The 288,358-nt window shown below is 43.9% G+C and overlaps 5 protein-coding genes and 1 long non-coding RNA gene across 13 annotated transcripts; 4 read left to right on the top strand and 2 right to left on the bottom strand.

Annotated features, from left to right (window-relative positions):
* Positions 1 to 61,083: 61,083 nt before the first annotated feature.
* LOC112267010 (arfaptin-2) lies at positions 61,084 to 77,569 on the top strand. 7 transcript variants are annotated; one of them, XM_024445001.2, is made up of 11 exons: positions 61,084 to 61,128; positions 69,368 to 69,469; positions 69,682 to 69,714; positions 70,333 to 70,441; positions 70,903 to 70,998; positions 72,173 to 72,274; positions 72,800 to 72,915; positions 73,194 to 73,415; positions 73,667 to 73,824; positions 75,828 to 76,002; positions 76,088 to 77,569. In XM_024445001.2, exons 2-11 carry the CDS (start codon positions 69,377 to 69,379, stop codon positions 76,241 to 76,243), a joined length of 1,260 nt encoding a protein of 419 aa, XP_024300769.1. In that variant the 5' UTR covers positions 61,084 to 61,128; positions 69,368 to 69,376; the 3' UTR covers positions 76,244 to 77,569. The 7 variants fall into 7 exon arrangements, with proteins under 7 accessions (XP_024300769.1, XP_042153284.1, XP_024300770.1 ...); XM_024445000.2 differs by lacking the exon at positions 61,084 to 61,128 and adding an exon at positions 68,676 to 68,903; XM_042297350.1 differs by lacking the exon at positions 69,682 to 69,714.
* Positions 77,570 to 81,978: 4,409 nt separating this feature from the next.
* Positions 81,979 to 95,937, top strand: LOC112267009 (inverted formin-2). The gene is made up of 13 exons (XM_024444999.2): positions 81,979 to 82,243; positions 82,551 to 83,100; positions 84,838 to 84,899; positions 88,886 to 88,988; positions 89,257 to 89,342; positions 89,511 to 89,611; positions 89,936 to 90,006; positions 90,156 to 90,263; positions 90,354 to 90,424; positions 90,569 to 90,686; positions 92,670 to 92,834; positions 93,089 to 93,240; positions 93,373 to 95,937. Exons 2-13 carry the CDS (start codon positions 82,729 to 82,731, stop codon positions 94,790 to 94,792), a joined length of 2,829 nt encoding a protein of 942 aa, XP_024300767.2. The 5' UTR covers positions 81,979 to 82,243; positions 82,551 to 82,728; the 3' UTR covers positions 94,793 to 95,937.
* A 4,390-nt stretch (positions 95,938 to 100,327) lies between these two features.
* LOC112267008 (tripartite motif-containing protein 3) lies at positions 100,328 to 144,733 on the top strand. Of its 2 annotated transcripts, none has more exons than XM_042297348.1 (15): positions 100,328 to 100,494; positions 128,126 to 128,303; positions 132,228 to 132,468; positions 132,902 to 133,053; positions 133,821 to 134,001; positions 135,127 to 135,297; positions 136,648 to 136,944; positions 137,141 to 137,405; positions 138,137 to 138,240; positions 139,527 to 139,694; positions 139,899 to 140,067; positions 140,312 to 140,371; positions 140,614 to 140,684; positions 142,143 to 142,283; positions 142,427 to 144,733. In XM_042297348.1, exons 2-15 carry the CDS (start codon positions 128,158 to 128,160, stop codon positions 142,577 to 142,579), a joined length of 2,319 nt encoding a protein of 772 aa, XP_042153282.1. In that variant the 5' UTR covers positions 100,328 to 100,494; positions 128,126 to 128,157; the 3' UTR covers positions 142,580 to 144,733. The 2 variants fall into 2 exon arrangements, with proteins under 2 accessions (XP_042153282.1, XP_042153283.1); XM_042297349.1 differs by lacking the exon at positions 100,328 to 100,494 and adding an exon at positions 116,880 to 117,246.
* LOC121839269 lies at positions 141,374 to 142,136 on the top strand. Its single transcript, XR_006078834.1, has 3 exons — positions 141,374 to 141,688; positions 141,773 to 141,814; positions 141,851 to 142,136. It is a non-coding gene; the product is annotated as an uncharacterized LOC121839269 (long non-coding RNA).
* Positions 144,612 to 165,937, bottom strand: LOC112267007 (complement C4). Its single transcript, XM_024444996.2, has 40 exons — positions 165,718 to 165,937; positions 164,452 to 164,647; positions 164,169 to 164,358; positions 164,026 to 164,096; positions 163,845 to 163,930; positions 163,680 to 163,762; positions 163,521 to 163,608; positions 163,239 to 163,344; positions 162,968 to 163,094; positions 162,651 to 162,766; positions 162,252 to 162,428; positions 161,865 to 162,062; positions 161,425 to 161,619; positions 159,628 to 159,774; positions 157,176 to 157,308; positions 156,948 to 157,019; positions 156,504 to 156,710; positions 155,974 to 156,094; positions 155,648 to 155,718; positions 155,309 to 155,448; positions 154,941 to 155,144; positions 154,419 to 154,470; positions 154,219 to 154,302; positions 153,791 to 153,994; positions 153,459 to 153,691; positions 152,730 to 152,834; positions 152,335 to 152,503; positions 151,743 to 151,957; positions 150,427 to 150,582; positions 150,268 to 150,327; positions 150,065 to 150,158; positions 149,787 to 149,967; positions 149,601 to 149,688; positions 147,414 to 147,488; positions 147,164 to 147,266; positions 146,885 to 146,974; positions 146,704 to 146,796; positions 146,532 to 146,615; positions 146,201 to 146,342; positions 144,612 to 145,125 (listed from the first exon to the last, which is right to left on the bottom strand). The coding sequence occupies exons 1-40, from the start codon at positions 165,777 to 165,779 to the stop codon at positions 144,984 to 144,986; spliced, it is 5,160 nt and encodes a 1,719-aa protein (XP_024300764.1). The 5' UTR covers positions 165,780 to 165,937; the 3' UTR covers positions 144,612 to 144,983.
* A 452-nt stretch (positions 165,938 to 166,389) lies between these two features.
* On the bottom strand, positions 166,390 to 260,288 carry LOC112234722 (FRAS1-related extracellular matrix protein 2-like). The gene is made up of 26 exons (XM_042297347.1): positions 256,017 to 260,288; positions 255,541 to 255,790; positions 254,737 to 255,436; positions 252,879 to 252,968; positions 221,556 to 221,702; positions 216,003 to 216,233; positions 213,216 to 213,341; positions 212,841 to 213,092; positions 199,545 to 199,694; positions 194,267 to 194,476; positions 193,586 to 193,783; positions 193,195 to 193,359; positions 192,744 to 192,926; positions 192,406 to 192,536; positions 191,981 to 192,136; positions 191,456 to 191,659; positions 190,937 to 191,168; positions 190,484 to 190,815; positions 179,702 to 179,894; positions 179,327 to 179,431; positions 178,947 to 179,074; positions 178,506 to 178,640; positions 177,895 to 178,021; positions 171,215 to 171,402; positions 170,887 to 171,033; positions 166,390 to 170,457 (listed from the first exon to the last, which is right to left on the bottom strand). The coding sequence occupies exons 1-26, from the start codon at positions 260,282 to 260,284 to the stop codon at positions 169,816 to 169,818; spliced, it is 9,690 nt and encodes a 3,229-aa protein (XP_042153281.1). The 5' UTR covers positions 260,285 to 260,288; the 3' UTR covers positions 166,390 to 169,815.
* Positions 260,289 to 288,358: the final 28,070 nt, after the last annotated feature.

Below are 288,358 nucleotides of genomic sequence, written 5' to 3'. Positions count from 1 at the left end.
ATGTATGCCAATGTATGTTTCGCCTTCCTCAGCCCTACATTCTTCCTCACACCCAAGTTCCACTTCCTTTGCACATCCGTGCATGCCATTCCTGTTTTGCCTTGCCTGACTGCACTCTCAACCTATATTGAAGAAAATGTTTTTAGTTATTATCTAACCCGGTGTTTCCCATACCTCTCCTGGAATACACGTTGTCCTGCACTTTCATGTCATTTTTGGTTGTTACTTTTACTGACCTTCCACAGGATTGCTGCAGCGTGACTACAAGAACGTCCTGGCCCTGCAATACATTATCAACCCGTTGATGCTAGTACCCACGCCTTGTGATGAGATGTCTCCGCTGTCTGTATGACACCTGTCGTTGACGCTAGTACCCACACCTTGTGATGAGACGTGTCCGCTGTCTGTATGACACCTGTCGTTGAAGCTAGTACCCACGCCTTGTGATGAGATGTGTCCGCTGTCTGTATGACACCTGTCGTTGACGCTAGTACCCACGCCTTGTGATGTGACGTGTCCGCTGTCTGTATGACACCTGTCGTTGACGCTAGTACCCACGCCTTATGATGAGACGTGTCCGCTGTCTGTATGAAACCTGTCGTTGACGCTAGTACCCACGCCTTGTGATGAGATGTGTCCGCTGTCTGTATGAAACCTGTCGTTGACGCTAGTACCCATGCCTTGTGATGAGATGTGTCCGCTGTCTGTATGACACCTATCGTTGATGCTAGTACCCACGCCTTGTGATGAGACGTGTCCGCTGTCTGTATGAAACCTGTCGTTGATGCTAGTACCCACGCCTTGTGATGAGACGTGTCTGCTGTTTGTATGACACCTGTCGTTGACGCTAGTACCCACGCCTTGTGATGAGACGTGTCCGCTGTCTGTATGAAACCTGTCGTTGATGCTAGTACCCACGCCTTGTGATGAGACGTGTCCGCTGTCTGTATGAAACCTGTTGTTGATGCTAGTACCCACGCCTTGTGATGAGATGTGTCCGCTGTCTGTATGACACCTGTCGTTGATGCTAGTACCCACGCCTTGTGATGAGATGTGTCCGCTGTCTGTATGACACCTGTCGTTGACGCTAGTACCACGCCTTGTGATGAGACGTGTCCACTGTCTGTATGAAACCTGTCGTTGATGCTAGTACCCACGCCTTGTGATGAGATGTGTCCGCTGTCTGTATGACACCTGTCGTTGATGCTAGTACCCACGCCTTGTGATGAGATGTGTCCGCTGTCTGTATGACACCTGTCGTTGATGCTAGTACCCACGCCTTGTGATGAGACGTGTCCGCTGTCTGTATGAAACCTGTCGTTGATGCTAGTACCCACGCCTTGTGATGAGATGTGTCCTCTGTCTGTATGACACCTGTCGTTGATGCTAGTACCCACGCCTTGTGATGAGATGTGTCCGCTGTCTGTATGACACCTCTCGTTGATGCTAGTACCCACGCCTTGTGATGAGATGTGTCCGCTGTCTGTATGACACCTGTCGTTGATGCTAGTACCCACGCCTTGTGATGAGATGTGTCCGCTGTCTGTATGACACCTGTCGTTGATGCTAGTACCCACGCCTTGTGATGAGATGTGTCCGCTGTCTGTATGACACCTGTCGTTGATGCTAGTACCCACGCCTTGTGATGAGACGTGTCCACTGTCTGTATGAAACCTGTCGTTGATGCTAGTACCCACGCCTTGTGATGAGATGTGTCCGCTGTCTGTATGACACCTGTCGTTGATGCTAGTACCCACGCCTTGTGATGAGATGTGTCCGCTGTCTGTATGACACCTGTCGTTGATGCTAGTACCCACGCCTTGTGATGAGATGTGTCCGCTGTCTGTATGACACCTGTCGTTGATGCTAGTACCCACGCCTTGTGATGAGACGTGTCCGCTGTCTGTATGAAACCTGTCGTTGATGCTAGTACCCACGCCTTGTGATGAGATGTGTCCTCTGTCTGTATGACACCTGTCGTTGATGCTAGTACCCACGCCTTGTGATGAGATGTGTCCGCTGTCTGTATGACACCTCTCGTTGATGCTAGTACCCACGCCTTGTGATGAGATGTGTCCGCTGTCTGTATGACACCTGTCGTTGATGCTAGTACCCACGCCTTGTGATGAGATGTGTCCGCTGTCTGTATGACACCTGTCGTTGATGCTAGTACCCACGCCTTGTGATGAGATGTGTCCGCTGTCTGTATGACACCTGTCGTTGATGCTAGTACCCACGCCTTGTGATGAGATGTGTCCGCTGTCTGTATGACACCTGTCGTTGATGCTAGTACCCACGCCTTGTGATGAGATGTGTCCGCTGTCTGTATGACACCTGTCGTTGATGCTAGTACCCACGCCTTGTGATGAGATGTGTCCGCTGTCTGTATGACACCTGTCGTTGATGCTAGTACCCACGCCTTGTGATGAGATGTGTCCGCTGTCTGTATGACACCTGTCGTTGATGCTAGTACCCACGCCTTGTGATGAGATGTGTCCACTGTCTGTATGACACCTGTCGTTGATGCTAGTACCCACGCCTTGTGATGAGATGTGTCCGCTGTCTGTATGACACCTGTCGTTGATGCTAGTACCCACGCCTTGTGATGAGATGTGTCCGCTGTCTGTATGACACCTGTCGTTGATGCTAGTACCCACGCCTTGTGATGAGATGTGTCCGCTGTCTGTATGACACCTGTCGTTGATGCTAGTACCCACGCCTTGTGATGAGATGCGTGCAGGCTCTGACTCGGCTCTATGCGTGCTATATCACCCGACCAACTTTGTTACTGTGTAGGTATTGGTACACCTCCAAACTTTTTAAGTTGCTCAAGTTGAGGTTGAATCCGCAAGCTACGGATTCAACAAAGAATGTAAATATGCTACCGTACGTGATACGAGACCACTTCTTCATGTCATCTTCCCAACCATCAATTACGGAGAGTAAAGGCTGGCTAATATTAAAATTTTTGATCTCCGTCAGGTTGTGTTACCACATCATTATTAGTTTGGCAAGCTCTTCATGAATGAATGGATGAAGAAACCGTTTGTTTACTTCGAACCGGAAATAACGCCCATAATTCACGCAAGGCATCATGGGACACGGGAAACTCATGGATATTGTATGTTATTAGATCGCAAGTGTGTCCCAAATGGCACCCTATACACATTGCTGGTCAAAAGTAGTGCACTAAATAGGGAATAGGGTGCCATTTGGGATGTACACATACTTATAGAGATAATGGAAGGTCAGTTGAGGAGAAGGTCTTCATTTTCTATGCCTGGCCTGTCGTGGGTTCACATTGCGTCACTCTGTGAGAAGGCCTGGTGCTGGCTAAAATTCCTCTAGCCAGGCGCTGGATGGCGAACACTTCCCTATTCAGGCTGATAAAACAGGGCTGAAACCAGTCCGGGCCTAGGCTGCTCTCCAGGGCTCTGCTCTGCTACACTCCTGGACATGTACTCCAAACCTTGGCATACAGCACTGTATTACACACATGCATACACATATGAAAGTACGCACATCGTACACACACATACACACACAAACACAGACACACAAGGAACACACACACACAGTTAGACAGGTTCATTTATACTCCTCACAGGGCACTGTCATACAGTGGGGTTATAGAGGGAGGGGTGATGAAACACTGGACAGGAGTGTAACCATCACAGAGCCTAGCACAACCTGCTGTGAGTGTAACATGGACCCACACACACACACACACACACACAGCTGGACTCCCGTCATGATGCTATAGATGAGTCATAAGTCAGGAGTGTAGTCATCACACACCGTTTAAATGAGAGACTCTGGGCAGAACCAAATGAAAAATATCATATTTACTTCAACAGCACAGTCACTAGAGATGGTAGTTCATATTGGCCGCTCTATTCACATGCAATAGTAGCCTATATTTTTCTGACGGACATCTTGACTTGAAAAGAAATATTACTTTCACCCCTGTGTCCTCATTCCTTGACCTGCATCCCAAATGGAACCCTATTCCCTATTAAGTGCACAAAATTTGACTAGGGACCATGGGACCTTATTGTTACTATATTGCGCAATAGACCCTTGTCAAAAGTAGTGCACTAAATATGGAATAGAGTGTCATTTGGGCTGCATCCTAGTTTAGTTCAAATAGACTTCTGTTCTGTTGAACTCAAATCATTGTCTCTTACTTTCTTATTCATTACTTTCAAACATACAGACATTACTCATGTGGTAATTACTCTGATCTTATCGTTCCTCTCCTCCTGAGAGATGGAGCTCTTTAAATATGTTTTATGTCTATAGATTCATTAAGACACCTGTGTTCCCACTGAGCTGTTTGAAGCTGTTAGTTTACAACTGGGTAAAAAGCTGTTGAAATGCTGAAACTCTTGGAATTACTGGAGAACAACATGCCAATATTCCTTTGATCAGCGCCACGTCTTTGATCATAGACGTTAGGTTCAAAGTATTTTTCTTGTTCCTTGAAAGATGTTAACTCACCAATCATGGAATAAAAGGTGCTTAACAAGTTGAACAGTATAGTACCAAACTCCTAGGGTGAGAAATCCTTCCAAATGAACAGTTATATACCCTCCAACAGAGTAACATCTATCCAGCAATGTACTTTTATAACAGGGTTTATGAGGAATTTGTCTGTGAAGATGCTCTTAGATACCCACACATCCATGTAAAACATTTTACTTTAGTAAAACGTTTCTGAACTGTCTGCAAATGACCAAATGCCAGAATAAGGGTCAATTGTACATTATCACACTCTTTTTATCTCCTAAGGGGGACAAGACAAGGAGATCCTCTGTCACCTTTAATTTTCATTTTAAGTGGGAACTGTTAGCCCGAAAATATAAGAAACAATTGGAAAATACAAAGTCTACAGATCAATCGGGAAGATCACAAATTAGCAATGTGCGCAGACAATGTGATTCTCTACCAACATACCTCAATCAGTTCCCACCACTATGGATGAAATTAAGCAATACAGTGCCATATCTAGGTACAGACAAAATACAGGGAAATCAAAAGCAATGACGGTAGGTCAACCAATATCCCAAGAAATCAAAACTAAGTTTAAACTTAAAAGGGATCAAAATAAACTGAAATACTTAGGGATTACTACCCCCAAGATCTGACAAAACTACATCAGTATAACATTTGAACACTGGAAAAACAGCTTAAACAGGCAGGACTTACAATGATGTACATTAGTACCTTTTCCAATAACAGGAAGACTTGAAACTATTAAAATGAATGACAAGATTTATATTCCTGTTCCAAGATCTACTAATAACTATTACTCCAAATACATTTAAACATTGGGACAAACTCCTGACTAAATGTACCTAGGGAGGAAGAATAGCCTGTGTCAAACTTCAATCAAACAATGTAAACAAGCAAGGGGACTAGCACTACCAAACCTAATGAATTATTACACAGCCGCCCAACTAAAATCAATTACTGTATGGATGAACCCGGCATCAACAGCTAAATGGAGACAGATGGAAATCTGACAAATGGAGGAAAAAAGAACCAACTATATTTATGAAGACAATTAATACACCCACTAGGAAGATAGAAAATACCTGTATAAATAGCATCATAAAGGTCAGGACAAAGATCACCAAAACACAATGCATCGAAACAGACCTGACCTACCTGCGAGAAATTGTAATGGACAGCGACTTTAAGCTGAGTATGATTGATGACACATTAAAATAGCTGAAAAAGGACCGACCGGGTATTATCAGATGTTCACAGACAAGGGGTACATTTAAGAAGTACAACCTCCAGAACTCTACATTTTACAGTTACTTACAAGTAAGAAGTTAGCTTACTAAATCAGTGGGACGTAATAAAATGCTTAATGATATACATTCTTTAATTAGATATACAGGTATAGCAAAGACATATAACAAGGTAAATGCCAAGAATGTGCTGGGGCACATATACAGAATTATCGAAAAAGAAACAAAAGATGATAATATTATAGCGGTAACCAATTGGGAAGACGAGCTGCAAACCCAAGAGGACTGGCAGGATATATAGAGAAACACGTCCAAGGCAACGAACTCTCTACTCTGTGGAGAATACTCTTGGAGAATTCAGTCAAGATTTTTCATAACTCCTATGATACAATCAAAGAACAACTGTGACACCACCCCAAGTTACTAGCACAACTGAAGAGAGAGCAGGGATAACCACACCCACATACCACAGGAGGCTCATAATTATGTCCGGAACAGAGCAAATGGAATGGCATCAACCACCTGGAAACCATGTGTTTGATGTATTTGACACCATTCCAACTATTCTGCTCCAGTCATTACCACGAGCCATTCTCCCCAATTAAGGTGCCACCAACCTCCTGTATAACATACTATTTTCCTGCCCAGTCCTCAATCATTTGGCTGAAGTATACAATGTATTGGATGACACATTTGAATGCTCACACTCTCTAAATCCAGAACACATACTTCTGGGGAGAATCCCTCATGCACCCCTCTTCAGAATTCAGAGAATAACAGCACTTAAACAGATTTCTAGAAACTGGTATAAACCTCCGGCACCACAAATAAGAAATTGGAAAGAAACAATCAATGAAATCTATAGCATGGAAATGATAACTCATAGAATAAGAAACCAAATGACTCTATTTGAGATATGATACAATTTTCTTTTTTTACGGACATGATATTATGAAATACTTATAGGCCCTAACAGGAAATAAAATGTACATGTTTTAAAGGAACAGGTGTGGGTTGACATGTGTGTGTGTGTGTGTGTGTGTGTGATGGTGGATGTGTGTGTGCATGTGTGTGTGAATGGGTGCCTGTAATGAGTGTAGAGGTGCAAGTGTGTGTGTACATGAGCGGTGTAGTGTCTGCGTGTGTGTGCATGTGTGTGTGAAAACAACGCAGATAGGGATGCCAGGATGCCAACAACACGCATGAGATATAACTAACAAAAAACAAATACATAAATAAAAATGAAAGCAGTTCAGATACACGTTCACTGCCCAAGCCAATGCCAAACAAAGGGACCTTGCCTTTTGCTGTAGAATTAGTCCACATGACTTTTACCAGAGTACCAATTATATTGTGTTATGAAATGCCTGTTGAGGTTATTTTCTTTTCACACTCACACACACACACACACACACACACACACACACAAACACACACACACACACACACACACACACACACACACACACACACACACACACACACACACACACACACACACACACACACACACACACACACACACACACACACACACTACACACACACACATTACATACACACACACACATACACACACACACATTTCCGGATCCGTTCACATCAACTGGTGCAGTCTGACCTCTGTCTCACAGGCTCTGGTCAGTAGAGTGAGCAGTGTGTATTAGTGCTGGACATTGTAACTTTCCCTGGACACAGTGGTGAGACACTTGAAAACTCTCCTCAGTTTAAGAATTTATTTTCTCTGCTTTCTTTTAAAACTTTTAAATACTTTTCTTGTGTCCTGTCATAATAAAGCTAGCAATTTTTTTTTAACCTTTGATCAGTCGTTCCAAGGAGATTTCAGAGCGAGAGAAGAGGGAGGATAGGGGAGAGGAGGGGAGATGACAGGCTGAGAGGAGAGAGGAAAGAAAAAGAGGAGAGGAGACGACAGGAGGAGAGAGGAGAGGCTCTATACAGCCTTCAAGCCATAATGACTATAAGGACTGTGGAAGGAGGATATAATGGTTTTAACATGTCTGCTGTAGAGCAAGCAGGGCTGCCGTGTGGCATTTTTACTGTCTCCTGTTCAAAGGCAGCTATGTGCATCCCAAATGGCACCCTATTCCCTACATAGTGTATTACTTTTGACGAGGACTCTGGTGAAAAGTAGTGCATTATGTAGGAAATAGGATGGCATTTTGAACGCAGCCCAAGTGTTCTGTAGTGACACGACCACGATGGGAGGGCCTTCTGAGGTAGAGCTAATCCCTAGCAACCAATAGAATCGATAACAATTCTGCTTCTTTTACAATGTAGCCAGTGTTCCCATAGCCATTATGACATATTTCCTTCCAAAGTTTCGTGGCGATTTGAAGGGTCTTAGCTGTAATGAGTGGAGGTGGACTGAAGATCCTGCAGCTAAGGGTTCCTCTACAGTGGTTGTTTGTTGAGGAGCTCTGATGCTGTCTGGGGAAGTGGTGGGGGTCTCTGTGCCGTGCACCTACTGTTTGTTTGTTTGTTTGTTTGTTTGTTTGTTCCGGGACGTGGTCTAGGGCTGCCTCTCAAATGGCAGCATATGTCCTATATAGTGTACTCCTTTTGACAAGATCCCTATTGGCCCAGGTCAAAAGTAGTGCACTACATAGGGAATAGGATGCCGTTTTGGGCCACGTTCTAGGCGTCTAGCTGTCTGCACTGTAGGACCTGTAGAGGACAGCTACTATCCATCTCCAACCAGGCCTGATCTGGAGAATACTCTTTCCACTGCAACCAGGATTACCCATAAGCCCCTTATACCTGCAGCTCGCACGCCAACCCCACCCCCCATGCACCCCTCCCCTTCTCTCCCCTTCTTCCCAACACCCCTCCCTCAGCGTAACGCCCAGCTCCAGGGATGCTCCCGCCTTGTCTCCCACAATCCTCCTCTCCTCCTTCTCTCCATTCCTCCACAGGGACTTTCTCCTTCTCCCTCCTGTCTTTTACGGCCTCTGTTTTTTCCTGCTCTCTAACTCAAGGTCTTGCCAGGCTACTTGCGTGACTGGAGGGAGTGAAAAAAAAAGTTTCACGACCCACTGGCACGCGATCTCCCAAATCTATTTTTGGAGCGTGTTCTTTTCTATTTTTTCTCTCTCTTCGTTTGAAAACCAAAAAAAAGCCACAGGGAGAAAAAGCCAATAGTGGGGTGAAGGCGATCTGTTTCTCATTTGGCCAGGCCCCGCCCTCCCTGCCTCCTGTCCTGCCCTGCCAGCCTTACAACCACAGCACTGTGGAGAGAGTCAGAGGGAGGGAGAGAGAGGGGGAGAAGGGGGTAGGGTGGAGGGAGGAAGGGAGGGAGGATGAGAGAGGGGGAGAAGGGGGGGGAGAGAGACAGGGTGGGTGGGAAAATATATGTGTTTTTCCTGAACATCCATGGGCCAAACTCTGACGCCGCATCTCAGGACTCGTCACTTAGCAACCGGCCCAGCCTGCTCCTGGTTAGCCAGCCAGTTGCTAGTGTTTCAGGGCTCCTCCAGGCTTTGTGTGCATGTGTGTGTGTGTGTGTGTGTGTGTGTGTGTGTGTGTGTGTGTGTGTGTGTGTGTGTGTGTGTGTGTGTGTGTGTGTGTGTGTGTGTGTGTGTGTGTGTGTATATAAGTGAGTTTCAGCCCTCCACGCTCTGCTCTGGTTTTGTTTTCATTGCTCTGTCCCCCTTTAAAAATGTGCCTTAAGTTCACCATGATGGAATTCCAACACTTGTGTTCCGCTTTTCATTGATAATTCATTTCCATCAGGCGATGTTTGGTGGAGGCGGTCGGCACAGAGCTGCCGGGGACCTAACAAAGTCCTAGAACAGTGATTTGTAGCTGTAATTGAACACTGGAAAGACTATCTGCTTACCAAATAAGCAATAAACAAACTATAGAAGGGCCCTTTTCATTATAGTAGGTTGCTTACCAAGTGGCACCCTATTCCAGAGTGCAGTACTTTTGCCATTTGAGATGTATATACTGTATATTTGCATTCAACAAATGATAGAAGCGCCCATTTCATTGTAGTATGTAGTAGCATACTTAGGTAGCCCTTTTTTCCACCTGTCTTTGTGGGAAGTTGACTTTGTTTAGGGCACATTGCCTTTAGCTTCACGATTTGTTTGTAGTGTTTATTGTTTTTGTTGGCGTCATATTAAATAAAGAATATGTACGCTCACCACGCTGCACCTTGGTCCTCCTCCTTCAACAGCCGTGACAAGACCTTCACAAGTCTGGTTCATCCCTGGGAGCAATTTTCAAACACCTGAAGGTACCACGTTCATCTGTACAAACAATAGTACGCAGGTATAAACACCATGGGTTCACGCATCTGTCATACCGCTCAGGAAGGAGACGTGTTCTGTCTCCTAGAGATTAACGTACTTTGGTGCGAAAAGTGCAAATAAATCCCAAAACAACAGCAAAGGACCTTGTGAAGATGCTGGAGGAAACAGGCACAAAAGTATCTGTCACGTTCTGACCTTAGTTCCTTTTTTTATGTCTCTATTTTTGGTTTGGTCAGGGAGTGAGTTGGGGTGGGCATTCTATGTTTTTGTTCTATGTTTTGTATTTCTGTGTTTGGCCTGGTATGGTTCCCAATCAGAGGCAGCTGTCTATCGTTGTCTCTGATTGAGAACCATACTTTGGTAGCCTGTTCCCACCTGTGTTTGTGGGTAGTTGTTTCCTGTTTTGTGTTTTGTCACCTGATAGGACTGTTTCGTTTTTTCGTTGTTTCACTTTTGTTATTTTGTGTTCAGATTAATAAAGTTAACATGGACACGTACCATGCTGCATTTTGGTCCGATCCTTCATATTCCTCATCAGATGTGGACGAGAATCGTTACAGTATCTATATCCCAGTGAAACAAGTCCTTTATCGACATAACCTGAAAGGCCGCTCAGCAAGGAAGAAGCCACTTCTCCAAAACCGCCATAAAAAAGCCAGACTACGGTTTGCAACTGCACATGGGGACAAAGATCGTACTTTTTGGAGAAATTTCCTCTGGTCTGATGAAACAAAAATAGAACTGTTTGGCCATAATGACCATCGTTATGTTTGGAGGAAAAAGGGGGAGGCTTGCAAGTTGAAGAACACCATCCCAACCGTGAAGCACGGGGGGTGGCAGCATCATGTTGTGGGGGTCCTTTGCTGCAGGAGGGACTGGTGCACTTCACAAAATAGATGGCATCATGAGAAAGGAAAATTATGTGGATATATTGAAGCAACATCTCAAGACATCAGTCAGGAAGCTTGGTCGCAAATGGGTCTTCCAAGTGGACAATGGCCCCAAGCAAACTTCCAAAGTTGTGGCAAAATTGCTTAAGGACAAAGTCAAGGTATTGGATTGGCCATGACAAAGCCCTGACCTCAATCCCATAGAAAATCTGTGGGCAGAACTGAAAAAGTGTGTGCGAGCAAGGAGGCCTACAAACCTGACTCAGTTATACCAGCTCTGTCAGGAGGATGGGGCCAACATTCACCCAACTTATTGTGGGAATCTTGTGGAAGGCTACTGGAAGGCTACTTTGACACAAGTTAAACAATTTAAAGGCAATGCTACCAAATGCTAATTGAGTGTATGTACACTTCTGACCCTCTGGGAATGTGATGAAAGAAATAAAACCTGAAATAAATCATTCTCTCCACTATTATTCTGACATTTCACATTCTTAAAATGAAGTGATGATCCTAACTGACCTAAGACAGGGACTTTTTACTAGGATTAAATGTCAGGAATTGTGAATAACTGAGTTTAAATGTATTTGGCAATGGTGTATGTAAACTTCCGATATCAACTGTATGTGTAAAGCCGTTAATATATATTTGTCTAGGCATCCCGAGTGGTGCAGTGGTCTAAGGCTAGAAATTCTTGGTTTGAGTACAGGCTCTTTCGCAGCCGGCCACGACCGGGAAACCCATAGGCCGGCACTCAATTGGTCCAGCGTCGTCCAGGATGGGGGAGGGTTTGGCCAGCAGGGATGTCCTTGTCCCATCGCACAATAGCGATTCCTGTGGCGGGCCGGGCGCAGTGCACGCTGGCACAGTTGCCAGGTGCACAGTGTTTTCTCTGACACATTGGTGCGGCTGGCTTCTGGTTTAAGTGGGCATTGATTCAAGAAGCAGTGCGGCTTGGTTGGGCTGTGTTTCGGGGGAAGCACGGCTCTCAACCTTCGCCACTCCTGAGTCCATACGGGAGTTGCAGCGATGAGACAAGACTGGAACTACCAACTGGAACCAACAAAATTGTGTAGAAAAAAAGGTAAAAAAATATGTCTAATTTGACTGTATTTAACTGTCATCATAATCCAACACAATAATCCTTTCTGACAGATGATGTGAATGTTTCCCTACCTCAGTTCTCAAATATATTATCCCAAGGCGCTTGAAAACACTTATTCAGCAGATTTAAGCAGTGTCTTATATAAATGGCAACCAGTTCCCTACAATACAGTATATAGTGCGTGGGCCCAGGTCAAAAGTAGTGCACTACAGTGCATTCGGAAAGTATTCAGACCCCTTGGACTTTTTCCACATTTTGTTACGTTACAGCCTTATTCTAAAATTTATTAAATTGTTTTTTCCTCCTCATCAATCTACACACAATACCCAATAATGATGAAGCAAAAACAGGTTTTTAGAAATGTTATCACCTTTATAAAAGAAAAACCCGGAAATATCACATTTACAGAAGTATTCAGTACTTTGTTGAAGAACCTTCGGCAGTGATTACAGCCTTGAGTCTTCTTGGGTATGACACTACAAGCACACCTGTATTTGGGGAGTTTCTCCCATTCTTCAGATCCTCTCAAGCTCTGTCAGGATGGATGGGGAGCGTCGCTGCACAGCTGTTTTCACGTCTCTCCAGAGATGTTCGATCAGGTTCAAGTCCGGGCTCTGGCTGGGCCACTCAAAGACATTCAGAGACTTATCCTGCTTTGCCTTAGCTGTGTGCTTAGGGTCGTTGTCCTTTTGGAATGTGAAACTTTGCCCCCGTCTGAGGTCCTGAGCGCTCTGGAGCAGGTTTTCATCAAGGAGCTCTCTGTACCTTGCTCCATTTATCTTTCCCTCGATCCTGACAACTCTTCCAGTTCCTGCTGCTGAAAAACACCCCCACAGCCTGATGCTGCCACCACTATGCTTCACCGTAGGGATGGTGCCAGGTTTCCTTCAGACTTAACGATTGGTATTCAGACCAAAGAGTTCAATCTTGGTTTCATCGGACCAGAGAATCTTGTTTCTCATGGTCTGAGAGTCCTTAGGTGCCTTTTGGCAAACTCCAAGCGGGTGTGCCTTTTACTGAGGAGTGACTTCTGTCTGGCCACTCTACCATAAAGGCCTGATTGGTGGAGTGCTGCAGAGATGGTTGTCCATCTGGAAGGTTCTCCCATCTCCACAGAGGAACTCTGGAGCTCTGTCAGCGTGACCATCGGGTTCTTGGTCACCTTCCTGACCAAGGCCCTTCTCCCCCGATTGCTCAGTTTGGAAGTGCCTAGGTGGTTCCAAACTTCTTCCATTTAAAAATGATGGAAGCCACTGTGTTCTTGGGGACCTTCAATGCTGCAGAAATGTTTTGCTGTGCTTTGGCACAATCCTGTCTCGGAGCGCTACAGACGATTCCTTTGACCTTTGTTTTTGCTCTGACATGCACTGTCAACTGTGGGACCTTATATAGACAGGTGTGTGCCTTTCCAAATCATGTCCAATCAATTGAATTTACCACAGATGAACTCTAATCAAGTTGTGGAAACATCTTAAGGATGATCAATGGAAACAGGATGCGCTTGAGCTCAATTTCGAGTCTCATACCAAAGGGTCTGAATGCTTATGTAAATAAGATATTTCTGTTTGTTATTTTTCTTAAATTTGCAAAAATTTCTAAAATCCTGCTTTTGCTATTGTGGGGTATTGTGTGTCGATTGATGAGGAAAAAATATATATTCAATCCATTTTAGAGTAAAATGTGGAAAAAGTCAAGGGGTCTGAATACTTTCCAAATGCACTGCAATGGATATAGGGAATAGGGTGCCATTTGGGATGCAGGCTAGTCAGTAGAGAAGCTACTGTTGTAGATTACAGTTAATGAAGTAATTATTTATCAAGGATTTTAGAGTGGTTACTATTACTGCTGACTGTTGTATGTTGCTGGTGGATGATGACAGTGTGCATGTGTTTGTGTTTGTGTGTGTGTGTGCTCGTGTGTCCATGTGGGTGCTCTTGCGTGTGTGCGTGTACCAGATCTGCCTGTGTCGTTAGTCAGTCGGAGCTCTGTGGCACGATTGGAAATAAAGATCGTTGTGGTCAGAGAGGATGATTGACAGCACTGAACTGTGTTTGTGCGTGTTTGTGTGTGTTGTGTGTGTGTGTGTGTGTGTGTGTGTGTGTGTGTGTGTGTGTGTGTGTGTGTGTGAATCGCTGCCCTGATGATGTGGTGTTCCCCCGATCAGGGAGACATGCAGATGAGGATGATGAAGATGACGAAGATGATGATACTCTGAAGCTGTTTTTTTTTTTAAACCACCATGTCCTTAACCGGCAGACAGACCAACAAGCCAAAACAAAGGAGGAGTCACTCCTCCTAGCGTTGGAAGTCAATGAGCTGTGTGTTTATACATCCTGGTTTGGTTATCACAGCCTGCTGCCATGCGTACAAATAAGACTGTATTTATTTACCCAAGCCTAATTAACTATCTTAGTTTCCATCAGTGGTGTCACAAGTTCATATACACTCATATACCAGCAAAAAATAAACAAGTACAGTGAGGGAAAAAAGTATTTAGATAGTTTGACGTTTGAGGGTAGGAAAGTCTGACTTCTTCACTGTAATGATATATTATTAACCAACTGTTTTCTGTTGTAGGCCCATTATGTGTCTTCTATAATCAACTGTTTTCTGTTGTAGGCCCATTATGTGTCTTCTATAATCAACTGTTTTCTGTTGTAGGCCCATTATGTGTCTTCTATAATCAACTGTTTTCTGTTGTAGGCCCATTATGTGTCTTCTATAATCAACTGTTTTCTGTTGTAGGCCCATTATGTGTCTTCTATAATCAACTGTTTTCTGTTGTAGGCCCATTATTTTCTATAATCAACTGTCTTCTATAATCAACTGTTTTCTGTTGTAGGCCCATTATGTGTCTTCTATAATCAACTGTTTTCTGTTGTAGGCCCATTATGTGTCTTCTATAATCAACTGTTTTCTGTTGTAGGCCCATTATGTGTCTTCTATAATCAACTGTTTTCTGTTGTAGGCCCATTATGTGTCTTCTATAATCAACTGTTTTCTGTTGTAGGCCCATTATGTGTCTTCTATAATCAACTGTTTTCTGTTGTAGGCCCATTATGTGTCTTCTATAATCAACTGTTTTCTGTTGTAGGCCCATTATGTGTCTTCTATAATCAACTGTTTTCTGTTGTAGGCCCATTATTTGTCTTCTATAATCAACTGTTTTCTGTTGTAGGCCCATTATGTGTCTTCTATAATCAACTGTTTTCTGTTGTAGGCCCATTATTTGTCTTCTATTCAACTGTTTTCTGTTGTTGGCCCATTATGTGTCTTCTATAATCAACTGTTTTCTGTTGTAGGCCCATTATGTGTCTTCTATAATCAACTGTTTTCTGTTGTAGGCCCATTATGTGTCTTCTATAATCAACTGTTTTCTGTTGTTGGCCCATTATGTGTCTTCTATAATCAACTGTTTTCTGTTGTTGGCCCATTATGTGTCTTCTATAATCAACTGTTTTCTGTTGTTGGCCCATTATGTGTCTTCTATAATCAACTGTTTTCTGTTGTAGGCCCATTATTTGTCTTTTATAATCAACTGTTTTCTGTTGTAGTCCTACTATGCTTGACATGCAGCCACATGCAAGTGAGGTGAGATGCTTGACTGCAGTAGTATAGTGTTGTTCTGTAGGGACATTAACTGTTCCTTCCCCTGTACACGTATCAATCATTCTGTACGCCAAAATAAAGCCTAAATAATAGAAGAAATGTCCTGATGTTTTCAGTGTTTTAACCTCTTAGACGACCACTGGGGTTTTGTATATCCCCAAAAATAAATTATTTTATTGTCATATTGTTTTCCTTGAGTAGCTACCATGTTGATGTAACCTTGCTAGTAAGAGCTGGGGTTATTTTCTTTAGTTCGGTATCTCTATGGGACTCTGGCTCTTGTATTGGGCAGGACCCTCAGTCCTCGCAGGGCTACAGTGAGAGCAGGATTGATGGAGTGAACAAGGACGGCTTCCAGCTCCACTCTACGACATGGTGAAACACAGAGAAGGAAAGAAAAAAATGTTGTTTTATTCTCTTTTTTTTGTGTAAATGGGGGTAGCCTAACGCAGGCTGAAAGAATAGAGGATATTAGATACTGAAGTTCCCCCTCCTTTTTTTCTTTCTTTCTGTCTGCCCGTTGGTTGGTCTGTCTGTCGGTTGGTCTGTCCGTTGATGGGTCTGTCTGTCTGTCGGTTGGTCTGTCCGTAGGTTGGTCTGTCTGTCGGTTGGTCTGTCCGTAGGTTGGTCTGTCTGTCGGTTGGTCTGTCGGTTGGTTGGTTGGTCTGTCTGTTGGTCTGTCTGTCGGTTGGTCTGTCTGTCTGTCGGTTGGTCTGTCCGTCGGTTGGTCTGTATGTCGGTTGGTCTGTCCGTTGGTTGGTCTGTCCGTCGGTTGGTCTGTCTGTCGGTTGGTTTGTCCGTCAGTTGGCCTGTCCGTTGGTTGGTCTGTCCGTTGATTGTTCTGTCTGTCCGTGGGTTGGTCTGTCTGTTGATTGGTCTCTCAGTTGGTTGGTCTGTCCCTTGGTCGGACAGTTGGTTAATTGGTCTGTCTGTCTGTCTGTCTGTCGGTTGATCTGTCTGTCGGTCAGTTGGTCTGTCGGTCTTTTGGCCTGTCAGTCTTTTGGTGTGTTGGTCAGGTTGGCAAGCCAGCCAGGAAATTCTAATCCTCCTCCTCCCTGCTGTCTGTCACCAGGTGCTAAAGGAAAAATCTTAGCTACTAGGTCCTCACAGTAGAATAGAACTTTTGTTATTTCCACCAACATCTCTTTTCCAGGTGGGTGTTGTCAGCACAGTCCAGCAGGTGGCTCAGCCAATCACCACTCAACACCTATATCCATATATATCTCATCAACCCTGTCCAACCTAGACTCTATCACTCTGTGCTCTATTACTACTGTACTGTGTCCCTAATGGCACCCTATTGCAATACTTTTGACCAGAGCTGTAAGGGCCCTACTTATGTTATGGAAATTACAAATATGAAAAGCCCAAGGGATGAGAAGTCATGTCCATCCTTCTATCGCTTCAGTAATATCCATTCGTAGTGATCCAGTAAAATATCATAAAACCAAAAACACTTTCCTTACCCCAGGATACTTCAACTGGTGACTACATTACTTACCCCAGAATACATCAACCGGTGACTATGATTCCTTACCTCAGGATACTTCAACTGGTGACTATCATTCCTTACCTCAGGATACATCAACTGGTGACTATCATTCCTTACCTCAGGATACATCAACTGGTGACTATCATTTCTTACCTCAGGATACATCAACTGGTGACTATCATTCCTTACCTCAGGATACATCAACTGGTGACTATCATTCCTTACCCCAGGATACTTCAGCTGGTGACTATCATTCCTTACCCCAGGATACTTCAACTGGTGACTATCATTCCTTACCCCAGGATACTTCAACTGGTGACTATCATTCCTTACCCCAGGATACTTCAACTGGTGACTATCATTCTTTACCCCAGGATACTTCAACTGGTGACTATTATTCCTTACCTCAGGATACATCAACTTGTGACTATCATTCCTTACCTCAGGATACTTCAACTGGTGACTATCATTCCTTACCTCGGGATACTTCAACTGGTGACTATCATTCCTTACCTCAGGATACATCAACTGATGACTCTCCGGGAGAATAAAGGAGAAAGAGCACTCTATTGCTGGGTAAATCTGATAGAGTTATTGATGGGATAAACAAACAATAGACTTACGTTTCGGCATGGCAGTAAAAATACCTCCCGAATTGGCACTAATCTGTTGCTAAAATGCACTCTGCACAGCATCTCAATGTGCATTGTTCGTGGTCACGCCATCTCCACTGACCCACCTCCAGAAGATCAATGTGATGATAATGTTGGTGAAACCCAACCCAGGGTGAGACAAAATAACTGTGTGTGTGCATGGGTGTTTGTGTGTGTGGTGAGTGTGAGTATGTGGTTTTAGGATTGATTAGGCTGCTATTTAGACATTTCTCTTGGCCATCGTGACATTATGAAAACACTGAAACATAACATGTGAGTCTGGAACAATGGTGGAACACAGAGCCGAGCAGCTAGCTGGCTGTTGTTTGTTTGAGAAGCCTGACAGGCATGCCTGAACCCAATGGCTCGCTAGCCTGTCCGGCTTGGCAGGAAGTTATAATCTGGACCCTTTGTGATTCTGTGACTCGCTACATGAGAGAGAGAGAGAGACAGGGAGAGATAGAGGAATACGATCTTATGCCAAAATTCCTAATTAGCTTTCCAAACATCTGCTGATAGTTGCAGTCATCAGGCATCGGCGATGTAGCAGAGAGAAACAGAGAGAAATGAAAGGAAAGAGGAAAAGAATGAAGATTGGTAGTTGACCTGACCTGAGGACTGCTGAGCAGATTTCTAAATGTTAGGTTAACAGAATTTCCTTTTAAGGTTTACATTTTTTGTGCATTTTCTCTGTTGATGGCAGAGAGAGGGACAGAGAGATGAGTGAAGAGAAGCAGGTTCTCTCCTGGTTGCATAGTTTCCCCTGCAGAAGGATGAGAAAAATAGATTTAGCGGATGTAATGGTCAGATGTAGTGCACTATATAGGGAATAGGGTGCCCTTTGAGAAAAAAAGAAAGTATTTAACAATGGTAACCAGAAAGGTACTTATCATGTTGTGATTATCCTTGCTGAAGTGTGTACAATAGACTCACTCATCTCCACTGAGGATATATTATATGATATGCGTTATATTGGGAACATATGGAGGAGCTTAGAAACCATTCATCCTGTGGCACACCATGATAGGATTGGAGGCAGGTGAGAGGAGATGTGGGATGGGCTCCCTGTTACTCTGGATGATTCCCAAATGGCACTATTTTCCTATAGTGCACTACTTTTGACCAGAGTCCTGGTCAAAGGTAGGGAACTATGTAGGGAATAGGGTGCCATTTGGGACACAGAACATTGAGTCAAGATGTTACCATATGGGGAGGTGTATTTGGAAACACACTTAAAATATATGTAATCAGTTAATAACACTTAACATTTATGTAATCAGATGTTAATGCTCACATCCTGTTGAATAGCTTTAGGGATGTTTAAATAAGACTGCAGGTTTTAAACACATTACAGTTCAACCAATTTAACCAACTCGATCCAAAAGAGCTTCATCATAGGGATTTTTCTTCACCCTCTTCTCAACAACTTCTGAAATGTTACAGGCCTAATAGAAATGGTAAAACTCTTATCCTAATGTTACAGGCCTAATAGAAATGGTAAAACTCTTATCCTAATGTTACAGGCCTAATAGAAATGGTAAAACTCTTATCCTAATGTTACAGGCCTAATAGAAATGGTAAAACTCTTATCCTAATGTTACAGGCCTAATAGAAATTGCAAAACTATTATCCTAATGTTACAGGCCTAATAGAAATGGTAAAACTCTTATCCTAATGTTACAGGCCTAATAGAAATGTGTATAATACCAGCAGTACTGTATGCTCGGCTCCATCTTCTCCTATAGTTCTGTGGTTATTCCTCCCGTCTTCTCTTGCGGGGCAGTTCTGTGGTTATTTCTCCCAGCTACAGGAGCTCTTGGCTGGGCTGCTGAGTCCTGGCTGTAGACTGCTCTTCGCTGCCTGGGAAAGAATGTGTATGCGGGTGGGATTGGAGGTGTTAGAAGAAGGCCTGCTCCGGTCTCTGGTCTCTGGTCTGATGGTCCTCTCCTCTCTAGGAGCCTAACAGGCCTATGAATTATAAATCCCTTGCTTGAGTCCCAAATGGCACCCTATTTCCTATAAAGTGCATTACTTTTGACCAGAGCCCTAGGGTGGTGGCTATGCTGTAGTATGCGATTCTTAGGCTACTGTAGGTGGTTGGCATGGTTACTGTAGGAATTGGCTAGGCTACTGTAGCTAGGCATAGTTGGCGTGGTTACAGTAATCTCCAGTGCTGATGCTGTTTGTGAGAACAGTAATTTAGAGATCAGGTCAGATAGAGTGGAGCTGGAGCTAAAGTAGGAGCCGCAGCAAGATGGATGTTCCCTCTAAACAGTGGGGTTTCTGAGAAACTGGCCGGCTTCACATTACATCAGCACCATGGCCAATGTCTGAGTCAGGAGCAGGAAACACCATCTCCATCTCAGTCTGCGTCCCAAATGGCACCATATTCCCTAAAACATTGCACATTTTGACCATAGCACTATGGGCACTAAATAGGGAATAGGGAGCCACTTGGGATGCATCTGTCTGTTGTGGCCCTGCTATCAAAGCCTTCTCACCAGAAACTCACAACGTAGAGAGATTTCATTATTTCAACATTTATTTGCATATTTTGGAATTTCTCTTTGGGAAAGGAAAAAAGGAGCAATGTTTTGCTGAACGGATGGTAAGTCTCCCTGGCAGGCTCTCCGAGGGTGCAGGGCCTCTACCTTTGGGAGAAAAATGCATATAAACATTAATGGTAAATCCATGTGATGTACAAAGAACTGGCTTATACTTGACATGAGTTTCCATGCTAAAGTGAAGAGATAAAGTTAGCAGGATCGCTAGAAATAACATGACATCTTATTCTGCGCTCTCTCACCACTTTAAGCACATAGAACTCTTCAATGATGTACATGTTTCACACAAAATATGCTATAGGTTAACTAGCCCATGAAGAAGACACACTGTTAGTGCATCTCATATGCAAGGTATAATACCAGTTTTTCATGGACCTACCATGGTGTGTACAGTATATACCATGAGATGTCTTCTCATATACGATAAATGTACAAAATCCGTTTTTTTCAGCTGGAGCTGAATGTCTGAAGAACAAGTTTTTCCTATTTTACCATGTACATGTATTGTTCCTATCCTTGCCTTGTGCTGGCTTTTCAAATTCATATGACACATCAGAGTAAAATCTCGAACTTACTATGGATACAGCACAAACCCACGTAAGCTTACTGGACTGACCAAGAAAAGCATTAGTCTGACTGAGACCCTAGTTTTCCCCCACAAACCTTCACTGTGAGGCCGGAGGAATGTCAGTGGTTTCAGGGAAGACAAATTAATACAGAGTCCAGGTGTCAAGAACACAATGGTGGATACAGTAAGAGTTAGCCTGCATCCAAAATGGTACCCTATTCCCTATACAGTGCCCTATAGGTCCTGGTCAAAAGTAGTGCACTATACAGGGGATAGTGTCCCATTTGGGACGCCCCTAAGAGTTGGCCTATGGGCTTCAGAGCCGTTTGAACCAGCCAGACAGGTGATTGATGGAGCCCAGGGCCCATATGGGGTAGGTACACCGAAGTCTCAAATGGAACATTATTTTCTATATAGTGCACTACTTTTGATCACAGTTAACCAGGACCAATAGGGTGCTGGTCAAAAGTAGTGCACTACAGTAAATAGGGAATATGAGGGGCATTTTGGAGGCAGATTAGGTTGCATAGAGCAGCTGGTCCTGCATCAGAAACAGCTTCTGGGACGTAGAGTGTTCTACCTGACAGACTCTTTTAATACTCCACAGTGCATAGTGTTACAGTGCATTCGGAAAGTATTCAGACCCTTTACTCAGTACTTTGTTGAAGCACCTTTGGCAGCAATTACAGCCTTGAGTCTTCTTGGGTATGACGCTACAACTTGGCACACCTGTATTTGAGGAGTTTCTCCGATTCTTCTTTGCAGATCCACTCAAGCTGTCAGGTTGGATCAGGAGCATCGCTGCACAGCTATTTTCATGTCTCTCCAGAGATATTTGATCGGGTTCAAGTCCGGGCTCTGGCTGGGCCACTCAAGCACATTCAGAGACTTGTCCCGAAGCCACTCCTGCGTTGTCTTGGCTGTATGCTTAGTGTCATTGTCTTGTTGGAAGGTGAACATTCTCCCCCAGTCTGAGGTCCTGAACGCTCTGGAGCAGGTTTTCATCAAGGATCTCTCTGTACTTTACTCCATTTAGCTTTCCCTCGATCCTGACAACTCTTCCAGTCCCTGCTGCTGAAAAACATCCCCACAGCATGATATTGCCACCAACATGCTTCACAGTAGGGATGGTGCCAGGTTTCCTCCAGACGTGACGCTTGGCAGTCAGGCCAAAGAGTTCAATCTTGGTTTCATCAGACCAAAGAATCTTGTTTCTCATGGTCTGAGAGTCCTTAGGTGCCTTTTGGCAAACTCCAAGCGGGCTGTCATGTGCCTTTTACTGAGGAGTGGCTTCCGTTTGGCCACTCTACCACAAAGGCCTGATTGGTGGAATGCTGCAGAGATGATTGTCCTTCTGGAAGATTGTCCCATTGCCTCAAGACTGTCCCTCCACAAAGGAACTCTCGAGCTCTATCAGTTATCATCGGGTTCTTTGTCACCTCCCTGACCAAGGCCCTCTCCCCCGATTGCTCAGTTTGGCCAGGCGGCCAGCTCTAGGAAGAGTCTTGGTGGTTCCAAACTTCTTCCACTTGAGAATGATGGAGGCCACTGTGTTCTTGATGACTTTCAATGCTACTGTGGAAGGACCACCACAGGGCAGGCTGGGCTCACGGATAGTAGCCCAACAAGGCATGGGAGACAAGGTAACCAGAGGCAATTAAGCACAGCTGACAGTACTAATGACATACTCTCCTTCCCCTATAAGAGAGAGAATGGAACCAGCAGAGAGGGGAGGGGAAAACTATCTCTGGAAGATGGCCACCGAGAGAGAGGAGCTATCCAGGAAGAACCACTAAGACTGTGACAATCCGTGACTTTTTGTTGTATTTTAAAGATAATCCTATTGTGTTCCTGTTTCATCTGGAGAAGAAGATGTATGTTTTTCCTTGGAAGATTTTCATTGATTATGTTGGAGTGTTTTTGTTGACCAAATGCCCTCAATAGAGAACTGTGTTCAATCAAGAAAACCTACTCCTGACAAGTTTAGTCCACCTTCCCGCTTTAGAGTGACACCCAATTACTTGGTCCGCTCTCACTACAGACAATTCCTTCGATCTCATGACTTGGTTTTTGCTTTGATATGCACTGTCATCTGTGGAACATTATCTAGACAGGTGTGTGCCTTTCCAAATGATTTCCAATCAATTGAATCTACCACAGGTGGACTCCAATCAAGTTGTTGAAACGTCTTAAGGATGACACATTTCGCGTCTCATAGCAAAGGGTCTGAATACTTATGTAAATAAGTCATTTCAGGTTTTTTTAATACATTTGCAAAAATGTCTAAAAACCTATTTTCGCTTTGTCATTATGGGGTATTGTGTGTAGATTTATGAGGAAAACATTTTATTTGATTTTAGAATAAGGCTGTAATGTAACACAATTTGGAAAAAGTCAAAGGCTCTGAATACTTGCACTGTGCTATTTCTCCATCCCAATTGGTACCCTTCAGTATTCCCTATATAGTGTACTATTTTTGGCCAGAGGGCTCTGGTGAAATGTAGTGCACTATATACGGATCAGGGTGCCGTTTGGGACACAGCCCCTGTGTTATGTGTTATATTTAGTCAGCCATAGTGCATAGTGTAATGTGTCATGTGTTATACAGTACATGCCTCGTTCAGCGTTTTGGGCCGATGATGAAGTGAAGACAGCCACTCCATCACACGTGATCCCTGAACATAGTGTACTAGCTACTAGCAGACATACAGACTCGCCATACTGTGGCTGCATCCCAAATGGCACCCTATATTCCTTATATAGTGAACTACTTTTGACCAGAGGTATATGGTAGTGGACATTTGGTTTCACTGTACATTACTCTACATGCTCAGTACAATATGTGCACAGTATTTTACTAGTTGTCTTTGTGACTGTGTTTTCCACTCTCCTCAGCTCTCACACTTTAGGATGTACAGATGTAAGATCTTACTTTGATCACTCTTTTGATGCTGAGAATTTACCTGCACAGCATGAAATGCAAACTTGTAGTGTACTTGAAAAAGGCTTCTGAAGTTTGTAATTTCCACTTTGAAATTTCAGACTTGATTGCCCTGACAAAAAAGCAATCAACCCCTACAAAAATGTCCATCAATTATAATCCACATACTAATTCAAATTTCCTGTTGCTGCAGGATTATTTTCCTGCTGTAGCAAAGTGGCTAAAATTAAGATCTTACATATGTAGGTATCCCAGGATGGGTGTGGTGTACAGCTAATAGAAAACAGGGTGCCATTTGGGATGCGAACAAAGGATGTCGAGAATGTGGGATAAAAGACCATAGAGCAACAGTTGGTATCGTAACTCTGACTTCTCTTTTCCATCCCTGAGAGAGATACCTGTGGGTTGGGGTTGGAAACAGGTCTGGCTTTGTGGTAGATATCGTTTGGACAAGCAGAATTCCTGGACATATTTGAGTCCATTCATGATGTGAGCAGGCCACAGGCAGACGAGAGGGGAAAATAACCGAGAGATTTCAGCTAGAATTGAGACAGACTAGGTGAGACCAGGGTTGTATTGTGAGTCAGACCATACCTAAAAGCGGCGTAGTAGCCGTCGTGCTGCCACAGAACATCGACCATCATTTTCTGTTAATTTAATTATTATATGTGTTGAACTGGCAGCGTCCGTCAGTCCACAGCATTGGAACGGAATAGAAACTTTATAGGAGCAGCGCTGCCTGGTGGTCTAACTGTCATGGTCGTCGGTGGAAGAAGGTGAGGACCAAGGTGCAGGGTGGTATGTGTCCATATCTTTTAATAAAGAACTTGAACACTGAACAAAAACAATAAACCAACAACGGAAAACAGTTCTGGCTGGTGCAGACACACAACAGAAAACAGAAAATAATCACCCACCCAACACAATAGAAAACAGGCTACCTAAATATGGTTCTCAATCAGGGACAACGATTGACAGCTGCCTCTGATTGAGAACCATACCAGGCCAAACACAGAAATAGCAAATAATAGAAAAACTAACATAGACAACCCACCCAACTCACGCCCTGACCATACTAAAACAAAGACATAACAAAAGAATTAAGGTCAGAATGTGACACTATCATTTAAACCACTGCAGGACCTTATGTTCCCAGTCTGATAAAGGAAATAGTATAGTGACTATCATAACAATAGTCCTGTAGTTTCATGACTACTGTATCATAACAATAGTTATGATGTAGTTTCATGATATACAGCATATATATATATATATATATATATATATATATATATATATATATATATATATATATATATATATATATATATATATATACATTTCTATTGGGGAACTCAGTCAGGGTCTCAACTTACTGTTGAGAGTTAGAATATTAGAAATGGAATACACAAGGTGCAATTGTGAAATTTGGTTGTTCATCAGTCATTTGACAGCCACTCAATTAGCCCATGGCGGTAAAAAAGTATTAGATTGGTAAATTTGTCTATCCCGCTATCCAAACTTCTAGTAATCATGGTCTAATTATCGACCAGGTAAGAAGGGCACATGTCCAGGGGCCCTGATCTCCACGGGGCCCCCATCATTCTCACTCAGATTTCATATTACAGTTTTTTCCAACTGCTTATACACTTTTTCAAAACTGTCTACTTTTTTCACATTTCTACACACAATTCCCAAAACTGCACACACAAAATGCAAAATGCCTCACATCTCCTTCAAAATGTAACACTGCATTCAAAATTACATAAACACATGTCAGAATGAAGCATTTGCATCAAATGACAAACACTGCTTTCATAAAAGGACATTTTTGGATATACCATGTAAACACTGTTGTTCTAAATCTAAAGCTCTTTGGTCTTTCATAGGCTTATATCTACATTTCAATACAATGTTCTACAGTGAAAGTAATCTGCTGAGAGGGGTAACAAGTACACTGTAAACACCAATGTAATGTAGAAACAGAAAATATTTATTAGGCCAAACATTACTGTTGTATACAGTAGCATACAACAAAACCATAAACCAACAACAAAACCATATGTAAACCAAAAGTATTTTCTTCAGAATACAGTAAAGAACACAATTGTGTGTGTGGGATCCCGGGAGGCAGTCCAGGAATTGGTAGGGGGGGGGGGGGCAGTCACCAGTGCTAAGCTACGCGTCATCTCTTCGCCGGCCTGGGTCTGGCCACAATACTTTACTTACAGTAAATTGCATCCAGAAAAGTGAGCATATGGCCGGTGTTGTACGGGCCAGTGTGGCATTGTGATGGAGGATGTGCCTCTCTCATGGTCAAACCGTGGTTGATCACATGATCAACAAGTGTTGCCCTAATCTCATCAGAGATGGCTCTCCTTCCTTTTCTTCTTTGTCCTCGTCCTCTTCTTCCTCTTCCTCTCCCTCCTACTCCTCTTGCTCTCTGTCCATTGTTGGCATCCATTGTTTAAAACAGGTAATCTGACCTTTGACCTATTTATAGGCCTATACTACAGTAAATCAGTGATTGATTTGTGATCAGTTAAGCTATTAGTGTTTGCACATGTGAGGAGTGTGTGTGTGTGACCTGGTGAATAAGTGTAGCATTTTGATTGGTTGTGTTTGGAAAAGGAAAGCAAGTCACTTCCTGTTAGATTTTTGTGTTTTAGGTAGAGAATTGTATGTAGTGTTTTGAAAAAAGTGTTTTATGCAATTGACAACTGAGTCAAAGGCTGAGAAATAGCTTATGGTTTTGGATATTTGGTGTGTAGTTTTGCACTTTGAGTGAGAGGTTTCAAAAATCATGTGACATGAAAAGATTTTGTGTGTAAGCAGTTGGAAAAAAACTGTAACATGGCATAAGCCATGGCAAAATGTGTAGAATTGCAGGAAATTAGCTGTAAAACTGCAAATGGTTTCTCTCCACACCATGGCTGTAACATATACGCCGGGAGTCAGGAAACAGGTGCGGAAGGTGATTTTAATAAAGAACAGACGCAAATGAACAAACATGTGGCGTGTACATAACATGAGAGAAAACAATAACACCTAGTGACTGAAGACCACTGAGGGCTAAGTAAAGGGGGAGTAAATCAAGGAGAAAATGATGAGCTGGTGTGCACAATGATGGTTACCAGGTGTGCACAATGTGGGTTGCCAGGATCGGTGGTTGGTAGACCAGCGGCATCGAGCGCCGGAGGGAGTGAAAATGGCAACATTTGTAGAATTGCATGAAATTGGTTATAAAAATGCAGTCTTCTCTCCGTCCCATTACAAAATGTTTAGAATTGCAGAAACTTGCTTTAAAACTGCAACATTTTCTCTGCACCCATTACAAAGTTTGTAGAATTGCAAGAAATTGCAACAAAAAAATGCTTAGGGTCCCCAAAAAGCTTGGGCCGGCCCTTTCAATCATCACAGACAAACACCAGCCTGGAAGCGTTTTGAGGGCTTTTCTGCTTACATCACTATAAGATGTGCTATAAATATTTATTTGTATCATTTTACCCAAGAGAGTGTTGTCTGAATGTCTACTGTCTGTACCTTCCTCCCCCGCTGGCTCCTCTAGTACAGTGGTTGGTTAGGTTCAGACCTGGGTTAAAATGCTAATTGAAATCTTTCAAATACTTTGAGTGTTTGTTTCAGCCTGCCTGGAGTGCCAGATGGGCAGGGTTTGCAATACCGGGACAATTCTATTGATCCATTAAGCCAGGAAAGCTCAATCAAGCACAGGTAAAGTATTCAAAAATATTTTTAAATAGTATTTGAACCCAGGTCTGGTTGGGTTAGAATCAGGAGGAGGAGTATTTGGGATCTTTTTCCACAAGGAGATGTTTACATGTGGCTTTCAGAGCAGAGCGTGACGACTCTTCTCCTGTTTCTTCTCTCTAATCACCTCAGCTTCAGACTCAGCTTCAAACACATTAACTCTGGCTGAGTCACACATGTCACCCATAGTGCTCTGGTCAAAAGTAATGCACTACAGTATATAGGGAATAGGGTGCCGTTTGGGACGCAGACACTGTTTGGTCTGTTTGGTTAATGGCTCTGCAGGTAGACAGTCCCAGCTATAAGCCTGTTGGCTATTTCCATTCGTATCAGGAGAAAAACTTTCCAACAAAACATTAGATGTTGACCACTGAGTGAGAAACATGCCTGCTTGAAAAATGTCCACACAAAGAATGTAGAAATGTCACGAACGCACCATGCACTCTGGTTTTGCACGAGCTTTCTTACTAATGTTTTAAAAGTTTATTCTGAGAGTTTATTTCTAGGCAGAGTTTCTCATGAGTTTTGTTGCGTAGTGTTTTGAGAGTTTTGTAATGTTTTAGTCATCATGTTGGAGTCCCTTGAAGATCGTAAACTAGATGCAGGTGACAGCGGCCCAGTGAACCCTGTAATAGAGTGCACCGTGGATAACCTGAACCCAGAACCACGCCTGGACTATCAGCATCCTCAGTGGGAATGCACTTTGGTGAACTCATTATTTTGGCAAGTGTTGCAAGTGTGATATGAACTGAGCAAGTATAACTTGTGGAATGTGGTTGATAGTAAGGGGCAGAATGTAGTACGGACTGTATTCATTTGCTTTACATTTTTGTACTGTATTTTGTTCTTTCTGTGGACTTGTTTCAATTATGCCTCTTTGGGAGTTATTCATACAACAAGGCAATGACTGTAACTACCACGTTATATTCTGTTAAGGCAATATAACTTAGGAAGTATACTAATGAAACCGCACATCCTGAGGCCGTATTTATTGTTGCTGGGGACTTTAATAAAGGAAATCTGAGGAAAAGGCAACCAAAGTTCTATCAACACATCTCCTGTGCTACTAGCTCATTGAGCATTGCTACGCCCTCTCTCGGGACGACTACAAGGCCATCCCCCAACCTCCCTTTCGGCAAATCTGATCACGCCTCCATTTTGCTCCTCCCCTCCTATAGGCAGAAATGTAAACAGGAAGTACCCATGGTAAGGACTGTTCATCATTGATCTGACCAAATCTCCATTTGCTACTGTTATTTTTCACTGTCTTTTTACTGTTGTTTTAATTTCTTTACTTACCTATTATTCACCTAATACCTTTTTTGCACTATTGGTTAGAGAATGTAAATAAGCATTTCACTGTAAGGTCTACTACACCTGTTGTATTCGGCGCATGTGACAAATAAACTTAGATTTTATTTGAATCTATTCTTCAAGATTGTTTTGATCACGCGGGTTGCCTCTAAGAATAGTATTGATGTATACACCTATACGGTGCCTGAGCTCCTCAGGAAGTGCATAGAGGATGTTGCTCCTAGTGTGATCATTAGAACTTCCATACTAAAAACCGTGGATAGATGTCAGCATTCACGCAAAACTGAAAGCGTGAACCACCGTATTTAACCATGGCAAGATGACTGGGAACTTGGATGTGTACAAACAGACCAGCTATGCCCTCCATGAGGCAATCAAAGAGGCAAAATGACAGTACAAAGTGGAGTTGCAATTCAACGGCTCAGACACAAGACATATGTGGCATGGACTCCAGACAATCACAGATTATAAGGGGGAAGCCAGTCCCATCACGGACACTGACGCCTCACTCCCGGACAAGCTTACCACCTTCTTCGTCCACTTCGAGGAAAACACAGAGCCACCGACGCGGGACCATTCTCCGTGGCCAAGGTGAGTATAATATTTAGGCGAGTTAACCCTCGCAAGGCTGCCGGCCCAAACGGCATCCCAAGCCGCTTCCTCAAAGTATATCACGGCTCAGGAAAAGACCCAGATGCAGACCTTTCGAATAACATACGCTTATTATATAAACAGGGGGCAGGCAAAGGACAGGTCAAGGGCAGACAGGGGTCAGTAATCCAGGGCAGAGTCCGTAAGGTACAGAGCAACAGGCAGGCTCAGGGTCGGGGCCAGGCAGATGTCAGTAATCCAGGGCAGAGTCCGTAAGGTACAGAGCAACAGGCAGGCTCAGGGTCGGAGCCAGGCAGAGGTCAGTAATCCAGGGCAGAGTCCGTAAGGTACAGAGCAACAGGCAGGCTCAGGGTTGGGGCCAGGCAGAGGTCAGTAATCCAGGGCAGTGACAAAAGGTACAGAACGGCAGGCAGGCTCAGGGTCGGGGCCAGGCAGAATGATCAAAACTAGAAAACAGGGGTTCAAGGAAACAGGAGTAAGAAAAACACACTGGTAGGCTTGACAGGACAAGATGAACTGGCAACAGACAAACAGGGAACGCAAGTATAAATTCACAGGGGATAATGGGGAAGATGGGCGACACCTGGAGGGGGGTGGAGACAAGCACAAAGACAGGTGAAACATATCAGGGTGCGACAGAGCATGTGCAGACCAACTGGCTGGAGTGTTTATGGACATATTCAATTTCAATCCCCACCTGCTTCCCCATTGTTCCTGTACCCAAGAAAGTGAAGGTAACTGAACTAAATGACTATAGCCCAGTAGCACTCACTTCTGTCATCATGAAGGGTTTTGAGGGGCTAGTTAAGGATCATATCACCTCCACCTTACCTGACACCCTAGACCCACTACGATTTGCATACCATCCCAACAGATTCACGGATGACACATTCGCCATCACACTGCACACTGCCCTATCCCATCTGAACAAGAGGAATACCTACTGTATGTAAGAAGCTCAGCCTTCAACACCATAGTGCCCTCGAAGCTCATCACTAAGCTCGGGGCCCTGGGTCTTAACCCCACCCTGTGCAACTGGATCCTGGACTTCCTGAATGGCCAACCTCAGGTAGGCAACAACATCTGAACCACGCTGATCCTCAATGTGGGAGCCCCACAAGGTTGAGTGCTCAGCCCCCTCCTTTACTCCCTGTTGACCCACGACTGCGTAGCCACACACATCTCCAACTCAATCATCAAGTTTGCTGACTCAACAGTGGTAGGCCTGGTTACCAACCATGACAAAACAGCCTACATGGAGGAGGTGAGGGCCCTAGTGGAGTGGTGCCAGGAAAATAACTTCTCCCTCAACGTCAACAAAACAAATGAGCTGATCGTGGACTACAGGAGACAGCAGAGAGAACATGCCCCAATCCACATCGATGGGGCCGCAGTGGAGAGGGTGAAAAGCTTCAAGTTCCTTGACGTGCACATCACTGATGACCTGAAGAGGTCCATTTGCACAGACAGTGTGGTGAAGAAGGTACAAAAGCACCTCTTCAACCTCAGGAGGCTGAAGAAATTTGGCTTGGACCCTAAGACCCTCACAAACTTCTACAGATGCACCATTGAAAGGGAAAGGGGATACAGTTGCACAACTGAAATACATTCAACTCAAATGAATATTCCGCATTTAACCCAACCCCTCTGAATCAGAGCATGCTGTCAGGCTGTATCACCGCCTAGTATGGCAATTGCAGAAAGAAAGAGAGGGAGGCCCTAACACCAGCAGTATACTTCAAGTGGAAAATATTCCAGCCTTTTGCTCCATCTGCTTTCACTTTACAGCTTGATTCCCCACCTCAGTAGATACTGTCTAAATATGCGTCCCAAATGGCACCATAATCCCTATTCAGTGCACTGATTTTGAAAAAGGCCCATAAGTCTTTGGTCAAAAGTAGTGCACTTTATAGGGAATAGAGTGGTCATTTGGGACGCATCCCAATACTGTATATAGCACTCAGCTGTAGTGGGCTGTATCTTTTTTCCTTTCCTTATCAACAGTAATTTGACAGGATGAGCCAGCAGACTGCATATAAGGAGGATCCAAGGTCCCTTTCACACTTTTTATATCACACAGGAAATCCTCCAAAAACCTAGTAGCTTCACTACGATTGATGTGAGGGGAGGGCTTCAGTATGCTGCCCTACAGAAGACATCAGTGTCTTTGGGCGGCAGGGTAGCCTAGTGGTTAGAGCGCTGGACTAGTAACCGAAAGGTTGCGAGTTTGAATCCCCGAGCTGACAAGGTACAAATCTGTCGTTCTGCCCCTGAACAGGTAGTTAACCCACTGTTCCTAGGCCGTCATTGAAAATAAGAATTTGTTCTTAACTGACTTGCATAGTAAAATAAAGGTAAAATAAAAATTGTAGCTACCATTGGAAGAATGCATCTAATTTTATGGGTTTGACCCGTGACATATCTTTTTCTACAGAGAGATAATCCCTTACATTTGGCTCTAACCTTCACCAGACTGACCACCTACACTAGGCTGTGTTCAGAACACACACACGAGCACACACACAAACACACGTACACGCATTGGAGATAAAACAAATCACACAAAAAAAATGTGTTATTAGTATTTCAAGGTCACTGTGGGGTGACCTCACCCACATTGGATGTATGTAACAGCCTATATATTACTTAGTTAATGTGACATTTAAAATTTTGACTCGCTCAGCTTTGCAGCTCCACCAACACCCCACTAAATCCTCAGGAAGGTTTCCAGCACTCTGATCCTCAGGTGTGTGTGTGTGTTTGGTTATGTGTGTGTAGGGAAAGAACTCTTGGATGAACCCTTGGAAGGAGCACCTGACTTTACTACCAATTGCATTGAGAATAATAGCTAGAGTACAGGGGAACCCATAAGTATGTAACATAATGGTAACAGAATCTACCATTGTTGTTGGTCTTTCCCACCCAACACCATGTATTACAGAACCTAGTGGGTTTATGCTTTAATTGACCCCCGAGCCAGAAACTGTCACTACGGATTAGAGAGAAACCATTCGACTGCGTCTGTGTCCCAAATGGCACCTTATTCCTTATATAGTGCACTACTTTTCATGGGCTCTTGGTCAAAGGTATTGGCTCTGGTCAAAAGTAGTGCACTACATAGGGAAAAGGATGACATTTGGGATGCAGGCTGCAACTCAATGAAATCACAGCTAACAATGCACACGTTTTATCACCAGTATGTTATTTTACAATACAGTAGCACCAACACTCTACTGTTCCCAGGTGGTCCTTATGAGTTCTGGATGGAGCCTGTTACAGCTACCAGTGTGTCTTTCCTATACTAGAAGGACTGGTTTGACTGGTATGCTGTCCATCTGGCATGGCTATAAGGGAGCCAGAATCTGGTTTGTATTGTTACACCCCAGATCTAGGTTACATCCTAAGTGGCACCTTATTCCCTACATAGTGCACTACTTTTGACCAAAGCTCTATGGACCCTGGTCAAAAGTAGTGCACTACAAAGGGAATAGGGTGCCGTTTGGGATGTAGTTCTGGATACAGAATGTGGTTTGTATTGTTACGCCACAGTCAGACCTGGATACCAGTGGGCCAGCAGCAGAATGGGCAAATCAAAGAGAAGTGTAGAGGAGTGGAGCGGGCCCAACAGTGTGTCACTACTGCATGTAAACCTCCCATACCCTGGACCTGAACAACATTCATCATCGCTGTTTAGAGACAGGTTTCTTCCGGCCTTATCTGGACACACCAATTGCGTCCCAAATGGCACCCATAGGGCTCTGTTCAAATTCAGTGCACTACATAGGGAATAGGGTCATTTGAGACACACACAAGCTGACGTTTACACAACTGCCACTCAGCTTCAAACACCATCCCCATGCTTCCATGATTGGGTTTCGTCCATAAACTACTGGCAGAATATCTCTGTTTTTCCCTCACTTTCTTTCAGGTGAGATAAGTAATATGTTCCTCCTCTCTGTAAAACTGGTGCATAAGCAGCCTATATTCACTGGGTGTATAATTAAGCAATAAGGCACAAGGGTGTATGTATAAGGCAAATATACCACGGCTAAGGGCTGTTTAAGCACGACACAACGCAGAGTGCCTGATACAGCCGTTAGCCATGGTATATTGGCCATATACCACAAACCCCCGAGGTGCCTTACTGCTATTATATACTGGTTAACAACGTAGTAAGAGCGGCCTCCCAGGTGGCGCAGTGGTCTAAGGCACTGCATCGCAGTGCTAGCTGTGCCACCAGAGATTCTGGGTTCGAGCCAGCCGCGACCGGGAGGCCCATGGGGCAGTGCACAATTGGCCCAGTGTCATCCGGGTTAGGGAGGGTTTGGCTGGCAGGGATATCCTTGTCTCATTGTGCACTAGTGCCTCCTGTGGTAGGCTGGGCACAGTGCATGCTGACCAGGTCACCAGGTGTTTCCTCTGACACATTGGTGCTTCTGGGTTGGGGATGTGAATTGTGTCAAGAAGCAGTGTGGCTTGGTTGGCTAATTAAAAAGGTAATTAGAGCAGTAAAAATAAATGTTTTGTCATATCCGTGGTACACGGTCTGATATACTACGTCTGTCAGCCAATCAGCATTCAGGGTTCAAACTACCCAGTTAATGTTAGTTTTATATTCTTTCCAACGTGTTGAGGGTGGTGCACTGTGAAAGATAAGTCTATGGTCGAGAGTTTGGTGCCACACACACACACACACACACACAGCATAGCGGCTCAACAGTGACCGTTTCACCCTCTGATTGGCCAATTGAAAACCCTTCAGACAAACTGACAGAAACAGCTGCAATACAACACTGAGTTACCATGGAAAACCATTTCCATTACTACATGTCATCTTAAAACACAGACAACTGACAAAATACCCAACAGTACTTTACACAGGAAAACAACATTAAAAGGAGAGTGACTGTACATGGATGACCTAGACCCAGTAAAATGTAATGTGGTATGTAACGGTTGGTTGCTCCATCTTTTTCCCTACGACTTGACCATTTACTGACTTTGAACTGCAATTCTAGATCTGCATTAATATACAAAGGCAAAGCAACCAGAAAGACAGTGACTCTGCTGTAAATCACATCTAAACTCCCCAGATCCTAACAGCTGATATAACCTGAAAACACCCTGTAGAACTGTGATGACTTGAACACCTGGACAACACTGTTAGCAATGGTAGCCAGGGTCCTGTATCCCAACTAGATACCCTTTTCCCTATGTCTTTCTAAAACAATAAGAATATCCACAGAGTGATTTTACCATATTTCCCACGTTACATTTTTTGTTTCTTATATTTACGGACAGAGAAGGGTACAATCCAACACTCAATTTACAAACGCAGCATTTGTATTTAGTGATTCCGCCAGATCAGAGGCAGTAGGGATGACAACACATTATATTGATAGGTGTGAATTGGACCATATTGTTGTCCAGCCTGAACATTTGAAATGTACTTTGGGTGCCAGGAAAAATGAAATGGAGTAAAAAATACAGATTTTCTGTAGGAATGTAGCGGAGTAAACGGAAAAGTTGTGAAAAATATAAATAGTAAAGTAAAGTACAGATACCCCCAAAAAACAACTTAAGTAGTACTTCAAAGTATTTTTACTTAAGTACTTTACACCACTGACATTTTCACAAATTGTCAACATATATTTTTCTCACATTCTTGACAAGTAGTTCCTTTGTTCCACCATTTGGCACTGTGCGGTCGCATGGTCATGGCTGTTCATAAATTTATGCACACATTCATATTGATAAATCTCACACTTTGCGTGGAAATGATCCCACGCATCGTTTAAGCACAGATTTGTGGCTATGCATGATTGATAAACGAGGCCTCTGGTCTTTACCCTTTACTTCTGTCTTCATATCTTTACTTCTGTGTTCTTAAACCAAACATAACACATAGGTTATTTATTAATCTCCCTTGTTGAGAGAGAGAGAGAGAGAGCGAGAGAGCGAGAGAGAGAGGGAGAGAGAGAGCGAGAGAGAGCGAGAGAGAGAGAGCGAGAGCGAGAAAGTTCATATTTGAACTCTATATCCAGACCAGACACCTCCATTAAAGTAGGGTGCCAAGTGTGCATGTCTGTTCGGAGGGTGGCATATAAAAGGTTTCCTCCCCCAGAAGTACAGTCAGGTATTCATCACAGATCTAGTAATGAATGCTCAGGGAGAACCAGTGAGATGGTCTTGGAGACAGAGGAGTAAGAGGAGAGAGGGTGTTGGGGTAGAGGGGTTGCATCCCAAGTGGCACCCTATTCCCTACATAGTGCACTACTTTTGACCAGAACCTAATAGACCCTGGTCAAAACTAGTGCATATGGAGAAAAAGGGTGCCATTTTACAGAGATGTAAAAGGAGAAGAAAGGGAGAGAGTTATACTACCTCCCTACGTACGTCTAGAGAGGAGATAGGTGGAGGGAGGGTATATTTAACGATTAGTCTGCAGCACCAAGACCTGTGTTAGACTTGTTAAAATCACGCATGAATAATGGTCCGCGGTCATCTAAATCCGGTGTAGTTTATCATTGAATAAAATGATCAGTTACAGCTGATGCATGGGGTTTCACAGTGTTGGCTTGGTCTAATCTAATGGCTTTACCTGAGGAGTGAGAGGATGACCTGAACATACAGTAGCAGTCAGTAGTAGTAGTAGTAGTATTAGTAACAGTAGTATTAATAGTAGTAGTATTAGTAGTAGAAAAGGAGTAGCAGCAGCAGTAGTAGTAGTATTAATATTAGCAACAGTAGTATTAATAGTAGTAGTAGTAGTAGAAAAATAGTAGCAGTAGTAATAGTAATAGAAGTAGAAATAGAGTAGTAGTAGTAGTAGTAGAAATAGAGTAGCAGTAGTAGTAGCAGTAGGATTAGTAGTAGTAGTAGAAGTAGTCGAACTGTAGTGGTAGTAGTAGTAGTTGTATAAATAGAGTAGCAGTAGTAGTAGTAGTAGGATTAGTAGTAGTAGAAATAGAGAAGCAGTAGTAGTAGTAGCAGTAGAAGTAGTAGTAGTTGTAGAAGTAGTAGTAGTAGTAGTATAAGTAGTAGTAGTAGTAGTAGTAGTAGTAGTAGAAAGAGTAGCAGTAGTAGTAGTAGAAATAGAGTAGCAGTAGTAGTAGTAGTAGGATTAGTAGTAGTAGAAATAGAGAAGCAGTAGTAGTAGTAGAAGTAGTAGTAGTAGTAGAAAGAGTAGCAGTAGGAGTAGCAGTAGTAGTAGTAATAGCAGTAGTAGTAGTAATAGCAGTAGTAGTAGTAGTAGAGTATCAGTAGTAGTAGAAGATTGGTAATATAAGTTGCCTAGTAGAGTAGTAGTAGTTGTAGAACTGTAGTAGTAGTAGTAGTGGTAAAGAAGTAACAATAGCATATACTGCAAAAACATAAGTTGTGTGGGAGTAAGAGTGCATTGGCTGTCTACAAACACTTTTCAGCCCCATTTGCATTTCATTGGCTAGTTGTTTGTTTGTTACTGTATCCCAGCATGTGTTTGATTATACAGATGTGGCGTGAGGAGGAGAGAACTTCAAGACAGAGAGAGGAGTAGAAGAGAAAATGTTTCTATTTTAGGGGTATGTGTGCGTTTGCGCGTGCACATATGTGTGTTTGTGTGTGTGTGTGTAAAGATGATGTATGCTTTTTTGGGCCCTGGACGAACTATAGATCCTTTTCAAACTGATCTACTTTTAGCACTTGTGGCCCTATTCAGCTAAATAATTTGATATAATGATAACTTTGCCGGACTGTTTTAGATGTACTAATGATTATTTCAAAATACCTCCTCTCCTGTCTGTGAGTTCTCTCAATATTCATCTGAGCTCCCAAATATTTTTTCCAGATTCTTTAAACCGCATTAAATAGCCCTGGTGGTTTTAGATCTTTCAGCATTTTGGGGGTGCCAGACAAAGAGTGCATCTCATAAAGTGTGGCAGGAAAGAATGGTCTTGCAAAATGGCTCTTTTACTATCAGGGCAATGCAGAGGGTCTGTACTTCAGGCATTACACATGTCAGTCATATCAGCCACGGCTGTAAATAACTTTGTGGTTAATGCCTGGAGGTGTGACGGGATCTGGCGAGGAGTTGGAGGGCCTGGTGCCGCCAGGGGGAGAGGAGGTCTTGAGGTCTGGACAAGAGGGGGACTAAAGGTGGGATGAGGCTTGAGATGGGGATGGTTCTGGGCCTAGGAGGAGATGTAGGACTGGATGGCCTGGTGCCGTCGAGGGCCTAAGGCTTAGGGGGAGAGGTAGAGGGGGTCTGGGGGTGGGATGAGGGTTGGGATGGGGCTTGGGATGGTTCTGGGGCTGGGAGAAAAGGGGGTCTGATAACTGGATCTTGCTGGGATAGGGCTTGGGATGGGGTTTAGGAGGAGATGACCATGGCCGTAAATCACAGTGTGGTAATGCCTGGACATGTGACAGGATCTACACTCTTAGAAAAATGGGTTCCAAGGCTTTTTTGACATTCCCATAGGAGAACCCTTTTTGGTTCCAGGTAGAACTCTTTTGGGTTCCATGTAGAACCCTCTGGGGAAAGGGTTCTACTTGGAACCAAAAAGGGTTCTCATGTCCACATTCCAGTCCAACCCTTAACCACAACACTAACCCTAAACCTAACCTCAATATTCCATGACTCTAACCCTAACCCTAGCTTCATGTCTATATCCCGGTTCAACCTTAACCCTAGCCTCAAAAGTAGTGGGCTATACAGGGAATATAGGGTGCCGTTTGGGACAAACACAAAGAGGGAGGTATTAATCAGCACATGCTGTGTCTGCTGGCTGTTTAGATGCTTCATTACATCTGGCCTGCTACAGAGGGCCAGATGAGAGGGAGGCAGATCCCTTCTACAGTACAGTCTGCCATGTGTTTCCACGTGATAAGGAAGAGAAAGAGGGAAAGGGAGGTCAGACACAATGCTGGAGTTAACAGGCCCCTCTCCTCCTCTCTTCTCTCATCCCCCTTTCCTGCATGTATATTTCTGTGGGTCTCTAAAGGGAGCAGAGGGAGTCTGAGAGAGAACTGTGTCTGGGGACTGTGTCTGGGGACTGTGTCTGGGGACTGTGTCTGAGGACTGTGTCTGGGGACTGTGTCTGGGAACTGTGTCTGGGGACTGTGTCTGGGGACTGGGGTGCCTGGTCCAGGAGAATGTTATTCTTAACATTATCTCAGGGAACTAGAGAAAGAATGAACAGGATATCACATAGAAACTGTCCCAAATGGCACCCTATTCTTTACATATTACCAGAACTCTATGGGCTCTGGTCAAAAGTAATGCACTATACAGTGAATAGGGTGCCATTTTGGACACAGATTAAGTGTTTCAGTAGCACAGTATAAATTAGCCTGCTGATTGCAATCTACAAGGCAGTATATGTACAGTATATGTTAGAGTAACAGGAATCATAATCTCCCACAGGGTGCTGTAGGGACTAGGGAGTGTGAGTGAGTGATATGATTCCCCGGTAGAGTCAATAGCAGTGATGTAGTATTCAGGATGCTGTTAAGAAGGGCAAAGTCACTGGTTATGAGCCTACCTGATATCATCTCTCTGATATGACAGCTATTTCCTGCTATTCTGTATTAATGCATCCCAAACCGAATTCAACACGGCAATGTAAATGTTAATATAGAGGAGGACCATCCTGTATGATGTGCATAAAAACATGTGCTGTACAAAAGGTTTTATTTGCCTCTGAGAAGAAATAACATGAGAAAACCTACCACTATGGTGTAGTTGTAGCTATAGAGTACTGTGCCTCAAAGTTCTGCACATTCTATAAGAAATCAATGAAAATAGGAGAAACTGATTTGTCCAACATTCCCAGCTTGAATTGTTCCAAGAAGTTTTGTTTCAATTCCATCAAATGAGATTCCAAGGTCTTTAATTTTCTGTTTCCCATTGCCATTCCAAGGCTTCTATGGTTCAATCCACACTACTTTTATTGCATTCCTCGGTCCAAGCAAAACTACTACAGTCATCAGTAGTGAGGTGTGAACACTGCTTCACTTCATTGAGGTCCGTCCGTCAAAATACTTGAATTAACAACTAGGTTTAGTTCTGTATTTGAACTCAGGAGTGGTTTCAGTGGGTTGTTTGTTATCCTCCTGAGGCCAGTAGCAATGCACAGTACATCTGGTTCAATATTACTACTGGTCCAATCCCTCTGACAGCTACTGTCTAGCTGGAAGACTTCTTTTTTTTGTTTTTTTGTTTTGAATTTTACCCCCTTTTTCTCCCCAATTTCATGGTATCCAATTGTTAGTAGCTACTATCTTGTCTCATCGCTACAACTCCCGTACGGGCTCGGGAGAGACGAAGGTTGAAAGTCATGCGTCCTCCGATACACAACCCAACCAAGCCGCACTGCTTCTTAACACAGCGCGCATCCAACCCGGAAGCCAGCCGCACCAATGTGTCGGAGGAAACACCGTGCCCCTGGCAACCTTGGTTAGCGCGCACTGCGCCCGGCCCGCCACAGGAGTCGCTGGTGCGCGATGAGACAAGGACATCCCTAAGCCACCCGAGAGGCTTAGCTGGAAGTCTTCTGACATGTTCTAGATCTCGGTTCCCAAACATGTTATATTGCTCTCCTAAACCACCTTTTGAAACATGTAAGTTATCCGAGGAGCAGAACACCAGACACAGAAGGAACAGAGCATCTTTGTTTGAGACATTTCTATCAAAAGGATTTTGAGGAGTCTATCACCCCAGGTGGGACCTCATAGCTCAGATCTGTCTAAGGGGGGTTCTGTCTAGTTTTCAAGAAATATTCCTCTGACAGTATTTCACAATGACTTTCAATCTTACAGGGAGAAGATTTAAAAAAATACAATAATAGTCAAATTAGTATTTTACCCAAATAGGACAGCATAAAATCTACCGTCCTTATTGGGCTAAATGTATATGATTTACAGGGTGAAAATGAAACATTCATGGTCCTGTAAGACTAAGATTGTAGCTTCCACAGCACTGTGAAATAAAACTATATGGGTGATCAGAGAGGGAAAAAGCATCAGCAATAAACGTAAAGTAAGCAAACACATAAAACAACTAAAAGATCTACCATTGCTGCTGCTGCTGCTACGTGCGTGCAAGACCCCTGTTCACAACCCTCTGTGTGCCAACCACAGGTAGCTAGCTAGAGCTAAAAAAAAAAAACATTAAAAAGGGTTTTAACGCTTCAGTGAAAATGCCAACAGGCCCTTTGTGGGATTTACAACGTCTAAATTGCTCAGTGTGTTTACTGGGAACTGTGTCTGACTAGTCATAGGTCTGATGGTCTGTTGTTGCAGGTGAATTGGTGGGGTGTGGTGTGTGTGTGTGTGTGGGGAGGGGGGGGGTCAACTACTCTCCTCCTGGTTAGTGAATTCACTGGTTGGGTTTTATAGGCATCAGGCTCTCATGGCATCCACAGGGTCAGACTGGCAGACTGACACATCAAGCAGCCTGTGAACCACAGCAACACTCCTGTTAATGAGGAGGAATGGAGAGGAATAAGAAAATCATTTTTGGAGAAGGACCCTTGTGCCAGTTACTCTAGTTAGTACTCTTGAACAGAGCTCTATGTGCCATGGTCAAAACCACGGCACTATTTTTTTGTCCTACAAAGAGGATGGGTTAATAAAGTTTTTTAAAAATTTAAAAAATAGTCTTCATACCCATTCTCTTTGTTCCCACTCTCCAGTTCAGGCCTTCTCTGTGGTCCCTAAGAGGCCTGCAAAAATTCTGAAGGTAAGAAGGAAGGGAAAAAAGAGTGTGAAATGGAGCACTGAGATCCCAATTCTTTGGAGAGTAAGATGTCTGCCTTTCATCCATTTGATCTGTTTTCTGATTTTCTCTCTTGTCAGGGAACTGTTCTAAAAGTGAAAACTCCCACTTCCTCTTGACAGTTTTTTACAGTTCTGAGCCTACACTGAACAAAAAAGAGAGAGAGAGGGGGGGATAAACAGGATAAACACACTAAGTAAGCGGAGGGTCCTCAGAAAAGGAAGGGGAGGACCATCCTCCTCAGTGAAAATCCATACAAAGTATAAAAGACAGGTGTCTTTTATACTGATAACAAGTTCAAACAGGTGCCATTAATACAGGTAGCGAGTGGAGGACAGATGAGCCTCTTAAAGGTCTGTGAGAGCCAGAAATCTTGATTGTTTGTAGGTGACCAAATACTTATTTTCCACCATAATTTGCAAATAAATTCATAAAGAATCCTACAATGTGATTTTCTGGATTTTTCCCCCTCATTTTGTCTGTCATAGTTGAAGTGTACCTCTGATGAAAATTACAGGCCTCTTTCATCTTTTTAAGTGGGAGAACTTGCACAATTGGTGGCTGACTAAATACTATTTTGCCCCACTGTAAATGCCCACATCAGAGTCAAGAGACTGGGAAAAAAACGCATCGATCATGACGAAGGTCTGCGTATTCAAACTGTGCAACACAACGAGAAAGTAAGAAGAAACAGGAATGTTCTCTAGCGGCTTATCAACACCACTGCGTTTTGGGGCCTGAACAAATAGGCTTTTAGAGGACCCAACGAGAGGGAGAGTTCTGCTAACAAGTTCAACTACAAGGATCTTTCATCAGTAATTGCAAGTTACGATGCTTTACTTGCTGAACATACGGAACTTTCTACTGTCTTTTCTGGGATGTCGAAATCAAATCAGAATGATTTGATATCTTCCATCTCATCATTCATTCAAAGTTACATTAATGAGAGAGGTTGACGCTGCCTCAAGTAGGCTTTCCACTTTCCTCTGGTATTTATTTAGAAAAGATGACAACACATAATCACTCCGGACAGACAAGCAAAAACTCATTACATAAATGTTGCAGCAGCCTAGGCGACACCTAAACATTAGAGATCTGACTAATTGGTAACGTTATGTATTTACAGTTAACTTGTGTGTCAGGAGAAAATGTGAATGTGATCAAATTTGGTTAATATTCAAAATTGGGCTGGCTAGACTGCCTATACGCTTTAATCCAAAATTATTAACTGGAATTAATGAATCAACGTAATAGTGATGACAGATGTGAGTAAATGTTTTATAAGGCCTACAGTTGCATAGGTGCATGATGCAAACATGCATAAAGCAAGCTCAGCCATGTGAGTTCAATTGTCTATCAGTTGTTGTCTACGTGTCTGGGTAGAGGAAATGCCCCTCCATTTATAGTCTAAATACAATTCATATGAACAAGTATAAAGTAGCTGCAGTTTGACAGGATTTCATTCCCCCCAGGGCCACAAGTTTTTTTCAGTTTTTTTAAACCATGTGACCTGATTAGGAAAAACTGGTTCCATCATAGCCCTTATAAAACGGATTAAACACTGTCATACCTTATAGGGTCCAGAGTTTTCCTGGTTAGGTTATTAGCAGATAAGGAAAAACTCAAGGCCCCCCGACTCTGGGACCTATGGTGGCACCAGTCTGACTACTCTGGGACCTATGGTGGCACCAGTCTGACTACTCTGGGACCTATGGTGGCACCAGTCTGACTACTCTGGGACCTATGGAGGCACCAGTCTGACTACTTTGGGACCTATGGTGGCACCAGTCTGACTACTCTGGGACCTGGTGGCACCAGTCTGACTACTCTGGGACCTATGGTGGCACCAGTCTGACTACTCTGGGACCTATGGTGGCACCAGTCTGACTACTCTGGGACCTCTGATACTCTGGGACCTATGGCGGCACCAGTCTGACTACTCTGGGACCTATGGTGGCACCAGTCTGACTACCACCTATGGTCACCAGTCTGACTACTCTGGGACCTATGGTGGCACCAGTCTGACTACTCTGGGACCTATGGTGGCACCAGTCTGACTACTCTGGGACCTATGGTGGCACCAGTCTGACTACTCTGGGACCTATGGTGGCACCAGTCTGACTACTCTGGGACCTATGGTGGCACCAGTCTGACTACTCTGGGACCTATGGTGGCACCAGTCTGACTACTCTGGGACCTATGGTGGCACCAGTCTGACTATGGTGGCACCAGTCTGGGACCTATGGTGGCACCAGTCTGACTACTCTGGGAACTATGGTGTTACCAGTCTGACTACTCTGGGACCTATGGTGTTACCAGTCTGACTACTCTGGGACCTATGGTGGCACCAGTCTGACTACTCTGGGACCTATGGTGGCACCAGTCTGACTACTCTGGGACCTATGGTGGCACCAGTCTGACTACTCTGGGACCTATGGTGGCACCAGTCTGACTACTCTGGGAACTATGGTGGCACCAGTCTGACTACTCTGGGACCTATGGTGGCACCAGTCTGACTACTCCTGGGACCTATGGTGGAACCAGTCTGCTTGCAGTTGTCAGTTATCGTCAGGTATGTGGATGATCAGGGTTTTATTCAGGAACGTTTCTTGGGATACTTTGATGTGTCAAGTGGGCGAGATGCGCAGTCTGAGTTTAACTTCATGGAAAAACTTGTTCAAACCTACGATGAAGCAGCTGTAATCAAATCAAATCAAATTTTATTGGTCACATACACATGGTTAGCAGATGTTAATGCGAGTGTAGCGAAATGCTTGTGCTTCTAGTTCTGACAGTGCAATAATATCTAACAAATAATCTACCTTATACACACAAATGTATTGGGATGAATAAGAATATGTAAATATAAATATATGGATGAGTGATGGCCGTGCTGCAAAGGCAAGATGCAATAGATGGTATAGAATCCAGTATATACATCTGAGATGAGTAATGTAGGATATGTAAACATTATTAAAGTGCCGTTATTTAAAGTGACTAGTGATACCTTTATTAAATCCATTTATTCAATTTATTAAAGTGGTCAGAGATTTGAGTCTGTGTGTTGACAGCAGCCACTCTATGTTAGTGATGGATGTTTAACAGTCTGATGGCCTTGAGATAGAAGCTGTTTTTCAGTCTCTCGGTCCCAGCTTTGATGCACCTGTACTGACCTCGCCTTCTGGATGATAGCGGGGTGAACAGGCAATGGCTCAGGTGGTTGTTGTCCTTGATGATGTTTATGGCCTTCCTGTGACATCAAGTGCTGAAGGTGTCCTGGAGGGCAGGTAGTTTGCCCCCAGTGATATGTTGTGCAGACCGCACTGCCCTCTGCAGAGCCTTGCGGTTGTGGGCAGAGCAGTTGCCGTACCAGGCGGTGATACAGCCCGACAGGCTGCTCTCGATTGTTTATCTGTAAAAGTTTGTGAGTGTTTTAGGTGACAAGCCAAATTTCTTCAGCCTCCTGATGTTGAAGAGGCGCTGTTGCGCCTTCTTCACCATGCTGTCTGTGTGGGTGGACCATTTCAGTTTGTCCGTGATATGTACGCAGAGGAACTTAAAACCTTCCACCTTCTCCACTACTGTCCTGTCGATGTGGATGGGGGGATGCTCTCTCTGCTGTTTCCTGAAGTCCACAATCATCTCCTTTGTTTTGTTGATGTTGAATGAAAGGTTATTTTCCTGACACCACACTCTGAGGGCCCTCACCTCCTCCCTGTAGACCGTCTCATTGTTGTTAGTAATCAGGCCTACCACTGTAGTGTCGGATGGAAACTTGATGATTGACTTGGAGGCATGCATGGCCATGCAGTCGTGGGTGAACAGGGAGTACAGGAGAGGGCTGAGAAAGCACCCTTGGGGTCTCCAGTGTTGATGTGGGGCCCCAATGGAATGCATCTGCTATTTGTATTTACAGCTAAGTCCCCTCCTGTTCTCTGATTAAGAGGTGATGACAGCTCCACTCCATTACCATTGTCAACTCTCTCCTGACATGAACTGAAGCCACGGCTCATGTGTTTCCTCTCCAAGCACTGTGAGTACCCCTATCAATTTTCTCTTATTACTGTACGAGTTAATCACATACACAAACATAATCACATTATTATGCATTCCGCGTTTATACCGTGGATCTCCCATCCTCCTCAATTTTTCAAGTCACCAGCCTCCACTGGAGTAAATACTGTTTCATATCTTCTACTCTGCCAAAACATATTTTATTGCAATCTTAAGAAACCAAATCACTAACACCAGATATTCCTTGAGGATGAGGTCTAGATTAATAAGTGCCCCACGTCTATATGTAAAGTAGTAATAAGTTGGGTAAAATATGTTCAAATCTGTTCCCCTATCCAGGTTCTACTGGGGAGGATAAACGATTATGACAGATCAGAAGTATCTCCCTTCTGTTTCTGTCTTTTGTCCATATAGCTAAACTACTACCAATAGATATAGCTGATGTATTTCATACCTAAAAGGAATACTTGAGTAGTGCTGAGTACATCTGCAATCTACAACCAACATTTTACCATCTGTTAACAGCCTATTAATATCTCAACACTTTGGGATAAACATATATATTAAGCTTGATACCTTGCTATATAATCTATATATCAACTCTACTCACTACTACTCAATCTATGCAGTGTGGTCCCATTTCTCCGTTCTCAACCAGGTCAAGCTACAGGACTGTTTCGCTAGCACAGATTGGAATTTGTTCCGGGATTTATCCAATAAAATTGAGGAGTTTACCACATCGGCTTATATAAATAAGTGCATTGACGATGTCATCCCAACAGTGACTGTTCTTACATAACCCAACCAGAAGCCATGGATTACAGGCAACATCCGCTCTGAGATAAAGGCTAGAGCTGCGCCTTCAAGGAGTGGGACACTATTTTGGACACTTATAAGAAATCCTCCTAAGACCTCAGACGAGCCATCAAACAGGCAAAGCATCAATACAGGACAAAGATCAAATCCTACTATGCAGGCTCTGAAGCTGGACGGATGTGTCAGGGCGTGCAAAGTATTACGGATTTCAAAGGGATATCCAGCCACGAGCTGCACAGCAACACGACCCTACCAGACGTGCTAAATGCCTTCTATGCTCGCTTCGAGGCAAACAACACTGAACCAGCAACACGACCCTACCAGACGTGCTAAATGCCTTCTATGCTCGCTTCGAGGCAAGCACCACTGTTCCTGACAACTGTGTGGTCTCACTCTCCGTAGCCAATGTGAGTAATACCTTTAAACATGATAACATTCTCAAGATCGCGGGGACAGATGGGATACCAGGATCCATACTCAGAGCATGTACTGACCAGCTAACAACTGTCTTCATTGACATTTTCATTCTGACCCGGGCTGTATTGCCAATTTTCAATCAAACCACCATAGTCACGTGCCAAAAGACCTGCCTAAATGACTATCGCTCTGTAGCACTCACATCTATAGCCATGAAATGCTTTGAAAAGCTAGTCATTGCCCACATCAACACCATCATCCCAAACACACTGGACCCACTCCAATTTGCATACCACCTCAACAGATCCACAGATGACGCAATCTCTATTACACTCCACACTTCCCTCACCCTCCTGAACAAAATGAATACCTATGTAAGAATGCTGTTCATTGACTACAGCTCAGCATTCAAAGGCATAGTCCCCTTCAAGCTCATCACCAAGCTTGGGACTCTGGGAATAAACACCTCCTTCTGTGACTGGATCTGGGACTTCCTGAAGGGCACCCTATACGGAGGAGGTCAGAGATCTGGCAGTGTGGTGCCAGGACAACAACCTCTCCCTTAACGTCAGCAAGACAAAGGAGCTGATTGTGGACTACAGGAAACGGAGGGGTGAGCACACCCCATCCACATCAATTGGACTGTGGTGGAGCGGGTCGAGAGCTTCAAGTTCTTCAGTGTTCACATCACTAAGGACGTAACATGGTCCACACACACCCACATAGTTGTGAAGAGGGTCCGACAGTGCCTCTTCCCCCTCAGGAGGCTGAAACAAGTTCTACAGCTGCACAATTGAGAGCATACGTCAGCAGAACGCAGACGTCAGCAGAACTTTGTCACTTCCTGTTAAACGTGGAACGAGGGAGAGCTCGGTTTGCTGTATTGGAAAGTTTGTTGTTTTAAAAGACTATTGGAAAGTTTCGTAGTAGCTAGCTAACTTTTTAGTTTGGATCCCGCAACGCAGTTGGCATCAGTTGCTGTGACTGCTACTTTGGTATTTGGTATTTTGTAGTTTATTAGGATCCCCATTAGCTGTTGTATAAGCAGCAGCTACTCTTCCTGGGGTCCACACAAAACATAATAACAATAATCAATAGACAAGAACAGCCCAAGGACAGAACTCCATAAAAACATTTTAAAGGCACACATATCAATGCATACACACAAACTATCTAGGTAAAATAAGGGAGAGGCGTTGTGCTGCGCGGTGTTGCTTTATCTGTTTTTTTAAACCAGGTTTGCTGTTTATTTCAGCAATATGAGATGGAAGGAAGTTCCATGTAATTAGGGCTCTTTATACAGTTGAAGTCGGAAGTTTACATACACTGAGCCAAATACATTTAAACTCCGTTTTTCCCAATTCCTGACATTTAGTCCCTGTCTTAGGTCAGTTAGGATCAACACTTTATTTTAAGAATGTGAAATGTCACATTCTTATAGTAGAGAGAATTATTTATTTCAGGTTTTATTTCAGGTTTTATTTCTTTCATCACATTCCCAGTGGGTCAGAAGTTCACATACACTCAATTAGTATTTGGCAGCATTGCCTTTAAATTGTTTAACTTGGGTCAAAAGTTTCAGGTAGCCTTCCACAAGCTTCCCACAATAAGTTGGGTGAATGTTGGCCCATTCCTCCTGACAGAGCTGGTGTAACTGAGTCAGGTTTGTAGGCCCCCTTGCTCGCACACGCTTTTTCAGTTCTGCCCACAAATTGTCTATAGGATTGAGGTCAGGGCTTTGTGATGGCCACTCCAATACCTTGACTTTGTTGTCCTCAAGCCATTTTGGCACAACTTTGGGAGTATGCTTGGGGTCATTGTCCATTTGGAAGACCCAATTGCAACCAAGCTTTAACTTCCTGACTGATGTCTTGAGATGTTGCTTCAATATATCCACTTAATTTTCCTCCCTCATGTTGCCATCTATTTTGTGAAGTGCACCAGTCCCTGCTGCAGCAAAGCACCCCACAACATGATGCTGCCAACCCCGTGCTTCACGATTGGGATGGTGTTCTTTGGCTTGCAAGTCGCCCCCTTTTTCCTGAAGAACCACTTGCAGTTCTCCAGGGTCAGCTCGATGAGTGCTGTATCTGCATGCCAGCCAGCAGAGGAGCGGACTATAGGCACAGAGGCAGATAGTGTGAGAATAGCAGCAGGCAGCAATATGGACCAAATGAAAGCAGAACTGCCTCACTCCCACGACACCCCTCTTCCTGTGATTGTTGCCATGACTGGAACTTGAGGAATCCTGGGTAATTACCACAGAACGGAATGCTCTGCATCTTGTTACCACGGCAACACTCACATCTTCTGTCCAGGAGCCTGGACCTCACCTCTCACACGATTGGTCCATTAGTTCAACCACTACCATGACCCTGAACCAGGTCAAGAATGGGTTGTGTTGCGGAACATGAGTAGGGCTCCGTTTGGTCTAACAATCAACACATAGTTTTTTTCTCGTGGGAGACCTGGATTCAGGTCCCGCCTGTGACAGTTGTGTCCTCAATGGTGCCCTATTCCCTTTATAGTGCAGTACTATAGGGAATAGGGTGCCATTTAAGATGCACACATTGTCAATGCCACTGTGGGCAATAGGTAACAAAGCATACAGGATCAAAGAAACCAAAATTTACAGACTACAGTAAGGATTTGCAGGCTAAAGTTTAAGCTTTGAAGGAGTGTTATCATTCTGTTCACGTAGCAGGTAGTGGATTCTTGAAAAGCTATGGTATTGATTCTGCATGTCACGACTGCCTTGCTCCATCCTCCAAACTCAAACGAGCCCGTCAGCCTTCAGCAACAATTATGCTGCTATTCTTGTCTTTCCTACATCTGCTGTTTTCAAACCCTTGAGAAGACCACATTCAAGGGAAAGGCTTTGATGGATATAAATGAAAATAAAAGAGAATAAATAATTGTTATCCGTCTGGTCATTCATTCTATTCCTATCGTTGTCTTTTCAGGGGTTTTAAAGCTGGATGTCTACTACAGTCACGCAGAATACAGATCCATAATGATGATGTACTGCTCCCTCCCAGATACACCGCTGGGTGGAAAAACCCTTGACAGCTTGTTTGAAATGGCACATTACAGATACTATAAAAGGATAATCTCCATATGCTACATACTATAAACACTGTGCAGTGTTTGTAATTGTTTTCCAGGCAAATAATGACATAGCAGGCAAGACATCCACAGTGTGGTATATTAACATCTCTCTCGTGCTCTGATTGCTGCAGTAGGAACACAGAGGGCTGTGTCAGGACGGGTCGCCTGCCAACATCTGGAAGCAAGCTTAATGATCATTAAAACAAGATGAACCCTTCACTAAAATGGCAGGCGGTAGGAGGACAGGGAGGGGAGGGTGGTGGTCGAGGAGGTCTCATGCTCCTCTCACACGCATGCAGGCAGCGGCTCCCTCGGCTCCGTGACTTTGGCCCTCGCCAGGGCTCCATATATGAAGTATTTAACTTTAACAAGACCTTGTTCTCTGTTAATGGCTGCCAGTAAACTCACTTTTCTCCTGTGTGTGGCTTTTTGTGTACTGGGTTAGCCTCAGAGCCACAGAGCTTGATAAAGTATTTACAATACAATCATCTAGGGAGAACATTGAGGTGTTCTGATTGTTGACTTTTACATGGAGATTGTGTTCCCACCCTGGCAATATAAGCATTAGATAAATGAAATGAATAAATCATGCTTGACATCATGGGAAAATCAAAAGAAATCAGCCAAGACCTCAGAAAAAAATGGTAGACCTCCACAATTCTGGTTCATACTTGGAAGCAATTTCCAAATACCTGAGGGTACAACGTTTATCTGTTCAAACAATAGTACGCAAGTATAAACACCATGGGAACATGCAGCCGTCGTGCCGCTCAGGAAGGAGACGCGTTCGGTCTCCTAGAGATTAATGAACTTTGGTGCGAAAAGTGCAAATCAATCCCAGAACAGCAGCAAAGGACCTTGTGAAGATGCTGGAGGAAACGGGTACAAAGTATCTATATCCAAAGTAAAATGAGTCCTATATCGACATAACTTGAAAGGCCGCTCAGCAAGGAAAAAGCCACTGCTACAAAACCGCCATAAAAAGCCAGACTACGGTTTGCAACTGCACATGGGGACAAAGATCATACTTTTTGAAGAAATGTCCTCTGGTCTGATGAAACAAAAATAGAACTGTTTGGCCATAATGATCATCATTATGTTTGGAGGAAAAAGGCGGAGGCTTGCAAGCCGAAGAACACCTTCCGAACCGTGAAGCATGAGGGTGGCAGTACCGTGTTGTGGGGGTGCTTTGCTGCACGAGGGACTGGTGCACTTCACAAAATAGATGGCATCATGAGAAAGGAAAATTATGTGGATATATTGAAGCAACATCTCAAGTCATCAGTCAGGAAGTTAAAGCTTGGTCACAAATGGGTCTTCCAAATGGACAATGACCCCAAGCATACTTTCAAAGTTGCTGCAAAATAGTTTAAGGACAACAAAGTCAAGGTATTGGAGTGGTCATCATAAAGTCACGACCTCAATCCTATAGAAAATATGTGGGCAGACCTGAAAAAGCATGTATGAGCAAAGAGGCCTACAAACCTGACTCAGTTACACCAGCTCTATCAGGAGGAATGGGCCAAAATTCACCCAACTTATTGAGGGAAGCTTGTAGAAGGTTACCTGAAACGTTTGACCCAAGTTAAACAATTTAATGGCAGTGAATGTAAACTTCTGACCCACTGGGAATGTGATGAAAGAAATTAATGCTGAATAAATCATTGGCTCTATTATTCTGACATTTCAAATTCTTTAAATAAAGTGGTGATCCTAACTGAAGGGAATTTTTTTACTAGGATTAAATGTCAGAAATTGTGAAAAACTGAGTTTAAATGTATTGGGCTAAGGTGTATGTACACTTCCGACTTCAACTGTATGTAACTTTCAAAGTACAGAAATCTGTCCTGTGTGATGCAAAATGCATCATACTGTCACGGCCATTGAATGAAGAGGACCAAGGTGCAGCGTGGTAAGTGTACATATTATTTTTATTAGGTGATGACGGTGACAAAAACAATAAAAACTACAAAAACAAACCGTGAAGCGTAAGGCTATGTGCCATAAACAATGTCAACTTCCCACAAAGACAGGTGGGAAAAAGGGCTACCTAAGTATGGTTCTCAATCAGAGACAACGATAGACAGCTGTCCCTGATTTGAGAACCCTACCCGGCCAAAACATAGAAATACAAATAATAGAACATAAGAACATAGAATACCCACTCCAAATCACACCATGACCAAACCAAATAGAGACATAAAAAGGATCTCGAAGGTCAGGGAGTGACACATACAGGCCAGATTTCTGTATTTTGAAGGTTACATATCTTGAAAGCTTGATTGCTGACATGCAAAAGCATGGGAGTAAATCAAAAATCGACTAATTCCGAAAGATAGTTTTTTGGTGGAGTTTTCCTTCAACACAGCCATTGAAATATACAGGATTAAATCACTTGTGCTCTGTAGTTCTTGGTTTTAGTTGCATATATGTGAAATAAGTTTAATACGGAAGTAGTTCAATAATAATGATTATTGGCCTGGATACAATACTCTTGATCAAATTTCTCATGCAATGTTAATAAAATAAAATAACATTTTATTGGTCACATACACGTGATTAGCAGTTGTTATTGCAGGTGTAGCGAAATGCTTGTGCTTCTAGCTCAGACAGTGCAGTGATATCTAAATCAAATCAAATTTATTTATATAGCCCATCGTACATCAGCTGATATCTCAAAGTGCTGTACAGAAACCCAGCCTAAAACCCCAAACAGCAAGCAATGCAGGTGTTGAAGCACGTTGGCTAGGAAAAACTCCCTAGAAAGGCCAAAACCTAGGAAGAAACCTAGAGAGGAACCAGGCTATGAGGGGTGGACAGTCCTCTTCTGGCTGTGCCTGGTGGAGATTATGACAGAATATGGCCAAGATGTTCAAATGTTCATAAATGACCAGCATGGTCAAATAATAGGTCTGGGACAGGTGGCACGTCCGGTGAACAGGTCAGGATTCCATAGCCGCAGGCAGAACAGTTGAAACTGGAGCAGCAGCACGGCCAGGTGGACTGGGGACAGCAAGGAGTCATCATGCCAGGTAGTCCTGAGGCATGGTCCTAGGGCTCAGATCCTCTGAGAGAGAGAAAGAAAGAGAGATTTAGAGAGAGCATACTTAAATTCACACAGGACACCGGATAAGACAGGAGAAGTACTCCAGATATAACAAACTGACCCTAGCCCCCCGGCACATAAACTACTGCAGCATAAATACGTAAGAGACAGGAGGGGTCAGGAGACACTGTGGCCCCATCCGATGATACCCCAGGACAGGGCCAAACAGGAAGGATATAACCCCACCCACTTTGCCAAAGCACAGCCCCCACACCACTAGAGGGATATCTTCAACCACCAACTTACCATCCTGAGACAAGGCCAAGTATAGCCCACAAAGATCTCTGCCACGGCACAACCCAAGGGGGGGCGCCAACCCAGACAGGAAGATCACATCAGTGACTCAACCCACTCAAGTGCCGCAACCCTCCTAGGGACGGCATGAAAGAGCACTGGTAAGCCAGTGACTCAGCCCCTGTAATAGGGTTAGAGGCAGAGAATCCCAGTGGAAAGAGGGGAACCGGCCAGGCAGAGACATCAAGGGCGGTTCTTTGCTCCAGAGCCTTTCCGTTCACCTTCACACTCCTGGGCCAGACTACACTCAATCATATGACCCACTGAAGAGATGAGTCTTCAGTAAAGACTTAAAGGTTGAGACCGAGTTTGCGTCTCTCACATGGGTGGGCAGACCATTCCATAAAAATGGAGCTCTATAGGAGAAAGCCCTGCCTCCAGCAGTTTGCTTAGAAATTCTAGGGACAATTAGGAGGCCTGCGTCTTGTGATCGTAGCGTACGTGTAGGTATGTACGGCAGGACCAAATCAGAGAGATAGGTAGGAGCAAGCCCATGTAATGCTTTGTAGGTTAGCAGTAAAACCTTGAAATCAGCCCTTGCCTTGACAGTGTAGAGAGGCTAGCACTGGAGTAATATGATACATTTTTTTGGTTCTAGTCAGGATTCTAGCAGCGGTATTTAGCACTAACTAAAGTTTATTTAGTGCTTTATCCAGGTAGCTGGAAAGTAGAGCATTGCAGTAGTCTAACCTAGAAGTAACAAAAGCATGGATTAATTTTTCTGCATCATTTTTGGACAGAAATTTTCTGATTTTTGCTAAGTTACGTAGATGGAAAAAAGCTGTCCTTGAAACAGTCTTGATATGTTAATCAAAAGAGAGATCAGTGTCCAGAGTAACGCCGAGGTCCTTCACAGTTTTATTTGAGACGACTGTACAACCATTAAGATTAATTGTCAGATTTGACAGAAGATCTCTTTGTTTATTGGGACCTAGACAAACATCTCTGTTTTGAGTTTAAAAGTAGAAAGTTTGCGGCCATCCACTTCCTTATGCCTGAAACACAGGCTTCTAGCGAGGGCAATTTTGGGGATTCACCATGTTTCTTTGAAATGTACAGCTGTGTGTCATCCGAATAGCAGTGAAAGCATTATGTTTTCGTATGACATCCCCAAGAGGTAAAATATATAGTGAAAACAATAGTGGTCCTAAAACGGAACCTTGAGGAACACCGAGATTTACAGTTGATTTTTCAGAGGACAAGCCATTCACAGAGACAAACTGATATCTTTCCGACAGATAAGATCTAAACCAGGCCAGAACTTGTCCGTGTAGACCAATTTTTGGTTTCCAATCTCTCCAAAGGAATGTGGTGATCAATGGTATCAAAAGAAGGAGTAAGGTCTAGGAGCAGGAGGGCAGATGCAGAGCCTCGGTCTGATGCCAATAAAAAGTCATTTACCACCTTCACAAGTGCAGCCTCAGTGCTATGATGGGGTCTAAAACCAGACTGAAGCATTTCGTATACATTGTTTGTCTTCAGGAAGGCAGTGCGCAACAGCCTTTTCTAAATAATTTGAGAGGAATGGAAGATTGGATATAGGGCGATAGTTTTTTATATTTTCTGGGTCAAGGTTTGGCTTTTTCAAGAGAGGCTTTATTACTGCCACTTTTAGTGAGTTTGGTACACATCCGGTGGATAGAGAGCCGTTTATTATGTTCAACATAGGAGGGCCAAGCACAGGAAGCAGCTCTTTCAGTAGTTTAGTTGGAATAGGGTCCAGTATGCAGCTTGAAGGTTTAGAGACCACAATTATTTTCATCATTGTGTCAAGAGATATAGCGCTAAAACACTTGAGTGTCTCTCTTGATCCTAGGTCCTGGCAGAGTTGTGCAGACTCAGGACAACTGAGCTTTGAAGGAATACGCAGATTTAAAGTGGAGTCCGTAATTTGCTTTCTAATAATCATGATCTTTTCCTCAAAGAAGTTCATAAATTTATTACTGCTGAAGTGAAAGCCATCCTCACTTGGGGAATGCTGCCTTTTAGTTAGCTTTGCGACAGTATCAAAAATACATTTTGGATTGTTCTTATTTTCCTCAATTAAGTTGGAAAAATAGGATGATCGAGCAGCAGTAAGGGCTCTTCGATACTGCATGGTACTGTCTTTCCAAGCTAGTCGGAAGACTTCCAAGTTTGGTGTGGCGCCATTTCCGTTCCAATTTTCTGGAAGCTTGCTTCAGAGCTCGGGTATTTTCTGTATACCAGGGAGCTAGTTTCTAATGAGAAATGTTTTTCGTTTTTAGGGGTGGAACTGCATCTAGGGTATTGCGCAAGGTTAGATTGAGTTCCTCAGTTAGGTGGTTAACTGATTTTTGTCCTCTGACGTCCTTGGGTAGGCAGATGGAGTCTGGAAGGGCATCAAGGAATCTTTGTGTTGTCTGTGAATTTATGGCACGACTTTTGATGCTCCTTGGTGGGGGTCTGAGCAGATTATTTGTTGCAATTGCAAACGTAATAAAATGGTGGTCCGATAGTCCAGGATTATGAGGAAAAACATTAAGATTAACATTAACACTTATTCCATCGGACAGAACTATGCCCAGAGTATGACTGTGATAGTAAGTAGGTCCAGAGTCGATGATGGCTCCGAAAGCCTTTTGGAGTGGGTCTGTGGACTTTTCCATGTGAATATTAAAGTCACCAAAAATTTCAATATTATCTGCTATGACTACAAGGTCTGATAGGAATTCAGGGAACTCAATGAGGAACACTGTATATGGCCCAGGAGGCCTGTAAACAGTAGCTATAAAAAGTGATTGAGTAGGCTGCATAGATTTCATGACTAGAAGCTCAAAAGACGAAAACGTCATTTTTTGGGGGGTAAATTTAAATTTGCTTTCGTAAATGTTAGCAACACCTCCTCCTTTGCGGGATGCACGGGGGATAGGGTTACTGGTGTAACCAGGAGGTAGTAATATCTAACAAATTACACAACATATACCCAATACACACAACTCTATTTAGGAACGAATTAAGACATATATATATATATATATATATATATATATATATTATATATATATATATATTTATATATATATATAGATATATATATATGTATGGATGAGCGATGTCAGAGTGGAACGGTCTAAAAACAGTATATACATATGAGATGAGTAATGCAAGATATGTAAGTATTATTAAGTGAATGAGATACTGTAGAATTGTACAGAAAACCATATATACACATGAGATGAGTAATGCCAGATATGTAAACATTATTAAAGTGATTATTAGGTGTTCCATTCCTTAAAGTGGCCAGTGATTCCTAGTCTATGCCTATAGGCATCAGCCTCTAATGTGCTAGTGATGGCTGTTTAACAGTCTGATGGCCTTGAGATAGAAGCTATTTTTCAGTCTCTCGGTCCCAGCTTTGATGCACCTGTACTGACCTCGCCTTCTGGATGATAGCGGGGTGAACAGGCAGAACAGGCAGGCCTTCCTGTGACATCAGGTGCTGTAGGTTTCCTGGGGGGCCGGTAGTTTGCCCCCGGTAATGTGTTGGGCAGACCGCAACACCCTCTGGAGAGCCTTGCATGCGATGCAGTTGCTGTACCAAGCGGTGATGATTTTTGTGGGTAGTTATTTTCTGTTTAGTGTTTGCACCTTACAGGACTGTTTCGGTTACATTTATTCTCTTGTTATTTTGTATTAGTGTTCAGTTCAATAAAAAAACATGAACACTTACCACGCTGCGCTTTGGTCCGACTACTCTTCCTCATCCGACCATGAAAACAGTTATAGCCTTGCCATTGTTAAATGCGGTGGTTCGGGCTTTCAGTTTTGCGCGAATGGTATCATCTATCCATGGTTTCTGGTTAGGGTAGGTTTTAATAGTCACAGTGGGTACTACATCTCCTATACACTTCCTTATAAACTCAGCCACTGTATTAAAATTGTTATAACAAAACACATGATCATAACAGAAAGGTACTGTATTTTGCTCTGAAGTTCTGGGTTTTACAGTGGCATACCAGTACAGCTGAGCATTTCAAGTGTCCTCTGGTCTTGTGCAACTCAAACCAGGCAAGTAGCTCTTGTCCTGATTTCCATCTCTTCCGCTTGGAGAAAGTAAAACAACTGGTATATAAATTCAGAGCAGCAAGTCCATGAGCAGATGACCAGTGAGCCCCGCAAGCGCACTTCTTTGTGGCCCATGAATAATGCTTGAGGTCAAGGGTTACGGGTTAGAGGATGTTGAGTCTGTCACTCATTTCAAACGCTAAGTAAAAACATACTACATACATTTTTCACTGGCTAACATCGGCGGAACTACTGGCTCGCACGCAGCCGGACCCTCCAAACTCTTGCAAACACACAACATGTGAAATGATTTTAACATCCAGGTTCAAAACAGCTTGAGGAATGACATTCTTTCACAGGCCTTTATTTCAGACACTCCCCTTAGTCTCCTGGGTATCTGTTTGCAGTAGCGTTGTATAAACTGTAAAGTGGGTGACAAACATACGGCCCACGGGCCGGATCTGGCCAGCGGGGGTTTGAGTAAAATATATATCGATATATATATACTGAACAAAAATATGAATGAACGCAACATGCAACAATTTAAACAATTTTACTGAGTTACAGTTCATATAACGATATCTGTCAATTGAAATAAATAAATGAGTCCGTAATCTATGGGCAGGGTAGCAACCATGGGTGGGCCTGGGAGAGCATAGACCCACCAACTGGGAAGCCAGGTCAGGCCAATCAGTATTCATACTGCACCACAAAATTGCTTTATTACAGACAGAAATACTCCGCAGTTTCAAATCAAATTTTTCATCAGCTGTCTGGGTGGCTGGTCTCAGACGATCCCGCAGGTGAAGAAGCCAGATGTGGAGGTCCTGGGCTGGCGTGGTTACATGTGGCCCCCATTCTCATCGACAGGGCTGTAGTGGAGCAGGTTGATAGCTTCAAGTTCCTTGGAGCCAACATCACCAACAAACTAACATGGTTCAAGCACACCAAGACAGTCATGACGAGGGCACGACAAAACCTATTCCCCCTCAGGAAACTGAAAAGATTTGGCATGGGTCCTCTGATCCTCAAAATATTTAACAGCTGCACCATCGAGAGCATCCTGACGGGTTGCATCACTGCCTGGTATGGCAACTGCAACTGCTACAGAGGGTAGTGCGTACGGCCCAGTACATCACCAGGGCCAAGCTTCCTGCCATCCAGGATCTCTTTACCAGGCGATGTCAGAGGAAGGCCCTAAAAATGGTAAAAGACTCCAGCCACCCTAATCATAGATTGTTCTCTCTGCTAGCACATGGCAAGCGGTACAGGAGTGTCTAGGTCCAAGAGGCTTCTAAACAGCTTCTACCTCCAAGCCATAAGACTCTGAAACAGCTAATAAAATGGATACCCAGACCATTTGCATTGCCCCCCCCCCGCCTCCCTGCTGCTGCTACCCTCTGTTATCATCTATGCTTAGCCACTTTAATAACTCTACCTACATGCACATTATTATCTCGACACCCCCCGCACATTGACACATTGACACATTGACTCTGTACCGGTACCACCTGTATATAGCCCCACTATTGTTATTTACTGCTGCTCTTTAATTATTTGTTATTCTTATCTCCTACTTTTAGGGATTTTCTTAAAACGGCATTGTTGGTTAATGGCTTGTAAGTAAGTATTTCACTGTAACAACTCTACACCTGTTGTATTCGGCGCATGTGACAAATAAAATTGGATTTGACATGATCAGTTCAATCAAAGCTACGGTACATATAACGTGATTTGATGTAATTTTATCTGTGGCCAATGACCTTGAGCCTTCTTGGATGGGCACTTCTAATGTAAATTTATAGCAGCACTCAAGGAGGCTTGAGCTTTCTAGCGCTCCCTGTAGAATTTGCGATGACGTAGTGTCCCCACGAGTGACAGAACACTGAGCCAATCACGGCACAACTAGAGAAGATTACCAACCCGTACGCTTTGTATTTTCCGCTGGCTGCCCCTCCACCGCAGAAAGCACTGAGCTAGCCTGAAACATCTGCATTTTGGAGCTGCCTTACTCAAGAAAGCAAAAAAGAGACCATGTTTGTATGTGTATTTATTAACTCAATATATATTTTTTTACATTGTTTGCGAGCTGATATGTGACACATATTAATGCTGGTTCCAAGATGGCGTAGCAGTCGGACGTGTGTTTCTCCTCGTACCACGCTCCCTACGGTAAGCACGAGGAGTTGGCTCAGGTCTCCAACCTGACTCAGCCAATCTCCTCGTGTGTCCTGCTCCGCTGTGCCAACTCCTCGTATTGTCGCCGCTCTGCTTTCGCCGCCTCTATCTCCTCCCTTGGACGCCGATACTCTCCAGCCTTTGCCCAGGGTCCCTTGCCTTCCAAGATCTCCTCCCATGTCCATTTCTCCAGAAAACGCTGCTCCTCCCAGCCACACCGCTTTGTCCGTTTGTGGTGGTGAGTAGTTCTGTCAATATCGTCGTCAAGGTGGAAATGATCGGACCAAGGTGCAGCATGGTGAGCGTAGAGAAGAGAATAAAAGCGTCTCTATGGCCAGGGCGTGACACAAAGGCCCTTCTGCTAGCTTGCTAGCCCCGGCTCGCTAGCTGCCTGAAGCCACTCACTGGACTCATATGATCACTTGACTACGCATGCCTCTCCCTAACGTCAATATGCCTTGTCCATTGCTGTTTTGGTTAGTAATTATTGCCTTATTTCACTGTAGAGCCTCTAGCTTCGCTCAATACGCCTTAGTTAACACTTTAGTTCCACCTCCCACACATGCGGTGACATCACCTGGTTTAAATGATATTTCTAGAGACAATATCCCTCTCATCGTCACTCTATGCACAGGTTTACCTCCACTGTATTCACATCCTTCCATACCCTTGTCTGTACATTATGCCTTGAATCTACCGTGCCCAGAAATCTGCTCCTTTTACTCTCTGTTCTGAACGTACTAGACGACCAGTTTTTTTAGCCTTTAGCCTCAGCTCACTGGTCACCATAGCAGCACCCACCCGCAGCATGCGCTCCAGCAGGTGTATTTCATTGGTCACCCCCAAAGTCAATTCCTCCTTCGGCCGCCTTTCCTTCCAGTTCTCTGCTGCCAATGACTGGAACAAACTGCAAAAATAACTAAAGCTGGTGACTCATATCTCCCTCACTAGCTTTAAGCTCCAGCTGTCAGAGCAGCTCACAGATCACTGCACCTGTACATAGCCAATCTGTAAATAGCCCATCCAACTACCTCATCACCATATTGTTATTTATTTAATTTATTTTGTTTCTTTGCACCCCAGTGCCGTTACTTGCACATCTTCTGCACATCTATCAGCTTCTGCACATCTATCACCCCAGTGTTTTATTTGCCATACTGTAATAATTTCGCCACTATGGCCCATTTATTGCCTCACCCCCCTTATCCTACCTCATTTGCACACACTGTATATAGACTTTCTCTATTGTATTATTGACTGTATGTTTGCTTATTCCACGTGTTGTTGTTTGTGTCACACTGCTTTGCTTTATCTTGGCCAGGTCACAGTTGTTCTCAACTAGCCTACCTGGTTAAATAAAAAATGTAAATGCCAAAGTAAACAGATGCCCCATCTTTCCTGAACTCATCCCAAACCATCTCAATTGGGTTGAGGTTGGGTGATTGTGGAGGCCAGGTCATCTGATGCAGCACATCATCACTCTCCTTCATGGTCAAATAGCCCTTACATGCTGACCACACCAATCGCGTTGCATGCAAAATACATGTACACAAACCTGTTATTCAGTCATTCAGTCATGCGCATCAATGAGCGTCTGCATAGCCAGGTGCTAAAACAGAACTTGGTTCTATTTGTGACTCTTGACACGCTGCAAGTCCCACCTCTCCCATCTCCTCATTGGTTTTTAGAAGCTTATATAAATTAACTAAGGTTTACACTCCACTCCAGTTGGTGGTGGTAATGCACCTTAAAGTTGGTTGCCAGGCATATGAAGTCCAAAGAAGAAGAAGCTTGAAGTAGGAGAGATTACTAGAAACAAACTCGGTTTTAATTGTCGGAGTAGAGGACCATGTGCATTTCAGGTAAAATAACAACCCAATGTTTATATCCCAGTACAGATTAGCTAGTAACAGCAAGCTAGCTAGCTAAATTGCCATCAAGGTTTGCTTATCAACCTGTCCCCAATTGAATATAATTGGCTCAGAGTTCGTTGTGATATTTCAAACTGCATGTCCTAATCGTGTCTGGTGTGGGGGGACAAAATCACCATGCATGCGGTGGCGCACGCAGATGCATCAGTGCGTGCGGTCTGGACAGCATACTATTCATCCTGGAGGTGTGATTTGGGTTGAAAAACAAATGATAGTCCCACTAAGGGTGTCTGTAGTGACAACTCTAGCACTGAGATGCAGTGCCTTAGAGATGCTCGGGAGTCTACAGGGCTGTTATTTGAGCTGTTCTTGCCATAATATGGACTTGGTCTTTTACCAAATAGGGCTATCTTCTGTATACCACCCCTACCTTGTCACAACACAACTGATTAGCGCAAACGCATTAAGGAAAGAAATTCCACAAATGAACTTTTAAGAAGGCACACCATGAAGCTGGCTGAGAGAATGAGTGTGAGTGTGCAAAGCTGTCATCAAGGCAAAGGGTGGCTGCTTTGAAGAATCTCAAATGTAAAATATATTTTGATTTGTTTCACACTTTTCTGGTTATTACCTGATTCCATATGTTATTTCATAGTTTTGATGTCTTCCCTATGTCCAAACTTTTGATTGGTACTGTATATTTATTTATATATACTTAAAAATTACTAAAACCAAATCAAAACTGTGTAGAAATTATAATGGACCTACATTCATAGTTTCTTGACTGTCCAGCTCGCTAATTGTTACTAGACAGTCAGAGAGCATTTCCAAAAACGATGGATGGATAGATGACTCTTTTTGCTTATTTTGACGGCATGGAAATATAACACATTTTCAGTGCGGCCCTCCGGACCTCGTTGAAGACCGAATGCAGCCCCTGGGGAAAAATGAGTTTGACACCCTGCTGTAAATGCTCTACATATCTTAACACTTGATTGTTGATGAGTAGTGTATTTATTCAATGTGAAGTCTATGGCGTCTCTAGGTCCTTAGCTTATCTACTTCATGTTTTCTCCAATGATAAACATCCTGGACCTAGTATGTAAAGGTTTGCAATGTCTTTTGATCAGGGTCTCTGCTGGGTGTTTTCCTTGAAAGATGAGCTACACAAAGAGAGAGTATTAACAAAGGAGATATATCACATGAACAAAGGAGACCTATGCATCACAAATGGCACCATATTCCCTTTATGGGATATTCCCCTATGGGCTCTGGTAAAAAGTAGTGCACTATATAGAGCCTTCAACCTCAACTCTGGACCTGGAAGCCAGTTCCACTGCATGTTTTCATTGTTTCCTTTAATCAGGGACGGATTTAGCCCTGGGACAGGTGTGTGCAATTAATTATCAGGTAGAACAGAAAACCAGCAGGCTCTGTACTACGTTGGGTAAGAGATGAGTACCCCTTATATAGGGAATAGGATTCTATTTGGGCCGCATACCAAGCTTCTCTTCTCAATTAATATTAATGCATTTCAGTCCTGTGGCCTGTTGCTTTATGATGTTATAGAGATGATAGGAGGTCATGTTCCGGAGGAGGCAGGCACCAGCCAACTACATTCATGAACAGACTGACTCACAGTGGGAAGCATATATCCCAAATGCCACCCTATTCCCTATGTAGTGCATTTCTTTTGACCAGGGCCCATTGGGCTCTGGTAGTGCACTATGTAGGGAATAGGGTTCCATTTGGGACTGACTCCCTGATAACGCTTACCGACGTAGTAGACCTCTAGACTGGGACTGGGGTTTATTCTAGGGTCGTTGAGGTGCTCTTTCTTTCTACTTTTTTAGAGTCGCTCAGATTTCTCCTCTGATGGATTCGTTCTCACTCATTTGCTTAAACAGAATATTATATATACAGTTGAAGTTGGAAGTTTACATACACCTTAGCCAAGTACATTTAAACTCAGTTTTTCACAATTCCTGACATTTAATCCTCGTAAAAAAAATCCCTGTCTTAGGTCAGTTAGGATCAACACTTTATTTTAAGAATGTGAAATGTCAGAATAATAGTAGAGAACTATTTATTTCAGCTTTTATTTCTTTCATCACATTCCCAGTGGGTCAAAAGTTTACATACACTCAATTAGTATTTGGTAGCATTACCTTTAAATTGTTTAACTTGGGTCAAATGTTTTGGGTAACCTTCCACAAGCTTTCCACAATAAGTTGGGTGAATGTTGGCCCATTCCTCCTGACAGAGCTGGTGTAACAGTCAGGTTGGTAGGCCTCCTTGCTCACACACGTTTTTTCAGTTCTACCCACAAATTGTCTATAGGATTGAGGTCAGGGCTTTGTGATGGCCACTCCAATACCTTGACTTTGTTGTCCTTAATCCATTTTGCCACAACTTTGAAAGTATGCTTGGGGTCATTATCCATTTGGAAGAACCATTTGCGACCAAGCTTTAACATACCTGAGCAGTATGACGGCTGTGTGGTCCCATGGTGTTTATACTTGCGTACTATCTGTACAGATGAACGTGGTACCTTCAGGCGTTTGTAAATTGCTTCCAAGGATGAACCAGACTTGTGGAGGTCTACAATTGTTTTCTGAGTGCTTGGCTGATTTCTTTTGATTTTACCATGATGTCAAGCAAAGTGGCACTGAGTTTATAATCTGTCTGTAAACAATTGTTGGAAAAATGACTTGTGTCATGCACAAAGTAGATGTCCTAACTGACTTTCCAAAACTATATCTTGTTAACAAGACATTTTTGGAGTGGTTGAAACACTTAGGTTGGAGTCATTAAAACGAGTTTATGTAAACTTCCTACTTCAACTGTATTATGTAGACTTCCGACCTCAACTGTATATACATATAAGTTTACATACAGGATGGAGGCAACAAAAATTGTTTTTCAACCACTCCACAAATGTCTTGTTAACAAACTATAGTTTTGGTAAGTCGGTTAGGACATCTACTTTGTGCATGACACAAGTAATTTTTCCAACAATTGTTACAGACAGATTGTTTCACTTATAATTCACTCTATCACAATTATAGTGGGTCAGAAGTTTACATACACTAAGTTGACTGTGCCTCTAAACAGCTTGGAAAATTCCAGAAAATTATGTCATGGCTTTAGAAGCTTCTGATAGGCTAATTGACATCATTTGAGTCAATTGGAGGTGTACCTGTGGATGTATTTCAAGGCCTACCTTCAAACTCAGTGCCTCTTTGGTTGACATCATGGAAGCACTCCCCTATCCACATCGATGGGACAGTAGTGGAGAAGGTGGAAAGTTAAGTTCCTCGGCGTGGTTGGTTCTCAATCAGAGACAACGATTGACAGCTGCCTCTGATTGAGAACCATACCAGGCCAAACACATTGAAAACCAAAATTAGAACAACACATAGAATGCCCACCCCAACTCACGCCCTGACCAACCTAAACAAGAAACATAACAAAGGAACTAAGGTCAGGACGTGACAACTGCCTGTTCACCCCGCTATCATCCAGAAGGCGAGGTCAGTACAGGTGCATCAAAGCTGGGACCGAGAGACTGAAAAACAGCTTCTATCTCAAGGCCATCAGAATGTTAAATAGCCATCACTAACGTTGTGGCTGCTGCCAACATACTGACTCAAATCTCTAGACACTTTTAATAATGCATCACCATTCACTTTAAACAATGCCACTTTATATAATGTTTACATACCCTACATTACTCATCTCATATGTATATACTGTACTCTATACCATCTACTGCATCTTGCCTATGCCGTTCGGCCACCGCTCATCCATATATTTATATGTACATATTCTTATTCATTCCTTTACACTTGTGTGTAAAAGGTAGTTGTTGTGAAATTGTTAGATTACTTGTTAGATATTACTGCATGGTCGGAACTAGAAGCACAAGCATTTCGCTACACTCGCATTAACATCTGCTAACCATGTGTATGTAACCAATAACATTTGATTTGAAGATGCTGAAGGAAACGGGTACAAAAGTATCTATATCTACAGTAAAACGAGTCCTATATCGACATAACCTGAAATGCAGTTCACCAAGGAAGAAACCACTGCTCCAAAACTGCCATAAAAAAGCCAGACATGGGGACAGATCATACTTTTTGGAGAAATGTCCTCTGGTCTGATGAAACAAAAATAAAACTGTTTGGCCATCGTTATGTTTGGAGGAAAAAGGGGGATGCTTGCAAGACGAAGAACACCATCCCAACCGTGAAGCACGGGGGTGGCAGAATCATGTTGTGGGGGTGGCAGCATCATGTTGTGGGGGTGCTTTGCTGCAGGAAGGACTTGTGCACTTCACAAAATTGATGATATCATGAGAAAGGAAAATTATGTGGATATATTGAAGCAACATCTCAAGACATCAGTCAGGAAGTTAAAGCTTGGTTACAAATGGGTCTTCCAAATGGACAATGACACCAAGCATATGTCCAAAGTTGTGCCAAAATTGCTTAAGGACAACAAAGTCAAGGTATTGGAGTGGCCATCACAAAGCCCTGACCTCAATCCTATAGAACATTTGTGGGCATAATTGAGAAGGTGTGTGCAAGCAAGGAGGCCTACAAACCTGACTCCGTTACACCAGCTCTGTCAGGAGGAATTGGTCAAAATTCACCCAACTTATTGTGGGAAGGTTGTGGAAAGCTACCCGACACGTTTGACACGTTAAACAATTTAAAGGAAATGCTACCAAATACTAATTGAGTGTATGTAAACTTCTGACCCACTGAGAATGTGATGAAAGAATTAAAAGCTGAAATATATCATTCTCTGATCTCTATTATTATGACATTTCACATTCTTAAAATAAAGTGCTGATCCTAACTGACCTAAGACAAGGAATTTATACTTGGATTAAATGTCAGGAATTGTTTTTTTATTTTTATGATTTGAATGTATTTGGCTAAGGTGTATGTAAACTTCCGACTTCAACTATATCTGAAATAGATCAGCGTGTTATTCTGTATCCTCAGGCCATCACACTGTTGAGGGGATGTATCAAAGATCTATCAAAGACAAGCAGATCTGTCCCTTGTCAGCAACTAGGCCCTTTCTCTACTATCTTTCTCTGACTACACAGCCAGTTTTTGACTTCCAGCATTAACTTCCTTCTACACTGGTTATGTCCCAAATGGCACCCTGTTCCCTTTTGACAAGAGTGCTATGAGCCCTGGTCAAAATAAGTGCACTATATATGGAAAAGGGTGCCATTTGGGATGCGAACTTGCTCTCTGATGAAGGTACTGTTTCCAGGTTTTGACATGTTTTGAACAGCTTATCTCCTGACTCAAAGGTAGTTTTAGAGACTACTAGACGACAGATTATTCAGTCTTAACACCAGCAGCCATACACCCTTTTCCTGTTAGGGAAAGTTATTGGCTTTCTACTGGACTATCATTAGGTTTGCTAACCCTCAGTCTTGCATGTAGTGTAGGGCCTGCAGTGTTACAAAGCTACTGACCTGTCCAGTGCGACCTAGCTGGTAGAGCATAGTACTTACAGTGCCAATTCCCGGACTGTGAGATCAATTCTAGCTGGGGACATACTTAAGAAAATATATGCTAGTTAAACTGTCATTTGTTTTGCATAAAAAATTATTCAGATTCTTATACAGTTGCAAACTTGGTTATTCATTTTAATTTCACCTCCATGTACCTTTCCAGGTTGAGCTACAAGTAGCCAGAGGCTTCTTCAAACCTTTATGCTTCTTCTGTTCACATCTGTAAACTTCATGACCTAGAACCTCCAACAGTAGGCTATTCCAAAGATGGTTCTGTGGCTATGCTCCAGTCATGTAAACCTCACATCTGTGACTGTATCAGATTTACAAATACACATTTCCACTGTATTCCCCGTGCATACAGTGACACCCTCTGGCAAAGCTTGGTATCACATCACTACATTATTTATTTTTATTTTATTTAACTAGGCATGTCAGTCAAGAACAAATTCTTATTTACAATGACACCTGCCAATTGTGCGCCGCCCTATGGAACTCCCAATCACAGCCTCTAACACTGAGATGCAGTGCCTTAGACCCTGCACCACTATATATATATATCAGAATGAGACATCATTGAGTTCAAGTATTGACAAGAACATAAAAGACTAACAAAACAAACACAGAAACATTAGTTATGACAGCATAAGATAAGGTGACAATGACACTTATTCCAAAAAGTGTTTTTATAATATTGGACTGTAGACAAGCTTGTCTTATTATTTAGTCAGACTCAATGAAAAAAACAGTCTAACGCAGAGGGTTGATTTAAAAAAGTTTGTTTTGTGGATCTAAGATTACCAACCAACCAAAATCATGACATTAGTTATACATTTCAAAGAGTTCAGAGTACTGTCAAAAAGTTTATAACATCATGAATTATCAATAGTGTGACCAGTTTTACTTAGTATGTACTCCTTCATATCGCTCCAAAATCGAATAGTATATAAACAACTGTAAAATAAACGTGTCAGCGTTCCAGGTCCTTCATGGCAGAAGGTACACTTGTAGTCAATGTCTGTAAACCTCGTTGGAGAGGTACATACTTGAAAGAATCTTTAGGTGCACCTCTCAGATCTTATTAGAAATACAACATTTAAAGGGACAAAGCCTTTCACCATTGATAGCTGTGAATTCCAAAATGATTTCCCTCCTTGTGTGATCTTTCCTCTGCTATAAAAAATATGATCTTATGTGTTTATTTGTACATTTGAGACTATTGATATCAATATCATTAATAAACAGACTAGGTTCTATTCTAAGTGTATCTTGAAAACACATATGACAATCGCAGAGTGATATTATTTGTGTGTAACAGGAAAGGCTTTGACTCTTATAAATACCTCATAACTTAACATTTGGCCACCACTATCAAACATGTCCCCTACAGAGATATTTTTCTCTATCGGAAGTTCATTAAAAATAATGTTGTTTTTAATAGTGCTATTACCATTATTCCACAGAATAGCTTTATGAGGCAAAAAGTCATGCACAAAACATAATTTCCTTCCCAATGGCTTGGTGATAACCAAACTGCCACTTAAATGATCAAAATGTTATGTTGTAATTACAAGACAACAAAAATAGTAAACCCCCAATGTTCTTAAAAAAATACAGATCCATAAAGATTATGGAGATTCTATGCATTTTTTCAACCACTTAATCAAAATCAAATAACTAAGTGGAGACTGCTTAAGGCAGGATGGCTCATAATAAAGACTGGACGGCGCAAATGAAATGGCATCAAACACATAGAAACCATGTGTTTGATACCATTCCACTGATTGCGTCCAGCCATTACCACGAGCCCGTCATCCACAATTAAGTTGCCACCGACGTCATGTGCTCAACCTCCTGCCATAGTTGCAGAGACCACTTCCTTTTAAAGTGGTGATGTTTGTTTGGTTTGTGTGGAAAAAACAATCCAAATCACTAAATGGTGGAGGGCTTGATGTCGTCATCTGTTCGACGTGGCGACTTGACGTAACATTACGTGTAGGGCCAGAGGAGGGAGGGATTGGGCTTTAGGGATTTTATCTGCATACTGTGCTCGGTTCTACCCGGGGATGCTAACGGAATCACGACTACAATCATGCGTTCATCAACAGACAAAAAATAAACATTGTAACGGTGTTATTCCGTTTATAATAGTAATATTTTATGAAATACCGTGCAGAATAAGCAGCAACATTTGACATTTTGGGAGACTGGACCTACACAGCAGGTAACGTTAGCTAGCTAGCAGATCACGCTAACTCACTGAGATCATTTTCTGCAGCACCACCAGTTTAGCCAGCTGGCTAGGGCTACTAGGTTGGAGCTAGCTAGCTAGGTGTCGTGTTGCTGGGACTAGCAAAATAACTAGATACAACACGAATAATGATCACGAATAGCTAGCTATTTTGAAATGTGTTGTATTGTGAAATGTGATGGCTTGTTGAGAGAAAGCAGGTTATCGCTGCATTAAGCTCTGTAAACGTTACCGGTGGACACTGCATTTGTACATGTCACAGCTGGCTAGGCATGATATTATACTGAATTAGGCATGTTCTACCCGTATTTACATTGCAAACATTCCTATCATTAATGTGAAAAGCTCAGTGTGTGTGAGATGATCGTGCTCTCTCACCCCCATCTCTCTCTCCATCTCCCATTTCTCTGTCTCTCTCCCAACGCACTCTCCTGCAGACCACCACCATGGCAGACAGTTTTATGGGCAAGGCAGCTACCATGGAGATTCCTATCAACAGCAATGGAGAGACCCTGGCCGAGGATGACAGTTTGGAGCAGGTGGGTCATATGGTTGTCCCAAATAGCACCATATTCTCTATATAGTGCACTACTTTTGACCATGTCCCATTGGGCTATGGGAATAGGGTGCCATTTGGGATGCAGTCACGACGTACAGTATTTATCTGTATACTGTGTGTGGTGACCACTCATTACGTCAACTATTTGTTTGTGTATTTTATTGTACTGTATTATGTTTCACTTCTGTGCAGGCTGCAAAGATTCAGTGGACCTTAGATGAGAAGGTAGGGATATGCAGTAGAAGGGATGAGAGAGAGAGTGTGTCACGTCATTGTAGGAGAACTCTAGATTTAGATGTAGTGTACACGTTAACATAGAAGACTTTCAGACTAACCACAATGAATCTTTATCAACCATTTTCATGTGTGTGAGTGTCTGTGTACAACAAAGATTAGGCCCATATGGAAGGTCTTCGTCAGGTTGACAATAAACTCTACAGGATCATTATGCATTAGTCAGTCCCTTCAGGATTCAGACATTTTTTTGGGGTGCAAAATCATAAATTCCCAACATATTATGCAGGGCTTGCAAATTTGACCAATCACTGCACTATTTCAGCATAAAACAGTAACATCAACACATTCTCGTATAAAGCTGACCCATCATTGCAGTACAAAAAGAGGGCTCGTAATTTCAACCAATCACCGCACATTTACCACATAATATGGTTCAATCAAGCCACGCGTCAACAAACGTTTTCCTTGCCAAGCGCAATTTCGCAAAACAAAATCATTGCACATTGCCACGCAAAATGTCAGAATTGGAATCTCTGCTAAATCAGTGAGGGACTGATTAGAGTTAGTCTATATCTATTCCATTGATGTGTTGTTGCTTCACCTTAGGACTTGCAGCAGGTGATGGTGTCTGGTCCCAACCTGAATGAGACCAGCGTCGTGTCTGGAGGCTACGGAGGACCTGCAGGGGGCATCATACCCACCTCCTCCATCAAAGGTACACACAGCTCTACTGCTCTCACTTGTTCACTAGCTCCATTAAAGGTACAGACAGCTTTCTCTAGCGCTGCCAACTGCTGTCACTGCAGTGGAACGTCCTCTTAATTATTACGGGAACGGCCACTTAATTATGTCCACTTAGTCCTTATTGAATCAATGAATAGCCTAGTCCCTTTAGCAAGGCCTGCTTGATTTGTTAGCATTAAGAATGGTGAAGACTACATCTTCAACTGCCCCAATGGGGTTTGTCCTGGTGGAATTAAAAAAAACATTTTTTAAATCAGGGCCTTGCCAGAAGCATGCTGTTCTGCATCAGTGACTATTTTGACCTAACCTTCTTTCTGTTCTTTCAGGAGTCTATGAGTAGCAAACAGAGGCTCTACTGTATTGGCTATTTTGATTTTGAGATCTACATTCTACTCTAGTTGACTGACTATCTTAACCAACCCTATCCACCAGGCCCTGCTATCCGCTTCAACCCTCAGTATGTGGACAGGAGAAGCCCCCCTGCCCCTAACTGTGCCCCTGTCCCTGGAGCCGAATCTCAGCCCACAGGTGGCTTTGCACCTCTCAGCCACCTTCCACATAACTGTATACTTCCCTCTTTTTAAAGGTAGACTCAGCGAAAATGATGTTGCCACGAGCGACACCACAGATATTGAGATGAGCAAGATGCAAGACTTCGCTCTCACACAGTCATTACTGATCAATTCATTTCTACATTTATAATTAGTAGGTTTTATCTATTTTAACAAACCTTTCTTATTTTTGTTCTTATGTATTGTATATTGTTTTTCATTCAAGCCCGTGGGCTTCCAACCACACCTGCACACAAATTATTTGTTTTATCTGTAATGTTGTCTATCACTTTTTGATTTATTTAAAAAAAATGTTCACAGTGTTTTAACCTGGGCACAAAGAACACCGGCGAAGTTGAGCCTCGAAATTGACCCACTATATTGTTTACTGTCTGCATCTACATCATATTGCTGAGTCTACCTTTAGCAGTTTGTTTGCCCCCCTCTTATTTTCTTCTGTTTACACTCTCAAGGGTGTTTTCATTAGTTACTCTTTCATTCTGTGGGAGAATGAGCCCTGCCTGTAGCCTGGGTTCCTGTTCAACCCCAGACACTGTTGATGTCCCTCTCTTCGACAACGCTGTGTACCTCTACAGATGTCACGGGGAAGAAGGGCATGCTGCTCTACTGTCCAATGCATACTGAATGCATGCCGGTGGATGTTAACAAAAAAGCTAGCTATGTTTACTAACCTGACTGACTTCATTGCAGAGCTGTTTGATTTACTATGTTATGTTTGTGTGAATGTTTCTAATGATGACAACTTAATCCCAAATGGCACCATATTCCCTACATAGTGCACTACTTTTCACCAGAGCCTTATGGCTCCCCCATAGGGAATAGTGTGCCATTTTGGACGTATCCTATGTATGCAAATGTAACATGAAGCGGTTAACTAATGGAAGTTTGCTGTTCATTAACTCACCACATGACATGTGCATCATTTCATACATTACTACTGCTTATGTTGTGAATATTTTCATATTGTTTTCTGTCTGTTTTCATTCTGTTTTTTCAACATGGAAAACCTGCATGACTCACTATCACCATCCTCTCACCCTTTTAACACGTTCACCAACCTTCATCTACTCTCTCCATCTCATATATCACATATCCTCACATGTCCCCATCCTCCCCCATGTCCATTCCAGACCTGCGAATGAAGTCCAGGGGACAGGGTGTAGGTCTGGTCTCCAGCCAGTCAGCAGCCAGAATGATAACCAACCAGAACCAGACCGGCCAGACATTCACAGGTACCACTGGAATAGGGTTGAAAAATTCCAGGTTTCCCAGAGATCCTGGTCAGAAAATTTCCGGAATTGGAAGGTAATTCCAGAATTACTATAAGCAGTAAATCCAGAATTCTGAAACCAGGGATTCTGGGAATCGTGGGCATTTTATCTGGCAATTATACTGGAACTTTGCGGCCCTACACTGGACCCATACAGCACAACTGTCCTTTACCCCACTTCACTCTGTTCACTCATTCATTTCATTCGCTGTCCTCTCAACCGATCACTTTCATACTATTTGCCTCAAAGACCAGGAGGAATATTTCAGGTGTTCGCTTTGAGGAGTAGTGATGAGGAGAGTGCCCAACTAAGCACTGATCAGCCTCTGTGTAATCTGTGTATCAAAGCACTACTGAATGAAGCTGGTTTTGTGACAAGAGTTCATAGTAAATGAGATGGACAGACTTTATCAACTAGGTCTCAGCAACTAACCACTTTAAGGAATCCTCTGAGAGTGAGCAGGTTATTTATTATCCTTTGTGTCAGGATCGGGGATGCACCACAGTAACAGCAACCAGAACATGTCAGTGGAGGAGGCTAACCGTGGTGTGGCTGTGGAGAAACTAGACAGTGTTAAGAAGTGGGGCATCAACACCTACAAGGTACAGAACAGAACCTGTCTCCTGGGGAAAATGTGTTGAAACCATACTTCACTGAATCTTCACTGTGTTCTATGGGTCGATTGCAACTGCACTGGTATGATCATTTGTCTTCATACAAGACTGGGAATAATTTCCTCCTTGGAAAACAAGTAACTATTTGGTTCTATTCTGAACACATTTCTCCATGTCATCTTTATCCCAGTGTGCCAATCATATATTCTCATCTCCTCTTCTGTTATCTCCTTTGTCCTAATCACATCTCTCCCTCTCTAACCAAGTGTACCAAGCAGATGTTCTCTGAGCGGTTCGGCCGTGGTTCTCGGACGGTGGACCTGGAGCTGGAGGCCCAGATAGATGTGCTCAGGGACACCAAGAGGAAGTACGAGTCTGTCCTGAGACTGACCAGCGCCCTGACCAGCCACTTCTACAACATGGTTCAGACCCAGCAGGCCTTGGGGGACACCTTCGCAGACCTCAGCCAGAAATCACCTGAACTTCGGGTAACTTATAACCCCTGAATTTGAACCCTTAACCCGTAGACCCCAGACAGAAATCAGCTACAGGTGGCACACTGTGTGAAATTGGCCCCCAAAAATGTTGCCTGAAAATCCAGGGTGTAATTATTGGTTGGAAACCAAGCCTATCAGTTTCAGTTTGGAATCCAGGCTACCTTACTGAATTGTAATCAATCCATAAATACCTCATGTGGAGAGAAAGTCAGTATATAAAACACAAGTGTTTGTGTCCACAGGATGAGTTTGGCTACAATGCGGAGACCCAGAAGTTGTTGTGTAGGAATGGGGAGGCTCTGCTTGGTGCCATCAACTTCTTTGTGTCCAGCATCAATACACTGGTCAACAAGACCATGGAGGACACACTGATGACCATCAAACTGTACGAGGCTGCAAGGTAATAATAAAGATGGGAGGGTTAGAAAGGGCAGGGCCTGGAGATACTATAGTAGTTACCGTTTTATAACGCAATAGTTTCAAATTATAATGCGGTTTAGAGTCTATATCTATGATTGCCAGAGACATAAAATAGAGTATGTTTGTCTACATGCCATTGTTCTGTGTGTCAGGCTGGAGTTTGTTCCATGCAGACCTGGCAGGGGTGAACCTGTGTTTGAGGGTTCAAGGGTGTTATAAGGGTGTTTTATTGACTTGGGTGGTATACCGGGATATTTGGAAAAAGCCACAGGAGGGTTTTTAAATACTCTCAACTATTTCTTTGAAGTTTTTCAATAGATTTGAATATTTCAAGCTACATTTTAGGTTAATACCTGCAGTCAACTTGTGCAATATGTTAGGAGATGAAGCAGATTGTGTTCTTCATTTTACCTTTCAACTTATTTTACATTACTTATTTTATTATTATATATTTTTCACCTTTATTTTTTACCCCCTTTTTCTCCCCAATTTCGTGGTATCCAATTGTTATTAGCTACTATCTTGACTCGTCTCTCCCGAGCCCGTACGGGAGTTGTAGCGATGAGTTACACAACCCTCCGATACACCACCCAACCAAGCCGCATTGCTTCTTAACACAGCACCATCCAACCCGGAAGCCAGCCGCACCAATGTGTCGGAGGAAACACCGTACACCTGGCAACCTTGGTTAGCGCGCACTGCGCCCGGCCTGCCACAGGAGTCGCTGGTGAGCGATGAGACAAGGATATCCCTACCGGCCTAACCCGGACGATGCTAGGCCAATTGTGCGTCGCCCCACGGACCTCCCGGTTGCGACAGAGCCTGGGCGCGAACCCAGAGTCTCTGATGGCACAGCCCTTAACCACTACGCCACCCGGGAGGCCCTTTTTCACCTTCATTTAACCAGGTAGACCAGTTGAGAACAAGTTCTCATTTACAATTGCGACCTGGCCAAGATAAAGCAAAGCAGTGTGACAAAAACAGCAACAGAGTTACACATGGGTTAAACAAACGTACAGTCAATAATACAATAGATAAGTCTGTATACAGTGTGTGCAGATGTAGTAAGGAGGTAAGGCAATAAATAGGCCATAGTGGCGAAGTAATTACAATTTAGCAATTAACACGAGTGATAGATGTGAGATACTGGCGTGCAAAAGAGCAGAAAAACAAATATGGGGATGAGGTAGGTAGTTGGTTGGATGGGCTATTTACAGATGGGCTGTGTACAGCTGCAGCGATCGGAACTTACATACTTTAGTTCCCCAGAACAGTTAATTCAGTCACGTGTTTGTTTGTAAATAGCACAATGGGAGACAGCGGGGGCTGGGGAGTTCATAGAGTTCTATATCTATCGGGGAGTCTCTGTTGTGCGGTGCACAGGAGGTGATGAAGTTGTATGCAATTCACTACTAAATGTTTGCCATCAGATATCTTATATCGGCTGTCTGCCGTATTTGAGAAGACAACTCATCCAGAGCTCTTTTATCTGTACACCTGTTCCCTGTGCTTCCTACTAGCATTTGTTTTTTTCTCCTCTGTTCTCCACTCTGCTTTGTGTACACTTGCTGCTCTTCCTTGAGTAAAGCATGCATTACTTTGTTTAGTTGCACAATTTCTCTCATTCACTTTTGCTTGTAAATGTCCACACTAACTGAAAATTACATTTGGTATCTACTAGCTATGCTTGTATAACTTTATTAGCTGGATTTGCCTGTCTTTGCAATTGAGTTTGTTTATTCTCACTCGTTAGCATTTAGCTAACAGTGTCTGTGATTGTTATTACGTGTGCTAATTTTGTTAGCATTCTGGTACTAGACCCCCAATTGGCTTTATTTGCGTTTTTTGCGCCGCCTTGTGTGCTATACCGGTAAACCATAAATCCCGGGATAGCAGTGGAACGAACAGTATGACGTATGAAAATCTGGATACCTCCCAAGCCTATTTTTTTGAATGCTGCCTCTCCTCCCCTCTCTCTTCCAGGCTGGAGTTTGATGCGTACAGGGCCGACCTGGAGGAGTTGAGTCTGGGTCCTCGTGATGCTGCCACCATGGTGCGTATAGAGGTGTCCCAGCAGCAGTACCAGGTGCAGAGAGACAAGTATGAACGGCTGCGCTCAGATGTCACCATCAAACTCAAGTTCCTGGAAGAGAACAAGGTGGGTTAGTTAGTTATTTGGAAAGTTGGGTGGTTAGTTAATTTACAATAATGCTACATCTCTCTCTTTCTCCGTGTGTGTGTAGGTGAAGGTGATGCACAAGCAGCTGCTTCTCTTCCATAATGCTATCTCAGCCTACTTCGCTGGGAACCAGCAGCAGTTGGAACAGACACTGAGACAGTTCAATGTCAAGTTAAAGCCCCCAGGGTCAGACAAGCCCTCCTGGCTGGAGGAGAGCTAGAGTGATTAGCTCCCAGTCCTCTGGGCCTGTATCAAGCATCTCCGAGTATGAATACTGATCCAAGAACAGTTTTGCCTTTTTAGATCATAATGATTCAGATTATATGGACAGGCAGGACTTGATCTTAGATCAGCACTCCTACTCTGAGATGCTTGATACGTACGGCCCCAGGTCTCAGTCAGGTCTCTGGTATATATGGGACACACAGATGGAGAGATACACTGGGCTTTCAAGAAACAAGAGGACTGGATAGACGGATGAACAGATATATGAAATCTACACGAACTGTATATAAAAACCAGAGATGGGACAAGTAGAGACTAGTGATGATGATACTAAGGGAAAAAGAACGCTTATCTAGTTTCATTTAGTTTTGACAATTTGTTTGAACGTCTATTTTATGTCAATTTGTTGTGTTATTTATTCACAACAGAGCCTCATGATATTGTTGCTGTGTAGTGTAACTTTTAATTCATCTTACTTTGAGAAATTATTCCAAGCTTATACTTTGCACATAAATGTAATCATTCTTTTCAAACTGTTTTCACTCTTTTTAAAGTGTTATGTAGAAAAGCTTCCAGCGGTCGTCATTTGAAAGGTCAGTAAACTGTTTACATATGTAGAGGATATTAAGAATCTGGACCGGTTACATTGTTTGCACCAGATGAAGATTAGAGTTAGATTTATGAAAGCGAAGGGAGAAACCTACAGTCTGGGATACTATTGATGACAGAAATTATGGGTTAAAGGGGCAATCCTGGATTTGTAAAACAAGCAGTCAAGTATCAATGGCTATATATCATGAATTTAAGTCAAAAAATTGATTTGTACCAATTCCAGATTGCCCCTTTTTCTATCAATGATTTTGAGTACAGGAAGTACGACTTTTTCATTTACAATAGATAATCTCCCTCTGATTAATCCTACAGATAATGTTATTACACGTGTTTATTATGTTATGTCTTTATAACATATAATCAAATAGAGTTAATATATGTTTATAAAAATACCTCTAATTCCATTCAGATGTATATGTTCTTGAGTTTTTCTTCCGTTTTTTTTCTCCCATTTCTACATCAATGTTGTCTCCATTTTAAAACATATGGACCTGGTGTACAGTATATGAAATGATGGTGGTTTATAGTATATGGTTTGATGTTTCCATACAGACTTGATATTTCCCCACAAAAGCTGTACAGTAATAACACGTCCATCTGCTGTCCACTGAGTATATTGTAGTCATTACCTGTATAAGTACTGTACCATATTGTGTTCACACATTTACATGGCAATACAATCCAAAACATGGCTGAAAAATGACTGGTACTTCCATCTGTGATTGTCTTCTTTACTGTTAATCAGGAAACTCCTCTGTGTCCCAAATGGCCCCTTTTTATCTGTTTGAGTTGTGCTCTGTATTGGGAATAGGCCTTTTGTGACTCAACCCTGCTATCAGGGTTAAGTCTAGATTAAGCTGAGTTTTATCTGATTTGTATCTGCTGAAGTCAGTGGTAGCTATCTGGTCTATTAAAAAGCGTGTGAATGTATAGGATGTCTTTCATCGGCCTGTTGACAAACCTATTGTATCTGTTCCACCAGGTAATAGGCAATATTTGAGACAAAAAAAAAAAATACACAATCTGTGTCTGATTGAAACTGACCTTTTTTCTTGAGATAAATCAAGATTCAAAATGTAAATTACTTTTTCATTGCTAGGATCACACCATTCTACAGCTATTAATTAAAAAATGTGTAGTTCGTTCATTATAATCCTGCTCAATGTAAATAGGGCGGCAGGTAGCCTAGTGGTTAGTGTTGGACTAGTAACTGGAAGGTTGCAAGATCGAATCCGCGAGCTGACAAGGTAAAAATCTATTGATCTTCCCATGAACAAGGCAGACCTAAGAACCTACTGTTCTTAGGTCGTCATTGAAAATAGGAATTTGTTCTTCACTGATTAGCCTAGTTAAATAAATGTGATTCAGGAATATTTTCATTAGGGAACAAAAGTTTGGAGTTCAATTCTTTGTCTGCTTGAACCGTGCTGTATCTTATCTCTCTGACCTATCAGTTTGACAGTGGATCGAGGGGTCTCAATGGTTTATTCCAAATGGCGCCATATTCCCTACATAGAGCACTACTTTTGACCAGTAAAAAGTAGTACACTAACAGGGAATAGGGTGCAATTTGGGATGTGCGCCATGTTTAATCACAGGGTATTGCTATTTAATCATGCCATACATGTCAACAACATGATCAGTGATGTGATGAATTCCAGTGTCCTGATGTTCAAATGTTTCATCTAAAAAGTCTAGGGCATCTGAAATGTAATATCCCAAAAGATGGTCAGGCCTTGAACCGCTGAATGTGTTTAGTTGAAGATACAGAAAGTGTCATATAAAACAAAGTAACAAATATATATATATATTTACTCTGCAAAAATGGAAATGAGGTTTTTGTCAGACAACGACGGTATGTTAATGTAGCATAATCGATCGAATATGTTTTTACGGTTCAAAATATTTTTGTTGGAACATTCTGAAAGTTCTGTGGCAGTTGTTCCACCAGTGAAATGAATGAGGACAACAAGGTTTATACAGTAGTTTATGAAATAGCCTTATGAGTGGTAGCAAAAAAACTGTGTTGAAGCAATCTAAATTGAGTCAGACTGCACATGTCAACATTGGTTTGGTGTTTGTAGCATAAACAGTTCAAGAGCAGTGTTGGATCCAACATCGAAGGTTGAATGACTGTATAGGAATTTGTGGTGGTGGTCAGGGGTCTGTTAGCGGGAATACAAAGCTCTGTTAGGGTGTTTGAAGCTTTTGGAGGTAGAAATAAATGATATACTGTGATGCTTAGGTGGATACGGTGAAGACCGGTTCAGCAGCTCAGGTAGATTGTATGGACAAAACCAAAGTTTGTATTTGCATTACCAGTTTCACAGCTCCAGGCAAGAACACACTCTAGCCCAGGTATGGAAATCGCATTAGCCGGGTTCCTCAACTCCACGATGTACAAGTACAATGGAGTTGAGTGGCGATGACAGTGGGAGGACTGAACCTCCAACTGCATCGAGTTGCTGTCAATCGATGCTTGTAAAAATGTCTATTCTTCAATGCCAAGGGAGCCATTATTTGTTAATGGAGAAGGAGCAGCCTGTCATTGCACAGCAGATGTTTTGGTTTTGGCAGGGGACGCATAGTATGACATTTTTTATAAAAAACAATCGATTCCATATCCAACTGACAACTCTATAACAACCAGGACAAGTACAGGTAGACAGTAAGTGTTAAAGAATGGATATTTATTAAAGTATCAAGTGGTCAAGTGGCTGCTTTAAGTCTTACCTCCCACCTGGACAAGAAGGGAAATAACTATCTGAGAATGCTATTCATAGATTACAGCTCAGTGTTCAACACCATAGTCCCCTCCAAGCTCATCACCAAGCTCGGGACCCTGGTACTGAACAACTCCCTCTGCAACTGGATCCTGGACTTCTTAGTGAGCCGGCCCCAGGTGGTGAGAGTAGGCAACAACGCCGCCGCCATGCTGACCCTCAACACATGGGCCCCTCAGGGGTCTGTGCTTAGTGTCCTCCTGTACTCCCTGTTCACCCACGACTATGTGGACACACACGACTCCAACACCATCGCCAAGTTTGCTGACCGACGGCAATGAGACAGCCTACAGGAGGTCAGAGACTTGGCAGTGTGGTGCCAGGACAAAAACCTCTCCCTCAACGTCAGTGAGACCAAGGAGCTGATTGTGGACTATAGGAGACAGAGGGGAGAGCATGCCCCCATCCACATTGACGGGGCTGTAGTGGAGCAGGCCGAGAGCTTTAAGTTTCCTTGGGGTCCACAAGAGTTCCCGACACCATCTCTTCCCCCTCAGGAGGCTGGAAAGATTTGGCATGGGCCCTCAGATACTCAAAATGTTCTACAGCTGCACCATCGAGAGCATCTTGACTGGCTGCATCACCCTCTAAATGGCACACATACACAATGCATACCTCAATTGTCTAAAGTCATAAAAATCCTTCTTTAACCTGTCTCCTCCCCTTCATCTACACTGATAGAAGTGGATTTAACAGGTGGCATCAATAAAGGATCATAGCTTTCACCTGGATTCACCTCGTGAGTTTATGTCATGGAAAGAGCAGGTGTTCCTAATGTTTTGTACACTCAGTGGCTTCATTCTTGTGTATTTTATTCCTCATGTTACTATTTGTATTATATTTTTAACTCTGAATCGTTGGGAAGGGCTTGTAAGCAAGCATTTTAAAGTCTACACCGTTGTATTCGGCGCATGTGACAAATACAAAATTATTTGATTTGAACTTCCTACTCCATCGAAAAATAATGGATTACGAGGCACATTACTAGTTTGACAGACATCGCATAAAATTAGACTTTTATAAAAAAAACTACGGATTTCAGAACCCAAAGAAAAAATGATATTTACACAGGACAAACATAGGTACAAGGAAAGCATTAACAAATTGACCGTTTTATATGTATCAACTGACAATGACTCAATTTAGTCAGTGATGCAGCCCACACTGGTCTTCACTCAACCCCATTATAGCCTTGTTGTACATCGCATATGAACAGTTTCACACTGTTTACATTTTACTGGATTATATCAAGTAAAACTTTGTGATAATTCAGTAGGAACACTAGGCCTACTGTAAACAGACACAGTCCAAATTTTACAGTACTTCTGTCAGAATGGAATATGGCACGGGCAGTTAGGGGGTTAACAGGGCATTGAGCTCAGTCAATCATTTATATATACACTAGATGATTTATAGGGGCACTGTGTTGAAGCCACCGTGCCTCCATCTTGGCACTCCAATATTTTGGAAGGTATAGAAATGCATTTATTAATATCTAAATTTGTTTTTGCCACATGTATTCTATTATAGACACCTTAATGCATACTTTTAAATTATATTATGTGAGCTAAACATAAAACAAATATATATATGCAGTATATACAGTACCAGTCAAAAGTTTGGACACACCTACTAATTCAATGTTTTTTCTTCATTTTTATGAATGCCAAGACCGTGCAAGCTGTCATCAAGGCAAAGAGTGGCTACTTTGAAGAATCTCAAATATAAAATATATTTTGATTTGTTAAACACTTTTTGCATTACTACCTGATTTCTACCACAGGTTCAATGTCTTCACTATTATTCTACAATGTAGAAGATAGTAAAAATAAAGAAAATCCCTTGAATAAACAGGTGTCCAATCCTCTGACTGGTAATGTACATATATATAAAAACATTTTCCATAAAGTAGAATTTTTTGAGATGACTAATGTCACTTTTTCCACTACAACAAAAAAATACTTATATACATGTCATTCTGTCCTTGAAAAATGTAATTGAAGTACTATAAAATTCCAATCATTCCTATGGAGGACTGATCTACCAGGGAGTGCCAATATGGCCGACAGGTGGCTTCAAGCCCTCTCAATCGCCAATACATAATTTGAGTAATCAAGGGTTTATATACATCGTTCGACTCAGTCCGTACGCAGGTAAAGTTGCGACATGCTTTTACTTCTCTGACACTGCGGTCGTCCCTAGTTAGCACAGCCACAAAGTCGTAATTATGGCTAAACCCCGCCCATTTCTACAATTGATCTTCTTAAAATCTGATTTTAAACCTAACCGTAACCTTAACCCTGACCTTAACCACACTGCTAACCTTATGCCTAACCCTAAATTTAAATTAACAACAAAATTATTATTTATTTTTTGGGGCCAATTTTGACTATGTAGCTGTGGCACTTGACTTTGTGTATGTATTATCTAGTGGAAACCTGACAGCGCTGGTAGCTGTCCAGTGGTAGTAGTCAACTCAACTCACACCTCTGATGTTGAAGTTTGAAGAGGAAGACGTCGGACTAACTACTGGATTGAATTGTAGTTTTTGATTTTTCGAAATAGTTTTTACTCTTGGTGGAACGTTGGATATCGAGCAGGTAAGGTCTGATACAGAATCCTCTTCCCTCATTTATCACACACTAGTAGACTAAAGATAAAACCTGATCAAAATAGGTAGCCTACTGTATTCCGTTTTTCTGGTGGATGCTTTTGATTTGTAAATTCATACACGTATTTTATAATTATACTGCTTTCAATGTCTTTTCAATTCAGCATTTGTTGATATGGTGTCTCATTTGTCACGATACTTGTTCTGTGCTGGGCAATACAGTACAGGGACGTAATTTATGCTGCATGCCTAACATTCTGTGTTAAAGATTTACCGGCACCATTGTTTCTTTACAGGGGGTTTCAATCAAGGAAAAGGATTATATCACCGTATTCAATAATTGGTATTCAACACTAATTGAATAACATTTATGTGACAATTTACGTGTACAAAATGGAGGTGATGATGAAGCCATAGTGATGATACCATGATCTGTTCCTGATCCTTGGTCCATCTAATTCCTTTAAACTTAAGATGGAATCAGCAATCGCTCCACCACCTCCTCCTCCTCCTCCTCCTCCACCACCTCCCCTTGCCCCCCCACCACCTCCCCCTGCCCCCTCCCCCAGGCCCCCTCCTCCCCCTGGCATAGGCTTCGGGCCATCCACAGGCCGTCAGCTTAATGTCTCCAAGATGCGTAACTTCAACTGGGATGCGATCCCCAAACACGTGGTGGTGGGCAAACACAACATCTGGACGGAAGAGAAGACCCTGGGAGAGTATGAGCTGGACACTAGGAGGATTGAGGAGCTGTTCAGTCATAGCCAGCAGCAGGGACAGGGACAAAAGGCTCTGAACAGACAGAGTATCAGAGGCAAGCCAACCAACAGCCAGGGCACAGAAGTGGTGAGTTGACCTAACCTTCTGTACCAGGAGTCACTTCTCTAGCTTGATACTGGCAGCTGGAGAGAAGTGTGTGAGTTGTAGCTGAGTACAAGTCAAGAGGTACCACATCAGCTACTTTGCTCCTCGATCAGATACTGTATAAGTCTGTGAGGCGTACATATCCTATCTGGTCCCAGCCAAGGCCTCTCCAATGTCATGCATAATTCTGTCATTCTTCTCTTGCTCATGATTTCTCACCTGAGAGTTTGTATTGAGCATCTATACTTTCTGGGAGTAGACGAGAGACCGAAACAGCATATTGAATATGAATATTTGTTCTGTTTACGACCAAAGATGTTGGATATGTTGACATATGCTCTTTAGACCCTGATTGATTTTCTCAGGAAGTGTGTGTTGTGGAGTTTGTGTGTACATCACAGTATCACAGGGTGATGTGTTGTTTTCCTACAGCCTTTCTGTTGAAACAGGCTCGGTCATGTCGTCATAGTGGCCAGGGTTAGGGTTACGGTTAAGGTGGCTAGGTGGAGGTTGGGAAATACGTCAATTCCATCAGCCCATGGTTCCATGATGGTGCTTTTTTTGGTCTAGGACGGAGCAAAAGTAGTGCACTATAAAGGGAATAGGGTGCCAATTGGGAAGCTACCACTCTCTTAGTGTGGCTTTAGCAAGATTCTTTGTGCACTTCACTTGGATCAAACTCAAGTACATCAGGAAGCAATAATGTATTAGCGAAAGTGTTCCAAACAAGCCAGTCAGCGTGAGCGAAGCTTGGATGCGATTCTACACTGATGTCTTTTTATATGATTCATTAACATGCTGTAACTGGAAGGCTGTCTTACCTTTCTGTCCACACACCTATCAAGCCTTTACCATCATTTGAATGCCAACTGATAGAGTGCTTGATTTGACTAAACTCTCAGAGTATATAGGTTGATTATAAATATTTGCACTCTGCAAGCAGCATGAGTTCATCAGCAGAGGTGATCTAATCTGGTTTAAACGGGTGGGCAGAGTCAATATAGCCTAACTAATCTTCATCAGTTTGCCCAGGGAGAGTAAATGAACCACTAATATGTGCTAATTGTTGCCATACAGTTGATACTTGTATGTATTGTAAACCAGCATTCATTGCTACCTCTATAACAATGAACAGGGCTGTGGGTTCAATTAAGATACAGTACTTCCCTTCCTGTGAGTGATGGTTCTTGATTTTACGGAACTGTTGTGAATCATTGTCCTGGTATACAATGCTATTGTCATATTAACAAACCTATTTTTGATCCTCTACTTTTGTATCTTGTTGTTTGCTAGTGAAACCACCCTGCTGTCACATTTAGGCTACCTTGGCAGTTCAATAAAGGTCAAATGTGGAGCTATTGAAACTGGCCTTTAGTCTCTTACCTGTCCCTGTTTCTAACTCAGTATAGATGAGCATGACGTAGGAATGTCAGTATGTTGACAGCTGTTGCAATAGCTTATCATGGGCTCTCAAAAACAAGTCAATCAAACCAGTAAAATCTTTGCCATCCGTTGTTTGTTTGTGAATGATGATGTATTTGGGATAAAGGAGAAGACTGTTTAAGCTAAATGCTGAGCTCCTGATAGACTCAACGCCTGTTATTGACCTACTGATGTCTTCATGTGTGTGTGTCTGTGTGCGTATGTGTGTTCTGGTATGACAAACATTATTTATTGACTAACTGATGACTTCATGCCTATGTGACCCACCACCCCCAGGTCTCCATTCTGAACTCCAAGAGGAGCATGAATGTTGGGATCTTCCTGAAACAGTTCAAGAGGTATGTCAGAGAGAGGCAAATATAGAATGCATTCCAAATGGCACACTATTCCCTATATAGTGCTTTACTTTTGACCAGAGTCTGATCTAAAGTAGTGCACAATATAGGGAATAGGGTGCCATTTGGGACTCAGACATAAACTGGGAGTGTGCTGAAGGTGTGGAGGGTTTGTCAGATCCACGTGTGTCAAGTTAAAGAAGACACCGTGGTTGCATCTCAAGTATGCAGGTATGCTCAAGTATAAGCAGACATTCCCAGCTCCGTGTGTCTGAGGTACAGCAGCTTGTCCCAACAGGTCGGCTCTACATGATAACACTAATGCAGGAACAGTGCACTCAGGTCATTCCACAAATGAACTATTGAAAAATGGCATTAATGTGTTACTAAACTATTTTCTCTGTAGGCCCACAGTATGACTGTGTTATGTGTTACAATATTACTACATGCCATTGGCTACAGTACCTAATTTTCTGAAGATTGTACTGTTCTCGCAGACAGACAACTCAAAAAGACATAAAAGCCTTATCATCTCAATGTTTTATTATTACATTTATCTGTAATGTCCATTTCTGGATGCAGTTTTCTCTCTTCTGTATTTCTGTGTCAGCGTTTTTATTCTTGTGCTTCTGAGGAAAGAAAACATTGTTCCAGTTCAGCTGTAGGTGTATATGTATAGCAGGTAAGAGCTTGTCTGTGGTTGGTTAAAGTGGAAAAATGCACTAAGAGGGTGTTCAACCCATGGGGAAAGAAGGAGCCTTGCTTACCAGGCTTAATGAAACCTGGCACAGAGGAAATGAGCAACACATTTAGAGACCCAACCCTAGAACATGAGTAATTCAGAAAAAGAATCACTTTGTGTAGTTGGAGATTAATGAATCACAGCACTTCTCCTTGACTAGGCTCCTAGGAGAACCTAGTGGATGAATCAGTCGATGAAGTTTCCAAACCGGTGGCAATTTTAGCATGTAAATCTTGGTGGGGCAAAATATATATATATAAAAATTATGCATGCCAGCAAAGCCACGATACAACACTAAACAATAGATTAATTGCACTATAACGGTGCCCACAAACTGTGGCGGACTGCAATAGCATCGAATAGTCCCCACGATATGAAACTGTTCAGGGGAGTCAGGAACCAATACACGCAGTCAGCCAGGAAAGCAAAGGCTAGCTTTTTCAAGCAGAAATTTGCATCCTGTAGCTCTAACTCCAAAAAGTTTTGGGACACTGTAAAGTCCATGGAGAACAAGAGCACCTCCTTCCAGCTGTCCACTGCACTGAGGCTCGGTAACACGGTCACCACTGATAAATCCATGATAATCGAACATTTCAATAAGCATTTCTCAACGGCTGGTCATGCCTTCCTCCTGGCTACTCCAACCCCGGCCAACGGCTCCGCCCACCCCCCACAGCTACTCGCCCAAGCCTCCCCAGCTTCTCCTTCACCCAAATCCAGACAGCAGATGTTCCGAAAGAGCTGCAAAACCTGGACCCGTACAAATCAGCTGGGCTAGACAATCTGGACCCTCTCTTTCTAAAACTATCCGCCGCCATTGTTGCAACCCCTTGTACCAGCCTGTTCAACCTCTCTTTCGTATCGTCCGAGATCCCTAAAGATTGGAAAGCTGCCGCGGTCATCCCCCTCTTCAAAGGGGGTGACACCCTAGACCCAAACTGTTACAGACCTATATCCATCCTGCCTTGCCTATCTAAAGTCTTTGAAAGCCAAGTTAATAAACAGATCACTGACCATTTCGAATCCCACTGTACCTTCTCCGCTGTGCAATCTGGCTTCCGAGCCGGTCACGGGTGCACCTTAGCCACGCTCAAGGTACTAAACAATATCATAACTGCCATCGATAAAAGACAGTACTGTGCAGCCGTCTTCATCGACCTGGCCAAGGCTTTCGACTCAATCACTGTATTCTTTTGTCAATCACTGTATTCTTATCGGCAGACTCAATAGCCTTGGTTTTTCTAATGACTGCTTTGCCTGGTTCACCAACTACTTTGCAGACAGAGTTCAGTGTGTCAAATCGGAGGGCATGTTGTCCGGACCTCTGGCAGTCTCTATGGGGGTGTCACAGGGTTCAATTCTCGGGCCGACTCTTTTCTCTGTCTTGCTGCGGGCGATTCCCTGATCCACCTCTACGCAGACGAAACCATTCTGTATACTTCTGGCCCTTCCTTGGACACTGTGCTAACTAACCTCCAAACGAGCTTCAATGCCATGCAACACTCCTTCCATGGCCTCCAACTGCTCTTAAATGCTAGTAAAACCAAATGCATGCTCTTCAACTGTTCGCTGCCCGCACCCGCCCGACCGACTAACATTAACATCCTGGACGGTTCCGACCTAGAATATGTGGACAACTATAAATACCTAGGTGTCTGGCTAGACTGTAAACTCTCCTTCCAGACTCGCAGTTTGCAGTTGCAAATGAGAACTTGTTCTCAACTAGCCTACCTGGTTAAATAAAGGTGAAATAATAAATAAAAAGGGCCTACATAAACCTGTCCCAACAGCAGAGTCCCAACAGCAGTCCCAACACTTTACCACTGCTACATCTGGCTATCGCGGAGCCTTGTCTGGCAGCGAAACAGTTAATTCAGCCAATTGACTGCCTTTTTAAAAATCACATCTGATATGGCTGACTTGTTTAAACAAATGTGGTTTCTACTGACACTTGAGATGTACAAACTATGGTATAAGAGAACGACGAGCGGATAAGAGGCAATCCGTACATTTAGATTAAGACATTAATGATCAAGCTAGGACAGACATTATCAATATAGCTATTTGTTCAGCACTTTTTAACTGTACAGCAAACGAATTCAGAACATGGGCCGTTCTTACAGTATTCTACCTGTACCCTAAGTCAGAACCGTAGGATAAATAAAGGGGGCATATAAGAAGACAATGAAAGCTCTTACAATATTCAATGATTGCATTTCTCTAGAACAGGCTATAGGCTACATGTGCACCACGAAGTCAGAACAGTAGGCAAAATTAAGAGGGGAAAAGGGACCAAATTATTAGCATCAGGCACATGGGCTACTAACAGTTTACTACACAACATACACTTAGTAACGTTATCACATTCTTAGCTACAGTATACATATCTCCCTGGCATATTACATAATGTATGCAGCAGCATACAATACATTTTTAGACTCACCTTGTTGTGCTGTGCTCACTTCCTTCCAAACCACTCATTGTTGAATTTGCGATTTACAACTTGTTGTGTAATGTTTATGTCCAATGGCCAAGGAGCACTGATACGTTCTATCTATAATTTCTCTTCATACGACAAGGATTGAAAACGATTTGCCAGTAGATTGTCGACTTCATTCATGATGATGACTGCTAGCTAAGATTTTGAAAGTATGATGTTGACATGATCAGTCCGATCTAAGCTACTGTACATATAACGTGATTTGACATCATATTATCTGTGGCCAATGACCTTGAGCCTTCTTGGATGGGCACTTCTAATGTAACTCTATGTCAGTAGCCAAAGGGCTAGAATTTTCAAGGTCTCCCCTTACACTTCGCGGTGACGTAGTGTCCCCATGAGTGACAGAACACTGAGCCAATCACGGCGTAACTCTCCATATTTTCTGCTGGCTTGCCCCACCACCACAGAAAGCACTGAGCTAGGCTGAAACACCTGCATTTTGGAGCTGCCTTACTCAAGAAAACAAAAAATAGACCATGTTCGTATGCGGCTTTATTAACTCAATTATATATATATTTTTTGTTGTTGTTTGCAAACTGATATGTGACACATATTAATGCCAAAATAACATGCAAAACAGGCAAGCCCCCCTCCCCTCAAATGTGTTTTTCTTTTTTTGCAAAACATGTGGGGCTCAAAAAAGGTAGGTCTCTGCCGCATCTGCCCTGAATGATGGGTCGCCCCTGTTCCAAAGTTATGTTGGTTATAATACAGTAACTGATCAGTGTCTGTGTCTCTCCCCAGGCCAGTAGGGGACATGATCAAGGACATCAGTTCAGGAAACGGATTGAAATTTGGGACAGGTAAACTGAAGGAGCTGTGTAAGCTGCTGCCAGAGAAAGAAGAGGTACAGTACTTCACACAGCCTTTCCCAGTAGACAAGCATAGATCAAGCCGCTGTCTCTTTGGCACTCTTGTCCCACATAGGGCAAGCTCCAGTTCGACCACCATTGTGGGAGCTGAGGTTTTCCGCCAGCTTGCCGCCATTGTTGATGCTAACTACCACAGTGAACTGATCATATTTAGCTTGAGAGACAGTTATAACAGTGTTCTCCCAAGTTACAACCCTTACCATAATTGTCTTACTAAGATGAATACGTGTTGTGTGTGTGCAGGTGAAGCAGCTAGTTGGGTTTAAAGGGGACCAGTCAGCTCTTCCTGAAGCAGACCTGTTTATGATGCTACTTATCAAGGTTCCCAGGTGAGTGAGTGAGTGAGTGAGTGAGTGAGTGAGTGAGTGAGTGAGTGAGTGAGTGTTGAACCGTCTACAAACATCTAATTCACCGTTTTGAACAGTTTTGTGTTTTCTATGTCTTGAATGCCTGTTGTGTTATAGAATATGAATCATTATTCGTACCCTTTCTTTTAGTTATGAGGAGCGCCTCAACAGTTTAGTTCTCAAAGAAGAGTTTTTTCCACTCATGGATGAAATGAAACAATCCATCGCCACCATGATCACAGCTGGAAAAGGTAGAGTTTGCGTCTGCATGTGATCTGGATCTTAATAAGGCCAGTGTGTATCTGTACTAAACTCAACTGTCTCTTCTGTCTCTTCTGTCTCTTCTGTCTCTTCTGTCTCTTCTGTCTCTTCTGTCTGTCTGTCTGTCTGTCTGTCTGTCTGTCTGTCTGTCTGTCTGTCTGTCTGTCTGTCTGTCTGTCTGTCTGTCTGTCTGTCTGTCTGTCTGTCTGTCTGTCTGTCTGTCTGTCTGTCTGTCTGTCTGTCTGTCTGTCTGTCTGTCCGTCCGTCCGTCCGTCCGTCCGTCCGTCCGTCCGTCCGTCCGTCTCTCCCTCCAGAGCTGTTAGAGAGTGACGATCTACACTCTGTGATCCGCCTGGTTCTGAAGACTGGAAACTACATGAACGCTGTGAGTGGAAAACAATGATATCATCGATTATATAATATACTGTATACCTTTATATATGTTATAAACTCATTCTACAAGCTTTGAGTAATCCTCACGTTAATTTGTCAGCCTTACTGACTGTCTCTCACTTGTCCTCTGTGTGTCCATAGGGTGGCTATGCCGGCAGTGCCATTGGCTTCAGGGTGGCATCGCTACTGAAACTAGTGGACACAAGGGCCAACAAACCAGGCATGAACCTCATGCACTATGTAGTCATGGTAAGGAGAACCCTTATTTAAAACTTATCCTTTATCTAGAATATTGTTTGTCTCTGATGCAACAGTTGTTCATGTTTATGTCGATTGTAGCAAGCTCAGAAGGTTGATGTGGCCCTGCTGAAATTCCCGGACAAACTCACACACATCGCTGATGCAGCAAGGTACAGATACAGAGTGTCTTACACGCTTCAACAATATCTTTAATATTGCTGTTTGCCCCACAGTAAGGCATTCTATTGTAATGATTGTGCTTTTCTGTTTGTCTGTATTGAATGATTGATATTTGTGTTCTGCCCCCCCTGTAGGATCCATAAGGAGGACATAGAGAGTGAGTTTCAGAGAGAATTGAAGAAAGTAAAGGAGGCGAAGGAGGAGGCGCAGAAACAGGAGGAGCTACGGGCTCAGATGGAGAACTTTCTCAAGGTGAGGTAGCCTGCCTGTGTATTCTCCATTCCTTTCAGATCTTGTATCGCTACTTTCCCCAATACTGTATACCTATATAATGTTTCCAGGGCCACAAGTTTTACCTGACCACATAACCTGACCAGAAAAAACTCTGGGCCCTTAGCCTTAATAACCTCTGGTGGTAATTCTACAACTCTAGGACCAGTGATGAGGTTATTGATGTTTGTGGTCCCCTGTAGGTTCAAAAATGTACATTGCGACCCTAATGGCACCCTTTTCCCTTTGTATAGTGCACTACTTTTGACCAGGACCCATAGGGGTCTATTCAACACTGCTGCACTACAGTGGGGCAAAAAAAAGTATTTAGTCAGCCAACAATTGTGCAAGTTCTCCCACTTAAAAAGATGAGAGAGGCCTGTAATTTCCATCATAGTTACACTTCAACTATGACAGACAAAATGAGAAAAAAAATCCAGAAAATCACATTGTAGGATTGTTTATGAATTTATTAGCAAATTATGGTGGAAAATAAGTATTTGGTCACCTACAAACAAGCAAGATTTCTGGCTCTCACAGACCTGTAACTTCTTCTTTAAGAGGCTCCTCTGTCCTCCACTCGTTACCTGTATTAATGGCACCTGTTTGAACCTGTTATCAGTATAAAAGACACCTGTCCACAACCTCAAACAGTCACACTCCAAACTCCACTATGGCCAAGCCCAAGGAGCTGTCAAAGGACACCAGAAACAAAATTGTAGACCTGCAACAGGCTGGGAAGACTGAATCTGCAATAGGTAAGCAGCTTGGTTTGAAGAAATCAACTGTGGGAGCAATTATTAGGACATGGAAGACATACAAGACCACTGATAATCTCCCCACTCAAGATCTCACCCCGTGGGGTCAATATGATCACAAGAACGGTGAGCAAAAATCACAGAACCACACGGGGGGACCTAGTGAATGACCTGCAGAGAGCTGGGACCAAAGTAACAAAGCCTACCATCATTAACACACTACGCCGCCAGGGACTCAAATCCTGCAGTGCCAGACGTGTCCCCCTGCTTAAGCCAGTACATGTCCAGGCCCGTCTGAAGTTTGCTAGAGAGCATTTGGATGATCCAGAAGAAGATTGGGAGAATGTCATATGGTCAGATGAAACCAAAATAGAACTTTTTAGTAAAAACTCAACTTGTCATGTTTGGAGGACAAAGAATGCTGAGTTGCATCCAAAGAACACCATACCTACTGTGAAGCATGGGGGTGGAAAAATCATGCTTTTGGGCTGTTTTTCTGCAAAGGGACCAGGACGACTGATCCGTGTAAAGGAAAGAATAAATGGGGCCATGTATCGTGAGATTTTGAGTGAAAACCTCTTTCCATCAGCAAGGGCATTGAAGATGAAACGTGGCTAGGTCTTTCAGCATGACAATGATCCCAAACACACCGCCCGGGCAACGAAGGAGTGGCTTCGTAAGAAGCATTTCAAGGTCCTGGAGTGGCCTAGCCAGTCTCCAGATCTGAACCCCATAGAAAATCTTTGGAGTGAGTTGAAAGTCCGTGTTGCCCAGCAACAGCCCCAAAACATCACTGCTCTAGAGGAGATCTGGAGGAATGGGCCAAAATACCAGCAACAGTGTGTGAAAACCTTGTGAAGACTTACAGAAAACATTTGACCTCTGTCATTGCCAACAAAGGGTATATAACAAAGTATTGAGATAAACTTTTGCTATTGACCAAATACTTATTTTCCAACATAATTTGCAAATAAATTAATTAAAAATCCTACAATGTGATTTTCTGGATTTTTTTTCTCATTTTGTCTGTCATATAGTTGAAGTGTACCTATGATGAAAATTACAGGCCTCTCTCATCTTTTTAAGTGGGAGAACTTGCACAATTGGTGGCTGACTAAATACATTTTTGCCCCCCTGTATATGGGGAACAGGGTGCCATTTGGGACACAACCTTTGTTATTTCTGTTCTGTGTGTGGTCCCTTGTAGGAAGCAGAGTGTCGTCTGGCTGAGACTGAGCTCTCTCTGCAGTCGCTGGGTTCAGTCAGTGACTCAGTGGCTGAGTACTTCTGTGAAGACCCCAGCAAGTTCAGACTGAATGAATGCTGCTCCATCTTCAACTCTTTCTGTGAGAAATTCCTGAAGGCCATCCAGGTAAAAAATAGTGTATATACTCCTTTTGCATACTATTATTTTATGCTCTCTGATTTACTGACTGCCATCTTGGCCTCCTTGAGAACATAGATCTCCATCTCACTCTTTTCTGTGTGAGGACTTTTGGCTGGATTTTGTCTTCAATGACTATCTCTGTAGTTTCTCTTTTCTCTTTAACCTTCCCTGATTGCTTGGTAGATTCCAGTGTTCATTGCCTCTGGCTCCCTAACATGTGTTATTGTATCTGTGTGTAGGAGAACCGTGATCGTGAGGTGGCGGAGGTAAAGAGGAGAACCAGAGACAGACTGCTGAGTGATGCTAATGCTGCTAAACGCCGTTCCACCGCCACCTGCTCCATACGGGACAAGGCCGTGGAGGGTGTGGCCCTGGAGTCCGTACTACGGAAGTTGGTCAAACTTTCTTTTGAAATATAATCTGTTATTTTCTGGTTTTCTTTTTTAAACGTGTTTTTCTTTTTTTCTGTAAAAGTGTGTTGTGACATTCATATGAACTTTGAATAAAGTTTGATTTGATTTAGGGTCCTGACCAGTCGTGTGTCCCAAAGGAGAAAAGGCTCGGGCATGCCCTCCCCCACCATTAGCAGACTGTCAGAGGTTCCCATTCAAGCAAACCTTCCCTCGGCAGAACGGGGAAATCGAGGTTGTGTCAAGGCCACGGAGGTGTGTAAGGAGAATGAGTGGAACTCAGCCAGAGATCTGGCTGGGACCTCTCAGAGTGACCAGAAGGACCAGTCCCACAGCAAAAGGAACCTGAAGGAGAATGTGGTTCCACATCCTGAGGAGACACAGCAGAACCCTAAGAAACCACATGGTTCTACACAGCCAACCAGGAGAACCGGTAGCAGCAGCTCCTCCTCCTGCACCTCCACAGGTAGACCCATCTCAGTGACGATGAAGGACAAGGAGGAAAAGGAGGAGGAGGAGGGAAATGAGGAAGAAGCCCAGAAGTTGCGTGAAGTGTCCAGGAAGGTTCTGAGGTATCAGAGCAGCCGTGGTAGTCTTTCGTCTGAGGAGTACGGCCTGGAGCAGCAGAAGTCTCCTAATGCCACCAATAATACTAACACCTCCACAAGATCACCTAACGCTACGTCCACTAATGCTACATCCTCCACCATCTCCACCATCACCACCACCTCCCCTCACCAGAGGACCTTCCAAGAGGACAGACAGCGGCTGCTGGGAGATGCATGTAGAGGCAGCGAGAGCCTGGCTAGATACCTCCTCAACCCTCACCTCTCCCCCAAGGAAATACTCAACCGCAGACACACCTTCACCCTCACCCCTAAAGCCCCTCCTACTGAGGAAGAGGAAGAGGATGATCTGTTTACTTTTCCTGCTACACCATCTCCTACTCTGGGGGTCACAGGGAGGATGAAGTCAGAAGACACTGATCTGAAGTCCCTGAAACAAAGAGCCTCTGGAGGACCTAACCGTACCAACCTCCCTGGCCACTCTGAGAAGCCTTGTGTCCGAGGCCTGGTGTCAAATAGCTCCATGTCAAAACACATAGACTTGACAACAAGTCTCAACATCCCCAGGGACTCTGAAAACAGAGGCTTGGAGGTAGTCACCATCCCTCACCACTCTGAGACATCTGGTGCCCAGCAGGAGAAGGTGTCCAACAGCTTGTCAGCAGCAGAGAGGCCTACACACATAGAGCTAGGAGAGCTGAACCAAGACAAGAGCTCCTCTATAGTCAAGACAAAACCTCCCTCCTTACACCTAGAACTGAACCAGAACCAGGATGAGGAGATAAAGGAGTTTTCTCCCGCTCCTCTCCATATACTCGTCTCCCAGAAACCCAAACAGGCTGACCCTCCTCAGAGCCCCAAACACAATATGGCTAACCCTTCTAAGAGCCCGAAGCCCAAACTTTCAGAGGGCAACGGATTCATGTCTTTTTTTAAACGCCTGGGAGAGAGGAGCAAGCCAATGTGAGGAATCTGGTGTCCAAGACCTGATGTTCAAGACCTGATGTTCAAGACCTGATGTTCAAGACCTGATGTTCAAGACCTGGTGTTCAAGACCTGGTGTACAAGAGTGTGAGCATAGAGACCTACACACACTTTGTCCAGGACACTTTGTCCAGGACAAAGGAGTCTGTCCTGGACAAGCCCTGAGCCCGAAGCCCAAACCAGACGGCTATGGATTGATGTCCTTCTTTGAACGCCTGGGGAAGAAGAGCAAGCCTTGCTAACAACAAGGATATAGACTCTAGACTTGCTCTAGACTCCTGATTCATCTATTAATTCAGATTCAGACTACTAAGGCAGATGTTTCATTGTTCTATGGACCTGGCCCTATGGACTATTAAATATATGTATATCCATCCAGCCATTAATTTTTATAAAGGTTTAATTCAAACAGATTGTTGAAGTGGATTTGAAGTGGAAAATGTATGATATGTTGGGACTGGGAGAATTTGTCCAAAAGTGCAGTGTGAACTTTATTCCACTAGGTGGCAGAGTGAGATAACAACGCCACATGTAGTGTGCCTGTAGGCCAGTGGTTCGCAACCAGGGGTACTAGGACTCCTAGGGGTACTTGGCCTATCGACAAAGGGTACTTGAGAACACTAATACGACCATAGACCTACTGGTAAAATACACAAGAGGGGGTACTTCAGGGGTACTCCAGGCAGAGTTAAATTCAGTTGGTGGTACAGTAACCAAAAACAGTTGGAAACCACCGCTGTAGGCCACCAACAAATGACTGTTTATTTATTCTACCACCACATATTCCCACAAAGAGGAGCATGACACTTACCCTAATTTGTTACAAATGTCTTTAATAATAGTGATATTCTTACATCAGTATTCTTCTCACTGAATATGCACAGCAAAATAAAACCACTGTTGAGTAGGAGGAGCCAATGTAATCTTTGTCTTGGAAAATACTGGAACTATCTTTGCCATTTACAGTAGTATTGCAATATATTGCCGGAGGATATATTTACAGAGCTGTAGAAATGACATTCAATTAATTTCGAGCGACGAGGGCCTGTAAAGAGAAGTAAACAGTATTAAGATAAAAAAAACATTTCATGGACAGAATGTTAAAGAATAAAAGTGTTTTGTATTACATTTATCACGTAATTTCTTATTTTTATAAAAGTGTTCCTCTTCTCTTGCTGTTTTGAAAAGAACACAACCGTGGTGAATATTTCTCGTCTGCTCTTAGTAGTCTTATACAAACAACAAAACACTATTGCTCTTATTGGGGTCAGTGTTACAAAGACAGCCAGTGTCTTAGCCAGGCACAGCCAGCTGAATGGCAGGCAGCTCCATGGTGGGGAGGACGGCACTAATCCCAAACCAAGTTTTTGAGGTCTCAGTTTTCAGAATTGGAGAGAGCCAGGCCATGGGCCCTTGTCAAAGGTAGTGCACTATATAGGGAATAGGGTGCCATTTGGGATGCAACCCAAGTTACCAGCACCTGGTGGCATAGCACAACGGTGGGAGAGGGACCCAGCAAGTACTCCCCAAACTGCTTCAGTATGTGGCCCCCAGCACCCCAGCCTCCACCTGCCTCCCCAAGGATGTACCCCCCTGTACCCCAGCTAGCCTGCCGCTCTGCCAGGACCAAGGATCCCCTGCCTCTCTTGGCAGCCAGGGCCTCAGCATGAAGCCCCAGAATGTACCCCTTGCATCCTGCTCTGCACCATGTATCCCGCTCTGCCATTCTACCAGGTGTAGGGACACCTAGCTAGGCCAGGCAAGCAGGCCTAACCCCTGCGGGTGGGTGAGGGATTACCTTGTTGTGTTGTCGAGATCTCTGGGAGAGAGGAGTGAATGTGGGTTAAACCTATTGAACTTGAGGGCTCTGCAGGCAACGGACATCAGAGTGTGGCACTGTTTGTGACTTGAGTCGTGATTATAAAAAAAATGTATTGAACATTTTTTTAACTAGGAAAGTCAGTTAAGAACAAATTCTTATTTACAATGACGGCCTACCAAAAGGCAGAAGGCCTCCTGCGGGGACGGGGGCTGGAATTAAAAATAAAAGTAAATTATATAAAAATATAGAACAACACTACATAAAGAGAGACCTAAGAAAACAACATAGCATGGCAGCAACACATGACAACACAGCATGGTAGCAAAACAACATGAAAACAATATGGTAGCAACACAACATGGCCGTAGCACAACATGGTAGCAGCACAAAGCAGAGTGCGAACATTATTGGGCACAGACAACAAAACAAAGGGCAAGAAGGTAAAGACAACAATACATCGTGCAAAGCAGCAACAACTGTCAGTAAGCGTGTCCATGATTGAGTCTTTGAATGAAGAGATTGAGATAAAACTATCCAGTTTTACCTTTCACCTTGTTGCAGCTTGTTTCAGTCGCTAGTTTCAGCGAACTGAAAAGACGAGCGACCCAGGGATGTGTGTGCTTTGGGGACCTTTAACAGAATGTGACTGGCAGAACGGGTGTTGTATGTGGAGGATGAGGGCTGCAGTAGATATCTCATATATGGGGGAGTGAGGCCTAAGAGGGTTTTATAAATAAGCATCAACCAGTGGGTCTTGTGACAGGTATACAGAGATGACCAGTTTACAGAGGAGTATAGAGTGGAGTGATGTTTCCTATAAAGAGCGTTGGTGGCCAATCTGATGGCCGAATGGTAAAGAACATCTAGCCGCTCGAGAGCACCCTTACCTGCTGGTCTATAAATTAGGTCTCCGTAATCTAGCATGGTAGGATGGTGATCTGAATCAGGGTTAGTTTGGCAGCTGGGGTGAAACAGGAGCAATAACGATAGAGGAAACCAATTCTAGATTAACTTTAGCCTGCAGCTTTGATATGTGCTGAGAGAAGGACAGTGTACCATCTAGCCATACTCCCAAGTACTTGAATGAGGTGACTACCTCAAGCTCAAAACCCCCAGAGCTAGTAATCACACCTGTGGGGAGAGGGGCAATCTTCTTACCAAACCACATGACCTTTGTTTTGGAGGTGTTCAGAACAAGGTTAAGGGCAGAGAAAGCTTGTTGGACACAAAGAAAGCTTTGTTGTAGAGCATTTAACACAAAAAACCCGGGGAGGGGCCAGCTGAGTATGAGACTGTATCATCTGCATATAAATGGATGAGAGAGCTTCTTACTACCAGAGCTATGTTGTTGATGTAAGTTGAGAAGAGTGTAGCTGAATTTTGTGGAAATATTAAATGAATGTAGGAGAATATAATCCATTAGATCTGGTAAAAGATAATACAAAGAAAAAGCATGTTTTTTGTACATCTTTGAAATGCAAGAGAAAGGCCGTAATGTATTATGCCAGCCCAGGCGCAATTTAGATTTTGGCCACTAGATGGCAGCAGTGTATGTGCAAAGTGTTCGACTGATCCAGTGAACCATTGCATTTCTGTTCAAAATGTTGTATCAAGACTGCCCAAATATGCCTAATTGGTTTATTAATACATTTTCAAGTTCATAACTGTGCACTCTCCTCAAACAATAGCATGGTATTATTTCACTGTAATAGCTACTGCAAATTGGACAGTGCAGTGAAATTAACAAGAATTTAAGCTTTCTTCCAATATCAGATATGTCTATGTCCTGGGAAATGTTCTTGTTTCTTACAACCTCATGCTAATCACATTAGCCTATGTTAGGTCAACCGTCCCGCAGGGGACCCACCGATCTTGTAGAGGTTATTAACTAGGCAATTCAGTTAAGAATAGATTTGTATTTACAGTGATGGCCTACCCCGCCCAAACCCGGAGGACACTGGGCCAATCATGCGCCGCCCTATGGGACTCCCAATCCAGATGTGATACAGCTTTCAAAACCAGGGACTATAGTGACGCCTCTTGCACCGAGCTGCAGTGCCTTAGACCGCTTCGCCACTAGGGAGCCCAAGTATATATTTTACTACTTTCGACAAGAGGTAGTACACTTATCTACGAAATAGGGTGCCATTTGGGACATGGACGTTAAGTACATGTACGTGTAGAGGAGGAGCAGCTAGTCTGGTTTCTGGTATCTACTGTATAGTCTGGTTTCTGGTATCTACTGTACAGTCTGGTTTCTGGTATCTACTGTATAGTCTGGTTTCTGGTATCTACTGTACAGTCTGGTTTCTGGTATATACTGTATAGTCTGGTTTCTGGTATCTACTGTACAGTCTGGTTTCTGGTATCTACTGTACAGTCTGGTTTCTCTTATCGACTGTACAGTCTGGTTTCTCTTATCTACTGTACTGTCTGGTTTCTGTTATCTACTGTACAGTCTGGTTTCTGTGGCTGCTGCTGAGTCTGCCTGTCTGTCTGGCTGCCATTTGGGCTGGATGCAGTCTCCATAGCAACCCCATCTCTTACAATGCAACCCTGAGACGGCCGTCTATGCCCGCCCCCGCACCTCCTCCACCCCTCCTCCCCCTCTTTACCCCCTCCACACCTGTGTCAGCATAAACACATCACCTCCTATTGCCACCATGTATCGCCCTCCTCTCTCTCTCCTTTGACTCCCTCACTCTTTCTCTCCTCCAACTAGATGCACCAGTTTTCTAAACCCCTTAATGAAGTACTTTGTGGCTCTGGAAGAGAACAAAAGAATCGTGAGGATCAAAAGCCTTTGTTGTTGAAACACCAGAGATGCTCCTGGACTGCGTTCCAAATGGCACTATTTCCCTAAATAGAGCATCACTATATAATGCACTACTTACCCCATGGGCCCTGGTCAGAAGTAGTGTACCATAAAGGGAACAGGGAGCCATTTGGGACGCCTCCTCTGGCCTTATTGGGTGTGGATTGGGGTATTTTTAGACATCTCTTCTGAAAGCATCGCCTTGCATGCTCCACTGCACCCAACATGTACCCCCTATCCATACCCCCCAACCCCGTAGCACCACCCCACCCTCTTGTCTTTCACCCTTCAGGATACAGAAGTCCTAGCTGGTCTGCTCTACTGTTTTCACATCCCTTAATCACATTCCCCCCTCCACTTCTCATCCATAAAGATAAGCCATTTCTACTGTGGGTTTATCCAACCGCTAGATCCATTATTTGGAATCTTGTTTGGAATCCTAGTTCATCCCCACCCCCTCCCTCAGTTGCTCAATGGGTAGGCATCTAAGTGATCTGTATAAAAGTCTAGCTAGACCATTAGGCTATATTTATTAATGGTAAATACAGTCATTAGGGCTTGGCCATTGTCTTCTGTACAGCTTCTCTGTGTGTTCCTTATATCTTAAATAGCAGCCTGATTACGACACCAGAGAAGGGAGTGAAAAGCATCCTTTGTCCTTTTATGGGCAGGGGGTGGGGTTAAAACAAGTTACACCCTATTGCAGCAGACAGTCTTATCCCTCCATCACATTCTGAAGATGCTCCACCTCATTTACATCTCATTTACATGCCGTATATCCCATTGGACAGCCAAACACCTCCCACTGCTCTCTAAGCCAATCAATAACAGTATTTGTACGGATCCGCCCCTCCCTCCCTTCCTTTCTCTTCTCCTTCCCCTCCCAGTCTCTCGCTCCTTTTCTTCCCAAACACAGCAGACACCCTGCCCTTTATTCCTGTCTCACCGTTCTCTCTGTGTATTCTGTTATAACACAGTAGGACTCTGACAATGGACAGCTGTGGACTTGGATGCTGACACTTCTCTCTAAGGCTGCCTGGAAATTCATGTGAGTACAATCCTCCCATTCCGCTTCTCTCTGTCTGTCTCGCTGTTTTCTCGGTGCTTTCTCCCCAAGCCAGCCGTAGTGCAGTGCAGTGCTATGTCCAGGGTTTCTCGCAACATATGGATGCAAAGAAGAGTTTGAATAATTGATTACAGTATCTCGTCTGGTATCTGTGCCTCAGTTCGGTGAATCTCAGAACAGGAACAAGCAGTGATTATTGACCACTTGGCATCTACGGCTCTGAGCTGTTGCTGTAGCTTTTCTATTCATAAGAGGGGAAATGGCATTGTATGTGAGTGGGAAATGGCACATGCACACACACCTCTCCATTTTAGCTCCTGACTGCTTGCTCTGCTCATTAGCAGGTGGGCATCAATGCTGCAGTCTATGGGTAGGGCTCATGGCTGGATGAGGTTACTGTATTTTGGATAATTTATCCTATGTTTATCTATATTTATGTTGTTTCAATGTTATATTCTGAAATTGCTATGTTATGTTTCAATGTTACACTCTTAGAAAAGAAATGTGCTAAAATGCTTCTCCAGCTGTCCCCAAAGTAGAACCCTTTGACTAACCCTTTTTGGTTCCAGGTAGAACCATTATGGTTCCAGGTAGAAGCCATTTGGCTTCCATGAAGAGATTTCTACGTGGAACCCAAAAGGGTCTAAGAAGGGTCCTCCAATGGGGACAGCTGAAAAACACTTTTGGAACCTTTTTTCCCCCTAAGATTGTATGTTAGGACATGATGTTGTGTTTCAGTGTTATGTTAGATAATGATCTTATGTTTCAGTGTTATGTAACGTAATAATATTATATGTTATGTTAGGTAATGATCTTATGTTTCAGTGTTATGTTAGGTAATGGTACAGTAAGCTCATGTGAATCAGCTGATTAGGTCGATGTTCAAGTCATTCTATGGCTCTTCATTTGGCATTGTATTGCCACTGGGTGGGTTGTCTAGCTACCTCCCCTATCCTGCATCAAACATTATAGATGTCCAGGTGTGCTTTAGTCCATTGCAGTGCTGGGTTATGTTGGGTTGTTGCAGTCAGGTCTGATTAATGGTGGGAGCTGACTACAGCTAACAGATGTTCCCAGATCTGTTAGTATATTACATTGTGCACTATTAGGGGAGCTGGCCACAGCCCTGGTCTTGCTCAGAGCAGGCAGCCCTGCATGTGTGAGATCAGACATCAGCAGTGATGACACAGGCCACGGTCTACCAGAGGATGGTCTGAACCTAGGACTGGTCTGAATGGTTACACAATGCTGTCACTATTATTGTCGTGTTATAATGTGTACTAATGCAGTATTGTGCTGTGCTGTATTAATGATGTCATGAAATAAGTCTTTGCTTGTAATTCCATGCTGCTTTAGGGGAGATTAATAGACAATAGTGCATTGTGACTGCTGTGGAGGGGGAGAGAGAGGGAGACCACCTGCAGTTGAGTTCATGAAAGACAGTCAGTGAACATCTATGTGCTTCCTTGGGGTCACCAGCAGCCAGTTGTCATCAGAGATGTATCAGCTGTCACTTATGTAATTTTACCACTACAGGTGGTTGGAACTGGGAAGAATATCATTCTTCACCTTGTCTCCTATCAGTTTTTTAGCCACAAGGACAGCTAGGTTAAGAGACCTATACTTTACCTCTTCACTGAGTGAGTTAGTGTCCTCCAGGAATATGCATAGTCTGTGAAGTAAATTGATTGGTTTAAAATACACTAAAACATTTGATTTGACTTGATGTGATTTGTTGGAACGTTATTAGATAGAGTGATAGTGTTTTAAGCCTCAGGGCAGCCAGCAGGAGATTCATTCTTAACTGTATTTGACCCTTACTGCTATTAGTATCAACTAGAGGTCGACCGATTAATCGGAATGGCCGATTAATTAGGGACGATTTCAAGTTTTAATTTTCAAGTTTCCGATTTTATTTATTTTTTATTTTTATATATATATTTTTTATACCTTTTATTTAACTAGGCAAGTCAGTTAAGAACACATTCTTATTTTCAATGACGGCCTAGGAACGGTGGGTTAACTGCCTTGTTCAGGGGCAGAACGACAGATTTTCACCTTGTCAGCTCAGGGGATCCAAACTTGCAACCGTACAGTTAACTAGTCCAACGCTCCAACTATTGCACTAAATGAGGAGCCTGCCTGTTACGTGAATGCAGTAGATGCCAAGATAAATTGCTAGCTAGCATTAAACTTATCTTATAAAAAACAATCAATCATAGGCAATATTAACCAGGTGAAATTGTGTCATTTCACTTGCGTTCATTGCCCGCAGAGTCAGGGTATATGCAACAGTTTGGGCTGCCTGGCTCATTGTGAACTAATTTGCCAGAACTTTACGTAATTATGACATAACATTGAAGGTTGTGCAATGTAACAAGAATATTTAGACTTAGGGATGCCACCCGTTAGATAAAATACAGAAATTCGAAATCCCAGACCTAGAGCAACAGCATGTATGTTGGAACATTGTTAATGTGGGAGGCAACCCGTATCCCCTATATAGTGCAATACTTTTTACCAGAGCCCTTTGAGCCCTGGTCAATAGTAGTGCACTAGGGAATAGGATGCCATTTGGACACATACGTGGACTTTATTAGCCTTCTGTAATGGTTTTCCTCCTCTTCGTCTGAAGAGGAGAGGCGAGAAGGATCGGAGGACCAATATGCGGCGTGGTAAGTGTCCATGGTTGTTTATTAAAACACAAACTGAACACTCCACACAAAACAATAAACGTAACGTGAATAACCGAAACCAAAAACAGCACCATGTGGTGTAAAACACAGACACGGAAACAATCACCCACAAACAAACAGTGAAAGACAAACAGGCTCTGGCAGCTCCTGGCTGGGGGACGGCGGACTGGCGGGCGGCTCTGGCAGCTCCTGACTGGCGGGCGGCTCTGGCAGCTCCTGACTGGCGGGCGGCTCTGGCAGCTCCTGACTGGCGGGCGGCTCTGGCAGCTCCTGACTGGCGGGCGGCTCTGGCAGCTCCTGACTGGCGGGCGGCTCTGGCAGCTCCTGACTGGCGGGCGGCTCTGGCAGCTCCTGACTGGCGGGCGGCTCTGGCAGCTCTTGACTGGCGGGCGGCTCTGGCAGCTCTTGACTGGCGGGCGGCTCTGGCAGCTCTTGACTGGCGGGCGGCTCTGGCAGCTCTTGACTGGCGGGCGGCTCTGGCAGCTCCTGACTGGCGGGCGGCTCTGGCAGCTCCTGACTGGCGGGCGGCTCTGGCAGCTCCTGACTGGCGGGCGGCTCTGGCAGCTCCTGACTGGCGGGCGGCTCTGGCAGCTCCTGACTGGCGGGCGGCTCTGGCAGCTCCTGACTGGCGGGCGGCTCTGGCAGCTCCTGACTGGCGGGCGGCTCTGGCAGCTCCTGACTGGCGGGCGGCTCTGGCAGCTCTGACTGGCGGGCGGCTCTGGGCAGCTCCTGACTGGGCGGGCGGCTCTGGCAGCTCCTGACTGGCGGGCGGCTCTGGACAGCTCCTGGACTGGCGGGCGGCTCTGGCAGCTCCTGACTGGCTGGGCGGCTCTGGCAGCTCCTGACTGGCGGGCGGCTCTGGCAGCTCCTGACTGGCTGGGCGGCTCTGGCAGCTCCTGGCTGGCGGACGCGGACTGACTGGCAGCTCCTGACTGGCGGGCGGCTCTGGTGCTGGGCAGACTGGCGGGCTGGGCTCTGGCAGCTCCTGAGATGGCGGGCGGCTCAGGCAGCTCCTGACTGGGGGTAGGCGGACTCTGGGGTAGCTCCTGACTGGGGGCGCTCTGGCAGCTCCTGACTGGCGGGCGCTCTGGAGCTCCTGACTGGGGCGGCGGCTCTGGCAGCTCCTGACTGGCGGGCGGCTCTGGCAGCTCCTGGCTGGCGGGCGGCTCTGGCAGCTCCTGACTGGCGGGCGGCTCTGGCAGCTCTTGACTGGCGTGCGGCTCTGGCAGCTCTTGGCTGGCGGGCGGCTCTGGCAGCTCTGGCTGGCTGGCGGCTCTGGCAGCTCCTGGCTGACTGGGCGGCTCAGATGGTGCTGGGCGGCGCTGGGCAGACGGGCGGCAGCTCCTGAGGCGGCGCTGGGCAGATGGGAGGCTCTGGCAGCTCCTGACTGGGGTAGCTCAGGCTCTGGGGCTCCTGAGGACTGGGGGCTCAGGACTCCTGGGGTAGCTCAGGACTGAGGGGTAGCTCAGGCTGGTTGACGGCGGCTCTGGCAGCTCCTGGCTGGCCGGCGGCTCTGGCAGCTCCTGGCTGGCGGGCGGCTCTGGCAGCTCCTGGCTGGCTGGGCGGCTCTGGCAGCTCCTGGCTGGCGGACGGCGGACTGACTCTGGCAGCTCCTGACTGACGGGCGGCTCAGATGGTGCTGGGCAGACGGGCGGCGCTGGGCAGACGGGCGGCTCAGGCGGCGCTGGGCAGATGGGAGGCTCAGGCGGCTCAGGACTAAGGGGTAGCTCAGGACTAAGGGGTAGCTCAGGACTGAGGGGTAGCTCAGGCTGGTTGACGGCTCTGGCAGCTCCTGGCTGGCCGACGGCTCTGGCAGCTCCTGGCTGGCCGACGGCTCTGGCAGCTCCTGGCTGGCCGACGGCTCTGGCAGCTCCTGGCTGGCTGACGGCTCTGGCAGCTCCTGGCTGGCGGACGGCTCTGGCAGCTCCTGGCTGGCTGAGGCTGGCAGCTCCTGGCAGATGGGAGGACTGGCGGGCGGACTCTGGGGTAGCTCCTGACTGGCGGGTGGCTCTGGCAGCTCCTGACTGGCGGCTCAGGACTGAGGGGCAGCTCAGGCTGGTTGACGGCTCTGGCAGCTCTTGGCTGGCGGGCGGCTCTGGCAGCTCTTGGCTGGCGGGCGGCTCTGGCAGCTCTTGACTGGCGGGCGGCTCTGGCAGCTCTTGACTGGCGGGCGGCTCTGGCAGCTCTTGACTGGCTGGGCGGCTCTGGCAGCTCTTGACTGGCGGGCGGCTCTGGCAGCTCCTGACTGACGGGCGGCTCAGATGGTGCTGGGCAGACGGGCGGCGCTGGGCAGACGGGCGGCTCAGGCGGCGCTGGGCAGATGGGAGGCTCAGGCGGCTCAGGACTAAGGGGTAGCTCAGGACTAAGGGGTAGCTCAGGACTAAGGGGTAGCTCAGGACTGAGGGGTAGCTCAGGACTGAGGGGTAGCTCAGGCTGGTTGACGGCTCTGGCAGCTCCTGGCTGGCCGACGGCTCTGGCAGCTCCTGGCTGGCTGACGGCTCTGGCAGCTCCTGGCTGGCGGACGGCGGACTGACGGGCGGCTCTGGCAGCTCCTGACTGACGGGCGGCTCAGATGGTGCTGGGCAGACGGGCGGCTCAGGCGGCGCTGGGCAGATGGGAGGCTCAGGCGGCTCAGGACTAAGGGGTAGCTCAGGACTAAGGGGTAGCTCAGGACTGAGGGGTAGCTCAGGACTGAGGGGTAGCTCAGGACTGAGGGGTAGCTCAGGACTGAGGGGTAGCTCAGGACTGAGGGGCAGCTCAGGCTGGTTGACGGCTCTGGCAGCTCCTGGCTGGCCGACGGCTCTGGCAGCTCCTGGCTGGCCGACGGCTCTGGCAGCTCCTGGCTGGCTGACGGCTCTGGCAGCTCCTGGCTGGCTGACGGCTCTGGCAGCTCCTGGCTGGCTGACGGCTCTGGCAGCTCCTGGCTGGCTGAAGGCTCTGGCAGCTCCAGGCTGGCTGAAGGCTCTGGCAGCTCCTGGCTGGCGGACTGGCGGGCGGCTCTGGCAGCTCCTGACTGGCGGGCGACTCTGGCAGCTCCTGACTGGCGGGCGGCTCTGGCAGCTCCTGACTGGCGGGCGGCTCTGGCAGCTCTTGACTGAGGGCGGCTCTGGCAGCTCCTGACTGACGGGCGGCTCAGATGGCGCTGGGCAGACGGGAGGCTCAGTCCTGACTGACTGGGCGGCTCAGACGGGCGGCACTGGGCGGCTCAGGCGGCTCAGGCGGCGCTGGGCAGACGGGCGGCTCAGGCGGAGCTGGGCAGACGGGTGGCTCAGGCGGCGCTGGGCAGAGGAGCTCTGGCGCCTCTGGACTGAGGGGCTCTGCCGGCTCTGGACAGGCGGGAGACTCCGACAGCGCTGGAGAGGAGGAAGGCTCTGGCAGTGCTGGACTGAGGGGCTCTGGCGCCTCTGGACTGAGGGGCGGAAGCTCTGGCAGCGCTGGACAGTCGGGAGACTCCGGCAGCGCTGGAGAGGAGGAAGGCTCTGGCGCCTCTAGACTGAGGAAGGCTCTGGCGCCTCTAGACTGAGGAAGGCTCTGGCGCCTCTGGACCGAGGAAGGCTCTGGCGCCTCTGGACCGAGGAAGGCTCTGGCGCCTCTGGACTGAGGAAGGCTCTGGCGCCTCTGGACTGAGGAAGGCTCTGGCGCCTCTGGACTGAGGGGCTCTGGCGCCTCTGGACTGAGGGGCGGAAACTCTGGTAGCGCTGGACAGGCGGGAGCACCTGTATTGATGGGACGGAGATACAGCCTGGTGCGGGGTGCCGGCACTGGTGGTACCGGGCTGGGGACACGCACCTCAGGGCGAACGCCTTGCATACTACGCCAAATCAACAGCTCTCTCTCTTCACTCTCCTCCAATTCTATTAACATCTCCTCGAGTGTCTCCTCATCTCCCATCTGTTCACTCTCCTCCAATCTGTCCAATAACTCCTCTACCCACTCAGACTCAGCCCTCAGCTTCGCCGACAGCACTGATTCAATCCATGGCTCCTTACGGTAAACAGGGGGAGTTGGCTCAGGTCTGACTCCTGACTCTGCCACACTCTCCCTGTGCCCCCCCCCCAATAAATTTTTGGGCTGTTCTCTTGGGCTTCCTACCGCGCCGCCATGCTCGTTTCGCCAACGCCAACCTCATTCTCCTGTAGCCCTCCTCACACTGCTTCAGCGAATCCCAGGCGGGCTCCGGCACTCTCCCTGGGTCGACCGCCCACCTGTCTATCTCTTCCCAAGTTGTATAGTCGAGATAATGCTGCCTCTGCTGCTGCTGCTGTTGCCTCTCCTGCTGCTGCCTCTGCTGCTGCTGCTGTTGCTCCTGCTGCTGCTGCTGTCTGTTACCACGCCGCTTGGTCCTTGGTTGGTGGGTGATTCTGTAATGGTTTTCCTCCTCTTCGTCTGAAGAGGAGAGGTGAGAAGGATCGGAGGACCAATATGCGGCGTGGTAAGTGTCCATGGTTGTTTATTTAAACACAAACTGAACACTCCATACAAAACAATAAACGTAACGTGAATAACCGAAACCAGTACCGTGTGGTGTAAAACACAGACACGGAAACAATCACCCACAAACAAACAGTGAAACCCAGGCTACCTAAGTATGATTCTCAATCAGAGACAACTAACGACACCTGCCTCTGATTAAGAACCATACTAGGCCGAACACAGAAAAACAACCTAGACACACAAAACAGAATGCCCACCCAACTCACGTCCTGACCAACTAAAACAAACAATTAACACAATGACTAGGGTCAGAACGTGACACCTTCTGAATTCAGAGACACTGAGCACCAGGTTCACTATCTATCTGTCTATGACTGTGCCTGTGCTTTATACAGTATTGTACACCACTATGTTTCTTTGTGTATGGAGTGGAGAGATGAGCTCATTTCCATTTGAATGTGTTTAGGCTGACTGCATCTATCCTCATTTATCCCACATGAATCAATAAACTCAAGTCAGGACTACAGTATGGGCTATTTCAAATGGCACCCTATTCACTATGTATTGAACTACCTGTGGCCAGAGCTATACAGTATAGTGTATGTGTAGTATAATTTGAGACAAAGTAGGCCTCCTATGGGCCCTGGTCAATAGTGCACTATATAGGGAATAGGGTGCCATTTGGGATGCAGGCAGAGGCTCTGTGAGCGACAGTAGTTAGCAGCAGATTGCAGTCTGGCTTGACAGGAGTCTGGGCAGTGGCCCATGGCTGAGTGTGTGTGTCGACCTTTCTGAGATCTGCAGTGTGTGTGCTGGCGGTAGCCTCTGAAACATGCCGCATACATGGGTGTGTGTATCCTAATGAGCTGCTGTTATGCTGAGGACTGTGTCCAGGTGCTGAGGACCGTGTCCAGGTGCTGAGGACCGTGTCCAGGTGCTGAGGACCGTGTCCAGGTGCTGAGGACCGTGTCCAGGTGCTGAGGACTGTGTCCAGGTGCTGAGGACTGTGTCCAGGTGCTGAGGACTGTGTCCAGGTGCTGAGGACTGTGTCCAGGTGCTGAGGACTGTGTCAGGTGCTGAGGACCGTGTCCAGGTGCTGAGGACCGTGTCCAGGTGCTGAGGACCGTGTCCAGGTGCTGAGGACTGTCCAGGTGCTGAGGACCGTGTCCAGGTGCTGAGGACCGTGTCCAGGTGCTGAGGACCGTGTCCAGGTGCTGGTGCTGAGGACCGTGTCCAGGTGCTGGTGCTGAGGACTGTGACAGAGACCGGCTTCTCCTGATGTGTCCATGTCCTCTGTCTTTCCCTCGGTAACATTAGTCAATCCACAGTCCTGCAGTGATAAGCTCTCTGACCTAAATGGTACCCAGGGCCCTGGCCAAACGTAGTGCACTACATCGGGAATAGGGTGCCATTTGGGGTGCTATCAGTGTATCGTTTCCTGTCCGTGTGCATCTAGAAACCACCTATTGGAATTGTACCCGTCTTGCACAATAGGAAGATCAAACAAGACAGAGCATAATAGAGCTTTAAAAAAGTATCTCTGATCTGTTATTGACTTGTTCTGAAGGGTGTGTGTATTAAAGCCCTTAAAGAGACCATCCAATATCTCTTTCTGATCAAATGATCCTCTTTTATTGTCGTTTCTTAACCAAAGCAACTGGAGAAAGTTGGCTTTTGGAGTTGAGATACACATTTAGTGGAAAACAGATTCACTCCTATTTATCCTTAAAGTATTTCAGTAAAATGCTGTAGTCATACACAAGTGAAAAGTCCCAGATGGTTTTGGTAAAGCTCTTATTCCAGGTCTGTGTCCGTTGCACTTTCAGTAAATGACATGGCAATGAAAGGTGGGATGTCAACCAGCCACGTCTCCTTTCAGTTACATTCCGTCAGGAGGTAAAGGGATGGAGACAGACAGACGTCCTCATGCAGCACCCTGACATGTAAAGACACTGGTATGAGTCCTAAATGGCACCTTATTCCTTATATAGTGCACCACTTTTGACCAGGGCTCTTGGGCTCTCTGGTCAAAGTAGTGCATAATATAGGGAATAGGGTGCCATTGGGGATGCAATGCTGGTGTGCTACAGTATCACTGCTGTATGAATGATGATCGATGGGTAGACCGAGAGCCAAGAAATAAGTTACTCTTGACTATCAGCTGTACCTTCCAATTACTCATTAACAAGGTTTGTTGCTTCTCTGAACATCCATGTACTTTAAACTTGGGGTCAGCTGCATTGACTTTCAGCCTCTCGCTCCCCTTCTAAATAGGACTACAGAACAGTCCTCCAGCTCTGTAAACTAGGGGCGATTTTAAATAATGCAGGGATCCAAATACTCAATTACTGTTCAGCCATGCACGACTCATCTGATGCAGCACTACAGTCTTGCGTATAGTGTGTTCCCAATGTATTTCCTATAGCCTGTATAATACATCAGTGTCTGTCTCCTAATGTGAAATACGACCATATATTGGATATTCTGTATGCTTGATGTGTTCCTTATGCATCCCCATTCCACTACCTTGACCTGGGTCAGGGTATGACCCCAAGGTACTGGTGGGGAGCGGAGAGTCGTTTTGGCTTTATACAGTATACATTATATCCCTTTTCAGGAGATATCGTTTAAAAGATTATGGTTAAGGTGAAATATCCTTGTCTTGACAATTTTATGCATTCTTGTTTGTTTGACAAATGAGTGGGGTGTCCTATTTCTACCACAACTCGTACATTGTTATCTGGAGCCCTACTCTTTAGCAAATGCAGCATACCTACTGTTACTCAAGTCCAGTCTCTCTGCTGTCATGCTTCCCTTGGACACAGACATATACTACCGGTCAAAAAGTTTTAGAACACCTACTCATTCCAGGGTTTTTCTTTATTTGTACTATTTTCTACATTGTAGAATAATAGGGATAGTGAATAATAGTAAACAGTGTTAAACAAATCAAAATAATTTTATATTTGAGATTCTTCAAACTAGCCACCCTTTGCCTTGATGACAGCTTTGCACACTCTTGGCATGCCCAGCCATTCTCTCAACCAGCCTCACCTGGAATGCCTTTCCAACAGTCTTGAAGGAGTTCCCACATATGCTGAGCACTTGTTGGCTGCTTTTCCTTCACTCTGCAGTCCGACCCATCCCAAACCATCTCAATTTGGTTGAGGTCGGGAGATGGTGGGGGCAAGGTCATCTGATGCAGCACTCCATCACTCTCCTTCTTGGTCAAATAGCCCTCCGTATGTGTTATTTCATAGTTTTGATGTCTTCACTATAAAAATAAAGAAAAACCCTTGAATGAGTAGGTGTTCTAAAACTTTTGACCGGTAGTGTATCACTCCCAGTGACAAATAGGAGAAACAGACATCCTTGCTGTCTTTCACAGAGTGCTGTGAAAATTGAATCTGGACTACTTCATTCTAAATGCTATCCAGATGACTACTGTATGATGACATGCCCACAGCAACAGATATAGCTGGAAACATAAGCCAGCGTCTATATTTAGACAGCACTGTAGGCTTACACTTAGACAGCACTGTAGGCCTACAGTACAGCACGGTACATCACCAAGGGCTAACGCATCCCACATTAGGCCACTCTTCTGCTGCCCACCTCCCAGCTGACTGCTCTGCCAGACCTATGATGTACAGACAGTATAGAACTGTATCTTTACTGTATGGCTGTCTATGTTCGAGACACTGGGACCAAGGCTGTGTCTGACAAGACACCCTATTCCCTATGTAGTGCACTGGGGCTCTGGTCAAATGTAGTGCACTAGATAGCGAATGTGGTGTTATTTGAGCCCCACCCCAGGAGTTGTGTATTGTGGTGAGTCATCATCAGAGCCACTCATTGACTCCTATAGAAGCCCTCTTCGCTCTGTGGTGTTTCACTTATGCAACGTTACACTTAGCAGAGAGAGAGTTATTATTCAGGCTCAACTATTTATGTGATTCTAAGTGGAGTCTTCTGCTCTGTGAAAATGTCTGTCTACAACGGATAAAATCAATTGCTATGCATTAGTCATGCAAACAGCAGTAGTCCTATATTCACTTCTTCATCCTGACATACTTACATTAAGAGACTCTCTCTCACACACAGTGGTGAGTCACTCGGATAGGGAGAAAGATGCAACAACAAAAATCGTCTTATCTTATAGTTCATTCACACGCCAAGTCAGTGGTTGGAGTGTCCCCCCTGTGATTGGAAGGTTGGGGGATTCGATCCCCGGGCCAGTTACCAAGGACTCTAAAAATGGGACTCGATGCATCTCTGCTTGACTCTCCGCATTAAGGAGATGGATTGGCGGTAAGGCCCTGCGACAGACTAGCTTCCTGTCCAAGGGGGTGTACTTGTACATCATGCTGCTTCAGAAACAGGAGATTGGCGCATTGGGCAGGAGCCTTTCTGGCTTGGACAGGATGATAAAGCCATTACCAATGCCCATCTCCTGGCCAGTTAGGGTGTGGTTGTGGTGCTCCCATGGTGTGGCTTTAAGATGAGAGTTGACTAGACGTGTTAGTTACAGGAGCGTGTGACTGTGTGTGATGGTGTAATTAGAGGCTGCGATCCAGACAGTGGCCTGAGCCCAGCCCTGCAGGAAGGAGCCCATTAAGCCACTTAGTGCAGAAAGAGAGTGGGTGAGATACCGTACATAGAATGTATGACTGGGTCTCAAAGATGATTTGATGCTCCCCTCCCTCCAAAGCATGACAAGAACCCCTCTCACACAGAAATCTATACTGACATCAGGCTGACATTAAGGGCAGTATGACAGGGTTCTTAGGTGAGAATTACTGTAGACGTGTATCACTCCTCACTGGATTAATCAGATTTAAAAATCAGGTCTGACTGTGGTTATTATCTGATATGGATTTGTGTCCCAAATGGCTGCCTATTCCCTTTATAGTGCAATGCATGACATAGGGAATAGGGCACCATTTGGGAAGGAATCTGAGTCTGTCTCCATTGTGGAACAAAATCACTTTCTGTTGTTTTCCTTTTCTCTCCATGTATAAACTGTCAATCACATGTTGGTATTTTAATACAGTGCCTTGCGAAAGTATTCGGCCCCCTTGAACTTTGCGACCTTTTGCCACATTTCAGGCTTCAAACATAAAGATATAAAACTGTATTTTTTTGAGAAGAATCAACAACAAGTGGGACACAATCATGAAGTGGAACGACATTTATTGGATATTTCAAACCTTTTTAACAAATCAAAAACTGAAAAATTGGGCGTGCAAAATTATTCAGCCCCTTTACTTTCAGTGCAGCAAACTCTCTCCAGAAGTTCAGTGAGGATCTCTGAATGATCCAATGTTGACCTAAATGACTAATGATGATAAATACAATCCACCTGTGTGTAATCAAGTCTCCGTATAAATGCACCTGCACTGTGATAGTCTCAGAGGTCCGTTAAAAGCGCAGAGAGCATCATGAAGAACAAGGAACACACCAGGCAGGTCCGAGATACTGTTGTGAAGAAGTTTAAAGCCGGATTTGGATACAAAAAGATTTCCCAAGCTTTAAACATCCCAAGGAGCACTGTGCAAGCGATAATATTGAAATGGAAGGAGTATCAGACCACTGCAAATCTACCAAGACCTGGCCGTCCCTCTAAACTTTCAGCTCATACAAGGAGAAGACTGATCAGAGATGCAGCCAAGAGGCCCATGATCACTCTGGATGAACTGCAGAGATCTACAGCTGAGGTGGGAGACTCTGTCCATAGGACAACAATCAGTCGTATATTGCACAAATCTGGCCTTTATGGAAGAGTGGCAAGAAGAAAGACCTTTCTTAAAGATATCCATAAAAAGTGTTGTTTAAAGTTTGCCACAAGCCACCTGGGAGACACACCAAACATGTGGAAGAAAGTGCTCTGGTCAGATGAAACCAAAATTGAACTTTTTGGCAACAATGCAAAACGTTATGTTTGGCGTAAAAGCAACACAGCTCATCACCCTGAACACACCATCCCCACTGTCAAACATGGTGGTGGCAGCATCATGGTTTGGGCCTGCTTTTCTTCAGCAGGGACAGGGAAGATGGTTAAAATTGATGGGAAGATGGATGGAGCCAAATACAGGACCATTCTGGAAGAAAACCTGATGGAGTCTGCAAAAGACCTGAGACTGGGACGGAGATTTGTCTTCCAACAAGACAATGATCCAAAACATAAAGCAAAATCTACAATGGAATGGTTCAAAAATAAACATATCCAGGTGTTAGAATGGCCAAGTCAAAGTCCAGACTTGAATCCAATCGAGAATCTGTGGAAAGAACTGAAAACTGCTGTTCACAAATGCTCTCCATCCAACCTCACTGAGCTCGAGCTGTTTTGCAAGGAGGAATGGGAAAAAATTTCAGTCTCTCGATGTGCAAAACTGATAGAGACATACCCCAAGCGACTTACAGCTGTAATCGCAGCAAAAGGTGGCGCTACAAAGTATTAACTTAAGGGGGCTTTTGATTTGTTAAAAAAGTTTGAAATATCCAATAAATGTCGTTCCACTTCATGATTGTGTCCCACTTGTTGTTGATTCTTCACAAAAAAATACAGTTTTATATCTTTATGTTTGAAGCCTGAAATGTGGCTAAAGGTCGCAAAGTTCAAGGGGGCCGAATACTTTCGCAAGGCACTGTATATGATTGAGGGTTACATGCAGTGTTTGAAAAAACCCTTTCAGGCTCTCTGAAACCAATTCACCTTTCTGTGTGAGGTTACAATTCTGTGTAAACCTTGGCTTAAGAATCTCCTTTTCACACTCACTGTTATGTCTGCCATTCAACCCTTCTCCACGGACTTGTCAGAGTGCATTATTGGACAAAGCTGTTGTCTGGTGAACACTGTTTTTAAAGATAGATTTATGTGGCGAAGCAAGTGGGAGGAACTGGGAGGGAGCTGCCTGGGGAAGTGTATGTGAAGGGAGGGCAGGGGAGGGGAGGTAGACTGCCGCAGGCCTAGTGTTGTGACTAGCAAACATACAGAGAGATCGAGGAGGGAAGACTGCTGCAGGCTTAGTGTAGCAACTAGCCAGCACACACACACAGCACAGAGAGAGAGGGGAGGATCCTGAAAGGTTTGGCTTGCACCCCTCTGATGTCACTGTTCAGCTGCTACCATTCAGCCGCTGAGAAGAGAGGTAGAGGGAGGGGGCAACAGAGGGAGAGAGGGAAGGGGCTTTGGCTCGAGAGAAGCAGGGAGAGAGGGGCTGGGGTTTTGGGGGGGGGGAGAGTGAAGGGGATCTGCTGAGATTCTTAGTCACTGGTATTGTAATGGCTGGGCATGAATCTATGGGCCCTATAGCCTAGCATGCTGCTTCTGCTGCTGGCTGAGAACACCTCCAACTGTAAGGCACCCTGTTCCCTATATAGTGCAGTACTTTGCACTACTTTTGTTAAAAGTAGTGCACTATGTATGGAATAGGGTGCCATTTGGGAGGTAAAATAAGAATGTCTAATGCTAGGCTAGTTGCTGAGATCCTACTGCTACTACTTCTGGGGCGGTTTAGAAAAGAGAGGGAGAGAGAGAATGAGAGCGCTGAAAGCAGAAGGAATGTCATTGTTAGAGCTGCTCTCATCAGTAAAGACAGCTGCCTCTGGTTGCTCTGCGTGTTGGACTGAGGGAGGCTATAGCAGGTTAGCTCACCCTACTCTCTCTCTCTCTCTCTGTAGAAGCTATCTCCCTGCAGATTTCTCTCTTTCTGTATACAAGCTAGCTCCCTGCATATTTATCTCTCTCTGTAGAAGCTAGCTCCCTGTGTATTTCTCTCTTTCTCTCTCTCTCTCTCTGTATAGAAGCTAGCTCTCTGTGTATTCCTCTCTCTCTCTGTATAGAAGCTAGCTCCCTGCATATTCCCCTCTCTCTCTCTCTCTCTGTATAGAAGCTAGCTCCCTGTGTATTCCTCTCTCCCTGTATAGAACCTAGCTCCCTGCGTATTCCTCTCTCCCTCTCTCTCTCTCTGAATAGAAGCTAGCTCCCTGCATATTCCTCTCTCTCTCTGTATAGAAGCTAGCTCCCTGTGTATTCCTCTCTCTCCTGTATAGAACCTAGCTCCCTGCATATTCCCCTCTCTCTCTCTGTATAGAAGCTAGCTCCCTGCATATTCCCCTCTCTCTCTCTGTATAGAAGCTAGCTCCCTGTGTATTCCTCTCTCCCTGTATAGAACCTAGCTCTCTGTGTATTCCTCTCTCCCTCTCTCTCTCTATAGAAGCTAGCTCCATGCATATTCCTCTCTCTCTCTATAGAAGCTAGCTCCCTGTGTATTTCTCTCTCTCTGTATAGAACCTAGCTCCCTGCGTATTCCTCTCTCCCTCTCTCTCTCTCTATAGAAGCTAGCTCCCTGCGTATTTCTCTCTCTCTGTATAGAAGCTAGCTCCCTGCGTATTTCTCTCTCCTGCGTATTCCTCTCTCTCTCTCTCTATAGAAGCTAGCTCCCTGCATATAGAAGCTAGCTCCCTGCGTATTCTCTCTCTCTCTCTCTGTATAGAAGAAGCCAGCTCCCTTCCCTCTCTCTCTCTGTATAGAAGCTCTCTCTCTATAGAAGCTAGCTCCCTGCATATTCCTCTCTCTCTCTATAGAACTAGCTCCCTGTGTATTTCTCTAGAAGCTAGCTCCCTGCGTATTCCTCTCTCTCTGTATAGAAGCTAGCTCCCTGCGTATTTCTCTCTCTCTGTATAGAACCTAGCTCCCTGCGTATTCCTCTCTCCTCCCTGCGTATTTCTCTCTCTCTCTTTCTGTAGAAGCTAGCTCCCTCTCTCTCTCTCTCTTTCTGTAGAAGCTAGCTATAGAACCTCCCTGCATATTTCTCTCTGTAGAAGCTAGCTCTTCTCTTCTGTAGAAGCTAGCTCCCTGCGTATTCCTCTCTCCCCTGCGTATTTCTCTCTCTCTGTAGAAGCTAGCTCCCTGCGTATTTCTCTCTCTCTGTAGAAGCTAGCTCCCTGTGTATTTCTCTCTCTCTCTTTCTGTAGAAGCTAGCTCCCTGTGTATTTCTCTGTGTCTAGAAACTAGCTCATTTACTCTGTGTGTATAGAAGCTCCTTACCACTATACTACTGTTACTTACCTACAGACAGACACAGGCAGTCAGGCCTCTCAGAGCTCAGAGTTATTCCGCTCTCCTCTGGGCCAGCTGGGAGTCAGGCAAGAGGCAGTACAGGGGAAGGAACCAGGGAGGAATTTGGGGAGTGCCATTTTAACGTTTCCTATATTTTCTGCTTCCTCTTTCAGCACCAGAACAACACAACAGAGACAGGAGCTAACTGGCTGTAGCTACAGGGAAACAAGCTCTATGCTGTATCTACTGTGTCAAGTGATCAGAGGAGAGAGAAAACGACAGCTAGGAGGGAGGACAGAAAGAGGGGGTAAAGAAGGAGGGAATCCCAGTGTTCATTGTGATCTGTTTGTGAACAGAGCGGTCTGCTGGTGTTCTGCTCCATCATTGGAGAGGAGAGGAGATTGAGTGATCAGTTGAATTGAAGTGTTTCTGAGGAGAGATTACCCACTGAGCCTCAGCTCAGCACTGCACATGAAAGATGAGTCCAGACTGAGGGCAGACAGCCTACAGGCTGTGGTGGTGGTGGTGAAGATGTGAATGGTGAGTGGACGTTTCTCTCTAAGGGAAGACTTGCATTTCCTGCATATGCATTAGCTCAACGGACTGACACATGCTTGTATTCACATAAGAATTCTCACATTCTCATTGTACAGGGCTGTGGTGGTGAAGAAGTGAAGGTTGAAGCATAGCGAATAGAGATCCTATAATTCATTAGAGGGGAAATTGGCTTCCTAGCAACATGACTAAAAATGCAAGTCTATGACATCATCCACTCTAGTGAATTCTAGGATATCTGTGGGTTGATGTTTCTCACATATCAGGGAGTTTTCCCATCTCTGTATTCCATTCTCTGGATTCGTTTTTATCCAAGTAATTCACAGGCATGGCCTGTAACTATGTAGCATGGTATTACCAGCCTGTAACTATGTAGCATGGTATTACCAGCCTGTAACTATGTAGCATGGTATTACCAGCCTGTAACTATGTAGCATGGTATTACCAGCCTGTAACTATGTAGCATGGTATTACCACAAGCTACCATATGTCCTTTTTTAACGCATCATATTTTCTCCAGAATTGGCTGTTTGTGGTTACTTTCTTACATAGAACCATTTTTAAAAATCTAGAACCTAAAAGGGTTATTTGGCTATCCCAATAGGAGAACCCTTAAAATAACACTTTTTCCCCCTAAGAATGTACAAGGTTAAGAGGATAGAGTTGTGATACAGTATTTCCTGCCCTCCGTTAATATGTTATTTTAGACAGTGTGGACATTGTTCTCTTATCAGGCCTGATCCTGATAAATCCCCACAGATTTAAGGCCAGTGTTCTTTTGTTTTGTACTGCTTTCTAGCCATGGGAACAGGCCAAGTTGTATCACACAGTCATGCTGGGTCCCAAATGGCACTCTATGGGGCCAGGTCAGAAGTAGTGCACTGTATATGGATTATGGTGCTATTTGAGATGCAGTTTATGAATACCTGCTATGGGCTCTTTGTGTAGTGTCGTGGAAATTTCCTGTATTTACCAAATCATGAGAGCAAACCACACACAAGTCATCACAAAGTCCATTTTTAATTATATGAGCTCCATCACAACCCTGTGACTCTCAGATCAATTCAGTGTCTATAAATGAATTCTCTGAGAGTCCCTTACACATTACAACTGAGATCCTTTATAGCAAAGACACACATAGCCAGACAGCATTGGCCATAATTTATCATTCAGCTTTGTCTCCTAAAATATGTTCTTTTTTTCTCAAACTCAGAACAAAAAAACAAATCCACATATCAACAGGCATATATCAAATCCACCCCTCCTTGACAAGATCACAGAGACACATTGACTAGCACACAGACATTGTGTAGCCAAGAGATACACGCTTGACCTCTCCCCTCTCTCCGGCCCAAGCAACTTAGTCTTGACAGAGAACAGATACTGCAACCCCGCCACAGTATTATACAAAAATAAACATTCTGATGAGAAGTAACTTACAAACATATGATGAATATAAAACATCTTACCTATGTTACCAACTAATTCTGATTATTCCCCAACATTCCCCTCTCAGGGACATTGTCCCTTCTAAAGAATCAGAATATTAATTACATACTCAATATTGAAAAGGAAATAAAAATTCAAATCCCCTCAATGTCAAATACCTTAGCTTATATGTAAGCTTTCTCCCTTCTGAAACTAAGTTTACAACCTTTATTCTACAAGACAAACTTGCACATGTTTAATAACACAGAATAATCCATTTGAGGAAATTAAAAACATAACCAATATTTAGAAATGCTCCCTAAGTTACATGAGAACCAATATCTAAACACAGGCCTCCTCACAACATATAGGACAGACATCCCTCTAAGTACTCATGCTCAGAAATATACTCAGGAATAGCGAATAGGTCAGGGAAATCATTCATATTCTAAATCATAAGTAACAACCCAACTATTTATCCAACCAATATTTAGAATAGCATTCCTCAGTGATTCAAATTTGTCTTATCACTCAAAGTAAAAACCTCAATTTAACACACAGTAGGCAACACAAATATCAGTGTTGTAACGTCATTTGAAAAGTCGTTTCAACCTGCTTGTTTTAAACAGGATCTATACATAATCTTAGGTGTTACTGACATGTATTTGTTTTCATATTGTGCAGAGCAAACAATCAACACTGCATAACAGGTGATATCATCTAAGAGCCTAGTGAGTCATAAAAGGATTTACTATTTCATGTTACAGTAGAATTTTTTTTTTTTTAATGTTTGGGTGCAAAGCTGTCAGAATAGGGCCTAACCGTGGATGACATAACTTTAACAAATAAGCTACTGCATAAAGCCATATTTATTACCAAACCTAATATAGAAGAATAATAGAACAAACTTAGAAGAATAAGACAAGCTTTTACATATGATGCAAAAATTAAGTGTCAAGTTTAGAAGTCGACCGATTAATCGCAATGGACGATTTAATTAGGGCCGATTTTCCGATTGTTATGAAAACTTATTAAATCGGCCAGTATTTTTGGAAACCGATTTGGCCCCCTAAAAAAATATTTACACCTTTTTATTTAACAAGGCAAATCAGTTAAGAACACATTCTTATTTTCAATGACGACCTGGGAACGGTGGGTTAACTGCCTTGTTCAGGGGCAGAACGACAGATTTTTACCTTGTCAGCTTGGGGATTCAATCTTGCAACCTTACGGTTAACTAGTCCAACGCTCTAACCACCTGCTTTACATTTGCACTCCATGAGGAGCCTGCCTGTTACGCGAATGCAGTAAGAAGCCAAGGTAAGTTGCTAGCTAGCATTAAACTTATCTTATAAAAAACAATCAATCAATCATAATCACTAGTTAACTACACATGGTTGATGATATTACTATTTTATCTAGCGTGTCCTGCATTGCATATAATCGATACGGTGCGCATTCGCGAAAAAGCACTGTCGTTGCTCCAACATGTACCTAACCATAAACATCAATGCCTTTCTTAAAATCAACAAAATCAACATACATAAGTATATATTTTTAAACCTGCATATTTAGTTAAAATTGCCTGCTAACATGAATTTCTTTTAACTAGGGAAATGGTGTCGCTTCTCTTGCAACAGAGTCCGGGTATATGCAGCAATTCGGGCCGCCTGACTCGTTGCGAACTGTGTGAAGACTATTTCTTCCGAACAAAGACAGCCAACGTCGCCAAACGGGGGATGATTTAATAAAAGCGCATTTGCTAAAAAAGCACAATCTTTGCACGACTGTACCTAACCATAAACATCAATGCCTTTCTTAAAATCCATACACAGAAGTATATATTTTTAAACCTGCATATTTAGCTAAAAGAAATCCAGGTTAGCAGGCAATATTAACCAGGTGAAATTGTGTCACTTCTCTTGCATTCATTGCATGCAGAGTCAGGGTATATGCAACAGTTTGGGACACCGGGCTCGTTGTGAACTAATTTGCCAGTATTTTACATAATTATGACATAACATTGAAGGTTCTACAATGTAACAGGAATATTTATTCTTATGGATGCCACCCGTTAGATAAAATAGAGAACGGTTCCGTATTTGACTGAAAGAATAAACGTTTTGTTTTCGAGATGATAGTTTCCGGATTTTACCATATTAATGACCAAAGGCTCGTATTTCTATGTGTTATTATGTTATAATTAAGTCTATGATTTGATAGAGCAGTCTGACTGAGCGGTGGTAGGCACCAGCAGGCTCATAAGCATTCATTAAAACAGCACTTTCATGCGTTTTGCCAGCAGCTCTTCGCAATGCTTCAAGCATTGAGCTGTTTATGACTTCAAGCCTATCAACTCCCGAGATTAGGCTGGTGTAACCGATGTGAAATGGTTAGCTAGTTAGCGGGGTGCTCGCTAATAGCGTTTCAAACGTCACTCGCTCTGAGGAGTAGTTGTTCCCCTCGCTCTGCATGAGTAACGCTGCTTCGAGGGTGGCTGTTGTCGATGTGTTCCTGGTTCGAGCCCAGGTAGGGGCGAGGTGAGGGACAGAAGCTATACTGTTACACTGGCAATACTAAAGTACCTATAAGAACATCCAATAGTCAAAGGTATATGAAATACAAATGGTATAGAGAGAAATAGTCCGATAATAACTACAACCTAAAACTTCTTACCTGGGAATATTGAAGACTCATGTTAAAAGGAACCACCAGCTTTCATATGTTCTCATGTTCTGAGCAAGGAACTTAAACGTAAGCTTTCTTACATGGCACATAGTGCACTTTTACATTCTTCTCCAACACTTTGTTTTTGCATTATTTAAACCAAATTGTTCATGTTTCATTATTTATTTGAGGCTAACTTGATTTTATTCATGTATTATATTACGTTAAAATAAGTGTTCATTCAGTATTGTTGTAATTGTCATTATTACAAATAAATTTAAAAAATATGCTGATTTAATCGGTTATGGCTTTTTTGGTCCCCCAATAATCGGTATCGGCGTTGAAAAATCATAATCGGTCGACCTCTAGTCAAGGTTATGGAAGGTTTTGCAGCTAGTGGGTTGATGTGGGGCTTGGGGTGGGAGTGTGGCTAGTGGGAAACACTGGGCTGTAGCACTGGGCTGATATGTAGTACTGTAGCACTGGGTCTGATGAAGCTGTAGGGCTGTGGGTGGTAGTAGCAGTGTGGTGTAGCACTGGGCTGATATGTGTTACAGTAGTACTGTAGCACTGGGCTGATATGTGTTACTGTAGCACTGGGCTGATATGTGGGCTGATATGTGTTACAGTAGTACTGTAGTACTGTGTGCAGTGTGGTGTAGCACTGGGCTGATATGTGTTACAGTAGCACTGGGTCTGATGAAGCTGGAGGGCTGTGGGTGGTAGTAGCAGTGTCGTGTAGCACTGGGCTGATAGTAGCAAGCCTTCCTCTTTTCTCTCTGCAGCATCTAAAATAAGGCCTGTCTGTATCAGGGCCTCCGGGTGGCACGTGGCTGGTGTCACAATGATCTGCTCCAGGCCATGCTGTGGCTCAGGCACTGCTATGTCCTGCTCCTGAGAATACAGCTTGGCTGCCTGAATACAGACAGGCCTATAGCCTGGCTATAGCCTGGCTCAGTGGCTCTCAGCATTATAATAATAACTCTATGGGCTGGCTCTCAGAAGACAAAGACCATACAAATCAAATCAAATTTATTTATATAGCCCTTCGTACATCAGCTGATATCTCAAAGTGCTGTACAGAAACCCAGCCTAAAACCCCAAACAGCAAGCAATGCAGGTGTAGAAGCACGGTGGCTAGGAAAAACTCCCTAGAAAGGCCAAAACCTAGGAAGAAACCTAGTGAGGAACCAGGCTATGTGGGGTGACCAGTCCTCTTCTGGCTGTGCCGGGTGGAGATTATAACAGAACATGGCCAAGATGTTCAAATGTTCATAAATGACCAGCATGGTCGAATAATAATAAGGCAGAACAGTTGAAACTGGAGCAGCAGCACGGCCAGGTGGACTGGGGACAGCAAGGAGTCATCATGTCAGGTAGTCCTGGGGCATGGTCCTAGGGCTCAGGTCCTCCGAGAGAGAGAAAGAAAGAGAGAAGGAGAGAATTAGAGAACGCACACTTAGATTCACACAGGACACCGAATAGGACAGGAGAAGTACTCCAGATATAACAAACTGACCCTAGCCCCCTGACACATAAACTACTGCAGCATAAATACTGGAGGCTGAGACAGGAGGGGTCAGGAGACATACAGCATCTAACAAGTAGCCAACCAAAAACATGTTATATATAGGCTAATATGGGGTATCTACAGATTGTGAGAAAAATAGCTGCTTGATTAGTGAATGGGCATTGACCATGTTAGAGCAGTATATTGATGTACAAGTCACTAATAGTTACCACTTCATGGCAGTATGTTGGTGATGTCAAATCAAATTGTATTCGTCACATGCGCCGAATACAACAGGTGTAGTAGACCTTACAGGGAAATGCTTACTTACGAACCCCTATCCAACAATGCAGTTTAAAAAAAATATGGATAAGAAATAAAAGTAACAAGTAGTTAAAGAGCAGCAGTAAAATAACCATAGCGAGACTATATACAGGGGGGTACAGAGTCATTGTGCGGGGGCACCGATTAGTTGGGGTAATATGTACATGTAGGTAGAGTTATTAAAGTGACTATGCATAGATGATAACAACAGAGAGTAGCAGCGGTGTAAAGGAGGGGGACAATGCAAATAGTCTGGGTAGCTATTTGATTAGATGTTCAGCAGTCTTATGGCTTGGGGGTAGAAGCTGTTTAGAAGCCTCTTGGACCTAGACTTGGTGCTCCGGTACTGCTTGCCGTGTGGTAGCAGAGAGAACAGTCTATGACTAGGGTGGCTGGAGTCTCTTTTTTTTTTTAGGGCCTTCCTCTGACACCGCCTGGTATAGAGGTCCTGGATGGCAGGAAGCTTGGCCCCAGTGATGTACTGGGCCGTTCGCACTACCCTCTGTAGTGTCTTGCAGTCAGAGGCCTAGCAGTTGCCATACCAGTCAGGATGATCTCGATGGTGCAGCTGTAGAACCTTTTGATGATCTGAGGACCCATGCCAAATCTTTTCAGTTTCCTGAATAGGTTTTGGCATGGCCTCTTCACGACTGTCTTGGTGTGCTTGGACCATTCTAGTTTGTTGGTGATGTAGACACCAAGGAACTTGATGCTCTCAACCTGCTCCATTGTAACCCCGTCAATGAGAATGGGGGCGTGCTCGGTCCTCCTTTTCCTGTAGTCCACAATCATCTCCTTAGTCTTGGTTACGTTGAGGGAATTTTTGTTGTCCTGGCACCACACAGCCAGGTCTTTGACCTCCTCCCTATAGGCCTGATCACTGACAACAACGAGACAGCCTATCACTGTTGTGTCATCGGCAAACTTAATGATGGTGCTGGAGTCGTGCCTGGCCGTGCAGTCATGAGGAAACAGGGAGTACAGGAGTGGATTGAGCACGCACCCCTGAGGGGCCCCTGTGTTGAGGATCAGTGTGGCGTATGTGTTGTTACCTACCCTTATCACCTGTGTGCGGCCCGTCAGGAAATCCAGATGCAGAGGGAGGTGTTTAGTCCCAGGGTCCTTAGCTTATTGATGAGCTTTGAGGGCACTAGGGTGTTGATCGCTGAGCTGTAGTCAATGAATAGCATTCTTACATAGGTGTTCGTTTTGCCTTGGTGGCAAATGGCAGTGTGGAATGCAATAGAGATTGCATCATCTCTGGATCTGTTGGGACGGAATGCAAATTGGAGTGGGTCTAGGGTTTCTGGGAAAATGGTGTTGATGTGAGCCATGACCAGCCTTTCAAAGCACTTCATGGCTACAGACGTGAGTGCTACGGGTCGGTAGTCATTTAGGCAGGTTACCTTAGTGTTCTTGGGCACAGGCACTATGGTGGTCTGCTTAAAACATGTTGGTATTATAGACTCGAACAGGGAGAGGTGGAAAATGTCAGTGAAGACACTTGCCAGTTGGTCAGCGCATGCTCACAGTACACGTCCTGCTAATCCATCTGGGCCCTGCGGCCTTGCGAATGTTGACCTGTTTAAAGGTCTTATTCACATCTTCCGGAACAGCTGGTGCTCTCATGCATGTTTCAGTGTTATTTGCCTCGAAGCGAGCATAGAAGTAGTTTAGCTCGTCTGGTAGGCTCGTGTCACTGGGCAGCTCTCGGCTGTGCTTTCCTTTGTAGTCTGTAATGGTTTGCATGCCCTGACACATCCGAAGAGCGTCAGAGCCGGTGTAGTACGATTCCATCTTAGTCCTGTATTAACGCTTTGCCTGTTTGATGGTTCTTCGGAGGGCATAGCCAGATTTATTATACGCGTCTGGGTTAGTGTCCCGCTCCTTGAAACGGCAGCTCTAGCCTTTAGCTCAGTGCGTATGTTGCCTGTAATCCATGGCTTCTGGTTGGGGTATGTACATACGGTCACTGTGGGAACGACGTCATCAATGCACTTATTGGTGAAGCCAATGACTGATGTGGTGTTCTCCTCAGTGCCATCGGCGGAATCCCGGAACATATTCCAGTCTATGCTAGCAAAACAGTCCTGTAGCTTAGCATCTGCTTCATCTGACAACTTTTTTATTGATCTAGTCACTGGTGCTTCCTGCTTAAATTGTTGCTTGTACGCAGGAATCAGGAGGATAGAATTATGGTCAGATATGCCAAATGGAGGGCGAGATAGAGCTTTGTATGCTTCTCTGTGTGTGGAGTAAAGGTGGTCAAGTTTTTTTCCTGGTGCTAATAGAAATTTGGTAAAATGGATTTCAGTTTCCCTGCATTAAAGTCCCCGGCTACTAGGAGTACCACCTCTGGGTGAGCGTTTCTTGTTTGCTTATGGCGGAATACAGCTCATTCAATGCGATCTTAGTGCCAGCATCAGTCTGTGGTGGTATGTCACTGGGCAGCTACAAAAAATACAGATAAACTCTCTAGGTAGATAGTGTGGTCTACAGCTTATCATGAGATACTCTACCTCAGGCGAGCAAAAGAGACTTCCTTAGATGTCGTGCACCAGCTGCTATTTACAAAAATACATAGTCCGCCACCACTTGTCTTACAAGACGCCGCTGTTGTATCCTGCCGGTACAGAGTATAATCAGCCAGCTGTATGTTGATAGTGTCGTCGTTCAGCCACGACTCCGTGAAGCATACGATATTACAGTTTTGGATGTCCCGTTGGTAGTTTAATTTTCCTCGTAGGTCATCGATTTTATTCTACAAAGATTGCACGTTTGCTAGCAGAATGGAAGGAAGTGGGGCTTTATTCGATCGCCTACGAATTGTTGGAAGAATTCTGGCCCCTTTTTCTCCACCCCCTCTTCATGCAAATCCCGGGGATCTGGGCCTGTTCCCGAGAAAGAAGCATATCTTTCGCACTGGGCTCGTCAAACTCTTTAAAGGAAAAAAAGGTTTCTGTCAGTCCGTGGTGAGTAATAACAGTCCTGATGTCCAGAAATAATTTTTGGTCACAAGAGACTGTAGCGGCAACATTATTTACAAACAAGGCAAATAAACTGGAGGGGAAAAAAACACAATTGGTTGGGGACACCAATTCTCCGGCCCCATTTTACATGATGTAGGGGTTAATCTGTGTTCTATATGACAGATGTACAGCATGTCATCATCATGGCATCTCTACCCTGTTAATCTGTGTTCATATAGACAGTACAGCATGGCATCTCTACACTGTTAATCTGGAGTTGACCCACTGATACAAATCATTGTAATGCCAGCTCTGGCTGGCCTGCCAAAACCACTGATTTGTCATTTTACTGTACCCTAAAAATGTGATATAGAAATAAGAGAAACAAATACAAAACATTAAGTTAATAGGTAGTGTCCGAAATGGCACCATATAAGGGATTAGGGTACCATTTTGGACTCAGACTTGTTCTCTAGTTACCTCTGTGACACACACCTCTGAGTTTCAGTGAAATGGTTCATTTCCTCACACTGGGGGATGAATGTATGACTGCTGCTGGTGGTGTGCATAATTAGATTGTCTTTGAGCTGAGCCCTGTGGCCCTGTGGCCCTGCAGTCGTAATCACATGGATCTAATTGTCTCCCCAGTCATTAAGTCATGAAGCAGTTCAGTAATATTACCTTAGTTATTACCTTAGTCCCCCTGGGGGAGCTGGAGTCTGTTAGTGGAGAGGAAGACAGAGACTGCCTGGAAGAGGGATAACTGGGCCCAAAATGTGTCTTCTCCAGCAGGTGGCATTTTTTCATTTTTCAAGTGAGGAGTGTATAAATGTGTTAACCTTTATGTCACTAGGCAAGTCAGTTAAAAACAAATTCTTATCTGCAATGACGACCTACCGGGGAACAGTGGGTTAACTGCCTTGTTCAGGGGCAGAACGACAGATTTCTTACCTTGCCAGCTTGGGGATTCGATTCAGCAACCCGGTTACTGGTGCAGCGCTCTAACCACTAGGCTACCTGCCGCCCCAAAGAGATGGTGTCAAAAATATTGAATGGCCTATTTGCTACTTGTGGCTTATTTGATCGGATAGAAGTTTCGTAATGATTAGGTTGTTACGAGTGTACGAATATAAGTAGGACGCGTGACATTTTGGCAACCTTGACAAAAAAATATGAGGTGTTATATCGGAATTGAGCCTAGTCATCACTAGTTACCATAGCCACAAAGTCATAAACCCCACCTATTTCTACAATTGATCTTCTTAAAATGGGATTTTAAACCTAACCACACTGCTAACCTTATGTCTAATGCTACCCTTAAATTAAAACCAAAAATAACATTTTTCAGAGACAATTTTGACTTTGTGGCTGTGGTAACTAGTGGAAACCGTTGTGACCATTGTTCACACGCGTACACCCTCTCATTGGCTAGAATAGTCCTACCTGATTTTGCCTCCTCCGTACTTCCTTCCATTTTTAAATTAATTTATTTTCATTGTTAGATAGGCCGCTAGTTTAGCTGGTCCATATAAGGGATCATCTGTGTTTATAGGATAGGGTTGGATCAACTAGGAGAACACCCTTTACTTTGTCTCCTGATGATGATGCCATTGTTTCTGGACATCAAGTCATTCTTCTATACAATGACATGACGCCCTCTTCCTGCTGTGAAGCCATGAACTGGTAGTGATCCTGTTCTCCCTTCCTATGGTCAGGTGGGGCCTCCTCTTTCTCTGTAGTTGTATTCTGATTCTCTATTAATTCACTCTGTCATGGATGTAAGGGGAATTAACTTGTGTAAGAAAAATGGTGTAATGTCCCTCTAGCCAATGCTTTCACCAATCCAATGCCTCGACAATCTTTGAAGAAAATTAAGCAAGGATACACTCCTTGGAAAAGAGTCTGGATTCTTAACGCAGTTTGTGTGTCAGTGTTCTCACCCGCTCATCTCGCTCTCTCTCTCCAGGTGAATAGGTGCTTGTGCTCCTTCTCCTGTGAATGTCTGTCGCCATGGCGAAGCGTGAGACGGGCAGCACCAGCCCAGTGGTCCGGCAGATAGACAAACAGTTCCTGGTCTGCAGCATCTGTCTGGACCACTACCACAACCCTAAAGTCCTGCCCTGCCTACACACCTTCTGTGAGAAGTAAGTCTCTACCATACACCAGGGATCATCCACCAAAATCAGACGCGGGCCGATTTGTTCTTGAGCGGATGGTCAGGGGCCTGGAACATAATTACAAATAACTGCAAATTGACCAGAAGAAGCCCAAAGAGATATAATATTTGACTAAAACATAATCATTTCAAACTGTGCTTACATGTGTATATGATCACATGTATCTCTATTATGTGTGGGAATACTTTGGAACAGATTTCCAAAATTAAAATCACTTGGAGCTCATTTGCTGGTGTTTTTACAGTCTTATGTCTAACAATAAAAAATAAATAATATATATATATATATATATATATATATTTATTTATTTATATTTTATTTATTTATTTATTTATTTATTTATTTATTTATTTATTTATTTATTTATTTATTTATTTATTTATTTATTTATTTATTTATTTATTTATTTATTTATTTATTTATTTATTTATTTATTTATTTATTTATTTTGCTCAGAAAACTTGGGGGACCAAATAAAATCACCGCCATTTGGGAAACCCTGGCCTATACCATAACCCTAAAAAACCTTTGTCGACCATATATAGACACATCCTATATGTTTTAACCAAATTAACTCTATTCACTGAGCTTGTGCTTTAAGCACACAGTTTGATTAAATAATTAAGCCACACAAATGACTAGAGGGAGTCCAACCAGCAGTTGATTTGATTGCGCTGGGCTTGGCTCAGACTGGCTGCGTGCACTGTGTTAAAAAATAGAGACAGTGACTGTGTGACTAGCACCCGTTGTGTCTCTCTCCTCCCTGCTGCAGCGACCACCACAGTGTGTATAGCACTGTCCGTGTTGCTGAAGCTGCAACATAATTACAGCCAATTATAATTGAAAAGTTACGTTACTGAAATCCCGCATTTGTTTAGGAAAAACATCCCCTGTTCCCTCAACCCTCGCTCTCTTTATGTGACACATGTATGCACCCCATGCATGTGACCAATAAGGCCTGACCTATAGCATATCATAATCACATCAATGAATTGGTTATAACAAACTGGGAGCACCGTTACAGCAGAATGGATGCAGAGGACGTGACAAATAAACTCGAAACAGGGTTATGTTTAGGCTACTGGTTGCTCATGAGGTAAAGGGGAAGTCAGATGTGTGGAATACATTTGACTAGTCATTTTTTAAAAATTGAACCTTTATTTAACTAGGCAAGTCCGTTAAAACTACTTCGGGCTTGGTGTCCCGTCCACGGGACGGTTGAGCTAACGTAGGCTAATTCGACTAGCATGAGTTTGTAAGTAATAAGAACATTTCCCACGACATAGACATATCTGATATTGGCAGAAAGCTTAAATTCTTGTTAATCTAACTGCACTGTCCAATTTACAGTAGCTATTACAGTGAACTATATGAACTATATTAAGTCAGGATTCCTATTTGACTCAGCCATGCCTCCTTGCCCATCCAACCTTTCCTCATCTCCCACCCCTTCTAATGCAACTATCCCTGTTGCTTCTCCCCCTTTTCCCCCTGCCACTCTACAAAGTTTCTCCCTGCAGGCAGTAATTGAGTCCGAGGTGCTAAAGGAGCTCCTTAAACTTGACCCTAAAAACCATCTGGGTCAGATGGTTTAGACCATTTCTTCTTTAAGGTTGCTGCCCCTATAATCGCCAAGTCTGTCTCTCCTCTCTGGGGAGGTTCCCATTGCTTGGAAGGCAGCCACGGTTTGTCCTTTATTTAAAGGGAGAGATCAAGCTGATCCTAACTGTTATCGGCCTATTTTGCCCTGTTTATCAAAAGTGTTGATAAAACTTGTCAATAATCAACTGACTGTTTTTCTTGATGACTATAGTATTCTCTCGGGTATGCAATTTGGTTTCCACTCAGGTTATGGATGTGTCACTGCAACCTTAAAGGTCCTCAATGATGTCACCGTTGCCCTTGATTCTAAGCAATATTATCCTATTATTTTTATTGACTTGGCCAAACCTTTTGATACGGTAGACCATTCCATTCTTGTGGGCAGGCTAAGGAGTATTGTTGCCTCTGTGGGGTCTTGGGGCTGGTTTGCTAACTACCTCTCTCAACGAGTGCAGTGTATAAAGTCAGAAAATCTGCTGTCTCAGCCACTGCCTGTCAACAAGGGAGTACCCCAAGGCTTGATCCTAGGCCCCACGCGCTTCTCAATTTACATCAACAACATAGACCAGGCAGTAGGAAGCTCTCTCATCCATTAATAGGCAGATGATACAGTCCTATACTCAGCTGGCCCCTCCCCGGATTTTGTGTTAAATGCTCTACATCAAAGCTTTCTTAGTGTCCAACAAGCTTTCTCTACCCTTAACCTTGTTCTGAACCCCTCCAAAACAAAGGTCATGTGGTCTGGTAAGAAGAATGCCCCTTCTCCCACAGGTGTGATTACTACTTCTGAGGGTTTAGAGCTTGAGGTAGTCACCTCATACAAGTACTTTGGAGTATGGCTAGACAGTGCACTGTCCTTCTCTCAGCACATATCAAAGCTGCAGGCTAAAGTTTTAAATCTAGACTTGTTTTCCTCTATCGTAATCGCTCCTGTTTCACCCCAGCTGCCAAACTAACCCTGATTCAGATGACCATCCTACCCATGCTAGATAACTCAGACATAATTTATAGATCGGCGGCTAAGGGCGCTCTCGAGGGGCTATATGTTCTTTACCATTCGGCCATCAGATTTGCCACCAACGCTCTTTATAGGACACATCACTGCACTCTATACTCATGTGTAAACTGGTCATCTCTGTATACCCGTCGCAAGACCCACTGGTTGATGCTTATTTATAAAACCCTCTTAGGCCTCACTCACCCCTATCTGAGATATTTACTGAAGCCCTCATCCTCCACATACAACACCTGTTCTACCAGTCACATTCTGTTAAAGGTCCCCGAAGCACACACATCCCTGGATCACTCGTTTTTTCAGTTCGCTGCAGCTAACGACTGCAACGAGCTGCAACAAACACTCAAACTGGACAGTTTTATCTCAATCTCTTCATTCAAAGACAATCATGGACACTCTTAATGACAGTTGTGGCTGCTTTGTGTGATGTATTGTTGGGTCTACCTTCTGACCCTTTTTTGCTGTTGTCTGTGCCCAATAATGTTTGTAACATCTTTTGTGCTGCTACCATGCTGTGTTGTCATGTGTTGCTGCCTTGCTATGTTCTTGTCTTAAGTCAAATATGTGTTACGGCATAAAGTCATGAGAGTCAAATATGTGGCATAAAGTCATGAGAGAGTCAAATATATGTTACGGCATAAAGTCATGAGAGAGTCAAATATGTGTTACGGCATAAAGTCATGAGAGGGTCCTGGTACTGTATGCCAGGGATCCCCTAAGCAGCTTGGCTTTCCTGTGACTTAAAGTGACAGGCAGCCTCTCCAGGCCTGGTGGAGGAGGAACAGGGTGCATTCTCCTGAGGGTGCCACAGTACTGCTGTTTCACCCATCTCACCAGCCATTCACAGGGGGAAGATGGAAAGACGTGGAGAGACGGAGAGATGTGGAGGAAGAGAGAAGGGAGAACAGAGGAGGTGGCACAGTCCACAGTGATGTTGCCAGCTAGCAGCTCTTTCCACCCTTGCTACCCTCACTTGACAGGAATGCCCTCATTTGCCTGCGCGAGCTCTGCGCTCTCTGTATTGCCTGATACAGCTCGCTGACGTCTGCACTGTCCTCTGCCCTGTCTGTTCTGTTCACATCATCTTCAGGAAAGGCTACTGGCCTACTGAGCAGACATATTGCATGCACTGCCTGTAGTAGGCTGCACTGTTGTAGATCCTTGACTTGACCCTTTGTTGAAAGGGTTGACATTTGTCTAAATGTAATGAACCATAACCATCAACTTGACATGGTTTATAACAAGCCATCCCTGTTCTCTCCTGTCTTTTCCAGATGCCTACAGAACTACATCCCCCCTCAGTCCCTGACACTATCGTGTCCCGTGTGTCGTCAGACGTCCATCCTGCCAGAGAAGGGCGTGGCCGCGCTGCAGAACAACTTCTTCATAACCAACCTGATGGAGGTGCTGCAGAGGGACCCAGAGTGTTCTCCTCCAGAGGCCTGCAGTGTGCTGGAGTCAGTCAGTGCAGCTGCCGCCTGCCAGCCACTCTCCTGCCCCAACCACGAGGGCAAGGTAGGCTTCTATTACCCTTTACTGCCCCATCTACCCCTCTACTACCCCGCTGCTGCAACTCTCCTGCCCCAACAAAGCAGGAAAGGTAGGCTTCAGTCTGGCATCTAATTGATGATACATTGGTGTCACTGACTGATAGAGTGAACACAACTGATTTTAGATCTGGGACAAGTAAGAGTACTGATCTAGGATCTGTCCATATAATGTAATTCATTATGATCTAAAAGGCTAATCGGATCTTAGATCATCACTCCAACTTTGAGTCGCTTTGTGGATATGTACCATGGACTAGCTAAATCACATTTACAAGCCCCCAAACATTGAGAAAACATGTCCATGTTTGACCTTGTCACTGTATGAACCTGCCTGGTCTATAGTGAGTCATCATGTGTTTTGAGCTGTGCTGTGTGTTGCTCCCCTGTGCCCCCTGTAGGTGATGGAGTTCTACTGCGAGTCGTGTGAGACTGCCATGTGTTTGGAGTGTACTGAGGGAGAGCACAGGGAACATGTGACTGTCCCTCTGAGAGATGTCTTGGAGCAACAGAAAGCAGCCTTGAAGACCCAGCTGGATGCCATACGCAACAGGTACTGGATGGTCTATACTGCTCTGCCCGTAATGAGGGACGGTCTATACTGCTCTGCCTGTAATGAGGGACGGTCTATACTGCTCTGCCTGTAATGAGGGACGGTCTATACTGCTCTGTCTGTAATGAGGGATGGTCTATACTGCTCTGTCTGTAATCTATACTGAATGAGGGACGGTCTATACTGCTCTGTCTGTAATGAGGGACGGTCTATACTGCTCTGTCTGTAATGAGGGTCTACTGGTCTATACTGCTCTGTCTGTAATGAGGGACGGTCTATACTGCTCTGTCTGTAATGAGGGACGGTCTATACTGCTCTGTCTGTAATGAGGGACGGTCTATACTGCTCTGTCTGTAATGAGGGACGGTCTATACTGCTCTGTCTGTAATGAGGGATGGTCTATACTGCTCTGTCTGTAATGAGGTCTACGGTCTGTAATGACTGGCTCTGTCTGTAATGAGGGACGGTCTATACTGCTCTGTCTGTAATGAGGGACGGTCTATACTGCTCTGTCTGTAATGAGGGACGATATTAGGATGGTTAAGCCCTATTCTGAGTACATTGACCGTGTACACACTGGATAAGTCTTGGTAAGTGCAATGATAAATGACCGGAGTGCAGTTTTCCAGTCTCTGGTTTCAGCTTCTCATGAAGATCGATAGAAATTGCACACACATTTAGTCAGTTCCTCTGTTCATGCTCGTTGGTTAGACTTGATTGGACTGTGTGAGGTAGTGACCGTATACTGTTTCCTCTTCCTGTCCCAGGCTGCCCCAGCTGAGGGCTGCTATAGAGCTGGTAGGGGAGATCTCCAAGCAGCTGACTGACAGGAAGAACGAGGCGGTGACAGAGATCAGCAGTACCTTTGAGGAGCTAGAGAGGGCGCTACACCTCAGGAAGACCACCCTCATCACTGACCTGGAGAACATCTGCTGCACCAAGCAGAAGGTATTTGCAACAGGATTAGATCTGCTGTCCCAAATGGCACCCTATATCCTATTCAGTGCACAATTTATGACCAGGGCCCATAAGGTCAAAAGTAGGGCACTATATAGGGAATAGGGGGTCATTTGGGACGCAGTGATGGTCTATGAAGAACTACCTCTCTCTTACTTCTGTGGATGACTATCTCTCTCTCGGTCTTACCTCCTTTTTCTCCCTCTCTTCACACTGTTTCTGACTACCTAACTACCATTCTCTCTCTCCTCTCCTCTCCTCCCTGACTCTTACTATCCCTGTCTCCTCCCTGTCTCTTACTATCCCTGTCTCCTCCCTGTCTCTTACTATCCCTGTCTCCTCCCTGTCTCTTACTATCCCTGTCTCCTCCCTGTCTCTTACTATCACTGTCTCCTCCCTGTCTCTTACTATCCCTGTCTCCTCCCTGACTCCTCTTACTATCCCTCTCTCCTCCCGGTCTCCTCTCCTACCTGTCTCTTACTATCCCTGTCTCCTCCCTGTCTCTTACTATCCCTGTCTCCTACTATCCCTGTCTCTTACAATCCCTGTCTCCTCCCTGTCTCTTACTATACCTGTCTCTTACTATCACTGTCTCTTACTATCACTGTCTCCTCCGTGTCTCTTACTATCCCTTTCTCCTCCGTGTCTCTTACTAACCCTGTTTCTTACTATCCCTGTCTACTCCTTGTCTCTTACTATCCATGTCTCCTCCCTGTCTCTTACTATCCCTGTTTCTTACTATCCCTGTCTCCTCCCTGTCTCTTACTATCCCTGTTTCTTACTATCCCTGTCTCCTCCCTGTCTCTTACTATCCCTGTCTCCTCCGTGTCTCTTACTATCCCTGTCTCCTCCGTGTCTCTTACTATCCCTTTCTCCTCCCTGTCTCTTACTTTCCCTTTCTCCTCCCTGTCTCTTACTTTCCCTTTCTCCTCCCTGTCTCTTACTAACCCTGTCTCTTACTATCCCTGTCTCCTCCCTGTCTCTTACTATCCCTGTCTCCTCCCTGTCTCTTACTATCCCTGTCTCCTCCCTGTCTCTTACTATCCCTGTTTCCTCCCTCCAACTATTTCTCTCTCCTCCCTCTCTTAACATCCCTCCTCTTCTCTCTGTCTGTAGGTGCTCCAGGCCCAGCTCTCTTCTCTCCTGCAGGGTAAGGACAACATCCAGAGCTGCAGTAGTTTTACGGAGCAGGCTCTGAGCCATGGCAGTGCTACAGAGGTTCTGCTGGTCCAGAAACAGATGGGGGAGAGGGTCAGCGCCCTGGCCCGACACACCTACCCAGAACAGGTTGGTGGAGACGTTTGTTTGTTAGTTTCACATATATACGTATACAATGATGATAAAGGCTACGTTCCCAATGGGCCCTGGTCAAAAGTGCACTACAGTATATAGAGAATAGGTTGCCATTCAGGACAAAGCCATAAGGATGCTGATGGGCCCCTTCCAGGTGGTAAGAGTAGGCAACTACATGTCTGCCATGCTGATCCTTAACACTGGGACCCCTCAGGGGTGTGTACTTAGTCCGCTCCTGTATTCCCTGTTCACCCACGACTGCGTGGCCAAACACGACTCCAACACCATCATTAAGTTTGCTGATGACACAACATTGGTAGGCCTTATCACCAACAACCATGAGACGGCCTATAGGGAGGAGATCAGAGACCTGGCAGTGTGGTGCCAGGACAAAAACCCCTCCCTCAATATGAGCAAGACAAAGGAGCTGATCGTGAACTACAGGAAAAGGAGGGCCGGACAGGCCCCCATTAACATCGACGGGGCTGTAGTGGAGCGGGTCGAGAGTTTCAAGTTCCTTGGTGTCCACATCACCAACAAACTATCATGGTCCAAACATACCAAGACAGTCGTGAAGAGGGCACATCAAAACCTTTCCCCCTCAGGAGACTGAAAAGATTTGGCATGGGTCCCCAGATCCTCAAAAGATTCTACAGCTGCACCATCGAGAGCATGCTGACCAGTTGCATCACCTGGTACGGCAACTGCTCAACATCTGACCGTAAGGCGCTACAGAGGGTAGTGCGAATGGCCGAGTACATCACTGGGGCCAAGCTTCCTGACATCCAGGGCCTATAATAGGCAGTGTCAGAGGAAAGCCCATAAAATTGTCAGAGACTACAGTCACCCAAGTTATAGACTGTTTTCTCTGCTACCGCACAGCAAGCGGTACCGGAGCACCAAGTCTAGGACCAAAAGCCTCAACAGCTTTTACCCCCAAGCCATTAGACTGCTGAACAATTCATAAAATCGCCACAGGACAATTTACATTGACCCCCCTCTTTTGTACACTGCTGCTACTCGCAGTTTGTTTGTTATCTATGCATAGTCACTTCGCCTCCACCTACATGTGCAGATTACCTCAACTAGCCTGTACCCCCGCACACTGACTCGGTACCGATGCCCCCTGTAAATAGCCTCATTATTGTTATTATGTTACTTTTTACTATTACTTTTTATTTTAGTCTACTTGATAAATATTATCTTCTTCTTCAACTGCACTGTTGGTTAAGGGCTTTTAAGTAAATCATTTCACGGTAAAGTCTACACTTGTTGTATTCGGCGCATGTGGCAAATAAAGTTTGATTTGATCAACTTAACAAACCTACCCTTTCCCCCTCCCAGCCCCATGAGAATGGCCATCTTGACTGCCAGGTGGAGACAGAGGGTCTTCGTCGTTCTATCCAGAACCTAGGCGTGCTCATCACCACGGGAGCCATTGGCCACACCTCCGTCGCCACGGGAGAGGGACTACGCCACACACTGGTTGGCCAGCACACCACTGTCACAGTGACGACCAAGGACAAGGACAGCGAGCTGGTAAAGACAGGCAACGCGGCGCTGCGGGCTGAGATTATGTCGGTGGACGGGGCGGTAACCACGGAGACGGAGGTGGTGGATAATAAGAATGGGACGTATGAGGTGAGGATAACTGTACTTCGTATATGACATCATAACTTGCAATATATGTGTTGTGTAATCTAATGTATGTAATCTATCCAATGTATGTATTGTCAAGTGTTTAATGTACAGTGTTTATTTTGTATGCAGCTGTACTGTCTAAGACTGTATTCCCCTGGAGGTGCCTGATAAGGTTCTGTTCCATAATATTCTGCAGGTGGGCTATACCATGCGCTCTGAGGGGGAGTTCTCCTTCTCTCTCCTCCTGTACGACCAGCCGGTCCGGGGCAGTCCGTTCCGGCTGCGTGCGGTCAAGCCCTCGGACGTCCTGCAGTCTCCAGACGATGTGAAGAGGAGGGTGAAGAGTCCTAGTGGGACGGGGGGCCACATCAGACAGAAGGCTGTGAGGAGACCCTCCAGTATGTACAGCACCACCAAGAAGAAGGAGAACCCCATCGAGGATGAACTCATCTACAGAGTCGGTAGGTGCAGATCATAGAGACATGTAATACCTATTAATATTAGTTTAACTATGTGGGACAGCTGCTTATTTGAGTCATTTAGGTGATTATCTTATCCTATGACTTTAAAGTGGATTTAACTAAAGTAGCTAAAACAATCACAAGTCATGATTGCAAATTACAGGTAAAAACATTTTCAAAAACAGCTTTCTTTGCTACTGTCTTTGACAATCTGTTTAAAAGCCTGCATGGTACAAAACAGGCCATGGGGAAAAGGGAATACTCACACATTGGTTCAATGCTCCCATAGTTTTATAAAGCAGCGTTACTGATGAAGACATTAACATTTGACTTGTTATTTTACACTCGTATCCAGAGGCAGTGCCTGCAACTGAAGTAGGTACAATAAGACTAAAGTAAGACAACCACATATAGTGATCAAGTTGGATAATAGTTATCTTAGTTTTCTCAGTGCAGGCTGCAGGGTACAGACAATGTTGTGGGAAAAGTAGGAAAATACAATTTGTTTCACTGCTCTCAGCAGTCTTACAGATGAAGATCTTTTGAGGTCTCTCTGTGATAACTTGTGACTCTGCTATTTAGCCCTTGTTTCCATGGACACAGGCTGTGTTCTTACTAGATGTGTGATGGTTTGACTGTGTGTTCTAACTGGATGTGTGATGGTTTGACTCTGTGTTCTAACTGGATGTGTGATGGTTTGACTGTTCTTACTGGATGTGTGTATTTGACAGGAACTAGAGGGAGAGATAAAGCAGAGTTTACAAACCTCCAGGGAATCTCCACCTCCAGCAACGGACGTATCGTAGTGGCTGACAGCAACAACCAGTGTATACAGGTGAGACTACAACCAGTTGAGACTGATGTTTTGAGGGTACTATTTAATGAAGCTGCCAGTTGAGGACTTGCGAGGCGTCCGTTTCTCAAACTAGACACTAATGTACTTGTCCTCTTGCTCAGTTGTGCACCGGGGCCTCCCACTCTTTCTATTCTGGTTAGAGCCAGTTTGCTCTGTTCTGTGAATGTGTAGTACACAGCGTTGTACGAGATCTTCAGTTTCTTGGCAATTTCTCACATGGAATAGCCTTCATTTCTCAGAACAAGAATAGACTGACGAGTTTCAGAAGAAAGTTCTTTGTTTCTGGTCATTTTGAGCCTGTAATCAAACCCACAAATGTTGATGCTCCAGATACTCAACAGGACAGTTTTATTGCTATTGTAAACTTGGATTAGCTAACACAACGTGCCATTGTAACACAGGAGTGATGTTTGCTGATAATGGGCCTCTGTACGCCTATGTAGATATTCCATAAAAAAGAAGCAGTTTCCAGCTACGATAGTCATTTACAACACTAACAATGTCTACACTGTAAAAATGTGCTTTTCTTTCAAAAACAAGAAAATTCTGAAGTGACCCCAAACTTTTGAACGGTAGTGTAAGTATCAAAAGTAAATGTAATTGCTAAAATATACTTAAGTATCAAATGTAAAAGATAAGGGGTAAATAATTTCAAATTCCTTATATTAAGTAAACCAGGGCACAATGTTTTTTTATTTTAATTTACGGATGGCCAGGGGCACACCAACACTCAGACATAATTTACCAATGAAGCATTTGTGTTTTGTGAGTTTGCAAGATCAGAGGCAGTAGGGAAGGCCAGGGATGTTCTCTTGATTATCTTGTGTTAATTGGACCATTTTCCTGTCCTGCCTCAGCATTCAAAATGTAATGAGTACATTTGGGCATCAGGGAAAATGTATGGAGTAAAAAGTACATTATTTTCTTTGGGAATGTAGTAAATGTTGTAAAAAATATAAATAATAAAGTAATGTACAGATTCCCCAAAAAACTACTTGAGTAGTACTTTAAAGTATTTTTACTTAAGTACTTTAGACCACTGCATACAACCTGTGAGAGAAAGGTAACCATGTGTATAGTGACAGCATGGGATGAGTGTACTACATTGCAAAGCAGAAAAGGTATTAGGTTAAGGCTATAGTTTCAATCATAGTATCACAGGTCAAGCAAATATTTCAAGGCACATCTCAAATTTCACCCTATTCCTTATTGTCCCTTAAGAAAAAGGGACAATAAGGGACAATTGTTGTGGTATTATTCTCCAGGTGTTCTCCAACGATGGGGCATTCAAGCTGAGGTTTGGGGTCAGGGGTCGGTCGCCGGGGCAACTGCAGCGCCCCACGGGGGTCACCGTGGATATGAACGGTGACATCATTGTGGCCGACTACGACAACCGCTGGGTCAGCATCTTCTCCTCCGACGGGAAGTTCAAGGTGAGAGGTCATGAGGATACTCTAGGAGACTGGTCTTGAGAAAGACCTCGAGCTGAAACGTCAACGTTAAACAGTCTACTATATGTTCTATACGTACCGGGTGCACTAAGCTTTCCCATAGCTGCCCCTTTTGATTTGCACGTCAGATAAGACTCATCACATCTTTCCTTCTGACCTTCCATTCTCTCTCTATCTCCCTGACAGAGTAAGATCGGGGCGGGTCGTCTGATGGGCCCTAAAGGAGTGGCAGTGGACAGGAACGGACACATCATCACCGTGGATAACAAGGCCTGCTGTGTGTTCATCTTCCAGGCCAATGGGAAGCTGGTCACCAAGTTTGGAGCCAGGGGGACATCAGACAGACAGTTCACAGGTAGGGGAGATACTCCTTGCATGATCTATCTATGGGTTGGCAGTTCTGGGACTTATTCCACTGATTGTCACTATTTTTGGAACAATTCCTGTTCTATTGTATTCTGCTTTTAACTCTTTGGTCAGTGTGATTATCTTCCATTTCTATAACCCTCCAATGATATGGCTTCACTAGCTCCATGGAGAAACCTGTCACTCATTTCAATCTCATCTCTGACAATCTCATTTTATTGTTTCATTTTTAGAAAAAAGTGGTACAAACATTTCACTGGAACCCAAGCTGAGTAAATCTGGCCCTGCGTTCAGTAAGTATTGATGTATGGTATAGCAGTCTCTTCATGATACAACTGCCCATTGCCATGTCTTACATTGTACATTGCTTGGTGTCTCCCTTTGTGGCTAGTGTTTCCACAGTCCTGTTGTGTACAAAGTCCTAAAATAGTCTGGAACTTCCTCTACTGCACTGTTATGTTGATGACTCATCTTCTCTCCGCCTCCTCTCTCCCTCTCTCCCTCCCTTCCTCCCTCCCTCCCTCCCCTTCCCTAGGTCCCCACTTTGTGGCGATCAACAACAAAAATGAGATTGTGGTAACAGACTTCCACAACCATTCAGTGAAGGTACGTCTCACTATTTTCTCTTTCTCTGTGTGTTTGTGTGTGTGTTACTGTAGTCATATCAGGTAGGTTTAAAATGCCTTGACTTCAGGCCTTGAGCGTTCTGTGGTTGCAGCTTTGTGTCACTCCCTCACTGCCATCCTGTAGTTACTGTACGTCACTGTGCCACAGGAAAATGTCCCACTTCCACTGTTGGGTATCTGATGTCAGTTTGAATCATTTCAAATGAACTTTGTTATGTTAACTGTTGGATGTGCGTGGTAGACTACCTCTGAACAGTGTAGGTTATGGTTGTGGTTTAAGGTTGGGCTTGAGGTTAGAGTGAGGGTTGAACCTGGCTATGGACATGAAGCTAGGAATGAGGTTAGAGTTGAACCTGGATGTGGACATGAAGCTAGGGTTGAGGTTAGAGTTGAACCTGGACATGAAGCTAGGGTTGAGGTTAGAGTTGAACCTGGCTGTGGACATGAAGCTAGGGTTGAGGTTAGAGTTGAACTTGGATGTGGACATAAAGCTAGGGTTGAGGTTAGAGTTGAACCTGGATGTGGACATGAAGCTAGGAATGAGGTTAGAGTTGAACCTGGCTGTGGACATAAAGCTAGGGTTGAGGTTAGAGTTGAACCTGGCTGTGGACATGAAGCTAGGGTTGAGGTTAGAGTTGAACCTGGACATGAAGCTAGGGTTGAAGAGTTGAACCTGGCTGTGGACATAAAGCTAGGGTTGAGGTTAGAGTTGAACCTGGATGTGGACATGAAGCTAGGTTTGAGGTTAGAGTTGAACCTGGCTGTGGACATAAAGCTAGGGTTGAGGTTAGAGTTGAACCTGGACATGAAGCTAGGGTTGAGGTTAGAGTTGAACCTGGCTGTGGACATGAAGCTAGGAATGAGGTTAGAGTTGAACCTGGCTGTGGACATAAAGCTAGGGTTGAGGTTAGAGTTGAACCTGGCTGTGGACATGAAGCTAGGGTTGAGGTTAGAGTTGAACCTGGACATGAAGCTAGGGTTGAGGTTAGAGTTGAACCTGGCTGTGGACATGAAGCTAGGGTTGAGGTTCGAGTTGAACCTGGATGTGGACATAAAGCTAGGTTTGAGGTTAGAGTTGAACCTGGCTGTGGACATGAAGCTAGGGTTGAGGTTAGAGTTGAACCTGGACATGAAGCTAGGGTTGAGGTTAGAGTTGAACCTGGCTGTGGACATGAAGCTAGGATTGAGGTTAGAGTTGAACCTGGATGTGGACATGAAGCTAGGAATGAGGTTAGAGTTGAACCTGGCTGTGGACATGAAGCTAGGAATGAGGTTAGAGTTGAACCTGGACATGAAGCTAGGGTTGAGGTTAGAGTTGAACCTGGCTGTGGACATGATGCTAGGGTTGAGGTTAGAGTTGAACCTGGCTGTGGACATGATGCTAGGGTTGAGGTTAGGACACACTACTTCTGAACAGTTTGAATTCCTTCCCTAATAGGTGTACAGTGCAGACGGGGAGTTCCTGTTTAAGTTTGGTTCCCATGGCGAGGGGAACGGACAGTTCAATGCCCCGACAGGCGTTGCCGTGGACGCCAACGGGAACATCATCGTTGCCGACTGGGGGAACAGCAGAATACAGGTCAGTTAATGATGATCTTGATGGCAAGATTAACAAGCAGCATTAGTCATTATATTTGATTTACTCTTTCGAGTTAGATCAAAAATAATGTAACTTATTATGAGTACAGCTGACCCTGACCTTGTTTTTGTATTGTCCTGCAGGTGTTTGATAGTTCCGGGTCGTTCCTGTCCTACATCAACACCACAGCAGACCCTCTCTATGGTCCACAGGGCCTGTCTCTCACCTCTGATGGACACGTGGCTGTGGCTGACTCTGGCAACCACTGCTTCAAGGTTTACCGCTACCTGCAGTAGGTAGAACCATTGCTTTAGGGACGGTCTGTTGCAGGCCTACCACTCCCTTGTGCGTCCCAAATGGCTCCCTATTCCCTTCATAGTGCACTACTTCTTAACAGAAACCCATAGGGCTCTAGTCAAAAGTAGTGCACTATATAAGGAATAGGTTTCCATTTGGGATGTACCCCAGATCTGGGCCGGACAGACAAACCAACCACAGCCCGACCTGGGTCCAAAAATAAGACAAATACTTGAAAGTATTTTAAGTGTTTGGGATGTGCTTGATTTACCTGTTTATTTGAGTTTGCGCTTTTGGGACTGTTCCATTGGTTCAGGCAAACCAAATCAAGTGCAGCACTTGAAGTATTGGAAAGTATTTGATCTAATGTATGTATTTTTGCCCCCAGGTCAGTGCACGTGTTAGCACTGAGCAACGACACAAACCAATGTACTATACATAATATACAGGTGCAATGATCTTTCCCATAGCTGTCCCTTTTGATTTGCACATCTGATCAGATCCACCTCATCCAGTTAGTGTTCTCTGAATCTCCCAACATCATGAAGTAACAATATAACCCCCGTTGACTCCTCCTTGTGCTGTGTTATGGAGTTTACTGAGTCTGAAATGGCACCCTATTCTTTGTGTAGTTCACTACTTTTGACCTGGGCCCATTGGGCTCTGGTCAAAAGTAGTGCACTATGCCATTTGGGATGCAACCTATTTGTGTAGAGTGTATTTACCTCTTTGTTCAGTCATTGATGTGAAACTACGAGGAGGTATGAAGGAGATATGAAGTGTGTGTATATAGTGTAACTGATATTAGGAGACCAGATCAGTGATGGGGTTGAAGTACGTGTATAATAATTGAGCCATGTTGTGAAGGAGCTCGTCCCCAATGCATGAAGTTTTATCTTTACCTTGTTATTAACTCAGACGTGACGACATAAGTGGCGTTTATAAACTGTTTCTTCGCCATGGTCTAAGTGCAACGAACAATGTGCTTACAGTGAAACCAACCAGCGTCGCAAAGCAAAAGCTTCATCATTTCTCTTTCAGTTGTATCTAAGAGCAAACTGACTTAACTTCTAGCCATCTCACATGTAAAAAGTCATCACCATCTGTGCATTGATTTGCTGTATGAACTGTGTATGCATCACTGTGTATGCATCACTGTGTACAATGGATCATTATGCAGCTTTATCTGTGCTTTCATTTTAAAACACATATCTTTTGGTTAATCCGAGAACAGCAGTCTGGCATTCCAGCGTTTCTATGTACGGCAGCTGTCCTAAAGTGTGCTTTTTAAAACAGGAGTTCAGCTGGAGAAGAGATGTGTCATGATTATTGCATATGTGAGCAGCAGAATTATTATAAACTTTGTTATCTGTTCTTTTTAAAAAGGAAAAAAATTCAAACATGGAATTGCTAATTTATTTTATTTTATACATTAGTTCAGCATTTACAAATTATTTTTCTAATTTGATGTGTTTTATTTTTTAGAAATTCACGCCTTTGTCATTTGTCTCCATATATAGTAAAAACCCTTAGCCACTTTGAGGGGATTAGTAGAACAAACAATGAAGATTTAGAATTTGAAAGATTTGATTTGCCAAAAAATGCATAGAAGTGGGTTTTGAATTGTGACAAGTTGGAGTACATATTGAAAACCAATACCAATGATTATATTACTTAGTGTTATTGAACATGCAAAACTACATTATATATTTGACTAACTTCTGGGTTTCAGTCTTAAACACTCAACAGTAGATTTACCATTTATATAGTTTGTTTTCAGAAGCCACAGTGTGAATGTATCAACAGCTTCAGTGTGTGTTGAAGGACTAGAGTTACAATGTTTCATTGCCTGGTTATCACAGTTCATAGCATTTCTTTAATAATACTATTGTCCTGAGGGTTTCATTAGCATTAGATGAGCTATAGTGCTCTCACTCCCCCTGGTGGTCACCACTGTAACAACACAGCACCCTTGGTGCCAAAATAGAGTCCCTATAACCTCTCTGACGTCATGCCAAACTGGCTACACAGTCTATCACAGGTTGTTTTTATTAAGGAGTATTAGACACATCATCTCTTTGTGTTTCAAAAATATGTCACTCAATCTTCTTTGTGAATATGCACTGGTAATAAAAGCACATGGTTTATGGAGATACTGAGTGTGCTTTCTGCTTTCCTCTATTCATACTAAACATATATCCTTCTCTGTATCACAGTCTCTCTCTGTTGTCCAGGACAGTCATCCTGGGTCACGTGATGTTCAGGAGCCACAACTTTCTGGAACGTTTCTGATAGAAATGTGTTGCATAGAACTAACATATTTCCCTATTCTCAATGACAGCCAAACATGTCTGTTCTATATAATATATTTATATCTGGATGTTCACTGAAGGCAACCAAGGGTTATATTGAACACTGGTTGACCTCGTACTGTTTCATGAAGTCCTTGAGCATGTTACAGGCTTTACGGTTCTTAGTAGCTTTACACTTCCTCTCCTCTGGAATCTCCTCCAACCACATCTCATTATCCAGGACATAGACAGGCCTACGGAAGACAGCATTTAGTTATACAAGCCTGGGGTGGACAACATTTAGTAATACAGGCCTAGGGTGGACAACATTTAGTAATACAGACCTACGGAGGACAACATTTAGTTATACAGGCCTGGGGTGGACAACATTTAGTTATACAGACCTACGGAGGACAGCATTTAGTTATACGGGCCTGGGGTGGACAACATTTAGTTATACAGACCTACGGAGGACAGCATTTAGTTATACGGGCCTGGGGTGGACAACATTTAGTTATACGGGCCTGGGGTGGACAACATTTAGTTATACAGGCCTGGGGTGGACAACATTTAGTTATACAGGGCCTGGGGTGGACAACATTTAGTTATACAGGCCTAATTTAGTAATAGGCCTGGGGTGGACAACATTTAGTAATACAGGCCTGGGGTGGACAACATTTAGTAATACAGGACTGGGGTGGACAACATTTAGTAATACAGGCCTGGGGTGGACAACATTTAGTAATACAGGACTAGGGTGGACAACATTTAGTAATACAGGACTGGGGTGGACAGCATTGGAGTCACTCACTCAAACTGCACTGGAATAGTCTCCCATTCTACACTGTACATGTAGTGTACATTTCCCAATGAAGAAATCACAATCTAGGGCCCAAGTAGGGATAAACCTTTACAGTATCTCAATTCAACAATATTGTAATAAATATCCTCTATGCTGTCTTTTTTTACCTGATGATTCCATGTATTATATCAATGTTGTCTTACAATATATTGACACATACTGTATAGTTAATTGAAAAGGAAGACTAATGTCCCAAATGGAACCCTATTCCATACATGGTGCACTACTTTTGACCCTGGCTGTGACCCCACTCTCCAAATGTGTCTCAGGGGGAGTTGAGAGATGCAAAAAATGAATTTCCAATTCACACATTGGTAGAATACACACTTGTACATATAACACCCACCTAATTATTATTATTTTATAACATGTAGCACTACTTTTGACCAGAGCCCTATGAACCCTGGTTAAAAGTAGTGCACTATATAGGGAATAGGGTACCATTTGGGATGCATCCCATCACTTACTTCCCACTGTGGTCAGTGGTGTCAGAGATGGTCCCATCTCTACCCATGATCAGGTAGTTCCTGTCAGTCTTCATGTCAAACTCATCACAGGCTTTACGTTTGATCATGTCTCTCACTGCTCCAGTCTGCATCACGTCTTTACCTGGTATAGCAGAGAACCAGCACAAGAATAATGTCAAGGAAATTATACTTCAAGAGAATGTTCAAGTACCAAATGGCACTCTTTTCCCTATATAGTGCACTACTTTTGATCAGGACCCATCCAAAGTAGTGCATCATAAGAAATAGGCTGCCTTTTGGGATGCAAACTGTAATATTGTAGAACACTCACCTGTCTGTAGGATTTTGGTCAGTGATGTGGTGTAATGTTGAAAGACTCCATCATCGGATGAGTTGACAAACTTGACGACGTACACTGTCAGAAGGACAACATGAAGGGGTGTGAGTACCAACTACAGCACACTAGAAAGAAGAGAGTATTTGGGTTCCAGGTATAAACTCACCATAATTTACAATGGGAGAGAAACAAGCAAAGCTCCTGCGAGTCTCTTTCTCCATGTCTTTACTGTACGTGACTTTCTTCTTTGGGCAGCCACCTGAGACAAAGCAAATAAAAACTAGATACACAATAGTTCAAAATAGTTCTGGCACTATCAAAATACTAGCTGGAAGGAGTGCACATACCCTCTGCACAGGAGCACATATTGTCCTGACAGATCTTGGCGATCATGTTGCTCTTCTGGGGTGAGCTGTAGAACACAGTGCATCTCCTCTCTGTCGGGACATAGTTCAGCATTAGTCACTCAAATGATGGCTGTGTCCCATACGGCATCCTATTCTCTTTATTGTGCACTACATTTGACCAGGGCCTAAAGCCTCACCAGGCTGCACCAGCCCCATGGACCTTCCAGATACATTACAACCATTGTCTTAATATACCCTAAACTAAACATGGTGGTATACCTGGGTTGTAGTAGTCAAAGACCACAGCAGCAGCGGGCTGCACCAGGCCCATGGGACTGATCTGTTTGGCCCGGAACGCTACACACTGTGGTTCCTCTGTGATCTGGAATACATAGTGACAATACAGCCTCCGAGGATAGAGAGGACAGCCTTGGCGGGAACACGAGAACTCTTTTGCGAATCACACTATAGGAGTTGTACAGTAGTCATAGCTGATTGATGTCGTGGCTTTGGATACAAAAGGTCTTACCTCAGCGAAGTAGAGGAACACTTTATTTGGGGCGATGTCATAATGGTCAATGTATTTCTCAGTACCCTTTACATTCTAGAGGAGAGAAATCGAAAAATACATCACTATATAGTTTGACACCATGTCAATGTGAATCGCTAAAATGTGTTTTCTTCCTGGAACTGATTCTGCTGATCTCAGATATTACAAAGGGTTTACGTGTAATAACTGTGATAAGTGGTTGTTTTTCCTACTAAACGTAGGGCTCGATTCAATCTGTGGCGCTGAAGATCCGCACTACAGCTTGAAATTTAAAGGTAATTTTCAATTGAGCCGACATATCAAATCGTATTTGTCACACGCTATGTAAACAACACGTGTAGACTAACAGTGAAATGCTAACCTACCTAACCTCCTTCCCAACAATGTAGATTTTTTGGGGTGAAATAATAGAAAAATAATAACACAAGGAATAAATAAACAATGAGTAATCAGAGAGGACAGTCTATGACACCGGTGGCTGGAGTCTGACAATCTTTAGGGCCTTCCTCTGACACCGCCTGGTATAGAGGTCCTGGATGGCAGGGAGCTCGACCCCAGTGATGTACTGGGCCATACGCACTACCTCTGCCCTATAGGCTGTCTCATCGTCATTGGTGATCAGGCCTACTAAACTTAATGATGGTGTTGGAGTCATACACAGCCAGTCGTGGGTGAACAGGGACTACAGGAGGGGTCTAAGCACATACCCCTGAGGGGCCGCCATGTTGAGGGCCAGTTGGGGGTCGGCCCGTCAGGAAGTCCAGGATCCAGTTGCAGAGGGAGGTGTTCAGTCACAGGGTCCTTAGCTTAGTGATGAGTTTGGAGAGCACTATAGTGTTGAACGCTGAGCTGTAGTCAATGAACAGCATTCTCATGTTCCTTTGTTCAGATGGAAAAGGGCAATGTGGAGTGCAATACAGATTGCGTCATCTGTGGATCTGTTGGGGCGGTATGTGAATTAGAGTGGGTCCAGGGTGTCTGGGATGATGGTGTTGATGTGAGCCATGACCAGCCTTTCAAAGCATTTCATGGCTACAGATGAGTGCTACCTAGTGAGTGCTACAGTGTGATAGTCATTTAGATAGGTTACCTTGGCATTCTTGGGCATATGGTGGTCTACTTGAAACATGTAGGTATTACAGACTGGGTCAGGGAGAGGTTGAACAATTCAGTGAAGACACTTGCGCATGCTCTGGGTAAGCGTCCTGGTAATCCATCTGGCCCTGCGGCCTTTTGAATATTAGCTTGTTTAAAGGTCTTACTCACATCACACTCACAAGAGTGTGATCACCCATGGTGTCAGGAACAGCATGATTCAGTGTTGCTAGCCTCGAAGAGAGCATAGAATGTGTTTAGCTCGCCTGGTAGGCTCGCGTCACTGGACAGCTCACCGCTGTGTTTCCCTTTGTAATCCATGATAGGTTGCAAGCTCTGCCACATCCGACGACCATCAGAGCCGATAAAGTAGGATTTGATCTTGGTCCTGTATTGATGCTTTGCCTGAGGGCGTAACGGTATTTATTATAAGCGTCCGGATTAGTGTCCCGCTCCTTGAAAGTGGCAGCTCTAGCCTTTAGCTCAGTGCAGATGTTGCCTGTAATCCATGGCTTCTGGCTGGGTTATGTACGTACGGTCATTGTCGATGCACTTATTAATGTGATAAACTCCTCAATGACATCGGATGAATCCTGGAAAATATTCCAGTCTGTGCTAGTGAAACAGTCCTGTATAGAAGCAACCGCTTCATTGGAACACTTCCGTATTAAGCACATCACTGTTACTTCCTGTTTGAGTTTTTGCTTGTAAGCAGGAATCAGGAGGATAGAGTTATGGTCAGATTTGCCAAAGGGGGGGCGAGGGAGAGCTTTGTATGCGTCTCTGTGTGTGGAGTAAAGGTGGTCTAGAATTTGTTTGCCTCTAGTTGCAGGTGACATGCTGGTAGAAATGAGGTAAAATGGATTTCAGTTTTCCTGCATATGCAGCATTTACCGTGAATGCAGTCTCTACGAATGCGGAAACATTGCCTTCAAATTTCAATTGTGCTGTATGGTGGAACTTCAGCACTACAGATTGAATCGAGCCCATAGTTGAATGCACTGACTGTGTATAGGAGCGTCTGCTGGATGGCAAAAATGTAAATCAACATTACATGTAGGCCTACTGTACCTCCTCCAGATCCTGCATGTTAGGTTTGAGTCCACTGAGAAGGGAGATGTCCACGATGACCATGCCTGTAGAATTACCACTGGTCAGTCTGTAGGAGAGGAGAGAGAGAACCATATATCCACTCATCCCACCCTATGCATGCATGCATGCATGCAGACAGACAGACAGACAGACACCTGTACTCACCCCACACACACAGTGTAGACTAGGGACTTCTCCCTCTCCTCCTCCTGTGGGGTGTGTCTCTTCCTGCGTGTGCGCAGGTCAAACCATTCCATCCTGCTCATTGGCTCATCACTAGGGTTCCCAACCCCGTCAGACTCATAGTTATAATAGTCGTCTAGCTCAGGACCATCGTCCGCTTTTTCTGTCATTTTACATTTAAAAAAAAAACAATTATGTTTTCAAGCAGCACTCCGGCAAATGTGTTTAGTGTTTATAGATGCATTCTGACTGAAACTTACTTCTGTACTTAACCTCTCCCTCCACTGAGACATTGAGACTGTAGAAACCACAGTACAAGTCCATGCTCTCCAGAGTTCTGTAGGTCTGGACCACCTGATGACATAAAACAAACACTGTGGACACATGCGTTGAGATTCAGACAGTCTTACAATGTTAGAATCACCATCATTTACTTTTAAATCTATTAACTGAATTTACTTACTGATAAGGTCCCATTTCCCTTACCCTCTGTGTTAATAGTGATCTGGCTTCCTTGGTTCACCTGCCAAGACAAACCAGACAACACAGAGATTAGTAGATGTAAAACAGAATTTGAGAAAGTTAAATCAGAGCACTGCTTGAATTCTAAACTCAATCTCACCTGGAAGGCAGATAGGGTCAGGGCATTACGCTTCGTAAGATGAACTCTCTGCTTGCTGCCGTTTTGGTAACACATCTCAACATTAAGGTCCAAGTCCTGAACATCATTGTCCTTGATACTGTACTTAGCTAGAGCCTCAAGAGCTACAACTGTATCCTGTTGGAGGGAGAGAGGGGACGAAGGAGAGAGGGGACAAAGGAGAAGGAGAGAGGGGCAAAGGAGAATGAGGGAGGGACAAAGGAGAATGAGGGGACAAAGAAGGAGGGAGGGGACAAAGGAGAAGGAGAGAGGGGACAAAGGAGAAGGAGAGAGGGGACAAAGGAGAAGGAGAGAGGGGACAAAGGAGAAGGAGAGAGGGGACAAAGGAGAAGGAGAGAGGGGACAAAGGAGAAGGAGAGAGGGGACAAAGGAGAAGGAGAGCGGGGACAAAGGAGAAGGAGAGAGGGGACAAAGGAGAAGGAGAGAGGGGACAAAGGAGAAGGAGAGAGGGGACAAAGGAGAAGGAGAGAGGGGACAAAGGAGAAGGAGAGAGGGGACAAAGGAGAAGGAGAGCGGGGACAAAGGAGAAGGAGAGCGGGGACAAAGGAGAAGGAGAGCGGGGACAAAGGAGAAGGAGAGGGGACAAAGGAGAAGGAGAGAGGGGACAAAGGAACAGGAGGGAGGGGACAAAGGAGAATGAGGGAGGGGCAAAGGAGAATGAGGGAGGGACAAAGAAGGAGGGAGGGACAAAGAAGGAGGGAGGGACAAAGGAGAAGGAGGGAGGGGACAAAGGATAAGGAGAGAGGGGACAAAGGATAAGGAGAGAGGGGACAAAGGATAAGGAGAGAGGGGACAAAGGATAAGGGGAGAGGGAACAAAAGAGAAGGAGAGAGGGGACAATGGAGAAGGAGAGAGGGGACAAAGGAGAAGGAGAGTGGGGACAAAGGAGAAGGAGAGAGGGGACAGAGAAAGAAGAGAAAGACGGGACAGAAAAAGAAAGAAAAGGGATGAGAGAGGGAGAGAAAAGTATATAACTAGGGCCAGGAGTTTCTCGAGGTCAAGTCAAGTGGTCAGTGATAACTCCGAGCTCCCGATCATAATGCTACAGTACCTACCTGTCTGTCTACTGGTGGCTTGACCTATAATACCTACCTGTCTGTCTACTGGTGGCTTGACTTACAGTACCTACCTGTCTGTCTACTGGTGACTTGTCCTACAGTACCTACCTGTCTGTCTACTGGTGGCTTGTCCTACAGTACTTACCTGTCTGTCTACTGGTGGCTTGACCTACAGTACCTACCTGTCTATCTACTGGTGTCTCGACCTCCAGTACCTACCTGTGTAGAGCGGAACCCTCCTCCATACTGTCTCTGTTCAGTGAGCCAGCGGGCGATGCATGTCGCGTACGTCATGTCTCCCTCCGCCACTGTCTGGAGCAGGGCGTAAGCTGTGGTCTCCACGGAGATGGCCTGGGCCTGGGGCACCTGATTGGCCCTCGTCTCCCCGCTCAGCCTCAGAGCATCACTGGCCTCCCAGTGACATGTATCTGCTTCTGCAGGGGAGATATACAGTATGTTTAGCAGCTACAGTAGCCATATAACATTGCAGGGGAGACATAATCAATAATATGGCCCCCTCTGCTGTTTAAATGTTGTCATTGTGTATGTCTACCTTCCCTCAATGATCATACCGACCAGGGAATCAATGTCTATCCAGAAGACCTTATCCTGACTTTTTCTCCAGCCACTACCTGTAATACTTTACAGGCGCTAGTAATCAAAGCAGGTTGAAGTCCAAAGGAATGAGTTAAAACAGTACAAACACACTTTAGATGAATAGAGCCTTCTCTGATATAGACAACTTCTGAAGTAATTAGACAACTAGGCAACCTGTAGCCCTAGATGACTAGTAAAGTAACAAGGTACTGACCATTGTCACTGTGTGCCAAGGCCCTGAGTTTGGTCTGAGCCATGGAGGCACTGTCTCCGCCAGGTGAGGTTAGAGAGAGGGCGTAGGAGGTGATGGCAACAGAGAAGGGCCTCTGAAGGGAGTCCAGCTTCGACTCCAGGTAGGCCTTAGCCTGCTCCATAGCCTGCCTCTAACACAGGAAATGGTGGATAGATTTAGCATTAGAAACAACAAATGCATTAGTTAAACATTATCACAACAGACACAAAAAGGCATGTTGCTTTATTCTGGATCATATTGTTGCAAAACCAACTTGCCCCTTCGGGATAATAATTACACAACTTTTAGTAAGTCAGTGATGATAAGTTAGGTGATGTAAAGGTTATGTCCGTGACTTAGTTGAATCGATGTATTACCATTTCTAAGCCTTTTCCTTCAGGGTACAGTGCCACAGCGTGGTTCATGGCTATCAGAACAAACGCCGTCAGAGACACCTCTCCCTCAAACCCTCCCACTCCACCCTGAGGTGAGGGAATGGAGAGATAGCAGACAGGTAAAGACATCATATTGTATGGTATGGTACCTGCATGGTCCGGACATAAAGAACATTTGGGTCATGCTTTATTATACATTTTTGTTAACCTTTATTTAACTTGGCAACTCAGTTAAGAATACATTCTTATTTACAATGACGGCCTAGCCCGGCCAAACCCTAACCCGGACGACACTGGGCCAATTGTGCGCCACCCTTATGTGTCTCCCAATCACGGCCGGTTGTGATACGGCCTAGAATCTAACCAGGGTCTGTAGTGACGCCTCTAGCACTGAGATACAGTGCCTTAGAACACTGCGCCACTCGGTAGCCCCTACTTAGAGGTTATAGGGGCGCGATTGCTACCCAGCCCGGGCAGAAAGCAATTTGGACGATATTTGAGTCGACTGCTAGATGGTTGACAGAGACACATCCTAGAAAGACAAGATCTCCTGCTGTTGTGCCCTTGAGAAAAGCACTTAACCCCTAAACTGCTCAACTGGCGGCACAGTGTGGCTGCCCCCAGCCTCTCCAACCTAATGTGTATTTCTGAGGGATAGGGTACAGCATAAATCATGTTTCCGTCTTGTATGGATGAATAAAGCATTCTTTCCTGCATGGTGCGGTCATAGAGTGGGTTAGGGTCAGTGAAGCCTCCACTGGACAGCTGTCTAGACACCAGGTAGGAAATAGACTGTTGGATGTAGGAGTCCTCCACTGAAATCACGTCCCTGCACTGGGACAACTCCTTGGCTATAAAGGCTGTCAACCAAACACTGCTTGGAGTTGACAGGAAAGCTCCATAGGATCCATCGGTCTTCTTGAAGGTCAGGATTCTGCCGTATCCTTGGAAAGAGAAAGAATCAATTCATTTCAACCATTTGATTCCCACAAGGGTAGATGTCTCAAAGGGGACTAACTTAAATTCTCCCAGTGTCCCCTCACCAGCCTGTATCATGGCTTGGGCTTCATCTCTGCGTTCAGCCTTTAGGTCGACCCACTGTCCAGTAGCGTCCAGGTATCTCATGGCGTGGATGGCTGGAGACATGGTGACCATGGTCTGCTCCGCACACCCCTTGGGAAGGGAGATGAGCTGGTCCACTCCATCCAGGTTTAGACAGTTCTCCACTGACTCTCCCATCACACCACCTACATGGGGTGTGATGGGAGAGGTTTCCCTGTTATAGCAGTAAACTAGCCCTGGAGATTGGTCTGGAAAAACCGGTCAGGGAAAACACGTAGTCTGAAATAATATCTCATGGACCAAAATGTAAAAAATGTCAATGTAAATACATACAGTACTACAGACCCAACACAGTATATGTTCCACACTAGCAGAAAGTCTGACTACAGTATTTATCAACCCTCCTTTCCTTTGACACTGATGTAGGTGTCAGATTCCAGCCCAGGGACAGCATTAGGAGGAGGTGGAATTTCAAGCTCGATTGACTTGGCAGCTGTGTGACATAGATAAGAAATGGAGAGACTGTTTTAACTCAATGGTCTGATGAGGCTTGTTTGCATAAATGTCACTTTTACTACAGGTTTCACGTGTTTAGAAAGACAACATTACCTTTCCCGTCAATGTTGTATTCTTGTTGTAATGAGACCAGTTCCCCTTCCCCCTGTATAACAGAACAAAATGTGAGCGTTCAGTGTTTATACAGACATATACAGATGCTGGATCTTAATTTGAGCCAGATTGCTACAGCAGGAAGATTATCCTGCAGCAACAGGAAATGTGAATTAATGTGTGAATTATAATTAATGGACATTTTTGTAGGGGTTGCAACTGTTTTTGTAACGGAAAATCAAGTCAGAAATGTCAAAGTGGATAGCCTTTTTAAACCTATAATATACTACCCATTTTAAATGTCCTGCATTGCAGGATAGTAATCGTGCAACAGGGTAATCAAATTAAGATTCTACATCTGTACTGTAACTTTTGTATAATAATGGGAGAAAAACAGTGGTGTTCAGCACAATAAAGAAGTGAGAACCACATTTAGCCTAATGTACACATGTATCATAGAGACATACTGAAGCACTACTGTATATTAGAGGGAGAGAGGTGATACAAGTGTGGTGTTCATACCGTGACTTTGAGGTCCTTCTTGACCTGGTCGCGGGCCGTCTTAGTGTAGGCGTCCACATGGATAGGGATGTTTCCTATGACCAGAGGAACCACGGTGAAGTAGACAGGGACAGCAGAGTTACCTGGTACTGTGACCACCTGCTTGTCCCCTCTGTCTCCCCCTGCACTGCACAGACCCTCCACCCACACCAGCTCCACTGTCACCTTCACAGAGAGAAACGCATATACATGGTAGTAGATGTAAGTATAGTCAAATTGTCTATCAAAGGAATCTGCAAATAAAAATGTCTGCAACTGCAGTTTATTTGTATAAATGGCTGTTGGAGGCATTTTGGACTCAAATATATTGTTTTTACAACACTAGTTACCTCCATACAGTCTGTTCTGTAGTTGAACACCACAGCTTTCATCTGTAGCTGTTCATTTCTCTTCACAGAATAGGGAAGTCTGAGAGATACAAAGAAGTCCTGAAACACCACCAGAGGCTTGGGCTCTGCTATACAAAACCCTGAAGGGAGAATCAACACTAACATTAACCACTTGATGACTGTCCTCTGAAAGTCTGTTTGTGCTATCATGCATTCTTTTTGTCACTCGTTGTCATGGTTGGCTTGACAATGACAGCTAAAATGAGTTTGCAAGAGCACACATATATTTAGGACTAGGCTAGTGTAATGGTCTTAGGTTAGATGGAAGAGGTGACCTGCCTTTTGTTTTAGAGATTCCCACTGCTTGAACCTCCCAGGTAGTGATGGAGTCAGGGACAGCAACACTGTGTCTGAAAATAATAACGTACAACATGATGTCATTCCTAATATACCGTACTTGTTACACTATATTGGTCCCCAAGTTTTACCCAGTAAGTTCACATGGTCAGGGAAAACTCCTGGTCCCAGTCATGACTGTCCTGGTCTATGTCCCAAATGGCACACTATTCCCTATATAGTGCACTACTTTAGACCAGGGCCGGTAGTGCACTATATAGGGAATAGGGTATAATTTGTGATGTAGATGTTGCAGGTTACCATGTTACCTTACGAGACCAGAGGGCCCCACATCAACGATGCCCCACATCCAGGTCTGAGGGAAATAGGAGCGGAGGTGGACAGACACCTCATCTATGGCCTCTTCTTCCTCACCAATATCATCAGACGCTAAATAGGAGGACAGGGAAGAGGACACATTTCAGCTCAATCAATACAAAAAAGTATTGACTAATCTAAGAAGTTCTATATTAGTGGTTAGAAACTGGGTGGTTCGAACCCTGAATGCTGATTGGCTTAAGTCGTGGTATATCAGACCGTATACACTGGGTATGACAAAACATTTATTTATATTGTTCCAATTACATTGGTAACCAGTTTATAATAGCAATAAGGCACTCTGAGGTTTGTTGTATATGGCCAATATACCATGACTAAGGGCTGTATCCGTGTTGCGTCGGGCATATATCACACCCCCTCGTGCCTTAAATGCACCACAAGAATCTTTAGCTTGTGAGATACTTCTGAGATGCTATTGACATTCCAACTACTAATATAATAATATTAAACAATACTGTACTTTTAGCCAGGCTGTGTGTGTTTTTTCTCTTTGTGATGTTTCTCCTCAGCATGGTGGCATCTCTGCAGCACTTGAGGAAGGCAGTGCGACACGGAGCAGACTTGTGGATGGTTTTAGAATGACGACTCTCACAGGACAGACCCAGGCTGTTAAACCTGGCCCCATCGTGACAACACCTCTTCTCCACTGGCTCCTGGTACCTGTTGACTGCAGATAAGAACAATGTGTCTAGCTAATAAATGATGTCTAGCTAATAAATGTAATATGCTAAGGAAGACTTTTTCTGAAACATATCTGAACATTTGTAAATGAAAGGATTATTGAAACTTATCCTATGGAGCACTCTCCATATTCTGTAACTAATAATACCCGATACACCATAAGAGTGAAAGCAGCATGCTCAGAAGATGGAGGGAGAATAGGAGAGGCTACTGCTACACCTACTGATGTCAGAGAAAGCCTGGTGATGGTTCAGGGCTCTCTTCTGTCTTTTACTTTTGTCGTTACAGGAGTAATCTGGTTATCAGAGGACAAAAGAAAAATAATTTTACAATATTGTGTGAAATAAACTCCATCAACGAACACAGTTGCTGTGGTGTGCTTTTACCAATCAGGAACATGTGCTATTCATTCAGTATTATAACGAGTTAAATGTCTAAATGTAAACCGTACCCTTTCTCACGTGACCCTCTGTATCTCCACAGTTGGTTATAAAGGCGAGCCCAGCATCCTGTAACACAGACTGGGAGTTCCTGCCCCCTCCCATAGAACACGCCAGGTCATAGGAGTTCATGTAGGCAAACATCTAAAGAAGAAGATCACTTTATTGGTCCATTTACTGCATGAACAACAGAGATTTGTCTTTTGGATATCCCATTCTCCCTGGTAGACAAATACATACTGTCCTGTACATGCAGTATAATCATATCAATACAGTACATACTGTCCCGTACACACAGTAGATACATATAACAGTACATACTGTCCTGTACATGCAGTAGATACATATTACAGTACATACTGTCCTGTACATGCAGTAGATACATATAACAGTACATACTGTCATGTACATGCAGTAGATACATATAACAGTACATACTGTCATGTACATGCAGTAGATACATATAACAGTACATACTGTCATGTACATACAGTAGAATCATATCAATACAGTACCTACTGTCATGTACATACAGTAGATACATATAAATACAGTACATACTGTCCTGTACATACAGGGGATACATACACTGCCGTTCAAAAGTTTGGGGTCACTTAGAAATGTTTTGTTTTTGAAAGAAAAACACTTTTTTTGTCCATTAAAATAACATCAAATTGATCAGAAATACAGTGTAGACATTGTTAATGTTGTAAATGACTATTGTTGCTGGAAATGGCAGATGTTTTATAGAATATCTACATAGGCGTACAGAGGCCCATTATCAGCAACCATCACTCCTGTGTTCCAATGGCACATTGTCTTAGCTAATCCAAGTTAATCATTTTAAAAGGCTAATTGATCATTAGAAAACCCTTTTGCAATTATGTTAACACAGCTAAAAACTGTTGTTCTGATTAAAGAAGCAATAAAACTGTCCTTCTTTTGACTAGTTGAGTAGCTGGAGCATCAGCATTTGTGGGTTCGATTGCGGACTCAAAATAGCCAGAAAATTTCTTCTGAAACTCATCAGTCTAACTCACAGTCTAACTCATCAAACTCATATAGATTTAAACTCAGTTTTTCACTATTCCTGACATTTAATCCTAGTAAAAATTCCCTGTTTTAGGTCAGTTAGGATCACCACTTTATTTTAAGAATGTGAAATGTCTGAATAATAGTAGAGAGAATGATTTATTTCAGCTTTTATTTCCTTCATCACATTCTCAGTGGGTCATAAGTTTACATACACTCAATTAATATCTCGTAGAATTGACTTTAAATTTTTAACTTGGGTCAAACGTTTCGGGTAGCCTTCCACAAGCTTCCCACAATAAGTTGGGTGAATTTTGGCCCATTCCCCCTGAGAGAGCTGGTGTAACTGAGTCAGGTTTGTAGGGCTCCTTGCTCACACACGCTTTATCAGTTCTGCCCACCAATTTTCTATAGGATTGAGGTCAGGGCTTTGCAATGGCCACTCCAAAACTTTGACTTTGTTGTCCATTTCGCCACAACTTTGGAAGTATGCTTGGGTTCATTGTACATTTGGAAGACCCATTTGCGACCAAGCTTTAATTTCCTGACTGATGTCTTGAGATGTTGCTTCAATATATTCACATAATTTTCCTTCCTCATGAAGCCATCTATTTTGTGAAGTACACCAGACCCTCCTGCAGCAAAGTCCCTCCACAACATGATGCTGCCACCCCCGTGCTAATGATGGTCATTATGTCCAAACAGTTCTATTTTGGTTTCAACAGACCAGAGGACATTTCTCCAAAAAGTACAATCTTTGTCCCCATGTGCAGTTGCAAACCATAGTCTGGCTTTTTTATGGCGGTTTTGGAGCAGTGGCTTCTTCCTTGCTGAGCGGTCTTTCAGGTTATGTTGATATAAGACTCGTTTTACTGTGGATATAGATACTTTTGTACCTGTTTCCTCCAGCATCTTCATAAGGTCCTTTGCTGTTGTTTGGGATTTGATTTGCACTCTTCGCACCAAAGTACTTTCATCTCTAGGAGACAGAACGCGTCTCCTTCCTGAGCGGTATGACGGCCGCGTGGTCCCATGGTGTTTTTACTTGGGTACTATTGTTTGTACAGAGGAACGTGGTACCTTCAGGCGTTTGGAAATTGCTCCTAAGGATGAGCCAGATTTTTTTTCTGAGGTCTTGGCTGATTTCTTTAGATTTTCCCATGATGTCAAGCAAAGAGGCACTGAGTTTGAAGGTATTGTGATACAGTGAATTAATTATAAGTGAAATAATCTGTCTGTAAACAATTGTTGGAAAAATGACTTGTGTCATGCACAAAGTACATGTCCTAAATGACTTGCCAAAATTATAGTTTGTTAACAAGAAATTCGTTAAAAACGGGTTTTAATGACTCCAACTTAAGTGTATGTAAACTTCCGACTTCAACTGTACTGTATCTATTCATGAAAGCTGGTAAGACAGAGGCTCGGTACCTTCTGAGGAGTGAGTTTGTTGTCCTTGTTGAGGATGTAAACAGCTGTATCTACAGCAGCCAGAGCTACCTTGTCTCCCTGGTCTGTACGGACCACCACAGTCACCAAGTCAGCTGGTTTATGCTCTTTAAATGGAAGGATCTCAATCTGAAAACACAACACCAAAGATATCACATTATGCCTCCATGCAAATTTTTACTGAACAAAAATATAATGCAGCGTGTAAAGTGCTGGTCCCATTTTTCATGTCTAAGATCCCAGAAATGTTCCAAATGTACAAAAAGCTTATTTCCTTCATATTTTAAGCACACATTTGTTTACATCCATATTAGTGAGCATTTCTCCTTCAACAAGACAATCTATCCACCTGACAGGTGTGGCATATCAAGAAGCTGATTAAACAGCATCATCATTACACAGGTGCACCTTGTGCTGGGAACAATAAAAGACCACTGTAAAATGTGCAGTTTTGTCACACAACACAATACCACAGATGTCTCAAGTTTTGAGGGAGCGTGCAATTGGGATGCTGGATGCAGGAATGTCCACCAGAGCTTTTGCCAGAGAATTGAATGTTAATTTCTCCAACATAATTTTAGAGAATTTGGCAGTATGTCCAACCGGCCTCACAAATGCAGACCGCTTGCAACCACCCCAGCCCAGGACCTCTACATCTGACTTCTTCACCTGCGGGATCATCTGAGACCAGCCACCCGGACAGCTGATGAAACTGAGGAGTATTATGTCTGTAATAAAGCCCTTTTGTGGAGAAAAAATCCTTCTGGATGGCTGGGCCTGGCTCCCAGACCCACCCACGGCTGCACCCCTACCCAGTCATGTGAAATCCATAGATTAGGGCCTAATGAATTTATTTCAATTGAGTGATTTCCTTATGTGAACTGTAACTCAGTAAAATTGTTTAAATTGTCTAATTGTAGTAAGAGTAGAAGTAGAATGGATGAAGAATTGCAGCATTTAGCTGGAACTAAGCTACAGATAGCAATACTGGGTGATTTGAAAAGTCATAGTCAATCAATCAATAATATAATAATACTTTTAGCACAAATGTTTACCTTTAATTTACAATCTGTAGAAACTTTGAGAATAGAAAGATTCAGTACTTTTGTGAAGCATCACAGCACAGTTGAATAATATATAGCAAATATAAATGTAATATGGATGGTGTTAAGAGATGAATGGAAGGGGTTGAATGGATCTGAAGGGTGGGACTAATAACAACAAAATAACCAATGTAAAATGTACGGGGTCTGTAAAATGTATATAGGTTCAGGGACTTTTGTGAAACGGCACAGTTAAAAATATATGGCAAATATAAATCAAACTGGATGGGAGAGGTTGAGATGGGAAAGGTTGAGGGTAGAGGAAGGCAGGACTAAAAACAAACAAAATATAACTATTGTAAAATAGATTGTGTCCGTAAAATATATATATAGTGTGTATAAGCTGGAAGTAGAAGCCTAAGTGTTCTTGTTCATCATTAGTGAAAAACATTTTTATTTCAATTTGATTTAACCTTTCTTTAACTCGGTAAGTCAGCGGAACATAATAACGGGAAATATATTTTACAAATAAATGTATGTATATATGTATGTATGTGTGTGTATATGTATGTATATTTATATTTCCAAAAAAATATATGGGGGATTGGAAATGATGCAGACAATTACATTGATGGAAACTACAATCTATCTCCAATATTAAAGCTGATCTGCCCCTAAATATGAATAATAATAAAACAAAGAGTAGAAGCAGAGAAACAAGCAGCAACGACAGAACCTGTCCTTTGCAGATATCTTTGGCATCCGCCCATACAGAGTCAGCCACTATGGTAGTCTTCCCTGGTGCCTGTGTGAAGTAGTAGGCCACCAGTCTGAAGGAGGGGACCAGGTCAAGACTGTAGGGCAGACTGAAGGTGGTCAGCTCAGTCCTCTGGACCCTGTTCATCTGGACCACTCTGCCCTTACTCAGGACCTTAAAGAATGGAAACAGAGGAAATAACACATTATTACTCTTAACTACAGATATTGAAATGGTTCATTTCTCAACCCCCAAAGTGCTTATATTCATGTTGGTTACAGACAAACTACAGCTATGACAATCCCAGTCTACTGCAATGTCTGGAAACGTGAAGCTATGCACAGATAAAGTATGTTGCAGAAGTGGTAAATGGTCATTTCCATCTATTATTAGAATGGACTGATACTCCAGTATGTTACCATATAGTAGATGTAGGCTGGTCGTGGGGTGCCTGGAGGGGTGATGTCTCTGAGAGTGACCGTCATGGTTCCTCCAGGCTCCAGGGTGACATGTTCTATCTCTACACTCAGGTATCTGTTCCCCTCAGACTGGACTGCTGACACTGTCATTTTGGCATCACCCACTATTACCTCCTCCTCCGCTCCCTCAGCAAACATCTGGAGAGAGAGGAACAGATCGTCAATATGACATCACATCAAATAGTGACTGTGTCTCAGACGACACTATATTCCCTATTTAGTGCACTACCTTTCTGCTGACCACATAGAGCTTAGAGACATATTATGCTTGTCAAACTACATGGGAAATAGAGTGTTGATTGAAAGTTCTCTGTGTCTGTCCTGTACCTTGATATCCATAGACGTGGCCAGTTTGGGCACTTCGAAGGCGAGAACAGCCTCACCCTTAGAGTTACCGGATCCCTCCATCTTCACAGATTGTGTGCCTTCTACAGAGGTCACTGAAACTGAAGCCCTCATACGGAGGTCAGGGGCTGGGGATCCATCTGGGTGGGTGGTGGTGGCCTGAGAAGGAAACATGCAGCATATGCCCAGTAGACTATGACTGCAGATACAGTCATACTCTAAATGGTAAAGCAAATACAATTGATGACACTGATAACTATTGTACATCTCATTTGGAAAAGGGATTTGCTAATCTCAATATGATGTCCTGAATGAATACAATTATATTTTATTCTGTGGTGTTAATGTTTGTCTTTGAGTGCAGAAACGATCACACTGTACCAGGATAGAGAACTTTCCTCCAGGTGTGAAGTATTCCTTAGTCTTAGACATGTCAATGATGTATGGAGACGTCACTATCTTTACTGAAGTGCTCTCAGCTTCTTCTAGATCTCCACCTGAGAGAGAGAGAGAGAGAGAGAGAGAGAGAGAACGAGAAAGAGAGAGAGAGAACGAGAACGAGAGAGAGAGAGGAGAGAGAATGCAGAGAGAGAGAGGAGAGAGAATGCAGAGAGAGAAGGTCGTTGTTGTATGTCCTAGAGAAAACACCTGGATCTGCTGGCATGGTCATGTTTTATCTGACTTAATGAAGAACTTACTTGCTGTTTCTAAAGCTGTAACAGCTATGTACAGATTGTATCCCTCCATGTGTGGGATACTTTGCTTTCCTGCTTTCCCACGTAGGTCTTCAGTTGGCAGCGTAATGCTGGCGACGCCGTCTTGGATCTACAATATACAAGAAATAAGTTCACAAATGGCTCATCAGAAAAAAATAAAAGTCAATGGAAACAATAACTCTACAATCAGAAACATTGACTTTAATGTTATGTTTTTTTTATGTAAAGCTTTGAGATGATAAAGTAAACTCACAGAAGTCTTGTTTTCTAGGCCAGGTAGATGTGTTCTTTTGCCTTCTTGATTGATTAGTCCAAATCTAACATAAGCTATGCCATTGACACCTTTGCCATAGGTGTACCTGCAATCAACACACATGTATTTGGCACACTATGAAAAAAAGTATGAAAATGTATGCACTCACTACTGTAAGTCGCTCTGGATAAGAGCATCTGCTAAATTACTCAAATGTAAATGTAAAATGTATGATCAATTCACAAAACAGTCCATTAACGCAATCCGCTTCAACAATCTCACCTTGCAGAGACGTTGAATTGAAAGGAATCCTCTGTCAGCAAATAATATGGTTTCAAAGCTGCTATCTTCACCTCAAACATAGGAAGAACTGAAAGAAACAGAGGGGAAAGCTTGTTGGGCCGTATCATACTGTCAGACAACCTACTTTAGATTACTCACCATATTCTTTGACCTCAAACTCCACTGAAGAGTTGGACATGGGATGGTTGGTAAAAGCGGCAACAATCCTCCAATGGCCAGCCCTGAATCATATGGGCAGAGGAGTAGTGGTCAGTGCTACTGATGTCCTGTCTTCCATAGACTGTATGGCAACATCCTACTTACGTCTCAACGTCAGGGATCATTATGTTCCTCTGAAGGAGTTTACTGGAGTGTAGAACCTGGTTGTACACCAGCAGGCCTTTGGAGTTCTGTAGAGAGACAGTGAATGTTAGTTAGAGAACAGAGAGTTAAGATAACACAATAAAACAACTTTCACATGCAGATAGTTGTCTTGCAAACTTACAAATATCTTGACATTGACGCTTTCATCAACAGGCAGCAGATAGTTGTCTAACGTGAAGACCCTGAAATTGACTGGAAAAGGAAAAATTGGGATTAGGCTGAATGTATAACTAAAACCATGTGTAATGTTATTTTACACTTTACCATTCTCTCCTGGATTGTAGATTGGTTTGTCTGTCTGAATGAAGACATAACCCTTTTTTGTTGACAAAAGGATTGTTTTTTTTTTTGGAAGAAAATCATCATTGGTCTCTGTAGCCAGTTGGATAAATGGCACAATTTTCTTTATTTTTCTTATGCTTTTGATTGCCTCTTCGTACAGGCTAGGAATTACCTATAAAACATGAGAATAGAGGCAGAATAATTTAAATGCATGTTCCAGTAGTTCCATAGGGCATGAAAAGAGGTTAGCCTTCTGTATACCTACCCTCATTTTCACAACCGCCTGATAGCCATTGGCTTCATTAAGAGTTACATGCTTTTTTTCAGACAGAACTTTATTATTGGCAGTTTGGTACAGGAAGTACAGAGTGTACTGTGTAGGCTTGATAGCTCCCTGGAGCTGTACTGTCACTGTCTCCTCTACTCCCAGGTGGACTATGTTGGGAGCAGTGATGAGACATCTGCAAACACAAGCACACATGAACACAAACAAACACACGCACACATGAACACAAACAAACACACGCACACATGAACACACACAAACACACACACACATGAACACAAACACACACACGCACACGTGAACACACACAAACAAACACACACATGAACACAAACACACACACGCACACATGAACACAAACAAACACACGCACACATGAACACACACAAACACACGCACACATGAACACACACAAACACACACACACATGAACACACAAACACACACACACACATGAACACAAACAAACACACGCACACATGAACACACACAAACACACACACACGAACACACAAACACACACATGAACACAAACAAACACACGCACACATGAACACACACAAACACACACACACACGAACACACACAAACACACGCACACATGGACACAAACAAACACACGCACACATGAACACACACAAACACACACACACGAACACACACAAACACACACACACACATGAACACAAACAAACACACGCACACATGAACACACACACACACATGAACACAAACAAACACACGCACACATGAACACACACAAACACACACACACATGAACACACACAAACACACACACACACATGAACACAAACAAACACACGCACACATGAACACACACACACACATGAACACACACAAACACACACACACACATGAACACACACAAACACACACGCACACATGAACACACACAAACACACACACACACACGAACACACACAAACACACGCACACATGAACACAAACAAACACACGCACACACGAACACACACAAACACACACGAACACAAACAAACACACGCACACACGAACACAAACAAACACAAGCACACAAACACAAACAAACACTAGCACACATGAACACAAACAAACACACGCACGAACAAGCACGAGCGCTCACACACACACACAAATGGTGGTAATTTTTTAGGACTGCGACATGACATAAAATGAGCATGACCAATGATACAAGTAAAATATACTGTATCTACAAAGAATTAGCATGGACAGAACATAACTCACGTTGGCCTCTGCCCACTAACTGCAGTCAGTGCAGACATGATCAGAAGCAGTGTGTTCCTCATCTTTCTGCTCTACCGTCTGATCTGTATCATGCCACTGGAACAAGAGTCTTCATTAATTGTCTCAACCCCAAACTTGCACAGGAAAATAAAACAAAACACTGTAGAAGTGATCTATCTGTAAATCTATGTTGCTGCAGTCAGAGTGGGAGGTTCTCTCTCTGGGCTCTGCAGCTCCAAGAGAACAGGTTTCCGTATCTCAAATGGCACCCTATTCCTTACATAGTGCACTACTTTTACCAAGGCCTATAGGGAATAGGGTTCCATTTGGGACAAGACCTCAGCATCAACACCCCCTCTAGCCCACCTACCTCTCCTCCCTTCAGCTTCTCTGACTCCAGTCTTGGCATTGGAGGAACATTATGAAATACATCACGTGTTTTCTCAGAAACCAGATTTTGGTTATGTCCCAAATGGATTCCTATTCCCTAAATAGTGCACTACTTTTGATCAGAGCCCTATGGGCCCTGGACTGAAGTAGTGCGATATATAGGGGGCTCTGGTCAAAAGTATCGCACTATGTAGGGAATAAGGTGCCATTTGGGAAGTAGCATTTTCCAAACAGACCAAATACATACACAACATCTGCTTTTCAAACAAGACAGCAGTCTGATTTCCTTGAAAAAACTTTATTTGCAGACCACTTTGTGCTTTAGGTCTATGTAACAAATACTTACAGCACATATGCCTTTAACATTGACAATTCCCAAAACATCCAAACGGTATATTTATTTGCAGTACATATATTACATACATGTGTATACACTCACACAGTCATTAGATGCATTCAACAAAATCCTGAAATCATAAATGGTGGTGTTAATAACATGATATAAGAGCTATTGGCGGTACAGTGACAAAATGTAAAAATCAGCAAAAATAATCATATTCAAAAATAAAGAAATATTGGGATTCTACTTCAGTGGTATGATATTGTAAGTTGCATAGCATTTATGTTTTCAAAAATTAAACAGCAAACAATATAGAAATCAGAAGTTTATAAAGTAGTGGGTATATGAAGTCACTATCTATAGATACAGTATGGAGGTCATTGTATGTTATCTTAGTATTATGACTGGGGCATCTATTGACAAGGTGATGGTCTATACCAGGTCTTATACCTTTTCTTTATGCATCATTACATTGCAAAAGTGGCAACCATGTCTGAAACATATTTTATGTGGTTTGTGACTGATTAGAAAATTATCTCCAGAGGGAAACAAATATTAGATCTTTATTATTGGCAATCCCTATGGATATTTATGTGATCAAATAAATACTTCTATAATGTATAAACATTTAATCTCTCTAACAGCCATGATTTAGATTGTAGTAGATCATAGTTGGTTTCCCCTTCTGGTCGGAGACCCAAATGGCACCCATTTCTCGATATATAAGTAGTGAACTATAAAGGGAATAGGGTGCCATTTGGGATGCAGCCATATTCATGGACCATTATGAATGTTTTTATAGTAAGATACTAAATATAAATGTAAAACCTTTGGAGAACATTTGGTACAGATCAGTCACTTCATAGCCCTGTAGAGAAACAGAGTTAGTCCAGAATGGCACCCTACTCCCTATTTAGGGAATGAGCTACTCACTATATGATGAGTCTGTGCCTAGTGGATCCATCTAGAGCTGCTATAAACTGTACATTGCAGACCAGCTGTCTTTAAAATCAACTCACTAGTTGAGTCAAAGGGGTAAGTCGAGCCACTCTTGTTTCTAGGAAACCATACACAAAATTAATAATTTGACCAAATATTTAGGAAGAGGTCATCATTTCATGGAGTCTGTGAAGGAAGAAACCACTTGGAAAAAGTGGTAAGCAAGTATGTTCCAAAAAACAGATTTTCACCAAGTCAAAGGAATTTATTGTGTTAGAGGTTTCATGATGCTTGTATCTAAATCAAAGTAGGTAGTCGTATCATTGTTCTATACATCAGTTGGGGTCTATAAGCTACAATATGAGGTCCTAAACCTAGCATGAATGTGCATCCTTGTAGCTATGTGGGCTAATATAGTCAAACTGTTTGCCTTGTGGTAAGTTTAGTAAATGTTTTCTTTCCAGGTATAATGAAAGGCTGGGATATGAGGGATTAAAATACACAAAAGTGATTGTGATGAATTGTGTTTGGAAAGTAAAGATAGACATGGTTTTAGAAAGGTACTGGTAATATTTCATTCAGTACAGAAATGTGTAGGGGTAAGTCGTGCCAAGATATCACTTTCTTTGGACAAGCTATGTTTTCAAAACTGTAATGTTTACATGAATTCTGATTATTTTCAGGGATACACAACATCCTGAAATATATGTAGATATCTTTGTTAGAAAGAATACTAGATTTCCATTGATGGAGTGATGCTGAATGTAAAAAATGGCTCAACTTACCCACTCTCCCCTACAGGATATACCTTTTCTCATTAGATTAAATTCAGTACTGTATGTATTCAAATACAGGACCACACTGATATAGGATATGTCCAAAATGGCACCCTATTCCCTATATGGTACCTCTGATCAAAAGTAGTGCACTAAATAGGGAATAGGATGCCATTTGGGACAGAGCTATAGAAACTACAACCATGATTTTGGGACTATCGAGAGAACAATTATCCCCCTCAAAATTGTGATCAACTTGGAACTCTGTTAGGATAGAAAAACATGTAACTGAGTCTGAATTAGCTACAGTAGATTAGACACATTTTCCCCCAAATCTGCATTACGCATTATTATACAAGTTTAAGCAATTATTTTAAAGAAAATACAAAATCAGAAGCAGGCACAAATGATAGATAACCATTAATACAAACAAAAACAAATAGAATAACCATGTAATAGAGAAAATCTAAGTATTCATCCCAAATTACACCCTATTCCCTATATAGTGCACTACCGATAGTGCAAAATAGGGAATAGGGTGCCATTTGGGACACTCACTACAGTATAACATCCAGTGGATTCTTAGGCACCTGTTGAACTTCAACATGAATCAGCCTCCATACTACAGTATAGAGAGCAGACCTGGGTTCAAATACTATTTTAAATCATGTAAAATACTTAAGCTGTGATCAATTGAGCTTGCCTGTTGCAGTGGAACCAATATAAAAAGCAGGCTAAAGCTAATATACTTGAAAGATTTAAAATAATGTTTGAACCCAGGTTTGACAGAGAGCTACAGTAGAACATTACAGTAGTACATATTCCCAGTGTTAGCAGATTATTGACAGTGGCTTGACACGGGAAAACAAACATACACATTAACAACTATGACAGTTCTATGACAACTTTGCAATCATATTGAATACTGAATACCAAGAATACCGGTATTCAACTATGGGCCTGGAAGGCTGAAACACTTACTGGTATTCAACTCTGGGCCTGGAAGGCTGAAACACTTCTGGTTATCATTCTTTCATTCTAACCAGAAACTGATTACATCATAGAACTCTACTGCCAATCAGTGACAATCAATCAATCAACTACCAGGTAGAAAAGACCATCAGCAGTTATTCTGCCCTACAGGCCTGGAGTTGAATAGCCCTGCTACATGTCCTTCTACCAACTCACAGGACCACCATCCATCCTACAGGACAGAGGCATCTGCTGCTTTAGCACCTTTGGACAAATCATAAACATTTTTGGGATCAAGTGTAACATCATAAAACAAAGCAATAATGAACGCTGGCAAGTGCCTTGAACAGAACAGGTTACAGGTACTGCCCTAGATGGGGCAGTCTCCCCATAGAGAGAGATTGTTTAACCTCTATGGTCTCCCCTACAGCAGAGCAGAAGGACTGCAGGATTTCAAGTAGGTTTTTGTACGGAACCAAAGCTCTCATTGCCGACTGTGTTGTTTCAGTTGTCCCCTCCCTCTCTTTATATCCAAATGTAAAAATGATGAGGCACTTGCAAAAAAAACACGCAAAAAAAACAAACATCTGTTAGTGTTTTTTTTTCTGTGGAGAATATCCGTCCATCGGTCTTTCTGTCTCAGTGGTCATGTCGAAGGAAGTCCGTTTGTCTGTCTGTCCGTCAGACTTCTGAGCTGTCCAAGCCACCGCAAGTGAACCCTGATGTCACCATGGGCTCAGTGGAGCTTGACGTTGTTGTGGGAACCTCCATCATCTTCCTCTTCTCCTGTCTGGACCGTACGGTTAGCACTATGACGATGATGATGAGGATGGTGAGGAGGAGGCCCACCAGGATCCCTATGATCAGGACCAGGCTGTCCTCGCTCTCCTCAGGATGGTTCAGCTCCCTGGGCACAACTCCCCGAGTGAGGACCTCCCGGTCGGGGCTGGTGCGGCGCTGGCGGCTGAGGTCCAGGGCGATATGGAGAATGTTGGTGCCTCGGTTGTTGTCCAGGCCGATGTCCTCTGTCAGGTCTGGCACCCTGTTTGCTGACCTCCTGGAGCGAAACCGGGACTGGGATGGTCCTCCTGCAGCCATAGTTTGACGCTGGGTTTCTCTGTCCATGCTGCTGTGTTGGGTCAGGGAGTGGCCTCCTGCAGCCAAACTGCTGTGTTGGGTCAGGGAGTGGCCTCCTGCAGCCAAACTGCTGTGTTGGGTGAGTGTGTGGTACTCCAGACTTCTCTTCCCGATGCCCCTGTTAGCATTCTCTCTGGAGCGGACGGTGTATATGGTGTGGATGAACCACTCTCTCCCTGCTGACACCTGGACACCAGAGGAACATGGTTAGTCATGAGGGCTGGGTAGTTTACCTGATCATGACAGGAACAATCCCTGGTCATTAAAGATAGAGTCATTCATATAAACAATAACAAGTGACACCCCACCTCTGTTTTGGTAAAAAGCTGAGGGATGGGCCTGGAGAAATGTAACCACTCTTAAATTCATTGACAGGGCTGACCATCCAGGGCTGACCATCCATGATATCAAAATGATAGTTTTTACCATGTTTTGAGTTATATTCGTCAAGAATCAATGGGTATATATAATAAATGTATACGTCCAAAACTGGATGTAGCAACTAAGGATTCTAGCTTTAAAGCAGTGAAAGTGAATGTTAGAAATATGAATAAGACCAGGATGTTCCTTCTCCACTATTCTGTGTTATGTAGCATAGGGGTCAGGGAGACGTACCTGGAACAGTGCTGTAGAGTCCATGCTGAAGCCGTCAGATCCAGGCTGTCTGACCAGGGCCAGGGCCTGAGGGTCGTCTACAGCCAGCAGAGCCCTGAACCCCACATTACCAAACAACCTGGCCTGGGTCTCTGGCTGGGCCTTATCCTGGAGGAGGAGAAGGAAACACTAGTAAACACTGTACCAACATTGGTAAAGGTGTTTAGGATATGTATGTGCATTTACCCTGTACTAGATCCTTGTCTACATCCCACATTACACGCTATTCTCCAGATATTGCACTACTTTTGACCAGAGCACGATGGGCCCTGCACAGTACTGTACTTACAATGATTTTGAATCTGTAAAGCAGCGATGGAGCATCAGCCAGACAGCCGTACTCATTGTTGTTGGGGTTGTATTTGGGCACGTATCCATCCGCGCCGGTGCACAGGAACACCTTCTCTATGTTACAGATAAAGGAATCCCCCAGGTTCTGGACAGGGTCCACCATCACTCTGCCATATATCATGTCACCTGGGAGGAGATCAGGTTTGGTTTAATACAGTAATAACTCAATCAATCAATCAGATAGTCAATGGGGCTACCTCCATCCCAAATAGCAACCTATTCCCTATGTAGTGTACTACTTCTGATCAGGACCCATGAAAAGGTGGCGTGTGTGAGAAGTGAGAAGGCTGTGAGAAGCTGGTTGTAAGGCTTCAGTGGAGGCTCCTCAGAGGAGGAAGGGGAGGACCATCTTCTTCAGTGAATTGAATCAAAATAGTGAAACATTAAAAAACTTTATTCTTTCTAGATAAAACTATACTAAATATATTCACATGCCACCAAATGATTGATTAAAACACTGTTTTGCAATGAAGGTCTACAATAGTCTCAAAAGCATCCTCTTGTGTAGTACCATTCTGTAGCCAGGGAACAGCAAGTTTCCATCCTCCTCTGGGTACATTGAATTCAATACAAAACCTCGGAGGCTCACACAGTACACAGTAATTATGACAACTTCCAGAAGATGTCATCCAAACTATGAGAACTATTGTATCATGAACTGACATGTTGTCCACCCAATCAAAGTATCAGATAATTAATCTAAGCAGTCATGATAGCAGTCATGATATGAAGGTTTGGCTTGGAAAGGTTTTTTCACCTGGTCACAGAAAGCTGATATGTTGTGCACTGAAGTCCACAAGCCAAGGAGAAAATGTGAGAGGAGGAGAGCAAGTACAGTGCCTTTGGAAAGTATTCAGACCCCTTGAGTTTTTACACATTTTGTTGGAATACAGCTTTATTCGAAAATGTATTAAATAGTTTGTTTTTTCTCGTCAATCTACACACAATATCCCATAATGAAAAAGCAAAAACAGGATTTTAGAAATGTAAAATATCACATTTACATAAGTATTCAGACCCTTTACTCACTACTTTGTTTGGCAGCGATTTCAGTCTCGAGTCTTCTTGGGTATGACACTACAAACTTGGCACACCTGTATTTGGCGAGTTTCTCCCATTCTTCTTTGCAGATCCTCTCAAGCTCTGTCAGGTTAGATGGGGAGCGTTGCTGCACAGCTATTTTCAGGTCTCTTCAGAGATGTTCGATCGGGTTCAAGTCCAGGCTCTTCCTGGGCCACGCAAGGACATTGAGAGACTTGTCCCAAAGTCACTCCTGTGTTGTCTTGGCTCTGACCTTAGGGTCGTTGTCCTGTTGGAAGGTGAACCTTAGCCCCAGGTCTTGAGTGCTCTGGGGCAGGTTTTTATCAACTTTGCTTCGGTCATCTTTGCCTCGATTCTGACTAGTCTCCCAGTCTCTGCTGCTGAAAACCATCCCCACAGCATGATGCTGCCACCACCATGCCCTCACCGTAGGGATGGTGCCAGCTTTCCCTCTAGAAGTTCATTCATGGTTTCATCAGACCAGAGAATCTTGTTTCTCATGGTCTGAGAGTCTTTAGTTGCCTTTTGGCAAACTCCAAGTGGGCTGTCATGTGCCTTTTACTGAGGAGTGGCTTCCGTCTGGCCACTCTACCATAAAGGCTTGATTGGTGGACTGCTGCAGAGATGGTTGTCCTTCTGGAAGGTTCTACCATTTCCACAGAGGAACTCTTGAGCTCTGTCAGACTGACCATCAGGTTCTTGGTCACCTCCCTGACCAAGGCCCTTCTCCCCCAATTGCTCAGTTTGGCCGGGCGGCCACCTCTAGGAAGAGTATTGGTGGTTCCAAACTTCTTCCATTTAAGAATGATGGAGGCCACTGTGTTCTTGGGGACCATCAATGCTGCAGTTTTTGCTACCCTTCCCCAAATCTGTGCATCAACACAATCCTGTCTTGGAGCTATACGGACAATTGCTTCAACCTCATGGCTTGGTTTTTGCTCTGACATGCACTGTCAACTGTGGGACCTTATATAGACAGGTGTGTGCCTTTCCAAATCATGTCCAATCAATTGAATTTACCACAGGTGGACTCCAATCAAGTTGTAGAAACATCTCAAGGATGATCAATGGAAACAGGATGCACCTGAGCTCAATTTCGAGTCTCATACCAAAGGGTCTGAATACTTATGTAAATAAGGTATTTCTGTTTATAATATATTTGTAAAAAAAATGTGATCAATTTTAGAATAAGGCTGTAACGTAACAAAATGTGGAAACAGTCAAGGGGTCTGAATACCTTCCGAAGGCACTGTAGATCGATGTGAGAAGGAATTATATATACAACGAGCAAAGTGATTATGTTGTTTGTATGTGGGTGCTATGAAAGTGAACTGTGTTTGTGTGTGATCAGGTGTGTATTCATTCGGTAGATTTGGTTGAAAATATTTCTTAAATGGAAGCATACGGAACGAAACGTGGATAAATATATCTGAATTTGTCCAAAAGAAACTCTCGTTTGCAACTGTTGGACTAATGATTACACACTAGATCAGCTAGATGCAGGCAAGAGTCTGCAAGGCGGTATTGAATGTGTCACTGTCTCTCACCTTGTTTACATAAAATGTTATCTTGACCTGTGCACCTACGTTGTAAACTTTATTTCATAGGCTAGGTTGTAGCAACCTCATGATGACCGACCCGCCCTCATCTTAAACAGCACTGACCAATCCTCCCTCATCTTATGAAGATCATCAAAAGTGAGTGATTCATTTAATCTCTATTTCTGCCTTTTGTGACTCCTCTCTTTGGCTGGAAAAATGGCTGTGTTTTTCTGTGACTAGGTGCTGACCTAACATAATCATATGGTGTCCTTTCGCTGTAAGGCCTTTTTGAAATCGGACACTGTGGTGGGATTAACTACAAGTTTATCTTTAAAATTGTGTATAATACCTGTATGTTTGAGGAATTTTAATGATGAGATTTCTGTTGTTTGAATTTGGTGCACTGCACTTTCACTGGCTGTTGTCATATCGATCCCGTTAACAGGATTTCAGCCGTAAGAAGTTTTAAACAGCACTGACCGATCCTTCCTTATCTTAAACAGCACTGACCGATCCTTCCTTATCTTACACAGCACTGACCGATCCTTCCTTATCTTAAACAGCACTGACCGATCCTTCCTTATCTTAAACAGCACTGACCGATCCTTCCTTATCTTAAACAGCACTGACCGATCCTTCCTTATCTTAAACAGCACTGACCGATCCTTCCTTATCTTAAACAGCACTGACCGATCCTTCCTTATCTTAAACAGCACTGACCGCCACAATAAGGTGAGGGATTGATTGATAAATGCCCATGTGAGAGGCTGTGTTTGTTTGTAGCGTTACAGTACCCTGTGAGAGGCTGTGTTTGTTTGTAGCGTTACAGTACCCTGTGAGAAGGCTGTGTTTGCTTGTAGCGTTACAGTACCCTGTGAGAGGCTGTGTTTGTTTGTAGTGTTACAGTACCCTGTGAGAAGGCTGTGTTTGTTTGTAGCGTTACAGTACCCTGTGAGAAGGCTGTGTTTGTTTGTAGCGTTACAGTACCCTGTGAGAGGCTGTGTTTGTTTGTAGCGTTACAGTACCCTGTGAGAGGCTGTGTTTGTTTGTAGCGTTACAGTACCCTGTGAGAAGGTTGTGTTTGTTTGTAGTGTTACAGTACCCTGTGAGAGGCTGTGTTTGTTTGTAGTGTTACAGTACCCTGTGAGAGGCTGTGTTTGTTTGTAGCGTTACAGTACCCTGTGAGAGGCTGTGTTTGTTTGTAGTGTTACAGTACCCTGTGAGAAGGCTGTGTTTGTTTGTAGCGTTACAGTACCCTGTGAGAAGGTTGTGTTTGTTTGTAGCGTTACAGTACCCTGTGAGAAGGCTGTGTTTGTTTGTAGCGTTACAGTACCCTGTGAGAGGCTGTGTTTGTTTGTAGCGTTACAGTACCCTGTGAGAAGGCTGTGTTTGTTTGTAGCGTTACAGTACCCTGTGAGAAGGCTGTGTTTGTTTGTAGCGTTACAGTACCCTGTGAGAGGCTGTGTTTGTTTGTAGCGTTACAGTACCCTGTGAGAAGGCTGTGTTTGTTTGTAGCGTTACAGTACCCTGTGAGAGGCTGTGTTTGTTTGTAGCGTTACAGTACCCTGTGAGAAGGCTGTGTTTGTTTGTAGCGTTACAGTACCCTGTGAGAAGGCTGTGTTTGTTTGTAGCGTTACAGTACCCTGTGAGAGGCTGTGTTTGCTTGTAGCGTTACAGTACCCTGTGAGAGGCTGTGTTTGTTTGTAGTGTTACAGTACCCTGTGAGAAGGCTGTGTTTGTTTGTAGCGTTACAGTACCCTGTGAGAAGGCTGTGTTTGTTTGTAGCGTTACAGTACCCTGTGAGAGGCTGTGTTTGTTTGTAGCGTTACAGTACCCTGTGAGAGGCTGTGTTTGTTTGTAGCGTTACAGTACCCTGTGAGAAGGTTGTGTTTGTTTGTAGTGTTACAGTACCCTGTGAGAGGCTGTGTTTGTTTGTAGTGTTACAGTACCCTGTGAGAGGCTGTGTTTGTTTGTAGCGTTACAGTACCCTGTGAGAGGCTGTGTTTGTTTGTAGCGTTACAGTACCCTGTGAGAGGCTGTGTTTGTTTGTAGTGTTACAGTACCCTGTGAGAGGCTGTGTTTGTTTGTAGTGTTACAGTACCCTGTGAGAAGGCTGTGTTTGTTTGTAGCGTTACAGTACCCTGTGAGAAGGTTGTGTTTGTTTGTAGCGTTACAGTACCCTGTGAGAAGGCTGTGTTTGTTTGTAGCGTTACAGTACCCTGTGAGAAGGTTGTGTTTGTTTGTAGCGTTACAGTACCCTGTGAGAAGGCTGTGTTTGTTTGTAGCGTTACAGTACCCTGTGAGAGGCTGTGTTTGTTTGTAGCGTTACAGTACCCTGTGAGAAGGCTGTGTTTGTTTGTAGCGTTACAGTACCCTGTGAGAAGGCTGTGTTTGTTTGTAGCGTTACAGTACCCTGTGAGAGGCTGTGTTTGTTTGTAGCGTTACAGTACCCTGTGAGAAGGCTGTGTTTGTTTGTAGCGTTACAGTACCCTGTGAGAGGCTGTGTTTGTTTGTAGCGTTACAGTACCCTGTGAGAAGGCTGTGTTTGTTTGTAGCGTTACAGTACCCTGTGAGAAGGCTGTGTTTGTTTGTAGCGTTACAGTACCCTGTGAGAGGCTGTGTTTGTTTGTAGCGTTACAGTACCCTGTGAGAGGCTGTGTTTGTTTGTAGCGTTACAGTACCCTGTGAGGGGCTGTGTTTGTTTGTAGCGTTACAGTACCCTGTGAGAAGGCTGTGTTTGTTTGTAGCGTTACAGTACCCTGTGAGAGGCTGTGTTTGTTTGTAGCGTTACAGTACCCTGTGAGAAGGCTGTGTTTGTTTGTAGCGTTACAGTACCCTGTGAGAAGGCTGTGTTTGTTTGTAGCGTTACAGTACCCTGTGAGAGGCTGTGTTTGTTTGTAGCGTTACAGTACCCTGTGAGAAGGCTGTGTTTGTTTGTAGCGTTACAGTACCCTGTGAGAGGCTGTGTTTGTTTGTAGCGTTACAGTACCCTGTGAGAAGGCTGTGTTTGTTTGTAGCGTTACAGTACCCTGTGAGAAGGCTGTGTTTGTTTGTAGCGTTACAGTACCCTGTGAGAAGGCTGTGTTTGTTTGTAGCGTTACAGTACCCTGTGAGAAGGCTGTGTTTGTTTGTAGCGTTACAGTACCCTGTGAGAAGGCTGTGTTTGTTTGTAGCGTTACAGTACCCTGTGAGAAGGCTGTGTTTGTTTGTAGCGTTACAGTACCCTGTGAGAAGGCTGTGTTTGTTTGTAGCGTTACAGTACCCTGTGAGAAGGCTGTGTTTGTTTGTAGCGTTACAGTACCCTGTGAGAAGGCTGTGTTTGTTTGTAGCGTTACAGTACCCTGTGAGAAGGCTGTGTTTGTTTGTAGCGTTACAGTACCCTGTGAGAAGGCTGTGTTTGTTTGTAGCGTTACAGTACCCTGTGAGAGGCTGTGTTTGTTTGTAGCGTTACAGTACCCTGTGAGAGGCTGTGTTTGTTTGTAGTGTTACAGTACCCTGTGAGAAGGCTGTGTTTGTTTGTAGCGTTACAGTACCCTGTGAGAGGCTGTGTTTGTTTGTAGCGTTACAGTACCCTGTGAGAGGCTGTGTTTGTTTGTAGCGTTACAGTACCCTGTGAGAAGGCTGTGTTTGTTTGTAGCGTTACAGTACCCAGTGAGAAGGCTGTGTTTGTTTGTAGCGTTACAGTACCCTGTGAGAAGGCTGTGTTTGTTTGTAGTGTTACAGTACCCTGTGAGAAGGCTGTGTTTGTTTGTAGCGTTACAGTACCCTGTGAGAGGCTGTGTTTGTTTGTAGCGTTACAGTACCCTGTGAGAGGCTGTGTTTGTTTGTAGCGTTACAGTACCCTGTGAGAAGGCTGTGTTTGTTTGTAGCGTTACAGTACCCTGTGAGAAGGCTGTGTTTGTTTGTAGCGTTACAGTACCCTGTGAGAAGGCTGTGTTTGTTTGTAGCGTTACAGTACCCTGTGAGAAGGCTGTGTTTGTTTGTAGCGTTACAGTACCCTGTGAGAAGGCTGTGTTTGTTTGTAGCGTTACAGTACCCTGTGAGAAGGCTGTGTCGCTCTCCTGTCCGAAGCCCATGGATCCGTCAGACAGCCACAAAGTTCTCTTAGACAGCAGCAACATCTGAGTGTTCAGACTGAACTCAGCCGCAACCGGGTCACTCACCTGGGATAGGACACACACAATACAAGGTTTTACCATCTTAGTATAGGACAACACATACCATTCAGTTACCATCAGAGAACACAGACCAATCACAGTGCTACCATCATACAAACACCCCTCAAGCGGTTTCCCACTAGAGTACATCTCTGTGTGCACTCAAAGATTGTCATCTCACAGACACTTTAATGATATGATATTGTTGCTCACTCTTAGAAAAAGGGTTCCAAAAGGGTACTTTGGCTGTCCTCGTAGGAAAACCCTTTTTGATTCCAGGTGGAAGCCTTTTTGGTTCCAGGTAGAGCCCTTCTGGGTTCCATGTAGAACCCTTTCTACAGAAGGTTCTACATGGAATCCAAAAGGGTTCTACCTGCAAGCAAAAATGGTTATTCAAAGGGTTCTCCTATGGGGACAGCCGAAGGACCCTTTAGGGTACTAAAATAGCACCTTTTTTTCTAAGTGTGTAGTTATCCTAGGGTGATCTGACCTGCTGGAAGCGTATGTCCAGGTCGAAGGTGACAGGTTCTCTGGGGTTACAGACAGGAGGCAGGGAGTACTCCAGACTGGGAGGAGAGGTACAGGGCAGCAGCTTCACTGTGTAGGTACCTGAGTAGTCACGCACCTGGGAGACAGGGAGGAATAAGACACTTATTTACACCAGATACACCAGTGCCGATAACACACTACGACTCAAGAAGGAAATCATGTAAATGGCATAAGGGCTTGTTAGTAAGCATTTCACGGTAAGGTTGTTGTTGTTGTATTCGGCCCAATGTGACAAATAAAAAATTTATTTTATTTGATTTTCGATTTGATACTCCCAAGTCTTTACACTTATGACACAGAGTTAGCAGATAAAGAAATAAAGATGATATGAAATATATTGATAACCCAGTATTAAAGATGGAAGAAAAGATGCTGTCCTCACAGCAAAGTCTGATGTAAAGGTCCACTGCTGCATGGGCTGGTTGTAGGTGGGCTCGCTCCTCACCAGGCTGAGGTTAAAGGTCACCCCAGGGTGGTCCGCACACATCACCATGGATGACAGAGAGGAAGCTGGATACAGACACAGGTAAGGCTAATACAGAACTAAAGAGGAATATGTACAGTATCAAGCGTGTCAGAGTAGAAGTGCTGACTTAGGATCAGTTTTGTCTTTTACCTCAAAATGAATAAGATTGCATGGACGGGGGGACGTGATCCTAGATCAGCACTCATACTCTGAGACACTTGATACATACGGGCCCTGGGCTACTTGTTTAAGACCGTGGATATACTGTATGAAAAGAGTAGATAATGTGAACATACCAGAGTGTGATATGACAAATAGTCCTCTGAATCGAGCCTCTGTTCTGAAGTTGACCACCAGACGACCCTGTTTGTTGATACGCATACTGGTGGGGTACAGGGCTCCTACAGAATATAGCCAGTCAGTCTCCCTGTCACACTGAACTAACACATCCCACTGAGGAAGGTGCGGTGAAGGGCACCTGCAGAATGTAACCCATCGTTCTCACTGTCACACCAAGCTAACACATCCTTATTAATAGCTGTAGAAGCAATAACATAACCATATCATCTGTGGTCAAAGTACACCAGACAGTGTTGTATTTGTTTGTTTTTGCCTCATTCTGTAAATACTGAAATGACTTTTGAATATATTTAATTTGATGTGAGACTTGCCTTGTAGCTCAGCCTCAGGAGGGCTGCCGATGCCGTCCCGCCACAAGATGGCAGTGTCGTATACGAAGGTGAGTCGTAGCTCAGATTGCAGGTCAAAATGCTGCCAGCCCCCTGCCCCAACCGGGGAGTGGAACACATAGGAGACGTGGAGGGGCACCCGGAGGGTCACATAGGACTGGACCAGGTTCAACACCTAGAGAGAGACATACATCAAATCAAGCCATATTTAACATGCATTTTAACATCAATACACTTTACAACAACTGTACAGTAATACAGAATACTAGCAATAGTAGGTTCAACTCCAACAGAGAGACAGGAGAAAGAGGGAGAACTAAAGAGAGAGAAATAGAGAGGGGGGAGAGAGAAAGATAGTGAAATAAAAAGAGAAATAAAGAGAGAGAAATAGAGAGAGGGGGAGAGAGAAAGATAGTGAAATAAAAAGAAACTAAAGAGAGAGAAATAGAGAGAGGGAAGAGAGAAAGATAGTGAAATAAAAAGAGAAATAAAGAGAGAGAAATAGAGAGAGGGGAGAGAGAAAGATAGTGAAATAAAAAGAGAACTAAAGAGAGAGAAATAGAGAGAGGGGAGAGAGAAAGATAGTGAAATAAAAAGAGAAATAAAGAGAGAGAAATAGAGAGAGGGGAGAAGAGAGAAAGATAGTGAAATAAAAGAGAACTAAAGAGAGAGAAATAGAGAGAGGGGAGAGAGAAAGATAGTGAAATAAAAAGAGAAATAAAGAGAGAGAAATAGAGAGAGGGGAGAGAGAAAGATAGTGAAATAAAAAGAGAAATAAAGAGAGAGAAATAGAGAGAGGGGAGAGAGAAAGATAGTGAAATAAAAAGAGAAATAAAGAGAGAGAAATAGAGAGAGGGGTTTAAAGATAGTGAAATAAAAAGAGAAATAAAGAGAGAGAAATAGAGAGAGGGGAGAGAGAAAGATAGTGAAATAAAAAGAGAACTAAAGAGAGAGAAATAGAGAGAGGGAGAGAGAAAGATAGTGAAATAAAAAGAGAAATAAAGAGAGAGAAATAGAGAGAGGGGAGAAGAGAGAAAGATAGTGAAATAAAAAGAGAACTAAAGAGAGAGAAATAGAGAGAGGGGAGAGAGAAAGATAGTGAAATAAAAAGAGAACTAAAGAGAGAGAAATAGAGAGAGGGGGAAGAGAGAAAGATAGTGAAATAAAAAGAGAAATATAGGGAGAGAAATAGAGAGAGGGGAGAAGAGAGAAAGATAGTGAAATAAAAAGAGAACTAAAGAGAGAGAAATAGAGAGAGGGGAGAAGAGAGAAAGATAGTGAAATAAAAAGAGAACTAAAGAGAGAGAAATAGAGAGAGGGGAGAAGAGAGAAAGATAGTGAAATAAAAAGAGAAATATAGAGAGAGAAATAGAGAGAGGGGAGAAGAGAGAAAGATAGTGAAATAAAAAGAGAAATATAGAGAGAGAAATAGAGAGGGGAGAAGAGAGAAAGATAGTGAAATAAAAAGAGAAATATAGAGAGAGAAATAGAGAGAGGGGGAAGAGAGAAAGATAGTGAAATAAAAAGAGAAATATAGAGAGAGAAATAGAGAGAGGGAGAAGAGAGAAAGATAGTGAAATAAAAAGAGAAATAAAGAGAGAGAAATAGAGAGAGGGGGAAGAGAGAAAGATAGTGAAATAAAAAGAGAAATAAAGAGAGAGAAATAGAGAGAGGGGAGAGAAAAGATAGTGAAATAAAAAGAGAAATAAAGAGAGAGAAATAGAGAGAGGGGGGAGAAAGATAGTGAAATAAAAAGAGAAATAAAGAGAGAGAAATAGAGAGAGGGGGAAGAGAGAAAGATAGTGAAATAAAAAGAGAAATAAAGAGAGAGAAATAGAGAGAGGGGGAAGAGAGAAAGATAGTGAAATAAAAAGAGAAATAAAGAGAGAGAAATAGAGAGAGGGGAGAAGAGAGAAAGAGATAGTGAAATAAAAAGAGAAATAAAGAGAGAGAAATAGAGAGAGGGGGAAGAGAGAAAGATAGTGAAATAAAAAGAGAAATATAGGGAGAGAAATAGAGAGAGGGGAGAAGAGAGAAAGATAGTGAAATAAAAAGAGAAATAAAGAGAGAGAAATAGAGAGAGGGAGAAGAGAGAAAGATAGTGAAATAAAAAGAGAAATAAAGAGAGAGAAATAGAGAGAGGGAGAGAGAAAGATAGTGAAATAAAAAGAGAAATAAAGAGAGAGAAATAGAGAGAGGGGGAGAGAGAAAGATAGTGAAATAAAAAGAGAAATATAGGGAGAGAAATAGAGAGAGGGGAGAAGAGAGAAAGATAGTGAAATAAAAAGAGAAATAAAGAGAGAGAAATAGAGAGAGGGGAGAAGAGAGAAAGATAGTGAAATAAAAAGAGAAATATAGGGAGAGAAATAGAGAGAGGGGAGAAGAGAGAAAGATAGTGAAATAAAAAGAGAAATAAAGAGAGAGAAATAGAGAGAGGGGAGAGAGAAAGATAGTGAAATAAAAAGAGAAATAAAGAGAGAGAAATAGAGAGAGGGGGAGAGAGAAAGATAGTGAAATAAAAAGAGAAATAAAGAGAGAGAAATAGAGAGAGGGGGAAGAGAGAAAGATAGTGAAATAAAAAGAGAAATATAGAGAGAGAAATAGAGAGAGGGGAGAAGAGAGAAAGATAGTGAAATAAAAAGAGAAATATAGAGAGAGAAATAGAGAGAGGGGAGAAGAGAGAAAGATAGTGAAATAAAAAGAGAAATATAGAGAGAGAAATAGAGAGAGGGGGAAGAGAGAAAGATAGTGAAATAAAAAGAGAAATATAGAGAGAGAAATAGAGAGAGGGGAGAAGAGAGAAAGATAGTGAAATAAAAAGAGAAATAAAGAGAGAGAAATAGAGAGGGGGAAGAGAGAAAGATAGTGAAATAAAAAGAGAAATAAAGAGAGAGAAAGAGAGAGGGAGAGAGAAAGATAAGATAGTGAAATAAAAAGAGAAATAAAGAGAGAGAAATAGAGAGAGGGGGAGAGAAAGATAGTGAAATAAAAAGAGAAATAAAGAGAGAGAAATAGAGAGAGGGGGAAGAGAGAAAGATAGTGAAATAAAAAGAGAAATAAAGAGAGAGAAATAGAGAGAGGGGGAAGAGAGAAAGATAGTGAAATAAAAAGAGAAATAAAGAGAGAGAAATAGAGAGAGGGGAGAAGAGAGAAAGATAGTGAAATAAAAAGAGAAATAAAGAGAGAGAAATAGAGAGAGGGGGAAGAGAGAAAGATAGTGAAATAAAAAGAGAAATATAGGGAGAGAAATAGAGAGAGGGGAGAAGAGAGAAAGATAGTGAAATAAAAAGAGAAATAAAGAGAGAGAAATAGAGAGAGGGAGAAGAGAGAAAGATAGTGAAATAAAAAGAGAAATAAAGAGAGAGAAATAGAGAGAGGGGAGAGAGAAAGATAGTGAAATAAAAAGAGAAATAAAGAGAGAGAAATAGAGAGAGGGGGAGAGAGAAAGATAGTGAAATAAAAAGAGAAATATAGGGAGAGAAATAGAGAGAGGGGAGAAGAGAGAAAGATAGTGAAATAAAAAGAGAAATAAAGAGAGAGAAATAGAGAGAGGGGAGAAGAGAGAAAGATAGTGAAATAAAAAGAGAAATATAGGGAGAGAAATAGAGAGAGGGGAGAAGAGAGAAAGATAGTGAAATAAAAAGAGAAATAAAGAGAGAGAAATAGAGAGAGGGGAGAGAGAAAGATAGTGAAATAAAAAGAGAAATAAAGAGAGAGAAATAGAGAGAGGGGGAGAGAGAAAGATAGTGAAATAAAAAGAGAAATAAAGAGAGAGAAATAGAGAGAGGGGGAAGAGAGAAAGATAGTGAAATAAAAAGAGAAATAAAGAGAGAGAAATAGAGAGAGGGGAGAGAGAAAGATAGTGAAATAAAAAGAGAAATATAGGGAGAGAAATAGAGAGAGGGGAGAAGAGAGAAAGATAGTGAAATAAAAAGAGAAATATAGGGAGAGAAATAGAGAGAGGGGAGAAGAGAGAAAGATAGTGAAATAAAAAGAGAAATATAGGGAGAGAAATAGAGAGAGGGGAGAAGAGAGAAAGATAGTGAAATAAAAAGAGAAATAAAGAGAGAGAAATAGAGAGAGGGAGAGAGAAAGATAGTGAAATAAAAAGAGAACTAAAGAGAGAGAAATAGAGAGAGGGGGAGAGAGAAAGATAGTGAAATAAAAAGAGAAATAAAGAGAGAGAAATAGAGAGAGGGAGAGAGAAAGATAGTGAAATAAAAAGAGAAATAAAGAGAGAGAAATAGAGAGAGGGGAGAGAGAAAGATAGTGAAATAAAAAGAGAACTAAAGAGAGAGAAATAGAGAGAAGGGGGAGAGAGAAAGATAGTGAAATAAAAAGAGAACTAAAGAGAGAGAAATAGAGAGAGGGGGAGAAAAGATAGTGAAATAAAAAGAGAACTAAAGAGAGAGAAATAGAGAGAGGGGGAGAGAGAAAGATAGTGAAATAAAAAGAGAAATAAAGAGAGAGAAATAGAGAGGGGGGGAGAGAGAAAGATAGTGAAATAAAAAGAGAAATAAAGAGAGAGAAATAGAGAGGGGGAGAGAGAGAAAGATAGTGAAATAAAAAGAGAACTAAAGAGAGAGAAATAGAGAGGGGGGAGAGAGAGAAATAAAGAGAGAGAAATAGAGAGGGGAGAGAGAGAAAGATAGTGAAATAAAAAGAGAAATAAAGAGAGAGAAATAGAGAGGGGGAGAGAGAAAGATAGTGAAATAAAAAGAGAAATAAAGAGAGAGAAATAGAGAGAGGGAGAAGAGAGAAAGATAGTGAAATAAAAAGAGAACTAAAGAGAGAGAAATAGAGAGAGGGGAGAAGAGAGAAAGATAGTGAAATAAAAAGAGAACTAAAGAGAGAGAAAATAGAGAGAGGGGAGAAGAGAGAAAGATAGTGAAATAAAAAGAGAAATATAGAGAGAGAAATAGAGAGAGGGGAGAAGAGAGAAAGATAGTGAAATAAAAAGAGAAATATAGAGAGAGAAATAGAGAGAGGGGGAAGAGAGAAAGATAGTGAAATAAAAAGAGAACTAAAGAGAGAGAAATAGAGAGAGGGGAGAAGAGAGAAAGATAGTGAAATAAAAAGAGAAATAAAGAGAGAGAAATAGAGAGAGGGGGGAAGAGAGAAAGATAGTGAAATAAAAAGAGAAATAAAGAGAGAGAAATAGAGAGAGGGGAGAAGAGAGAAAGATAGTGAAATAAAAAGAGAAATAAAGAGAGAGAAATAGAGAGAGGGAGAGAAAAGATAGTGAAATAAAAAGAGAAATAAAGAGAGAGAAATAGAGAGAGGGAGAGAGAAAGATAGTGAAATAAAAAGAGAACTAAAGAGAGAGAAATAGAGAGAGGGGGAAGAGAGAAAGATAGCAAAATAAAAAGAGAAATAAAGAGAGAGAAATAGAGAGAGGGGAGAGAGAAAGATAGTGAAATAAAAAGAGAAATATAGAGAGAGAAATAGAGAGGGGGAAGAGAGAAAGATAGTGAAATAAAAGAGAACTAAAGAGAGAGAAATAGAGAGAGGGGAGAAGAGAGAAAGATAGCAAAATAAAAAGAGAAATAAAGAGAGAGAAATAGAGAGGGGGAGAGAGAAAGATAGCAAAATAAAAAGAGAACTAAAGAGAGAAAATAGAGAGAGGGGGAGAGAGAAAGATAGTGAAATAAAAAGAGAAATAAAGAGAGAGAAATAGAGAGAGGGGAGAAGAGAGAAAGATAGTGAAATAAAAAGAGAAATAAAGAGAGAGAAATAGAGAGGGGGGAGAGAGAAAGATAGTGAAATAAAAAGAGAAATAAAGAGAGAGAAATAGAGAGAGGGGGGAGAGAGAAAGATAGTGAAATAAAAAGAGAAATAAAGAGAGAGAAATAGAGAGGGGAGAGAGAGAAAGATAGTGAAATAAAAAGAGAACTAAAGAGAGAGAAATTGTCACGCCCTGGCCTTAGTTATCTTTGTTTTCTTTATTATTTTGTTTAGGTCAGGGTGTGACATGGGGGATTTGTGTGTTTTGTCTGGTCTAGAGTTTTTTTGTATGTTTATGGGGGCTGTTTCCTTTCTAGGTAGTTTGTATTTCTATGGTTGCCTAGATTGGTTCTCAATTAGAGGCAGCTGTCTATCGTTGTCTCTGATTGGGAACCATATTTAGGCAGCCATATTCTATGGGTACTTTGTGGGTGGTTGTCATCTGTCTTTGTGTCATTGCACCAGATAGGACTGTTTCGGTTTTCACATTTGTTGTTTTGTATTTTGTAGTGTTCTTGTTTATCGTCTATAGTAAACATGTTGAACACTAACCACGCAGCATTTTGGTCCTCCTCTCCTTCAGCGGAAGAACCATTACAGAACCACCCACCACAACCAAGCAGCGTGGCAACGGGCAGGAGCAGGAAAGGCTGCGATGTCAGGATTTCTGGACATGGGAGCAGAATCTGGACTATACAACTTGGGAAGAGAGACAGGTGGGCGGTCGACCCAGGGAGAGTGCCGGAGCCCGCCTGGGATTCGCTGGAGCAGTGCGAGGAGGGTTACAGGAGAATGGAGTTGGCGAAACGAGCACGGCGGCGCGGTAGGAAGCCCGAGAGGCAGCCACAAAAACTTTTTGGGGAGGGCACACAGGGAGTATGGCAAAGCCAGGTAGGAGACCTGCGCCAACTTCCTGTGCTTACTGGAGAGCGAGAGAGACCAGGCAGGCACCGTGTTATGCTGTGGAGCACATGGTGTCTCCAGTGCGGGTGCATAGCCCGGTGCGGTACATTCCCGCTAGAGTGGGCATCGAGCCCGGTAAGGTTGGGAGGCTCGGTGCTCAAGAGCTCCAGTGCGCCTGCACGGTCCGGTCTATCCAGTGCCACCTACACCCACCAGCCCTCCGGTGGCAGCCCCCCGCACCAGGCTTCCTGTGCGTGTCCAGGGCCCAGTACTCCCTGTTCCTCCTCCCCGCACTCACCCTGAGGTGCGTGTCCTCGGCCCAGTACCACCAGTGCCGGCACCACGCACCAGGCCTACAGTGCGCCTCGCCTGTCCAGAGCTGCTAGAGTCTCCCGCCTGTCCAGAGCTGCTAGAGTCTCCCGCCTGTCCAGAGCTGCTAGAGTCTCCCGCCTGTCCAGAGCTGCTAGAGTCTCCCGCCTGTCCAGAGCTGCTAGAGTCTCCCACTTGTCCAGAGCTGCTAGGGTCTCCCGCCTGTCCAGAGCCGCCAGAGTCTCATGTCTGTCCTGAGCCGCCAGAGCCGCCAGTCTGCAAGGAGCCGCCAGTCAGCCAGGATCCGCCAGAGCCACCAGTCAGCCAGGGCCGCCAGGATCCGCCAGAGCCGCCAGGATCCGCCAGAGCCGCCACTCTAGCCAGGATCCGCCAGTCAGCCAGGATCCGCCAGAGCCGCCAGGATCCGCCAGTCAGCCAGGATTCGCCAGTCAGCCAGGATCCGCCAGAGCTGTCAGTCAGCCAGGATCCGCAAGATCCGCCAGTCAGCCAAGATCCGCCAGAGCCGCCAGGAGCCGCCAGAGCCGTCAGTCAGCCAGGAGCCACCAGAGCCGTCAGTCAGCCAGGAGCTGCCAGAGCCGTCAACCAGCCTGAGCTACCTCTCAGTCCTGGGCTGCCCCCCAGTCCTGGGCTGCCCCTCAGTCCGGCGGAGTTTGTTTAGTGAAGTGGGTCCCTTTAGTAGGGTTGCCAATCCTAGGTCGGCGGCGAGGGTCGCCGTTCCTAGGAAGAGACTAAAGCGGAAAAAGACTATGGTGGAGTGGGGTCCACGTCCCGCGCCAGAGCCGCCACCGTGGACAGATTTAGGTGTGCGGCCGGGAGTCCGCACCTTTGGGGGGGGGTACTGTCACACCCTGGCCTTAAGTTATCTTTGTTTTATTTATTATTTTGGTTAGGTCAGGGTGTGACATGGGGGATTTATGTGTTTTGGCTGTTTTTTGTTGTTGTTTGTATGTTTATGGGGCTGTTTCCTTTCTAGGTAGTTTGTAGGTCTATGGAGAGGAGAAGGAGGAGAAAATAGAGAGAGAGAGCAAGAGAGAGAGAGAGAATAAAGAGGAGAAAAGTGAGAGAGAGAGAGCGAGAGAGAGAGAATGGCAAGGAGAAAAGTGAGAGAGAGAGCGAGAGAGAGAGAGAGCGAGAAAGAAAGAGAATGAAGAGGAGAAAAGTGAGAGAGAGAGAGAGAGAGAGCGAGAGAGAATGAAGAGGAGAAAAGTGAGAGAGCGAGAGAGAGAATGGAGAGGAGAAAAGTGAGAGAGAGAGAGAGAGAGAGAGAGAGGAGAGAGAAGGAAAGGGGAGAGAGAGTTAGAGTTAAGATAACTGGTAGAACCCAGAGAGAGTTAGAGTTAAGAGAACTGGTAGAACCCAGAGAGCTGAGGCAGATGATTTGCTGTATGACCCTGGCACTGTCTGCTGAGACCTAATGGATTCCTGTGGTCTGATAAGCTGGGGACAAAGCCTCTCACCATGACACACAGACACAGAGAGACAGAGTCAGTCCCAGCACGGTGAGAGGCCAGCCTGGGGCCCCAAACTCAGTGTGACTCAGTCTCTCTGTAGCCCGCAACCTCTCTACTCAGCCCCCCCAGCTTCCCAGTCAGTCGGTCGGCCCCTTAAGGGCCAATCATGTCAGAGAGAACACAGGGGCACAAATAATGATCCTCTAGACTAGAGCTGTTGTTGAGTCTTTATGTTTGTTCCGCCTGGCCACACTGATTGAAGCTTACAGTACAACTCACCTGTAACACAGCTCATATGGATGTGACACATTTAGTCGCTGCAGTAGGGGTATAGGGTTTCTGGGTGAATAGAGGCATGTCTATAGTACCTGGCGGGGTCGCATTCTCTTTGTTAGTTATGGATCTTACTTAAAACAACACAGTGATACTTAAAACAGTCTGTTATCACATGGCTGCCAGCGACTAGAAACAGCACATCAAACCTGCAGATAGGAGGGACATTGACAAAGGTAAACCAATGTTGGTAAATGGTACTAAGGCAGACCCTGACATTCAGGATTACTAAGTGGTAATCAACTCCAACCTCTCCCACAAAGCTCTGTCTTCTCCGAATATGAACTTCTTTCAGTTTCAGGGTAAACAAAGGGGCTGACGCTGGATTGGAACCTGCCAGAAGGAAAGTCATAAAGTGTGGAGGAGGTTTACTTTAGAAGAGAATGATGATGACAGCCTCCATAAAATATCATTATCTTATACTTCCTATGTATCATAACTCAGTCACATCTTCTTCCATTTACAGTCTCATTTATCTTGCAAAATGAATTTCACTTTACATAGAATTTAGTGATATTCCATGGAGTTGGTGTCTTTTCAACCAAACATTATGAATAACCTTAAATTGGATAAGCAGTTAGCCTCTCGTAAATTCTACACACACTGTTGATTTACCATGCCCTTTGCTCTCTCTCTCTCTGCAGGCATCTCTCTCTCTCTCTCTGCAGGCATCTCTCTCTCTTTCTCTCTCTCTGCATCTCTCTCTCTCTCTTTCTCTCTGCAGGCATCTCTCTCTCTCTCTCTGCAGGCATCTCTCTCTCTCTCTCTGCAGGCATCTCTCTCTGCAGGCATCTCTCTCTCTCTCTCTGCAGGCATCTCTCTCTGCAGGCATCTCTTCTCTCTCTGCAGGCATCTCTCTCTCTCTCTCTGCAGGCATCTCTCTCTCTCTCTCTGCAGGCATCTCTTCTTTCTGCAGGCATCTCTTCTCTCTGCAGGCATCTCTTTATGACCGCAGCCCACTTAATTAAGTGTTAGTGAACTAATAGACTGACTGGGATTTAACTACACTGAAGTGACTGGAGGTTTCTAAGGGAAATCTACATGACAGGAGCACTGAAGCATGTGACCAGGGTTTAAGATCTCCACTCAGGGAGGGTTAGGGAGGGAGGGAAGTAGGGAGGGAGTTTAAGGGAGAGTTTAAGACCTGTAAGAGCAGTCCCTCCCTCAACGCAGCAGCAGCTGTTTAAAGAGCACAGTACAGAAAAGAGCAGAAGGTTTTAATGCTGTGAATGCTGGAGAAGGCATTTTGACAAGATAAGTAGTAGGCCACATGAGGAGTTGTGGGAATCCATAAAGCACTGTGTTTGGTTAGTTATTAGTGGTGAGGTTAACATGGGGTTTAGAAGAACATTGTCTGAGAGGGGCATCTCAGGAGGTAGCTAACAGATAAGTGGCTGTAAAGGATTGTGTCTGTGAAAAGGAAAATTACAAGAACTGTTATAGGAAAGAACTGGAGGACAAATACTGAGCAAGTATATTTCTCTTCCAAAGAAATCACCATAACATCTCTTCCCAAGAAATCACCATAACATGTCTTCCCAAGAAATCACCATAACATCTCTTCCCAAGAAATCATCATAACATCTCTTCCCAAGAAATCATCATAACATCTCTTCCCAAGAAATCACCATAACACCTCTTCCCAAGAAATCACCATAACACCTCTTCCCAAGAAATCACCATAACACCTCTTCCCAAGAAATCACCATAACATCTCTTCCCAAGAAATCACCATAACATCTCTTCCCAAGAAATCACCATAACATCTCTTCCCAAGAAATCATCATAACATCTCTTCCCAAGAAATCACCATAACACCTCTTCCCAAGAAATCACCATAACATCTCTTCCCAAGAAATCATCATAACATCTCTTCCCAAGAAATCATCATAACATCTCTTCCCAAGAAATCACCATAACACCTCTTCCCAAGAAATCACCATAACACCTCTTCCCAAGAAATCACCATAACACCTCTTCCCAAGAAATCACCATAACACCTCTTCCCACACACTGCTCTCACCTGTCCGTCTGTACCAATGGTCCCTCCACAGTCTGACAGTAGCTCAGACATGTCATAGTAACTAGTGAACTCCCATAGACAGGCCTCTAGGTTGAGATTCTTGTAGAAGCGCAGTACGCTGGATCCCCTCAGGGGGGTGCTGTACTGGTAGGGAGAGGTCTCCCCGATCGCCTCAGGGTTCTTGGTGGCGTTGGTTATGAAGCCGTGGCGGGTCTTGACCTCGGTGTAGTCCAGCAGGTTAGAACAGCGGTGGTTCCCCACACGAGTACCATCAGGACTCAACGTCAGCTCAAAGTTAGACATAGGACGGGTGGAGACCACAGGGAGCATGCCTGGGAGAGGAGAGGAGAGAAGAGAGGGGAGACAAGGGGTTAGGAGAGAGAAAGGCGGGGGTGGGAAAGAGAGAGAGAAATAGAAAGAGAAAGAAGATAGAAGTCTCTCTGTGTTCTTCACCGTCTATGTGTGGCATGGTGACAGTGATCTTGATGAGGTTGGGGTGGTCTGGGTCCTCTGCTCCGGTGTAGCGTAGCTTGGCAGAGAAGGGCTCAGCGCCCACTGTACCCACCACACGAGGCTGGCACATACCATCCTCTATACTGATGGAGACTATGAAGCTGCTGAGTTCCAGGCCCTCATCTCTGTTAGAGTTCACAGCACGAGCTGCACATTGCACCCTAGAGCCAGCCTGGAGGGAGAGACACACATCTCACATCAATACAGTCAACTCAGTCGCATCAATACAGTCAACTCAGTCCCATCAATACAGTCAACTCAGTCGCATCAATACAGTCAACTCAGTCGCATCAATACAGTCAACTCAGTCGCATCAATACAGTCAACTCAGTCGCATCAATACAGTCAACTCAGTCGCATCAATACAGTCAACTCAATCCCATCATGAACTAAATAATTCACTTTAGTTTCAACTCGTTGTCTGAGTCAGTCCAAATTCACTGATAATGTGTTCTCTACCTGGAAATAGACAGAGTCCAAGGTGATGATCTTGGAGGAGGAGAAGAAGGTATCAAAGTCCACCTCTCTCATGGAGCTGGTGACCCCGTCCAGGCTGGTTGGAGCGCTGACCAACCATCGATAGCGTGTCAGCGTGTCATTGATGTGCTCACTGATGCAGATGGAGCCAGTCTTGTCGTAGTCAGGGTACTTAGGGTTACAAGCCTGAGAGAGGGAGGAGAGAGAAGACCGTGTTTGGGAATGAGGAAAAATATACTGTAATGTATAGGGAAAATTTGCATTGTTCATCCTAATTGACATATTCCTAAGCCAAAGAAACGACTTGGTTTTTTATGCAAATTAAGAGCAGACAGTGAATACAATGATGCCCTGGCCTATGTCCTAAATGGCATCATATTCCCTATGTAGTGCACTTCCCTATGGGACTCTGGTCAAAAGTAGGTGCATAAAACAGAGAATAGGGTGCCATTTGGGACGAAACCCTGGACTGGGAGGTTAAAAGCCGTGATAAACCATTCTCCGTACCGTGACACAGACGACGGGATAGCCTGCCACTGGGGGGGTGTGTCTGGCTCTGGAGGTGTCGTCATACTGCAGTAGGGAGAACACCTGGGGGACGGAGGGGAAGGTGACGTCCGCCATGCTGTTGGTCTCTTCTATGTAGATAATGGCCTTATTCATCTGAGGACAGACAGAACATAAACAGATCAAAAAGAAAAGTGTTGTTAAAAGGTAGTGATGTATCAGGGGCGACTAACGCAACAACTAAACTTCTCTCTTGTTCCTGTCCCTCAGCTTTCACGTCGAAGTTAAGTGAAGTGTACCCATGCACATGCGCATATACTCTGCGTGACTGCATCGCGCTTATCTGCGATATTCTCCGTTCATCCTGCTACTTGGGTCAACGTCATATTGCTGAGTCTATGTGATGTTATTGTTCCAGTCCTCACCTGCGTCTCAGCCACCATGTTCTCATCAGGTTTCAGGTGGACCGTGAAGGCTTCTCTCATCTCTCGGACTCCATCAAACAAGATCTCCACCTCGATGTAGTGCTCTGTGTCACCCTCCTTGAACTCAATGTCTGGGGTAAACAACAACAACAACACGGCTCTAGGTTAAACAGGAAACATCTATACACTGCAGATACTGACGGAGTTACCTTAGCAAGTTGATTATTTATATAGTATTAGGGTCAGGATATTTTCCTAATCAGATCACATTATCAGGAAAAACTCATGTCCTTATTGACATGAGAGGTTGATGTGTGAGGTGTTGTAATATTGCTCACCTTCAGACACAGGATGGTAGTCCTCTCCGGAGGTGGCTGATCCGTCCTTGGTGTGGACGCGGACCACAGAGACCTTGGAGGTGTCTCCTAGCCTCAGCACTGGGATCTTCACCATGGACACCTGGCCTGCCCCGCTAGGCTCACTCACGCTGAACTTAGTCTCCCCAAACTTGATGATGGCCTCTGGGGATAACATGGATGAGGGTCACAGAGTCAGACATGGAGCAGTGTGATAGGTGATATGAACTAAACAAGGTGACAGACTAACAGAGTAGAATGAGTTGTGAATGACACACACCAAAACAAGTCAACAGAATGCAGACTAGCAGATCATGAATTTGAGAAAATTTAAAAAAGTAATGTAATAAGTATCTGGGACTATTATAGAGTGTGCAACTTATTTTATTGTCTCCAGATGAAAAGATTCCATCTGTGAGTCAGTCAGTCTTACTGTCTGCGTCGTCCATGATCTTGACCAGAGTCTCGTTCTGTTTCCCGATGGACGCTCCGAACGGAGACTCACTGCGGGGCGACCCCAACAGCAGCCTCAGCTCCTCCTCCTCCTCATGCTCCGTGTCATCAACCAGCGACAGAACACACGGCTTCTCCACCTCCCCTGGAGAGAGAGGGGAGAGATAGAGAGACGGAGATGGGAGGAGAAAGAGGGAGAGAGATTGAGATGCATTACCAAAAAGGGGTAACCAAGTTGTTGAAAAATCTAATATTTTGAAGGGTTCCAAAAGGCACAGAGAAACTAAACCCTTTTGGCCTATGAGGTGTTTCTTGTGTCAGTGTGTTTCCTGGTCTTCTACAGTCTTTTACAGAAGAGATTTCAGTGTTACCTGGTAGGAAGGTGATGATGGAAGCGTCTGTGTTGGGTCGTTCGTTGAAGTCCATCATAACCTGAGCGGTGCCCTGTCTGGTATAACAGCGGACCGTTGACCTGTAACTGATGTCTCCACTACGATACACCATGACTGAGATCTGACCGGAGTTCTCATGCCCCATGTGCATGGCATCACGGAACTGCACCTTGGGCACTGTTAGAGGACAATCACATCAACAAATCATCTACGTTAGATCAAGTGCATAGAGAAACAGTGTTGATCATAACCATGACATAATGCTCATAACTGTCTACAGCTGATCTTACAATGCACTATAAGCCTTTAAAAAGGCTTTATAAATGCTTTGATAAGGACACTTACAGTAACGTGACACCAAAGCTTTAGGTGGCAGCATTGATCAATCACCTTTATTGGTGTTGATGTGTTTCAGAGATGCCCTGTTTTGTCAGAGCAAGGTATGATAGGTTTTCTAAACTCCTGAATAAAATGCCATTGCTCATATGAATCTATATTAGATCTCATTGATAATTAGACACATCCTAACAAATCAGATAGGTTCACTCACAGTCAGAAATGTTGTGACTAGGACTGTGTCCCAAATGGCACCCTATTCCCTACATAGTGCACTAATTTTGGCCAGAGCCTATGGATCCAATATCAGCCCGATTCACTCACGGTCGGAGACGGAGTCGTTGATGAGGATGGTGGCCTTCCCCGGTTCTCCCAGGATGCCGTTCATGGGCATGCGGAGGACCAGCTCGAATGTCTCGGTCCCCTCCAGCACCGGCTGACCCAGGTCATCCAGGATGGTCACCCTGAACGTCTGCTGGCTGACCCCCGGGGCAAAGTCCAGGTTACGACTGATCCCTACGTAGTCCACACCGGCTAGAGGAGCGAGAAAAGAGAGAGGGATGAGAGGATTAAAGTATTTGATGATATTTTAACACCTAGGGCTGTATGTATCAAGTGTCTCAGAGTAGGAGTGCTGATTTCAGATCAGGTCCTCCCTGTCATTAAATAATCGTATTCATTATGATCTAAAAGGCAAAACTGATCCTAGAGCAGCAATCCTACACTGAGACACTTGATTCACAGTAGTATAATCAGTAGCGGTGAATGTAAATATCACAACATGTTTATCAAATGTTGCTTCCTCTCAACAGTACATAGCAGTGAAGGAGCACTAGGAATCTGTGTGAGGATTAAGACTGCAGTAGTGTGAGACATCTGATATCTCCCTAGGCCCCCGGGAGGGTGTAAACATGTTCTTCATCCACTCAGAGATATGAAGAGGCAGGGTGTTGATGGCATGGCCTTTACCTCCATGACGGCTTCCTGTACCGCTGACCTAGGGTGCGTCCCAAATGGCACCCTATTCCCTATATATATACTTTTGGACCCGGATCAAAAGTAGTGACCTATATAGAGAACAGGGTGGCATTCAGGACCAACCCTGCTATGGACATCTGACCCACAGACCCAGCTATGTGTTTCTGAACCAGCGTTGTGTGTACCTCCGCTTGGGACTGTATTATAAAGCTACAGTATGTGTGTCTGCTTGGGACGGCATTACCACTTAATCTCAACAGATTAGATAGGATAGAAACAATATTTTGCTGCGGGCAGGAGAAGAAAGAATTAAGGAGTGAGAGGGAGTAAGAGAGATAGTGGGGAGGGAGGGAGAGAGAAAGGGGGAGGGAGGGAGGAGATAAAAGAGGAGTGAGGGGAAGGAGGAGTGCTCGGGGGCAGGTGATATGAGGAAGGCTGCAGGCAGGGAGAAGGTTTTACTTTCAGGAGCTATATATACAGTATAGTCTCTCTATCCAGACTTAAACACCAGAGTATGAGGGATTCAGCCTACATTTCTCTGTCTTCACTCAATCTAGCTTTATCACCAACATTGTTCCCAACCCTGTCCCTCCCAACCCTGTCCCTCCCAACCCTGTAGGCCTACCCTCCTCTGTACCTTCCAGCCCTGTCCCTCCCAGCCCTGTCCCTCCCAACCCTGTCCCCCTCCCTGTAAGCCCTGTCCCTCCCAACCCTGTCCCTCCCAACCCTGTAGGCCTACCCTCCTCTGTACCTCCAGCCCTGTCCCTCCCAGCCCTGTCCCTCCCAACCCTGTCCCTCCCAACCCTGTAGGCCTACCCTCCTCTGTACCTTCCAACCCTGTAGGCCTACCCTCCTCTGTACCTTCCAACAGCTACCAGACTGGGGTTGCGTACCAAATGGCGCCCTATCCACTATGGGTCCTGGTCAATAGCGGTGCACTACAAAAGGAATAGGGTAACATGTAGGATGCAGCTGGGGCTGAGCAGAGCCCTTCCCCTCTCCACTCATGTTTACATTCAGAGGTCATATAACATCCCAACACATCCAGCCTGTGATGCTCTGGGCGTTCTCTCTACTTCCACAACACCAGAGTGACAGTCAGACAGACTAACCCTGAGGTGGACTCTGGGCGTTCTCTCTACTTCCACAACACCAGAGTGACAGTCAGACAGACTAACCCTGAGGTGGACTCTGGGCGTTCTCTCTACTTCCACAACACCAGAGTGACAGTCAGACAGACTAACCCTGAGGTGGACTCTGGGCGTTCTCTCTACTTCCACAACACCAGAGTGACAGTCAGACAGACTAACCCTGAGGTGGACTCTGGGCGTTCTCTCTACTTCCACAACAACAGAGTGACAGACATACAGACTAACCCTGAGGAGGACTAAAGCATATTGTTCCACCTGGTTAACCTTCCCTCTTTAAACACAGCAGTAAAGCCAGTGTGCTGTAACACAAATACATTGTATTGTAGTACAGTACCCTGTGTGAGAGCAGTGTGTTGTATTGTAGGGACTGGGACTGGAGCACCTACCTTCAGCAGACAGTGTACTGTCATAGACATTCAGTGTGCTGTGTTGTTGCGTTTTTTAAGGGGTGGATCAGCTTTAATATTGCAGAAAGATTGTTGCTTCCATCAATGTAATTGTCTGCATCATTTCCAATACCCCATATATTTTATGGGTAAAAATATATATACATATACAGTTGAAGTCGGAAGTTAACATACACTTAGGTTGGAATCATTAAAACTCGTTTTTCATCCACTCCACAAATTTCTTGTTAACAAACTATAGTTTTGGTAAGTCGGTAAGGGCATCTACTTTGTGCATGACAAGTAATTTTTCCAACAATTGTTTACAGACAGATGATTTCACTTATAATTCACTGTATCACAATTCCAGTGGGTCAGAAGTTTACATACACTAAGTTGACTGTGCCTTTAAACAGCTTGGAAAATTCCAGAAAATTATGTCATGGCTTTAGAAGCTTCTGATAGGCGAATTTACATAATTTGAGTCAATTGTAGGTGTACCTTGGTTGGAGGAGCCCTTGGTTCTCTATGGTGTAGTAGGTCAGGGCGTGACTAGGGGGTAATCTAGTATATTTATTTCTATGTTGGTGTGCTTGGTATGGTTCCCAATTAGAGGCAGCTAGAAATCGTTGCCTCTAATTGGGGATCATATTTAGGTAGCCTTTTTCCCACCTGTGTTTTGTGGGATATTGTTTTGAGTTAGTGCATGTGGCACCACTGATGTCACGGTTCGTTGTTTGTTTCTTTTTGTTCGGAAGTTTCGCGTAAATAAATATGTGGAACTTTAATCACGCTGCGCCTTGGTCCGTCTCTCCACACAACCGTCACAGACTATCCCACCAAACCAGGACCAAGCAGCATGTTCACCAGGTGAAGGCGTTTTGGACATGGGAAGAAATGATGGGGGGATGCGATACCCTTCCTTGGTGGCAGACGGAAGGTAATAATGGAGGACAGCGACGACGCCAGGGTTCGCGGCCACAGAAACCCCAAGGACAACCAAGATTTTTGGGGGGGGACACAAGGGGTGGCCGGTTGAGCCAAGGAGAGTGCCAGAGCCCGAATGGCAAACTCTGGAGGAGTGTGTCGTCAGACCACGGCCACAGAAACCCCAATATTTTTTGGGGGTGGGCGGCACATGGAGCTGGCGGCTGAGCAGAGGGAAGAGCCAGAAACCACCTGAGAGGAGATAGCGAGGTGGTCGGTCGACCCAACGAGAGTACCAGAGCCCACCTGGGATTCGATGGAACAGTGTGAGGAGGGATACCGGAGAATGGAGTTGGCTAGGAGTATGCGGCAACGCAGGCGTTTGGAAGAACGTGTCATCAGTCCGGTGAAACCTGGGCTGGCTCCACGTATCTAGCCTCCAGTGCGCCTCTCCAGTCCGGTACGTCCTGTGTCTCCTCCAGGCACTCACCCTGAAGTGCATGTCCCCAGTCCGGTACGTCCTGTGCTTCCTCCTAGCACTCACCCTGAAGTGCGTGTCACCAGTCTGGTGCAACCTGTGCAGGCCCCACGCATCAGGCCTCCAGTGCGCCTCCCCAGTCCGATATGTCCTCCTCGCACTAGCCCTGAAGAGCATGTCACCAGTCCGGTGCCACCTGTACCGGCTCCACGCACTAGGCCTCCAGTGCGCATTCACAGTCCAGAGCTGCCGGCGACGGTCCACAGTCCGGAACATCCTGCGGCGGTCCACAGTCCGGAACCTCCTGCGGCGGTCCACAGTCCGGAACCTCCTGCGGTGGTCCACAGTCCGGAATCCTCTATGCCGATGCCCAGTCGATACATGGTGTCCAATCTAGCTCCAAGGCCAGAGCCTTCCTCTACGCCGATGCCCAGTCCAGGCACGGTGTCCAGTCCAGCTCCAGGACAGGAGCCTTCCTCTGCGCCGGTGCCCAGTCTAGGCACGGCGGCCAACCCAGCTCCATGGCTGGAGACTTCATCTACACCGGTGCCCAGTCCAGGCACGGCGTCCAACCCAGCTCCATGGCTGGAGTACTCCTTTGCGCCGGTGCCCAATCGAGGCACGGCGTCCAACCAAGCTCCATGGCCGGAGCCCTCCTTTGCGCCAATTCCCAGTCCAGGGACGGCATTCAGCCCGGTGCCATGGCCGGATCTGGGTCCTGGGCGGGGGCTACGACCTGCACCGGAGCCGCCACTAATCACCCCCCCACCCTCCTCATTTTGTTTCAGGTTTTGCGGCCGGAGTCCGCACCTTTGGGGGAGTCCTGTCACGCCCTTTACCAAATACTTATTTTCCACCATAATTTGCAAATAAATTCATTAAAAATCCTACAATGTGATTTTCTGGATTTTTTCTCTCATTTTGTCTGTCATAGTTGAAGTACCTATGATGAAAATTGCAGGCCTCTCATCTTTTTAAGTGGGAGAACTTGCACAATTGGTGGCTGACTAAATATTTTTTTGCCCCACTGTATATACATACTTTTTTGAATATACCTTTATTTTCCCCCGCAAACCCTACCACCCCTCTTCCAATTGGAGTAAACTAATAAACAATAACACTTAGGCTTCTACTTTCAGTTTATAAATATTATACACTTTACAGACAATCTATTTTACAACAGTTATGTGGTTTGTTTTTAGTCCTTCCTCTATTTCTGATATCCATCCAGTTTAATTTCTATTTGTAATGGTGCTCTTTCACAACATTTCTGAACCTATATACATTTTACAGACCCCGTACATTTTACATTGGTTATCTTGTTGTTATTAGTCCCACCCTTCAGATCCATTCAACCCCTTCCATTCATCTCTTAACACCATCCATATTACATTTATATTTGCTATATATTATTCAACTGTGCTGTGATGCTTCACAAAAGTACTGAACCTTTCTATTCTCATAGCTTCTACAGATTGTAAGTTAAAGGTAAACATTTTTGCTAAAATAATTATTATATTATTGATTGATTGACTATGACTTTTCAAATCACCCAGTATTGCTAGGTAAATTAGTTCTAGGTAAATGTTGCAATTCTTCAGCCATTCCTGGACCTGTGACCAAAAACGAGCTACGTATGGACAGTACCAAAATAAATTATCTAATGACTGTATTGTCTCTACCTTCAGCAGAGACAGGGTCTGTTTTCCTGGAGCGTACAGTGACCGTGGCTGTTTTAGAGAGGTCAGTGCCTGTCCTATACACCTTGACCTCCACATAACCATCACTCTCATCCACACGGTAGTCTGTGTCCCCGAAGTAGAATCCTGGAGCTGTGGAGGAGAGGAAACACAGGAAGATGCCGTACATCAGGATCTTGTTTGAGTCAGTTTCACAGCTGGAAACCGTCTGATGTAACTTTTGAGTTGAATTTGTAATAACCTACATTTCAAATACAGTTACTTCTGACGACATAGCTAAATGACTGCACATTGAGCCACTAGCCGGCACTAAACTCAACACTAGTCATTTCCAGCACTTATAGTCCCTGCATTACAGTATGGTACATTTGAGGAGATGTTATTACAGAATATAAATGTAAAGACTAGAAGCCTGAAGGCATCCCTCTATTTCTGTGTCTGGTTGAAAGGAGCCGGTGCAGTGTAGACGACTGTGGTAGAGGAGTGTTTGTGTGTGTGTGTGTGTGTGCGTACGCAGAGGAGTTGGAGGATTCCAGGCCCGCCTGTCTGCAATTAGTACTTTCCTGAGCCCAGATTCCGCTGCAGTCAATCTCCCCCACACTGTTCTGTTCCTCTGACTCTCTCTCACCCTCTTCTTCTCGCTCTCTTTGTTCCTCTTTCCCTCTCTGTACTTTGCGTGCTGTGAACTGGGCTGTCTCCTGGGAAGTTTCTGTCAACTAACATCACAGCTGACTCAAACAACCAGAAACACAGGGAGGGTGTTGATTGAGTGTAACGGCCCTCACAGTAAGAGCGGGACCCTGGGCTCATTTACTGTATGTTCTGGGAAAATAAACAACTTTGAGGTAAAATTGGAGTGGCAGTTGTTGGCTCCGAATTATTTCAATGAGGGCTTTACTCATTTTTTTTGTGTGAAAATGGATCAAACCAACCCTTCTCTCCAGACTACTGAACAGCAGAAGCCTGGTCCATCACAGAGGAACTGGAGTTATACACTACCATTAAAAAGTTTGGGGTCAAAATGTCTTTGTTTTTGAAAGAAAAACATTTTTTTTGTCCATTAAAATAACATCAAATTGCTAAGAAATACAGTGTAGACATTGTTAATGTAAATGACTATTGTAGCTGGAAACGGCAGATAATTAATGGAATATCTACATAGGCCTACAGATGCCCATTATCAGCAACCATCACTCCAGTGTTCCAATGGCACGTTGTGTTAGCTAATCCAAGTTTATTATTTTAAAAGGCTAATTGATCATTCAACCCCTTTTGAAATGAAGCCAGCACATCTGAAAACTGTTGTCTGATTAAAGAAGCAATAAAACTGGCCTTCTTTAGACCAGTAGAGTATCTGGAGCATCAGCATTTGTTGATTACAGGCTCAAAATGGCCAGAAACAAAGAACTTTCTTCTGAAATTCGTCAGTCTATTCTTGTTCTGAGAAATGAAGGCTATTCCATGCGAGAAATTGGCAAGAAACGGAAGATCTGGTACAACGCTGTGTACTACTCCCTTCACAGAACAGCGCAAGCTGGCTCTAACCAAAATAGAAAGATGAGTGGAAGGCCCCGGTGCACAACTGAGCAAGAGGACAAGTACATTAGAGTGTCTAGTTTGAGAAACAGACGCCTCACAAGTACTCAACTGGCAGCTTCATTAAATAGTATCCGCAAAACACCCGTCTCAACTTTAACAGTGAAGAGGTGACTCAGGGATGCTGGCCTTCTAGGCAGAGTTCCTCTGTCCAGTGTCTGTGTTCTTTTGCACATCTTAATATTTTCTTTCTATTGGCCAGTCTGAGATATGGCTTTTTCTTTGCAACTCTGCCTAGAAGGCCAGCATCCCGGAGTTGCCTCTTCACTGTTGACGTTGAGACTGGTGTTTTGCGGGTACTATTTAATGAAGCTGCTAGGTTCTGTCCCAAATGGAACCATATGTCCTATATAGCACACTATTTTTGACCAGAGAGAGGCCAAAGAAGTGCCCTACACAGGACGCCATTTCAGCCACAGTGAATACATGAATGAATTCAATGGTGGTGATATCGCCACAGGCATATACCCTGTTTCCATGACGATGATGATCACACATTTAGGCTGTTAGTTAGCTGTGTTTCTCATCTCAAAGTGACACAGATAAATAGGAAGATAGGAGAGCAGAGAGAGGAGGCTAATACTGGCTGAAAAATAGCTCTGCATAGAACTAATCTGTCCATCTGATAAAACAATACTGTAGCAGTACTGTAATAGTACTGTAGTAACTAAAGCACTCCTTTTATCTGATGCATTGACTTAATATAAATAAACACTGCATGAGGAAATTATACATGAAGAGCTTTTCAAAGCATGTGAAATAATACGGTGTGAAGCAAAATGCCTGATATCTATGTTTATCAGACAGGCTGATATCTATGTTTATCAGACAGGCTGATATCTATGTTTATCAGACAGGCTGATATCTATGTTTATCAGACAGGCTGATATCTATGTTTATCAGACAGGCTGATATCTATGTTTATCAGACAGGCTGATATCTATGTTTATCAGACAGGCTGATTATCTATGTTTATCAGACAGGCTGATATCTATGTTTATCAGACAGGCTGATATCTACGTTTATCAGACAGGCTGATATCTACGTTTATCAGACAGGCTGATATCTACGTTTATCAGACAGGCTGATATCTATCAGACAGGCTGATATCTATGTTTATCAGACAGGCTGATATCTACGTTTATCAGACAGGCTGATATCTATGTTTATCAGACAGGCTGATATCTACGTTTATCAGACAGGCTGATATCTATGTTTATCAGACAGGCTGATATCTACGTTTATCAGACAGGCTGATATCTACGTTTATCAGACAGGCTGATTATCTACGTTTATCAGACAGGCTGATTATCTACGTTTATCAGACAGGCTGATATCTACGTTTATCAGACAGGCTGATTATCTACGTTTATCAGACAGGCTGATATCTACGTTTATCAGACAGGCTGATATCTACGTTTATCAGACAGGCTGATATCTACGTTTATCAGACAGGCTGATTATCTACGTTTATCAGACAGGCTGATTATCTATTTATCAGACAGGCTGATATCTACGTTTATCAGACAGGCTGATATCTACGTTTATCAGACAGGCTGATTATCGTTTATCAGACAGGCTGATATCTACGTTTATCAGACAGGCTGATATCTATTTATCAGACAGGCTGATATATTTATCAGACAGGCTGATATCTACGTTTATCAGACAGGCTGATATCTACGTTTATCAGACAGGCTGATATCTTTATCAGACAGGCTTTATCAGACAGGCTGATATCTACGTTTATCAGACAGGCTGATATCTATTTATCAGACAGGCTGATATCTACGTTTATCAGACAGGCTGATATCTACGTTTATCAGACAGGCTGATATCTACGTTTATCAGACAGGCTGATATCTACGTTTATCAGACAGGCTGATATCTATGTTTATCAGACAGGCTGGCTGATCAGACAGGCTGATATCTACGTTTATCAGACAGGCTGATATCTACGTTTATCAGACAGGCTGATATCTACGTTTATCAGACAGGCTGATATCTACGTTTATCAGACAGGCTGATATCTACGTTTATCAGACAGGCTGATATCCATGTTTATCAGACAGGCTGATATCTATGTTTATCAGACAGGCTGATTATCTATGTTTATCAGACAGGCTGATATCTATGTTTATCAGACAGGCTGATTATCTATGTTTATCAGACAGCCTGATTATCTATGTTTATCAGCAGGCTGATATCTATGTTTATCAGACAGGCTGATATCTATGTTTATCAGACAGGCTGATTATCTATGTTTATCAGACAGGCTGATATCTATGTTTATCAGACAGGCTGATATCTATGTTTATCAGACAGGCTGATATCTATGTTTATCAGACAGGCTGATATCTATGTTTATCAGACAGGCTGATATCTATGTTTATCAGACAGGCTGATATCTATCAGACAGGCTGATATCTATGTTTATCAGACAGGCTGATATCTATGTTTATCAGACAGGCTGATATCTATGTTTATCAGACAGGCTGATATCTATGTTTATCAGACAGGCTGATAGCTATGTTTATCAGACAGGCTGATAGCTATGTTTATCAGACAGGCTGATAGCTATGTTTATCAGACAGGCTGATAGCTTGTTTATCAGACAGGCTGATATCCATGTTTATCAGACAGGCTGATATCTATGTTTATCAGACAGGCTGATATCTATGTTTATCAGACAGGCTGATATCTATGTTTATCAGACAGGCTGATATCTATGTTTATCAGACAGGCTGATTATCTATGTTTATCAGACAGGCTGATTATCTATGTTTATCAGACAGGCTGATATCTATGTTTATCAGACAGGCTGATATCTATGTTTATCAGACAGGCTGATATCTATGTTTATCAGACAGGCTGATATCTATGTTTATCAGACAGGCTGATATCTATGTTTATCAGACAGGCTGATATCTATGTTTATCAGACAGGCTGATATCTATGTTTATCAGACAGGCTGATATCTATGTTTATCAGACAGGCTGATATCTATGTTTATCAGACAGGCTGATATCTATGTTTATCAGACAGGCTGATATCTATGTTTATCAGACAGGCTGATATCTATGTTTATCAGACAGGCTGATATCTATGTTTATCAGACAGGCTGATAGCTATGTTTATCAGACAGGCTGATAGCTATGTTTATCAGACAGGCTGATAGCTATGTTTATCAGACAGGCTGATAGCTATGTTTATCAGACAGGCTGATTATCTATGTTTATCAGACAGGCTGATCATCTATGTTTATCAGACAGGCTGATTATCTATGTTTATCAGACAGGCTGATTATCTATGTTTATCAGACAGGCTGATATCTATGTTTATCAGACAGGCTGATTATCCATGTTTATCAGACAGGCTGATATCCATGTTTATCAGACAGGCTGATATCCATGTTTATCAGACAGGCTGATATCTATGTTTATCAGACAGGCTGATTATCTATGTTTATCAGACAGGCTGATATCTATGTTTATCAGACAGGCTGATATCTATGTTTATCAGACAGGCTGATATCTATGTTTATCAGACAGGCTGATAGCTATGTTTATCAGAAAGGCTGATATCTATGTTTATCAGAAAGGCTGATATCTATGTTTATCAGAAAGGCTGATATCTATGTTTATCAGAAAGGCTGATATCTATGTTTATCAGAAAGGCCGATATCTATGTTTATCAGACATCCTGATATCTATGTTTATCAGACAGGCTGATATGCGTTTGTCCGACAGGCTGATATCTATGTTTATCCGACAGGCTGATAGCTATGTTTATCAGACAAGCTGATAGCTATGTTTATCAGACAGGCTGATATCCGTTTGTCCGACAGGCTGATATCTGTTTATCAGACAGGCTGATATGTGTTTATCAGACAGGTGTAAAGAGATGTAAATGATTTATCTTCTAACACCTTATGTACTTATCTTGGACTCAAAGAATACCATAACACTTTAAGGATTGGATATCATCAACTCATTGTATTAGTCAGTTAGACAAGCAGAAGGAAAACTGTTAATGTAGACAAAGCCTGAAGATTGGTAGTTGAAGGCATTGTTGTCAGGTATGAAAGTGCTTTGAATTGGTAATAGGCTTACAGGGTGCACACACAGGACAAATACACCTGTCCTCCTTTATCTAGGTCGAGAACAAACCTAGACAAAGGATATGTCACAAACGGCACCCTCTCCCTTATATAGTGCACTACTTTTGACGGGCTCTGGTCAGAAGAAGTGCACCATGTAGAGAATAGGGCTCCATTTGGGATGCTACAAAGTGCGTGTGTGAGTCGAGATCAAACCTAGACAAAGAGTGTGCGGTGTCAGGGTTTATGCAGCTGCCAGTGTCTTTCCCAAAAGACAAATCAAACAAGGCAGGCTTTAGACTGTCTCAGCTCATTCTCCACGCTACTGCGGTAATCAGATCTGTGTGTGCGCGAGTGTGTGCGCCGAGTCCCAGACTTGCAGCTGTAGTAATCAGATAAGGTTGGTTTGTACAGCAGACAAACACCATCTCCACAGGGGAAGGGTGTGGTATGGAGCCACCGGGGAGAGGTGTGGTATGGAGCCACCGGGGAGAGGTGTGGTATGGAGCCACCGGGGAGAGGTGTGGTATGGAGCCACCGGGGAGAGGTGTGGTATGGAGCCACCGGGGAGAGGTGTGGTATGGAGCCACCGGGGAGGGTGTGGTATGGAGCCACCGGGGAGGGTGTGGTATGGAGCCACCGGGGAGGGTGTGGTATGGAGCCACCGGGGAGGGGTGTGGTATGGAGCCACCGGGGAGGGGTGTGGTATGGAGCCACCGGGGAGAGGTGTGGTATGGAGCCACCGGGGAGAGGTGTGGTATGGAGCCACCGGGGAGAGGTGTGGTATGGAGCCACCGGGGAGGGTGTGGTATGGAGCCACCGGGGAGAGGTGTGGTATGGAGCCACCGGGGAGAGGTGTGGTATGGAGCCACCGGGGAGGGGTGTGGTATGGAGCCACCGGGGAGGGGTGTGGTATGGAGCCACCGGGGAGGTGGTGTGGTATGGAGCCACTGGGGAGAGGTGTGGTATGGAGCCACTGGGGAGGGATGTGGTATGGAGCCACTGGGGAGGGGTGTGGTATGGAGCCACTGGGGAGAGGTGTGGTATGGAGCCACTGGGGAGGGGTGTGGTATGGCGTGGGACAGTAAAACATGAGAATGCTTGTAGAGCAGAATTACAGTCTTGTATTTATGCAGTGCTGTTACTGGTCTGTAAATCTCCAAAAACACTCTAAGGTCTGTAAGGTATGATTATGGTTCTGGTGAGAGTGGGACGGGTCTGGGTCCTAGACGAGGATGAGAGGAGAAAAGAGTAGTGGGTTGACCCTAAACCCTGTTATTACCTCCCTGGACCCATCTGGACTCACCTGGATTCACCTGGATTCCAGGTCACACTGATAGCAACAGATGTGCTGCAGCATTTTAGGGAGAGGTAGCGTAGTGTTAACTATAGTGTTACAATTACACCTACAGGGCTAGACTGCATGTTCAGCAAGCTCTACAGTAGGTCAGTATCATTTCTTTATTCCAATAAAACCTACCACCCGTCTGTTAAACACATGATCCTAGTAAATAATGATTATAATCAGGCAGGGAAAGGCAGCTCCGGTCCTTGGGGGCCTGAGTGAAATTTAGTTCTGTTCAGCGTTTTAAACCTGGGAAACAAACCAGGTGTGTGTACACCATGAGCGATCATATTCCTGGCAATAAAAAGTGAAAAGCAGCAGACATCAAGTACCTGAGTTGCCCTTTACTGACTGAGATCATATACAGTCTACACACGGTACCGATAATACATTTTTAGTTGGGTTGTATCTCTGGTTGTGTTTGGTTAGAAGAGACACTGACTGCATCTCCTGAATATCCAGCTCTAATGTACATCCTTTTCTCTTTGGAAGTGAAAGGGCTGGGAGTGGAATTCAGGCAGGGGGGGAACAGTTACCTCCTAAGGCCCCTAACTCTTTAATGGGACCGGGTCAGCCCACCCTGGAGAGGCACAGCAGGACAAAGGACCCTCACTGGCAGGGACAGGTGCTACACATGCATGCACGTACCATGCCAAAAGACCGCCACTTCTACAGCACAAAACACAGGGGAGAAAGGCTGATTCCACGCTCTGCCTGTACTGCCTGAGTATCTGTGTCATGTGTGGAGGAAAGGAAGCAGGATTACATGCTTATAATCCCTGGTAATGTATAGTACACTACTTTTGATTAGGCTCCATAGGGAACAGGGTATCATTTGGAATGTACCCAGGGTCTGGGAGAACAACAGTCAGTAATATCAATGATTGATTTATTTCTTAACTCTGATTTGACAGCTATTCTTTTCATTGTGAGTTAACTGTGTATTAATGTTTAGATAGCGGGTCAAGGATGTTTGAGAGGCCGGTAGGAAGGTAAACAGGGGAGACAGATTTCCTATAAGCCCTGAGATGAGATTAGCTAACTGGGTTTTCAGCTGACGTGAAGTGTTCTCAGAGGAACTGGGTTGAAGGGTCGAAAGTTTAAGGTGGTTACAGGCCAAAGGCCTTTCTTACCTGTCACTGTGTACCCACTGAATAGTCTACATCCTAGGTGGCATGGCACTGATAAACACCTGATAACTCACACTACTAGCCTGGTACCACACCTGTATGAGGTTTAGCTAACTGTACTGACAATCGTTGCCAGGCTATACATACTACCTCACCCTTTGGTCACAGTTTGAGAGAGTGCGGGCTGTAATCTGTATTTCCATGCTTTGTGACTGACAGGCAAGGCAGTGTGCTCGCAATGCTGGTACGAAAACCACAGTGTCAGTTTAATACAGTCACACTACAGCCTGGATCAGAAATTTGTTCTAGAATGTAACAAAATATCAAACAGATCATTCCAAATGTATAGAACTAAAGTTCCTCTTGGCATGAACTTAAGTTTTGGCATGTTCTGTGTCTTGCTATAGAACACTGTCATTGTTCTAGTTAATTTACAACCAAAACAACAGTCGACATGCCTTAATACATCCCCAGTCATGACATTCGACATCATCGTGTTCTCAGAGCCGTGGCCTGAGGCCTCAACAAGGCGTCTGACTGACAACCAGGATCCTCTCCCTCCTGCATATCAGTTGTTCGGGTGGAGTGGTTCATACGGGTTCATGTATAGAATGACACACACACAGAAGGGGCAGGTAGGAAAGGGGGAAATACCTACTTATTATTGTTATCTTGAATGGAATCCTGATTCTGTCTGCGTGGCGTCAAGAATCAGATTAAGACAAAGAGTCAGAGAGAAAACCATAGCCTGAAGATACTGTCTGACAAGCTGCCTAACCCCCTCACTAGTGATGTCAGGAGCTGTAACCTGATCAACACAAAGAGGGAATGAGGTAAAACAGTGAGGCACCTCCCCAGGGCATCCTGAATCAGGTGCTGAGGGGGTTTAAGGTGCCAGGATACGATGAGATGGAAGGATGGAGAGATAGTTCTGGAGAGACAGGGCTGATGTCAGCCTATAGATAAAGGAGGTGGTGATAATGGAATGGACTGAGCTCTGTTAGATAAACTAAGGAGGAGAGATAGAAAGGCCTGTCTGTTGAAGGAGAAGAGCAGTACTGTAGATTGAGTACCTGTCAGGTCGTACCTACAGGAGGGAATAAGGTGTGATTCGGAACGCACCACAGATCATTGTATGTTAGAGTGTGTGTGAGAATCTTAGGTTCATACGGACTGTGTATTGTCTAGAAACTCTCCCCCCACTACATCAAGACTTCCTGCTGAATAGAACTGTTTCACTGTCAAACTATGACATTCTGAAAATGATTAGAGGTGAGCTACATTCCATGGCTGTTATACAGGGTTACAGACTATTATAGGGCTGTTATACAGGGCTGTTATACAGGGTTACAGACTATTATATGGCTGTTATACAGGGTTACAGACTATTATAGGGCTGTTATACAGGACTGTTATACAGGGTTACAGACTATTATAGGGCTGTTATACAGGGATGTTATACAGGGTTACAGACTATTATGGGGCTGTTATACAGGGTTGTTATACAGGATTACAGACTACTATAGGGCTGTTATACAGGGTTACAGACGATTATAGGGCTGTTATACAGGGCTGTTATACAGGGTTACAGACTATTATAAGGCTGCTATACAGGGTTACAGACTATTATAGGGCTGTTATACAGGGCTGCTATACAGGGTTACAGACTATTATAGGGCTGTTATACAGGGTTACAGACTATTATAGGGCTGTTATACAGGGTTACAGACTATTATAGGGCTGTTATACAGGGTTACAGACTATTATAGGGCTGTTATACAGGGCTGTTATACAGGGTTACAGACTATTATAGGGCTGTTATACAGGGGTACAGACTATTATAGGGCTGTTATACAGGGCTGTTATACAGGGTTACAGACTATTATAGGGCTGTTATACAGGGTTACAGACTATTATAGGGCTGTTATACAGGGTTACAGACTATTATAGGGCTGTTATACAGGGTTACAGACTATTATAGGGCTGTTATACAGGGGTACAGACTATTATAGGGCTGTTATACAGGGCTGTTATACAGGGTTACAGACTATTATAGGGCTGTTATACAGGGGTACAGACTATTATAGGGCTGTTATACAGGGGTACAGACTATTATAGGGCTGTTATACAGGGGTACAGACTATTATAGGGCTGTTATACAGGGGTACAGACTATTATAGGGCTGTTATACGGGGTTACAGACTATTATAGGGCTGTTATACAGGGTTACAGACTATTATAGGGCTGTTATACAGGGTTACAGACTATTATAGGGCTGTTATACAGGGTTACAGACTATTATAGGGCTGTTATACAGGGCTGTTATACAGGATTACAGACTACTATAGGGCTGTTATACAGGGTTACAGACTATTATAGGGCTGTTATACAGGGTTACAGACTATTATAGGGCTGTTATACAGGGTTATAGACTACTATAGGGCTGTTGTACAGGGTTACAGACTATTATAAGGCTGTTATACAGGGCTGTTATACAGGGTTACAGACTATTATAGGGCTGTTATACATGATTACAGACTACTATAGGGCTGTTATACAGGGTTACAGACTATTATAGGGCTGTTATACAGGGTTACAGACTATTATATGGCTGTTATACAGGGTTACAGACTATTATAGGGCTGTTATACAGGGTTACAGACTATTATAGGGCTGTTATATGGGGTTACAGACTATTATAGGGCTGTTATACAGGGTTACAGACTATTAAACCGTTAAAGCTTTAGTTTAGCATCCCAACAGCTACTCTGAGACCAAGGAACAGTAGGGGGAAGGAGCTACTGTACAGCAGAGAGCCATCTCAAGCATGTAACCCCTTCCTCATGTGGCAGCCAGGTCTCGCTCGCACACACACACACACACACACACACACACACACACACACACACACACACACACACACACACACACACACACACACACACACACACACACACACACACACACACACACACACACACACACACACACACACACACACACACACACACACACACACACAACGAAGTAGTGTGCCTGCCTCTGTTCCCAAGGAGGCTACAAGAGAACCTGCAACCCAATCTGAGTAATGCAGTCGGAACACTTATCATTCACTAAGCTCTCTATCCCACAGGTTGAAATATGTGACATAATTTCCTGCCAATTTCAGTCAACACACAGGGAATATGTGACCAAGAACGTCACTACGGTCTGAGACTCCGTGGCTGAGAAACTATTTGGACATTGAACAGGGAATACATAAATACATGCCCCAAAGTATTTGGGATACTTGAATTGGAGATCTATGTGTTGTGTTTATATTCTAAAAAAACAGGTTGTTTAAAATAAGAGATAACACAAAACCATGCTCGCAAACAGACGAATATGTCATACAGTCTATGTACTGCATTTGATTGATATCCTCCAGAACGTCATGGTTCTTGTCTTGACTAGGGAGTGGAGCTCAACTATCATTTACTTTCCTGTCCAAGGCAGATTTATGAGAGGGACTGTTAGAGAGATATGTTTGGTAAGAGGGGAGTCGTCCTGTCTAGATGGTCCACCCTGTGAGAGAACATCTGGTGAATCCTCACTCAGTCTGAGATAGTAGGTCAAACCAGGGCTGTGTCTAAAATGGCACCCTATTCCCTACATAGTGCACTACTTTTAACCAGGGCCCATAGGGTTCTGAGCAAATTAAGTGTACTATATAGGGAATAGGGTGCCATTTGGGACATGTACAAAAGTAGTGCACAATTTCGGGAAAGGGGTGTCATTTGAGATGCCCAACTGGTGTAGATCTAACCATGTTTAATGTATCTTAATGATGTGCATATACAAGGTTTTCTTTCCGTCTACAGGCCTCCTCCAATACTGTTCTGACTCAAACTCCAGCAGCGAGGTTCTGGAATGCTGTGGAGAGTTGCTTCGACCCAATTAGCTCTGTTTCAAACTGATGTTTTGATGGTGCGTGTGTGTGCAGACAGAAAGTTTTGATGAAAGTTTGAAACGGAAGATTCAGCGATTATACCAAGGGATTTTCAAATCGACTGTTCCCTGCCTGTCACCCTTCACAGCGTTGCTTCCTTTAGATGTCAAGGATACACACACACGCACACACACACACACACACACACACGGTCTATAGGGAGAAGGTAGATAGGGAACTAGTCAGGCAGATATGCAAGAAATCAATGGTCAAGAGGTGCTGTTGAACAAAGGCTGTTTGTTAGATAGGAGGTAGAGGAGACTAATCAGATGTGGATATGAGCCTTGCAATAAGGGCTTCCCTTCAGCAAGAGGAGACACACAGGGTAAATGTCACCCTACTCCTTACATAGTGATCTACTTTGGACCAAAGCACATTGCACACATGTACATACACAAACAAGCCACTATTCCTCTATTGGTTACATTCAGTTGGTACTACATCATCTGTGTACCTCATGCTTCCCTGTATCAGTCAGCATAGCAACAATACGTCATTTATCATACCAATTATTTTTTCTTTCAGAAGTTCATTCAAAGTTTACGGTTTGCTCCTCATCTAACCAATACATAAACAAAACCACATCCAATAGATGGGAGCCTGTTTCTATTGGTAAAGTCATGAATTCACTTTGCCTGAGGAGGGTTCTTCTCTTCCACTCTTCGTGTATAGGTGTGTGTGTGTTTGTGTACCTTTTGAAGGTCCCCTGATCTATCTGTTCTAGACGTTTCATGAATAATATTCATGTTTAAATGTACCTTTTTACACACCATCTCAACTGTCTCCTTTGCTTATAAGCAACGTTTACAAGTCTGCTAACATTGTTGTCTTAACATTATCTTCCAGAGGTGACAGGACAGGAGCAATCTTTTTTTTCCTCACCCTCACGTTGTGAAAAAACACATTTCCATTGTAAAAAAAATGTCCAAAATGGCACCCTATTCCCTATAGAGTGAACTAACCTGGTCGAAAGTAGTGCCCTACGTAGGGAATAGGGTTCCATTTTGGACGCATCCCTAGTCAAGAGTGATATTAACACTTTCCTCAGCTGATAACTGTTATCCTGTGCTCCAGGCGAGCATTTGAAAGGTCAAAATTGAAAAGTGAAGGGTCATCTTACCATCATCCAGGTCAGGTATGATGGTGACCCTGGCAGTGTGGTACTCCTGTCCCAGACAGCCTCCCATGGGCATACTGAGGGTAACGTTGAAGCTCTCCTCCTCTTCATACAGAGAGTCATCTATGATCACCACACGACAGGACTTCTCCATCTCGCCCTTATCAAAGCGCAGGACACTGTTGTGTTCCTCAGGTCTGGATATGTAATCAGAGTAGGACAGGACTGTAGTGGGGATGGTCCCTGTAGCTGTGGCTGTAGGAGAGAGGAAAGGAGAGATGGATGAGAAGAGAAGGAGAGAACTCTAGCAGGACATTACCTGAAGCTCTGTGTATGTGTGTGTGTGTGTGTGTGTGTGTGCGTGCGTGCGGACCGTACCTTGCTGTGTGTAGCAGATGACCATGAGTTCCTGTGTGATGTCACCACTCCTGCGTACTGGGATCAGCAGCTCCCCAATGTCCTCCTCTACAGGGTAGACTGCAGACGGGATGAACACTGTCGACTCTGGGGGACAGGGAAAGAAAGGGGGGAGTGAGACAAAGCGCGAGAGGCAGGGGGCGTGAGACAGAGCGAGAGAGAGGCAGGGGGTGAGACAGAGCGAGAGAGGGGGTGAGACAGAGCGAGAGAGGCAGGGGGTGAGACAGAGCGAGAGAGGCAGGGGGGTGAGACAGAGCGAGAGAGTCAGAGGGGGGAGACAAAGAGAGATAAACCCTCACATTCTGCTCACTGCGTACGTACTTAATACACAAGCTACACTGATGAGAAGAGGGTACAACAATGTGTTAAATATTTCTGTCTGAGTTACAGTATGTTGCTGCTGGTGCTCTGGTCCAGGCTCCTCTCTGAGGGCTTAACAGAGTTCTATAAAGGATGTGTTGACCCAGTGAACAGAGGCAGACTATCAGAACACATAGTTTGCGTCGCAAATGGCACCCTATTCCTTTTATAGTACACTCCCTTTGACCTGAGCCCTATGCAGGTCCTGGTCAAAAGTAGGGCACTATATTGGGAATAGGGCGTCATTTAGGATCCATCCAGAGGATATGATGTCTAACATCAGTGGTTGGCACAGACAACTTCCCAGAAGCCTCTCTTGACAGTTGACGCACAGGGACCAATCAGGGAAATACATATACATTTAGTGAATTGTTAATAGGAAAAGTCCAGCTTCCGTGCTGTAGACTTTGCATGCGAAGAAGAACAGTAAAAGTGGGCCTGGATAATAAACCTGACGTGTCTTGATTCTGTTAGCAAGCAGAGACCTGTTCAAACCATTGCTCTTTTCTACAGTCTGTTATAAAGTCACTCCCCCTGTTCTGTCCTCTCATCTCCTTATCTCTCCTCTCCTCCTTTATTCTGCATAGCATGACTGTGTCTAAGTTACTAGACCTGAGATATATTCCAGAGGCCTACACTAAGAAGTACCTACCTCACATAGACATTTTTATAATATTATCTCTATCACTGTTACATTTATTCTTCTTAAAACCTATTATTTACTCTAATTGTGAATCTGGACGTCTGTGCTAATAAGGTGCCAGCAGGGCCAGAACTCTCAAAATCCCAACAGTCATACCTGACCAATTACTGACTGACCAGGACACTGGACCAATGGCTCGCTGCCCTGCCCAGCCCTGTTGTAGACAAGTAGATGTTCTATCTCCTACTCAGGCTGGCAGAACCTTCAAGCTTATAGCCCTTAATACTAGCTCCTGCCAAGGCAGAACATTCTTTAAGCTCCAAGCTGACAGGCGTTAATGTGGATAGTTTCTCCCCTCTCTCTCTCTGACTAAACTTGAACTCTTCTGAGTTGAAGAGATTCACATTTAAAGGAGCTGCTAGAAACTGGGTCAGTTGTAAGACAAGTCCCAAATGACACCCTATTCCCATAGGGCTCTGGTCAAAAGTAGTGCACTAAAAACGGAATAGGGTGTCATTTGAGAAACAGGCATACTCTGAGTATCTGGGAAATCATGGAAATCTAAAATAGTATGGTCAGGAAGCAGAATGATATTTTAATGTGTAATGTTAAAATCTTAATATTGATAGCTGCAAGTTATCATTTCCCTCAAGGGACTAGAGTGTTTTGTGAGACAAACAGTACCATCCTCCATATATTTTAACCAATATAAGTTGTTGACAGAATATTCCTCCTCTCACACAGAGGGACCCCAGAGGGGGAAGGAGAGGAGAGGCATAATTTATATGTAAATTTTGCAAGAGCTTCCCTTCCTCAGCCTTCCAACTACAGTATCACAGGGGAATGAATGGCTGAGCTGCTGTTTTTAAAAACCTTGTTTGTCTGAACTGTATTTAGATACTTTAACTACGTCACTAATAGCATCCTATTCCCTATGTATTGCCCTACTTTCGATCAGTACCAATAGGGAATATGGTGTCATTTGGGACACAGCCCTTGTGTAAACAACATGAGAGCCCTGGGAAGGCTCCAGTCTAGTGTTCTCCATCCATACCCTGGACCTGACCCTAACCCTGGGATTTTCCGTATTTGTTTATTTACCTTTCTGGAGAAAACAACTTCCCATATATATTATTGTTGCAGTGTTGCTGATCACTATATCTAACCTGGGGTTGGAAAACTCCAGAAACCGTCCCAAAATTACCAGGTTTTCCAGAAATCCCGGTTGGAAGATTCCTGGAATCAGGAGTGATTGAGGGAATAAGCAGGAAATGTGGGAATTTTGCAACCTTAATCCAAGCATAACACCCATGTTGGTTTCCATGATGTGACCAATATGATAGTATCCTGTCTCCCTTTACTCAGGCAGGTAGGCTAAACCTAGCTCTAAAACTTGACTCTCAGTCTCATCATGATTTCATGCTGTGGTTATGCTCTGGGGCCAAGCCAGGGATTGATAAGAGGCAGAGAGCAGCTTCACTAACAGAGAGCAGCATCACTAACATGAGACACACTAATGAGGCTGAGAAAGGTCCATGTCTTGTTATCCACTGACCTGGATGTTCTCACTTACCTAATATAAAACCCTGCCTCTCCCATAGAGATAACCTTAGACCAATCATCTCTGCTAAGACTGATGAATAACCTACCTATAGTAATGATTTATAAACCATTAGTCATTTGAACACTACACTGTTTAGACTGTTAAAACAAGCTACTCTGGAACATGGACCTGTAGTACATACCATCAGCTGGGTCGAGGATCTCCACAGTGCCTGTGTCAGGGAACTCCAGGGCAGCCATGACAGGTTCTGACAGAACAATCTGGAAGGCCTCAGACTGTTCGTACACTCCATCCTGCAAGATTCTCACCCTCCATGTAGCCGTGCTCTGACCTGGGTTAAACTGGACCTGCTTCTGGGCTTTACCACGGAAGTCCTTATCCTTCTCCGCCGTACCATCTCTGGTGCCGATGCCTGGGCGAGGGGGGAGGAGATGAGAGAGGGGAGGAGGAGGAAGAGGAAATTATTAGGACCTAGAAGCAATAAACATAAAAAAGTTATTATAATATGGGATTCAACGATATAAGGTCAAAAAGGTAGCATCCAGATATAATAACCAGTCAACAACTGAGAAGAGAGCCCAGTCAGAGATGGGGTCAGAGAAGCAGACAGTGTTAGATGAAGTTGTGATGTGTCAGCTAGCAGATGGCCCTGAAGTGGACCGGGAGGAGGGAGTATGGTAATCACAGAATGGTAATCAGGATGTCTTGACAGCAGAGCCTATTCCCTCTGCTGTCACTCAATCTGGCCCCTAGTGGTCTGACTGAACACAGAGGACACTGTAATATATGTCAATCTTACCAAGGTCAATTACCTACCATGCCACATTGGGAGATAGCTTTGCTTCCTTTCAAGATAGATAGCTTAATTGTGTCAAGGTTATCTTGTGGGTAAAGCAGAATCAACTTAAAACAAGGTTGCCTATGCAGGTAGTGTAGAAGTATTGGTAGATTGACATTGTTGTTACTGCCCAGCCTACTGAGTCTAGCCTGCCCAGCTGGCTGGTGATAGTTTGTGCCAGTGTTGTTTGATCAGACCTGCTGTCACAGGGCTGGAGACGATGGCAGGCCTCCTGCTGCTCAGCTAGCTACACAGCCACAATGAAGTGTTACACACACACACGCTCCCTGCGCTAGCTCCCAGCAGGAGGTCCCCAGTAAATAGATGATAGCAGCCAAGCAGACCCCATGGCTGAGCTAGACCAACAAAAATATAAATAAATAAATAATAATAACAAAAAAACAAATACATGAAGAAGCAGACACTTTCCACGCTTCCTCTGAACAGACACAGAGAGAAAGAGAGAGAAGATAAAAGAGCAAGAGAGAGAGAGCGAGAGAGAGAGAGAAAGATTCAAGTGAGGAAGAGAAAAGACAACAATAAAGAGTTTCAACGGTGCACAGATGGAGGCAAAAACGTACGAGTTGGGGTTTTGGACCAAAATTACCATTTCATTCTTTGAAGAAATGAAGGTGAAAGTGAGCTTTGATATACCTGCATCGAGAAGGGAAATGGGCCCTGTAAGTGTTCATAGGGCTCCTACAGTTCTTGCTGACATGTGTTCATAGATAACATGGATGAGCTCAACAGAGCCAGGATATTACTGGCAAGATGGCACCAACAGACATGGCAGCTCTGCTTCTAGCTCCTAAGCAACTTTGCAGTATTTTGTTTTTTTGTGTGTTATTTCTTACATTATCAGCCCAGAAAGTTTTTTGTGTTATTATATACAGCCGGAAATAACTTTTGTATATCAGAGCGATGGTAACTCACCAGCATTACAAACAGGAATACGACTTTCCCGAATTGGATCCTTTGTTCGTACACCCCAGGGCAATTGAACTTATCCCAGAGGCTGCTCCAAGACACCACCAGTGGAGAAGAGGTATTCAGAGAGGACTTCTAGTCAGCCTCTGGAAGCGTGCACACCATCCACCACTTCCGAATATATTACTCGCTAATGTTCTCTGAACATTAAAGTAGATGAGCTCAGGGTGAGGATCTCCTTCCAGAGAGACATCAGGGACTGTAACATACTCTGTTTCACGGAATCATGGCTCTCTCCGGATATACTGTCCACGTCCACACAGCCAGCTGAGTTCTCAGTACATCGCGCAGACAGGAATAAAGAACTCTCCGGGAATAAGAAAGACAGGGTTGTATGTTTCATGATTAACTACTCATAGTGTGATTGTGATAACATACAGAAACTCAAGTCCTTTTGTTCACCCGGCCTAGAATACCTCACAATCAAATGCCAACCATATTACCTCCCAAGATAATTATCTTCGGTTATAGTCACAGCTGTGTATATTCCCCCTCAAGCCAATACCACGACAGCCCTGGACTGGAAACCACATATCCTGAGACCGCATTTATTATAGCTGGGGATTTTAACCAAGCAAATTTGAGGAAAATGATACCGAAGTTCTATCAACAGATTGACTGTAGTACACTTGACTGCTACTCCAACTTCCGGGATGCCTACAAGGCCCTCACCCGCTCTCCCTTCGACAAATAAGATCATGACTCCATTTTGCTCATCCCTTCCAATAGGCAGAAACCCAAACAGGAAGTACCTGTGTTAAGGTCTATTCAACGCTGGTGTGACCAATCGGAATCCATGCTTCAAGATTGTTTTGAACATTGGGACTGGGATATGTATACACTGACACGGTGACTGAGTTCATCAGGAAGTGTATAGCGGATGTTGTTCCCACTGTGACTATTAAAACCTCCGGAGGCTGAAGAAATTCGGCTTGGCCCCTAAGACCCTCACAAACTTTACAGATGCACTATTGAGAGCATCCTGTCGGGCTGTATCACCGCCTGGTACGGCAACTGCACTGCCCGCAACCGCAGGGCTCTCCAGAGGGTGGTGCAGTCTGCCCAATGCATCACCAAGGGCACACTGCCTGCCCTCCAGGACACCTACAGCACCCGATGTCACAGGAAGGCCAAAAAGATCATCAAGGACATCAACCCCCGAGCCATGGCCTGTTCACCCCGCTACCATCCAGAAAGAGATCCAGCCAGAAATCTTTCTGATTGAGAGTGGGTCAAATACTTATTTCCCTCATTAAAATGCAAATCAATTTATAACATTTTTGACATGCGTTTTTCTGGATTTTTTGTTGTTGTTATTCTGTCTCTCACTGTTCAAATAAACGAACCATTAAAATTCTAGACTGATCATTTCTTTGTCAGCGGGCAAACGTACAAAATCAACAGGGGATCAAATACTTTTTCCCCCTCACTGTATGTGTAGAAGGAAGGAGCACAGTTGGCTCCCTAACTCTGTCTGAATCTCAAATGAAACCCTATCCCCTACATAGTTCACTACTTTTTACCAGAGCCCTATATGGGTTCTGGTCAAAACTAGTGTACTATATAGGGAATAGGATGCTAGGCTCTGTCTCTCACACAACAGAAGGAGGACTACAGCGCCCTGATCCCAGCAACAGCTCTAGGCTGACATGTTTGCTTTAGCCTATAAAGCAGCAGGCTAGCTCTACATAGATGCTAGACTAGCACTGCCCGTGATGCACACGACGCTACCGGACGCCTCACAACGTCCAATAAAAGAACCAGGCGTCCAGTTAAAAGTAGTGCACTATATAAGGAATAGCGTGCCATTTCAGACGCATCCTAGGTCTTGTCATCAGGGCTGGGATGGAGCAGACATCCTCTGTCTCCTCTCTGTGTGAAGCACTGGCCTGTCAGACTGATCTGAACCCTGTGAGCCTGCTTCATCTGAAGGTTTGGCTTTCTCTTTCTGTCTCCCTCCATCCTTTAAAGTTTGAGATCCATTAAGCACATTGAGGAGCAGAAAAGAATGCCAGTGTCCTGTGTGTGCTTCTGGAGGTGTTCCTAAATGCACCCTATTCCCTATATAGTGACCTACCATAGGTCTCTGGTTAAAAGTAGTGCACTATGTAGGGAATAGGGTGCCATTTGGGATGCATTCCAAATATCTCCTGTTCTGTTCTGCCTAACCTCATATAAGCATGGAGAGACAAACCTTTCACTGATGCAATGATGTTCATCTGAGAAATATATCAATATACTCTCAAATACTATCACATTTAGGGGAGTACTGTAGAAATCTTTTTAAATATCTTTTAAAAACAGCTTCAGAAGTTTCCACTGTATGGAATTTAGTTATTTATCTTCATAATCAGAAATGCTAATCAGTTAACCCATTTAAAGGGTGATATACCCCTCTTCTTTGTGTTCTTCAAGAAAAAGATTCTTCCTAAGTTCCTTTACATTAATTGTCTCTTGAAGAGGGCAGACCCTTGAGATAGTCTAATGGTCATATTATTTGCATATCATTTGCGTATTTGTGCATATTATCTGCATACCCACTGAAGGAGAGCGAGATCATTAGCTAGCAGAGACACAGGGCTGCTTCCAAATTGGTTCTCTATTCCATATATAATGCTGTACATTAGACCAGAGCCCTGTGGCCAACACTGGGCCCTGGTCAAAAGTAGTGCACTATATAGAGAATATTTCGGGCCATTTGGGATGCACACAGGGACAACGCAACACACCACAGCCTCAAAGCTAGCAAAGACACAGTGAGACACAGCTGGGGACAACTCAATACACCCGACCCATCTGATCTGACCTCACACTTCAGCTATTCAAACTAGCATAACTTTATTGACATCCCAAACATATAGCGATTCCAGACAAAAACAATGAAAACCATACCAGTGGTGCCAGTAGTAGTCAGCCATAAAACCTGTTATAAACCCTGTGTATAAACTTGTGTTATAAAACTATGGTTTACTGTTGTTATAAACCCTGTGTATAAACTTTGTGTTAAAACTAAGGTTTACTGTTGTTATAAACCCTGTGTATAAACTTGTGTTAAAACTAAGGTTTACTGTTGTTATAAACCCTGTGTATAAACTTTGTGTTAAAACTAAGGTTTACTGTTGTTATAAACCCTGTGTATAAACTGTGTGTTATAAACTAAGGTTTACTGTTGTTATACACCCTGTGTATAAACTTTGTGATATAAAAGTATGGTTTACTGTCCCATCTTTTGTTGCACTGTGTTAACTCCCTATTCAGTCCAGGACAGTAAAATTTAAGGAATGTTCACAGAGAGAGGCGTCTAACTCGGCGACAGCGGGCGTCTTTCTGACGACCACCAACTCTGAGTAACCTCTCCCGTGAGCCCTTGCTGTCCCCAGGAGGGTCGTCCTGTCTGATTGGCTAAAATAACAAATCCTGCCCTGAGGAGAGGAGTCAGCGGTGAAAGGTTGTTTACTGTATGACCCTGAAGTTTTCTGTCCCTCCCCTGCTCTGTCTGAGTCAAGAGATTGGCCCTCCATTATTCTTGGTGTGTGTCCCAAATGGCACCTTTCTATTTGATCTCCAAGGCTATGTCCCAAATGGCATATAGAGTGCACTACTTTTGTCAGGACATCCATTAACATCCCTTTCCTTTAGAATATGTGAAAATTGGACAAGGAGTGATTGGACCATGAGCGACAGTTGGCTCTTAGATCTAGGGGCAGGTGACGTCACTGGGCCATGCTAACTCAGCCATCCGCTACATGAACATGACAGGCTGAAAAGCTGTGGAGCTTCCCTGGAGGGATAGAGCCAAGGATGTCATGATGATATCTATGGATGTACTGACTGATGGGAATAGAGTGCCATTCAGGACACAGACAATGTGCATAATGAGGAGTATAATTAGAAGGTAGTTTGACTCACTGACAAAGGATGTCTCTCCCAGGTATCCTCGTCGTTTGAGGACCACCTCCAGGTACTTGGCCTCCTCGTCCACCACATAGTACTCCTTCTCCAGGGAGACCCAGGCCCAGTTCAGCCTGAACACCTGGTTCTTCAGCCTGTTGCCTCCTAAACACACACACACACACAGAACCTAATTATCAGCACTCTCAGAAACGATCACTTCACAATGCGTCTTATGTGCCACCTAACAGACACTTTTCATCCAAAGTGACAGTATAGTGAGTACAGGAAACACACACACACACACACACACACACACACACACACACACACACGTAGATGTGTGGATGTTTGTCTTTGTAAACAACAACAGTCAACAACAACAAAAACGAAGATCGACATGAGAGGGAAATCATTCAGCACCAGAAGCAGTTAAGCTTCTGAACACATTATTTGCACTTCAAAACATTTATAATGGAAAAGCTGTTTGTTTTCAGGACATGTTCCTATCTCAACATCTTTTCATCCGAGTAATTTCACGGTGGTATTATGGGTACCTGTAGGACAGCTAGACTCCCTGCCTATATTTGGTGGGAGGCATATGTATCAGCACAAACACACGCGCATGCACACAAGAACAGGCAAACACACACACACACAGCCACAGTATATTCAGTGGGAGTTATCAGTGCAGAGGAGGAAGTATAAAGTAGAAGGTCTAATTGGCTTCATAGTAATTAAGAGATAAAGGTTAGTCTGTGTGTGTCTGTGTGTGTGTGTGTGTGTCTGGGTTGTTTTATCAGTCCTGTTTGAAGTGGAATTCAAAGCTCTGTATTCCTGGAGGGCAGCACTGCCTGTTACCATACTGACCACAGAGAGAGCAACACCACACACAGACATCAAACACACACACAAAATGACAAGTCATAGCATGTAGACGCTTACACGCGCAAGCACACGCACACATACTATTGGCATGAACAGCAGGTTTATAACAGTGGCTCCAAGCACCTCAGCCTAAACAGTGTGAAATGAGGGATGACGGGAACGAAGGGAGAAAATGGAGAGGAGGGAGACGGAGGAATGAAGGGAGAGGAGGAGATGGAGAGATGAAGGGAGAGGAGGAGATGGAGAGATGAAGGGAGAGGAGGAGATGGAGAGATGAAGGGAGAGGAGGAGATGGAGAGATGAAGGGAGAGGAGGAGATGGAGAGATGAAGGGAGAGGAGGAGATGGAGAGATGAAGGGAGAGGAGGGAGGAGGGAGGAATGAAGGGAGAGGAGGGAGATGGAGAGATTATGGGAGAGGTGGGAGATGAAGGGAGATGGAGAGATTATGGGAGAGGAGGGAGAGGGAGGGATGAAGGGAGAGGAGGGAGATTAAGAGATGATGGGAGGAGGGAGATGGAGGATTGAAGGGAGAGGAGGGAAATTAAGAGAGGATGGAGAGAGGAGGGAGATGGAGGATTGAAGGGAGAGGAGGGAAATTAAGAGAGGATGGAGAGAAGAGGGAGATGGAGGAATGAAGGGAGAGGAGGGAAATTAAGAGAGGATGGGAGAGGAGGGATGAAGGTAGAGGAGGGAGACAGACCCATGTGTTTCTACAGTACAGCTGGACAGCTGGCAGATGTGAGGTGGGAGGAATGAAAGAGTGAAAGAGAAACTACATGGCGGGTCTGAATCTGAGTTCCAAATGGCTTCTCATTGCCTATATTCATCACATTCTAATACGGACTTCGAAGCCAGTTCCACTGCTTTTTAAAATTTGGTTTCCCTCTAATCAGGGACTAAATTAGACCTGGGACACTAGGTGGGTAATGAATTACCAGGTAAAACAGAAAGCCCTATGTGCCCCCAGTCAAAAGTAGTCCATTATATAGGGAATGGGGTGCCATTTGGGACCCATATTGTTCTGAGGCCCTATCCTCCAGTCCCCTCTCTCCTCTCCTTCATTCTGCCCTTCCCCCTGACAACCCTTCTCCCAGTTGTCATGGTCAGTAAATCTGTCATGTCCAGTCGACCACTCTGCTATGTAGCTTTTTCCCTTTCAAGAGAGGGTGAGACCTACACATTCACAAAGCGTTACTGTTTTATTGTGTGTGTGTGTGTGTGTGTGTGTGTGTGTGTGTGTGTGTAGAAGGGCATGTAGCATGGTGAGTGAGTGGAACAGTGGCCTATACTGCACCTGTTCATTGCTGTTTCATGTGATCTAATAGACTAACACACATTCCCTTACCTGGACTTCAATAGGACTTAAACATGTGACACCAGAAGAGGATCAACACTAGGTCATACCAGGGCCAGCAGAGCAAACACACAGTAGAGGGCAGGAGACAAAGAAGAACTTAGAAATGGTTGTTTTTCGTTCACAACTAAACTCAGACACGTATTAACTCATCCTGAATCTGTCAAGGAGACTCTGTGGAAGAAAACACCTCATGACTTTATCATGAACCAATGAACCAACTCAGACATCCCTGCCTAAACCATGGAGTAAACTATGCTGAACCACATCATGGCCAAAAGGAAAAGACAGAGCTAGAGGAGAGGAGACCAAACTCATTAGATCTGAATCTGTCAACAAGACTCTGTGGAAGAAGAAAACACCTCATGACTTTTTTATGAACCAATAAACCAACTCAAGACCTCACTGCCGCCTGAACCTCTACCTGCCTTCTGAACAGAGAAAAGAACATGAATATGACAAAGATATGGCTGAACTAACATAGAAGACGAAGGAGAATAAAGTGAAGATGCCGAAAGTAGAGCTAAATAAAGTGGAGATGATGAGGATACGGCTGAACTAACTGAAGGGCTGCCAGTTTCCTGGCTCATCTTCAAAGTCTGATTGTTTCCACGGTAATGGGTGGGTATCCTAGAACGGTACTATATTCGGTACTATTAATGTAAACCAAGCTATTACAGTACATCCATGCCACTGGCCCAAGCCTGTAGATTCTCAGGGGTTAAGGCCATACTAGGAGTAGAGTTGGGTCTAATAACTCTCTACTTTAATAACTCCTGCAGGTAAGACGTCTGCTGGATTGAAAAGAGCTTTTCCCCCTGTGTGTGTTCTGGATTACTCTGCTGGAACAGAAGGGTGTGTGTGTCTAGATCTCCCTACCTTGTACTAGGGCTTAGAGGGAGCAGCTAGACCCATGCCACAGGTAAGCACAGTGTGTGTGATCTCTGAGTCGTGAAGTCTACTGGTTTTAATCACCAGTCATCTCTTTATGGAAAACTGCTACAAGCTCCTCGTTTCCTTCCAGGACTCAGGAGAGTCGTGACGGCTACTGGACCTATTCTCTAGCACATGAATCACCTGGATCTACCCCACCACAGCAGTCACAGACAACTTCAGAAACTCTGCTACAAACTCCTTCAACAACCTGTAGAGTTATACAACTACGCTAATAAGCACTCACAGCTGTTGTAAGAGACTTCAGACCGAATAGAATGTTGTTAAGAGAAGACGGATCCTCCTAACTTCCTGGGTATGCTGGATTAAAGTTAGGATCTTATTGTGGAACGCTTGGCATCGTCTCTATGTTCACACAATGTTGCTAATGTTAGCCTGATACTATTCCTCTCCTCTCGTCTCAGATGTGTAACAGCAAAGGCTTTGGGATGCATCTCAAATAGCACCCTATTCCCTATATAGTGTTCTACTTTTCAAAAAGGGAATAGGGGTGCCATTTGGAATGCAGTTTGTCTTCAGTGCCAGTTACCCACAGGGAGGTCCTAAGACCATGTACAGGTACAATACCACACGAGTCTGCCTGTTCCCCGGTCATACGTCTCATTGTGAACATTACACGATGGCATGATGTCTAATCATTTACATTACGCTGGGGACAACATTCACCTCAAGCTAGGCTTCAAAAGGTACCCTCCTCCACCTTACCTCGACATTAACCACTTTCAAGATCACCTGCTTGTGGGCAGGAAAAGTAGCCAACATGGAGGGCAAAATCCAAAGCTGTGCAATGCTTGCAGAACGTAGCCAAAACAACTACCCCTTTCCCTACTGTATTTATTTTATTTATTTATTTTGCTCCTTTGCACCCCATTATTTTTATTTCTACTTTGCACATTCTTCCACTGCAAATCTACCATTCCAGCTATATTGTATTTACTTTGCCACCATGGCATTTTTTTTGCCTTTACCTCCCTTATCTCACCTCATTTGCTCACATCGTTCATAGACTTGTTTCTACTGTATTATTGACTGTATGTTTGTTTTACTCCATGTGTAACTCTGTGTCGTTGTATGTGTCGAACTGCTTTGCTTTATCTTGGCCAGGTCGCAATTGTAAATGAGAACTTGTTCTCAACTTGTTTACCTGGTTAAAAAAAGGTAGAAAAAACAACAACAACAAAAATGTTAGAAACACTTTTTACATTCATAATTCAGGAATATCAGTGAATAATTCTTTATCATATGAGCCAGTCATCATCAGGTTTGGGAGGCCAGAATTAAAACACCACTGGTGCTTGTGTTAGGCAGCTGTAGTGTGTTGGTGCAAGTAGCCAGAGGTCCATTTCCTTCCATAAGGTTATTTCTCAGTAATTAAGATAAGCAGGAGTTGAAGTAAGAACACTTCAAAGAGGCCCTAGAAAAACATCTCAGTTAATCTTTAACCGCCGCCCAGGGTCATTCTGCTGAGCTACAGGTTAGCTGTCTAAATTGGTTTCCCATGTTCCTCCTCATTCCCAGCCAAAGGACAAGCAGTCACCAGTCACTTTTCTCTAAAGTATACACCAGACTAAAAACCCAGCTAATGTCCTCTGTTGCCAGTCCCAGAGTTACTTTAGATTAGACTCTTGATCTATGTAAATGTTGTCACACTGTGCTCATTATAGATTGGAAAATCTATAATGAAAAATCTATATATAAAATCTATAATGGAAAATACATTAGATTAAATATGTTAATTCACCTATTCTCCCATGTCAATCGAGCTTTACTGTTGATACCAATGTGTGTCAGCGTGAAGCCTTGATCATGGTATTGTACTGTTAAAAGTAACTCTACTGGGCTGTGTTATGATGGACAGGAGAACTCTGTGAGGGAAGGTAGGGAATGTAGGCGGCTGAGCTGAGTGGTGCCAGTGCCAACTCTGTGCCCTTGTCTCCCACACAGTGTCCTTGTCTCTTGTCTCCACTCACACAGCAGACGGTCCTTATTTGGTGACCCTGGGGACCTGGATGCTCAACGGGTCCTTTTCTCTCTCTCCGTGTCTGTCTCAGGTCCTCCTCCACTCAGTCACCTTCTCTCACCTAGCAAGGCAGGCAGGCAGGATCAGCAGTCCTCGACCCACTGAGCTGCTCTACACTGAGTAAGCAGCAAAATAACCCTGGCTGACTGGGACAATGTGTTTAAAAATACACTACACTGTACACATTAAGATGTTTACCTAGACTGAGTAATGGGTCCTGGTCAAAAGTAGGGCACTATATAAAGGGCATAGGGTGCCATTTGGGACACACATGTTTCTCACAACAATGGGCCATAAGCCAAGCTCTGAGGACCGGACATGTATCTCTCTCTGTTATTTAATAACACGCCACACTGTATAAAACTCCCATTACAGAGGATCCTACTGCTGAAGGAGAGAGAGAGTTAGAGAAAGAGAGAGAGATGCAGCCTAATCAGACTAAACTCTATATAAGCAGTAATGAGAGAGGGGGTGGAGGAGGAGAATAGGGGCTGAATTAGAGAGGAGGTGGGAGTCACATCTATCATTGAACCAGGTCAGATTAAAGAGCTATTATAACAGATGGCTGTTTATTAGACAATTGTGAAGCAAGGCTACATATCCTTAACCCTTGTCCACAGGCAGGACTAAAGGACGTTAACCTTTAGACACTAGCTTTAACTCATTAACCCTTGGGCTCATAGGCTTTCAGGGAGTAGGACAGCAATAAATCAGACATAAATCTGGATATGCGTCTGGCCTATTTTAACAATTTGTTCACTCAAGAGGTCTTTGGGATAGTGGTAACTCTGAGGGGACATTTTTCAGATCCTGAAAGGAAGGCCAAAGGTGGCTTTGAACATAGGAGATATGAGAGGGGGAGATAGAGGTGAGCGAGAGAGAAGGAGGGGACATGGAGAATAGAGGGAGGGAATGAGAACCATCTAAGACAGGGGTCTTCAATCAGGGACCCCTCCCAGGAAAACCAGCGACCCAGACCTCATACGTTGGCAAAATTTTGTCTTAACAACAGGTGAATGAAGAAGTAAATCAACATTTTAAAATAGATTTGGTAGATCGTTTTTTCATTAATATTGACCTCCCCAGAAAACTTACCAGCAGCCAGCGGCACTTGCCTCACCGGTAGCCTATTCACGTGTGTGTGAGTGTAATTGGCTCCAATTAGTGTAATTTCCTCAATATTAGGAGGCAAGAAATAAAGCTGACATCTAATTTCTATTATAAACTGGGTAGTTTGAGCCCTGAATTCTGATTGGCTGACAGAAGGGTATATCAGACCATATACCACGGGTATGACAAAATAGTTATTTTTACTGCTCTAATTACATTGGTAAACAGTTTATAATAGCACAAACCCCATCCCTCTGGGGTTTGTGAAATATGGCCAATATACCATGGCTTAGTGATACACATAAAAATATTGAATAATATATATTTTGTCAACTTTTTTCCGCTTCAATATTTGACCCCCTGCAGTTCCTCCTCAAAGCCCTGGGTGAAGACCCTGCTCTAAGGCTCAGAGAAACCAGTTCCTCCTCAAAGCCCTGGGTGAAGACCCTGATCTAAGGCTCAGAGAAACCAGTTCCTCCTCAAAGCCCCGGGTGAATACCCTGATCTAAGGCTCAGAGAAACCAGTTCCTCCTCAAAGCCCCAGGTGAAGACCCTGATCTAAGGCTCAGAGAAACCAGTTCCTCCTCAAAGCCCTGGGTGAATACCCTGATCTAAGGCTCAGAGAAACCAGTTCCTCCTCAAAGCCCCAGGTGAAGACCCTGATCTAAGGCTCAGAGAAACAGGTCTTTGTTCTCAGAATTCTTTGAGCTTAACATCTATCCCTCCATTATAAAGATTCTTTAGCTTCCACTGGCCTCCCATATTATTGACTCCACTTACCAACAGAAAAGTGTTTAACACCATTGGTATGCAGAGGAGCACAAGGCGCTCGATAAACGTGAGACAAGGTGCAACAACAAAAAAGCGGGGGGGGCAGGAGCCCTTCTCTTTAGAGGAGTAATTCCCAAAGATCTGATTTCAGATGGGGCTCCTTTATTTGAATCCCAGGGAAAAGAGAGGAGAGGAGGGGGAGACTAGAGGGAGACAGGCACGGGGGAATGCCAGGAAATACACTGCGTCCAAAGGTTGCTCCTGTCCTGGCCAGACATGGGTTCAAATTCTATTCAAAATATTTTGAGCGTTTGCTCTAGCCTGTCTGAAGTGTCAGATGGGCGAGATTTAACATTTTCAGACTTTTCTATTGGTCGATTGTGCCTTGCAAGCCCAATCAAGCACAGACGCATTAGAATTTCTTTCAAATAATATTTGAACCCAGGTCTAGTCCTGGGAGTCTGCTGCTCCATGCTCCAGTTACTTCACTGATGATGCTATTCCCAACACACTGGATAAACTCTCCTACACAATGGGTAGATGAATGCACACTATGGAGAGTGTTGAGTAAATACTCCACTCTCTAGTTTGCCCGGACGCACAGGCATCGCTCAGTTCAGACAATGTGACAAGGTTTGGAAGGATGGCCAGGCGAGACCGCTCTCTAGTCATTTTTACAGCATTGAATTAGGTGAGAAATATTATGAAAAGAATACAAAAAATAAGTCAAATATGTTGATTTCATATAATTATGCATGAGAAACCAGTAGGAAACGTTTTTCCAAACAAGCAGAACAATCTGCTAAAGTACCCAGTATTTTTAACCTTAGGTAGTTTGGTAAAGGTCAATGTAACTGGAAATGTGTGGCATGTGCACATTTATACAACAGGTGGGTCTAATCCTGAATGCTGATTGGTTAAAACCACATTCCAGCCAGTGCCTATTAAACAAGTTACTAATCAAAATACTAAAGGCTAAATCTATGACGTTGAAATTACTTTTTACTCTGTTCCATCTGACTGCACAATCCACTGTCTCATCAGCCCAGCCAAGCAATTTATAAACTTGATCTCCACTATAAAAAGCATCTAGACATTATCTCACATTTCTTTTAGACTAACATTTAGTTTAACAGTGGATATTTGTATAAACCTTGCTGTCTGTCTCTCCGACAATTGCAACATTGTTTCAATATTCAAATTCGATCTCCAGCTGTCCCATAGTAATGAACGTGTCGGGAGTCGGGATGAGACGGACAGACAGGCAGCGTTTCTCAATCAGTCGAAATCATGAATCAGCTGGCATCATTTTCTATGGATATATACAAAGAACTGTCAACTAAAAAAGGTAAAATGAGTTTGCAGTCTTTCTATTAGTCTTACCAGCTTCAGTTTGTATTGATTGTGTTACTGTGTTGTTGGCTCCTCTGAACAACAGTGTCCTGACAAGTGAGCACATTTTCTATAACGTTTTTAATGAAAACACCCGTGCCAATATATAACCCAAACACCGGCTTAGAGGGCACTTTCACTTAAATAAAAACAAGTGCATGGCTTTTACCAATAATCCTATTAGTTCTGTCTTGGAATATTAGCTCCTACAGCTCCAGCTTCCTAAGAATAGGTTCATACAGTAGTCCAATATATACAGAATAGGGTGCCATTTGGGACACACCCTAGCTTCTACAGCAGGCTATACAGAACACCTTGTGGATAAGACAGCTGCTCCACACTGCAGATGGTTGGTGTAATGGTTTTCCTCCTCTTCGTCTGAAGAGGAGAGGCGAGAAGGATCGGAGAACCAATATGCGACGTGGTAAGTGTCCATGGTTGTTTATTTAAATACATAAACTGAACACTCCATACAAAACAATAAAAGTAACGTGAATAACCGAAAACAGCACCGTGTGGTGTAAAACACAGACACGGAAACAATCGCCCACAAACAAACAGTGAAACCCAGGCTACCTAAGTATGATTCTCAATCAGAGACAACTAACGACACCTGCCTCTGATTGAGAACCATACTAGGCCGAACACAGAAAAACAACCTAGACACACAAAACATAGAATGCCCACCCAACTCACGTCCTGACCAACTAAAACAAACAATTAACACAATAACTAGGGTCAGAACGTGACAATTGGGTCTGTCGGGAGAGGTCTGTATGTCCTGACATCCAGACCAGACCGGTCCAGTCCAGACCAGACCAGACTAGACATAGTGTGCCCTGCCAAGCCCCAAGGTCAGGCTTGATCCCTGGCCAACACCACCTCATCATTTTGGTCTGTTTGGGTGGGCACAAGATATTCAACAAGATATTCAAGGTTCTCCTTCAATCTTCTTGGGCTTCCTTTTACAAAGATAATGTAATGGGGGACCGAGTGCTAATGTTGAGGGACTCAGGATCAGGATTTTTTTTTGTGATTTAAAAATAATAATAATAATAATCTACAATAACAACAACAAAAACAACAGCAGTGACTCTCTGGGCTCAAATAATAAATACATTTCCCAGACTTGATTTGAGGAGCTAAACCAATACAAGTATCATAACCTGGGGCAGAGCTGTGTGTGAATCCTGAGCTGAAGTCAGATATAAAAGTCTTTGAAGGCCATCCTCATCTATCAGAGTTATTTACCTGAGTTGGTGCAGACAGTAGAGTCCTGAATCCTAACGGTTTCGGAAACAACAACATATGAACTATATGGTTTAGTTCCTCTAGGTCTGCATCCCAAATACCACCTTATTCCCTTCATAGTGCACTACTTTTGACCAGTACCCTATGGACTATATAAGGAATAGTGCACTACATAATGAATAGGTTGCCATTTGGGACACAACTCTCACACATGAAGGCATTCCAGCTCCCACCTATAAAGGTCACAGCAGATTAAATATTGAGAGTCTCTCGAGTAGTCCATTAACAGTCAATTATGCATGACCACTCCTAGCACCACAATGACCACCCCATACAGTCCACAGCCACAAGGAAAACTCTGACTGCTACAAGGCCATTGCTCCTGGAGGAAAAATAGAATTCTTCTCAGAGACATTCTGGACACAATATGCTAAACAACACTCCAGCTGACACACATACAGGCCATAAAAATTGCTTACAATGTCTGTCCATTCAGAAATCAAACCACTACACTCAGAAAAAAAGAGTTTCAAAAAAGTTATTCAGTTGTCCACTTCGGGGAACCTTTTTGTTTCCAGTTAGAGCCCTTTATGGTTCCATTTTTTAAAAAGGGTTTCAGGTGTACCAAACATTAGGAACAGCTTCCTAATACTGAGTTGCACCCCTCCCCCCTTTTCCCTGTCATGACGATGCCCTGTTTTCTCTCCACTCTACAGAATGGACTCTTGGAAAGCCCTGTGTTACCACAGAGAAAGTATGGTAATATCAAAAGATTGGGGAATGGAACAATAATTCCCTTTCTCAACCAGTTGAATGTGTCCGTTGGTACTTAAAGAATATGATGTGAGATCAGTTGTTGTCTGCGACATTATATCTGATGATAGGACGACATAAATTGTATCTTGGAAAGTCGACATTCTATTCTATTGATATAAAAGATCTGAAGATCTTTAAGAGAGTTTATTCGGAAGACAGCAGCTCTTTAAACACTCTTCCGTGGAGCCCCAGCTTATTAATGAGTTAATTGTTGCACGGTTTAATTCAATCACATAATCAATTAAACATTAGGTAATCGATTTGATAAAATAGCCTGTCATCTCATTTAATCATAATCAGAGACACGACAGCCCTATGAACAGCCTTAATTCGACGGGGGATGGACTGTACAAGGTGTCAAAAGAGTTCCACAGGGATGCTGGCCCATGTTGATTCCAATGCTTCCCACAGCTGTGTCAAGTTGGCTGGACGTTGAGCGTGAAAACCCCAGCAGCGTTGCCGTTTTTAAACACAAACCGATGCGCCTGGCACCTACTACCATACCCTGTTCAAAAGGCACTTAAATATTTTGTCTTGCCCATTCACCCTCTGAATGGCACACATACACAATCCAAGTCTCAATTGTCTCAAGCCTTAAAAATCTTTTTTTAATCTGTCTCCTCACCTTCATCTACACTGATTGAAGTGGATTTAACAAGCGACATCAATAAAGGGATCATACCTTTCATCTGGATTCACCTGGTCATTCTATGTCCTGGAAAGAGCAGGCGTCCCTAATGTTTTGTATTGTCAGTGTACATGGAACCCAAAATGGTCCTACCTGGAACCAAAAGGGCTCTACTTGGAACCAAAAACTGTTCTTCAAAGGGTTATCCAATGGGAACAGCTGAATTATCCTTTTAGGTTACACTATTTTTTAAGAGTGTATGCAACCTTTACCCCGAGATCGAATCCATCATACTCCTTTACTACAAACTAAAGATTGTGTAGATCTTCCTCTTTTATTAAGAACTAGCTCATTTAAATAGACACCTGTTTTGTTGCTCAAACGCAGAATATATTACACTCCTCTGAGCTGACTGGCTTGTAAAACAAACAACATCCTTCAAGTTATGTCCAACACATCTGTCACACTTCCCACTTGTAGAGAAGACAGGAGAGAGAGTATAATGTAGTCAATAGTCTGTTGGAATAAAGAACGTTTACCATACCAGAGGGTACAAAGCAGCATATTGTTACGTGTGTCAAAGATGTCTCAATTCGAGAGAGAGCGAGAGAGACAGAGAAGTGGAGGCTGTGATGAGAAGATGAGAAGAGAACAACTGGAGGGTAGGGGGTGTGAAAACAGGGGGAGAAAAAACAAAGCGACAGAATGACGATGCAGGGAGGATGAAGAGAATAAGTGGCAAAGAGAGAGGGATGTGCTTATTGTCTTGACCTCCTGAATGATGCCTGTTTGCTCTCTTGTCAGCGGGAATAATGGCACACTGTTTGCTGAGGAGAGGAGAGCTGTGGTGTGGTGTGAAGGAGCAGAATATAAAACTCCAGACCCTACAGGCTACTAATCATGCATCCCAAATGGCACCCTTTTACCCATAGGACTCTGGTCAAAAGTAGTACACTATATATTATAGGGAATATAGTACCATTTGGGACGCAGCCCTAGAGTCTCTGGTCTCCATACTAATAGAGCAGGCTGTTTGTTGAGCTTGTCTCCTTTCACAGGGCTCAGAGCCAGCCCATAGGGCCCCACAGCTTTCATTTAGTGCAGCATGTCTCTACAGTATTACACAGTTGTTACTGTTGTCTGCCAGGCTGCTAATCCTGTAGAACAGGAAGTGGAGAACACTCTGGAGAGCTGCATCTGTATGTGTCCCAACTGGGACCTTATTCCCTATATATAGTGCACTACTTACCATTTTGGGATGCCACCTCTAGTTCCTAAGGAGCTGATAAATTATCTGAGGCTTTTTGTTTATGACAGGTAGAGAGCGAACTTCTAGTAGAAGCTTGCAAACCTGTCTGTTTGAGATTAGCATGTTAGTGTTTCTCTAGTAAAAAATTAAAGGGACAATCTGGGATTGATAAATAAATGTTTAGGAATTATTTATAAAAATGTTCACCCCCCAAAAATGGGCCCCTTTTTCTCCCCAATTTTGATCTTGTCTCATCGCTGCAATTCCCCAACGGGCTCAGGAGGCGAAGGTCGAGTCATGCGTTCTCAGAAACATGACCCGCCAAACCGCGCTTCTTAACACCCGCCTACTTAACCCGGAAGCAAGCCGCACCAATGTGGAAACACCGTTCAACTGACGACCTCATCAGCCTGCAGGCGCTCGCCACAAGGAGTCGCTAGAGCACGATGATCCAAGTAAAGCCCCCCGGCCAAACCCTCCATTAACCTGGACGATGCTGGGCCAATTGTGCGTCGCCCTATGGGACTCCCGATCACAGCTGGTTGTGATACAGCCCGGGATTGAACCTGGGTCTGTAGTGATGCCTCTACCACTGCGATGCAGTGCCTTAGACCGCTGCGCCACTCGGGAGGCCCGTTTTGGATGTATTATTATTTAAATTTTTTACCCCTTTTTCTCCCCAATTTCGTGGTATCCAATTGTTAGTAGCTACTATCTTGTCTCATCGCTACAACTCCCTTACGGGCTCGGGAGAGACGAAGGTTGAAAGTCATGCGTCCTCCGATACACAACCCAACCAAGCCGCACTGCTTCTTAACACAGCGCGCATCCAACCCGGAAGCCAGCCGCACCAATGTGTCGGAGGAAACACCGTGCACCTGGCAACCTTGGTTAGCGTGCACTGCGCCCGGCCCGCCACACGAGTCGCTGGTGCGCGATGAGACAAGGATATCCCTACCGGCCAAACCCTCCCTAAAACACTTTTCACGTGCGCTGACTAACTGCACTGTAAATATCGTAGGCTTTGAAAATACTGTAAGTTACATGGAGATTACACTTAAAGAGACACTCTCTGTTCTAACTTCTAACAACCGCAGAGCTTTTTTCACTTGAACTACTGCAAGCATGTGTCCTAAATGGCACCCTATTCCCTATAGCGCACTAATGTTGACCGGGGCCCATACGGTGCAATCTGGGACGTAGCCCCTGACAGTTGTCCCATTCAGTTACAGTATGTCAACAAGGTCATCTATAGGCATCTCATATGATCGTTCAAATATACCAAAGATAGGTGTAAACATCATCATGTAGGAACCAAATCCTCTCACTATAGTTGCACATTGTCCATTTAGCTGCTCCCAAGAGACCTACCATGTTAGCTCTGGGAACACAATGATGGGAGCTCAGGCCTCCCCTTCTGTCTCTCTGGGTTATTCTGTGTATTATAGACTGGGTCTTTGAGGTCAGCCATCTATGTACTAGCTCTATGTATGCAGACCACTGTTTATTCTAATGGACTAGGACTATGAGGTCCACTGCTCCCTGTTCTCCCCAAGACTTCCCACCCCTTTCCCTCAGTCTCCCTCTCCCTCAGCCTCCCTCTCCCGTCCACAGTCTCCCTCTCCCATCCTCAGTCTCCCTCTCCCATCCTCAGTCTCCCTCTCCCATCCTCAGTCTCCCTCTCCCATCCTCAGTCTCCCTCTCCCATCCTCAGTCTCCCTCTCCCATCCTCAGCCTCCCTCTCCCGTCCACAGTCTCCCTCTCCCATCCTCAGTCTCCCTCTCCCATCCTCAGTCTCCCTCTCCAATCCTCAGTCTCCCTCTCCAATCCTCAGTCTCCCTCTCCAATCCTCAGTCTCCCTCTCCAATCCTCAGTCTCCCTCTCCAATCCTCAGTCTCCCTCTCCAATCCTCAGTCTCCCTCTCCCATCCAGTCTCCCTCTCCCATCCTCAGCCTCCCTCTCCCATCCAGTCTCCCTCTCCCATCCAGTCTCCCTCTCCCTCTCCCATCCTCAGTCTCCCTCTCCTAGCCACCCCTCCTGACAAGTTGCCTGGGCCCTGCAGAAGTGTGTCCCAAACGGCACCCTATTCCCTACATAGTGCACTACTATTGACAAAAGCCATATGGGTCCTGGTCAAAAGTAGTGCACTCTATAGGGAATACTGTAGGACGCCACTTGGGATACAAGCCAGGGCTCTCCCAATAGCTAGATATTTCTGTCTGCATGTCTCTTTATGCTAGAGGTCTGCATGGAGATGTCTGTCTGCACTAGGCCACACTCTTGGGAGTGCTGGTGCCATAATGCAGAGAAGTGAGGGGAAGTTCAGGGGGGAGCCACTCTCTCACTCTCTCTTTGAATCCTCTCTCTCTCTCTCTCTCCCTCCTCCTCTCTCCCTTTCCTCTCTCTCCCTTTGAATCCTCTCTCTTCCCCCTCTCTCCCTCCTTCTGAATCTTCTCTCTCTGTCCCTCCTCTCCCCTTCCCCTCTCTCCCCTTCCCTCCCCCTCTCTCCCCTCTCCCTCCACCATAATGACCTCAACACTCCCATTTATTGAACAGCAACAGAGAACACCCAGAGACTGAGAGGAGTCAGGGTCAGCCTTCCACTACTGATCCTCCACCACTACTCTAGCTAGCTATAGAAATACTTATCAGGCAGCTATACAGTACTGACTAATTATAATAACTGGTATGTTGATTCATGATGAACTATTTTCCCTACTATTATACTTCCAGTATGTTTCAATAATGAGAATTCTTCAATTAATGTAAAAATACATTTTCAGGTATACAATAATGCAGTATTTTAGTTACCTGTAGGAATAGACTAAAACTGGTCTACGTGATTGTAGCTAAATACTAAAAGATGTATCAGAGAAAGACAATCTGCACTGTCACCCACATTGATGCCTGTGACATGTTAACTGAGAAGCACTCATGCATGTGGAATGCCCTTTACAGAATGGCCAATCTCCTTTCAGATAGTTACTGCAGAGAAAACCGTCTTAGCAATTCGAATGGCCCCAACCTGGTGACAATTACACTGTTGAAGAACAGGGCCAGAACACCTCTATGTACCATGTCTACTGTCAGATTCCTTAATCACCCAATAAAACATTCTGAATGAATAATAATCCACACTGTACAACAGAAGTGAAAACAGCTAAGGATAAAACGATGAAAGTGTCTTCGCTGAGCTAGGGGCTGAGTGAGGGGTCAGAGTTATGCTGAGGAGAAAGCCAGACTGAAGAGGTGAGTTTGTGAATAACATTACTTTATAACCTTGAAGATGAGTCACTGATCATTACCAAAGAGGGGTTACAAACCAATTATCTGCTGATAGGGTCTGAGCTCTAACAGATTAGAGAGGGGTTTAGGAAGCGAAATGAAACAGATGTATATTAAATTGCTTCAGCGTCAAGTCCTTTTCCCTCATTGTTTCTTTCTCTCTCTTCTTTTGTGTTATTTCCCTCCACTTGCCAATGTAACTCCTCTCCCTCTCCCTCTCTACAGCCTTAGGTGCTGCTGGGTTACTGTCGGGTAGAGAGATAAGCCCAGACACGGACTGACGGGTTCCCTTCAGACACACAGAAAGAGAGAGAGAGATTCCTCCTGAGACACATACCCCTATAGAGGGAGGGGTAAACCATAGCTCTGGGCCGGGATTAGCCATTTAACTTAAGTATAGCATATAGAATAGCCCTAAAGGGACAAATTACGTTGTTTGAATTTAATTTAATTTGCAAATCAGCATTCACAGAGAAAGTGATGCCTTGCAGCAAGAAACGTATCTCTTCAGTAACTCAGTTTATGGAACACTGATGCATACATGTCTTGAAAATAAAAGACATGACTGTGTCCCAAATGACACCCTATTCCCTTTATAGTGCATTACTAGGACCCACATCTGATGATTCTGCTGTAAGAGCACGGCTGTAGCAGTTCTCTGGGGGTGGAGATAAAACGGAACATCCAAACAGTCAGTCAGTGTTCCGACGTGAGTCTGTACTGCCTGCAGCCCTATGAAAGGTGTCGGGGTTCGCTGGACCGATTTACCCAGCGGTGTCTATATTTACAGGCAGACATGATTGTTTTCCACACTCCCTCCATCTGGGTCACATGGTGATGGCTCTGTCTGTCAGGGTCCGACTCTGGAGACTCCAGGACAACATCTCTGTTAAGCTGCTTGTATAAACCTGAGGTCTCCGGTCATGAAGTGACAGCTATAACAGCAAGCAAACTATCAGCAAGTCAGGAGGAAAACATGTTACATGTCCTCTCCTCACCTCTTAAAACAGACACAGTATATTACAATCTACGCAGGAGGAAGGGAAACCTATGAGTCTGGTACACAAGATTTGCTCCCTACAAGCCAGAGAAAACCATTGTATGTGGGCCCTGGTCTAAAGTGGTGCACTATATAGGGAATAGGGTGCCATTTGGGACTCTGCATTGGTCTTCATTTAAGGCCTGTGTTGGTGCGTTTCATTCAGTCTCCATGAGCTCTGTAGGATCCCTGAGAACATGCCTCTACAAGCCTGTTATGAGAGTAGAGCAAGGCTGCAGGCTTCAGAATACACACACAAACACACACACCAGTCCAGTCTGCGCCTTTCATCTCCTACAGTCTGCTTCTCCCTTTCGATTAATTTCCCTACTAGATCAATCGCCACATCCTCCCTACCGGTCTCCACTTGAGGATTAGAGGAGGAAAAGGGGACAACAGGAAGAAGATGAAGCTGGAACAGGCACTGAATTTAGGACTGCATCACAAATGGCACCCTATTCCCTGGTGAAAAGTACTCAAATCAAATACAATGTTATTAGTCACATGCGTTGAATACAACAGGTATAGATAGACCTTATAGTGAAATGCTTACTTATGAGCCCCAAACCAACAATGCAGTTTTAAAAAATGCAAATAGTTAAGTAATACAAAGTATTTTTACTTAAGTTGTTTTTTGGGGGTATCTGTACTTTACTATTTATATTTTCACAACTTTTACTTTGCTACATTCCTACAGAAAATCTGTATTTTTTACTCCATTTCATTTTTCCTGTCACCCAAAGTACATTTCAAATGTTCAGGCTGGACAACAATATGGTCCAATTCACACCTATCAATATAATGTGTTGTCATCCCTACTGCCTCTGATCTGGCGGAATCACTAAACACAAATGCTGCGTTTGTGAATTCAGTGTTGGATTGTACCCTTCTCTGTCCGTAAATATAAGAAACAAAAAAATGATGCCATCTGGTTTGCTTAATATAAGGAATACTGATGCATAAATCTCTTACGTGGTACTTTTACTCAAGTTTGACAGTTGATCACTTTTTTCACCACTGTACTTAAGTACTTTTTAAACCAGATACTTTTGGACTTTTTCTCAGGTAGTATTTTACTGGGTGACTTTCACAATTATATGACAATTGAGTACTTTTTCCCCCACTGTCCCCCATGTAACGTACTACATTTGACCAGAGCCGATTGTCACGTTCGTCGCATGAATCGGACCAAGGCATGGTATGCGTACATTCTTTATTATTATAAGAATGAACACTGAACACAAACTAATGAACACAAACTAACCAAAATAACAAAATGAACCATGAAGCTATAGTACAGACAGGCAACTAAACATAGAACAAGATCTCACAAACACCAAAGGGAAATGGCTACCTAAATATGATAAACAGCTGCCTCTGATTGGGAACCATATCAGGCCACCATAAACATACAAATCACCAAGACCTACAAAACCCTAGACATACAAAACCCCTAGACAATACAAAACCCCTTGACAATACAAAAACTAGCGTGACACCCATGGAGAATAGGGTGCCATTTGGGGTGGAAGCAGGGAGTTAAAGATGCCATCCTCAAAAGACTACAAAGATTCCCTTCATACCTTTTCATTATCGTGGCCTTAGGCCCATCATATTAAAATCCCTTAATGATGTAGTGCTTTGGCAAAGTGGGTGGGGTTATATCCTTCCTGTTTGGCCCTGTCCGGGGGTGTCATCGGATGGGGCCACAGTGTCTCCTGACCCCTCCTGTCTCAGCCTCCAGTATTTATGCTGCAGTAGTTTATGTGTCGGGGGGCTAGGGTCAGTTTGTTATATCTGGAGTACTTCTCATGTCCTATCCGGTGTCCTGTGTGAATGTAAGTATGCTCTCTCTAATTCTCTCTTTCTTTCTTTCTCTCTCTCGGAGCACCTGAGCCCTAGGACCATGCCTCAGGACTACCTGACATGATGACTCCTTGATGTCCCCAGTCCACATGGCCGTGCTGCTGCTCCAGTTTCAACTGTTCTGCCTGTGATTATTATTATTTGACCATGCTGGTCATTTATGAACATTTGAACATATTGGCCATGTTCTGTTATAATCTCCACCCGGCACAGCCAGAAGAGGACTGGCCACCCCACATAGCCTGGTTCCTCTCTAGGTTTTTGGCCTTTGTAGGGAGTTTTTCCTAGCCACCGTGCTTCTACACCTGCATTGCTTGCTGTTTGGGGTTTTAGGCTGGGTTTCTGTACAGCACTTTGAGATATCAGCTGATGTATGAAGGGCTATATAAATACATTTGATTTGATTTGACGTAGTCCAGTTAGGAACAGCTAAGTAGACCACATTATAGGACACAGATCAAGCACTGTGACTATTTAATATCAAAGACCTTAATGTTATCAAAGTGTTATCAAACTAAAGTGTAGTTTGTTGATTAATATCTCTGTGGAGGGGAGGGAGGGTCAGTCATGGCAGTGAAGCCCAGCGGAAGAAGATGGGGTTGCCGATCAACCAACCCAGCTGTCAACGGCTTTTCAAAAAGGCCTGTCCAGCCCCACCGCAGCCCAGTGTGTGTGTGTGTGAGCAGTGTGCTGCCACTGAGCCACCAAGCCCCAACGCGAGGAGCCAGGGGCCTAAACACATTATCCTTGCTGATTTTGTGAAGACAGAAATGTCAGAGAGCACCAACCACACAGGACCTGGTAGAAATTGATCGTCGCCAGTTTCAGTCAACCGTGAAAGAGGGTGAATGACTGGGCCCTTCACAGAGGCCCTTCACAGAAACAGCCTGAGATGGAAAGAGGGTTAGTTTCCCAAATGGCAGTCCTTTCCCTATTTAGTACACAACTTTTTGACCTTGACATTCTATCAGTGTCTCTTTTTTGACTGTTTTAATCCAAGGACAATGCTACAGAGCTTAACTGTGCTGTCTGAACAGTACATAACAGCCTGTGTTCTACTAGAGCGACATCCAATGGCTGGATGACAACACACGTCATCCTCCCCAGAACAGAACAAGCCTGGACTGGGCCTTCCATCATCTAGGGAATTTGGCCTCCCTACATGTGAACCCTAGCTGGCTCCTGTCCCTCACATCTCTCTCTGGTAGCTCTCTCGCTCTATGTGCTCACACACACACACATTCCGCACACATAGTCACACACACACACACACTCCTGACGCATGCGCAGACACACACTCCTGACATACAAACACACAATCCTGACACACACACACACACACACACACACAAGGGTGGGATTGCCCTCCCTAATAGGGGTACTGTATTAGGCAGCTCCCAGGACCTCTCTCTCTGCTCTCCAGATAACTGGGTCAGATGAACACAGTGGATTGCGTCCCAAATTGCACCCTAATCCCTATATAGTGCTCTACTTTCATCAAGGCCCACAGAGCTCTGGTCAAAGTAGTGCACCATATAGGGGATGCAGAAACATGCCATCCAGGTTATAACACAACAGGCCAGTCTCCCTCTCTCCATATTCACACACTCATGTCTCACTCTGCCTCTGTCCCTCGAGGCTCCCGAGTGGCACAACGGTCTAAGGCACTGCATCTCAGTGCTAGAAGCGTCACTACAGACCCTGGTTCGATTCCAGGCTGTATCACAACCGACCGTGATTGGGAGTCCCATAGGGCAGCGCACAATTGGCCCAGCGTCGTCAGGGTTAGAGTTTGGCCGGGGTTGGCCGTCACTGTAAATAAGAATTTGTTCTTAACTGACTTGCCTAGTTAAATAAAATACAAAAATGATGGGCACTCTGGAAAGGGGAGGAGGGCAGGAGAAGGGGGAGAGGGAAAATACAATGCAGGGAAACAAACTTTTAATCGGATCTAACTCTCTCCAGCTGGGCATGGAGAGCCCTGTGGATGGACAGAGGACAAGAGAGTAGAAAAGAGTGTTGACCTGAGGAAGAATGAAAGAGAGCGAGAACAGACAGCCATGCCCTCTGTGCCAGATCAACTCTTTCTTATTGCCAGACACTACAGGTACAGGCAGCTCTGGAAGCCATCCAGAACATTTCTCCCTGCTGAACTACTTACTATCATTCATCTGTCCTGGTCATTGATGTGTGTTTATGTTCAAGTCGAGGAGAGGATATTGTTTAGGAAACAGTGGAAGCAGAGAAGACCGAAGGGTTGAGTGTTTCACTGTACAGAATGTAACAGTTACATGTAGAGAGGATTGAATGTTTAGGAAACAGCAGAAGCAAAGAGAACAGATATTTAACTCTCAGACAGCAACTTACCTCTAATTGAGGAGCTATGCTGATCTACACATTAAATCAATTAGAGGCCTTTAAACTCTGCTGGAGGAGTATGATCAGCATTAACTCACCATGGGGCTTTATCGTAGAGTAGACAGACATGCATACACATTATGAAGCATGTTGGTTCCTGGTGGGCTAGTGATGACAAGTTTGACTGACTATCAATCAATCACATTTACTTATAAAGCCCATTTTACATCAGCAGATGTCACAAAGTGCTGTACAGAAACCCAGCCTAACATCCCGAACAGCAAGCAATGCAGATGTAGGAGCACGGTGGCTACGAAAAACTCCCTAGAAAGGCCAGAACCTAGGAAGAAACCTAGAGAGGAACCAGGCTCTGAGGTGTGGCCAGTCCTCTTCTGGCTGTGCCAGGTAGAGATTATAACAGAACATGAACAAAATCTTTTCAGTCTCCTGAGGGGGAAAAGGTGTTGTGGTGCCAGATGGGTTGTTGCCTACCCTTACCACCTGTGGGCGACCTGTCAGGAAATCCAGGACCCAGTTGCAGAGGGAGGTGTTGAGTCCCAGGGTCCTTTAGCTTAGTGATGAGCTTTGTGGGTACTGTGATGTTGAACGCTGAGCTGTAGTCAATGAACAGCATTCTCACATAGGTGTTCCTTTTGTACAAGTGGGAAAGGGCAGTGTGGAGTGCGATCTGTTGGGGTGGTATGCGAATTGGAGTGGGTCTAGGGCAGGTATTCCCAAACTGGGGGTACGTGCCACAAAGGTATGCACAATGCCGTTGGGGGTACGCCAAATAAAAATGCGATTCACTTTTAAAAAAAACTTTTTCAAGCAGTTACATTTCTATTTCCAACGGGGCTTTACATTTGGGTGAGTTTTTTTTCTCGCCATAGTAGCCTCGTTTCACTGCCCCCCCCCCCCAAAATGTTATCATCTAGTGTTTATCGAAATAACAACACAATGTCAAACACAGGTAGCCTAGTCAAATAATTTACATCCAATCACATTAACCGTTACTCTCTCGCAGGAAACCTTCACTCTTGCGCAGACATTTAGAAACATGACAATTTAAAAATAAGTGACAGTCGTTTTTTGAGCGAGAATATAGACGACTTTCGAGTAATAAGACATGTATAAAAGCAACAGATACCATTAATAAGAAGGGGCTAGAAGAGTTCTTATATGGTGAGCTACCGAGTGGCTAGGACAGGCAAGACCCATACATAATTCGTCCTGCTGGCACGGATATGGCTGGGACAATGCTGGGGGAAAAAGCCCCAAAAAACTATACAGACAATGCCTTCAAATTGAATTTAAATCAGATGCCACTGGCAGATTTCTGGATAGGGCTGCGCTCAGAGTTTCTTGCCTTGGCAATTTGCGCTGTTAAGACACTGATGCCCTTTGCAACCACGTACCTATGTGAGAGTGGATTCTCCGCCCTCACTAGCATGCAAACTAAATACAGGTACAGACTGTGTGTGGAAAATTATAGTTATGTGCATCCTTTCAAGCACACCCTTCATGAACCTGTGGTGAGTTATTCACAATTTTTGATGAACAAATAAGGTTTTATATGTAAGATGGCTAAATAAAAGAGCAAACTTATTGATTATTATTATTTATGCCCTGGTCCTATAAGAGCTCTTTATCACTTCCCACGAGCCGGGTTGTGACAAAAACTCACACTCCTTCTTATGTTTAATAAATGTATCGTATAGTGTGTGTGGCAAGGCTTACAATGATGGCAAAAAATTGAAAAATAATTGAGAGTGGGCTGACCCTGGTGCTAGAGGGGGTATGTAGCTGGAGGTTGAATGTTGCAGAGGGAGGTGTTTAGTCCCAGGGTCCTTAGCTCAGTGATGAGCTTTGTGGGCACTATGGTGTTGAATGCTGAGCTGTTGTCAATGAACAGCACTCACATAGGTGTTTTTCCAGCCTTTCAACGCACTTCATGGCTACTGACATGAGTGCTACAGGGCAGTATTCATTTAGGCAGGTTACCTTTGCTTCCTCGGGCACAGGGACTATGGTGGTCTTCTAGAAACATGTAAGTATTACAGACTCAGTCAGGGAGGACACTTGCCAGTTGGTCCGCACATGCTTTGAGTGCACGTCCCGGTAATCCATCTGGCCCCGCAGCTTTAAGAATGTTGACGTGTTTAAAGGTCTTGCTCACATCGGCTACCGAGAGCGTTATCACACAGTCATCCAGAACAGCAAGTGTTGCTTGCCTCGAAGCCAGCATAAAAGGCATTTAGCTCGTCTGGTAGGGTTTCCCTTTGTAGTCCGTAATTGTTTTCAAGCCCAGCCACATCCGAAGAGCATCAGAGCCGGTGTAATAGGATTCAATCGTAATCCTGTATTGACGCTTTGCTTGTTTGATGGTTTGTCTGAGGGCATAGCATGATTTCTTATAAGCATCTGGATTAGTGTCCCGCTCCTTGAAAGCGGCAGCTCTAGCCTTTAGCACGATGAGGATGTTACCTGTAATCCATGGCTTCTGGTTGGGATATGTATGTACGGTCACTGTGGGTATGACAACATCGATGCAGTTATTGATGAAGCCGATGACTGAGGTGGTATACTCCTCAATGCCATTGGATGAATCACAGCACATATTCCAGTCTGTGCTAGCAAAACAGTCCAGTAGAGTAGCATCCGCGTCATCTGACCACTTCCGTATTGAGCGAGTCACTGGTACTTCCTGCTTTAGTTTTTGCTTGTAAACAGGAATCAGAAGGATTAGCTAACACAACGTGCCATTGGAACACAGGAGTGATGGTTGCTGATAATGGGCCTCTGAACACCTATGTAGACGTTCCATTTTTAAAAAATCTGCCTTTTCCAGCTACAATAGTCATTTACAACATTAACCATGTCTACACTGGATTTCTGATCAACTTTATGTTATTTTAATGGACAAAAAAATGTGCTTTACTTTCAAAAACAAGGACATTTCTAAGTGACCCCAAACTTTTGAATGGTAGTGTATATTTAGCAGATGTTATTGCAGGTGTAGCAAAATGCTTGTGAGAGAAGAGAAGAGGACGTGGTGGGACTGAGAATCATGTAAAGGCAGGGTGTGTAATGGAGCCACAGGTTCAGGAGCAGAGCAACTGTTCCTGTGAACATCAGTCTGTAATCAACACACTGTTCCACAACACAGGATAACTAACCAAATGTTTAAAGAGAGACAGACAGATAGACAGCAGCATAGGTGGGGTGTGAGGAGGTGGAGTGTGAGGAGATGGGGTGTGAGTAGACATCTTAAAACAGAATCCTGTCTGGAACCTCGTAAAACATGTAGAATAATTCTTACTCTGAAGCCCAAAAGTGATGCTTATAGAAGTCTTATTTCCTGAGGACACATACACGCTCCATTGGTGTAAGTGTGTGTATGTACAGTGCCTTGCGAAAGTATTCGGCCCCCTTGAACTTTGCGACCTTTTGCCACATTTCAGGCTTCAAACATAAAGATATAAAACTGTATTGTTTTGTGAAGAATCAACAACCAGTGGGACACAATCATGAAGTGGAACGACATTTATTGGATATTTCAAACTTTTTTAACAAATCAAAAACTGAAAAATTGGGCGTGCAAAATTATTCAGCCCCCTTAAGTTAATACTTTGTACCGCCACCTTTTGCTGCGATTACAGCTGTAAGTCGCTTGGGGTATGTCTCTATCAGTTTTGCACATCGAGAGACTGACATTTTTTCCATTCCTCCTTGCAAAACAGCTCGAGCTCAGTGAGGTTGGATGGAGAGCATTTGTGAACAGCAGTTTTCAGTTCTTTCCACAGATTCTCGATTGGATTCAGGTCTGGACTTTGACTTGGCCATTCTAACATCTGGATATGTTTATTTTTAAACCATCCCATTGTAGATTTTGCTTTATGTTTTGGATCATTGTCTTGTTGGAAGACAAATCTCCGTCCCAGTCTCAGGTCTTTTGCAGACTCCATCAGGTTTTCTTCCAGTATGGTCCTGTATTTGGCTCCATCCATCGTCCCATTAATTTTAACCATCTTCCCTGTCCCTGATGAAGAAAAGCAGGCCCAAACCATGATGCTGCCACCACCATGTTTGACAGTGGGGATGGTGTGGTCAGGGTGATGAGCTGTGTTGCTTTTGTGCCAAACATAATGTTTTGCATTGTTGCCAAAAAGTTCAATTTTGGTTTCATCTGACCAGAGCACCTTCTTCCACATGTTTGGTGTGTCTCCCAGGTGGCTTGTGGCAAACTTTAAACGACACTTTTTATGGATATCTTTAAGAAATGGCTTTCTTCTTGCCACTCTTCCATAAAGGCCAGATTTGTGCAATATACGACTGATTGTTGTCCTATGGACAGAGTCTCCCATGGCTGCATCTCTGATCAGTCTTCTCCTTGTATGAGCTGAAAGTTTAGAGGGATGGCCAGGTCTTGGTAGATTTGCAGTGGTCTGATACTCCTTCCATTTCAATATTATCACTTGCACAGTGCTCCTTGGGATGTTTAAAGCTTGGGAAATATTTTTGTATCCAAATCCGGCTTTAAACTTCTTCACAACAGTATCTCGGACCTGCCTGGTGTGTTCCTTGTTCTTCATGATGCTCTCTGCGCTTTTAACAGACCTCTGAGACTATCACAGTGCAGGTGCATTTATACGGAGACTTGATTACACACAGGTGGATTGTATGTATCATCATTAGTCATTTAGGTCAACATTGGATCATTCAGAGATCCTCACTGAACTTCTGGAGAGAGTTTGTTGCACTGAAAGTAAAGGGGCTGAATAATTTTGCACGCCCAATTTTTCAGTTTTTGATTTGTTAAAAAAGTTTGAAATATCCAATAAATGTCGTTCCACTTCATGATTGTGTCCCACTTGTTGTTGATTCTTCACAAAAAAATACAGTTTTATATCTTTATGTTTGAAGCCTGAAATGTGGCAAAAGGTCGCAAAGTTCAAGGGGGCCGAATACTTTCGCAAGGCACTGTATGTGTATGTATGTGTGTGTGTGTGTGTGTTTGGTGGTTTAATTATGGGATGAAAAACATCAGCGGAAATGCAGAGTCATCGTTCTCCTTGGCTGAGGGGAGGGGATTACACTCACACACAAACACACATACCTAGTATTCCCCCATCCCACACACACTCCCTGACCTCCTGCTGGAGTGTGAGTGCTTGTTCCCTATAACCAGCTACAGCCAAAATACCCTGAGATTACACAGCCAGAGACAGACAGAGGGTGACAGAGACAGAGAGTCAACAGAGATTAATATTGATCATACAGTACCAATGACAGCTTCCCAAATGGCTTTCCTGGTCAAAAGTAGTGCACTATGTAGGGAATAGGGTGCCATTTGGGACGTAAACAAGGTCTTGGCAGACGTTGCTACAGACATCAGCTCCTGGATGGTTCTGAGAACCTGGGGAGGAACATCAAGGTGTTTACGGTAGTGACCTGATCTTATCCAGTTTCACAAGGCAGAACTAAGTGACACCTAAAACTGGCCTGCTGGGTCTGGTGTTGCAGACAGTCAAGCGATGGTAACTGGATATGAGAGAGACAGATTCCTATTTTTCTAAGGTACTCAGGATCAATGGTCTAGTCTGGAATTACAAACTCACTCACTGTTACAAACTCACTGTATCACTGTATTCTCATAGCTCACCTTGAAGACTTTTAGTTACAACATGGATAAGATGAGCATACTTCTGATTGTGAGTTTTTCAGGCAGGTACTGGTTAGGAAGTGAGTGAAACATCTTCAAGACCTTTCAGCTGAGTCTCGGAGCAGCAGGTTAAGAGGTAGGGTGTGCTCTGAAGAGAGGGAGAGACACATTTTTTGCTGAAGATAGGGAAAATGAGTGCGAAAGAGAGAAACAGAGAGAGAGAGAGAGAGAGAGAGAGCGAAAGAAAGAAAGCACTGGGATGAAAACCAAAAGCCAGGGCAGGGTGTGTGTCTGGGACAGACAAGGACAAACAGGGAGCAAGTTCAATTCAGCTCAGTTCCACTAACACCCTCCTGTCTGGGAAAGAGAGATGCTGCCAGGGCCTGTGTGTGCTCAGGTAAACCCACATGAATACCCCGACTGATAAAGAGGTGAAGGAGCTCCAAAACACAACAATTAACCGGCTTAAACATGATAGGTGCTCATCCCCCTCTCCTCTCCTCCTCTCTACCCCTGTCATGTCCTGGTCTAAAAACAGTTATGACAGTTTCTGTAATTACAGCAGTTTCAAATTGCAGGGCGCCGTTTCTGTGTGTGTGTGTGTGTGTGTGTGTGTGTGTGTGTGTGTGCCAATGAACTTCCTTTAGAGGAGAGGAAAACAGCTGAGAAGTGTCTCCAAACACAAAAAAACATGAACCCACAAACAAATGTGTGTAACTTCACACTCAGTGATTATTCATTCAAAACCTTGACAAGCTTGACAAGTAGCAAGACACACACATGCCTCTGTGACCTCTGTCATCTCTTTTAGCTCAGGATTCATCCACCGCAAAACCAAGACTAAAAAGACAGGCTGTGCTTCCTTTATTTCATAATACTAAAAGGAAATGGTTTCTGATGAAAAGTTCAGATGATGAATGGCCAAGCTCCTATTCTTTTCACTTTTCACTGTTCCGATTATATGTCAATCACAGCAATGAGGTGAAGGATGTGTTTGTAAACCTCTGAGGTTTGTTCTTGTCAATGGGGTTAAGAACACCAATAGATTATACACCAACAGTTTCTCTGACCCACACACAGATACACGAACACACACACTCACGCAGAAGTTTATCAAGGTAATAGAGGTAAAAGAGGCAATAGGGATCATATGTTATTATCTTTATGTCAAGACCAAGGTTATTACAACCTTAGAATGCATTTCAGCATGGTGATATTTACATTTTGGCGATTTAGCAGTGAGTTACAGTCAGTGCATTCAACTAAGTTAGGTAAAACAAAGACACATATTTAGGTTCTCTACAGCCCCAATCCAGCAAAATTTCCTTTGCAGGTTGGGCAGTGTTCATCCCCTTTCGGAATGACATCAATCACTCAGCAGGAACGGCATCTGGCAGAGACCCAAATCTAACCAGGACAAAAGTTATTAGCAGCTTTACATGGATAAACACACACACACACACTACATGACCAAAGATTGCGTTTTCAGAGAATGCGTTTTCACTGCTCCAGAGTCCAAAGGCGGCTAGCTTTACACCACTCCAGCCGACGCTTGGCATTGCGCATGGTGGTCGGCATTGGAAACCCATTTTATGAACCTCCCGTCGAACAGTTATTCTGCTGAGCTTGCTTCCAGGGGCAGTTAGGATCTCTGTACGAGTGTTGCAACCGAGGACATCAGCACTCGGCTGTCCTGTTCTGTGAGCGTGTGTGGCCTACCACTTTGCGGCTGAGCCGTTGTTGCTCCTAGACGTTTCCACTTCACAATAACAGCACTTACAGCAGCTCTAGCCGGGCAGAAATGTGTACCAGCATACCTGCGCATGCATCTGACAGGAACTCCCAGTACATTCTATATCACACAACTCGTCAGTAGTCAGCTCATCTCTGCCAGTTAAAATATGTAGTCAACTCCCAGCGTAAAGTGGTGTCATTTATCAAGTTAATGCATTAATGGAACTGGAGATTTCAACTTCGACACAAAGAATAGCCCTGTGGCTTCATGCCAACATTGATAAAACTAACATCAGTCTTGTAATACAGCATTATGGAAAGCTTGGAATTACACAAACATTCTACCACAGTGGGGAGGAAGGAATCCGCGTGAAGCAAATGAGAGCACTCGTGCCTTGTAATGAGTGCTGTGTGTTAGTGGGTTGCGGCAGCTGCATGCTTTATGTAGAGGTTTATGTTAGCTGTGAAAGCCGTAACACACACACACACACACACACACACACACACAACACACACACACACATTCAGGGGAGGCAGCCTCCAGCACTGCTCAGATCATTACTAAAACAACTCATGAAAGATAAGCAGCAAGAGAACAATTACTGACTGCATTTGACATTCACCTACTCCTTGTGAAGTGCCTGTCTGACTGCCAAATGACTGATGAAACAAGCTCAGCTAATGAATGAGTCTGAAAGACAGAGAGCCGACAGAGAAACTCCTGCAGTGTTTTGAGGGATTAGAGAAGCACCTTCATGGTTTATAAGAGGAGATAGAGAAAGAAAGAGAACGAGAGAGAGAGAGGGAGCGGGAGGCAAAATGGGAGGGACAGAAATAGAGAGAGATAGTGAGGGAGGAAGAAAGAGAGGATAGGGTAGAGAGACAGAGAGAGGGGACCGAGCGAGAGGGAAAGGTAGGGGAGATTGAGAAGAAGAAGAGAGAAGCAGATCCATGACAAATAATCCAACTGAGAGGATAATACAGTTATTGACTGAACTTGACTCCACAGCGACAGGAAGGACTCTGAATCGGCTTGAGCATCACCAGCATGATAAAAACCCATTAAACCTTCTCTATGATAAAGCCTCAAAAGTATTGCACTTTACAGGGAATTTGGGTGCCATTTGAAACACCAAGCAGGTTTTATCATAGAAAAGATTGAATGGCTCACACCAGTTAACATCCCCATTAGCTCCTCATTCAGCTACACACAGACTTGCAGATTGCTGAAATAACCTATGTATTACCTCACTGAACCCCCTGCTATAATAATTTGTGTATTAATTCAATGATCCCCTGCTGTAATAACCTGTGTATTACCTCACTGAACCCACTGCCGTAATAACCTGTGTATTACCTCACTGAACCCCCTGCTGTAATAACCTGTGTATTACCTCACTAAACCCCCTGCCGTAATAACCTGTGTATTACCTCACTGAACCTCCTGCCGTAATAACCTATGTATTACCTCACTGAACACCCAGATTACTCCCAGGTCGAGAGTAAGGGTGGGTCGGGCTGGGGGTGTACAGGAGGTGTTTAGAGGGTCAGAGAGGTGCCTGTGGGAAAAGAGGCCCTTGTCTGAGGACCCCTTTGTATTCCGTCAGACCGTCACGGCCGTGGAAGAGCAGAAGAAAGGACACACTGTCAACCACTCCACTTAAACTAATCACGAAGCACCAGCCGCATCCACCACCATTCACACGCCTCGCACTGCAATTGCATCCTGAACGTAATCTCTGTATAGTGCACTACTTTCCACCAGGGCCCATAGGGCTTTAATCAAAAGTAGTGCCCTATATAGGGAATAGGGTGCCATTTGGGACGTAGAGACTGTCTCATCGCAGGCAGAGCTCAAAGTGAGAGTATTTTTCTGCTCGTGGCCCATTCCATATATGGAGAAACTGAATTGGCCAATCATGTTGGGGTGTCTGTTGGAGGCCGTGGGTAGGCTGGTGAAATAGGATGGTGTAAAGCAGACTTCACAGAGCATCTCTTTGTCTAGCCGACAGACAGACAGACATGCGGGCAGGCAGGCAAACAGACAGGCAGCCAGACTGGCTTATTGACTGACTGTCTTTCCTGAATGATTGAGTGAGTGAGTGATTTGCTGGCTGACTGACTCGATGAGGGAATGACTGGTTGGAACACATACACAAGAAGAATGATGGAAATTCTAATTCCGTCCGCTGCCAGCTGTTTAGTTGTTAGTCTGTTTTCAGCAGCTCTTCCCAAACTTCAATACTATGATTTTTCCAAAACATGACTTACAGTATTTGCCCTGAAGACAGTCAACTAGGTTACGTACCAAATGGCACCCTATTCCATCGCTTAAGGGCCCTGTTCAAAAGAAGTGCACTACAAAGGGAATAGGGTGCCATTTGAGACGCAACACTAGTTTCCTCTGTGAATCAATTAATGTTACTTGTATTACATTGCTGAGAGATGTTCAACAGGGGACTTCTGAATTGGACTTGTGCTATATAGTGATCCAACATACAGTACGTATACAATTCCAGCCTGCTTCCACATCCCCCTTAGAGAAACCTCACCGTACTGTCGGACTACATGCTAAACGTGATAAGATCATGCCCCAACAAGCTGCTAGAGCAGCTGAAGATTCCTTCCTTCCTGTCGTCACGTTTTAAACAGATTTCCATCAGTGTCCTCTCTCTGGCATCACTCAAGCAGAACTTCAAGGGGGGCATCAACATTGTTTTGTATACTGCTGTTGTTTAAAGGGATTACCTGCTGCTCAGCTCTATATCACTGTGATATATCTAAAGCCCCATTCACATCAATGCACTCATCCACTGCATCTTAGATTTTCTCCTTCACTGAAAAGATTAGGAAAATCCTGCATCCACAATGTTGGTTCACAAAACACCTCTCAACTATTCAAATAGTTTGATGTGGTATTATTTGATGTAAACCATCAGTAAAACATTTATAGAATGACTTACCATTGTCCTCAATGGAGAAATAGAAGATGTCACTCGTAGCATTGCCACCATCTCTTAGTATGTAGCAAATCTTCATGTCATCAATTTCAGCTGAAAAATAAAATCAAATTGATGTCTTCTACTCGTTTTGAAACATATCGGCCTTACATGTATAATTCATGCCATTTCCATGCCTTGCATGTTTCCTAATAGACACTAAGAAAATAGACTGAAAAAATGTATGATGCTGATATGGTAGGCAGGGTATAATACAATAGATTACTACAACATTTGATATGCATATCTGTGATGAACAGTTGTAAGGCATTTCTCTATTATAGCTTTCTGATGTTGCTTAAAACTATTTCCACATGTCATATTACGGAACTACTGCAACCTATTTATACACTGTTTGACAACTTATTTGGATGAAGCCTCACCAGTAAAAGAAGAAGAAAACAAAAGAAGAAGAAAGTGTTATTGAGATGCAGGAGAGGAGAGCTGATTTAACTCTGTTTAGTGTCTAGCTATATATTAGCCTGCTAAAGGACGGGGAGCATAAAGAAGAATTAGACTGCAGGAGCTACACTACATCACGCCTGTCTGCCGCATCTGCTAACAACGCGATGCTGGAGTGGGTTCTTAAGACTGATATTATCTAGGAGGAGGGTTGGTTCTGGAGTGGCTTCTTGATAGGCCGGGAGACTGATATCAGGGAGGAGGGAGTGAGGTGTAATGCTGCCCCTGCTATCTTCTATATTTGATGTCAAAACATTTCCCTTCAAAGCGGCCGGCTCATAAAAATGGAAAGCCAGTTTTGGGACACTGCCGCCGGCTATGCCGGATTAGCTAACGTTATTTACTGTCTGTTTAGCAGCGATGGATCTGCCAGAAATATTTAACAGGACTGCAGAAGGAGAAAGCAGTGGGAAGAGAATGGGGGTCAGTAAATAAAGGAGAGAATGCATCCCACCCAAATGGCAGCCTTTTTCCTATAGTGTTTAGTGCACAACTTTTTACCAGAGCCCATAGAAATGCACTATATAGGGAATAAGGTGCCATTTGGGATGCAGCTATATAGAGATCGATTGGGGCCTTGTTCATACATTCCTTACTGACTGTTACTGTTCGCTAACCCCACCTTTTCATTTGTACTGTAGACTGGGCTGTATGTATGTAGTTGTTCTACACTGTGGCTATTTCTGTGGCTTAAACAAATGTTGGCCTGCTTTTACTGTGAGTGAAGCTAACACATCTCTCCCTCTCTCACACACACCCTCTCTCCCCCTACCTCTCTCTCTCCCCCTCTCCCCCAACTGTGTATCTCTCTCTCTTTCTCTCTCTCTCTCGCTCTCTGCCTTCCTCCCTCCCTCTCAGACAGAGTATTCATGTCCTCACTCTCAATTCTTCATGTCTGTGGCACCCTGCCTTCATGTAAGGTGAAATCTGTTGGTATTTACTCAAGAGCTCGAATACTCTGTAGAAGTTTACTAAATGATGTCTGGGATAGGAGAAACCCCTACCTTGTGAAACCCTATCTTTCTGTCTGTCTGAGGAACTTGTGGAACTCCATTCATGGACTCTCTAGAAATACAAAAGATTTCTCTATCAAGTTAAGCCTGTTTCACAACACATGATTTCTGAACACCTCGCTGCAGTTGCGGCCAATAGCCATACTAGTTACATAGTACCATTATAAAAGGTGAGCGCTATAGTAAGTTCTTAAGCCATTATAAGAGCACCAGCGCTACAGCTCTAAGTGAAAATTGCTCAACAGTTTAAGAAGAATGAAAAAAAAACTTTGGACAATAAAGTTGTAATGTAAAAGACTAAAGTATAGTAGAGTATAACTTTCTATTTAAAGTAACGGCCGTCTTACCTTGAGTGAATGTGGTGACGGTAGCGTTGCCTGTACCCAAGTTGATGAGGTATCCATGCTCTGGTCCCACGGTGATCTTAAAGGTGACAGACAGCTGAAGACTATCCCTGTCCTCGGCCTTAAGAGTCTTAGAGGTAATGAGGAAGCCCAGGTGACCCGTCTCTAACACCCTCAGGGTGGGCCCCCCTTTATTCACCACGATCTGGGGCACCCCGTTATCCACCGACAGGACCGTGATCTTCATCATCTGGGGGCGCCGCGTCTCGAACACAGTGTCTGGGAACACGTAGAAGTCGGTGTGCGTCCCGTCAGTCACTGTAAAGGAGAAGGAATCCTTGGAGGACTCAGTACCGTCGTGTTTGTAGCTGATGAGGTTCTCGTTCAGGTCCTGTTTGGTGAAGGAGGTGACGGGGCGGGTGTTGTTGAAGAGGAGACGACCGTGGACAGGGACCTGGGTGACCGTGAACTTCAGGAGGGGGTCAGCCGTGTCGCGGTCCTCTGCGGTCAGCTCGAAGGGCGTGATGAGTTTGTTCTCTCCCTCGTTAACCACCAGGCTGTGAACCGTTAGAACCGGTTTCTTGTTGTCCACATCGGTGATGGAGACACGGAACGTGCGGAACACAGGGTTGTAACCGTCGGTGACCTCGAACTCAAAGCTGTCCATCTTGACCTCATCATCGGCCGTGTGGATGTAGTACACCTTTATTATAATTTTAAAAAACACAAAACAATAAGCTATTTTAAAACGTTTACAGAAAAACAAAGAATAAAATCACGAGTATTAAAACAATTACATCGAAGTACCTTGCTCCCAGCTAGCTGGAGCTGGGTAAAGGAGGAGATGGGCATGCCAGGGCCGTCAGTACACTCCAGATGGCCTCTCTGTGGGGCTCTGGTGATGGTGAACACCAGGTGTTCGTCTGGACTGTTGAGGTCGCTGGTGCTGAGCAGGTCTGTGGTCAACGTTACTCTACCGCCTTCTTTCAGAGAGACCCCCTTACTGACCACGTCAGGGAACACCATGTCGATGCCGCCCACAGTCACATAGAAGTACCTGTCAATTGACAGAAAGAATATAACAAATAAACAAAACAAACAATTGCAAGACAATCCGTTAGGAGACACCCTGACACAATAATCATCATTGTACAATAAGCATAGTGCTATATCCAGAATGACAGATTTCTTTCAATTAATTTTTAATTTTTTTCAAGTAGTTTATTCTATTGTTGTAGTGTATTGTTTTTATTTTAGAAAACACATTTGTATAAATTAAGTACCTGTCGATCAGAGGGTTGATGCCGTCCGTCACGTCAAACTTGATAAGGTCCCGGATTCCTTCCTGCCCGTTGTGGATATAGACGATGAGAGCCTGGTCCACCTGGTACTGGGTGAAGTTCATCCCCACTGTGATGTTCTCTAACGTCCCGTAAGGGGTTCTCCTCTGTAACAACCCCTGGCCCGGCCCGTAGCGAACAACGTACGTCAGAGTACTATCCTCAGAGTCCAGGTCGGTGGCTTTTAAAACATTGTTATCGATCACTTTAATGTCTCCTATCTCTAGCTCCAGACCGTCGTTGATGGCCATCCTGGGTGTCTCGTCATCTACAGGAATGATCATAACAATGATGGTCTTCTCCACGGTATATTTACCGTCCGTCAGGATTAAGTCAAAGCTGTCCTCCTTGGTCTCAGAGTCGTCATGTTCGTACACTATACTGGAGGCTTCCCTGATCTGGTCCAGGGTGAAGTTGGTGACTGTGACAGTGTCGGTGGTCAGCTGGTTGAGGATGAAGCCATGCTTGGGTGGTTTGGTGATGATGAATGTGAGTTCGTCCAAGGGGATGTCTGCGTCGGCTCCGTTCAGGATGGGCGTATCGATAACAATATTCATCCCTTCCATAACGACAAACTCCCTCATATAGATCTCGGGCTTCTCATCATTGGACGGGATGATAGCGATGGGGAAGAAATGTCTCTCGGAGAAGTTGATGCCATCTGAGCATCTGAACGTGAACCTGTCCTCGACGGGCTCCACTCCCTTATGGATGCTTTGGACATAGTAGATGTGGTTCTGTCTGATGTCCTTGATGGTGAATGCACTGATCGCAGTCCCAGACCTGGACTTCTCTGAGCCTGGGGCAGGGGAGATGTTCTCCACGTAGCCTGACGTGGGCTGTACGATGATGGTACAAAGCAGGTCATCATTAGGAGTGTCAATATCATCAGCACTAATGTGAAGAATCTCAATCACATTCTTCTCTCCCTCTACAACAGTGAACTGTGGGCCTACGAACACCTCTGGAGCCTGGCTGTCCATGGGGAGGATGGTGATCTGTACCCTGACCCCCGTGACCCTGTTGCCCCCTACCGTCCACTCATCAGACATGTCTGTCAGCGTCAGGTTAAAGTAGTCGTATTTAGTGGTGAGGCCGATCTCTCCGCTGGTGTGGGTGTACACCACCAGCCCATTGATGATGTCAGCCTGGGTGAAGCTCCCTGATTGAACCCCGTTCACCAGGATCTCACCGAGAACCGGTGGGTCCTCCAGGATGAAGGTCAAACGGAGGTCGTCCGTGTCCTCGTCCCGCCCCTGGATGACGTTAGTCGTGATCTCCGTAGCTCCGTTCTCCAGGACGTCGATGTAGGAGCCAATGGTTCCGGCCGGGAGGGTGATGGTCGGGGTCTCGTCATCGATGGGCTTCACGGTAACCCTGATGGTGATGGTCACAACATGGACGCCATCACTGACATCCAGCTGAAAGAAATCGCTGGTGGTCTCGTCTCCGTTGTGGATGTAGGAGATCCTGTCATTAGCAATGTCCAACAGGTTGAACTGGTCCCCTTTGGTCAAGTCCGTGAAGGTGTACTGGACCGTGCCGTGCTGAGGGGGCTGAGTGACTGTGAAGGAAATCTGGCTCCTGTCCGTGTCTAAGTCCACAGTATCCAGCTCAGCTCTGGTGATTTTGTGTGTTCCCCGCTCGAATATAGTGAAGCCAGTGTTGGTTATCTGAGGTGGCTTGTTGTCGACAGGCTGCAGGAATATAGAGAATGTTCCGGTGACAGTGTTCCCTGACGTATCCTCCACCGTGTACTGGACCTGCAGAACGTGGGCTGTGATCCCCAGCTCCAGGTCAGGTGGGTTGTATGATATCTTATGGTGGTTGACCTGAGCCTGAGTAAACTCAGTCACTACAGTGTCTGGACTCTCTGTTAACACAATAGACCCCAGTACCACAGGGCTGTTCTCATCTGTGTCTGTCGGGGGCTGGGTGACGGTGTACTTCAGATCCCTGTCCTCTGAGTCCAGGTCAGTGTAGCGGAGAAACTTCTTCCGGAAGTAGGTGAGCTGGTACTCGTGTACGGTCATCTGGAGGGTGGTACCAGGATACAGCTCAGGGGAGATGTCATCCACTGGCAGAATCTTGATGATGAACGAGCTCTGTTCTGATTGGTTAGGGCGGTCGTTATCATCCTGGACCCGGAAAACAAACTGGTCCATGACTGTGTCAGTGCTGTGAGGCCCAGTGTGTCTGTAGAACAGTTTCCCATCTGTGATATCCTGCTGCAACCAATCTGTAACCTCTTTCTCATACAGCTCATCCTCAGCATTAAACCTCCAGGTGGATGGGTCTGCTGGAGCCTCTGACTGCCTCAGCAGCACCTCCCCTATAGGCGAGAACGGGGCTTCTATGGTGAACCTGATAGTGGAGTCTTCAGAGTCGATGTCTGCAGCGCTCAGTGTGAGTGGCGAAATGAGCATAATCTGGTTCTTGAAGATGATTAACCCCGTGTTAGCGTTGATAATGGGCGGCTCGTCGTCCGTGGGAACGATCGTTAGGGGAAACAGGAATTCCACCTCGTGCTTCCCGTCCGTCATCCGGAAGATGATGTTGTCGCTGTACGTGTCGCTGCCGTCGTGCTGGTATATGACCATGCCCCCGTCCAGATCAGCCGGGGTGAAGAACTTCCTGAGTGACCCGAGCACCGTCAGCTGGCCATGCCGCAGCCCGTCGACCACCGTGATCCTGACATTATCCAGGTCGTCCTCGTCACTGACCCCTAGGTTATAAGAACTGGACAGTGGTCTGGACTGACCCTCATAGAGAAGCTGACCAGTATTCCTGGTGACTACTGGAGCAAGCGTGTTCATAGGCTTCACTACAATCATGAAGGCGAATGGGTCAGACACAGCCCCATCAGTGTCCACCACCTCAAACTCTATCTGGAAGATACGTTCTGTTTCAGAGTCTACAGACGGAGGCTTGTAGGCTATCTTTAGTTCTTTGAGGTCTCCCTGGTAGAAAGAGGTGATGGGCAGGTTCCAGTCATCTGTGCTGACAATGTACCCCTCCTCGAAGGAGAGGGGGGTGGTGATGTTGAAGATAAGGTCGTCAGGGTTAGACTCAATGTCCTCGGCAGCCAGCATGTCGGGGGTGATGGCTGTCATGACAAACTGATCCACCTCCATCATCATCATGGCCACGAAGCTGGGTTTAGGAGCAGTGTTCTCCTCTCCATCCTTTATACGCACCATCATCTGGAAAAACTCCTGCTTCAGAAAATTACCCTCTTTATCTTGTAATTCCACAATCATTGGGAAATAATCTCTATTGGGTGATTTGTGTGCAGAAGTGTGCTGATAGCAGATATTCATTTTAATAAATTCATCACAATCCACCATTTCTCCAAGTTTTCCCTCATCTACAAGTTTTCCATATCTGGGTAATGCACTGCCACTGGAGAGAGATGTTATTTTACACTGATGTTCACTTCTATCATAGGTGAACTCCAGAATCTTACTGTCAATGGGGTTACTAGTGCCAAGCAGTTTGTCAACAGTCAGAGGCATGTTTCTGGTTAACACTTCCAACTGTGTGAAAATCACCTCCACTTCCATCATAAACGGGATGATTATGGTGTCGGTATGAGTGTCATATCTGAGCTGTAGCCTCACCCTATCCCGCGGGGGGCTCCTGGACCCGAAGTGAGAATACTTTACGTCATTGGGTCCAAACTCACAGGGAAACTTTTTGGGAGAGAGCTGCCCGGGCCTCTGGGAGAGCGGGTCGTTATCCAGAACCGTCATACTACATCTGTCTCCCGGCTGTACTTGGATTACCAGATCATTGATAGGATCAATGAATACTGCTCTCCCGAAAGGCACGCGTATTCCATTGTTGGCCACCAATATAGCATCCTCTGATAGTTCCGATCTCAACGCGTATGATAATCCATAACTGTCGAAAACCTGCGCGGCGGAGTCACCTGTCACAATCACCGCGATCAAAGCAGAGAGCAGAAAAACAGCGCCAGTCCCTTGGCGTTTCCACCGCGGGGAAATAATCCAAGCCATTTGGAGAGAGAAACCACTGCAAAGACACGTTGAATTGTGCACATAAAATCCAGAGGAAAAAAAACTAAGAGCAATGCAGCTAAAGTTATGAGAGTATAAAATGAGTGTTGATAAATATCTCACACGCATCCGTGATGAGGTGTACCATGCTCTCTCTCTCCGCAGCTCTCTTCTATTCAGGTTAAACTTCATACAGTTAGAGTCCCCGAGTGAGAGATACGCCCTCTTGTCTGCCGATTGGAGGATATTTATGGTGGAATGCGTTTATTGATTTTTGATTGGATGAAAAATATGTCAATCAAAGTCTGAAAACGATAGTGCATGGGTTGGATTTGAAGAAGCAGGTTGAATAAAGTGCGAAATTCTACCGAAAAATAAATGGAGTGATGTGTGCAGTCAGGTGACCACTTTACCTTAAATTGGCAATCTGCAGTTCAAACAATACAAAGCAGTCAGGCACCCCTGCCACTGATATGGTAAATAGCTGCTTGGAGAAATGTAACCACTCAAATTCATATACAGAGCTATGGATGTAAGGACTGACCATCCATGAGATCAAAATGATAGTTTTAACCATGTTTTGAGTCTACAGTGTTTGCTTACATGTATATTGTTTACAAAGGAGTAAAACAAGTGTATATATGAACACAATTGAACTAAGCTCATGAGGCATGTATAATTTCAATTCTTCAAGAATCAATGGGCATATAATTGGATGTAGCAATCACAGATTGCCCCTTTAATCGCTTTCTTTTGTAATTAGTTGACAGTAGAACACCAATGTCTAAAACAGATTAGGCTTAATTTGCCCTTTTCAACAGCAATGGAAACGTTGTAGGTAAATCGGTCATTATTGCCCGAAAATTTGAAACATTTTGATAATAAGCCTATCTATAACCAGTGGTGGAAAAAGTACCCAATTGTCATACTTGCATAAAAGTAAAGATACCTTCATAGAAAATGACTCAAGTAAAAGTGAAAGTCACCCAGTAAAGTACTATTTGAGTAAAAGTCTAAAAGTATTTGGTTTTAAATGTACATGTAATTGCTAAAATATACTGAAAAGTATAAATAATTTACAATTACTTATATTAAGCAAACCAGATGGCATAATTTATTTTGTTTTACAGATAGCCAGTTGCACACTCCAACATCATTCAGAAACTAAGCATGTGTGTTTAGTCGGGATGTTTAGTCGGGCAGTAGGGATGACCAGGGATGTTCCCTTGATAAGTGCATGAATTGCACCATTTTCCTGTTCAGCTAAGCATTCAAAATGTAACAAATGGGTGTCAGAGAAAATATATGGACTAAAAAGTACATTATTTTCTTTAGGAATGTAATGAAGTAAAAGTCAAATATATAAATAGTAAACTACAGATACCCGCAAAAGTTACTTAAGTAGTACTTTAAAGTATTTTTACACTGTCTAAAACAGGTCTATACAGTATATCAATTAATAGGGTATAACTACGTTACATTATAACAAATCTCCTTCAACATTTAATGAAGATAGTTGAACAAAACATTTATTTGCATCAAGTAGTTTACACACTATACCCTAAAATAGAGGATTCAATGTGTATGAAAATCAATAGAGGGTAGAGTTTAAGGCATCTTATTCAAACTCCCTCTTGTGGTGTAATGGAATGTATCGTTTTGGGGTCACTCTGGTCCAGGTCAGAGCAATATACTGAAGAAAAACATATGCATAGTGTAAAGTGTTGGTCCCATGTTTCATGAAATTAAAGATCCCAGAAATGTTCCATACACACAAAATGCTTATTTCTCTAAATTTGCTCACTAACAGGGATGTAAACATTTCTCCTTTGAACAGATAATCCATCCACCTGACAGTTGTGACATATCAAGAAGCTGATGAAAAAGTATGATAATTTCACAGGTGCACCTTGTGCTGGGGGACAATAAAAGGCCACTCTAGTATGTGCAGTTTTGGCACACAACACAATGCCGCAGAAGCCTCAAGTTGAGGGAGCGTGCAATTGGCATGCTATCTGCAGGAATGTCTGTCTGTTCATAAGTCACCTCAAATGTAGTTTTAGAGAATTTGTCAGTACATCCAACTGGCCTCACAACCGCAGACAACGTGTAGCCACGCCAGCCCAAGACCTCCACATCCGGCTTCTTCCCCTGCGGGACCATCTGAGACCAGCCACCCGGACTACTGATGAAACTGTGGGTTTGCACAACCAAAGAAGTTCTGCACAAACTGTCAGAAATCGTCTCAGGGAAGCTCATCTGCGTGCTCGTCGTCTTGACCTGACTGCAGTTCAGCGGCGTAACCAACTTCAGTGGGCAAATGCTCACCACCAATGGCCACTAATATGCTGGAGAAGTGTGCTCTTGTAACGGCTGTTGGTGGAAGAAGGTGAGGACCAAAGCGCAGCATTGTATGTGTTCATGTTATTTATTAAACTGAACACTAAATACAACAAGTACCAAAAGAACACCTGCACCAGCTCCGTCAGGTACAAAACAGAATATAACTACCCACACCACACAGGTGGGGAAAAGGCTACCTAAGTATGGTTCTCAATCAGAGACAACGATAGACAGCTGCCTCTGATTGAGAATCACACCGGCCAAACAACACAGAAATCCAAAACATAGAAAATGAACATAGAATGCCCACCCTAGTCACACCCTGGCCAACCAAAATAGAGAATAAAAACCTCTCTATGGCCAGGGCGTGACAGCTCTTCACGGATTAATTCTGGTTTCAACTGTACCTGGCCGACGGTACGGTGTTTTAACTAAAGTAGTTCACAAAACAAAACAAAAAACTATCATATCTAAATCTGAAATATCATAGACTGCAAATTGCAAGAACACATCACTCTGGAGCCAGATGTTAACAGAATGTGTAGTTTAGCCTATAAACACAAACATTTTTAAGTGAGAAATAGGCAGGTCTGATGCCGAAAAATAAAATAGAATTCTTGCCTACGTTACCCATATTTTATTTTCGCAATAAAAGTAGTGTGTAGTTCCAGTTGTTAGCTACATGGCAGAAAAAAATATGAACTACTGAAAACACTACATAGATTTGAATTTAGTTAAAACTACCACCAAGCTACTGCAAAATGTATTTAAATTGCTAGTTGAACTACATGTAGTTCACTTCTCCCCGACAATGCTAACTAGACCTACTGTCTAGTTAGCATATTGCACAGATGAATTCATAATACTAACTATTCCTAATACCAATACACATACAGTGGCAAGAGAAAGTATTTTGGAATTACCTGGATTTCTGCATAAATTGGTCTTAAAATGTTATCTGATCTTCATCAATAGACAAACAGTCTGTTTAAACTAATTACACACAAACAACTATAAGTTTTCATGTCTTTATTGAATACACCGTGTAAACATTCACAGTGCAGGGTGGAAAAAGTATTTTCTGTACTTCTGTTGTTGATTTACTTCTGTGTTTGGGTCGTTGTCCTGTTGCATCACTCAACTTCTGTTGAGCTTCAATTGGCAGACAGCCTTACATTTGCCTGTAAAATGGCTTGATAAACTTGGGAATTAGTTTTTCCGTCGATGATAGCAAGCTGTCCAGGTCCTGAGGCAGGACAGAAGCCCCAAACCATGATTCTCCCTCCACCATAATTTACAGTTGGGATAAGTTTTTGATGTTGGTGTGCTGTGCCTTTTTTTCTCCACACGTAGTGTTGTGTGTTCCTTGCAAACAACTCAATTGTAGTTTCATCTGTCCACAGAATATTTTGCCAGTAGCGCTGTGGAAAATCCAGGTGGACTTTTGCAAACTTTAGACGTGCTAACAATGTTTTTTGGACAGCAGTGGTTTCTTCTGTGGTGTCCTCCCATGAACATCATTCTTGTTTAGTGTTTTACGTATTGTAGACTCGTCAACAGACATGTTAACATGTTCCAGAGATTTCTGTAAGTCTTTAGCTGACACTCTAGGATTCTTCTTAACCTCATTGAGCATTCTGTGCTGTGCTCTTGCAGTCATCTTTGCAGGACGACCACTCCTAGGGAGAGTAGCAACAGTGCTGAACTTTCTCAACTTATAGACAATTTGTCTTACTGTGGACTGATGAACATCAAGGCTTTTAGAGATACTTTTGTAACCCTTTTCAGCTTCATGCAAGTCAACCATTCTTAATCTTAGTTCTTCTGAGATCTCTTTTGTTCGAGGCATGGTTCACATCAGGCAATGCTTGTGAATAGCAAACTCACATTTTGTGAGTGCTTTTGATAGGGCAAGGCAGCTCTAACCAACATCTCCAATCTCATCTCATTGATTGGACTCCAGGTTAGTCGATTCCTGACTCCAATGGGCTTTTGGAGAAGTCATTAGCCTAGGGGTTCACATACTTTTTCCAACCTACACTCTGAAGGTTTAAATGATGTATTCAAATAAAATAAAATCAATAAAATCAAATCCAATTTTATTTGTCACATACACATGGCTAGCAGATGTTAATGCGAGTGTAGCGAAATGCTTGTGCTTCTAGTTCCGACAATGCAATATTCAATATAATATATAATCATTTGTGTGTTATTAGTTTAAGCACACTGTGTTTGTCTATTGTTGTCACTTAGATGAAGATCAGATAACATTTTATGACCAATTTATGCACATACTTTTTCTTGCCACTACATATTCCTCATTCTACATTTTACACATACTAAGCTAACATTATGACCCAATGGGTCTAGCCCAGGACAAATATCCCAAAAATATTATGTGGGATGTGTGTCATTGACTGACATGTCATGCATAGCATTGCATAGCTTTGTATTGAGCCAACAGCACGTCTGAGCGGAGTAGGCAACTAGCTGCTTATAATGAATGTGAGAGAGTGCATGGACAACAGGCTGGTGTCTACATCATCATAAAGGGAAGTATGGAGTATTCTAGTCTGCTCGCACATAGTTGATTAATGTCTCTATGAATGCGTCCCCAAATTGCACCCTATCCCTACTGTACATAGGGCACTACGAGTCCTATGTCTTAGTTGTGGTTTATTTACTCTGTCCTGCAAGAGTTTAGCAGTGCTAAGAGCCATGCAGTGACTTCCTCAATCTGTGTCCCTCTTCCCTCCCTCCATCCGTCACGCTCATCACCCAGGTCTTCTAGCTGTCAGATGTTTCCTTAACAGAGCATTCCTGCTCCAACAGCTGTCAGGCACAGTCAGGGTGCCTCTACCTCTCTCCACACCACAGGAGGTTGGTGGCACCTTAATTAGGGAGAGCAGGGTCATGGTAATGGCTGGAGTGGAATAGGTGGAATGGTATCAAATACAAGGTTTCCATGTGTTTGATGTCATTCCATTTGCGCCATTGCAGCCATTATTATGAGCCGTCCTCCCCTCAGAAGCCTCCACACACCCCTCACCTTTCTCTCTTCCCTCTGCTAATTTGACTCTCTGCTCATCTCTCCACATTCTCCCCCAGTCATAACATCTCTCTCGCTGTCTGTCTACACCCCTCATCTCTCTCCACACCTTTCAGCTGGCAGCTGAACATTGATCAGTCAGTCAAAGACAATGGAAAGTATGATATGATACTGATGCCGCTAGCTCATTAGCGCAGTGCACGCAGAAATGAACCTGGTGGTTATAGATATAGATATTATAGATAGGCCCACAGTTTTTCATGGTCACGTTTACTCTACAGTTTAGTTTTAGTGTGCAGTATGGGTATATAGGTATAACCTTTTTCTATTCAGCGATTCAAACAAAATATGTACATTACTCTATGAGCAGGTGTCCTATTAATGTCTTAAAATGACAACATTTTCAAACTAAAGTGTACCCTGAGGACGGAGTAGTGTAGCCAACAGAGCAGAAGCTGTGACCTGTCCATAGGCAGGGAGGCTTTTACATAGAACTACTCTGTTTAACGAAGAAAAGGAGATTGAAGAATATAGATGTCCTTTGCAACACCCTAACTGATGCTAAAAATAATAAAGCTGAACAGTGATACAGTGTTCCAGTCAGTTTGACAGTATACTTACTATATGAGTAGTAGCTATACAGACCCTTAGGTTGTAATTCATCACCTCATCCACTGTGCTCTACCGTACATGTAGAGAGGGCCTTGCCTTGTTTATGTATTTGTGCATCCCAAATAGCACCCTATCTCCTATATAGTACCCTACTTTTGACCAGGACCCATAGACAGTGCACTATATAAATCAAATCAAATCAAATGTTATTGGTCACATACACAATTTTAGCAGATGTTATTGCGGGTTTAGTGAAATACTTGTGTTCCTAGCTCCAACAGTGCAGTAGGATCTAACAATTCACAACAATACACAAATCTAAAAGTTAAATAATGGAATAAAGAAATATATTAATATTAGGACGAGCAATGTTGGAGTGGCATTGACTAAAATATTAGAATAGAGTAGAATAGAATACAGTATATAATACTTGCCAAGAAACTGAAGAGCACAAACTTTCACAGAACAAACTAGACACTCTAATGTACTTGTCCTCTTGCTCAGTTGTGCACCGGGGCCTCCCACTCCTCTTTCTACTCTGGTTGGAGACAGTTTGTGCTGTTCTGTGAAGGGGTAGTACACAGTGTTGTACGAGATCTTCCGTTTCTTGGCAATTTCTCGCATGGAATAGCCTTCATTTCTCAGAACAAGAATAGACTGACGAGTTTCAGAAGAAAATGATTTGTTTCTTGCCATTTTGAGCCTGTAATCGAACCCACAAATGCTGACGCTCCAGATACTCAACTAGTCTAAAGAAGGACTATTTTATTGCTTCTTTCATCAGCACAACCGTTTTCAGCTGCGCTAACATAATTGCAAAAGGGTTTTATAATGATCAATTAGCCTTTTAAAATGATAAACTTGGATTAGCTAACACAACGTGCCATTGGAACACAGAAGTGATGGTTGCTGTAGATAATCCATTAAAAATCAGCCGTTTTCAACTACAATAGTCATTAACAACATTAACAATGTCTACACTGTATTTCTGATCAATTTGATGTTATTTTAATGGACAAAAAATGTGCTTTTCTTTAAAAAACAAGGACATTTTGAAGTGACCCCAAACTTTTGAATTTATGCTTCCCTCTGGTTGGAATGTCGCTGGAGCTTTAGATGAGCTGAGATAGTTTGACATACAGTATGCCACCACTGAAGGAGCTGTCACTGGGCTGTCACTGGGCTGTCACTGGGCTCCACAGTGGCTCCTCCCATTTGGAGAACTGCAATCATTCCATCCACTGGCTCCTGTGCCCAGCCTTTCTGTCTGGCTGGCAGGAGACCAGGACATGGCGTTCAGACAATGTGATCCTGGATTATGGAGAACCTGCTATGTCTACCAACATATTTTACTGCTTTACAAAAGAGACATGTGCATGACAAATGGCACCCTATCCCCTATACCTATAGGGTGCGATGGCATGCAGCCACAGAGAACCTACAACATCTATAAACCTATTTGACTGCTTTACAAAAAGATAAACCCTCTCCCAGCTAACACATGTTGAATTCTGTATACCAGAACACACCAGGATGTGAGGAAGAAACACATGTGTGCTTCAGGCCTTTCCATCAGGGCCCAATTAGAAACACATCAAAGGAGGTTGACTGCAGAGCGAAGCCCCCAGCCATACAGGGCCTGGAGGAAAAATATAGACAGAGAGAGAGAGAGAGAGAGAGAGAGAGAGAGAGAGAGAGAGAGAGAGAGAAGAAGAGTAACTAACTATATTGTATTGTACTATGTTGGGGCACTCACAGGTTCTAAAGACGGAGAAATATGGACTGGTGCCCGGTACAGACAGAGGTTGTAGAGGAAGATTGTTCTATTTTACTGACCAAAAATACATAATTTATGACATTTTAAAAAGTTCCTGAAGAGCAGGTTACTTATTTGTTCACCAATATCCTGGATGGACAACACACACATGGGCTACAGTTACAATAAGAAAATATTGCATCTTTTATCTTTCGGTAATATCCTTAAAATAGACACGCTTGTGTTCAAAGTAGGTCATACAAGACTACGCTACATCACCCTGTAATCACTCCTCTAGTATGAACATGAATGTTTGGAACCATTAGATGCTGTATACTATGTTTATACATGCTCTATCTGTAGGCCAACTGTAAATATACAGCTCTGTCTCTGAATGCAACAGTGATGGTTAGTGGAAAGCCCCATAAGGAAGAGGTGTAACCAAGAGAGGGTTGGCATAATGCACCACACAACCCACCTACATACATGGGACCCTATTTATAAAGCCTCTCAGAGTATGAGTGCTGATCTTGGATCAGTTTCTCCTTTGAGATTATTATGAATGGACAGGGGGACAGAGGGGGGGGATCTGATCCTAGATCAGCACTCTATGATTACGGGCCCTGGACATGAACATGTTGGACTTGATAGTAACTAAAGTCATTATCTAGTCAAAAGTTGAGGTGTAGTGGGTCACTGCAGACTTGTAGAGAAGCACCGGCTGGCACCTCTTCCAGAATACCTCTAAAACACAAACTCTGTTACAGTCAAATTAAAGTGAGCACTATCATCCTTTTCATTTCACTTCAAGCACTGGTTATAGTGTATCCACAATAATAACAGACAAACAAAGATGTGTGTTGACTATTGTACTGTTTAAAGCATGTGTGTTCTCCATCCCTGGTATTGTTGAATGTTTAATCTGAGTTGTGTGTGGTATTGTTGAATGTTTAATCTGAGTTGTGTGTGGTATTGTTGAATGTTTAATCTGAGTTGTGTGTGGTATTGTTGAATGTTTAATCTGAGTTGTGTGTGGTATTGTTGAATGTTTAATCTGAGTTGTGTGTGGTATTGTTGAATGTTTAATCTGAGTTGTGTGTGGTATTGTTGAATGTTTAATCTGAGTTGTGTGTGGTATTGTTGAACGCATGTGTCTGTGTGTTATCCATCCATCCATGATTTGTTGAAAGCTGTAGTAACATAACAGCAGTCTCCCCTCTCATAGGGTTGTGTCCCAAATGGTACCCTAATACCTATATAGTACATTAGGGTGCCATTTGGGACGGGATCTAGATCTTCCTGCTGAAATCTATTCCTGTTAATTGCCCCCCAGGCGTCAGCCCCCCATTGGCCTCAGTGTAAAAGTCATTCATGTTGATTCCAGTGGAACAATAGTTGGGGCTTATCAGGTCTATTTTAGCTGCTGGGTTGTTAGAGAGACAGGGCTGGCTGGGCCCCACTGCTCATTACGGCTATTTCACTTCTTTACTTCACAGCCAGGGACCAGGCTTTGATCGCTAATGCTGGTGGGGTTGACACACAAGCATGCACACTCGCACTCACACACAGGCATGCACACACACACGTATCCTACAGCTGTACCATAACAAACAGGGGGAAGAATCCAACGACCCCCGAGGAGTTAGAGGGGTGTGCCATTTGGTACGCACACGGGGGTAGATCAGGAAAAGTGGTTCTATTGACCTGAACAGTGCAGTACTATAATATTGATGCTTGGTCCTACAGATATTTCATTGTCCAGGGAAATAGTTTGGTTTATTCAGATACCTAGTAGTTCATCGGGACTAATATTTCATACTGACACACTATCCAACACAATGCAATACATAACACACAAGAGAGACAGTCTGTACACTCATTTGTAGCAGAAAAAAGAAAATGGAGTCTAGGGAGACAGATGTATATAGTTGTAGATCTGTCATAACACACAATGTAGTAACCTACTCTTATAGATTCCCTGCTAGTGGCTGTAAAACTGTGTTGGTTAAAACCCGTCTTTACCAATTGTTCGGAAAATTAGTTGCACTAAAATAAAACCCTGTAACAAGTTCTTCCCATCTAGCTAAAATGCTGGGGGTGTTGATATAAATAGCAGATTCCCAAGGTGTCTCTGGCAGAATTTCTTTTTACAAGATCTGCTTTTGTAAGTGCTGTAGTTAAACACAATGCTGAGAATGCCAGTAAAACTATGCAAAAGGTCACACACCAAAAACCATACATAAAGTGTTCACCCTTTTCTGGTATATAGTACATACAATATGTGGGTATGAGGCATGTAGTGGACAATTCACTAAATAAAAGATGTGAGGCATGTAGTGGACAATTCACTAAATAAAAGATGTGAGGCATGTAGTGGACAATTCACTAAATAAAAGATGTGAGGCATGTAGTGGACAATTCATCAAATGAAAGACGTGAGGCATGTAGAGGACAATTCACTAAATAAAAGATGTGAGGCATGTAGTGGACAATTCACTAAATAAAAGATGTGAGGCATGTAGTGGACAATTCACTAAATAAAAGATGTGAGGCATGTAGAGGACAATTCACTAAATAAAAGATGTGAGGCATGTAGTGGACAATTCATCAAATGAAAGACGTGAGGCATGTAGTGGACAATTCACTAAATAAAAGATGTGAGGCATGTAGTGGACAATTCACTAAATAAAAGATGTGAGGCATGTAGTGGACAATTCATCAAATGAAAGATTCACTAAATAAAAGATGTGAGGCATGTAGTGGACAATTCACTAAATAAAAGATGTGAGGCATGTAGTGGACAATTCATCAAATGAAAGATGTGAGGCATGTAGAGGACAATTCACTAAATAAAAGATGTGAGGCATGTAGTGGACAATTCACTAAATAAAAGACAGGCATGTAAGGATTCACTAAATAAAAGATGTGAGGCATGTAGTGGACAATTCACTAAATAAAAGATGTGAGGCATGTAGTGGACAATTCACTAAATAAAAGATGTGAGGCATGTAGTGGACAATTCATCAAATGAAAGACGTGAGGCATGTAGAGGACAATTCACTAAATAAAAGACGTGAGGCATGTAGTGGACAATTCATCAAATGAAAGATGTGAGGCATGTAGTGGACAATTCACTAAATAAAAGATGTGAGGCATGTAGTGGACAATTCACTAAATAAAAGATGTGAGGCATGTAGTGGACAATTCACTAAATAAAAGATGTGAGGCATGTAGTGGACAATTCATCAAATGAAAGACGTGAGGCATGTAGAGGACAATTCACTAAATAAAAGACGTGAGGCATGTAGAGGACAATTCATCAAATGAAAGACGTGAGGCATGTAGAGGACAATTCACTAAGAAAAGATGTGAGGCATGTAGTGGACAATTCACTAAATAAAAGATGTGAGCCATGTAGTGGACAATTCACAAAATAAAAGATGTGAGGCATGTAGAGGACAATTCACTAAATAAAAGATGTGAGACATGTAGTGGACAAAGATGTGAGGCATGTAGTGGACAAAGATGTGAGGCATGTAGTGGACAAAGATGTGAGGCATGTAGTGGACAAAGATGTGAGGCATGTAGTGGACAAAGATGTGAGGCATGTAGTGGACAAAGATGTGAGGCATGTAGTGGACAAAGATGTGAGGCATGTAGTGGACAAAGATGTGAGGCATGTATTGGACAAAGATGTGAGGCATGTAGTGGACAATTCATCAAATGAAAGGCATGTAGTGGACAAAGATGTGAGGCATGTATTGGACAAAGATGTGAGGCATGTAGTGGACAAAGATGTGAGGCATGTAGTGGACAAAGATGTGAGGCATGTAGTGGACAAAGATGTGAGGCATGTATTGGACAAAGATGTGAGGCATGTAGTGGACAAAGATGTGAGGCATGTAGTGGACAAAGATGTGAGGCATGTAGTGGACAAAGATGTGAGGCATGTAGTGGACAAAGATGTGAGGCATGTAGTGGACAAAGATGTGAGGCATGTAGTGGACAAAGATGTGAGGCATGTAGTGGACAAAGATGTGAGGCATGTAGTGGACAAAGATGTGAGGCATGTATTGGACAAAGATGTGAGGCATGTAGTGGACAAAGATGTGAGGCATGTAGTGGACAAAGATGTGAGGCATGTAGTGGACAAAGATGTGAGGCATGTAGTGGACAAAGATGTGAGGCATGTAGTGGACAAAGATGTGAGGCATGTAGTGGACAAAGATGTGAGGCATGTAGTGGACAAAGATGTGAGGCATGTAGTGGACAATTCATCAAATGAAAGATGTGAGGCATGTAGTGGACAATTCATCAAATGAAAGACGTGAGGCATGTAGAGGACAATTCACTAAATAAAAGATGTGAGGCATGTAGTGGACAAAGATGTGAGGCATGTAGTGGACAAAGATGTGAGACATGTAGTGGACAATTCATCAAATGAAAGATGTGAGGCATGTAGTGGACAAAGATGTGAGGCATGTAGAGGACAATTCACTAAATAAAAGATGTGAGGCATGTAGTGGACAAAGATGTGAGGCATGTAGTGGACAAAGATGTGAGGCATGTATTGGACAAAGATGTGAGGCATGTATTGGACAAAGATGTGAGGCATGTATTGGACAAAGATGTGAGGCATGTAGTGGACAAAGATGTGAGGCATGTAGTGGACAATTCATCAAATGAAAGATGTGAGGCATGTAGTGGACAAAGATGTGAGGCATGTAGTGGACAATTCATCAAATGAAAGACGTGAGGCATGTAGTGGACAATTCATCAAATGAAAGATGTGAGGCATGCAAGGAACAACACAGCTGTTCTGTTCTATTCTGTTGTGATAGAATTATCCACTTTACTGTTTCTTTATGCTTTATCCTATCTCTTTACCCCACTAATGGTATGTATAATAAGGATCTTACACAGCAATTTTAAGACATGGGACTTTAAATAAAGGCAGTGAGATCAAACAGACAGAGGAGGGTATAATGGTTATTATTAGGAACCGGGGCGTCTCAACATGAGCACAGACATTAGACATTTCCAGGGCAAGTACATGGAACATTATTTCTTCTGATATCTTTAATAACAGGGAATAGGTAAATGGTAGGAGAGTTCCTCTTCCAAATCAGACTGTTCCGTAGGTGTTTGTTTCCCAAATGGCACCCTATGCCTTATGTACTGTATGTAGTGTGCTACTTTTGACTAGGCCCTGTTGATGACTCACATAGATCTGAACCCATTACTGCTGCTGTTGTGAAAATGTGAGAGACACAGGATGCATCCCTTATGGCACCATATTCACAATATAGTGCACTCCTTTTGACCAGAGCCACTACAGGCCCTGGTGAAAAGTAGTACACTATAAGGGCATAGGGTGCCATTTTGGACTCAAACAAATACACCTGTTTTTCCCCTGAAAATAACATGTTAGCTACATCCTAATTATTTCCGCTGACTGGCTGCCCATCCTTATTCACCCCTAACTATCTATTAAATCCCTCTGAGCCAAAACACATACTAAAAACATCAAGGACAGGGAATAGAGTTCTTTCACAACTAGCCTCCTCACATTCCGGTGTTTAACTAGTTGCTGAGAGGCTGGGTGTGCATCCCAAATGTTGTGCACTACTTTTGACCAGGGCTCTGGGCCCATAGGGCTCTGGTCAAAAGAAGTGCATTATATAGGGAATAGGGTGCCATTTGGGATGCCGCCTGGGTTAGGGTTATAAAGACCCTGCAGGGTCTAAATGACTGACTGCATTAATAATATCACTGCTGTGACTATTCAACCACAATAGAAAACAGTCTAACACTTGCCCAGAGCTGTGAGCTTTTATAGAGGTTATTCAAAAGTTCCTGGGGGTTTCCTGCTGGGCTGTAGTCACCTAGAGTTCAGAGGTCACAGTGTTTAATCCGGTTTGTGCAAGTTCTGCCTAGATCCCCCACAGGCTGTAGCTCTGCTGATGAGTTTTAAACCCAAAGCACTTAACCCACAGGCCCACCTCATGGATGAACCAAGCCCAGACCACCCCTTTAACATACTACAGGATCGTAATTTAATCACCTGTTGTTGCAGGAAATTTGCATAGCAGGAAATGCGAGCTTGTAGTGTATTCAAGGTTTAAAATGGTTTAAAAAGTTAGCAATTTTCACTTTAAAATGTCTTACTTGATTTGCCATAGCTGAGAATTCTCAACTCCATGATATACAGTTGAAGTCGGAAGTTTAAGTACAATTAGGTTGGAGTCATTAAAACTTGTTTTTCCAACAACCCCACAAATTTCTTATTAACAAACAATATTTTTGGCAAGTCGTTTAGGACATCGACTTTGTGCTGACATAAGTCATTTTTCCAACAACTGTTTACAGATGATTTCACTTATACGTAATTCACTGTATCACAATTCGAGTGGATCAGAAGTTTACATACACTAAGTTGATTGTGCCTTTAAACAGCTTGAAAAATTAAATTATGTGTCAACCCCACAATTATGTCTTGGCTTTAGAAGCTTCTGATAGGCTAATTGACATCATTTGAGTCAATTGGAGGTGTACCTGTGGATGTATTTCAAGGCCTACCTTCAAACTCAGTGCCTCTTTGCTTGACATCATGGGAAAATCAAAAGAAATCAGCCAAGACCCCAGAAAAAAAATTGTAGACCTCCACAAGTCTGGTTCATCCTTGGGAGAAAATTCAAATGCCTGAAGGTATCACGTTCATCTGTGCAAACAATAGTACGCAAGTATAAACACCATGGGACCATGCAGCCGTCATAACGCTCAGGAAGGAGACACGTTCTGTCTCCTAGAGATGAACGTACTTTGGTGCGAAAAGTGCTAAACAATCCCTGAACAACAACAAAGGACCTTGTGAAGATGCTGGAGGAAACAGGTACAAAAGTATCTATATACACCTTATAACGAGTCCCATATAGACATAACCTGAAAGGCCGCTCAGCAAGGAAGAAGCCACTGCTCCAAAACCGCCATAAAAAACACAGACTACGGTTTGCAACTGCACATGGGGACAAAGATTGTACTTTTTGGAGATATGTCCTCTGGTCTGTTGAAACAAAACTCAAAACTGTTTGGCCATAATGACCATCGATATGTTTGTAGGAAATAGGGGGAGGCTTGCAAGCCAAAGAACACCATCCCAACCATGAAGCACGGGGGTGGCAGCATCATGTTGTGTGGGTGCTTTGTTGCAGGAGAGACTGATGCACTTCACAAAATAGATAGCATCATGAGGGAGATTATGTGGATTTATTGAAGCAACATCTTAAGACATCAGTCAGGAAGTTAAAGCTTAGTCGCAAATGGGTCTTCCAAATGGACAATCATCCCAAGCATACTTCCAAAGTTGTGGCAAAATGGCTTAAGGACAACAAAGTCAAGGTATTGGAGTGACCATCACAAAGCCCTGACCTCAAGCCTACAGAAAATTTGTGGGCAGAACTGAAAAAGCGTGTGTGAGCAAGGAGGCCTACAAACCTGACTCAGTTACACCAGCTCTGTCAGGAGGAATGGGCCCAAATTAACCCAACTTATTGTGGGAAGCTTGTGGAAGGCTACCTGAAACATTTGACCCAAATTAAACAATTTAAAGGCAACACTACCAAATACTAATTGAGTGTATATAAACGTCTGACCCACTGGGAATGTGATGAAAGAAATAAAAGCTGAAATAAATAATTCTCTCTACTATTATTCTGACATGTCACATTCTTAAAATAAAGTGAAGACAGGGAATTTTTACTAGGATTAAATGTCAGGAATTGTGAAAAACTGAGTTTAAATGTATTTGGCTAAGGTGTATGTAAACTTCCGACCTCAACTGTACGTCACATCTCAATGGAGTTTTGGCGGAGTGTAACTCAGACTACATGTAGTCGGTATCAGGTAATACTTATCTTTCATATCCATTCTTTAATGCGTACCTTGTACCTATGTTTGTCTTGTTTAAAGGCTTTCTTTCCTTTCCTTTGCTTGCTGCAATCCGTAGTTTTGATAAATACTTTGTTCAATGTGTCCACTGTCAAATTGCATTGCGTAATCCACTGTTCGAATGGAGTATGAAGTTAGCCCAAATAAAAAAATATGCTGTGCAATGACTGTGTTTCTCCATTAACAAACAACAGCTCTCTTGTTGGAGGTCACATAAAATGCTATTTTATCAAAAACTCTGGATAGCAGCACCCAAGGAAAATAAAGCCGTTTTAAAGTATCAACTGATACCGAATCGATGTAGTCAGAGGTACACTCAGCCAAAACTCATCTCCACTCAACTCCATTGTTGGGTTGAGAATTCTCAGCTAGATTTGCCGTAACAAAAAATGTATCAACCCTTATATTATAATCCACACAATAATTCACATTTCCTGTTGCTGCAGGATTATTTTTCTGCCGTGAGAAACTGGTCAAATTAAGATCCTACACCTATACGTCATACAATTAACAGAAAACATTCTCTTTGTCATTAAGAATGTTTACCAGGGCAATCGGGAATAGGGTCCCATTTGGTAAGCAGGCAACTGGGGTTAATTCTGGCATAATTTGCCAGTGTATTTTATCCTGATAGTCTGAAACTTTTTTTATAAGAGTACAATAACTGATAATAACCTCCTAAAATTATGTGTCTGTTTATCTTTCCCTCTGGTTTTACAGTAAAGCTCACTGTCAGTTCAAATGATTGACCTGGTTTCAATCCATAGAGAAAAACAATGCACCATGAGAGCAGCATTGTCATAGAATAAAGAGAGAGAGAGAGAGAGAGAGCAAGAAAGAAAGAGACACAGACAGAAAGACTGAAAGACAGACAGACAGACTGACAAACAGACAGACAGACAGAGACAGCAATGAAGTGTCAACCTCATGCCATTATGCAATAGAATCATTGTTTACGGATATGAATGTCAAAGCCAGCAGCTCTCTCTGTATAGACCCAGAAACCACCACAGCATGGATGCAGATTTTCAATTTACAATTTTCTGACATAATCACCAGAAGGCTATTGTTCTTGTTATAGTGTGTGACCCAGAAGTGTCAGGTTGTGAACCAAACACAGAACCATGTAATGCTGCTCAGACTGCTGCTGTCCTCCCACCAGGCATTATGAAACTATACTTTCACAACTAGAGGTGTAATTCTACAGGGAATACAGGGAATCGGTTGCTGCTTGGGACACAATTACAGCTGAGAGGGGAGAATGTACTCAAGCCCAACCTGTGGACAGCAGCAACCTACTAAGGACCCACTCAGTTCCCACTGGGGCTGGCAGTCAGTGTCTGTATCTCAAATGGCACCCTATTATATATAGGCCCTGGTCAAAAGCAGTGCACTACATAGGGAATAGGGTGTCATTTGGAACAGAGCCAACTTGCTTCTCCTTTCATAGGTTCATTGGTGTAATGACATGCTTTTAGTGATCCTGATAATAATCTATCCTTGTTTTTTAATTTCAGTGTTTTGCCCCCTGCCAAGTCAATGTAATTGGGACTGTTGGGTATGTATGCACGACACACAAACGCCACACACATGCATGCTAACTGTCACGCCTTGGTCTTAGTATTTTGTGTTTTCTTTATTTATTTGGTCAGGCCAGGGTGTGACATGGGTTTATTTTGTGGGGTGTTTTTGTATTGGGGTTTTAGTAGGCATCGGGATTGTGGTTGAGTAGGGTTGTCTAGCATAGTCTATGGCTGCCTGAGGTTGTTCTCAATCAGAGTCAGGTGATTCTCGTTGTCTCTGATTGGGAACCATATTTAGGTAGCCTGGGTTTCACTGTGTGTTTGTGGGTGATTGTTCCTCTTGCTGTGCTTGTTGTCACAAGAGAGGCTGTATAGGTTTTTACGTTCCGTTTGTAGATTTGAGTTATTTCATGTATCGTTAATTTTTACATTAAAGAACATGAGTAACCACCACGCTGCATTTTGGTCCGCTTCTCCTTCAACGGAAGAAAGCCCTTACACTAACACAGACACACACACAAACAAGCCCACATAACACACATTCTCTCACACCTAATGGACACCGACAGACAGCTCACACTTTCTGACTCTTGGGCTGTGACAAGACATTTCTTATCTTACTGGTTTTGGTAGAACAGCCACAGAGACAGAATCCCACCTCCCTCTCCTTCTGAGAGGCATGACATTTCTATACAAACTGCTAACCCACTTGTACTTCATGCTTAATGCCAGAAGGTGGCAATGTAACATTTTATATCTGTATTGTTGCAGGTTTTTCACTGCAATCTGCTTGGCATTTCAATATAGGAAGTGATGAGCCAGTGCCTTCATTGCCTATTTTACTCAAATGTATTTCTGGTAAAATCCAATATGAGGCATTTGTTATTAGCAGAGGGTGACTAATGGGAAACTGAGTCAGAATGGAAAGCTATAGAGCACCAAGCTGTTAAAATCTCTGAGAAACCGTAAAACACACCTTTAAGCATTATCAGTATTTGTATGTGTCCCAAATGGCACCCTATTCTCTATATTGTGCGCTACTTTTGACCTGAGAGCCTATGGGTCTGGGTCAAAAGTAGTGTACTATAAAAGGAATTGGGTGACATTTGGGATGCATTCCTTTGTCATCACTAGTTGGTTTTACAGAGGAACCTAAAAGCAACTCTGAGAGTAGAGGAGTAACAGTCTGAGTGTTACAGACTAGCTGATCCAGTCTCTCCCTGAGCTCTGTGGTTTTCACTAATCAATTTCTCTTGTCTGGTCAGAGTCAAACCGCTAATCAATGTCTGCAGTCTAACAGGAGAGTGGAAGACAGACAGGTAGTCAGAACGAGAGAGAATGAGGTAAAGAGAGAGAGAGATAAACAGAGTGAGATGATCTCACTCGGTTTACTCTGTTTATCTCTCTCTCTTTACCTCATTCTCTCTCGTTCTGACTACCTGTCTGTCTTCCACTCTCCTGTTAGACTGCAGACATTGACATTTTGGTTTGCTGGCAGTGTGTGTTTATATTAGCCCCTGGACAGACATGGGCAATTTAGGAGTCACATGCACCACTTTTGACCAGAGTAGTGCACTGATAAAGGAATAGGGTGCCATTTGGGACGTGCGTCAGCTCTATTCTCTAGTTCAGTACTTCAACAGTCCACCACTCTGCTTGTATCAGCTTTCTGCCAAGGAGGAACTTGGTTCATTCCGCCTTAGACTCCTCTGTGCTTCTTATCTGTGCACACAGGGAGCTTCTTTCACAGCAATGCAGTATGTCTGACCAACTATATTCAGTTTCATAACTTGGCTAAAAAAGATTCCTTGTGAAGTTCGAATTGCTGCTCTGAGTTGGAGTATTGCGTCAGGGCACTTTGAGTGTTCATTTTTAGAGCTGGGGGTCGAGTCTCTCAATGCTGTACAGAACCTCTCCATGCTGCACAGTACATTTTATATATCTAATAGTCTGATGAGTAAAACAGCTCAGGACAGGACCCCGTGGAAAGGAAGGCTGGACCCTAGGGTATAGAATTCCATATAGAAACATATATTATAGGATTTCTATGTGCACAATGAGGTCTGAGGAAGCAGCCTCTGTGATGTCTGAGAATAGATGGTTTCAATAGGGAATTTGGTGTATTTACATTGACCATTACAATATTGTGTTCCATTTGTTTTTGTTTTTCCATAGAATGATATACTGTATATCGTTTATTGTGTCTATGTGGTCTTTGAATCAACCATTATAGAGATAATATATTATAGATCATATAAAGTGAAATAATAAATACATTCAGTTCTAATACTGTAAATGTTAAACAGCAACAAGTGGTAATGTGGCTCCTAAATGTATTTTATACAACTATGCAGTATATTGATATTAATTACTGCATTACTGAGAAAAGAGCTCGCAAGAAAGACATTCCACTGGGGACACACTGGTTGAATCAACGTCATTTCAATAAAATGACATTGAACCAATGTGGAATAGATGTTGAATTGACGTCTGTGCCCAGTTGGATTTCACTGTACTAGCGCACGTGACAATCAAACTCGAAACTTGAAATCCACCAATTATTCCCTGTCATGATACATGATACTGATTTAAGTGACTGGGACACAGTTCAAATCAAATCAGATCACATTTTATTTTCAGCATGTGCTGAATACAACAGGTGTAGACCTTACCGTGAAATGCTTACTTACAAGCCCTTTACCAATAATGCAGTTTTAAGAAAATAGAGTTAAGAAAATATTTCCTAAATAAACTAAAGTAAAAAAATTAACTAAATATAATAAGGCTATATACAGGGGATAACGGTACTGAGTAAATGTGCAGGTGTAACAGTATAACTTTAGACCGTCCCCTCGCCCATACCCAGGCGCGAACCAGGGACCCTCTGCACACATCAACAACAGCCTCCCATGAAGCATCGTTACCCATCGCTCCACAAAATCCGCGGCCCTTGCAAGGTCTCAGAGCAAGTGACGTCACCGATTGAAACGCTATTTAGCGCGCACCGCTAACTAAGCTAGCCGTTTCACATCCGTTACACTCACCCCCCTTTTGACCTTCCTCCTTTTCCGCAGCAACCAGTGATCCGGGTCAACAGCATCAATGTAACAGTATAACTTTAGACCGTCCCCTCGCCCATACCCGGGCGCGAACCAGGGACCCTCTGCACACATCAACAACAGTCACCCTCGAAGCATCGTTACCCATCGCTCCACAAAAGCCGCGGCCCTTGCAAGGTCTCAGAGCAAGTGACGTCACCGATTGAAACGCTATTTAGCGCGCACCGCTAACTAAGCTAGCCGTTTCACATCCGTTACGCCTCACCCCCCTTTTGACCTTCCTCCTTTTCCGCAACAACCAGTGATCCGGGTCAATAGCATCAATGTAACAGTATAACTTTAGACCGTCCCCTCGCCCATACCCGGGCGCGAACCAGGGACCCTCTGCACACATCAACAACAGTCACCCACGAAGCATCGTTACCCATCGCTCCACAAAAGCCACGGCCCTTGCAAGGTCTCAGAGCAAGTGACGTCACCGAGTGAAACGCTATTTAGCGCGCACCGCTAACTAAGCTAGCCGTTTCACATCCATTACACTCACCCCCCTTTTGACCTTCCTCCTTTTCCGCAGCAACCAGTGATCCGGGTCAACAGCATCAATGTAACAGTATAACTTTAGACTGTCCCCTCGCCCATACCCGGGCGCGAACCAGGGACCCTCTGCACACATCAACAACAGTCACCCTCGAAGCATCGTTACCCATCGCTCCACAAAAGCCGCGGACCTTGCAGAACAAGGGGAACCACTACTTCAAGGTCTCAGAGCAAGTGACGTCACCGATTGAAACGCTATTTAGCGCGAACACCGCTAACTAGCTAGTCATTTCACATCCGTTACACAGGGGTGCAGGTTATTCGAGGTAATTTGTACATGTAGGTAGGGGTAAAGTGGGTAGAAGAATGGCGTCGGAGGGGATGGCTGCCGTTTTACGGGCTGCTAACCAATTGTGCTATTTTGTGTGTTTTTTCCCTATTTTGTACATAATATTGATGCTATCGTCTCTTATGACAAAAAAGAGCTTCTCGATATCAGAACAAGGACTAGTCACCTCGAACTGGACAAAGATTTTTTCTTTATTGAGTCTGAAGCAAATAATATAATATTGCTCCAAGACAAGGCCCAAATCCTTGTCATTCACATGAAGAAAATGAGGAAATACAGAGGGCGGAGATCAGGATGCCTTGTGAAAATTAGTCGGCGAGTGGGTAACCTGCCTCTACCATCCATTATATTAGCCAACATGAAATTACTGGAGAATAAATTGGATGAGCTTTGTTCGAGACAATCCTACCAACGGGACATTAAAAACTGTAATATCTTATGTTTCACCGAGTTATGGATGAATGATGACACAGATAATATACCTTTGGCTGGGTTTTCTGTGCATCGGCAGGACAGAACAGCTACGTCTGTTAAGACGAGGGATGGGGGTGTGTGTCTATTTGTCAATAACAGCTGGTGCGCAATACCTCGAAGTCTCGAGGTATTGCTCGCCTGAGGTAGAGTACCTCATGATAAGATGTAGACCAAACTATCTACCAAGAGAGTTTTCATCTATATTTTTTGTAGCCGTCTATTTAACCACCACAAACCAACGCTGGCACAAAGACCACACTCAACGAGCTGTATATATCAGGTATGAAGGTAAAACCCAGATGCAGACGACATCGTATTAACAATGGTTTAATAATCCAACAAGTGCAGGCAATAGACAGGTCAAGGCAGGCAGGGGTCAGTAAACCAGAGGTGGTGCAACGGTACTTGTTTGCAGACAGGCTCAGGGTCAGGGTAGGCAGAGGTCAATAAGTAGGAGCTGAGACACAAACATGCTGGTTGACAAACAAGATGAACTGGCAACAGACAAACAGAGAACACAGGTATAAATACACAGGGGATAATGTGGAAGATGGGTGACACCTGGAGTGGGGTGGAGACAATCACAAAGACAGGTGAAACAGATCAGGGTGTGACAGTCCTGTGGATTTAAAATAAAAATGTAGGACAAAACACACATCACGACAAGAGTGACACCACAACACTCCATGAAGATAGAACTAAGACAACAACACAACATGACAAGACACACATGACAACACAGCATGGTAGCAACACAACATGAAAACAACACAGTAGAAACAACATGGCAGCAGCACAACATGGTAGCAGCACAAACATGGTACAATCAATATTAGGCACAGACAACAGCACGAAGGGCAAAAAGGTAGAGACAACAATACATCACGCGAAGGAGCCACAAGTGTCAGTAAGTGTCCATGATTGAGTCTTTGAATGTAGAGATGGAGATAAAAACTTAACACTGGAGAAATTAAGTTTTCACTTCAGTTCAATGAAACAAGCTGTCGTTGCAGTACACCTAGCAGCATCGAACGCAACAGTCAGTAACAAGCAATGTTCCCTCTTTTTGGGAACTGAGCAAATTTCTGGTCTGCAAATTCTGCAGTGCAAACTTGAATGTTGTGAAAATTCTGTGCAACTTCCAGCACGCGTTTACTGTGAACACTGAGATTGTACCTACTTTAATTTACTATTTTAGCAGTGGCCAAGTAGGCTACTGTGGCTATTTTATTATAATGTAGGCCTACCAGAGTGGCCTTCCATAACAAACAATATAGAAAATGCATCCCATAACATTTTAACATGGAAATAGCAGTTCTATCATTCAGCCTACAGTAGCAGCCAATGTGTGGTGTTCATGAGACTTTTGAAAAAAAAAACATGCAGGGCTTGACAATAATGTGTTTATCCACTTGTCCTTCAGACAAGGAGGTGAATGAAATGTATTTTGTGTTGTTTGATGCAAGAAACCACTTTACAAAATAAAATGCATTTTTATTCGCATACCATTATTACAGAGAATCAGACAAATTATGCTACCCTCTGCCTATTGGCTCCTTAGGTCCAAAATGCAAACTTAAAGGTCCTAAATGATGTCAACATTGCCCTTGATTCTAAGCAATGTAGTGGTGGTGCTATTTTTATTGATTTGGCCAAAGCTTATCATATGGTAGACCATTCTGTTCTTGTGGGCCGGCTAAGGAGTATTGGTGTCTCTGTGGGGTCTTTGGCCGGGTTTGCTAACTACCTCTCTCAAAGAGTGCAGTGTATAAAGTCAGAACATCTGCTGTCTCAACCATTGCCTGTCACCAAGGGAGTACCCCAAGGCTCGATCCTAGGCCCAACACTCTTCTCAATTTACATCAATAGCATAGCTCAGGCAGTAGGAACCTCTCTCATCCATTTATATGCAGATGATACAGTCTTATACTCAGCTGGCCCCCCCGAATGTTGTGTGAAACGCTCTACAACAACACTTTCTTAGTGTCCAACAAGCTTTCTCTACCCTTAACTTTGTTCTGAACACCTCTGAAACAATGGTTATGTGGTTTGTTCAGAAGAATGCCCATCCTCCCCACTGGTGTGATTACTACCTCTGAGGGTTTAGAAGTACTTGGGAGTATGGCTAGACGGTGCAATGTCCTTCTCTCAGCACATATCAAAGCTGAAGGTTAAGGTTAAATCTAGACTTGACCTCCTGAGTGGTGCTGTGGTCTAAGGCACTGCATTGCAGTGCTAGCTGTGCCACTAGAGATCCTGGTTCAAGTCCAGGCTCTGTCTCAGCTGGCCCTGACTGGGAGACCAATGGGGTGGCGCACAATTGGCCCAGCGTCGTTCGGGTTAGGGGAGGGTTTGGCCGGCAGGGATGTCCTTGTCACATCATGCTCTAGCGACTCCTGTGGCAGGCCAGGTGCATGCATGCTGACACGGTTGTCAGGTGTACAGTGTTTCCTCCAACACATTGGTGTGGCTGGCTTCCGGGTTAAACGAGCATTGTTTTATTTATTTATTTCACCTTTATTTAACCAGGTAGGCAAGTTGAGAACAAGTTCTCATTTACAATTGCAACCTGGCCAAGATAAAGCAAAGCAGTTCGACACATACAATGACACATGGAGTAAAACAAACATACAGTCAATAATACAGTAGAAACAAGTCTATATACAATGTGAGCAAATGAGGTGAGATAAGGGAGGTAAAGGCAAAAAAAGGCCATGGTGGCAAAGTAAATACAATATAGCAAGTAAAACACTGGAATGGTAGATTTGCAGTGGAAGAATGTGCAAAGTAGAAATAAAAATAATGGGGTGCAAAGGAGCAATATAAATAAATAAATAAATAAAATAAATACAGTAGGGAAAGAGGTAGTTGTTTGGGCTAAATTATAGGTGGGCTATGTACAGGTGCAGTAATCTGTGAGCTGCTCTGACAGCTGGTGCTTAAAGCTAGTGAGGGAGATAAGTGTTTCCAGTTTCAGAGATTTTTGTAGTTCGTTTCAGTCATTGGCAGCAGAGAACTGTAAGGAGAGGCGGCCAAAGAAGGAATTGGTTTTGGGGGTGACCAGAGAGATATACCTGCTGGAGTGCGTGCTACAGGTGGGTGATGCTATGGTGAGATAAGGGGGGACCTAGCAGGGTCTTGTAGATGACATGGAGCCAGTGAGTTTGGCGACGAGTATGAAGCGAGGGCCAGCCAATGAGAGTGTACAGGTCGCAATGGTGGGTAGTATATGGGGCTTTGGTGACAAAACGGATGGCACTGTGATAGACTGCATCCAATTTGTTGAGTAGGGTATTGGAGGCTATTTTGTAAATGACATCGCCGAAGTCGAGGATTGGTAGGATGGTCAGTTTTACAAGTGTATGTTTGGCAGCATGAGTGAAGGATGCTTTGTTGCGAAATAGGAAGCCAAATCTAGATTTAAGTTTGAATTGGAGATGTTTGATGTGGGTCTGGAAGGAGAGTTTACAGTCTAACCAGACACCTAGGTATTTGTAGTTGTCCACGTATTCTAAGTCAGAGCCGTCCAGAGTAGTGATGTTGGACAGGCGAGGTGCAGGCAGCGATCGGTTGAAGAGCATGCATTTAGTTTTACTTGTATTTAAGAGCAATTGGAGGCCATGGAAGGAGAGTTGTATGGCATTGAAGCTTGCCTGGAGGGTTGTTAACACAGTGTCCATAGAAGGGCCAGAAGTATACAGAATGGTGTCGTCTGCGTAGAGGTGGATCAGAGACTCACCAGCAGCAAGAGCGACATCATTGATGTATACAGAGAAGAGAGTCGGTCCAAGAAATGAACCCTGTGGCACCCCATAGAGACTTCCAGAGGTCCGGACAGCAGACCCTCCGATTTGACACACTGAACTCTATCAGAGAAGTAGTTGGTGAACCAGGCGAGGCAATCATTTGAGAAACCAAGGCTGTCGAGTCTGCCGATGAGGATGTGGTGATTGACAGAGTCGAAAGCCTTGGCCAGACCAATGAATACGGCTGCACAGTAATGTTTCTTATCGATGGCGGTTAATATATCTTTTAGGACCTTGAGCGTGGCTGAGGTGCACCCATGACCAGCTCTGAAACCAGATTGCATAGCAGAGAAGGTATGGTGAGATTCGAAATGGTCGGTAATCTGTTTGTTGACTTGGCTTTCGAAGACCTTAGAAAGGCAGGGTAGGATAGATATAGGTCTGTAGCAGTTTGGGTCAAGAGTGTCCCCCCCTTTGAAGAGGGGGATGACCGCAGCTGCTTTCCAATCTTTGGGAATCTCAGACGACACGAAAGAGAGGTTGAATAGGCTAGTAATAGGGGTGGCAACAATTTCCGCAGATAATTTTAGAAAGAAAGGGTCCAGATTGTCTAGCCCGGCTGATTTGTAGGGGTCCATATTTTGCAGCTCTTTCAGAACATCAGCTGACTGGATTTGGGAGAAGGAGAAATGGGGAAGGCTTGGGCGAGTTGCTGTGGGGGGTGCAGGGCTGTTGACCGGGGTAGGGGTAGCCAGGTGGAAAGCATGGCGAAGCAGTACGGTTTGGTTGGGTCGTATTTCGGAGGACGCATGGCTCTCGACCTTCACCTCTCCCGAGTCTGTACGGGAGTTGCAGTGATGAGACAAGACTGTAACTACCAATTGTGTCACGAACCTCGCCGAAGATGGTGCCTCTTCGTGTTTGGGCGGTGCTCGGCGGTCGTCGTCGCCGGCCTATTAGCTGCCATCGATTCCCTTTCCGTTTGTTTTGGGTTATTGGGTAATTGGTTACACCTGTTTTGTATTAGGGTTTGTTTGTAGGGTATTTAAGGGCACTAGGCCCGCTGGGTATTTGTGCGGGCTTGTTTTTTGTTACTCTGTGTTTGATGGTGTTATTTATTCCTGTATTTATTCTCCGGACTATTTTGTCCTGTTGTTTGGACAGGCAACGTATATACGCCCTCTGTGTTGGCGGGACTGTTTTGTCCTGTTGTTTGGACAGGCAACGTACATACGCCCTCTGTGTTGGCGGGACTGTTTTGTCCTGTTGTTTGGACAGGCAACGTATATACGCCCTCTGTGTTGGCGGGACTGTTTTGTTGCGCTGGGGAATCCATTTGAAAGGAAAGACTGAACCCTGCTCTCTGCGCCTGATTCCACCCACCACTCCTAGTCGATCGTAACAAATTGGGGTGAAAAAAGGTGAATTTTTTACTTGGTTTCCTCTATTGTAATCACTCCTCTTTCACCTCAGCTGCCAAACTAACCCTGATTCAGATAACCATGCTAGATTACGGAGACGCAATTTATAGATCGACAGGTAAGGGTGCTCTTGAGCAGCTAAATGTTCTTTACCATTTGGCCATCAGATTTGTCACCAATGCTCCTTATAGGACACATCTCTATACTCCTCTGGAAATTGTTGCAATACCCGAATGCTTATTTATAAAACCCTCTTAGGCCTCACTCCTCCCTATCTGAGATATCGACTGCAGCCCTCATCCTCCACATACAACACCTGTTCTGCCAGTCACATTCTGTTAAAGGTCCCCAAAACACACACATTCCTGGGTCGATCATCTTTTCAATTCGCTGCAGCTAGCGACTGGAACAAGCTGCAGAAAACACTCAAACTGGACAGTTTTATCTCCTTCTCTTCATTCAAAGACTCAATCATGGGCACTCTTACTGACAGTTGTGGCTGCTTCACATGATGTATTGTTGTCTCTACCTTCTTGCCTTTGTGCTGTTGTCTGTGCCCAATAATGTTTTGTACCATGTTATGTGCTGCTACCATGTTGTGCTGATGCCATGCTGTGTTGCTTCCATGTTGTTGTCATGTTGTGTTGCTACCATGCTGTGTTGTCATGTTTTCCTGCCATGCTATGTTGTTGTCTTATCGGGAACATTGGTAACAAGAATAACTGACTGCATTAGTCTCTCAGGTCCACTGTTGTTTTACTGTTCTATTCTACTGTATTACATCCACTTGTTTAGAAATATGTAATGTTTTTATCTTTATTACTTGTTATTATTTATTTATGTATGTGAAGCACTCTGGACTACATTTATGTACGAAATGTGCAAGATAAATAAAGTTTTATTTTATTTTATTTGAGTCGTCATCAGGAATCTGCTGTCAAACCTCTCCCTCCCCTGTGAATATCCATCAGCTCTAAAACAGTCGGAGTATCTTTCCAGTATCTTTCATCTTTAAGCTGCCAGATGCCTCTTACTCTCTTCAGATCACTACAGAATGTGAGGACTCGTCTGTAATGAAGCTGCCACCCTGCAGAAAGTGAAAGGGGTGCTTTCAAGACAGGAACAACATACTTTGCACATTGGTATCAAAATGAAAAAATTGTGTTTCTCTATTCTGGTGTGTGTCAGGCCCAGGAGACAGGACGGCTGGTCAGGAGGTCCTCCCACTATGTCTGAGGAGAGGATGGAAGTGTCTGATTCTTGCCTGAAGAGAGAAACATGACAGGGCAGCGAGAGAGAGCACGAGAGTGCAGGAGAGACATGGAGGGAGAGAGAGAGAGATAAGTACCCATCTACTGTAGAGGATGTACAGCTATCTCTCAATAATGATATTATTATTCTCACCACCAGTGTGAGCTCCTTCTGGGTGGCTTTAGCGGATCCTACTGAT

The sequence above is a fragment of the Oncorhynchus tshawytscha genome, linkage group LG14, assembly GCF_018296145.1.
Source record: "Oncorhynchus tshawytscha isolate Ot180627B linkage group LG14, Otsh_v2.0, whole genome shotgun sequence".
Taxonomy (NCBI): domain Eukaryota; kingdom Metazoa; phylum Chordata; class Actinopteri; order Salmoniformes; family Salmonidae; genus Oncorhynchus; species Oncorhynchus tshawytscha.
This window is presented reverse-complemented; position numbering and strand designations above follow the sequence as displayed.

Bases quoted from the DNA above. Each gene is read 5' to 3' on its own strand.
- LOC112267010 (XM_024445001.2), top strand. From the start codon at position 69,377: ATGGCAGACAGTTTTATGGGCAAGGCAGCTACCATGGAGATTCCTATC. The intron at 72,916-73,193 runs GTACAGAACAGA...TCTCTAACCAAG, and splicing joins GGGGCATCAACACCTACAAG to TGTACCAAGCAGATGTTCTC. The intron at 76,003-76,087 runs GTGGGTTAGTTA...GTGTGTGTGTAG, and splicing joins AGTTCCTGGAAGAGAACAAG to GTGAAGGTGATGCACAAGCA.
- LOC112267009 (XM_024444999.2), top strand. From the start codon at position 82,729: ATGGAATCAGCAATCGCTCCACCACCTCCTCCTCCTCCTCCTCCTCCA. The intron at 89,343-89,510 runs GTGAGTGAGTGA...CCTTTCTTTTAG, and splicing joins CTACTTATCAAGGTTCCCAG to TTATGAGGAGCGCCTCAACA. The intron at 90,264-90,353 runs GTAAGGAGAACC...TGTCGATTGTAG, and splicing joins TCATGCACTATGTAGTCATG to CAAGCTCAGAAGGTTGATGT.
- LOC112267008 (XM_042297348.1), top strand. From the start codon at position 128,158: ATGTCTGTCGCCATGGCGAAGCGTGAGACGGGCAGCACCAGCCCAGTG. The intron at 132,469-132,901 runs GTAGGCTTCTAT...TGCCCCCTGTAG, and splicing joins GCCCCAACCACGAGGGCAAG to GTGATGGAGTTCTACTGCGA. The intron at 136,945-137,140 runs GTGAGGATAACT...AATATTCTGCAG, and splicing joins ATAAGAATGGGACGTATGAG to GTGGGCTATACCATGCGCTC.
- LOC112267007 (XM_024444996.2), bottom strand. From the start codon at position 165,779: ATGAGGAACACACTGCTTCTGATCATGTCTGCACTGACTGCAGTTAGT. The intron at 157,020-157,175 runs GTACGGTTTACA...TCTGATAACCAG, and splicing joins AGAGGGTCACGTGAGAAAGG to ATTACTCCTGTAACGACAAA. The intron at 153,995-154,218 runs GAAAGGAGGGTT...CACCCCATGTAG, and splicing joins CACCTACATCAGTGTCAAAG to GTGGTGTGATGGGAGAGTCA.
- LOC112234722 (XM_042297347.1), bottom strand. From the start codon at position 260,284: ATGAAGTTTAACCTGAATAGAAGAGAGCTGCGGAGAGAGAGAGCATGG. The intron at 192,537-192,743 runs GTGAGCAATATT...TGTTTACCCCAG, and splicing joins CTACCATCCTGTGTCTGAAG to ACATTGAGTTCAAGGAGGGT. The intron at 179,432-179,701 runs GCAAGTCTCACA...TATATTCTGTAG, and splicing joins TCCTGAGGCTGAGCTACAAG to GAGCCCTGTACCCCACCAGT.